Consider the following 288358-nt stretch of genomic DNA (forward strand, 5'->3'; position numbering starts at 1 on the left):
TTTTCCTCTGTTCTGTTATCTAATATATTAAATTATCTTATCTCCAATGTTAATCCACCTTTCTTAGTAGCTCAGTATATTACCAAAACAATCATTTTTCACAGCTCTGAACTCAAGTCCAGCAAAAGCAAGAAGTTTCACGGATCATGAGAGAAAGGTTTTCCTTGTAGGACTCTAAGAATTCATCAGTCTGGATAGGTTTTGTATACAGACATAAGCACCTCATTTTTTTCTGTGCTAAGCCTTCAAAAGGTAGAAATTAGCCCCTCTGCCTTCCACCTTTTAAAATGAAGATAATTACCCTCAGCTCCACAGTAGCTGGAAATTTTAAAGTTACATATAAAACACATAGATTATGTGTTGCATCTAAAGACAAATTGAAATGTTTTGCGCTTTTCTTTTCTTCCAGTACTGTTAACACTCTCACTGCTTTGTAGAGCAATAGTAGCTTTTACTAAACAATAGCATAAATCATAAATCAAGGGGTCCTTTTGGCAATATTAAAAGAACCATTTTTGTGATGTGACCAGTTTCTTATATTCATCAGCACACCTCAGTGGGGAGGAGCAGATTGTGAACAGGGCTAACAAATGGCAGCCTGCCACTCACAGAGACCACAAACCTCACTGATTTGCCCCAAAAAAAGCAACTGCCTGAAGTTTCTTATCTCTTCTAAAGTTTCACACTAAATCGAAGACCTCGACAAGAGCTTCCTGTCCCCTTGTAAAAGCCCTTCACCTAAAAACTGCTGGGAACTTGTGACCTTCAAAGGTGAGATCTGAATATCAGCTCTCCCCTTGTGCCACTTTGCAATACAAAGGAACCTCTGAGCTTTAATTGTCAGACAAAAGACTCTCTTTTAGCCTACACAGTCCCTTTAATTAGGGTCTGCATGTGTATACATCAGTGACCTTTAATGGCAGGCCATTAGCACCTTTAAACATTACACCCTGATTGGTTTAGAGTCTGTGTGCAGAGAATGTTTTCGGTATTAAAAGTCTCTTTAATCTAAGGGAAAGGATAACAAGATCCATTGCTTGGAAACAAAAGCCTGCAGAATTTTGTACCTGCCTGTTCTACATTGAAGATACCTTGTCACTGAAAAACCTTCCCCAGGTGTGGTCTCACTTGGAATTTAAAGCCCCTTAGTGTTGACAAAATGAAACCAGTAAAGAGTGGTAAACAGCAGGAAAGGAGTGTAAAGCGTAGAGGAGCTTTATACATCTGGCCACAGAGCTGTTTATGACTGGGTTAACACGCTCAGCTGAACCGCTGGAGCTGGCTCTCCCCTGGGGCTCCACTGCACTCCTTGGGGCTGGATTCTGTCTCCAGCCCTTAGCCCAGTGTTACCACCAGCAGCCTTTGTGGTGCTACAGACTGAACTAAGCAAAGGAGATCATTTGGAGGTGGAGGTGGGGAAGGACACGAAAAACCCTCAGTTGGACCAAACTAGATTAATTCATTGATCTGCCTCGTGGCAGGACCTCAGCAACCACCGAGCCCACAGAAGCAGGAAGAGTGCTTTGTGGTTCAGCGTAAGGAAGCGCTGCTGCGGGGTAGTGCCACAGTGCTGCTGCCAAGCATTTAACTTTGTCTTTTATATGTTGTTTTGCAAGGTGAAGTAGACAAAGCATTGAAATTATCAGCTTAGTTATATGAAAAAAAACCAAACAAACCTGCAGAACAAAAACTAGTAGAAACCTAAAACCTTAACCTCAGATCTCTGCCCAGGTCTCCTGATTGAGGATTTTCCTCATCTGCAGCTTTCCTATAAGAAACCCCTTCCTCTCTAGGAAGTATTATGCTCCATGGTCCTGGTCCTAACACTATAATGTCTCAGAGACTATAATTTTCTACTTCATATTCTGGTGCAGAAGCACATTTTCCACCTCCACAGACATTCCAGTGCTGGGGACTCTGCGATCCCGTCTATACCTTTACCTCCCTGAAAACTGTGAATCTCTAATCTGTCCCTTCAGGTCACCTATAAAGATTTTGAAACTCACTCCTTTGCTAGGAGGAAAGCATTTTAAGGCCTAGCAGGCCTTAAAATGTGGGATTTGCTAGACCTACTGCACTCCAGGGAGATGCCAGAAGTCCTTGGGCAAGGACTTCCAAAGAGCATGCTGGTACAGATTGCAAAAACATAATCTCAGATCATATTTTGCTGCAGATTCTGCACCTAACTAGGGTAAAACTGGGAAAAACAGTGTGTGTGGATCCTCAAGAGATAGACTTTGCAAGCCATAGTCATTTTTGCATCCTGATCCTGTACAACCAGTAGATGCTCCTTTTTGCCAACACACTAACAGCTGGAAGCACTTAGATTATTGTTGTCGGATGTGAGAAAATGTTTCTTTACCTTCCTTTGGCTTATTTTCTTTTCCACTGGTCTTCTCCTCACATAGAAGCTGTTGGCCAAATCTGCATACAAAACTCTTCCCCTCTCCCAGACTTGTTATCTAGCTTAGGCAGGCACCCAAGTCCCTTCAGACTTCAAAGTTTTCAGCATTCATGCCAAGAACCATCCATGTTTCATGCACTCCTTCTCCTCTCAACCTCCCCCTGACTTCTCCAGGCTGTAAAACTCCAAAACTGAGTTTTCAATTATCCAGAGTCCAACTGTTTATCATAGCAATACCCACCAGGGTTCCTGGAGGAGTCACGGTGATGAGACTGAGCATTCCATAAGCACTGGAAAGGCAAACATAGGCCCTCTCTTTGAGAGAATGCCCATGTGATGTTGACCCTTCCCCTGCCAAAGCCCAAAATAACTTGTTTAGAAGAGTAAAAACACAGTTAGTCATCACTCCCTGCAGATAAGCACTTGTAATCTGACAGTGCTGGGTCATGTTTGCTGGGGAGATAAGTTGGAGGCTGAGGCACAGGAAGTGCTTTGACCAAACAATGTTTGTGGGGATGCCTGGCCTGTCCCCAGTTCCTGAATTAGCAACATTCCTTTTTCAGCTCTATAAGAGGTCTGGTGGCACCAGCCCTCTTTTTTTTTTTTTTTTTTTTTTTTTTTTTTTTTTTTTTTTTTTTTTTTTTTCCAAAGCAGGGAATATCTTTGCAAAGAGGTCCTTTTGCCACACCGACCTGAAGCATGGCATTTATAAGAGGAATTGTCTGTGGTCCTGTGCAACCAATCTCCTGCATGATTCTAGTGCAGTCAGCCTGCCTACACCACCCCCATTAAAGATCCATGACCACTTGGAGGCTTCTCTTTTTCTCTCGTGAGAGAGCATCGTTCACAAAGCAGTGTGCATTCCACACTGTGAAATGTCAGGGGCCTCATGGTGCATCTCCAGAGCACCAGCTGTTATGGCAGGAAAGAACTCCCAGACATCAAGCCTCCAAATAAGAAATATTTGTGAGTATGAAGAAAAGGAGATGGTTGGGAGATCAACAACTTTTTGCTCCTTTCAGTCAGTATCTACAGAAATCATCTGATGAAGGGATGGTTTCCATGCAGTGGCCTGTTCATCTGTGGCAGACCAACCAAATGTACTTGGGTTACTGGCAAAAAAAGGAGTTCACCTACAGCAGCCACAAATTTCACACGGGGAAAGGTCAATAATTAAAAATTAATTGAGTAACAAGGGAGTTAGAATAGCAAAAGACATGCACAATCATTAACAACGTGTGCCAAGATCTTTATAATTTATTGCCTGTTTTTTTGACAGGCAAAGCTACTTTTCTTTCAAATTATGACTGCTCACATTTTGTAATTGAAAGCATTGTGGCTTTCAAAAAGTTTATGCCAGCCAGTCTGTGGGGCTTCAGCCTCAACTCCATACATGAAGGAGCTCTTCTTAACTGTGATGTTCATCAGCAGCATCAGAGACTGTAAGGGGAATTTCTCTGCTAAATGCAAGTGTGACTGTTACCAGGTTATCCCTGGTATCTGGCTAGCGTATCTAGTTTTATGGAAGCCTGGGGTGAGCAGTATGGATGCAGATGTCTGCTCTGTGGATAACTAAGATTAAGTAGATGACTCTGAATGTGTTCATTTGCAGTGCAATCTCTTCCAGCAAATCCACCTTTATTTTCTGTATCCTGAGCAGACCAGAGAGAATATCAATGCAAGCCATCTTCATTAGGTGTCTGTTTATGTTCACATCTTTGGGCAGATTGCTATCATCCTTCCAGAAAAGGATGCAAATGGTAAATTGAATGTTTCTGAAATCTCCAGCTTGGCCTCTTAATCTTGGAGATTTCTGGTTAGACATCTTCAAATACTCCATAAACACTTAAGAAAATATCCCATATTGCAGTGAAACAGATAAAGCATAATTCACAGGAATTGTTCCTTCAGCTTGAACAGATTTTTGTTCACATCGAATGCTTTCAAATGGAATTGCAGTTGGACAGCTGTCCATTTCCATGACATTTTCTATTCTGGGACATAACAGGAAAGGATCTTAGATATTTGATTTAGTGGATAAGTACTGCTTTGACTAATTTGGCTATTTGAACTCAACAGATGCAAATGTGGACAATTTGGAAAGCACCTGCTGTCTCCAGAGATATTTGTGAAAATGAGGTGCTGTCTCTCTTGAGGCTTATCTTGGCAAACAAAACCCAGTAAATCTAAACCCAGCATTGCAAAACATCTCTTTCTATTTTACATGCCTATTTTTTTGGTGGTGATGGTTGGTTTGGTTTTGGTTTTTTTTTAATCTATAAGAGCAAATATATCCTAATTAAGTTAAATCAATTGAAAGGGGCAGAGAGAGAGAAGAGAAGAATATTTCAAACAAGCTATTTTTGGTTTTGCTTTCACAAAACTCTTTTTCTTTCTTTGTTTATATGGCTGGGCTCAGATTCAGCTAAAACAGCTGATTCCAATAAAGAAGTACTGGCAGCTTTCAGACCTGCTTTCTCCCTTGAATCTAAGAGAAAAATAGAAAAGAGTGTGCAAACTTTTCCAAGTGGACCTGGAGGGGTTCACTTTCTGGAATTTGAATGTCTGGCAAAAGAGCTCATGCTAATTATAACATCTCTATGTTCTCAGCTTCCCAAACCCTTTCCCGGTCTTTTCCCAGAGCAGGAAAAAAGAATGTGCAAGACTTCTGTTGCCAGTGAATGGCAAAATCAGGAGCCCCATTTCTTCCCTTTCTCCAGCTGAACCCACACCTGCCTTGGCCAGGTCCCTCCATAACAGATGTCAATTGCATGTGTCATTCTTGTAGCTTGGAATTGCTAAAATGTGAGACCACAGCAAATTGAAAGCCTGTATCTTGATAAGACAATTTGTCAGTTTTCATTTATAGCAAGCTGTGTGGCGATGCCACTGCTAGTTAAAGGGTCAGTATGACTTCCATTTCATGTTACCTGCTCTTTGTGAGGGCTCTAGGCCTTCTCTCTTGTGGGATATAGAATTCCTTTTGCAGCAAGTCACAGATCTGCCTTGGAAAGCTAGGCCCATAACAGAGTGCTGGAGAATACATGCTAGGATGATTCAGTTACCTGCTCCTTATTAAGGACTCTGTCTTCCCAATGCCTTCCCAATCACTACAGTGAAGAGCAGCTGGAAATCCACTGTACATTTTCAGACTAAACCCTTCCTTTCCATAGGCACACAGATTATGAGCAAATAGCTAAATGTTTTTGGCTCCTTAACTATGCTCCATTACAATATATTAATAAAGACATGATTTTTCAATCTGGCCAAACCAGCACATGGGTTCATTGTGAAAGGAGCATGAGGAATCCTGCTATAGATGTGTTTTGGAAAAGCTGGGTAGAACAGCAATACAATATGACCCGGGGAACAGATCAACATTCCTCCAGGGACTCTGCTTTGGTCTGGGACTGATATGTCTTGAGGAAGAATTTCTCAGCTGGCCCTGCTTCCTGTTCCAAATGTGTCTGTAGCACATCCTCCAGTGCAATCCCTTGGATGTCACAATGCACCTGTATGCCAAGAGAATCTCCAACTGCCCAGCCAGGGGTGATTTTTACAGTCCTTTCTGTACAGCAGAATAGAGGATGCCATAATTTGACCCATAATGCTTATCCTGTAAAAGAGTCTATTGTCCAAGCAGGAATTGTAAAGTGTTTAAAATAATAATTTTTTAACTAATATTTTAATATAAATATTATGCCTTTTATCAAGAGCTAGTAGTTTATTTTTCATGTTATATTTCATCTGTGGAAATTGTTTTCTGTCCATTTTTTTCTGAAGTTTCATATTTTTCATGTTTTTGTATGTATAATGGCTTAGTTATACATTTAATGAAAAAGCATGGAAAATTAATATACAGCAAATAATACTTCACCTGGCATCACAGAGGGGAAAGAGAGAAATCCAAAAAGATGGTATTATCTTCTGAGCCCTATAATGTCCATAATGTCCATACATATTTGTATGCATTCTTCACCTTTATCATTGTTCCTACCTTCTGATATTTGTTTGTAATTTTTGTCCTGGTCTTCTAATACATTATTCAAACAATGAGTATCTCCTAATTTCCACTATCTTCTCTGATAACCTTGAGTCTCTTTTTATCTCAAAAACTAAGCAAATGAGCCTGTTTTATTTTTATGTGCTGTTTGCTGAGCCCCAGCTAAGATTTGGGTTTGAAATACTCAGACTTAGTGGAACCATAGGTTTGAATACAAGCAAGTTAATCTTTCCAACACACAAACCTGAAGTGGAACACCATTCCTCAATGAATAAATTGTTCCTCAAAATTACACCCAAAATGCCAGACATTGAATGGATGTCTTAAAATCAGGCTTTCTTAGAGGTTGCCTTACAGAGGATGAGTAAGTTCTGAACACAGAGCCCCTCATGAACCATAAACTTCCACTCACTGGCTCCTGTTTTATGGAGCTCAGAAGATAAAATATGCATCTGCACAGATTTCTGCTGCAGCAGTACAGCACACAGAGAGAAAGTAGTTTCAAGGGACAAATGAAGCCAGTTAGTATCTTGTAAATCCAAACCAATGCAATAAACTCCACCCAAAAATCAATAAGCAATCTATGTAAATCACAGGGCACCCAAAACATAATAATGTCAACATTTCTCCAGTGATTAGCTGGAGTCCTTTTCTCTGTTCTAGCAAAATTATTCCAACAGGTTTAAGAAGCAGATTTTACATAGGTCATTTTAGTGTGGGTTTGCACCTATGCATGAAGATTGTACTTGTCCACATGCAAAAGTAAAAAAGGGTTTTTTCAGCTGCCACTATGACAATCATGGAATAATTGAGAATCGAATGAGTCTATTCACTGCTATACCAAAAGAAAAAATTGCTGAAAAATACCTGCAATCCAACAGAAAGTTATATTCCTCATAATAATCCCATTTTTTACATCTGGTTTGGGCATAGTGACAGGATGCCAAACTGGCTACAATAGAACTGGGTCTAGACCGTTGCTATACTAAGAAATCCTCAAGAAAGACCAAAGACAAAAAAACCCCAAATTTTATTTGGAAAAAAAATAGTAATGCAACTTTTCAAATAAGGAAAATTAAGTACCCAAGAACAAATGAAGAATCGCTGTTTGTACATAATCTTTTTCCACATCCACTACATCCTTGCTTCCAGGAAACTTCTTTACTGTGGAGTAGAAACTCTTCCCTGTACACTTTGGGTCCTAGATGAGTTATTTTCCTCACCTCTGAGGCCTGGCTGGCTTTCTCCAGCACTGGGCTTCCATCTCCCTGTTCCTTTGCCAGGTTCATCCTACACTCTCTTCATCACTTTGTGTCCAAACATGCTGAGAGGCCTGATGAGGAAAACCACCTCCCCTCCCCTCAAGCCCCACATCTCCCTACCAGTCTCTTAAGGGAAAATACATATAGTTGTGAAGATACCAGCAGAGCAAACACCATCCAACACAAGGCTCAATTAAGTTTCAAATAACCATGTGGCAACACCAGCCAGACCTAGGAACAAAAATTTAACTGGGCCATCTGGAGCAGAGAAGAGAAAAGATAAAAGCTGCTGTGTGTCTGTTCAATGAAGGCAGCTAACCAGGACTTCACACCAGCACCTTCAAAAGCTTGTTTTCAAGCTGAGCAAGGGAAACAGAGCAGGATAAACTCTTGCACAACAATTCTCAGAGGAGAGAAAGCAGCTGCTGAGGTTACTCACAAGGATTTTCTCTGGGTAAAGAATAAGAGAAGAGCAGTGCACACCACTCAGGTTTATGGACATTTTAACAGTACCCCATGAATAGCCAAGGGTACATGTGGAACTGCTCTGACTCCATCCGTCAGAAGAAGGAAAGTCATTTGCTAGCCCAACAAAGTCAGCCTTCACATTATGCCCTGACAAGCTTTGATTACATATATATGTATATATTGCATTTGTATATGTGAGAGTATACAGAGATAAAACCTGTAATTTTTGTCTCGCTGTGACCTTACCAATAAGCTTTATATCCATACAAGCTTCACCAGCCATATCACTGCTGTTTTAAGTGAAGTTAGTGATCTGGGCCCTTGAAGTAACTACTTCATTTACACAGGACCTAGTGCCTTCTGCTAGGATTTAATAGCTGCGAAACTCATGGTTTCAGCCTCCAAGTCATGACCCAAATGTCACCAATCTCTTCCCTACTACACAGAGCATGACAAGAAAAAAAATTAGACAGAAATATTGTAGCATTTCTGCTGGGGAAATATTGTACTAAGTCCACAGCGGTAAAGTCCATCTGAGAGCTGTCTGATTTTTCTCTCAAGTACCTCATGTCAGTCATGGAGTAGAGCCAGGTAAGATTTTTCTACTAGATATGTGCAACCTAAAACAACTGGGGGATTTGATCAATCCTTTGGTAAAGAAATTTCTTCTTTGGTTCCAATGTTGTGAAGGGTATTAGAATTTTACCATATTTTTGCTGGAGTAAGGTGACCTTTGCTTGACAATCCTCCTGCTTTCTGGGCCTCTGGAACTGCTCTGGATGGTTGCAATCAATGTGATCTCCAAGGGAAATGCCACAGTGGGGGTTATCTTGGAGCCAACTCTGGGTCAAAATCCATCAATAAAGTGCCAATAGAAGGAGAAATTATCTTCCTCAGGGTCCAAGCAAGACTTTCATCTGCTAGAAGAAGCCAATGTTAACAATAGAGCAATGACCACATTTCTGATTATCAGCCCAATCAGTGTCCAAACCTGATCTCAGGTCAAACAGCTCAATAATTTACTTTGAGGCTCCAAACAACCACTAACTCACCCGCTGCCAGAAAGCCCTGCACTGTGCACTGGAACAGAACACTCCCCAACCCACACCCCCTTTCTCCTATGCCTCCCCCTCTGCAGAGACTGAAAGAATCCCCAGCCACCTGTCAAGCTGTGCTTTTCCTCCTGCACTCTTGGCATCTTGCTTTTTATTCCCTACCTGTCACACGCAGGCAGCAGAGCTGGCCACCCAACACCTTCTGCTGTGAGTCATCCCCCAGAAAAATACTGTAGAAAATCCTCAATCCTGCCAATCATTTTAAAGAGCCCTTCAATAGTTTTCACAGTGGGTGGTATTTTTTTTTAAGAGCCATGATTTTTTTTGTCAGTTGCTAATCTGGAAAGAAGGTCAAAACCTCTGTGAATATATACACTGTTGAAAGTTCTATTGCTGGTGTATGTTTAAGTTATCATAAAGACCTGTGAGAGGGGAAAGTGTCTCAATTTCTAATTGCAAAAGCAAAAATCTTCAGAAGGGGAGCAGCAGAGAAGATCAAGGAATTTGGCAGTGTATATACTCTGGAAATAAATGATTTTCATTTCTTTCAAGGGTGAATAAAAATGAAATATTAAAGGAGAGAAAAAAAAAAAACCTTTTACAATAACTTTTGAGGCTATACCTCATCCTATTGTTTCAGTAATCAAATACTTTACCAAGCAAAAAGAGATTTTAATTTGCTATTTTAAAAATTCCCCAGCTGGAAATAGTCTAATCGCTAAAGGAAAGAGTGCCAGATGCATAGGACAAGAACAGTAAAAGCTCTAACCCAGCAGTCTTCCTCTTATCTTCACTGATAAGAGGAAATGAATGAGTCAGCAGATCAGAGAGGGAGAAATGGAGTGTGTCGCTCCAGCAGTTCTAAAACATGTGAACCCAAGAAAATGTCTGAGTTATCAAGCAAACTTTTAATGTTAATAAAGAATTTCTTTGGAAGTCAATGGAAGGATTTCAAGTTTGACAGCATAATAAGCCAGAGTTTCTTTGTACCCATCGTTATTTTGGACTTTGGTTCAGTAATACCTAATTCTCACAAAGTATTTTTCATCATTTAATCAGAGACTGCTTTAGGAAGGAGTTCAGTATTCTTCTGTTGCTAAACTGAAGCAAAAAATAGTCTAAAAAAGAAGTGAATCTTTATTGATAAGACATTACAAAGCTACAGAGCCATCAGTGTCATGTGATCTAAACTAAAAGAAACACACAAACGAGTTTCCATATTTGCCTTTGATTGATTAGATTGTGCTATTCTTGCAATGATAAGCATGTTAACTAAGATTGTAACATTTCTTAAATGGCAGGAAACTGTCAAAGACTCTAAGAAGTCTTTGACTAAATTAATTTAGTATTGAAGGAATGTTAAAAAGAAAAACATTGGGGGAGAGAAATAACCAAAACCAGTTTAAAATAAAATTCTAAAAGCTTCAGAATTTTTTAGATAAATATTCCATGTGCTAAAGGTCAATCCATTTCTTTTAGCCATCAGTCTGATTGAAAAGCTGCAAATCCCACAAATTCTAAGAAGATTTCAAAAACTAGTTGCTGTCACACAATCTGGAATATTCTCAAAATACAAGTCTGTTTAAAAGTACTTTGGTGTTTTCACTTGTGATCATAGATGTATGTGTTATTTTTTTAAAATTCTTCCATTTTGGATTAAAGATATCAACTAAACCACTTCCAACCTACTAGGACAGCTGAATTTTTAGCTTCCCTTGTATTTATTTAACTTTGCATGGATAGAAGCTACTTAACATATTTCTGATGACCTGTATATCATGGGAACCTAGAATGAACTCAAATAAGGAGCTTTACCATTTTCTCTGCAGTCAATAACTTCAGAGATTCTTGTTAGTTGACCAACTGCAATAGTCTAATTATCTTACAATTTTAATTCCACAGTTTATATGGAAGGGAAAAAATACAGAAAATAAAAAATGGTAATCCAAATTGAAAAGGTGAATTCATGAGGCAGAATTTTTAGCTTGTTTTGGTAACCTGTGAGAAGGTGAAATTAGACCCCACTAGTTTTCATTTTGCTGTGGACTGGCTAGAGAAGTATGCCACTCATGATTAGAGCATGTGAACGGCTGTTTTTGAGGAGCTCTGACATTCTGTGAACATAAGAGGAGACATCTCAGACACTCTTGTTGCAAAACCAGGCCTCAGAAATGTAGGGTGAAACTCTCCTGCCCTGCAAAGGTCTACCAGGCAAAAGCCACCAGCTTTTCCAGGACAGATTTCTTCAAATGCTGGTAGGAGAATCTGGTACCTACAAAAATAAAAGCTTTCTTGTCTCAGCTTGTTTCTACATTTTTCCTGAGATCTGGCAGTGATCATGGTATTATGTATGGTGATTGCATTGACACTGTGCTCTCTGAGCACGGGCTCCTGTCTAGTTTCACTGGAATCACACTGAGCAGATACATTTCCTTTACCTAATGAAAATATATAGCCCCCCACCTCCATGGTGCCCACCAGGCAGCAAAGGTGGCTGTCACTGGGAGAGGACACTCTGTCCCCACTCCCCCTGCTCCTTCCTGAGCTGCATTTGCTTGACTTTCACAGGCAAAGTCAAACCTGGAAAGCGTGGACTCATTAACAGATTACTCTCAAATTCTTAGGCTGAAAGTCTAATAAACATGTCTGGAGAACCATTTTAAAACAGCAGCTCCTGGACATGCCATTGCCAGTAGCTAATTCTCATTCAAATGAAGCAACATGAATGAGAATCTGGGCTGCTTTATTGGGAGTAGAATCACTCAGGCGTGGCATTCAGCTTTGGTCCAAAATGAGCTTTCCCTCACCGAATGGTTTCCTTTAGCAGGGTAAACAGTGACCACCTGCTATTCTCTGAGCTGCAACCAAAGCACAAGGAGCACTTTTTTATTTTAACTAGCTTGCAGCCTGAGTTGCATATCCCCATGGATATTAATCAGCAAATTTAGAGCTGTAGTGCTATCAAAAAATGTAACGTTTTAAATTTATTTTCATAAAGTACAGGGTCAAAGTGAATGTTAATCTTTAACGGGATGAAAATATGTCATTTCCTTGTGGGAATTAAAAAGTAGACATAATCTATAACTGACTTATAAAGTAGACAATAAGGCAGTCAGCTTTATCCAGGAATAAAATATTTGGCATTTTAGAGGAGTATTTTCTATGAATTATTCAAAACAGAGATAGAACTATGCCTCGGCTGTGAAATTATTTCCTGGCATTCGTCAAAGCTCTTTTCCACTAATTAACTAAATATCTTCAATCAGTGATTTCTGTGTTTATTTATTAAATAGGCCACAATACATTGCAAGCCACATTGCCAAGCTGTCTTTTATTTTAAAGAAATAATATTTAGAAACCAAATCCCCAATTAGAATGCAAGCCTTTGAATTTTAGGGTGCCATTCAGATATTAGTAGAAATTACTTATCTCAGTGTTTATACCTTAGTCTCCTGCTACCTGTTCTGAGAGTCCCACTTTGGAATTCAGTATATGGTCTCTTAGATGATTTCTCTATTTAAAAACATGAAAATTGTTTACAAAATATGATCCATAAGTACCTTAAACAACTGTTTGATTGGTCACAGCTTTTCCATAGTTTAGTCTTCTAAAGTGAAAAAGGCAGGGAAGTTTAAGAGTATCTCTATTTCCTATAAAGAAAGAGAGCATAAGTTCTGACACGCACTGGGAAAAATCGTTTTAACTTTAATTGTGTTATGCAAATATAAAACTGGAGTGGTTGCACTAGTTATTTTTCCTGTTTTTAATTATGGTTTAGGTGTAATGATTGTTTCAGGGTTTGCTAGTGAGCTGAAATGTTTATGAATTGTTACTCATTAATATAATACTTCAAAAATTAAAAATACTCCACAAAAATACACACTTCTGCACAGAAATCATTATGTCCTTTTTGGCAAATAATAGCCACTTTCTGTGTAAAGACAAAGCTACTGTTCAACAAGGCACAATGCCACTACTCAGTAGAGTAATAAACTGGGGATCTAGCTCTCCCTCTTACAACAAACCTGCTTTCACACCCTTTTTGTTCTGCCTGTTTGCTGCCATCTAAATAAGGTTCAGGTTCAGATGCTCACAGGCACCAATGCCTGGGACTTCTGGTTGGACTTAGGCTGGAGAATGTGATTTTTTTTTGTCAGGGTAGTAATATTAACCACATTTTCCAGACTCGCTTTGTTTTGTATACATGGATGAGGAAGTAAATGTAGTGTTGGGGAGCTGTGGCGTGCCTGGGGAGGGGCTGGGGCTTCAGGGTCCCCAGGTGTGGGCAGGGACAAGCAGCAGGGGACAGGACAGGCTCGGTGGGGATGGGGATGGCCGAGGCTGGGTGGACATCAGCCCTGGGAGCTCCGAGGGGCAGGAGGCCGGGCAGGGCACAGCAGTGGCAGGGCTGGAGCCAGCACGCCGTGCGTGGGGCAGGACAGGCTGAGTAGGGCCAGGGCAGATGTGAAGGCCTGTGGGTGCCCTCAGGGCCCTGATAGTATAAAAGCTTGCTTACTACAGAGAAAGAGAAAAAAACCTGATTTTAAAGTGTGGTTGTGTTGTTATTTGTCTTTAGAGCAAATATTTCTAGGTGGAACACCAGCAGACAGAAGGCAGGGGAGTGAAGGTCCAAACTACCAAAGGGCCAGTTGAGACAATGAGGAGCATTTCCAAACATCCCATTTCAGAGGTGGGAGACACTCTCAGGTGCTGGCTGGCTTTGGTCAGAATTTGGAAAAAAAACTTTGGAAAATAGATAACCTTAGTGCACATTAGAAAGCATGCATCTCCCAAGACAAGAAATTAGAGGCCAGGCAGAATTTTTTTGAAACCAAACCTCTCAGTTCAGTGAGTACATTTCTATCATTTTGAGGTATTATTAACTAATGATTGGCATCTTTTCTGCTATGCTCTTTTTCTTTAAATAAGCTGCTTTGAATTTTGTGACCTGAAGTGTTCCTGATACTTTTAAACCCTTATTTAAAAATATGCAATTTGGCCAACTTAAAGAGAAAGACTTTTTCCCACAAATTTTATTTGCTCAATCTTCTTTTTACCTTTTTTACTGTCATTTAATATTTGGTTGATGCATTCAGACAACTCCCCACAATTATTATATCTCATAAAAATATGTTTACAACCTTTCACAGTGTACCTGGAGCAAAACTTTCCTTTTTGTGCACACTTCCCTGCTTTCACTGACATTGACTTTTATTTGGTAAGTTATTCTGTAGTTTTTCATAGCTGTGAGATCCTTTTGTAACTTTTCAGAGTCAGCTTCAACACAGACTATGCCAAAAATGTCTGTGTGCTGAAGAGACTTAAGAGCGACTGACAACAGATTCATCCTCATTTTCAGTTCCAGACTATGTTGAACTTAGATATGTCCCAGTACTGATCTTAAGAAGATTTTGCAAATTTTTGGGTACATAAACCTTCTCCATTTCTCCATTGTATAAACATGTCATTTGTTTCTAACCTTCTTTGATCACCCATTAATCCATAAGAAATATTCCTGTGTTAACCCAGGAGTGCTTAGTTTCTTTAAAAGAGATAATGTCAAATGCCTTTTGAAAATCCACATACATTGTATCCTTTGGATCAGCCATATCCACATGTTCCTTTATTCTTTTTTCAAATGTAAGAAAACTATGACTTTCACCAAAAGCCTATTCCAAAATATGTCATATTCCTCACTGTATTACTATATTTATTCATTATCAGGTAATTTAATTTCAATGGTTTTGTGGAAATCAGATTTTATATTTCCCAGAATAATGAGGGGAGCTTTACTTTAAAGCTTGATGACATATTTCTCATGTTCTTTTCTCTGACAATAAAACAGATATAAACAATAATCTTGTGTTAATTAGCAGCTCAACAATTTTATATTTACCTTTTTTAAGTCTAGGAGCAGTGCTACTAAGTTTTAGTGATTAACTTTTTTTAAAACTCTTTCATTGACAGATCAGTCTGAAACATTTCCTCCGGCTCATTCCCTTTATAGAATGATTGTGATATAGGAATGATTCAGTCAGCCTGTCTGCAATCACTACACGTTAGAAAAATATTCTTTCTTAACAATATCTTGGAACTAGGCTGGCTTTCTTTTTCTGACAGGTTTGAATAAGAAGCAGCTTCTCTTCACTAAAGATCAGTTTCTCCAAAATTTTGGCATGTTTTTTTGTGATTTTGGTTTTAACTTGGTTAAAGGATTATGGTCCTTTTTAGACTTCTTTCCTGGACATCTTTTTCACATTTTTATTTTTAGACTTATCCCAGAATTTGCCCATATACTTGCACTTTTTTGTTTTTTCTGCACTCTAGTTTTTTCCTTTCTTTTTAAATTAATTTTTAAAACATTTCCTTTAGTTTCCTTTTTTAAAAAAATTCCACTTTACCTAAAAATTTAAGATATGGGGGAGAACTCTTTCTCTTTTACATATGAAATATGAATATAGAAAATTTCTTCAAGAGAAAAGATTCTTTTATGTGAGCAGAGATCACACCATCAACAGGTTTATTCTCTATGTCTTCAGGTATGAATGGAGTACCCTTAAATAATGTTTAATACACTTATGAAAATGAATTAACAGTAGGTGGCCTTAAAATCTCACTAACAAAACTCAAATCTCTGAGATGAAATTTAAGAGTCAAGCCATTTCTAATATCACCTGATTGATAGCTTTAAGAGGGGAACCTTACTTATTCCTAGTTCTCCCATTCACCCAAGACTACTAAAATAATCAGGTTTATATAGCTTTCTGTATAATTTACAGTCTGCTCACATGTGATAAAACTGAAGAATTATTATGACTAATAGATAAAATGGTTTCTTAGATTAATAGATTCCCTGTATCTCTGACAATATTTAGCAGCCAGTCTGTAATATACTGCTCTTTAATTACCACCTACAAAGGAGAATTTTTTTCAATTTCATATTATTAAGGTTAATATTCATATAACTTTTAGGGATAAAAACTTCAAAAGGTTGAGCAATCTTGTTTTTCAGGAAGTATATGATTGCCTGAGTGTATCCCAGTATTTTTCTGGTTCTTCTACTAACTACTCTCTTCTGTCACACATATCTTTTAAGGAAGACTGTCTTTGAGCACCAGTCTTTGTGTTTTTTTGACTTTGTCATTGACCTTGCAACCAGCTGTGTCTACTGCTGGAATTGTAAATTCAATAAACATTTTGGCTGACTGATGCAGGGTCTTTCAGACCTTTCCTACTCTCTTTAAAGGTTCTTCTTTTACCTTAGCCTCATATGTCTTCACACAAACCTCACAGAACTTCTCATTTTTGTCCCACTGTACTGTTGGTGAGACAGTAAGAGATGCAGCAAAGTCTGAATTACAATATTAAACCTGTATAATTTTTCCCTAGATCACAGTGCATATAACATTGGACATCAGCTGACAGCCAAGAGTTGATTGTCTTAATGGCTAAAGCTCTTCAACAGAAGGGTCAAATGTCAAGGGAAAAGTCTGGGTGGGAGTGTAAGTCAGTTGTGAAAGGTGGAGTCAGAAAATTACTCTTATCAGGGCAGTTAGAGCACAAGGTTAAAATTTCTACTTTAACTTACACTTGTGGTTTTTCCAAACTAATCTGTCTCTCCCTAATTAATGCTAAGAAATAATAATGAGCAACATTATGGAGTGCCACCACTTAGGATAATGCTAGTATCCCATACTACCCATCTATAAAAATTCCCTTTGAGCCAGAGGTCCTTAGCCTTTTGTGCAGCAAAATACAACATTTACCACTCTGACAGCCTAAGGGTTGTGTTGAATTTGCATATACATCTAAATCTATTCACATACATAAGTTGTCTTACAAATGCTCTGTAAAACCCAATAGTTGTTATTAAGACTTAACTGAAAATTGTAGATAAAAGCTGTATTTAATGACAAAAGAAAAAAGACAATACAAAGAGAAAGTGATGTGTTATAAAACTTATGCAATGTTTTTTCACAGAATATTTTATTTACAATTTAATTATGTCCATTCTGAGAATGGTTTCATAAGGGACTTACATAAATCCATTTCAGACCAAATAATTTATGGCTTAAAATGGACTAAAATGTACTTGGCATGTTACTAGAAGCTGATGGATTTTCAACACTATTCACCAATTCTAAACAAAGTTCTTCTTTAAGTGAACATTCTTTCCAGGAAAATACAACAAACAAACAAACAAATGAAACCAAAGACATGAAAATAGATACAGCTTGTCTTTTTAATTTTCTTTTTCCCTCTTTCCTTTTTTTTTCTCTTTTATTTTCTTCCTTCTGTTTCATTCTCACTCCTTGATTTGAAAGAGCTTTTACACTGTTGTTGCAATTTCAGCATGAGAACATGTTGACATTCCTGGGTAACCACAAGAATAGTGAGAAGAGAAAAGAGCATCTCAGAAAAGCCAAGCTCATTACAACAGCCTGTAGTGAGAGCTGGCAGGAACAGGCCCTAAGAGCTGCATGTGAACAGCTCTTCTGATCACTGATTTTTTCCTCCTGCAGGGGAAAGCCACTTTCCAGAAAGATTCCCACAACCCAGATTTGAACCAGAACACAAGCTGCAAACAACAGGTCCAAAGGCACGTGCACTGATGGCTTATGAGCTTTGTGAGGGAAATGTAATACAGTGCCCCCACACCTCACCACTTCATACATTTGGTGATACCTTAACACAGGTGGACCTACTGGCCTCCTAAGGGAATCATGGAATTGCTTTGAAGACAGTTGATTATGCCTGATGGTCAATGACTGGTGCTTGCTACAGAATATATTTTCCTGCCAGATAAGCTTTTTTCCAAAAGATTTCCGGTGGATCACTCAGAATGTTCCTGAAAAATAGGGGTGTGACCTGCTTTCCCAGTGGACCAGTTTCTCTTACCCCTTTCCTCAGATTTTCTGTTGGGAAAAGACAGTCAAAAAATGCAGTGTGTCTTCAAGTTTCATTTTTTTAATACCCCTTTGTTTTGCATCCAATTTTAAGATTTAGATGTATGTTTATTTTCATGTAGGTAAATATATCCATAGAGTGTCAGCATAATATATTTGTACAGTCCTGCAAAGATGCTCATAAAAACTGTATTGTTTTCTCTGTCTCAGCCTATGAATTTAGTCATGGTATTTATTGTCTTTAGCTGATAAATGGCCTCTTCCATAAATATTGCTTTCATATACAACAAGAATCCAAGTCTTACCCATAACATTGGCATTGTCACAGAGAGGAGAGATATTTCACTTTTAGCAAGCAAAAAAATTAGTGATTTTGTTGGTGTGACTAATTAAATTTTTACTACGTTTATGCTGTACTGAGGTATCATGATTTGGAGATAATTTCTGGAGCCCGTCAGTTTTATTTAATATTCTTCAAACACAGTCAAGAGCATCCAGAGTTTGAAACTGGCATTTATTTTGTTTTGTGTAGGTAAAAATCTAGGCTAGGTAAATTCTCCTCATATCAGTGTAAATCTGGAGTAATTCTACTGAAGGTAAAATGAGTCAGATTTGTGCAAAGACAGTAAAAATAAATTCAGACCTCATAATTTCTTCATTGCTATACCCAATGCCATGCTATGAACTTGGAAAAGATGGCTCTCTGTTTTTCTTAGTGGACACTGACAGCATCTTCAACAAACATGCACCCCCATAAACATTTTCATACTTCAGGTAAGAGGATGTCTATATTAGTATTGGAACCTGAAATTGGCAAAGTATGCTGAGTTTTTGTTCTAAAATATTTCACCATTGTAAAAGCCACAAAGGGTTTGCAAAAAAAAAAAAATAAAATTCCTACAGAATTTTGTTAGTGGTTTAAGCCTTTTAAACCTATATTTTGGCAGATACAGGAACTTTTTTCCAGATAGAAATTTCACTCAAGTAGAATTTGAGGACTGTGCACATGATTATATTACAAACAAGATTTCCCATGATCATATTAGATCATATTAAATCATATTATATCATATAATGTGCACATTACCATATTAGAAACAAGATTTGCCCAACAATCAAATCAGAGCAACAACAGAGCAACAGCATGTATGGGGATCAAGAGGACAGCAAATGCTCAGAAAGAATTCAGACAGCACTGCACCTCTCACAAATATGCTGAATGGTTGTGGGAGCACATGAGTGTAAACCAGATAGATCAGATGCTGCCAGGACCTGCTGGGCTTGTGAACTTCAGCCTGTCTGAGAAAACATGGAAAAGAATATGCCAGCTAGTCCTTACCTGCATTCCCCTCATTGATGAAGCAAAGCAATGGCCTCTCATTGGGAACTGATCCTGTTATCCTCTCTAGTGCAAAGCACAGGCAGTTCCCACCAGAATCTTTTGCATCAAAACTGTCAGAGACTGGAGCATGTGATGTGGGAGACTTGGTTCAGTGTCTTTCTCAGACGGAGATTATCCAGACTCCTATTTTGCACCTCCCAGACGGGTGTCCTAACCATAGAAATAGAAATGAGGAACCTCTGAGCTCCTTAATGCATCTCCCAGCTATGCTGGGCTGCATTAAAGCAAGCCCACATCTGTCTCCATGAACAGCAACTACTGCCGTGAGACTGTGCAGCACGGTTTGACAAGATGCCCAGATTTTAAGATTTGGATTTACAAATGCCTTCTCAGGTTTTCTATGCTTCCAAGGGACCTAGGGGACTGATTTCCACAGGTCCTTGGATATCACTAAGCATCCAGTTCCCTGCTCCAGCTGATGTGACTGCTTATGTGCATGTGTCAGTCTTGTATGTCTGCACAACTTACCCTCTTCTGTAGAGTGAGATGGGGTCTGGTATTGAATATGCATCAGGGACACATGGATCTGAGCCCATGGCAACCTTCACAGGAGTCCTGTGGAGCAGACAGAGAGGCTGTCAGGCTGACACAGCCGAGTGCCTTGCATATTATTATCTGTTTCTTCCAGTCTCCAGCTGACTCTTACTGACTTTGCCACTGGGGTTTAAATTTGTGACCACCTTACACTTCAAATCTTATTTATGCAGTGAGTTTAGTAAAATGGTATTAAAATAGCACCACTGCACCTCACATTTTCACCATTCCTTCATGTCTGTAGTAGTTTAACCTGGGTCAGTAGTATTTTTTAATGACTTGCAGCAAATGTGTAAAGTGCTTAAACAATAGGCTCCATCAGTTCCAGAAAAGCTGTTTTATTCTACTAAGTCAATTATCAGTAGTTTCAAAAGTCCCTAAATAAGTAGTTGTCTGACAGATCATAATAGCTCCTTCTGTTACTCTATGCCAACTCATATACTGCTGCAGAATAATTTGCCTTATTCTTTTGTTTAGGATTTGAAAAACAATCATGTTGAAAGGAAGCAGAAGAAATATTATAATAATGGTACAACAAAACAAAAGCAATTTGGAGAAAAATAAACTTCCTGCTCTAAATATTGCTGTGTTTTTTTAGCAATGCATTTTGCCATATAAGCAATGGATTTACCAAACCTCTCGGTTCTCTGGCAATAACATTAACATGCCAGGGTTGCATTGGCTGAAATCATCTGCCCCTTATTGCCATCAGATTGGTATTCATCACCAGCCCCTTTCACAGCTGATGCTGAGCCTTGGGGAAACCACCTGGTTGTCTGTGCTGTAAAGGAAAAACCTCACTTCTTGAATATCTTTTATGCCAAAAGCATCCAGGCTGGAAGTAACACTACCAAAAAAGAAAAAAAAAAAAAAAAGGTTGTGGCTTTATTAATGGGCTCCCATCAGGTGTGCTGTATCCTTTCACGTTCCATAATTGCTTTGGCAATCGAGCTTTGCTGAGTGTTCACAGAGGTCAGTCTTCAAATGCAATGTGCAAATGGCCGTGGTGCTTGGTTGCCCAGGATTAGCTTGTAGGCTCTCCACTCAAAGGGAGAAAGCAATACTGCAAGACCACTTGTGATCTGCTGTGGCTCTCCAAACCAGTCAGCAGACACATGAAGAAAACCCTTGGTGACCACTTGCCAGACACCTTGGATAACGCCTGCAAAGCTATGGGATCCCCACGGATGCCCTGGGATATGGACAGGCAGACAGCCTCTGAGATAGCAGCAACTGGAGCTGGCAGCAGCTTTAGGATCAAAGCCAGGGGAAGGTAATGCTGAGCAGTGCTGAGGCTGCAGCAATGTGCTCTTTGTAGCCCATAGCAGCAATAACCTGAATATAGCCTCTGAAGCATTTTCATGCAGTGTCCCAGATACAGGAACAGGAATTTCACCAACAATGAATTGAGGTGTTCATTACATCCTTAGCCAAGGCCAAATTTTAGGTTGGGAAGAAGCCACTGATTCCTACTTATAGCAAGAAGACATAGAAGAGTGGGATGTTTTGCCTTCCATTGTGCACATGGGACAAATGTGTAACAGGAACACAGTCATTTAATGAACAGAGGCACATACTCTGGTTTGGCTCCTCATCCCAATCATCCATCCTTTTCAGCCAGCATTATTCTACTCCTGCATGTCTGCTATTGGAGCCACTGCACCTACAGTCAGTATTGTATGGAGACTCACTCTGTGAAAAACCAATGTCCAGGAAGGAGACAATGGATCCTCAGCTTTATTTCAATACTGGGAGAGAGTGTACTGGGGCATTCCCCAGTGGGGTTTCTCTCTTGAGGTTTCAGAGGACACAGCCTCCTTCAATGCTGAACTCTGGGTCTCATGTTACCCTCTTTCTTTCCCCACTGGCTGAGGTACTAGAAAGGTACAGCCTTCCTGAACTGCCTACCACATATTCCTCCCTTGACCATATCATTTTGCCCCAAAGCTCAGAAGTTCAGGCTGTCTGGGTTCTGTGGTTCCACCAGAAGTTCCAATTGTCTGGGCTCTGCAAAAGGCTTTGCATAGACCCATTTGTCTATTACCTTGAAGTTCAGGAGTTCAAGCTGTAGTCAAACTGTCTTGAGCTCTGTAAGAAATGTGTGGGGGTTGAGGTGGGCAGAGAATTAAGACTAATTTCAAAGACATTAACACCCATTTCTCCTAAAGACCTTCACCCGTCAAGTTTTTTGTTAAGATGTCAGCACTCATCTTTCCTATCAGTATCTGCAGGCATCGTGAAAATGCTGAGTTAGGACAATATCCAGTGAAAATGGTGATTTCAGACAATATCCATTTGGATGTGGATCACCACACTTCCAAATACTGTTTTTATGGACTTCCAGTTTTAGTCTACAAGCACCTGCTAACCCCATAAATTTAGAAGATGTGTAGAAACTACTATAAAGGAAATTATAAAATAAACTGACATGGGCATGTGGAGACCCCTTTCTGAGCAGAAATCCATTTACAGTGGAATAATAAAAGAAAATAAATTCAGTTACCACAAATCTTCAAAGAATAGCTTAAGCTGGCTTTATCTGTGCTTGTTGCTGAGCAGAAAAAAGCAGACAAAAATTTGACCTGGGGGTTTTGTTTAGCTTATGCTTCATATGCAGTTCACTATTTGCCTTCATTGCTCACATTATCAGATGTCTTTCCCTCTCCACGCATGACATGTATTCCTACTGTCCAAGGTTTGGTTAATATTCATACATAAATCCAAACATTTGTAGCAACTCTTGGGTCAATTTGTGGAGAAGTTCTTGAAAATCCACAAGTTGTTCTAATGGGTTTGCATTCTTTGTCCCTCTTTCTGCATGTATTGTGATAGGGGGAAATGGAAGGAAATAATGTCTTCTTCATTAGAATTCAAAGACAAAGTTTCTTTGATGCTTTGCTCATTATTTTTATAAATAGTCATAAAATAGTGCATTCTTTATCCATACTTTAACAGATCACTATGTTTGCTTCCCCGTACTTTTTTTTTTCCCCCTGCAAACTGCAGATAAGGAGTTACTCATATGTGGCATAAAGCTCTTTTTTAAAAAAAATTAGTCATGGTGACTAATAGTTGGTATCTTTCAAACTTCTGGCTATTCAGTTACTACATGATTGAGATGCAGAATCAAAATTCATAAGAAATATCAAAAGCCTTTTGTCAGACTCAGAAAACCAAAGGAGTATGGAGTTATATTATCTCAGAGACAGTGAGATGAGAAACTGTGGCATACTCAAATGAGAAATTTTAAAAGGTTTAGCCAACAGTACTCAATGAACATTGCTTTACTGAGACAAAATTATCTGAAATATTTCAGAACATTTCTTAAGGTTACCTATCAGGGCAAAAAAAGAAGAGGATATTATATATTATTAGTGTTGGGCTTTTAAATACATTTGACCACAGGCCATTGAAGCAGAAGATAATGTGGTTTTTTAGCATGAACATGTTTTCCATGCATAATAAGTAGTGATCAAAAATGCATAAAAAGGAGTAGGCCACTGATAGAAGACTATTTGTGGGTTTTCTTACTGTAATGGGAAATGGACTTTAATTACTTCTCAGAATTTGTATCAAAGGAGACTATTTTTATCTACTTGGCTGTTGTAGTCCAACACAACAGCCAAGGAGATAAACACAACTCCCTCCCTCTGTGTGGGAGGCTGTGCTAATGATCTCCACATACATCTCAAAGCATTGCTCTTTGAAAGAACAAATCAAATTTGAAGATATCTGAGACATTTTTAATTTCTTTTCTTGAGTGGACTTTTCAGCCACACACATATGTAGCCCATGAGAACTGTTGCTCACTGGCAACTAAACAGGCTGTCAGGCTAGATGCTCACTTATTTTTCTGACAAGACTGAAAGCATACATTTTTTCTAAGAAAAAATATGCTCCCTGGACTAATACTTGAACCACTAGCAGGACACCTAAAGACTTTCTAAATTTTCTTTGAAAGCTTTACCTTTAAATCATTTGGATGCCTTTCACGGAAAGGTATTGAAATTCTCAGTTATGTCTCATGAACCTACTCTTGTGTCAGAGGAAATAACAAAAAACAAAACAAACAAACACACACAAAAGGCACCAACAAAGTTTAAAGAAACCACAGATTTATATCTTCAGTGCCCCACAAGAAGCCCTCCAATCATGATCCTTAGTGGTGATCCCTGGATTTCCCTGTCTGGAACCTATTTGTACTTCCCACAGCAGCTCCTCCCTGCTCTGTGCACAGCCTTCTCTGTCCACCTCATTTTTAAATTTTGCTCACTTCTTCTCCTATTGATCCCTCACTAACATCACTGTTTCTAAATCTGCTTGCAGGATTTAATCTCTCCATCATTTTCCCCATCATCCCCCCATGTTTCTTTTTTTCAGGGTACTTGTATGACTCTGTTTTCCAGGGCTCTCATCCTCCCAAATCTCCCCTACTGTTTGCATGGCCTTTCCTTCTTAGACCTACAGACATCTTTCAGCTCCTCATTTGGTTCACTATTTTAAAAGCATAAGCCCTCTTCTGCCTGTATCATCATTTGCTTCTCGTACTTGTCTCTCCCTCCTGGTGCTGCTCTGCACACATGGGCTGGGCAGCTGCAGAAAACATGAAATGGCCATTCTCTTCCTTGCCTAGGGGCAGGATTTATTAGATGTTGAACCTCAGAAAGCTCAATTCTCTCAAGATGGTTCAAGATATGGGGCAAATTCTCAAAAATGGCTTTTATGGGCCAGACTACAGGAGAGCAGTTTGGGCAGGCAGTGTGGGAGGAACACAGGAGCAGACTCTCTCCCTCCTGCAGCTGGGTGTGGCAGAGCCGAACGGGGATTGCACTCTCCTGCTTCCCATCTCAGTGGGTTTCAGAGCAGAGGAGGTGCAGGTTTCTCTGCTTTAGTCATTAGCACTGTTTATGAAGTTGTATTGTAGCCCTCCAGAAAGTGTAACACCAAGAGCCCTGGCTTTTTTTCCTAGGTCAGTACAACTTCCTGCATTCCCCTGGCTGTCACTGCTGTAAATACCCCTGACTGACCCAGTCAAAGCATGATACTTCTGTATGCAAACCAATGTTTTAGAGTTCCTTTGGATGAAAGTCTCTCATCTGAAGTCTATTATCTGCATGGCCATGTCATCTGCTTGCAAAGTATACCGGGCACGACAGAGAAAAATATGACCCTAAAATAATGTTCAAATTTAGATTAATACTTCCCCAAGCTCTATTTCCATTAGTGCTAATACAGGAATGCATAGATCGTAAATTGTCCTTTCAGGCTCTGACAATTCTAAATTTAGTGCCAATGTTAATTAAGCAAGAGAAAATTAGGCAATGCAACAGATTTGGGGAGCAGACAGTAGAAGGGGAGAGATAGGTCAGCAGTTTCATAGTTTTGGGACGTAATAATTTAGTGAACAAATATCATGAAGATAAACCTGAATATTTCAGTGCTTTTAATAATTTGTAGCATTTAAGGATGGCAGATTATTTTTTAATTATCTGGATTCCATAAAACTAGAGAATAATCTTGATTTACCCTTCTCCTGGCCTTTTCTGTGTTGACAGAAAGAGTTCATTTGTTACTCTGACATACATGCTAATTACTGTGCCCATATGTACACCCAGCACGTTTTACTGACTACTGTATGAGAGAGATTTTGAGGGGTTAATAAATGTCAAAAATCTTATGTAAACATTTTCTTCCCTTTTCTTTCATACAATATAGGAGTCTGTTTAATAAACCCCAAATCAGTATAAGGTCACAATGTGTTTGGCTTTAAAAGTGAAGTTAGGGTAAGTAATTACAAAGGGTCCACTGTGTTCCTTATTTAGTTGCATATTACACAGAACTGAATGGGATGATTAATAATCATGTTCTACACTGAAAGAATGTAATTTGTAAAGGTTTATGTAAATACAGCAGCAAAATTAGTTGTTCATTTACCATTGCCCTGTTAGCACATATGAGAATTCTAGCATTTTTAGAAATCAACAAAGCCAAGATCCTCACAGGAGTTCTGTGCTTAAATACCTTTGAGAATGTGGGCCCAAGGTACTAAAATAGCTTAGTATTATTGAATGTTTAGTTAAAATTAGACAGAATACTGGCATGTGTAGTAATGTTTGCTGAGAAGTCTGGGTTATACTGAGCTATGTTGGCAGTTGAAGAAGACTGGAGAGAATGAAAAGCTTTTACAAGATCATTGAACTGAAAAAGAGCAAAATAAATAAAATTAATCATCAGTATAGAGTAAATTGCATTTTTTAAATGAACATAACTCAGAATCCAGGACAGGATGTTCTTTTAATTAATTCATTAATGTCAAAATTTTGATTTAAATCATGTTGATTTTTTTTTTAATCAGCACGATCTGCAAGAAGCCTGGAAAAAAATGAGTTTTCTCCAGCATTGTCCATAGCCCATGGTACACTGCCATGAGAGTAGTGAGGTGGTACTTACCTGCAGTAAGCACGAGCAGGCACATACTGACCATCAACACAATCAACAATAACTCTGCTCCATCATGTCACTAATAGTAATTTAGGTCACTAAATTAGAGCACAACAAATACATCTCTCTCACCTTCTCAATGGAAGCTGTTATCACACAGATTCAGTGAGGCTAGAAAGATTTTGGTTCCTAAATATCTCAGTGGACCCAGCAGTTAGTAAGGAGTATGGTAAGGTAACTACTAGCTTCTGAGAGAGGAGTAAACTTGCTTCACCCTTCCTCATGAAGACTGAGTGCTAAGTAGAAAGTATTCTATAATTTTCACTTTGGAATACAGCATGGTTAGTCTTTTATGAAGATAACCAGATCCAGGGTTGTATTACCCTTTTAATTCATTATGATTTTTACTGCTATTCATAGAGTTTCATGTTAAGAGCAAATACCGAGTTTGTATCTATTTATATTTCAGATCATATTAAACTCCCAAATGTGGTTCATAAATAGGGCAGTAAATGGAGTTGCTTTTTTGAATGAAAAGTCCTTGGTAACTTATTGACCAGGTAATAAAAGGAAAGTGCTTGCATTCCGTATTGAAAAGGCTGGATCATGCACTGCCACGGCCAGTGGGAGTTCTGCCACTAACTTCACTGGGAGTGCATAGTGAGGCTGTTTTGCTCCTCATTCAGTTTGGTTAACAAGATTTGTGCTCCAGTTCCTTTTCACCAAAATGCTGGCAGGCTTCTTACAACATTACTGGAAACGAGGCCCTATACAAATTGCTAAGGCCTTTTGTATTTTAATGTCTTTTCTGTAATGATATTCAGTCCTTTGGGGCAGCTGCCTAAGAGAGACATTTGTCAACTTCACTTTGTTTTTAGGACAGATGAGCCAGAGCCAAAACCATAGACCTGAATAACTTGAAAATCCAGAGGAGCTTGGATCCAGATTTGAGCCCCACAATTTGAGGCCCTTGCTGATTAGCGGGCCAAAGTTTCAGCCTCTGATCGTGTGCTGTGCTTTAACAAGCTGTGCTCATGCTTAGAAAGGGGCTCAATATTTGCTGCCAGCATTGTCGGGATGGAAGCACAGGACTCCCTAGCAGTGTCCTGGCCCTGACACTGTCCTACAGCCATTGCCTACAAAAGAGTACAGAAACAGGGCAAACACAGCAATATTCCCCAGCACAGCTCCCCATCTTCAGCAGCACGCTGGGGTGGAGTCTTTGCATTGCCAGGAAATTTGCTTTGTTAGCACCAGCCATTCCCTTCTGGATTACCTATTGCTGTTCCTGGTCCTCCTGCTCCCGAGGCAAACATTTGTAAGGGAGAGCTTGTAAAACCCCACTGCTGCTATGTGCATGTGAGAGAGCTGAGATGGGCAGGTCTGAAACTGAGATCATGGGGAAGAACAAAGAGAGAAAGAGGAATGGCTGCAGAAACTCTGCGCTTGGAAAGATTAAAATCCCGGGCTCTAGGATACCCATGATAGCTTTATAGAGAAGCGTAACAATGGCCAGTTAGAAAATGGTTGGACTTAAATTAGTACAACATTCTTGTTTAGATAAAGTTGTCACTTATAACTGCAGTTCTGCCTTTTTAGGATAAATTACATGCACACAGACCAAAAAGTAGTGAAAGTAAGGGCAAAGTATTTGAAATTATGTCTGTGAAATGCATATGCAAAACTAATTAATTTATAGATGGCATTTGTCCATATCCCCCATGTGATGTACTGAGAATCTCTCTGGTATTGTAGAATTCAAACACTTTGAAAAGAAATTGCCCGAGGGATTGAATGTCTTTCCTTTACATTGTTTTTAAAAGGAAGAATTTCTCACACTGTGTTTATTTGCTGCTAAGATACTGTTACACTAGCACCATCACAGCCTGTTTCTCACTGCAGTATCCCATAAATTAGGTTGTTGCAGGGAGTATCAAGAATGTGCATACACTGCCTGACTGGAGCAATTTTATCTGAATAATGTTTTGTGACCTTTCTTGCAAAAAGGTCCTGGCTAAAAAAGCATAGATTTACCAGGCATCCTGGCTGTACTGAAAGATTGCAATTACCATTCTATTTTATCAGTATTAGTAGAGAGAATTCCTGCCCTGACATCTCCTCTCCAAACACAAATGAAAAGTTGGGAAGCTGTATGACTCAAGTAATGAAGTACATTAAATCCAGGTACCTGTTTCAAATTCAACAATTGTGGAAATGATGGAAGAGCCATCACCATCAAGATGACTTTCCAACAGGCTCAATGAGATGGTTTTGTGGACTCAGTCCAATCCTTAATGGACATAAGTCCACATTACAAAAAGCAACACACAACTGGCAGTAATTGATACTCTTTTGGCACTCAACAGAGAAGTGAAGTATTGAATGAGCATGAAGAATGGACTAACCTTTCACCTCCCCTCCTGCATTCCAGGTCAGGGATGAGACATCTGATAGAGCTACATAGGAAGCTTGGGCTGCTGCTCTCGGTGCCGCCCCGTGCTGTACCCAAACAAAGAACTTCCTTCTTAACAAGCATTGGGCTGACACTTTTCATGAACTTTAAACTTATGTTAAAAATTTGGAGGCTTTGGAAGTTAGTGTATAACCTCAGGATTCTGCCTAAAGAGTACAAGCCACTGCTCCACATAAAGCTGTCCCTCCCTGACTGCCAGCTGCATTAAAATCTATTACATTAATTCCCTGTTATACATATGCATATATAATGTATATGTACATGCATAGCAGAAGTAAATGCATTAGTTATTCATGTATGTTTATACATAATAGGAAAAGTAATGCCTTTAGCTAAGATTGCCTAATGCTCATTTGTAAGAACTTACTTTCAATTACTTATACAGTTTGCCAAAATTTAACTGTTACAGCTTAAATTTTCCATGGTGGGTATCTGAGTCTAACTGAATTTGGTTTGGAAAGTCTTGACTAAAATGGCTCAGATAATTCCAAGAATACAGATAATAAAAATACATCCTTTTAGTCATATTAAGAACTCTTGCAGCCATCATATTGAGAGACTCTAGCATATCTAAGTTTTGGAGCTGAAGTTTGAAACTCCATGAGGAAATCACTTTGATGTCAACACTTATCTTCTGTCACTTCTGTGGAAATCTGATCCAGCTGTAATCTCCTAAAAAACTAAATTCTCACACACTCATATTCTGTTAAAATGTAAATTCTCCAAATACTCTATTTGCAGTAAGCATGCTGTCTTTTCATACAGCTGTGACATCTGAGACGCAGTGTATATTTGCTTTCTCTGTGGAGAATATCCACACACACATATATATATAAAAATACGTCCAAGGACTCTCCCTGTCATTTGTACACGTTGTGTACACCAGCAATGATAGCCCTACAGACCCATCTATCCACTGCATTAGAGTTCAGCTCTTCCCAGGGACTGTGTAGATGGTTTTAGTTACAGCCATGAGGACAGCAGCACCTGCAGTAAGGACCAGGAAACACCTGCACCATGGATCAGGATGCTTAAGCCTACTCTGAAGGCTTCATCTCACAGTGAACTCACTAGGTATTTAATGCCTCATGTCTCAAAGGGGCCGTGCCCAAAACCACTGAGGGCTGCCCTGATCAGTCTGTATGACCACAGCAGCCAACTGCTTTGACCTGAGCTTTGCTGAACCCTCTGCAGGGACTGGATATTGCTTGCAGGGTGCTTTACAAACAAGTTTAAGGAAGCCATGGGAAAAAGGGTGAGCAGTTAACATGTAGAAGGGTCATTAAGTTCTGAAGGATTCAGGAGTGACAAAGTGCTTGAATTAACATTGTCATTTTAAGAGTTCCAGAGTGTGCAGGCGAGGTAGAAATCTACACTTCTGTAAGCACTGAAAATGAGGACTAGAGGCTAAAATATCCTAATGAGCTCCCACCCTCTGATCATTATATAAACACACAAGAGGAAGTGTAATGATTTTTGTTAGTGGTAAAGGTTTGAGTAGTGTGTATTAAAAGCAAAGGCTTAGACACATCACAAAGTGAACTAAGTCAGCTTAGAAAACACCAACATCTAATTCCTCTTTTGAGAGCTCTCTAAATCCAGTGCATTAAATAATATGAGGGCAAAATGGAAAAAAAAGTTTAACTTACATAATTAAAGTTCTGTTTAAATGCATACTGAGGGAAAAGATAAGGTTATACAGACCACTTAAAAATTAGTATTTCCTCACTTTTCAATCCTAGTCTCTGTTAAAAGGGTTGGATAAGATGACCTATAGAAGTCCCTTGCAACCACAACCATTCTGTAATTCTAACAATCTCTTAGTATAATTGGTATGATAGACATACATGTTTAATTTCTAGATTCCCCCTCTCTCCCCAAAAAGAAACTATATACCAAACATAATGTTTTCTTCCCTTTCTGTAACATATTTTGAATTTTGTTTGTTTTGCAAGCTAACCTTCATGCTGCAAGCACTTTTCCACTTTGCCAGCCAAATGAATATGATGAAAGGACACCTGTAGGCATACGCAGAAGCCAAGAACATTTTGTACATCCATTATTTATTTTGTTTCCTTCTTTAGGTCTTTTATAAAAGAAAAAAAACAGGTAGAAAGAGGGGAAAAGTTAATCTGCTATATGGCTGCAGTAAGAAAAAGCACAGAAAACACTACTTTTGTTACCTTGGCAAATAAAATAAAAATGTTCTCCAATGCGCAGTCTGTGCAAAATAAGTCCCACGGGAATTATGCAAACCATTCTCATTATGGTAGTTATGATTTAGATTGCATTACAAAAGTGAAAACAATCATTCAGAGAGGCTTGGGTGCAGTGATTTGGAGTGAAGCAGCCACTGTGCCAAAAAGAGAAAGAGAGGAAAGAGATGGGGGCAATGAAAGAAATATATCCTGCCAAAATGAACTCATGCAAAGGTGAAGCCAAAATGCCAAGAGGTGCAGATTAAATGCTCTTTCAAATGTCCCAAATGTGTGTGTCAGCAAACTGCCCAAATAAGGTTTTGAACTGAAAGCTCAGGCTTCTGCTGGAAACTCCCAGAAACACAGTGATTAGATATTGTTTGGAAAAAGGGATTCTGGCTTGATTGTCTAGAATGAGCATTGAAAATCACACATCTCACCAGAGCACATGTTAATGGAATAGAAATGGGGGGGTTTTTTTGAAACTGAAAAACTGTCCTTTAGTAAATTCGCAGCACAGGAATTAAAGTACCACAGAAATTGCTTCCTTTTAATTCCAGTTCTATTTTTGTTAGGGTTTATTTTTAAGTTTAAGGCCTGTAATGGCCATTTAAAAAATTGAATCATTCAGATAATTCTTTATTTGCCCCTGACTTTAATGAAAAATTCACAGGCAAAAAACTTCTTATCTTAAACATAGCTACAGCCCTCCAATATCTCATTTTTCTCACACAATAATCCCAGTGTTCAAAGTAGGTATTGTATTTATCATCTTTGTATGGAGCAGAATTTCACTTCACTTTTCTTTATGGTCTTATCACATCGTTTACAAACACTTTATCTCTGTTACTGAAAATAAATGAAATCCTGGGCTTTCGATGAAATGCCATGATGAAATGAATGGTCCAAAAATCCATATTGAGATGACTGACTCCTGTTTGTAGAAGACATGATAAATGTTTCACGCATATAAACTGAAGGATGATGGATTTAATGATCATAGTTTAACAGGGAAATGTTATTTTGGAATAATTAAGTTCTATCATTTGCAAGTCTAAATAGTCCATTGTTAGATGGTGCTTTTGTCTGTCAACAAGTCATTCCACTTTGTGAGGGTTATTTATTACTAAAACAATTGATGCAATGGAAATACACTACCAGTATATGTTGTTAACAACACATTTTGTGAGACCTTGATTTGGATCCATATTTCAGGGGTCGTTAATTGATGTATGTTTCTGTCTTACAGAAGAAATATATGGTAAGAATCTTTGAAGGATTGGAGGTGTCTTTCTCATGTGAAGTGTTACATGTGAACTGTATTTATTATCCTTCCTATAAAGATTTTCAGAGTCAAAAATACCTCAGTTTCAAAGCACACATGTGAAAGGAGTTTACACTGGGGTGTACTGCCCAGTTTCCAGTTGTCACTCCAAGAGGGGGTAAGTATCTGCAGATTTTGGTTTGTGTCTGCTGGCCCTTACAACTGTCCTGGACACCCAGATAGTGTCTCAAATGGACGTCTTTGTTTACACAGGTTAATCTCTCCATGAGGAATATCTCAGTGGGAAGTACACTGTGCCTATGCTATTTTTTATTTTTAATATTGGCATCAAAACAACTGCAATCAAGACAGTTACAATATTCTGATTTCCCCTGTTGTGCATACACAATTTTTTATTGACTGTGTATAGAGAACTGAATTTGAGTGCGTTTTTTTTCTTGGCATTCAATAGCAAAGAAAATAATAAGAAATATAAGTGCTGGAAAGTAATATAAAAAAGGTAATTATTTTGACCAAAAAAAAAAGTGGTTATACATTTGGTTCTGTGAGAATAGTGTGTGATATTTAATATCTGAATTATCATCAAAGCATGGGAAGGTATAAAAAAAATATTAATTTGTATTTCAATCACAAACACTATTTTCTGGGTTGCATTATATTTATAAATATTAGAACACTCCATATATCTTCTTGTCTTCTGATACATATATTTTTTTACCACTCAATCCCAATCCAGGTTTAAAAGTATTTTGTGTCTTTTCTTCACTTCATAGTTAAGGACTAGAAGATATAAAGGTGAGGATCAGTGATAATATTTAACCAAAGGCCTCAATCTCCTGATTTCCCACTCTGCTCTGGTGAGCAGTGACTCTGTGAAATATCTTATCACACCAGTTTCTATACTTTGCCAGATACAGAAGCCTTTTAGCACAGCTCTGAGAGGCAACAGTCTCCTTTTTACTGTCCAGTTCATTGCCCTGCCATGAGTCTCTGCTCTCTGAACTCGTACAGCCACACACACGGCTAGCAAGGCTAGTCAAGCAGAAATCCAAGCACACACAAGTGTGGAAGCTGTGAAATGGATAGATCTGATCATCAATGATTTTGCCCTGGGCTGTGGGCAGAAGTACTGAAAGTGTTCCCAGATTCCTAGAGCTGGCATCCACAGTTCAGACCTTGACAAAACTGGCTGATATGTTGTGGCATATATATTTAAGTCTCACAGCTCTTTAGAGATTTCTTTTGCAGGTTTTCCCATGAGAGAGTCTTCTATGCCTCTGCTTTCAGGTCCTTTTCCTTACCCTGGGTGTAGACAGGAAGGAATGTCTTCAGCAGTCCCTTGAGAAGAGGAAAAGGGGCAGCAAGGGAAAAGCATGTCTGTTCCAAGAAAACTTTGAATAGGAGAGTATCGACAGGATTGGGGGATTTTTTTTCCTCTTTTAAGAGAAAATATTTTTTGAGCTTTTTTACTGAAGGGCTTTTTCCTAGTTCTAAAGGATACTAAACTCTGATATTAATCATAAGTCTTGATTTAATGAGTGGGTGGAATTGTCAGGCATAGGATACTTTTTTTTTCTTTAAAAACATTTTGTCACTTTTTTTTTTTTTAATAGTTCCACAAACATATGTAAGGTTAGCAACTATTTAGATGCATTGTCCTAATGAGACAAATACTCTGGAACTTCAACACAGCTTTTAGCATACAATTTTGCTACAATATAATTCTCCATTTATCTTTTTTGCCATAATATCCATTTCTTGTTAAAATCAATTCTTTATTTATGGGCATAATCTATTCAATTCTATGCTCCATAGCCTAATTACCTAACAAAGATAAACTTTGTTCTTTTTCGAGCAGACTTCCCTGAGGGCCTGGATTTCAAGTCCATAAAGCCAGGACAGTTCTACAGAAATCAGACATGCTTTGGGGGGACAGTACCCTGAACTTGGAGTCACTGTCTTGAAACTGAAGCCAGTAAGGGAAATACTTCAGCTGGCCCCAAACACAGCTCCTTAATATCTGTAGGGTAGAACAAAGGACCAATGGGGCCACATCTCACCCTGTTCATGCTGAGGATGCACAGAGGCCTGAGCAGAAGCTCAGTGCTGCCAGGGCATTGCTCCATTCCACAGTTGTCCCAGAAGAGGGACCTTTGTGCTCATCTTCCAGTTAATGGCAGATATTGCCACTTGTAAGGGAAAAATCATTTGTAGTCTTTCCAGCAAAAAGTAGTGAAGTATCATTATTTCACTGATTGCTTACACTCAGATACAATTACAATTTAGTTAAAGCAGAAGAGGCCCAGAATAGTCCTGATGACCCCAGTCTGAACAGACATAAGACCATAAACATCCAGGCAAACAAATAACCTTTGAGTTCCATTAGTCACAGAAATTAAGATGCTGAAATGCTCAAGCACTTGCAGAATCAGACATTTTGTTCATAGTCATCTCTAAATATGGCATAAAGAGCGGGTCTGAAGGAGTGATTTCAATATTAAGTCCATTTTTCATTCCTAAAACAGTGGAAGTCAATGGCAAACCCATTAAAATTATTTTCATGACACACAGTGAATATTTTGAATATATCAAGTCAAGGTTTCTGTTAAGTATGTTCATAGCATGTCAAGCTTAGCAATTTATTGGCGAATCTTTACCTAATTTGATATAATTGATGTTAAAGCCTTTTTTCCAAATACACTGTTTGTGCATTCCTTTTAAATGTGGATAAGAAGAAATGGATTTGTAGAAGAGATTTTTAATTGATTCCAAAGGGAATAGCTACCATGGAATCTGCTGATAAGTTCTGTGGGGGTCTAGGCTCCAATCATTCAGCATCTATATTTTTAATGACAAGATGCTGCAGTGTTTAAAGAATGAATTTGAATTATGAACACAGATAATTAATGTCTGCTCTCTCCTAACATCTTATCAATAACCACCAAGCCTCCAGTTAAGGCAAGGACCTCTGTGTTGGCTTAGAGACTCAAATTGCATAAAAACCCAATGGCAGTAAAGCTGCATTCAAGGTCTTTGAAAGCTTCAGTCAGACACTGCATGTTAAATCTTTGATTTTCAGTTACAGAGGAGAGATTTTTTTGCCACCACTGGTTATTTTGGCTTTTTTTCCTCCTCAGTTTTCACATAGGTCGATATCCATTCAAAACTAAATAGTGTTAATCCTTTGGCTACCTTCTTTAGTCATCCTCTCTGTATGAAGAATCTCACTGACTGCAGGAGAACAAGTTGTACTACTGAAGGGTGCTCAGAATTAATAATGACCAGGCTTGTCGTTTGTAGTGTGATGTAAGTCTACCTTTGGGTAATAAGAAGCAAAACTCTTGGGATGCTGTTGGTATTGATTCACTGTGTAACAACTGGACAAGATATTTAACAACATAACTTTAAAACCAAAACCACAGTGTTGTTATGCATCGCATAGCTGCAGCTTGATTTAGTGAATGCTTCGTATTACATTCTGTAGAGTCATCTCTCCAAACTGTAAGCATTTTGCTAGGATATGAATTTGTAAGCAGGAATGTAGCCTATAGGATATACTAAGTAATCTGTCACTTCAACAATGACAGGGACTTAGAAAAAATATTTCTACTAGTTTTGGCTAATACACTCCAAAAACCACCTGTGGACTTGGTGTGGATGCCTTGAGGAGAGGAAGAAAAACAATCAGTGGAACAAAAAATATGAGCTATCAGGAAAGATTGACAGAAGAGAATGTACAGCCTAAAGCAGAGAAGTCTGTGGTGCCACACAATAACAACCTCCAGGTGAAAGAGAAAAGGAGACTGAACATGTGCATAAACAACATTCTAGCAACACACAAATAAGGAAGTGCAGATTTCTTGAGGATAATATTTTATTGAGTGTTTAAAGGATAAGACACCTGCCAATAATCATTGTGGTCTTTGGGCAGGGACAGACTAAATGAAAACTTCACACTGCTTTGTAATGTTACAATTCTTCAGCTCTGTGATTGGAAGATATTATATAAATGTGAGTGGCTTTTGCATTACTACATTTTCACTGCCACTTACCAGTTAGATAAAATTACTGGGAATACAGGCATCACCTATACATGGAATTTGTTTAAAAAGTCACCAGGATCCTGCCTATCACTACAAAGATTTACTGTGGTTAAAGAGTATCCAAAAAAATACTGCTTAGAAAGTAGGGCAAAATAGTGTGCTACTTCCAGCTTGGCAAGGACAGATGGAGATGTACTCTACCCATGCAGGCATGAGCAGAGTAGAAGTGACCTGGAGCAGAAGGCCTGTTCAGACTGTGAGGTCCTGGTGAAAAAATAATCCACTTCTTATTTAACTCCTTATCTCCAAAATGTTTCCAAGTCCTCAAGTATTAGTCAGGTAAAGATCAGACAGAGTATGCCTTTAAAGGTTGAACAGATGGACACATCTCTTTGTTTGACAGGAAAATGTATGTGTTGCTTGACCTGGCAAACCCTTCATGGTGCAGTGGAAGCATTGCACAAAATATCTCAGACAGTATCTGAAAAGGATCCCCCAGAAAGAAATCAGTAATTGGGATATGATGGTACAAAGCCAACAACAAAATTAGTTTGATAGTTCAGTCTTAGTAAAGAGGCATTGTTCAGTTTGATGACTCTGAAATTAGCTGTGCTAACCTGTGCTACATGACTCTCTTGTTGTGTTACTCATGAGAGATGTTCCTTTATTTTTTTCTTTTCAGTGGATCAAGTTCTATGAGGATACACTCATGACAAGAAAAAAAAATCAAAAAACTACAGAGCTAGTATTTTCAGAAAGGTATTCTACTCATCAGGGATTTGTTCCTTCCCTCTGTCTCTGATGATAATTTTAACAGGTAAATAGGTACCCTTCTTGCACAGATAATATTGCAAAGTTAGTTCTTACTGACTCAGGCCTAGCAATATGCCTCCAGTCTTAGCTTTCAGAATCATATAATGGAATTAGTTTCAATCTAATCCTATTTTTTCATTAAAAAGAGAGATTTCTGTCCTATGTTTAACACTTGCAGTGATATCTGCTGATAGCATCAATGTCAGTAACATAATTGTTTGGCATCAGGCGTTGGCACAAACAAGAAAGATATCCCTGTATCCATCAAAAATACTTTATCCTCTATCACAAAGAGATCCTTGGGTTAGTAGTGGCCAATCTGGTATAACACAGCTCTGATTTCTGCTGGAAATATTAGCTCTAGTCCTAAAAGCTGCATAATTACATTAGTGTTGTTCCATGCCTGAGGGAACCAGCTCTGCTTCTCTGCTGTGTGACCAGCCGGAGCTCAGCGCCGCTCCAAATGCTGCACCCAAAGTGGCTCAGCAATAACAGCAGAGCTTTTACTCTGCTAAAAATGGTGCCACATTTTGTTCCACAAAAGAAGTAGACTGAGTTTCTGAAAGTCCAGATTCTCCAGATTTCCAAATCTACCTGTAAATTCAGTAGAAACTTTATTATTGTTGAAAATCAGATGCAGTGTCTGTATCATGAGGGCATCTGGAATGCTAGTCACACAAGTCTTGCTTACTCACAGCACTGTCTCCGGATATTTTTATAAAATCTACATTCTCAGCAATAAAATATGTGTTGCTATGGGGCATCTGTTTATGTTTTTATGTGAACTGATAATTACCCTGGAGTTCCTTCTGTCTACAAAAATGGTAGAGTTTTACAGTGAGCCTATAAACAATTATCAGTCAAATGTAAGGATAGTCCTGAATTTATACGAGAAAAAACAAATACATGGAATAAATCAGAGCAAGCATCTATCCAGGTAATTGCAGGTATGAATCATATGTTTTACATATGTGACAAAATACAGTTTTGTGCCTTTATAACCTTGTAAGCTCAGCTCTCCTTTGAGCTCAGGACACAGTGCATTCACCTGCCAACTCCTAGACCTCACAGCGAAGTATCCTAGGCAGGGTAGATCTCATTCTGTGTTTCTCTAAGCAACAAGTGCCAGGCAAGTGATAGAAACACTTCCATACGTAGATAGGAAGATTTTATGTTTTTATATGTTTTATATGTCTATATGTATAGACAATTCTATTATGATATTCACAAGCCTCAAACACTGCAAAAATACAATATTTACTATGAATAAGTCAGGAAAAGGAAAGTAAAAGAAAGTAAACTATGGTTGCACCCAACTCACCAAGTGCAAACATTAATCCTGTGAGAGAAAATCTGCAAGAACAGAGAGTCCCTTATGGGCCAACTTCTCAATATATGTTTGGTGTTTTGGCCCCAAAGACACCCCAGCACTACCATAACCACTGGTACAGATGCTGTTGGTTAACTGCTCCTCACATTCTTTTGGTAAGTCCAGTCATGCTCTTTAGTATGAAATTTTTCTGACTCCATTATCTCACCCCTCAAATGCAGTTACAAAAAAGTTCTCTGAAAATGCTACCAAGAGTCTCACAGTTACATGGGGAATTTTTGATCCTGGATTTTTTCTCCTGTCACAGGACTCTGAGCGAGGATAAAGTCTTTTTTTTAGAGCTGACTTCCACAAGAAGTGCATTAAGACCTTCACTTTAAAAAAAAATCATGATTTACAGCCTACTTATTCTGATTAGAGGTTTCAGTTTGTGTCCAGTTCATTTTTCCTTTAAAAAAGATAGGGTTCATATTTTCTTACAGCTTCCCAACTTTGTTCTGTTCTGTGTCCGATGTAATTGATGACAGATTAATGCCCATCTGTCACAGTTCCACACTGTTCATTTTTAGTGTAAATATTCTGTGCTTACTCTTCTGGGTGTTACAACCTGAAAAGAACCAAATCCAAATCTGTAATAATAACATTACCAGAATTAGATATCAATGACAAGTCAAGGAAGCATTGCATATGCACATACATATGTGCTTTGTAACACCATGGTCAGACAGAGAAAACTACCAGTGGCTCTAGGATAAGGGTGTATGCAACAGAAAGAACCACAAAACTGAGGAGCGAGAACCTTGGAACTACAGGATGAAAAGGGGACCAGAGATCCAGCAGACAGACACAGGGATGCTGATTAAAACAGATGTGTAGATGCCCTTAAGGATAGCACAGGTAGAGTATCCTTAAGATTTATCAACACAACAGCAACAAAAGCAATTTTTTTGTGCTTATGCTGTACTTCAGAATCAGGTGTGAGATTATGGCTCAGACCCTGTCCTCAACTCCTGTCTTAATGCTGTGGTAGTGGCATGACAGTGTTTAGTACTAGGGTATTACTGCTTTACTACAATAAACATGACTGTGTTGTTGGTGCCTGATTATGCATGACTGATCTGATGAACTCCTCTTGGGGCCTCACTTAACTCTGCTTGCAGCAATTGATGGAGGATGGAGACAATCTAGGAAACCAAGCAATGCTGAAAATATGACATGAGGACAGAAACATCCTCTATCTTGCTTGCATGATGTATTTGCCATTCAGTCCCACAGCCCAAGTAAAACATTTGTCTTTTTACCTTCACCATTGGGTACTAACACTTTTAGGTATCCAAACATGCTGTGAAATCAGGAATCAGTACCAGATTCTGTAACAGACCCATAACAGCAAAAATTGAAAATTATTACAAGCTTTGTGTTGTCATATGTAGGAAACAGGAAAATGAATTCTCAGCTAGAATCATGGATCTGACAATGGGGGTCCCAACACATGAACAGAGGATGTTTTCCACAGGTCATTAGAAAATGCACTATGAGTTCTTGATGTCTAAGTGTTAATATGAAATGAGAAATTTGGTTACAATGTGTTCAAAAGATGAGACATTTGGATATCACAGTGTACAGGAGAAGGAACCAGAGCTGGAAGAAACTGAAAACAAAACCACAGACAGCATGGCAAAAAAAAAAAAAAGGATAAAAGAGCCCCAACAACATAGGACAAAGAAGGCAAATATTAAACAAAAGAAGATTAAAAAATAATGAGAATCAAAGACCAGAAGGTGAACTATGGGAACTGAAACAGGAGGTAGAAAAAATTAATGCAGACAATGTAGCAGAAAAGGACTCTGAGGAGCAGTAATGCTGAGGTTTCTAGAAAAAGGAACATACCACAATAAAAATGAAAAACCAATCCTTGTAAGTGGAAGCAAGAACTAAACCAAAATCAAGTGACGCCCAGGCTACTTTCAAGTTGTGCTGGAAGATAAAAAGCAGAATCAGAGGAGAAATGTGATCACATGCTGTGTTACCAGGAAATATGAAAGTCTGAAAACATTTTTTAAAATACCAACTTAAAAGCATAAGCATAAAAAATAGATATTGCAACAGCTGTACGAGTGAGGAATAACAACTTGAACAGAGATATCTACTATGACCCAAATTGCATAAAACTTAGTGTGAATCCACGAGAATATCATACACTCTCTTCATTAAAAAGAGTATGCAAATTAGTAACATTAAAACATTAAAGAAAAGAAATAGCAAAACTAGTTATCACCAAATTAATTTCCAAATCAAGGACAAATTAACAAGTCACTATTGCAGCAGAACTGGATAGTGATCATGCTAGAACAACCAAAAAGGGACATAGAGTCCTTAAATAGGAAATCTGTACAAGTTGGGTAGTAGCACTGGAGGAATATCCAGGGCTAAACAGTGAAGATCAATCTTTAATTGATCAACCAGCCCAAACAAATTTTAGCTGGGATTTACTTACTCAAAATTGCAAAGTAACCCAAAAGGCAAAAGTGTATTAAGGAAGGGAACTTGACAGGTTTGACAGTTCATTTAAGGTGCTCATAAATTGTTGGTACATTTTTTCATCCTGCAGAATAAAGATCAAATTAAAATCACCAATGGATACACACAAGAAAATAAATTATTGGGTACCAGAACCACGGTTTAGTTACTGAGAACATTGGTGAATATTTATAAAGAGAGTTTCACACTAGCCATACATGAAGCACTGAAGCAGGCTGAAGAGACAACTAAGCTCAGTAAATCCAGTCACCATGAAATTGGAGAATTTTGTAGATGTTACATGAAGAGCTGAAGAAATTTTACTAGAACAATGTGAGGGTTAAAATCCTACCAAATTAATAAGTGGGGGAGTGGTGCAAAATTATTCAAGTGGTAGCATTCTCTAATCAATGTCTAAAGGAGTTGAAAAGATTTCACAGGTGAATAGAATCATGGATAAGACTGTAATGGATGCAGCTGTGTATCCAGCAAGCAGGGTGAAAGCATTAGCCTGGTCCTAAAAGATACTGCAGACAAAAGCATGCTATGGCAGAAAGAAACAGCAAAGGAATAAAGAGAGTAATTAAATGTTTTATTGTTATTCTCAGTGAAATCCATGGAGAGAAGCCTACATATTTGAAGCCACCATGGAAAACAGAAAGGTTTTTTCAAATTTAAATACTTGCATTTTGCACAAATCAACTTAAATATTCCTTTGAACACAATTTTTTGAGTTATCAGCTGGAACATATTTTGGGTTAAATCCATGCAGACAGTGGACTGAAAAATAGATGAGTGTGATGGAAAGATACCTAAGTACTTTATTGAGAATTGTGTGGGTAGCGAGCGGGACATTAAATAGTACAGATTTCACATGCTTACCTAATGTATTTGGATTCATCTTTGATGGGCAATGACATTATGAAAGCATCGATATGGGAAAATGGAAGTTTACACATTCTAGGACATTACAAAGTGGGTCCATGTTCTTTCCATGTTCTTTATCTACTTTTCATTAGTTTCAAGCGTTATATGCACTGCATAAGAATCTATCTGGATTGTTACCTGGCCTATGTGATGATCTGGTATGCAAACCTTATTACAAAAGAAAATTTTCAAAAATTTAAAAAGAGTAACAATGAAAAAAAGTTGGCTTCAGGAAGATCTATTTCAGAAGGCTGCATACCATTACATAAGGCTTTACAATATTATATTTTATTAATATTTTTTGTGATCAAAGACAGTTTCTATAGTGTTGTATTGGGAATATTTTGAAATAAATATATGTAGGTTAAAGGCCTTGCATTTGTCTTAAGAAATACTAAACAATGGTAGAGGCCATAAATTCTTTAACTGTGGAGATATACTGATAATGAAAATACTAGGAATGTGTATGTGCAAGCATGTACTAATGTAGTAGAAAGATTCTTTCATTTTCAAGGAACTAATCAAGTGGCTTTAGAAATGTCCAACAATTGTTCTCTTGCTTCAGGAGAATAACAGCAAATATCCATCAGCATGAAGAATCACTCAATGCAAAAGTTATCTTTTTCAGTCTGGAAAAAACACTCACTTTATGTACTTTGTCATGTGGTATCTTGGCAGTTAGATCACACTTTGTAATTGAAAACCAAACTTTATCCAAAGATGTTTGGCACTCCGTGCTCTCAGTCAGATGGCTTCAAGTGCATAATAAAACTTTCACACTTGCCATTGTTGTAATTGAAAATAACACACTGGCTTTAAGCTCATTTAAAACTATTCCAACAGAGCCAATTGATGGAAGAAATCATGAAAAAAACCTAATACCTACATATATAATGAGCTATTCAGTAATAGAATTCCAGCAAAATTAAGGGAAGCTTCAATAAATCCAGGAAAATGCTAAAATTTGGGCATGACAATTTGAATCAACAGCAATGTTTTTATAGGATTATATATTTTGCAGTTCCACAGTATCTAAACTACTGCATGTCTTATTTCATCCACTCACTGCATTGTCAGTAATATAGGTTTGGAATCTTCAAGGTATCATTATAATATTAAAATGTTTATAAAAAAATTTGCATATTACAGCAATGTTATTTGCAAACAATTAGCAAAAGGTCAGTATCTGGTGAGGCAAGACCAAAACATTCACAATGCTGTCCAAGCAGCAGGTACACAGCAATAACCAGCCCATGCAGCTTTGAGAGTGCATGGTTTAGGCAACTGAATCAAAAAAATCAGCATTACCTGAATATACCTCTGTAGTGAAAGGTGTTTGAAACATGAACAGGACCAACATAGGAGAAAGCAATCCTAACAGTGCAGCAGGGATCCCCAGAAAGCCAGATACCAGAGACGCTTGGATGCAGGAAGAGGAGGGGACCAGAGACCAGGCAGACATTACTGCTCCCCACTGATACAGATGTGTATCAGTGCAATGAAGCTGTACCTATAACAGGTACCACACATGGGCTCATTTTAGGGTGTGTGTATTACAAGACTGCCATGAGAGCAACTGGTTGCCCTCACCCTGTATTTCAGAGCCACATATGCCCCCTACATGGTAAATACTGCTTGAATCAAAACTTTAAAGGGATCTGTGTTTGGGTGTTTGGGTTAACATTTTGTTAATTGAGTTGGGCTGGTTTGGCTGGAGGCTTTTGAGGAGTAACTTAAATTTAGATGCATGGGAGATGAGTGGCTGGAAAAATAGATTAAAACTCTGGTGTTTTGTCCTTCTTCTTTGAAGTCTTCATATTTTGTGTCAGTGTAGGTCAAGAATTTCAGTCCTAAGTAAGAATGTTAACCTCAGAAGACTGGTCGCCTCAAGACAAGGACAGATTTGACAGGTTCAGAGGGCGATACAAATGAAAACACAGTGATGGTGAGGCCATCAGCTTTGGTGCTATTCATTTAAGAGTAATTTGTCATCAGTGTTAGTAATTCTATGTTGATGCTTGAGCATTTAATGTGATTGCAGAGATGTTTTAAAACAACTTCCAATACAAAATGAAGTTGAAGCTTGTGGAGCTCTTCAGCAGAGAAAAATCCTTACTGAGCTGTATAGCAGTATGTTATAAATGAACATAGAGTGTCTGAGCTGGGACCAAATGTCCATTGCTAGCCAACTTTATTTTGTAGTGGAATTGATCTTCCTTCTTTCAAAGCTCAGCATTCATAAATTGTTCTGGAAAACCTCAAAGTTATTTGAAAAGGTCTGTAGCAATATAAATTTCTCTATGCAAAATGGCTGTTTAACAAGATTGTCTCCTTGAACTTTTCACATGATTGTGACAGCCACTTTCATTAACTAATGGAAGTTTTATAGCGGATTTTCCCCACTACTCCCACATCACTGTTTACTATTATTTTATGGAGAATACTTTACCAACTGGGTCTTTGAAACAAAGGAAAAGGCATTTGGTGACATTCCCAGACTGCTTTGTGGCTTGTTAGCGGGGCTGCCCAAGAGACAGCTTTCAGGAGAACCCCAGCTCGCATGGGCTGCAAAGTTGTGCTGCAACTAATTGGCCCATGGGGGTTAATTCAACAGTCATTATGGTCACTGCTGAAAAACTCCTTTTGTGTTAACCCTGCTTAGAATAAAATTAGGAAGAACTGAAGCTTTGTGAGGAATTGTTCCTCTCAGTCATGGTGCAGACAGCAGAAGGATGGTGTATGTGTGTAGTCAGATTTTACAATAATAGTGATCATTTAAGAGAAAAAGGAAGAGAGAAGTTTAAGGAGTAAGTGGTTTGGAAGGCATCTGAGGCTTCATGAACCCAATATCCATCATACTGTACCTGGATGAGTGTTGGAACTGATCAGGAACTGACTCTTTCTCAGCTCACCAGCAGAGAAAGTGTTCACTTGGGATTTTAGGAAATGTCCCTTGCATTCCATCTGGAGAATCCCTGGGTAATTTTATGTGAAATGGCTGCATTCCCTCAGGGCAACAAGTAAAGTTGTTTTCAGTTGCCTGGTGAGAAAGAAGAGACTAGAAAAGAAGAAAAAATATTTGGAGAAAGAAGACAGCTAGTCTGCAGCTAAGTGTAGCCTAGCATTTAGGGAAGAAGAAAAGTGTGAGTAACAGAAGTGAAGGAATGATTTATTTGTCTTTTATTTTTCCAAGTTATGTGTCTTTGTGAAGTCTCTGTTGCAAAAGACAAACCTCAAGTTTGCCTGATTTGCCATTTTTCATTTTGTGAAGGAAAGGCAGTAACATTTCTCCTAGCAACTAAAGATTTTTTTCCTCCAATAAGTTACAAATGTGGGAAAAAATAAATAATAAATGTTCTGACTTTGAACTTCAGTGGAAAATCTTGTTTTTACAGTCAAACTTCATCTTTCAGAGCAGTAAAACAAGAAAGATGTTTACAAATGTCTTTTTGTTTTTTACCAAAAAAGTAGTTTTCATTTTCAGTGAAGTTTCAAAACTTCACAGAACCTTGAATATTTTTTATCAGTCCAAAAGAATATTTTGTACATTATTAAATGTGACAAAATGAACACTTCTTAACTTTGGAAGATGGGTCATCCTTCTGAACCAGGGTCATCCAAGGCCAATGCACTATCCTCAGCTCTAACAGTGTAAAAACTATGATTAATCATTTCTATACACAGGATAAAGGCATGAGACTGCATTTTCCTTCCAGGTACACTCATTACATTGCACAAAAATTGGTGGGGAAAAAATTAGCCTCGAGACAAGCAGAATGTCACATCTCTAATTGAGATGGCTTGTGCTTACTTCAAGTTTAAATTTGATATAGTGGTTGTACATTGTTGACTAAGAATCATTTTGATTCTGGCTGTGTGGTTTCATAGCAGCAACATTCACTTTAATGCATACTGGCATCACTGTAATTAAATAAAATTCATAAAATACAGTTAACTTTAAAAAAACTTTTAATTTACTTTTGTTTCTATATAAATGCTAAAATTGAAAAATTTAAGCCCTCAGTCACAGCAGGCACCAAGGAACTAAATATGCAGTCCTACCTCCAGACCCCTTAAATTGGCTACTGTTGAGGCACATCATTTACATCAAAAGGACAGAATTCCAGCAGAGTATGTCCTCATTCATTACTGTGGCAAGTGAGGAGATGCACGATCAGATTACCATTACACTATGTAGATGCAAAGGATCAGAATAGGACCTCAAAGACATATACTCTGGGCTTCTCAAGTAAAAGATTTCCTAAATGTTATGCAAAATATTATGTGTCATTTAATCTTCTAAGAGACTTAAAGAAAATGTCTTCTACTTTATAAGGGAAAAAGTCTTTTCTTCATCACGTTGAACAGAACTTTTATCCTTAAACTGTCAAGATGATAAAGGTATCAGCATACATTTAAATTCCTTACCTTGAAAGATGGTAAATGATGTATGCAAAAGAAAACCAGATTGCACAAGAAATTTCTTTACACAGGGATTGTACCATGGAATACAGTCAATGTAAAAGACGTAGGTGTGGGTTTCTTAAGCTAATGTTAATGCATGTAGAGGTCAAGTTCCATAGAAATCCAGCCAACTAGAGGCTTTTTTTTAATAAGGAAAAGGCACATTTTTTTCAGATAGAAGACTTTTTTTGCTTTGCTTTTGCTTATATTGACAGACTGTGAAGGTCAAGAAGAGATTGATTCACAGAGGCCAGTAGAAGTTAGAAGTAATTTAATTAGAGTTGTCCAAATCTGAAATATCTTCTAATCCGATTATATACTTATTTCTTGAGGGACAGTGTGTGGGCATCTATATTTGCTATAAAAGATCATTTTTTGTAATCTAAAGGATTCAGTTATCAAGTCTTTTTCAAGAAGCAGAATGAGTCAAGAAAATAAAAAGTTGTAGAATTTTTTCCATAGTTAAAAAATAGAGTATGCTTATATTAGTTTATATTTCAAATTAACTGTATGTATGTGTACATGTCTTTTGTACATTATATCTATACAACATTAAATAGTCTTTTGGAGTCCAAGTGAGTGGAGGCACAGTTGCTTAGATGTGTCGTGAGGATCTGTTTTCATGGTGTGCTGCCTGCCTTATGTAGCTGGTGTGATTCATGTTAACAAAGGGCACGGTCTGGGACATTTAGAGATGTAATTTTGTCTGACTCTCTTAATATAAAATAGACAAAATGCTTTCTGTGAAGAGGAAGGGTGTCATCCATCAAACATTTTTAATCCCTGCTTTGCCATGGTCATCCTTTGAGGGTTTTAAGGGTACAAAATGTACAGTAAGTGTGCATACAAAACCTGAGGTGACTCTTAACAACTGTGAAGGCAAATGAGTCATCATGTGAAGGTGAATATGCTGGAAATGAGAGCAGACAGGCTGAGAAGCAAACTGGAGTATTGACTAAGGGCAGTGCAGTCGGTATTACAGAACCCTGAGCTGTAGAGAAAGGCCTTCTTCCACTGCCCCAAAATAGCAGTGCTACAGAGAGGTTTCTAAGAATGCATCCCACCCTCAGATAAGTAGGAACTGTAGTAAAGGAAAAGAAATTTGCCTGAAAACTGTTCACTAAAAATCCTGAGGTAAAGTAGGTTTGGGTGTATAGAAAGTATAGGAGAGTGAGTCCCTTCCTCTCCCTGTGCCTATTTGTAGAACCAAAACAGAAACAAAGGGGATTTTTTTAAAGAGTGAATTACGTTTTTTAAATTTCCCCTCCCTTTCTGTTCTTAAGTCCAGGGCCAGAAATAGCAGTGCCAAAATTCTGTGAGAAAGACCACTCTTGTCCTTCTGGGAAATACCATCGTTATCTCTATGAAGTCTGTTGCTATAAGATTTGGAGATGTTTTGCTGACTGCAGAGGTCTGGATGTTCTTCAGATAAGGAGTTGAAAGTTTGTCTCATTACCAGATGCAAATCTCCACTCTAAGGTCCATCCATTAACAGGTTAGACTGTTGAAGTACATTGAAGTATAACTATCGTACAAATCTGGTCAGCTGTCCTTGACATGAGAGTTTGCAGCACTGCTTTCAAGAGATTTATAAATATGAATGGACTGGTGATGCCAGCCAACATGATTAAGATGCTCCCTAAATCAACACTACCAGTTGCTCACAAATGGCACAGAAATAATTTTATTTTGATAAATAAAATGTCAGAGATAAAAAGGCCTGTGAACTGAGTGCTGTGCCTCCTAAGCTTTCACTTTTTTACCTTAGATGAGCAACTGATACAAACAGCAATTAAGGGCTTACTTTAAGCAAGGACTTAAGTTCCATATGCTCAAGTGCTTTGCCAAGCAGGAGTGAGGTTATTCATATAATTAAATATTTTTCCTGCTATTAGACAAAGAATGCAAAGTTTATATCCATGCAAGTTTATCCACATATAACAGTTTTGCAAATCAAGGAATGTGTTGTATTTTTTGGAGCTATCTGCACCCTGGGAAATGGAGAATATATTCTCTTTTTCACTGGTTATTTCACTGCACAACTGAATTTCTTGAGGGGTATTGGGCAGACCATGCATTCCTAATGATAAATATGCCAGCATGATAACAACTAGTTTTACCTTGAACATTTCCCTGAATAGTGAATTTTTTCTAAGCTGATAATAATATGGCTCAGTCTCCCAGAGGGGAATAAAACACTTTCCTAAGAGCCATGTTAGTCCATGTTGAATGAGTGCTCTAAAAGTAAGAAGTCACATGTATGGTTTCTTAGACAAAAAAAACAAAAAAAGAAAAAAGACTGGCCTAAAAGAGTTTACACAGCTGTGAGTGATAAAATATAGCAGCCATGGCAACCCACTCTCCAGTATTCTGATAATGCATCAGAAATGAGGCTATTAGAATTATTAATTCACATTAGCGGCTATTAAAATTACTACCTGCAGATTCACAGCCTGAAAATCCTTTTCTATTTCTAAGAGAAGGTTCAATTGCAGAGGGAACCTTTTTGCTAAATAGGTGCACTGTATTGTATGCTAGACATTATGGGAAGTCCAACAGATAATAAAGCTCACATTGAGCTTTATGAAGCTGCTTTGTAATGCAAGCTTAGCAGATGTAATACTTCATTCTTTTAATGATGGCAAAGAACCAATACACCCCTAATAGCAGTAACAATAACTGGACTCTTACTGGTTTCCTGGAAGCTAATACTAGAAATCCAACTTACTGCAGGGTATTTCATTAAATAGCAAGTGACATACAAAACGTTCTACACTGGTCGGTAATAAACAAAGCCAACAGAAACCAGCAGAAAAACTGAGCCAGGCCCACAGAAAGGTTTTGTAGAGATGCTGTGGTGAGACTCAGGGAGTCCTGCAGAGATTTGGCTACATCCTCTCCATCCCCCATTAACTTAACTCAAAATGCAATTGCATGCTGTTTTAAGTAAAAGAAGAAACACTATTACACCAAGGCCACAGCAGGAAATAATCAGGGGGAACAGCAACATGGCAGAGAAAGAACATTTTATTTATGGAAATGAGCAGAAAAGTAACACACCAGCTAGAAGCCAAATAGGTACCAGCAAAAATGAAAAACAAGCTAAGAACACGAACTTGGATCACAACCAGTTTTTAGGAATTCACATCACAGTCTATCTCCTTTAAGATCCCATGTACCAAAAATGGTTATGACATCCAATGTTCTTTTTAAAAACTATCATCCTCAGAAAGAGAAGAGGAAAACAAAAGTGACTGTAAAATGAAATTTAGCACATCCCCACAGGCTAGATACAGCAAATGATGTAGGTGTACACAATGGGGCTTGAGTAGCCTTAACACTAAATCCTATTCTAAATTCTTTTTCCCTGGTCACTACCTAACTCAAAAGCAGCCAGAATTTCTTAGGGATTTATTATTTTACAAAGCTCCCTATGTGCCTACAGACATCTGTTTCTACATATTCAAATTTTACTTCCTGTCAATAATATCTGTAGAAGTAGATATTTGGCCACCTAAGCTTCCTTTGGAGCACGGAATGAGGGTCTCAGCAAAGGAAGACACTCTTATTTTCAGAAATGGTGGCAAATAATATTCTAACAAATAAAAAGGTGGTAATACTTAAGGTTATTAATTAGATGACCTAGGGTTTATTTCTTGCTGGGGATGTCCAAACTGACAAACACTGGATGTGCATATCACAGTCTCCCCAAAACTCTTGGGGCTGAGAAAAGTTTAGTGCCACCACAGAACAACTAAAGGTGCAATTATAATACTAAGAAGGGAGAAGTAGAAACTGGGCTTAGACCTGTTTGGAATGTAAAGTCAAAGAAAGTAGGCATGCTAGAAAATTTTATTTATGGTCCTTATAAGAGATGACCAAGTAACAAAAATATTTGTCAATGACCTTAACTGTAAAATTTCCAAGAGCTACAATTCTGTGGTATCAGCACCCTGCCCTTTTCCCATTTCTCCTCAGGCATTCAGACAAACATTGCTGGATATGGCATTACTCACACAGATAACAGCATCCCTGCACAACCAAAGGGCTTCATGCATGAAGAAAAGTATTTGTTATTTCTCTTCCCCTACTTGCTGTTCATCAGCTCAAGTTCATGTCAGCAGGATGACTCACATGCTTCTGTTCAGCACGTGCTTAATGCTCAGCTGAGTGGAGCAGAGCCTGCTGTGGCTGCAGAGCCCAGTTTCCAGCAGGGATGGGAGAGCAGAGCAGCTCGTGCCCCACAGACCAGCACACTGGTGCCACCACACTGGCAATTACTGAGCACTGCTTCGTGCCGTGGGGAGTGCTCACCCAGGAGCCCGCAGATACAGCCACCCTTCCTAAGGTCACAGAAGTGTCAGGGAAGTATTTTTGCCTCAGAACTTGCTGACTTGTGAAAAATGAAAGTTTCAGCAGAAGTGGATTTGTTTCCACGTCAAGTTTTGTTTTGTTTTCCAAATTAATGCTGGGAAAAAAAACAATTAAAATATTAATATTTTCTAAAAGGTGAAATAACCTTTCTCTATACAGTTTCTGTACAATGGACTAATGAGCAGTTATTTTTCCCTGGATCAAAAAGATTTTTAGGAAACATTTGAAGTAAGAAACAAATAAAACATTGGAGGGAATAGCTGGAGAGATCAGGTGAATCAGAGCAGGCATGCAAAAACAATACAGAGTGGAGTAGGCAAAAATCACAAAGTGTTTTTTCAACTTTTTCACCTTTTTTCAGCTTTTCACCTCACAAGGTGGAGACCCTAAAAAGTTGGCTGAAGGCAGCAGAGGAAGTAGTGGATGTGATAAAACACTTCCTTTTCTCCTTCTCATACACCATGAGTACATTTGCAGAGATTTTCAGTACGACATGATAAGCCCCTAAAAATACACCGGAGTACCTATCCCAGAAAGCAGCCCAGTACTGGAAGGAGAGGAAAAGTTGAAGTATCCAAGTACATTATCATTCCTTACAAAAGTGTCCACGGTTTAAAGAAAGAATCAGGCTTATAAATAAATTTAGTTAGACACTTGCTGAAGGATACAAGATGAAATTCTCCAGTGGGCCAAGGGAGATGGACTCCAGGAATGCACAGGTCACTCCAGGCATGACTCCTGGGAGGTGCTCCCCATGCCCCACACGTCACTGCTTCAGAGTGGCTCTGCAGAGGGAGCAGACACTAGCACAGCAAAATGGGCTTTCCCCATTAAACTATTTCTGCTAATAATGTCATCTGACAAAAGCAGTTTAAAATCATTTGCTTCTTTTTACTTTAACATTTTCTGTGTGTTTTCCTTCAGATCATCTTTTACGTCACAACAAAGGAGTAGCTTCCATACATTGCCTGTTGACTAAATGACTGCTGCTACTTGTAGTCAATTTGATTTTAAATTAATCTCACATTAAAATCTAAATAAGGGATGATTTCAGCTTTTACTTGGAAGATGGAGGGAAGAGCAATGTGGGACTGTACCAGCTGCAGCTTTAGAGCTTTATTTGGAAGGCTACAAGGACACACTTTATTTCCTTAAGGATCTCAAAAGGCCTGAACTAATTAGTACTTATTAGAAAACAAATTAGAAATGCATTTTATTTCTCCATATGGTGAAAGACAGAGCTACAGTAAAGGGGTGGGATATCATAAAAGCTGAGATGTTGATTTGCAATGCATAATTTATTTGACTAATTTTGCCTTTTCTTTTATGTCTGTGCATTGTCTATGAAGAGGTAATGACTTCCTTCAATGTAACCATTGTTTTGAGTTATTCATCAAATAATTTTTACTATGTAATTCATCTGTGAACAATTCATTGCATATATTTGATCATTACAATTCAAAATTATAGTGGCAAAAATAATTGATATGCAGGTTACCCTATTTTTTTTTATAACATGGATACCACTATGACCTTTTTTATGTGAACGTGCTTGATTTTACTTTTTTCATTTTTGTCATCATAAATTCTTCAAAATTAACTTAAAACTGCTTGAACTAGAATTGCTGTGGAAGAGAAAACAGGCACTACCAGAATTAAGTAGAATTCACAGAAGTTCAGACCTTATTCTCACTGTTTTGTGAATGTTTTCCCCAAGATATTCTTCATGGATGTAGAAGGTAAACATAACCAGTGAGTAAACACAGATATAGAAATCTGATCTTTAAATGTTAATGAATACTCAAAGTAGAACTGATCTCAATAGCTGCTGTCAGAGACACCTTATGGCAACCCTGTCATAACCTCATAACCAATTCATTTGTTACATTCATTTACAAATTCTGTTTGTAAAAGGCAGGGATTTCCAGTATTTGGGGCTGGAAGGAAGAATTTGCAGAATGCCACCATAGAGATGGCTCCGATCCTGTGCAGTTGGAGGTCAGATCACCTCAAATCCACAGCTCTTACCTCTCTTTCCTGAGGAGGACATCAACATTAAGCCATGGCTTTCAGCCCAAATCCTCACCTCTAGCTCTGGGACTAATTCAAATATGGAAGAATGGTGTTTTCCCCATGCTCACATTCCAGGTCTTTAATTTCTGAGTAGACTGCTATTCAACAGGCTCTTATAGGAACTGTTTCTTGTAACCTGCCACCCCCGTTTGTTGTGAACATCATGTGGTGTGGATGTCAGTATTGCCAGTGTACTAGGTGTGCTTTCAACCCACCTACAAAACAGGGTTCTTTAGGGAAGAATGGGCGCAAATGCTAGATTTGTTCATTGCTCAACAATTTCTCATATTTTTCGGCTCTAGGCAATTTCAAAAGAGAAAATTATGCACAGATAGAAGTAATTATATCTATATGCATGCTGACCATGTAATTGCAAGAACAATTATTCCAAATATTCCTTTTAATTCCCCCTACACCTGCCTCACTCTAAACTGTCATCTTTAGATCCCAGTGTATGGAGGGCAGCCTAGTCCCATCAGTAAGGCATCTACATCCTTTGGAAACAGCCACATACCCTTCACACTACTGAATGTTCCAAGAAAAGGCATTTTATATACCTACTACTAAAATAAAATAAAAAAGCATCTATGTAAGCATTCAAATTTGGAGGAATTGATTTCACCCCTGTACTAAATGTTTTTTCACTATTTGTAGAATACAGCCAGACATTATTTTACTCCAGTGAGAGGAAAAGGATAGGATGTTTGTTATCTTCCTTAAATTTTTTTTTTGCTAGAAAATGCTTCTAATTTGTATGATGCATTTCTCCATCAATGTTATAGAACTACATGCTTAATTTATACAAATGTAACTATGCATGGATCATATATAGGTTTTCAAATTATGAAAAACTTGTTTTTCTCTGTTTATTTCCTTTCTTGACAGGACTGAGCTCACCTTTCAACCACCTCCTTTAACAGCACTTTGCTAATCTCTATGTAGTTTATAAATGCTTTTTTCTCTTCAAAAATATTTTCTTGGGTATGTTCCACACTCTGAACTATATTTCAAAGTGCCACTTTAATCCTTTTTATCTTTCTGATAACTTAGGGGGTTGGTCATTACTTGGTTATTCTGGTCACATTTCACTGTTCTTCACTGAAATCTCAATAGAAAAAGAATGCTTTAGGCAAAATGAACTCTGAACTTTTGTGTCATCAAAATCTTAATGTAAGTATATTGAATATAGCCTGCACAGCAAAGCCTAAAATCATAAGAAACATATCACATCATAAAAATTGCACCAACGCAAAAGTGGATGATTTTGTGAAAAACAAATTTCATTTCTTGGTGCTATTTCTTACAACTCCAGGTATTTACTGAGTTGAAAAATAATTTTTTTTTAAAGTTTTGAAAATATTTATATAAAATACAAGAATGGCAATGCAAGGAAGATAACACCCAGAACTTTCTGCTACCTCCTATACAAAACATAATGATTTTTACTCTCCCTAAACTATTAAATTATTTTGTTTTCTACAATTACAAAACTAGGATGTTTTCTTCATTTGAATACTTACAGGACATGATGAGACCATAAAAGCTAATGTGAATGCTCTTTTTTAAATACCATTACAGCTCTAAGGAAGTAGTGCTTATCATAAAATTATGTTTAAATTAAAAAGACATATTAGCATGAGTTAAAGTATCCTTTTCTCTTTCATTCTTTTAATACTTTATCTCTCAGGGATCAGAAGGAAACTAATTGTTTTCTAAAATAGCCATTTCTGTCATAGGTGTTTGGGTATACACTTTTCATGTATGTCCCCACATCACTATTACATTAAATTATCACTTTTGAAAAGGATTTTGTCTTCTTCTCTTCATGTTCTGCATTAGTTATCAAACCTCCTGCTTCCTCCTTGGTACAGACCAATTTTTCACAGTTTAATACTCAAATTATTATCTTAAAATTCCTAAAATGCAGTTCCACTGTGGCTTAGCCACTGCTGCCACTTTTAAAATCGCTTCTTATTAATGTTAATCATGTTAGAATGCTGGGTTTTCTTAACTAGTATAAGAGCTTAAGTTTTTAATCTGAGTCTTTTTTTCCCCCTCACAAATTTCCAGAAAATTGCTAGGATTAAAATACCACAAAGATTTCCTTTCAACCCATGTGAGCCTGTAAGCCAGGTTGCTGAGAAGCGAACCTTTTATCTCATTCAAAGGACATATGTGCAGACTGATGGAAAGCATGATCTGCAGTACATGTGTGTTCACTACAGCAGGACATCTGCACACCTTGCATGCTGTGGTTAACAAAAAAGTAAGAACTGAGGAAATCTGGTTACAAGCAGCTATTTCTTCCTTTTCACCTTCATGCTGTATGTATCTATCACTCATTTTTTGTACACATTTTGAGTGTCATTCTAGGTTAAATACATAAGGCTTTTAAGCTGTGCAGACACTGAAGGATAGTGAAAGCTGGGTTTCCATTCAGAAGAATAAAGGTGACCCTACAGAGGAAGCCAAGACAATCTACTTCACTGTAATTGATTACCTGGGGGAAAGGAGATGGACAAATGAACCCTTCACCCTCAGTGCTCTCCAAGACAGGCAGTGTATCCACCTGTGGTCACACTGGGACTGCAATAGATAAATGCGACTTCTTCTCTGGCAATATGTCAGCCAGTTTAAGCAGCAGCTTGGAAGTTTGAGGAACGACTTAATTTTGTAACTTGGATTTTGGAACTGAGTTGAGCACAAATGCATTAGACCAGATATTTCTGATTCCTCATAAGACCTAAAGACAGCAAGACTATATAACCATTAGTTGTCTTAAATGATGCATGTCTCAGTCTTTGCAATTCTGTTGTTATTATATTGCTCCACAATCTCCTCTCTGTGGGTCTTCAAGAAGGAAGATGAGTATAAATAAACCAGTTTGGAGCCTTAATGTGTCCTTCAACTTTTTTTCATGTCCATTTGTGTTAGGAGAGGCTGTTCTAGTCTCACTGGTTGGTGGTTTCCCCCCTGCAGTGGACAAAATCTTAGATGTCTGTTGTAAATTCTTAGACCAGTCAGTGGTGTTTGATACCCATGGCCCTTGGTTGTGATAAACAGCACAGCTTTTATGCTATCACTCACTTGAGTGATTTTGTTCTTTCCTCTCCAAACGTCAACTCCAGTTCCCACTGAACTCAACTGCAAAACTGCTTTAGGCTTCAACTAAAACAGGTTTGGGCCCCAGGAGATGAAAGAAAGTGATTTTGATCAATTGCTCATCTGCCCAAAGAACACTTTCACACAGGTTCTGCCAGGCTATACTTTAGTGCACCTCCTCTATGTGATGCTGAGAGAGATAATAACATAGTTTGGGCTGTTGTGCTTTCAAGATGCAGGTGACACGCTGCTCTGTGCCTCATTTTCATCAAACCCAGATGGTGCAGCATCTTTGCTTTGCCTGCGCCTGGCAGAGATTGATACTTAGATAAGGGCAAGCCGACAGAAGCTTCATTTGGACAAGATGGAGGAGGGGCTATCGTGTAAGGGAAAATAGGTGTAATCTTACTTCTTTTCCACTTCCCATTTGAGAGGATTTTGACCTGGAGTGCATTTGGATTCCTATTGGTATTTGAAATTGCAGGTGGCTTTGAGGGCCCAAGACAGATTTTCATATCTGCTTCAGTTAGACATCTATCACATTTCTTCTTGGCTTTGGACAGTGCCACCTCCAATCCATGCCTTTTTAAATTCCAGACTTAATTATTGTGATGTGCTCTATATGGGGCTACAGATGAGGACCAACTGGAAACAATAGTGCGTGCTGAAACCAGCTGCTTGCCTGGCTGGCAACGGGAACCGCTGAGCACATACTAGATAGCTTCTCTGGCAAAAGTTCTGTTTTCCTCCCCATCAAAGGAATGGCTCTCTCCCTATTGAAACTGGCTCCTACACTGAATTAGTGTTAAATGACCTGGGTCCTATCTTCTTGAAAAAACATCTCCTGCCAAGTGAAGTCTCAAAGCAATTTCTGACAGTATAATGTTAGAGCTCTAGATTTAAACAAATAGGAGGCAGTAGCAAGGCTTTTAAAACAAACAGCTCTCAGCTTCAAAATTGGCTTCCCCAACTACTCCAACAGAGCCCAAATGTGTTAAACTTGGCACAGTAAATGACCCTTCACTTTTCCCTAGCTTTGGATTATCACCACACTTATCACAATGGACTAGTTTGAGAATCCTGTAGTAATTGCCTCTGTATTCATGAGCTTTTTAACAACAGCATTAATACTGCACTGGAGTTATGGACTCCTCATGAAATTATACTAAACTGACACCAAGAGCTTGAACTTTGGATTCTTATTTTAGAGATTCCATCCGTGACCCATTGCCCCTCAAAATGTGTGGTTCAGATAAGCACTCTCAGGATTCAATATTTTTCTGACCTGCCTCTTGGGTCAGCAAAGTGATTTGGAAAGCTCAAGAGAGTAGCCTTATTTATTACATTTCAACACTTATTTTTTCTAATTCTTGCTAAAACCAGGACCTACAGAAAGAAATTCTTAGGACATCAAAAATCTCCTCTCAAATTCCAGAAGGCCTTTTTGTTTAGTCTTAAGATAGGAAAAGCCTGTCATTTCTTATTGCAGCCAAATCATCAATTACAGCAGACAGCTTAAGCAGAATACCCCTTTCAGAAGTTTTACTACAATCTATCTAATGCAGAATACTGAAACATTTTCTATTAGACAAATATTGTTATCTGTATCCATGTAGATAATGCTATTCTCCATCAGCAGTGAAACTGCCAAAATGGTGTAAAATACTCAGGACTGAGCTATGATTTCATGAGAGTAACAGTGGCAGAATCTGTTTTTTATGATAATAGACCCAAGAATCTAATTCCTTCCTCCATTACTCCAGCTGACCAGTTCAGACATTGTTATCTGAATACAACGTCTCTGTCTCAAATACTCTGAGTAAATGGGATTTAGATGTAATTTATAATTCTTGGAAGGGAAAATATTTCATTACTTCCGATATGGACTACATATGCCAGTAATAATTTAAATTCCTAAAGATATGCAGGTGCTTGGATAGAAAAAGTAGACATTTTGATTCCTTAGTCCCTGCTTTGCTTAATTGGATTTTACTGAGCTTTTAAAATCGGCTGAGACTTTTGATCAACTGTACATTCGCCATCACTTCCAAGAGCTTTCACAACACTACAGACCTGAATATCTATCTGACAGACATATTTTTGAATCTACTAACAGTTCCTTACTAAGATATTTTCATCAAAAATGTAAAACCTTATAAAAAATTCAAATGTTTTGGTTCAGTTGAGGCCCTCAGTTGGAATAATGTCATCTCATGTCTACATGGCATGGTGTTGTTTTTATTTGGGGGCTTTTAATGCTACAGTGATAGTGATTTCAAAGGTTCTAGCTCCTTTTTAAGAGATAACTGCACTATTCTTGATTTTGATCTGTCACCACCTTGCCACAATATGATATTCCAGGTTTCTTGTTTTGAGTAAATGCATTTTTTTTATCATTGCGGCTTGATAAAACAGAAGCCCATTTTGAACAATAAAGCATAAGTAATGTATTTCTATTTTTATATGTTTTCTTGGACATGATTGCAATTTATGAGAAAAACCACTATAATTATGAATGCAAATGATTTCACAGTTACTGCAACAGATTTTGTTTATATATGTTAAACTATGCTGAGAAAGAGCCGGCTTTGATCTGGGAAACTCATTAATGTCTTTGCAAAACAGCAATCAGAACATGGTATACAGCAGCGATAGGGACTGTGGTTCACCAGGATGTGAGTCAAACAACGCCAGCTTTGAAATTCAGACACCCTCTTGTGTCAGTACACAGAGGTGGATCATAGGCAACATAGTAAGACTTTTTAAATTAAATTGTTTTAAGATTGTGTTTCTAGTCTGATAGAAATAATACTGTCATTTATTAAATCAATAGAATTTTGTTTCTTACCAAGGCAAGGCAAAAGTTCCAGGGAGGACTGACAGTGCATATCCATTTCCCGTGAAATCAAAGAGGCTGAGGGTGCAAGCTTGAGCATTCAGCCCTTGATGTCTGCTCTCATTCTCTTTCATAGTGGTTTGGACTATTCCCCTTACATCTCTTCAACAGGAAGCTTGGGTTCATCCTGAGGTTAGCTTCCACCAAGGAGCAGCATGGATGAGGCCATACTGTGTTTAGCTGTCTCCATCTGTCACCATCCTCCAACATTAACCCAGAAGACCTCGTACTCTCACATGCAACCCAAAATATTCACACAACACTCCAGGGCATGTGTATACTCTCCACATCACACTTATTAAAATCCCACTCTTGAGGCTGTAAGGCGGTTTCCTCATTAGCAGCCTGGCCTGTGGACCCAGGCCTGACGACAAGTGCTGTTAACACCATGTCAACAGATGTCTGAGGAACACTGTGGAGCCAGCCTGAGCCTCACAGAGGCAGCAGCCCTCCTTTCAGCGTGCAAAAGGAAAGCCCAGGAGGGGAGAGCCAGCCAGATGCCCCGAAGGAATCATCAGGGTATTGCACCATTCACAGGCCATACCAATAGCACCACAAGTTCAAAAACAGTAGTTACCCCAAGAGTATCCCAACAGAGATATCTAAAAGTCATTCCTTACCCTTACAGAGTTTCCTGATATCTATTCACACTTTGGTGCTTAACTCATTCACAGCTGGCCCAGGTGAGCTTACAAGGATGCAGGTGGGCCTTACACAAAGCATAGGGAATATCTGTGAGTTGTGCAGCAAACAGGCACGGATGGGCACTGTGCTGGACAGGCTTGAGACCTGGAAGAGAAAGCCAGAAGATATGGCATGAGAAGGGTCATTTACCACTGCCTTTGGTGTTTTCTCAGTTCTCACCACCACACAGATGGCCTTCTACAGGGTGGTGGAAACATATGCAGACCCCTCTTGTGGAAAATGTGAGATCCACTCCTGGATGTGGTGGGGAGCAGATCAGCACAGCAACATGGGGTGATGCCCCTCTATCCCTCTCAAAGACACCTTCTCCTTCCAGCATTTGAAGTCACAGACACTGTACCCACTCCCCCTTGCCAAAGAGCAAGATCTCACACTGTGGAATACTGAAATGCTTCAGTAGACATGTCAGCCAGAGCAACTGAAAGCCTTGTGCACCCTGGTTTTTATAACGAAATCTGAGCTATCACCTAGTACATGAATAATAGGCATTTCAGAAGGGGAGGGATGATGAATCCTTTGCATGTCCTCATGCTCAAAACTCTCCTAGAAACCCTGCCTGGAGGTGTCAGCAGAGGGACTGCTCTCCGCAGCGGGCAGCTGAGCAACAAGTGGTGGTATGCAGGGTCACCCTGCACTTTGATTGCTTCCTCTCCATACCAAAAATGTGTTCATCAAAAGTAGCCCCTCATTTTGGTTAACTCTCACATTAATAGTTTTCTGTTTGCTGGACAGCATCAGTTTTTGCAAAGATGTAGTAATTGTGCAGCTATTAAAGCTGTGTCTATATTTGTTGACCAAATGGATTAGAGATTGTGCCCTGGCCTGATGTCAAATAACTCACCTGCTTTCTGCAGGACAGCTTCATCCAGACTTCCTTTGGGGAATGCTTCCTGACCCATGCTGACTCCCCTAGGCACTGCCTGCATGCACTAGCTCACAGTGAGTAAAACCACACTGAAATCCTGATGACAATTATCAGTAGTGCTCAGGTCCATCCCACATCCTCATCAGTATATCAGTATATACAAAATTAACCTAATCTCTTTTAATACATATGAATTAGAGTTTGATGAAGACAATTTTCGATGGGGCATAGGCAAGCAGCAGAGTCTCAGAAACTTTGACTTTGTTCAGTGTTTCTTAGGTATATCTTCTGATTGGTTGCCAAGGAATTGTTTCTTTTCAATGTTTGCAGTACCTTACTCTTCAATGAGAGCCAACTATTGCTGGCAGCATTCTCATCCTGAGGCAGTGGGTCAATAGGTTAATGTCTTGGCTAAAGACCCTGAGTGTGTCTTGGCAGAGCAGCAGCATGGGCCAGAATGCAGCCACAGACCATAATAGTGATCTTCACTGCCCAACACTCCCCTGTCACCTAGGGAGATATTACACTCAAATATCCCCAGCCTCTCTAAATACCTGTTGCTGCTTTTCTGCTGGGTTTTAGCAACTACATGCAGTCTTGTCACTGTGTCTAGGCATACTAAACTTTTAAGCTTCTTTTTTTTTTTCTTTTTAAAGCAGTCAATGCAGAAAATCTCATTTCATTTGCAAAAGTGTGGGCCTTTGGCAAAATGAGCTCCGGCATGCCTATGGTCTTCTTTAGCCATAAAAAAGATTACATTTAAAGCAGAAATTGTTTATTACCACTGTCTCATTACTAACCTAATTTTTTTTTCAAGGTACCACATTTACATAATTAAGAACAATTTATACACTTTGGTTCTAAATTTTAATTCACCTTAAATTCTCCAAAACAGTGTGTCTATAATTTACTTCAATGGAGACTTGGAGAGATTCTGAATATACAAATGAATGCAAAATGTGTTATTTATTCACTGATTGCAACCGGACCATATATGTGTGCCACAAAATTATCTTGTAAGACAAAAATCAAGGCAGCAAATAAAAAAGAAGCCCCTTCAATAAATTAAAAGTTCTGGTCATTCTCAAAAATGTTATTTCAATTAGATTCAGGGAGTGATACTGCACATGTCAAAAAATCAATTTCATTAATTTTCTCATGTTTCATCCAGATACTGTATCACAAAGGTCTGGAAGCTCTTTTCTAATTATGGGTAATTGGGTGAAAGAACATTTGAATTTATATTAACATGTGAGCTTTCTGCATGAAAGATGCAGAGCTCTCCAGCAACGTGCTCGGTGTTGTACTAAGGAGCTGAAAAAACATCAGCTCCTATCGTGTTGTAGGGCAGCTCAGGTTACTCACTCTTTTATAAGATTGCTCAGTATCTTGCAGGATTAATTTGAAGTGGGGTTCTTGGCCATTGGTCACAGCATGTTATTTTCTGCCTAGCTGAAATCATCTTCATTCCAGTCAATAAAACCCAAGCACCTTTTGGATTCACTACATGCAATTGCCAAGCTGTTAAAGTGGGCTTTGACCTTTTTCTATTCTATATGTAGTACCTGGTTTTTGTCTGTTTATTACTCATTAAGATCTTTGTGATTGAAGAATTTGCCCCAAAGGAGGAGAAAATAATTGAAGGTTTTATGATATGCTATGGCATGATGAACAAGCTATGAAGGAAATCTCTAAAACAGCATAACATATAAATGTCAGAGAGTTTGTATCCAAACACAAATCTCACTAGAATAAATAAAGGACTGTTACTGATCAGAGTCTGAAATAATGTTAAAGAACAAAGGTGTGTGTAAGACTTTAACTACAGGGATGAAAAAAGAGACTATGTCATGATTATAAATTCTACAATGATGACAAAGAAACTTCAACATGGTAAAGCCAACAGAGCAGTTGAGAACAAAAAAAGCAATGTCTCTGGATAGATTTAAAATAACATTGAATTTAATTTTTTTTTCACAGCAAACAAGATGTTCTCTGGCAAATGATATGAATCCTTTGTCAAGGCTGTCCAGATGGCCTTTGTGAATAAAATACTGCACACAGCAGTGACATACTTGTTGGACAGATAACTTGCAGATTTGGAAACAGCCTGTTGGAGAGCTTCTTCATTAAACTAATAATGTTTCTGGTGATTTGGTTACAAGAAGCCAAAGGCCTGGTGACAATTTCACAGAAAAGAAAGTTTTAGCTGCTATGACAACCTGAACAACTGTGTTTCTCCTCATGACAACCTGTCTGAATTATATAAAGTCATGAACCCACAATGGAAAATAGATTGCAGAAAGGTCTGTAAGAAATGTTAAACTATACCTGGGAGATGACAAAAAAAAACTTAATATAATGATTCTGTTACCCTTTTCATGAAATAAGATTGAGAAGATTGTAAGGATGTTGAAAGCTGCTTTGGTTATTGCTTTGATGCTTCTTTTACAAACCTTTTTTTCCCCAGCAAAATAGGTACAGCTCAAAACAGGAGTTCTTCAGTTGCCTTTATTGGCAACAAAGTGGTCTCAACACAGTTAAAAATAAAGCAGAAAAGACAGGATGAAGAAAAAAGATGAACAAGACAAATTTTTAAGAAAAGCGAGGCTTGAATAAAAGACAAACACAACAAATTTCCAATAAATGTGAGGCTTTTAAAAATATAATTCTTTATTCCTAAAAGACTGTCTTTTAATTTCTTTTTCTAATTCTATACCAGAGAGTTTGCCAATCAAATTTTCTAACACTCCCATTGGGTTTCTCTGATATCTCTCTACTGCCCCCTGTAAATTCAGCTTTAAAAAATTTTCCACATGTATTCCAAAATACCAAAAATGTCTTTCTTTTTTGACTGTGCCTTCCTGAAAAAGTAACAAAACAAACTTCCATGTTGTGATGGGGGTTTTTTTCAAAGAAATTTTATGAAACATGATATTTAATATTCCTACAAACATAGCAACAAGGAGAAAATATTGAAAGAAACCAATATTCTGGAAATGAACCCAGTAGATCAGACCAGTATGTTTCTTGCTTTATACTTTCAAGCACTGAAGTGAAACAAAATTTACCCATGCAGAGCCTTAGAGCTCCTTCCAGATCTCAGTCCAAATTCTTGCACTGCAAGAACAAGAGCAGCAGACATATAATTTGTTTGAATAGTACTCCTACCATTATATGCAACCACCTGAATACAGATCTGTGTGCTAGTGGTTGTTTCCATCTCCTCCAATGAAGCTAACTGACTGGAGGTAATCCACTGCCTAAGAGTTAATCCCTCTGAATACGATTCCCTGAATTTCTAGTTAATCCACTATAGCCTACAAATGGGTTCTCCATTGCAGGTTTAACATCAAAGTCTGCCAATGTAAATGTTCCCTAGTTAATAAATAACCCAAACAAGCATTTAGCTGAAAAGCCATTTAACATCAGCTGTAATAAGTGACAAATAAAATTATGATAGAGAACATCTCTTGAAGAAGATGAGAGAGGGCAGAGGAAGGGAATCTGATCTGTAATGAACGCAGTCCTACTGCTTGTTTACCCTGATTGCTGCACTGGAGCTAAAGGGGGTGCATGACAACCATGCAGTGTGGCTGTGACAGCTTCCATTCCCCTAATAACATTGCACCCTTCCTAGTATTACTCTATCAGATGTAGCACGTATAAAGTAGTGCACATCATTCTCAATAATATGATATAATCACAAGGACCTTTATGGATGAATAGATTATTTGAGCAGGACACTAATTTTCCAGACAAAAATGGAGCAAGACAAGAAATACAAAGGTACATCTAGCACTGTTTTTTACCTACTTCTTAATGATTATAGACCTTCAGTCTGGCAAAACCTTACTTTGAAAGAGCTGCTATTTTTGTTTTTTTGCAGCAGTTATCTTTTAGTGTAAACACAGACACTGATATACCCATTATGCAAGCAAATGGAAACAACTGAAGCTGATAAAAACAAGTTTATAATCTAAGGGTCCATTATCACCATACAGGGCCTGCTTTTCTCCTTTGAAGTCAGTGGGATTTTGTCATTGCCACCAATGGAAATATAGTCAGATATTTAGTCCATATGGTGTATTTGCTATGTATTACTTCCTTAATCACAGAAACAGCTACTTCAGAACCTTTGAGTTGATCAGGCATTATTATTAAAAACCCTACTTTAAATCATATGTTGTATGTGCTGTCTACTTCCTATTTTAGATAAAAGCAGATTACTCTGAAAATATGCAAATATTACTGAAGAAAGGAAAAAAAAAGAAAAGAAATTTAAAAAAGAGGAATGGGACAGTTTGGAGGAACATGGTGACCATGTCTAGATTTTGGCAGCTGTAGCAATGCAAGCAATAGAGGAATTAGGCTGTGGAGAGACCTGATGAGCTTGTTGTCAAATTGAAAATGGGAGTATAATGATATGTGAGATAATTTGCCTTTGACACAAATGAAAACATTGGACTTCTGATGATCAGATAATCAGCTAATAAAGCCTGGGGCTGTGCTAATTTTTTTGAGTGGAATGTGTTTAGACAGGATGATGGACATTGATAAGGCATTTATGTCATGGCACAGTTGTGATTCCAAAGAGTTTGGTAAGATATTTGTAAAATGAATCTGAGCCTAACAATGTAGTGAGTGTGGAGATGATATAAAAGCAAATGAATCTGATCTCTAACCAACAGAGACTAGGATATGAGTGTATATTGCAACACATGGCCATATGTAAATTTAAATAATGTATAAATCAGATGGCACAGTTTATGAAAATCAATGTATTTGCAGTGGTTCTTTGGAGAAGGCTAAGATGTGCAGTGAAAGAAGAAGGATCATTTAGATGTGTGTGGCTGTGCGTGGAAAAGAGGTGTAACGTGAGAGGACAGGGTGAAAAAGCATTGGGTGTGAGAGACTGAGTAGGAGGATAAAAGATGTAGGAGATAAAAGGGCTGAGAGAGGAGAGATATAGACAAGGTAAAATGTATGTCTGATCTTAAAGATAAGGGTAAATAGCTTTGGTTCAGTACAGTAAGCAACAGGAAGCCAAGTAGTGATTCATATGGCCAAAACAACAGAAGAGGAGATGACACAGAAGCCTAGTTTTGGAGAGATTATTGGGGAAGATAAGTGAAAAAAAAAAAGGAAAACATTAGAGAAAAGGATATAAATGAGCATCAGACTGTATATGAAGATATTAGTAGACACAGTCATAAAGCAAATATACTTATATTCTGCACTACATACTCATAGGAAGTCTCCATTTTCAGGCTTTTAATATTATGGATGAGTTTAATTTGTTGTGTTTCTTTTTCAAAATAATTCCAAATAAAGGTGTCTTCAGCCATTGATTAATCATTTGCCAAACTTAGTTTTTAATTAAAAGTGCTGTGTGAGTACATAAAGGGATAAACATCAAAGTTGCTCCATTTTGCTATTGTTAAAATAGGAAAAATGTTTTTTTCCTTTGGAATTTTAAGTTTTATATTACATTATTTAGCCCAAGGCAAATATTTTTTTATGGCTGAATTATAAACTTCTTGAGAAACAGGTTTATAACAGAAGTGCAGACAATCTTCAAAAAAGCATTATAAACACCAAGTCAAATTATGAAGCAAAGATGGGCCTGAACCCAAACCCCAAAGCTAGCCACTCCATTAACTTTTACATACATTGGATTCAGATTCAGTCTTTGTAACACTAACTCATCCTTGCCATAAAATCCCATTACTGATGTGAAAATGGAGAGCTGAACAAATGTGTAAGCAGTTGCAGGATCAGGACCTAAAATTCCATGACTAAAATGTGAGAAGTGGATTATAAAAAGACACTTCTGAATGTTTCATTTGATGCCAGTTTATATTCAAGATTATTAAAGATTAAACATTTTCAGGTAAATACATGTAAACCAAGGGTAGAATGTCTTCACTCATCATTCCAGGGCAATTCATATACAGGAGAAAACTGTGTTTATATAGAGAGAAAAAGGTGGGTGGAAAAATTCGACTGGTGTCATTCATGTTATGATAGGGAAGGACAGTAATGTACCAGACTCTGGTACATTGGCCAGGCCTTGAGACATCAACAGGGAAAAAATAAAATAAAGTCCCATTGTGGGATCCAAAATGCCCACACAGTGCTGAGGAAGGGCAGAAATCCTCTTCTATGGGCCATGGTAGCCCCAACAGAGGCCATTTCTGTCCAGCTGTCTCTGCAGCCTGTTGCACATCTCTGTCTCTGCAAGAAGAGGAAGCACTGATATTTGAGACCCAGGCATGTTGAAATAAACCTTGGTATATGGATTAGTGACTACTGGCTAGGCTCAGGTGATAAAAGCAACTTTCACCATTATCTTACAATTTATCACATTGTACCATCTTCCTTAACGTACATGTTCTGTCTGCATTTAAGTGTTTTCTTCCAGAGAAAGGAATTTCTTTAAAATACATTAGCTACTAAAAACTATGTCTCCATCTGTAAAAAGCAACTTATCAACCAGATAGGGAAAAAATCAATGAAACACAGTGGTTGGTTGGTTGGTTGGTTGGTTGGTTGGTTGGTTGGTTGGTTGGTTGGTTGGGAGCATCTTTACAGTGTACAGCTGGCAATGATTATTTCCTTTCTGCAGATTCCTAGAAATCACCAGACAGAAAATGCTAATCCAAAAGCAGGAGGGCCATCACTGTCACGTAGTAAGTGTATTTTTTGATGTACATGCTTTCTGGGTATTGTCACTTAGAGAATTAATCTTGGTTGCTGGAACTGGTTTTAAAACAAACATGTATCTATATATTTCTGCAAACCCTTAGTAAGCAACCATCAGCAGGTAATTTCTGTTTTCAAAAATAGATTGACTTTATTTTAAAAGCTATATTGTTGCTCAAACAATCAAACTATGATCAGGTCAGGACCCATTTATCTCAAAGACTGTCCAGCAGAATGAGTTTTAATAATCAGAAAGCACTGTTAACTCTCCTCTTCCCCCATGTTCTGGGAATGTCTCTAAAAGAAAAAAAAATAAAGGGGGCTTAATGTGCTACCCATAAAATATACATCCCAATCAATCAGGAAAATGCATAAGTATTGCAAATGATGATCCAGAGACTGCCTAAAGACGGGGAAATGAGACTGAACCCAATAACTCAATCTGACTAGTTCCAGCCTGCCTGTTTCTAGCCTGCCTGCAGACACAGGCATGGACAGAAGCAGGGTCATGGGCAGGGGCAGAAGCAGAAGCCAACAAAAGAAAGAATTAAGTGTACAGAGAGTATAACAGGATCAAACTGCATTTTAGTGTACAATATTAGGGAATTGTAATCATGGAACAGAAGGGGAATGTCTGGAAAAAACTCAGAAAGTAGTGGTGAGAGAGTGTGCAGCATGAAACCAGCAGACAGATTTCCTAGAGACTTAATCTCCAGACTTCAGCTGACCTTAAACTCAGGGCTTCAAAAGGGCAGCAAGGGAGAGTGAGAGTAGAAATCTCAGACTCAGGGCTAGAGACAAAGGGATGGATTTGAGTATGGTTTCTGTACACAGATGTAACATGTTTGTAGTTAATCTGTGCGGCTGCAGACTGACAACTATGTTTGAAAACTATTTCTAACAGGGCTATATCTTCAAAGTGGACAGGGGTTTACTGCCATTGGAGTATGACCCTGTCCCCAGCAAAACCCAGCTCTTTTCCCACTGCATCCTTCAGAAAAACTCCTTATGGAGTAGGTCTTCTATCAGGCCTTTTTCCTGAGGAAGCATTAACAGAGTTTGCCTTGACTGTGCACCAGTGACAAATTGTTTTCAAATTGCCCTGGGACATGACAGTGGCTGACATCACCACTGGCTGCAGGTAATTTTCCTAGCACAGACACATCTTTGGGAACCTTTAAGACTGTGTTTCAGCTTTCAGCCTTGGAGCTCTTCCTGTAACCCCTATCCCAGCAACTGGATTGCCCTCACATAGAGGCTGTGCAAAGTACTCCACATAAAAGAAGCAGTTGTGTTCAACAAGGTGATGGCTCCCCAGGTGCAGGGACAGCCTGTAAGGCAGGGTAATAGGGCAAGGAAGAGATAGGGCCCATAGGCTGTGAGCACCAGGCCGTGCAGCCAAAGCAGCAGGATTCAGAGCCTGATATGTCCCCGCTTTGTTCCACTCCTCTGGTGCCAGAGTGGAGGGAGAATGCTCAGGAGGAGAGACACACTCCCCAGTGGGGATTTCACACTGCACAGCCTCCTTCGGGAGCAGAGCCGGCCCTGGGGGACCCCAGCAGCTCCTCAGCCTCTCAAGAGGCTTCATGAGAGACAGACAGACTGAGGGGGGCAAAGCTGCAACGGGAGCTGAGAGAGACGGGAACGACAGCAAGAGTGGGTGAGAAGGGAGGTGGGAAAAGAGTCGGAAGGGAGGGGATACAGGGAGGTGCAGATATGCAGTGGCCAGATGAGCCTGACACCTGGGGCTAGGTACTCTGACGGGGAATCCTGGCAGCTCACCCCACATCAACACAGCCTGCTTCCCCTAGGACAAGAAGGAATGGCGGTGTCCCAATGGGGAAAGGACAGGGACTTCGAGGGACACGCACTCTCGCACGAAACAAAAAAAGAGTGTTGGAAGGGGTAGAAGGTGGCGGAGGAGGGAAAGGTGGCAGAGGGGATGGCCCGGGAAGGGACGGGGCAGGGATCCCGCGGGGTACCCGAGGCGGGCGAGCCGCGAGGCGGGCAGGGATGCGTGCGTGTCTGTGTGTGGGGCCGGGGCGACGGGGGCGGCCGGGCAGGGCACGGCAGGACACGGCAGGGCAGGGCGGGCAGGACACGGCAGGGCAGGGCTGGCGGGGCCGCGCAGGAGCCCGCGGGGCGGCGGGCGCAGGTGGTGCCGCCGCCCGCATCGGCTCTACCTGCCGGGGCGGGGGCCTCTCGCCCCCCTGCGCTCCCCGCGTTCCCCTTCGCCAGTCCCCGCCTCGGCTGAGTGCCAGAGCTAGGGCTTGCCGTGTTTGTTTGTTCGTTCTTCCGCGCTGCCGATGTCTTGGGGGGCTGAGGAGGAGAAGGAGGAGGAGGAGAAGGAGGAGGGCGGGGAGGGGGAGGGGACTGGGGCTTGGGAGACGGCGGTTCCTCGGCCTCTCTTATTGCCGCTGAGTTGCGCTCCTCTTCCTCAGGCTGCGAGCAGGAGCCGCCCGGGCGCTTCCCACTTCCCCGCCGGCCGGCAGTGCCTGCTGCGGCAGCGCTCGCCCGCTCGCCTCCCGCCGGGGCAGGTGAGTGCGGGGCACCCCGGGCACCCCGGGCACCCCGGGCACCCCGGCACCGCCGCTCCACGGTCCGGCCCCGCGGGAGCCGCGGCCGCCGGAGAGCGGGCAGGCAGGGGGGACGCAGTTTGCCAAACTCCAGCCCCGGCTGGTCCCCGCTCACGGCCGCTTTCCCTTCCTTATCTCCCCTCTGCAGAGCACCCTCGCCCAGCAGAGCGCTCCCGAGGTGTCGGCAGCCGCCAGTATTTTTTTTGTCTGTCTTGTTTGTGTGTTTGTTGGGTTTTGTTTTTGTTATTTTTTTCCCCTCGTTTTTATTTGGCTCTCTAGTCTCGCTGGGAATGGCAGGGGCAGCGGCTCCTGGAGAAGGAACAAGTGTGGGGAAAGGGAGAGGGAGCCGGAGCTAAATGACAGGATGCGGGCGGCTTGAGGCACAGAGAGAAGCCAGCCTCCTTCTGTCCCCGAGACTGCCCCTGCGGACCGTGCTTTCTGCTCCTCACTCCGGCTGGAGGATTTAAGGAAGAGTTGTGCGTGGAAGGCATTTTTATTTTTTTTTCCTCCTTTCCCTGCTGTCGGAAGGGAAAATGGATTGGGGACTTCTCCTACACTGTGCAGCCCTCACCTTCACCCTCGCCAGGGCTCTGCGGAGCGGTGAGTGTCACGGGGGACGCCGGGTGTCAGCTCGGGCAGCTGCGGGGCCGGGCTGCGGGGCTGCGGGGGCGGGCGGCGGTGCCCGGCGGGCCGTGGGACCGGCACCGGCACAAACCCACCGGGGGGAACTTTCTGCCCGAGGAGGGATGCGCCGCAGTCCCCGACATTGCTCTCCGACTTTATTTTCTGCTTTTTTGGGTTATTGTATAAAGCAGGCTGCTCATTCTCACTAGATTAGGACAGCCAATTATCTTAATAGCGTCCCGTCCCATAGGCAATTAAACGTCTCTCCTTCGATATCTGGAAGATAATGAACGCTTTAAAGGGAAGGCTCTCTTCCCCGCCCGCCCTTTCTGTTTTCCAAAGCGTAAAATTTTAGATCGTGCCTACTGCTAGCTGTGTGTGTACCTGCGAATAGTCTTCACACGGAGCACTCTCTAGAGTACCCCTTTCCCAAGTCTGCAGTTTACGTGCAACTTACACTGTGCCAAGAGGGGAGCTGAGCTTCTCTGAAGGCTCGAGACTCCCTTCCAAGAGGAGAAATCCCATAACGAATGAGTGGTGTGTCTAGTTTACTGTCAGGCAACCCTTGAAAACACAACTAATTAAAAGCAGCGTGCTCCTCCTTCCCCGAACAATGCCAGGGCACTGTGAATATTTTACTGCATGATGCATTTTTAAAGATGGTCTAATTGTGGGACTGCTTGACGTTTAGCTCTTGCACATGAAACAGCTCATGTGAGTCTTCCTTTCCGGAGAAATCCTGAGCAATTATTATTAACTAATTATCAAATATTTACTTTTGCCTGACTGGGTTTTCAATCAAAGTAATTAAAAGAAGTGAGCATCCTCCACTTACACTGGTATATTGTTTTAATAAGGGACCACAAGTGGAGTGTCAAGCAAGAGTATTAAAATCACGTGTTTTATGATGGAAGTTAATCTCTTTCCCAATATGTTTTGAGGAGGCTGCTTAGTTTAATCAGGAGCTTCCTCCTCCAGTGCTGTGGCACAGGAGCAAAGGTGCTAGAGGGGTGCATCAAGGCTGGTGGGGGATGCTCTGAGAGGTGCACTTTGCTCATCCCCCCAGCCCAGCTCGGGGTGTGGGCAGCTGCCTCCCACATAGACCCATACTGCCACCCTGTCCCTCTGAGGGACAGAAGGGAGCCACCCCCATGCTCTTGTTGATCATTTCTCCCTGTGAAAAGAGGAAGAGGAGAGCAAGTTGCTGGGCAGAAGCCTCCACCACGAGTGGCTAATGTGGTGGTCCTGCTGGAGTCACCAAGGCCATTAACCTCCTCTACCACCTACCAGACCTACTAATGCCACCTTCACCTACACGCAGTATTAGTGTCCACTAAATTAATTCATTAACCTTATTTGGAACTAATGGTCCAAAGTCATTAGAAACTGCTCTTCTTAATCAAGTGTGAGAGAGATTGCACAGAGCCAAGGAGTCTAGCAGACTGCATTATCTTATTACACTGTCACTTTCCCAGAAGTCGCAGATTAAGGAGCGCTGGTGGTACTGAGTCCACCTCAGCGTCCTCTGAAGTGACTCTGTCAAGTGACTAGAAGCAGCACTGCTTTATTTCAGGCGTTTAACAGATGCCAGACCCTGCCATGATGTTTGCAGGGCTGGAGTGGGCTTAATGAGACAAGATCACTTTCCGAGTATGCTTACACAGGGAGGAAAAGGCAAGATTCCCTGAGAGCCCCAGACAGCGGATTAGCAAGATCGCCAGTGACAGCTTTTGAGCTTTAAGCACCAATGCCTTTTGTTCTGGTCAGAGGAAAACAGCCTGTTTGCAAAGGCACAGCAGAAATATAATAAGATAGCTTTTCCTAGAGACGTGCTTGGCAGTATCTTGGTTTTGACCATACATCTAAGTACCTATCAACCCCTTCCCTCCTAATTTATAGCAAATAATTTCTATAAAGAGTGTTGCTTTATGCATTTTTGATGTGTGCTTCCTCATTCATTTCCATTTGACCTGGTTTTTCCTACAATAAAATTCTGTATATTTATAAATTCATGCTGAGAGCAAGGATTGCCATTTTGCTTTCACAGGGAATGTATTAGATAGAGCACTGCAGTCTGTATATACCATTATTGAGATGTAGTGATATATAGTCTTGCTTTAGTGGAAGATTCTTCCTACCCATAGTTTACTGTCATGTTTTATTGCTCAAAATTAAACAACCAACACTTGGAGAAAGTTTTTCCTACCTGAAGGTCCACAGAAAGAAATCCATAGTAGTAAAAAAGTGATAACACAAAATTGCACTGGACAGTGAAGTGAGTGACTGTGTGTAGGTTGGATGTTTTTGTCTCTTTTTTTTTTCTATGAACCTTAAAATGCAACCCTGACAATGCTGACCAAAGGAGCAAGATGCAGCATACCACATTTCACCGTCACACTTTGTGATTCTAGAAACTTTTGCAACTATTTTGCTATTAGAAATAAATCTTTGTTGTTGTTCAGGGGAGGAAGGAATGAGGGGAAGAGGAAGGGAGGTTGTTCTGCTCCATTACTTTGATGCAGTCTCCAAGCATGAACAAACGTCCTTGAAAGAGTAAATAGCGGATGATTTCTGCTTCACTAGAGCTACTTTGTTCTCTTCTATCCTGGGTTTGAAGAGCACAGATAGTTTCAACCTTCCTAGATTTATAGACTGATAAAACAAAGGGAGGGTGTCCTGCTTGGATCCACCAATACAATCCCAATGGTCGGTGACACAGACCAGACTTATCCCATAGCTGGGCAGGGAGTCAAATAGCATCTCTTAACATCCCCTCCCAGCTTTTCTTGAAACTTCACACTTAAGAAGAGTACAGTTTTTGGAGTTAGTTGTGTCCCATATACGCTTCTCAGCCAACATTAACGCTGTTATGAAGGGGCAAGGCCTTTACGCTGTAAGGGGTACTGTTGGAGTGGAGGGCTTTTTAAAAGGATACTGTTTAGAAATGGGGATGCCTTTTGCTATCTGCTGTCTCTCCAGCTACCAGATTTAAGGAATGGGGGATGGAGAGGGAGTCCTCTTCTCTCCGGTAGAAAGTAGCTCAGATGCCTTTAAAAGCAGAAGGATGCTAAGTTAGCCTGGAGAAGGCTGCGGTCCCGCAGCACTCCCATGGCAGTCTGCCGGGTCCGCTGCTGCCGGGGGCACTGAGACCAGCCCGTGTGTTCGCTTCCCCCGCAGACAAGTGTGGCGACACGATCAAAATTTTAAGCCCCGGGTACCTGACGTCTCCCGGCTACCCGCAGTCCTACCACCCCAGCCAGAAGTGCGAGTGGCTGATCCAGGCGCCGGAGCCGTACCAGCGCATCATGATCAACTTCAACCCGCACTTCGACCTGGAGGACCGCGACTGCAAGTGAGTGAGCCAGGGGCGAGGGGCGAGGAGAGAGGAGCGGGCGAGCGGCGAGGGGCGAGGAGAGAGGGGCGAGGAGAGAGGAGCGGGCGAGCGGCGAGGGGCGAGGGGCGAGGAGCGAGGGGCGAGCGGCGAGGAGCGAGGGGCGAGGGGCGAGGAGCGAGGGGCGAGCGGCGAGGAGCGAGGGGCGGGCGAGGGGCGAGGAGAGAGGAGCGGGCGAGGGGCGAGGAGCGAGGGGCGAGCGGCGAGGAGCGAGGGGCGAGCGGCGCCCGCGCAGCGCTGCGGAGCGCCACAGCGACACCTGCCGGCCGCGGCGGGCGTGCTGCGGGCCGGGGCCGAGCGGGAGGGAGCTCTGTGTGCGTGAGTGTTTCTGTGTCTGTGTCTGGGTGTGTGTGTGTGTGAGAGTGCTTCTGTGTCTGTGTGTGTGCGTGTTAAAAAGGTCTTCACCGCCTTCTGAGGTTTGCAAGCCGCGGCTGAGCTGCGCCCGCCCGGCGCGCTGCGGGCGGTGGTGATGCGCGGAGTGGGGGCGCGGCGGTGGCGAGGCACCGCTTGCTGGCCCGCTGGCTTTTGTACGTCTCTTGTTTGAGTTTGAGTTTCAAAAAGGAGCTCCTTTTCCTTTTGTACCCCCACGACTACAAACAGCCCATGGAAGAAACAGGCCATTTATAAATGGGCAAATCTTCTTAACGCAGAGTTAGTCTGGCAATTACCCTCACCCTTCAAGGGGCGGCGGACTGCAGAACTGATAGTCGTATTTCCTTCTTTCCCCCTTTGCTGCTGATTTACAGCCAGTAGCTTTTCTTTCCCCTCCTCCTGCTCTCCTGTAGTGCCCTGAGAGGAGAAAGGAGGGAGCTGAGCTCCCTTTGTCCCCTGTCCTCGCATTCCCTTTGACCACCCATTCCAAAAGTGAGAAGGAGAATCGGAACCTCCCAGAAGCTGTTCTCCACTTTTCCCCAAATCTGTAAATCTCACAGCTTGCACAAGGCAACATATGGTCAGATTGTTCCCCTCTTCAACATGCCCTCTGAATTCAGCCAGCTTGTTGCATGAAGAAAATATTTTAGTGATTCATTATTTAAATATTTCTGGAGTATCATAGTTATTTAAATATTTCTTGTGTTTCATAATTTTTATGCCCTACTGATAACTGCAAGAGAGTTGCTGTTGATTAATGCTACCAGTCAAAATTTTCTCTGCATGTCAGAAAGATTAAACTCAATAGCCAGGGGTGTTTGGTATTTCACGGTAGTATACAGGATTTGGTCCCATAAAATGATGCTCAGTTTATCAGGAGTGCTTGTGATAGGCCATGAGATGAGAGTGTTAGACTTAGGGAAAGAGAGCAATTGTACTCAAGCACTTAATTTTTACTATGCATGTCTTTGTCCTATTATTTAATAAATAAATTACTTAGATCATAATTATTGTTTTCTTAAAAAGAAGTTTTTAATGATGCATTGTGGTACTTAGGTTTTTTATTATATTTTATAACCACTTATAGATAAGCATTGCAGTGCCATAGTTGAGTGATAATGCAGGAAAACCGTGTGCTCATAAAACTAAACTTTGAGAAGATGAGTTTTTACTGTGGTGTTGGAGCTGCAGCTCATATTCACACCATATGTTCACACGCTGACTTCCCATTCTTTAATTTTTAATGTCTTGTACTCAGGCAATGGTTCACTTCTCTGTGTCTTCTTGATACAGGTTTTGCTCTCATTCTGTGGAATGCTGCTAATGCTTTAAAATATTTGTCAATCTTTGCCTCTTAGAGAGAAAGTAGAAAATTAAATCAAGCATATTTCAGTGTCAAATCTTTTTTCTCCCTTGCTAGAATGCATGTTTTTCCAACTCTGTAAAACCAACATGGTCTTTGGCAGCAGTAAAATGGTGTACAGCATACAATTATTTGAAGAACAAGTAATCTTTGTGGCACAGTGTTGTGCTAAACAGTGCTAGGCTGAGCTGAACTGGGTCCAGGGAAAGGACTGACTCCGTCCCTCTGTTTCTTCCTTCTCAGTGTTCATTGTCCACTCTCCCTGCTGTATTATTTCTGCCCCTGAAATGGAGCCCAAAGCAGTAATGAGATGGTAGTGGGTGGAAGGAAGTCTCTCAACAGGGTTGTTTGCATTGTGTTTGCAGTGTATGATGGTGATGACTTTACCATTATTTTCTCTGTGCTGAAACACTAATTTTCTAGGCTATGCTAAATTACTCAGCTGCTACTTCATTTATATTGAAAATTGCTCTTTTTAACTTGAGAGGGATTGTATTTGTGGGGGAAAAAAACCAAAAACAACAACCAAAAAAACCCCTTAGGACCAGAACAATTATTTTAGCAACAGGAATTTGTCAACAATCTCCGTGGTTTGAAATTTCAGCATCTACTTACAAAATTCACATTCCTTGTGCTGAATATTGAATACAACAGCAATTAATGCAATAAATGTATCACAAGATTTTTTTCTTTTCCAGCTAAGTACATTTTCTCTAATATGCTTAGCTTATTAGAAACCCGGTTTGCAATCTTGAAACGTGTGATTTAGGTTACAGTCTAGTTTATTGAAAGGTTTAGCACTGGAAATTAATAACCACTTAAATATGAAATGCAGATAGAAAATGAGAGATAAGGGAATTCATGTCTGGGAACAAAAAATGTCCCATACAATTAGAGTAGACTAGAGAAGATTAGCTTGCTGGCCTAGCTCCCAAAATCCTCTTTATAATGCTGTTCATTGCAACTTGGACCTTAGTTAGCATTGAAAACAGCTTTAATAACAGGGACCCCCTGAGCCCAGGAAGGGAAACATTTTGACTTTGGAAAGGTTACCTTCTTGTTCCGCAGTGCCAACAAGAAAATCAAGAGGCTTTACCTAACTTTAAAAAATATTGCTCTATATAGAGAGCTGTATGTATTGAAATGTAAAACTGGTGAAAGGTTGATTCTCTGGGGAGAATCAAAAGCAGCAGATTTAAGCACTAGCTGTTACTGAAGCTGTTCCCAGTTAGTCTCTTTGTATGTTAGGGTTTGGAATTAATTTAAGAATATGCCCTTGATTTACCTACTTATTATGCTATGCTTTAATGAATAAGTATTTCTCAAATGACTGCTAATAAAATTCATATATGTATGTTTTTCTGACAATCAGAACCATTTGAGTTGTTTTAAATTTCAAGTAAACATGGTGAAAATTCCTTTTTCTCTGGAGGTATTCCAAAGGACTCAACTTTCACAGTTTTGAAGAATAAAGATACGCAAATAATTAAAAATATGTTCATACAAGCTAGGTTCATCTAATAAAGAATCTTCTAGACAGAACTACTGTACCAGCATTATGGAAATACTGGGTTTCGAGAGGAAGTACAAAAATATGTTGACCACAGATTGTTATCAAGGACATATATAATGAAAAATTCACAGTGTCTTTTTAACATTTAACTCTAATGAGTGTTATGCCTCCTCTTCAGGAAGCCAAGAAACAGAAATTATGGTTGTACTTTAGGAGAAAAGTAGTTTTTGTTTGCCATTTTGCCTTTTCTCAAGCAAGTCCCAATAATAAGCATGCATTCTTGGAGTCAGGAACATGGTTTAAATGAATAGAAGAGACAAAACATATGGCCACATATTAGTTAAAATGCTCCAGTGTTTGTTGCATGTGGTAAATGCTTTTCAGCACTTAGTGCAAGCTGTACAAGTCTCGTGTTGCTGAAGTATCCTACTGTGTAAATGTAGCCATCTTGAATCTAGTAAAACTTTATACCTAGATAATAAACAAGAATGTCACTGATACAGTACTTTGAATTTATGGAACTTTTCCGGTTTCCCAGCAATGCACACTATCAGCATGATAATTTATAATGGTTTGTGACAAATGTTGCTGAGCAAAGAGGTGTGTGGTTACATTCAGATCAGATGTCATTATCTAGGGAGCAATAAAAATTTCACAGACACTAGGTTAAAAACATTAAGAAAATGAATGTGAAGCTTCAGAAGAAAAGGGCTTAAGAAAGGTGGAGGGTTGGGTAGAAAAAGACCAACAGTGGTTTTCTTACTGACAAATTATTAACTTTGTTGCCAGACTTGACTGTATTGTTTTACAAGGTTTTCATAGATATACCACACAGCATTATTATTTTAATGGCCATCATTTATAGATGTAGTAAATAAATATCATTCTTGCTTAACACTTGTGGATTATATACAACAGTCAAATATCTCAGAATAGAAAAATTGCCCAAGTTATAGGGGAGATGTCATAGATAATTACTCTTCATATTGCATTTACTAGGGATTAGTTACATGAATGAGAGCAGAGCTGTATAGAAATTGCGGTCAGTTATAGAATACCGAGAAAAAAATATCTATGTTTGTTTATATAGAAGAAAATGCCTCCTCCAGCTCCTTGGGTAAGGAAGAAAGCATAGGTATTCAGGCCTACAGAGTGAAAGTATAGCTCCACATAACTCCCACAGACCTTAATGATGTTAGAAATTCATTCATCCATTTTACTTCTAAATAATGTCGATGGATTTATGCTACGAATCTGTAGGTATAACAAACTCAGGCTGGTAAAATAAACAGGAGCAAGCGAAGTCATGGCTCAGTCTTCCTTTTAGTTTCTGCATAGTTTAAGCTTTCAATTGCTTTTGTCTAAATCCTGGTTCCTATTCTTCCGTGCAGGAAGGTCTGCTTTGTGCAGGCCTCGTGCCGTGCGTTTGTTCCTTTTGTGCAGGGGCGGTTCCAAAGGCAGTCCCTTTGGGCTGAGCTGATGGCAGTAAGAGTGCCCATGTCCTTGCTGCCCAGCTGCAGAACCACCCATGAGCGATCCTGCTGGGCTGCCACTGGGCCTGTCAGAAGCTTCTGCCATCAGCTGCCCACATCAGCTGCTTCTTTACTGCCCCAGGGGCACCTGGAGCTGGACAGCCCTGAGCTGCTCCCACAAACTGCCCCAAGGTTTCTGGGCTCAGTGCAGCGCCGCTGCCCATGGAAGCAGTGGGAACTTCCCACAGAGCTTTATTCCATCATTCGTGGTGACTGTGGGGAAGGGTTCAGCACAGGATGGTTAATGACTGTATCAGTTGTTTGGATAGCAAATGTCAGTCAGAGTTTCCTAATTCCCTCTGCCTGACCACCATGGGGCTCGGCAGGCAGAGTGCCTGCAGCTGACAAGGCAGGAGGGGCAGCACAGGAACAGAGATGTTCAGGTCTGTGGAAGGTAGGGGTTGTGTTTGCCCACTACTGAGCAGAGAGGTCTGAAGGAGCCAAGGCCTCTGAGCTTTCCAACAGAAATATGGCTTGGCCCCATCAGGTAGCATCAGCACTGGCCTTTTAGTGGATTTCAGCAGGACGAGGTATCCAGGAGACATGGGAATGCCCTCCCCTCACTGCTGAGGGCAGCTGGAAGGATGCTTGTACTCCCCCGCTTGCTCTGGACTGGATTCACTAATCCACCCACCGTGGGCTGCAGTGCCCGAGCAGAGGTGGGCAGTGACCTGGACATCTCTCTGTCAAAGCCAGAGTGGGATGTGGGCACTGACACACTGGGAAGGCCGTACCTGGGCTGAAGAGGCAGCATCTTGTCTTTTTTTGTCTCCCTCAAAAATCTATCCCTCAAGAGCTGTTTGGTGGTACCAAGAGATAATTTGAAATACTAAAGGGATGAAGGGGACCATCCTTCATTCTGTTCCTAAAATAAGAAACAAGTGGTTTTGGCTTAGTTTGAGATGAGTTGTTGCAGTAGATTGGGGGCCATGTGGTATCTCATGTTTCTGGGGGTACTTTGAGGGCATTTCTCTGCTATATATATTAAGCACATGAAAAGCTTTCTCAGGGAGCACTCAGCTAGACCCAGACAGCCCTTCTGGAGACTTCTGCTGTTTTGTACCCTCCATATGGCTGCATGAAAGGTTCCTGTCAAGGAAAGGGATCAGTTCAGACCCTGTGCAGGGTCAGGAAAGAAGAAAACACTTGTACCCCAAAAACTTTTCTCTAACTTGAAGATTTTGCATTATGAAAGTATATATATAATGTCTCTTTGCCAAAAGATTCCACATGTATTTGCACACACAGATGCAAGTATTTAAAGATAAAGATGCTGTTATTTTATTGTAGGGACTAAATGAGAGTTAAAAGAAGTTGGAAAGTATATTATTTTCTGATTATACAGGGTAATGAAACAATTCCTTTTTTTTTTATCCAAGCATTTAACTCTAGTGAAAGTCTCTATTGACAAACTGTTCAACAATTTGTTCTTTTAGAGTAATTGTTTTAGTTTAAGTTTTCTCAGGAAAAGGTATTAGGAAATCCATGACCAAAGTGCCTGGTCATAGCTAGAGAGTCTGTGCAGGACTGTGTTCAGGGCTGAGGGGTGGGATGCAGAGCCCATTATTGCACTCTGTGTATGGGTGCATCCCCTGTAACAGCAAAGTCTTGACTTAGGTCTCAGTACAGCAGCACATTAAAACTGTAAAACCAGTCATATATGGATGTTTCTATTAATCTGAACACTTAACTGTGAGGACAATTCTGTCTAGATGTGCTACAGCCAGATGCCCTTCAGACGGGAAAAATTTGAGGGTCAAATGTGGATTCCCTTAAGCCTAATCCTTCATCCTTTCTGTGAACAGAGATAAACAAATTCAGAACAAAGGTCTAAGTCCTTTCTAAATTGAAACCCAGAGTTGTTGGAATTAGCTCTGTGAAACTCTCAATATGTTTTCAGTCAACCCCACTCTGCCCTTCTCTCCACCCTCCTCTCCTGTGCTAATCCAATTGGAACAAAAACCTATCTGTTTCTGTTAGTTTCTTAGTTTCTTAATTATAGTTCATTGAAAGCTATAACATTGGATCATAATTTAATAATTATGATATAGAGATCTTTTTACAGCTAATGCAAAACCAAATTAAATTATTTTCTTTTGCACTATTTCCAAAGAATGAAATTATGTCTGAAAACTGGATATATATGTACTTACATGTATATGTCTAGGTTTATACATCACACCAAACTGCTTGGATATAGTGCATATAGGCATATTTTATGTGCACCTTTTTAGGGCTGTGCATATATGACTGTATTTATGCATATGTTATAGATTTCTTAGTTTATGTAGAAGTTCCTAAAGCAAATCTACCAATTAAAGCCTAATACCCATCTTAAGGCTGATAATTAGGTATAAAGAGAAAAAGAGACAGGATTAGTTGTTCAGATCATGTTCCAAATGCCTCTTAATTGGGTGTTTGCAATCAATCCTGATTGCAAGAGGCAGTGGTTTGGCAGAATAAAGAATGAAAAAGGCTTAGCCCTACTATTCTCCTGTTAGTTGACTTGGCCGTAGTATTTTAGGACAGGATCCAGTGTTAAACAAGGTAATTTTGTCAGCTTTAGCAATCCTTATAAAACATTTAGAAAATATTTTCTAATGATATTTTTTTCAAGCTAATAACTCTCTCAAGCTAGAGAGTTATTTTTACCCATAATCTTAAAAATTGTTTTCAAGTGAACCACAGGAAAGACTTTGTTCTCCTGGCCTCTATCCACCACTGACTTCGGAAATCATGTCTGAGTTCACTGTGGGTTTTTCATTGCATTGACCTTGGTACTTTTCTCACCAAGCCACAGTTTTCCATCATAAAACCACACAGCTTGGTATAATGATTATTTCTTTATCCCGAGTAACCAAACAATTTTTTAAACAGAGTGACAGATTTCCCTCTTGCACTGTGGGAAGCAAGCACCTGGCCATTTCCAAATAGACTTTTAATTAACTTCCTGAAGGAGATTTGAGAGAAGTTTAATAAGTCACCTGCCAACTTTTTGGGAGCATAGGTCATTTGCTTTTCTGTAGGAATTCACAAAAATGTGAGAATAACCCCCTTCCCAAGTCCTAAACTTCCATGGAGGAAATTGATTTTCATGGGCAGTATCAAAGGTTTTTAAAAGTGTAACTTCAGAAATCGAATTTCTGATTGTTTCTCATGCATAAGGTACTGTGAAACTCTGTGATTCACAGAGCTGTGTGAACTTTATAATAATTTATTTAAACATGATCAGATTGTGCATATTTAGACTCATCTTGAAGGTTAATATCATTACAAGGGTTTTATGTAATGCTATAAAATGAAGAATTCAGATGGCTCAAAAGGACCATTGAGAAAATATCTCCATATGTAGAAGAGACACCCATTTAATGTGATGATTTTTTCCAGAAGAAACTATGCACATCCCAGAAGCACAATAACCAGCTGCTGTTCTGGAGAAACTGGGCAGTTGTCTGCTGCCTTCCACACTGACGTGGAGTTGCAGTGGCCACGCGCCCCATGCCTCTCCTAAATACAGATGGGCTGAGCCTCCCTCTGAGTGACAGCCTGGTTTAATCCCTCCCCTATACTCCCAGCACTGGGGCCCTGTTGCACATTTGTGCTCTGGGCTGCTCTGTGCCCCCACATGAAGACAGAGCCCCTCAGAGCTGTGCTGTGGTAGTGGGATTGGGGCACCCCACTGAAGGTGGGGCAGGACTGAACTCACATCTCAGCCATGCCATTCTTTGGAAAAAATATGGTCCTTTTCCTTTTGGTTTTTTCTTACAACACTCTGAATTAAATTGAAAGTTGGTAACCTAGAGAAAACTAGAGCTCTGTTCACACCAGAGTGATTATTCTGCCTTGAGCTTTAAGAAATGCTCCCTCAAAGCCAAAGTTTTGCTCATTCACATAAACAGTCACACTGAAGTCAATTAAAACCACAGGCTCACTTGAACAGGGCTAATGAGTAGGACATACATTTCTGGCACTACACAAATTAATAATGGCTTTTTATAACAGTGGTTTTCAGATGTTTGCAGAGTAATTTACAGAACAGTAGAAGATTCAGCCTCAAACTTCATAGATCACCATAAATAGGTTATTTGTTATTCTCCAGCTCTTAAGTCTTACTAGGGGAACAAGTTCCTAAGTGCATGAGTAACAATCAAAGTTTGCCTTCTTATGCCAATCTGTCATTAAGCCAGACAACTTCTACTGACTTTCTTCTGATGTATTCATCTGTAACAAGGAAAGCAGATCAGCAATTTAGAAAAGGTTTAGTTTGATCACCATGTAGAAATGCAGGCTACACTGCCTATTTCCATAGTGATCACGCCACTTTGCCAGATGCAAAATGAGAGGCTTATATCCCTCATGCTAAAAGCCCTTCTTAGAGGAAATCCTAGGCTGTCGCTTCATTTGAGTAGCTTTAGCTAAGTCTAGAAAAATATGCAAAGGTACCTCTTAAATGAAAACTCTTCCTTTTTTCATGTTTCAAAGTCATCTCTATAATCTCTTTTGGAGACAGAGGCATAAGATATATTAACATGGAAGGCATATGTTCTGATTGCTGAGTGTTTTTTGACATTCCCAGAAAACCCCTGGGACTTTGTGTCACAGTTCTGTAAACTTTATCTATTTGTATATTCATATCTGGGCCTAAATCCAAAACTCCTTTACATGCATTACAGCAGACAGTTTAGGTTCATCTCCTTGTGTTCCAGATGGCAAGCAGTTAAATCAGGTACATATTTTAACCACTTCACATAGTCTAATGCTCTAATGCATTTCAAAAGTTTTCCAATGCATTCTTATAGGCTATAAAATGTACATATATAAAATAGATACAGGACTACCTTGAGCTGTAGAGCAAGTGAAGACAGCTCCACTGATGCCAGTAGAGCTGCACCTGCTAATAGCTCAAACACAAAATACCATAAGTATATTGTATTATGTTCCTTACTGGTTTCCATTTTCATTTATTCTCCACATCTACTCTAGATGATGGCCTTCCAACAGTATAATAGTCATCTTTATCTCATTTCTCTGACATAATTTTCAAGCTCCTTATTACTGTTGAGCAGGGTAGCTAATAGTGCCCAAATTGCTTCTCATTCTTTTCATTATAGTTAGTCATTATTCAAGAAACCATCCTTTCCCGCACAAATAGCTCTCCCCTAAACTAAACTTAAAACTTACCTCCAAGCACCAGTCTCACATTTGCCAATTAGACTACTTCTACTGGCTATTACATTTATACTTTGCACATTTTTACACTTTTTTTACTAACTGTACCTGTCTACTCCTTGGAATTTTAATCTTTGTCTTCTAAGCCTAGTCTTCATGCTCTCATTTTTGGACCAATTTAATTATTTCAATTAAGGTTTTGTTTATGTATAGTTAAAATAATTCAGCATGCATTGGGGAATACATATATTCTAGTATAAAGGTATCTAAAGCTAGTATTTTTCCAGAATAAACCTTGCTAATGTCAGCAGTTTGCAGCAAACACTGTCCTGCTTTATCTAGAAAGGTTTCTAAACTGGTGAAGCTACAGTGCCTGTAAAAACAATGTACAAACCTACTTTTGTGTGACATAACTAGTCACCAAGGCTAGCAGAGGATTTGGGATCCTGTATGAGCCACATTTGTCAGCAAAAGTTAATTGGATTGCCTTACTGAAAAAATTGCAATGTAGATGTAGATGTGCATATTGAGGGCCTTCCTGACACATCCATTTTCTCCCAGCTTTTAGTCTTCAAACAAAAGCTTAGCCAAAGTGTCTAAGCTAAGCAGTTCCTCTGCCTGCTGTAACTTATGCTTTCCAGGAAGGTTTTTTTTGCACTTGTGTTACTAGGCAGCTACATAAATTACTGTGGTATGACCTTCAAGCACCTGACTTACTCCATGGAAATTATCCATATGCACACTCTCACCTTGTGATCTTCTATATGACATGCAAGTTTCTCAGTTGTTCCTCCCCCATACCTGAAATTACAAAGTAAAAACATGCTCATAAGTGTAACCACAGCTCATCTGATGCTCTGAAATCAAACTCTGAGTACTCTGAAAATAAGGATCTGATCATCAGGTAACTTTTGCATGTCCCCATATGCTCAGCATAGAAAAGAAAAAAAATCCTTCCTTTCAACATCCCAGGTTTAGCTCTTTCTCATCTGAGAAATACCAGATAATTTTGATTTAAATATGTAAAGAAAGAAAGCTGTTTTTCATGGACTGTATTCCTAATTTGTTTAAAGATCATTCCACTGAACTTAGTGGAACCCCAGTGATTTATATCAGCTGAGTGAGGAGCTGACTCTACACTTCTACAGTTCCCTAGAAATTCTCAGAAGAAAGGTCAGTATTGTAGCTGAACAAATGTTAACTCAGAGTGAAGGCAGTTAAAGTTTTGCCATTCATCAGGATTGCACTTTAATACTTAGACCAAATGGGCAGGAGCTTCTTAAAAGTAGATGAAATAAAGACAAAAGTAATTCTGTATGTGTACAAAACTCTCTTTTCACTGACATCTTTAAAGAAATGCACAGGATTGGAGGCTGTGGTACTGTGACTCTTTATAGTGATAACTCTGTCCTACTGCTTGATCTTGGGACAGTCAATCATCATCTTTGTGCCTCTGTTTCCTTAGAGAACATAATATTTCTCTGGTTTTCAAATATCTGAGGATATGCTTATTAGTGTTTGCAAAACCCTTAGAGACTGCTGGTGGAGATGTAAAGCAGTATAATAGTAATTTTCCATTGTTTTGTGGTGTTCAGATTCTAGCTGTTAATTTTTTTAACAATATACTGCTATGTAAAAATGCATGTGCCAATCTTCTAATGCTCAGAGAGAAGTGTTATCCAAACAAAAATAAAGAATAGGGCTCATGCTCACAGGAGACACATTATCTGTGATGAGGAGAATCTGTAACAGACATGGCACTAAGTCAAAACTGTGCAGCAAACAGCATCCAAATGCAAGCAATTTCAGATGTGTGTATATTGCCAGTACAAAACCAGGCCATTCTGCAAATGCAGGGTCCCCCAAGGAGCAGTGAACCTCACAGCAGCAGCACTAATGGCTGCCTTCTCATGTGCAGCAGGGGAAAGCAGCACTTTAGAGCCGCCTTGGGCAGCTGTTAAGTTATTCATTCTTAACTTACTTCTATAAAGCTGTTATTGGGTGGAAGCAGATGACACAGAAGATTTTGGACTTGTTCTGTCTGCTGTGGGGGGAGCATTCCCCATTCTTGTACACAGGGTGAAATTCTGACTTCTTCCAAGTCAATGGAAAAATTTCTCCCCAGTCTTGCTTGGACTGACAAAAAAATTATTTTAGACCCCAGAAAACCCTTTTCTGAAGAACACTTTAGTGGTGCCAGTGTCTCTTGTAGGATTTTTTTTTCAGTTTGGACATTATTTTCCTTTCAATGCACACTATTCAAAGGCATTTGTACTGCTAGAAAAATAATTAAATAAAATCAAAAAAACAACCAACCACAAACAAAGCCAAAAACACCCCACAACTATTTTCTGTTGTTAGAGTACATGCAATGCATAAGGTACTGTGCTGGTCATCTGCCTTGTTTCTTAACCTCCTTTCAGAACATTTTAGGCTGGTTTATGATTTACTTGTTCCAATTGATGCCTTGTCCTTCCCTATCTCCTCTCTGCAGCTGATGTGAAAACTCAGACTCTCCTCAGTAAAACACAGCAGTTCCCTTTGTCAGTTTTGTCCACTCCAAATTTTGGACATCATAAGTCTGACCTCAAAAAATTGCAAAACTTTATAAAAATCCTTGCATCTCAAAAATTACTACTAGTTCCCGTTTCATTTTTTATCAAGTATATTTTGGGTGCTTTCCTCTGCCATAAATGAGAAGTTTGGCAATATCACAATATCAATAGCTGATGCTTTAAAATATGCAACCAAACTTCATGCTACTCATGCTAAAAATAATAAGAGCTGATAATGTTAGATTCTTCCTAAAGTCACAGCTTCCTGATGCTTTTGCTGTTCTGAGTCATAGCCCTGAAACTCCCACTGAAGGGAAGATTTATAGAAGAAAAATAGAACCAAAAGGAAATTGAAGTGTTAATTTATATTGATTTAACTGCATCACTATGTTTCTTCATCTTGTGATCTATGTTTGATCACTGTATGATCAAAATTTGCAGAAATCAAAATTCATCCCAGAAATAAAAAAATTCCTCTGAGTTTACCATCCTTTTCTCTGAGAACAAATGAAGTAGCATTAGGAGTAGAATCATTATGGTGGCTACATATTTGCTTGGCTTCAAAGCCAGATTACACCAATGAGAAAAAATTTGATTGAAAGCCATTAAATACCAGGACATGACTTTTGGCTCAGGAAGAACCTGATCTGCGAATTGCTGGCATGGTTGGTAGAAAGTCACCCTGGCTGCTTCAGGATCCTTTCCCTGTGCACAGCTGTCCTCTGCCAGTCCTGCTTTCGATAAATGAGGTGCACTGACACAGAAGAAACTTGCCTATGTCGTGTTTTTTTATGTGTTGTGTGGGCTTATGTTTGCAGGGGATTATTCTCATTCAAATATTACACAAAAATATGGTGCAAAGCATCTAACACTGACATTAAGGGGCCCATCCTGCACTTAACTATACAATTTTTTTGCCAGCATGTTTCTAGTGAAGTAAATGAAGTTGTGGCTGACCACTTTGTATTTCCTTAATGGTTTGGATCCTTCCCTGCTGCAGTTACAATAACTGCAGTGGGTCTAATCTGATGTGCACAAGCTGAGAAGTGGATGCATAGCTCTAAACTCAGGGGCTGTTCTGAAGACAAAACTAATTTTTTGAAATGTTTTTATAAACTCAAGGAAATCTTAATGTTTTTATTCTGTTATTGCTTTGCAATAATAATCCCAAACTGGCCTGGGAGCCATTACTCAGTGAGCACTGGCCCCTTGGAAGGTTTCAACTTGTCAAGTTTAGCCATTTTTTGAATGCACAGAGGAAGTCATTAAGGCACATCAGGCTGCTGATTGCTATTAAACTCTGCAGAGACTTCTGTGCAAAAATCAATGCCATAACAGGGGTACAAGAATCTAAGAGGTGGGAAAAGCATTTCTTTACCCTCTGGTAACTCAAAAAATGGATTAATAGACTTTGTGATACTTCAAAAAAAATATCACCCATAAGCTAGGGGCCAAATGTAAACCTCTGTGACAAAATAATACAGCTCAGAAAGCTCCACATGTGAAAATGGGTTTATAATGAAACTGTCACTGCTGTAACCTCAATTGTATGTTTCTGTGCTGGGGAAATCTCACACATCTGCACATCTACGCACGCACATGCTTATTTATTGCATCCCAAGGAATACCTTTTTTTGCTGTATTGCCACTAAGGAACCCGGAGGGAAAATGCTTTTTTAGTAAGGTGTGATCTTAGATAGCTTTTGGCAGGAAAATAAGACAAGAATTTTCCAGATGAGTTCCATCTCAGCATCAGAGAAAGTGTTATTTAGATGACTGTCTGATTTTGACTGGGGTGGGGGGAACTGCACTGAAAAATGCAACACAGTTGCAGCAATTGCTAACAGTTGAAGACTTTTGTAGAAAATATCTTTATCATGGGAAAAACTAGTTTAAATCACATTAGGAAGTTTTATTGTAAACATATACTGTATAAACCTCGCAAAGTCCATTGTCTGACTCTGGAATGTCTTAAATTCCAGCTGTTCAGTTCTCTTCCCCCACAAAGCAAAAGGGAAGCCTTCAATTCAATTTTTGTCATGAATTTCGTTTGAATTGTGATGATAAAATGATGAAACATTTATTCAATTTGATTTTTTATTACTATTCTTATATGAAAATAAAATTTTACTGAGTTGTATTAGATTTTTTTCACCCTATCCTAGAAATATTTGGGTTGGAAGGGTCTAGGAGGTGACCTCATTCAACTTACTAATCAAAGAAATTGCATTTTATTTGATTCAAAAGATAAAATTAAGCAATCCGTGTCAACCAAATGTTTGTTTCCATAAAAACAAAGATCTAATTATGGTGTTTCAGAGCCTTTATTTCACTGACTATCCCAGCCTTTCTGCTTAAGTCAATACCACTTTGTCACTTGCTCTGCCTATTAGTTTTAAAATTTTAGATGGAATGTTTTTATTGAAAAGAAGGTTCCCTTCTGGTTTTCTTTTTAAAATACATGGAAGTGTCATGTAAGGTTGGCCTTCCCTAGGAGTGGGGCTGAGGGGTAGGGCCACAAGCACGTCCCTACACAGCAGTTGCAGATCCCTGCTGGGTCATGGTCAGTCCCCTCAGCTAAGCCCAGAAAAGACTTTTTAAGAGAAAGAACATGAAGATGAGACCCCTCAGTATTAAAGCTCAGGGCAGACAGGACTTAGGACCAAAAATTGCCAGCTTTGGTCCAGGTGGAGGCAAGTTTTTCCCAAAGCTCTTCAGGGCTGCAGCTGCCTGACAATGTCCACCCTGTACTGAGGAATCACCACTGTACCTCACCCATGGCCAGAGCATGTGATCATGGCTGCAGCCAGCATGGCAAACCCTCCCAAAGTATCAGGAACCAAGACTGAGATCTGGAGAAAAAGATCAAAATTAGGCTTTCTCCTAAGGACTGTATCAAGCACAGTCAATGGAAAAGCTTATAGCAAATGAGTTGTTAAAGCCTGTTGTAGTGTGTATGGTCTGGACCAGCTGCAGTGAGGGGGCAGATTGTGGACCATTGCCCCAGCATGGTGCTGGGGAAGGAGGCTCCTATATTCTCATTATAGCAGGGGAAAATCCACTTTTCTTGCATGGATAATTTAGAAGTTATGAATCAGCCTGTTGTTTTTATTTCAGCAGAGTACAGACAAGAGTTGTGCAAAATGAGGCTGCTGCCTGTCTGTCAGGCAGCTGTAGTTTTTTACCCTGCAGCTTCTTTTAATGTGCATTCTTGGCAAATTCTGAAGAGAAGCAGTCACAACTGTGCACTGAGACGTTAGAGCAGACCTCATTCCCTCGCCATTGAGCCAGGGACTTCACTCGTGCGTCGTCCTGTGTCTGACGCAGGCATTAAGCACCCTGACCCAGTAACCAGAAAACTGAATTGGCGTCTAAGTTAAAAGGCACTCTAAAAATATGCTCTTGAATCATCTGGTTTTGAAAAGAGATTAATATTTTCTTGCAGTGTATCTGCTTTTCCCAGGTGTTAAATAGACCGTTTGCAGTCTGCTGTCCTTAGGATTTTTTAAAGTAGGTGTTAAAGGCTATTCCAGACTAGCTCTACAGGGTTTTAAGGCATGAGAGACAGTTACCTGCAGAAAAGTGCCCATCTCTCTCAAATAATTAGCAATTATCTGTCAAAAAAGCTTCTGAGCTGACTACAGTGAGAAAAATACTTTTTATCTTTGGCTTTTTTGACTCTCTCCTTCCCTCTCCTCTTCGCCTCCCTCCCACCTTTCCCCTAGCATTTTTTTGAGCAGCCTTTTCCAAAAGAAACACTGATGAAAGTATCTTTCAGTGCCTGAGCAGTTCCCTTGGACACCTCCTCCCTGTCCACCCCTGAGATTGCAGGAGACGTCTGCCTTTGTACACACCATGTCAGCGTCCTGCAGAGACATTTTATGTTCGTTGTTTCTCCAAAATAAATAAGAACAGCACAGACGATGCAAACTGGCTGTAGATGTCCCATTGCTAATAACACAGCTATGCTGGTAATTGCTAATAATGATGCAGTGTTTCAGCATGGGAACACTCTCCTAGCTGCAATGTGCATTGGGCTTGAATAGAGCGACACAGATGGTAACATTATTGCATATTTCTTTGTAGAAGAAGTTGAAATTTTGCTGTGGGAAATAAAAAAAACAACATTCCTACATTTTGTTCCAATTATTTCTTTAATATTAGCAGCACTGGCATGCTTGATCTGTGAACTGTGTCAGTGCCACCTAAGGAAACACCAGGAAGAGTCTGCGAAGTGAGGAGAAGCAATTGTTTCCACTTAGCAAAGGAAGCACTTAGATGCTATTTGACAGAATTGCATTTGCCTTCTTTGGCAAGAATGACCCATTTTGATCACACGCAACAGCCAAGCAACATCCAATTTGCAATAAATCAGACTTTAAACATTTCTGTAGCTCCTAGGCTGATTCTGGAGTCTTGTCTCATGTACCAGAGCTCCCACATCTGTACCTCAGTTGTCCGGGAGTGCTTCACTGCATTTTGCAGGCCACAAACAGCAGGAACACATGGTTCGTGGGCCAACTCCTGGGTTTCAGCTTCCTTTGATGCCTGCAAACTACGTGCTCCTCTGGGAATGCCTGACATCCTCCCTGCTTGCATGCACAACCACTTCAGCACCCTAGTGAGTCCCATGGAAGCACACAGTGCTACTTTGGCCCGACTGCAGCACGTTTCCTTTGGAAGGTGTTTGGAGAGCTGTGGCAGCATGTCAAAGATAAGAGAGGCAGGAATTGGTTGTATTTGCCAAGCGCCTGCCTTTGTTGGCTCTGTCCACAGGAGCAGCTACCCTCACTTTTGAACTCTCCGGTCTTGCTGCACGTTCATCCACAAAAATTGCTAGCTCACCCAGAGCCAGAGTGTCAGGACCAGAGCTGTCCTTCCTGCAAGATTAGGTCATATCATTAGATCAAAGTCCTATTATGCCATTTTACACCACGTGGATGCAGCACCAGCCAAGTTTCAAGTCCCAAGCACAGGTGTCTAGTAACTGTATGCTGCACACATGAAAATTAGAGCCATAAGCCAAACTTAGAAGCTAAATTTCCTGTCTTCCCCAATGTTACTCCTTTCTCATCCACACTTTTAACTGCATTTCCAACTTAGATTTCAGAAGAGTGCTGCTAATGTCTGAAACTATCCTACCTGTTGTTCCTTTGCAAATTTTTCTCTCCATCTGGCAATTCAAAACTGCACTTAATGAGGCCCTTTTAAACAGCTGAAAAACAGTGATCTGCCAAAGAGGCTTTTTCCTGGCAAAAGGAGTGCTGCCCAGTATTAATTTCGTTGTAGAGGGAACGTGTAGCAGACAACAGTGTTGGCACTGTTGGGTAGGTATTTTGCTGCAGAGTTGTTGTGTAGATGGAAGAGCAAGGCATAAGCAGGAAGGATAAGCGTCATTTAAAAATAATCATGAAGAAAATTATTATAAAGCATCAAAACCCACATAATTTTACCTAATTCATCTTCCAAAAAAATGTGTGTGTCCTCTAATCTGGGTATGTGTGTTTTTTCTGTGGCTTATGGAACAAAAATAAATCCCACCTTAAGACTGATCACCAGGATAAATCATTCTTTCCAGGTGCCTTTATCTCTCTCCCCAGACTACCAAGGGATAACTAGCTCAGAGTATCTCCCTGGGTTTTAGACAACTATCATAAGGTGAAATAAATTCCACCCAAAATCCTCAGAAATGGCTGCCCTAAGTGGACAGGAAAGCTGGCAGACTCAGATAGCTGCTGGAACTCATTTCTGTCATGGCAGGCACCGAGCTGATTGCCAAGGTTGGTACAGCATTGCCCATGTCAATGAGGTTAAAAAATGTTTCTACTGCTTTGAAATGTGTTGTTCTGTCACAGGCTTAATGCACAACAAGTGGCACAATTTGTTTACAAGTGAAAATTAAAACAGAAAATGAGCACAAGACCTTTATGTTCTGCTTTTATGAAAGTAAATTTTCTTCAAGAACTGAACCAGTTGTGTTGCACTCTATCACACGTTGAAGATAGTGTCAGATTGGGTTGGCTTAGGCAGCCCCAGTGGCTTGGCTCAAAGCCTGTGGGAGTCTGGTGGGACAGGCTGACAGACCTGTGCTCACTGGGCTGTGGTGTTCAGCCACTCCTGCAGAGCACAGGCACTGCAGGAGCACAGATGTCAGCAGTCAGAGATCTCCTGCAGCAAAGATACTTGGTGTAGGACACAGTGATATGAGCAACATCCCTGACGTGGAAGGCAATGGAAAGAAAAATACTGGAGTGTAAGTGCACACAACACAGGCTACGTAATTCAACAAATGTCATTAATTCACTTAGCCTTCCTCATTCTTCTCTCAGCACACGCTCAGTCCTGTTTGACATATGCTTGAATCCTGCTTAATATAACGTAGCCAACTCACAATTAAGCACATGCTTAGTAATGTGCCTGAATTAAGGCCCAAAACATTCCTGCTTTAACACATGGACAAGACTGTTTCCATTAAGATGGAGCACTGCACGCTAGGATTTGTGATCAGAACAGACCACAGCACATGGATGGTGAAGCACTATGAAATGCTTCTGTTCAGAAGTCTGTTCATGTGCATCCATTTGGGTCTGAGCTCAAAACTCTTTTTTAATCAGGGTCAAAGCAATGACTGTCTTAGACCAATTTATGAAGCCCAAATTCTGAAGATCCTGTTGCTTTCAAAACTCCCACAGGCTTGAAACGTGCAAACTGGATGCAGTTCATGGATTCCTGGCAGATGGTCAGGCCAGTGTCCTTATGTTTGTGATGTTTTGCTAAACTGTAGTAAGAGGTTCTGTTTAAAATTCAGGAAAAACACAGGACACTTACAGTATCACTTACAGTCTGATTTGTTGTCTCTACCTTATGTAACTAAAATAGGGTGGACTGGATCACCAATAGGTTAAGCAGTAATGATGCCAGAAATTTCTTTTGCTGAGGCTTTAGTCTGGCTAGGGACACAATGTTAATCTGGGGTTGTTTCTCTTTTTCCTTAAATAATATTTTTATTGAGCAAGAAGCGGATGTCAGAATGGCCTTTTGATCAGCTAAAAACAACAGTGTCTCTAAGGGAATCTTTCCTGTTTACTGTATGCTGCTGCATTTGAAAAATGCTAGCCTACAGTAGAGCAAGACTCCTTAACATACAAGAAGCAGGGCAAAACAGGATGAGGCCAAAATGGGAACTGTATATCACAGGAACTTGGAAAGACAGGAAGTTACAAAAGAAGTAGAAATTCTTGATTAAAAGTATAATTGTACCAGCTTGTGCAAGAGGATAATGACTTTCAAATGTCAGCCTTTGTGCCTGTTCATAATGATAAAGCTATTAAACCATATGTACTGTTCTTAATTTCATTTCTCGTGGCAAGTTATTTAGGATCTATAACTATTCTGTCCACTAAAATCCAGAGTATTTCTTCAGTTGTGTATTCAAATAGTAGATTAAAAGGAGTGCTACCTAAAGCAGAGGCAACCAGGACTGCTGCACAGTAGTTTATACTGCATTGGTGATTCTGTTATAAGACCCTATTTTCAAGGGTTTAAATATCAGCCATAAAAATTCACTCCTGGGATTAAAGTCAGGCAATGAGTGAATATTTAAAACCAAATAATTAAAATTAAAAGACATAATTTTTACACTTTAGAAGTTTCATGTATTAAAAAAAAAAAGAATAAGCTTTTCAAACATTTTTCATAGATCTGTGACTGAAAAGTAAATCTACTTTAAAAATTACCTCAAGATAAGAAGGTAAGAAATTAGCCTTCAAAGCAGTCAGTGGTTTTGTTATTTCACTAAATCAGTCCTAGCAGAGATAGTCGCAAAAAGTTACACTATTGAGCAGGGTCCAGCTCTGTTTTGCAAATGGAAAAACCTCAATTGTATCAGTGAGAATTAGATCAATGCTAACTTCCTCCTCAGGAAGTTGAAGTCTGGAAGAAAAACTAAGAGCTGTTTTACTGCTATGCTTGTTAAAATTGTCACCTATAATATCAGCAAAGTTACCTCCAAAGGGAGGAAGACAAACACTGTGCTGGTGTCACCACGGGTGCCTCAGCCTTACCAACATTTCAGTCAAAGTGTCAGTCAGTGCTCCTGATCCCAGGCTTGGGATAGTGCTGCTTCCAGACCAAAGCTGCTAATAACAGGTTCACGTGAAAACAGGAAAGCTATAAAATAAATTACCATTATAAGATGGGTCAATGTTTTTGGTGAGGAGATATTATTGGAAATTCTGCAGCAGCTTCTGCAAATCTTACCCAGCAGGTGATATTTATGGACTGTTTACAAGATTTTCACATATGGTGTTTTAAAGAGGTTTGTAACTTTTATGCTCATCCATCCAGTTCATTTCTTTTGCAAAAATCCCGCTCCAAAGGTCAACTATGTTCTGTCTGTCTCAGCAACTCCAGGCCTAGGGAAAAAATGCTGAATGTAATCTCAGCATGAAGTAGTTATACAAATGTGCTTTTAAACATGGTAGAGTTGGTTTTGTGTCTTGTTCTCATATATCTTAGACTTTGTGTCTCTTGGCTTTATACATCATTTAGCTGAGAACACTGTTTAGCACCTCTTTCACATTCAAATGATGTATTTGTGCTCTTTTGTGTGGAAATGTCTGTATATTTTCAACACTTCTCAGTTCATGTGAAAGCAGACAGGAATAAACCAAGGAGACAAAGATTATGTCAAAGTGGCTGAATAATACTGAAATGATCATGATGTATCTATTCTTCTTTTCAAAATCTTCAGAATAAACCTTTCTCTTCTTTCTAGTTCCAGCTTTCAGGCAGTGGAAGGAAATTTATTTCCAACCTCTTCCAGCCTGACACTCTGCTCTTGGTGTTGGGTTCCCTGCTCTGACTCTTCTCCTCTGCTCCAGGTGATTCATGCCTGGAGGCCAAACCCTATTACTGCCTTTTCCTCCTTACCTGACAGGACAAGCAGAACAAAATACCTTCTCCCTTTTTTTTTACTGTATCTTATCCATATAACTGAATAGATCCCATGCTTAGTAATAAATTGCAGGTGAATTTATGCAAACGCAGCTGCTCTCTTCTGATTGATTCATTTTGCAGGTAAAAAGCATGCTTGCACACAGGGAAGTCACAGATCAGCTTTTTTATGTATATCCTAAAAGTCACTGTAGCTGGGAGGCATTAAGTACCTCAAAGTTATAGTTCCTGCATGTCTTGGTTTAACCTGGCAGGTAGCTAAACACCATGCAGTTGCTCGATTGATCCTCCCCCCACCCAGTGGGATGGGGGAGAGAATGTGGGACAAAAAAGAATAGAATTTGTGAGTTGAGCTAAAGACAGTTTAATAGGAAAGAAATGGAAGGGAAAATGGTAATAATAATAACAGTAACAGTAATAGTAATGTACAAAACAAGTGATGCACATTGCAGTTGCTCACCATCCACTGACCAATGCCCAGCCAAGGGCATGCAGCCACTGGCCAACTTTCAATGTCGTTTATAAACTGAAACCACTGTATGGTCTGGAGCATCCTTTTGGTCAGCTGGGGTCAGCCGTCCCAGCTGTGTCTCTTCCCAGTTCTTGCACCCCCAGCCTACTCCCTTGTCAGGTGATGTGAGAAGCTGAAAGTAAGTAAACACTGTGTGAACACTGTTTAGTGTAAACACTGATCAGGAACAACTGAAAGATACATCACTGTTATCAATATAATTTTTAGCTTAAATTCAAAATACAGCACTGTACTACCCACTAGGAAGAACATTAACTCTATTATGGTCAAAGCTGGAACACTGTAGAAGACCAGCTATAAAAATTCAACCAATACTTGAATAGTCGAATATCTCATTCACAAAACTTGAATAGTTGAATATCTCATTCACAAAAGCAATATGATTACAGAGAAACTATTATTTGTATAATGTTTGATTTGTGATATATGTGTATAATCAATTGCAAATTATGTGCTTTTCAAACATCTGCTGCAGTTTATTGTGAGTCTATTTAGAGGATATCTTATATCCAGTACGAAATGATGTGTAAGAAATCCATTACCTCTTTTCTGTCAGGAGAGCCCTGTAATTCAAACAGAGGCTGTCTATCTTCTTTTTTATATCAGCCTTCTGGATTGGAGGATCTGAGGCTTCCTGCTGAACTATCATGAAAATACATTCATGATGTTTTCATGTGTGCCATAATTAACCTGTTTTTTGACCAAGAGGCAAAGAAGGTGTACAGTATGTGATAACTGGCACAGCTTTAAAACAGGCACTGGTTTAAAGTCATGAAAGAATGTTCTTAGAAAAATAAAATCTGTGTCTTCAAGTCAAAATCACAAAATTCTTATTTTCATCAGCTACCTGGTAATATCACAAGCACTATTTATTTTAGGAATACAACCCAGGGGTACAGATTCCCTTTGCTCTTAGGAGTCTGGCATACCTGCTTCAGAAACCAGATATCTGGCTGCTCATAGGATACACCAGGAGGTTTGCACTTTCTGGTCTTATGTGAGTTTTGTGAAACCACCACAGTTTATGAATTCCACATTCTTCACTCAAGGAATTCCACAATTCAGCTGCAAGGTATAAAAGCAGCTATTAAATATACTAGGAGGACTTGCCTTGAGCTAAACCTCAGCTGGTTAAATTGCCTCCACTTAAACTAATGAAGCTGTGTCAGTTTTCAGCTTTGGTGGAGCTGGAGTGGTGGGACAGGACAGGGTGCACATCCTGCAAGCAGAACTAGAAAAGCTCTGAGAGAAAGACTTGAACATAATTTCCAAGTGCAGATTTCATATTGCTCTTTAGGACCTGAGATTCTCCACTCAGTATTATCTTTTCCCCTTTGTGCTACCATGCGCTCTGCTACCAAAATCTGAAGAGTTTGGCTGGATGCCAGAGAGGAGAGTGTGGTTGCAGAGTGCAGATTTTTTGGGTTCTCTGTTGGGTAAGGTGTCTGTCATGGTCCTCTTCCCAGGACAGTGGTTGCATGTCTCTGTTGGGGGTCCTGGTCTCAGACACAGGGCAGAGTGCTGGGCGTGTTTTTCCTTTTTATTTTCTTCTCAGCCTGGAAAAATTTCTGTTCTCTCTGTGGGAATTTAACTTATGTAGAGACTGTGGGACTGGGGCTGCAGCTTACTGTGTTATACCTAATTAACCCTGGGAATTCATTTCCACAACACAGAACTAGGCCAAGTATATAGGTAGCTTTACAAAAGAAAATTAGGGATTTTCAATGAAGACATGGAATATCCACAATTACATTTCATATGATACAAAATAATTAAGGGATATAAGCCATAATGGTTCATGGCACAATCCAAGTTCTAACAGATGGGGATATGATAAAATTTACCCATGGGAAAGTGATTTTGTAATTGTAGAGGTGGGTGTATTCCATTTACTTCTGTATTTATTTTAGATGAATGTTTATATTTGTATAAACATTAAGGAACAGCGTCATTCTATAACCTCTGGGTATTTTTACCATTTCTTTAAAATACAGTAGTAATTGTTGCCTACTTCTTACAGAATAAAAGGAAAAAAATTAAAACTCTTGGTTTTCCCACCCACACATTTCTCTTCATATATCCCAGCCCTCAGATTACCCCTCCCTCTGCAAAAGCCTGGGAAAAGATTCACAAGCACATGTGAAAAATGATAGTTTCACATGGCTGTAGTAGGTTCACATCCTTATTATGTAAATGAGTGGTTTTGGTTTGGGCGTCTCTTTTGTGGTTTTTGTGCAGATGGTTAAATGCTTAAAGACAGTGGGCCAAATTGTTCCTACTGGAATTTCACTGGCTTTGGCTAAACTACGCCAGGAATTGAAATGGGCCATGGAACCAAAATCTATTTTTGCATATAATGAAATAGTCAAATGGGTAATGGGATTGCTGCACAGTAGCAGAAAGGAAGAAGCAGCCATGAGGAGATTTCCCTTTGTCTTTGGTAACTAATGAAGTACCTGGAGAACAACAGATCTGAGAAGCTTCACTTTGCTCCTGTGATCTGCACTTCCTCCAGCCAGGTAAGCACAGAGCTGTGTGTGCTGGAGACTGATTAATTAGCCCAAGCCAGTTGTAAAATCGTTAGGAAACAAGTGGTGTCTGTTTTCTTCTGCACAGGATGCCGAGAGATGTATTTAAAGTGTGAGAGTCAAAGGTCAGTTTGACATCATGTACTCTAAGAAGGAGCCCTTGCTTAGATCCCTGTTTCATGTTAGAAATGCTGTCTGCAAGCCGTGAAGTTATTCTACTTGATAAGAGAAGGAGTAGGATTAATCTGAAGCAAGGAAAATTTAGGTTAAATATTATGAAAAATGTTGTAACTGTGAGATCACTTAAACAAAGTAGCAGGCTGTCAGGGGAGACAGTCAAGGCTGGAAGTGACACTTTTCTATCAGTGCTGGTTGGAAGAATAATTAATAAGCATTTCCCTGTGAAGGGGGAGTGGCACCCGGCTCCCCCAGAGGCTTCTGCCGAACCAAAGGAGCCGACGGATCTCACAGATATGCTTGGAGCTAATGCTTATGTACAGATAAAATGGAGCTTTCTGAAAGGACTTTTACAACCTCTTCTCAGCTTGTGTTACAAATTCTAAATGTAAATTGAATGCAAATGCTTTGAGCTGTTTGCCACAAAGCAATTTACAATCTAATATGCTAAATCTGAGCCACTGGAAATATAAGGGTCCGTAGTAATGCTTCATGTAATTCTTTAGAAACTAATTGGGTTACAACAGGAAAGTCTGCTCCCAATCTCTATGATTTCTCATGCCTATTTCATTTTTTTCCACAAAATTCTTGTTATAATTCAATATCGCTACATTTTTAAGTAATGTCTTCCTCTGTTGAAGTTAATTATCATGTTGACATCACATTTAGTGGAAAATAAGTAAGTTAGATGCGTGGCTCCAGTTCTAAACATTCAGCTAAGTTTCTTATCCTCAAATTGTTCAGGCTTATCTACTCTCACTGAACCAGCGATAATAAGGTATCTTTCTTTCTGTCTTTGTTCTGGAAAGATAAAATTTGTCATTTCCAAGCATTATATCCAAGTACAGCAAATTGCAAAACAAACCCCTCTACATGATTTTGGAGATCCAGTGAGTATTATGTTGATTTTCAAAATCAGATTAATCTCGGTCCCTAATTTGTGCCAACAAAATTGTCAAATCTTAACAAAGGGGCTAAGAATTATTGCCTTGATAATAACAGAAAATCTGAACTTGGCAGTTTTATAGATTGGCCTGTGTCTAAAAATCTTCAGTAAACGTTGTTCTCCACCATCTCCAGTGGAGCAGTGTTTCATAAAAGCAAACATTCATTTTGTCCACTAACAGGGGTTTTGGCAAAATGAAGGGCGGCATAGGCAACATGGCATTTAATCCATAGCTTTCTGTCTGCTGCACCCTACAGAGCCACAACCCAGGCAACCAGAAGAAAGAGATCAAAAGCCTTTAAAAATGTCAGGCAACAGGATCTCATTTAAATTATTAGGTGAGATGCCCTCTTGGGTTTGACAATAGCAAAACATACCACATAGCCTGTTTTCTTCTCTCCCTTTATGCTGATTTTGACAGGCTAGTGCAATTGCATGTAGAAATTGTATTTCTGCTCTCCAGCATTAATTTGGACACCATTTGAAAATGTGTTTTTGTACAACAGTGTAATATACAAAGGTATTTGAGTCATGCAGAAACTTGTAACCGGTTTTTAACCTGTATTGATTGAAATAAAACTTATTTGACAAAAAATAACCCAGAAACCTGCCTTAGGTGAAGCTGATAAGCACTTGGGGAACACAGAAGGGCTTATCTGTAATTCTGTTAAGTGGTTCAACTTTAAGAATTGTGCATTTGTAATTCACATACATATGCTAAAAGACTTTTTTGAGTTTTCAATAATTGAAATTGTTAAAACCCTATAAGAAGATATTTTTTTCTTGTTATTTGGATTGGCTTTATTGCAGAAAGATAGATACAGTTCCAACCTGATGTCATACTGCGGAACATTAAAACCTTTTTCCCAAGCTCTGTGTGTAACCTCTATGCTGCTAAATCCTTGTGCATGAATAGTCTCACTGACGTCAGCAAAAGCAGGGCTGCACAGTCTAATTCTTAAAATAAGTCATGTTCATATGAATTCTTGCTGCTGTCGTTTTTATCTCAGATTTTGTATGGTAGAGCATATGGCCTGAATATGAGACTGGCTGAGTATTAAAATTCTCTAGCTTAGTGAGTAATTCATGTTTCTAAGTCGTACGAGTAGCGGATAGTACCGATTTAAAGAGCTCAAATCAGTCAAGATTTATGTGCTTAACATGAAAGAAATACAAATAGACGGTCATCAATATACACATGATTAACAATCACACTTAAAAGCAGTTTTAACCATGCCTCTTAATCATGGATTTGCATGTGTGTGTGTCTGTCTGTATGAAGGATGGGCTGAAAGAAGGGGAAAAAAAGATCTCAGCACTGTTCTGTGTTCCTTACTTGTGTTAATGCCTTTGGGATTCTTTACAGTGTAACACAGATATTGCAGATTTAGGAGGACAAAACAGGCTATTTTTAGGATTCAATTCATATGAAACCATGTTCACTTACCTTATAACAACTCCCTGATTTTCTTCTCATAATTGCGTTGGCTAAATGCAGATGGGCAGGAGACTGCAAAATTGAACAAAGCAGAACTTGCGTCCCTAAGGATTAAAAGCATCAGGAGACAAAATGCATGTTGAGGAGGAGCAAGCTCCTGGGTGTAAAGAGTGCTGGTCATACTGGGTGAAAGTCACATCGCATTCAGAATGCCTCACCATAGCAAAGTGTTTGCTAATGTGCTCTCATCCTCTCATGTTGCCCCAGGTATCTAAGACAATTCCTGCATGGCAAATGAAGGGAGAGTCATTTATAACATGACAGACTCATGCTAAGGCTGGCAGGGAATATCGTTAACCTCACGAGTCTTGATGTGACTGAAGAGGCTCAAGATCTGTATGGGAGACAAGTCTGAAAATTAACAGCCTCATTAATCAAATCACAATGTTTTGACAACTTCATGGTGTGTGTGCAATCTACCCGGTATACAATTTAGCTAAGGTTTTTATGCAACGAGAGGGTTTTTTGCAGTAACTTCATGTGAAAAGACTCTACCTCACAGCAAAATTACTGGATTGTATGTGGATTATCAGAGTAAATAAGCATAATAAAATGATATTCAAATAGAAAATCCTGCCAGGATTATGAAGGAGGTAGCACACCTCCTTTTTTCCTACTCAGTTTTACTGACAGCAGTATAATCATCATCATCACTTATTTAGATAGTCTGGGGGAAAGCTGGCCAACTTCTCACACCTGAGCTCAGGTACTGGAAATACTCCTCTTCAAAGCAGAAATCCTTTGAATCCACTTGCCCAATGTGTTTAGTCAAGAGTGAAACAAGAGTGGATAACCTGCTGGGGCACCCTACCATGACGTGCCAGAGCACGTCCCTCAGATAAGCAGTTCTCCAAAGCAACAGGTCACTCAGGGTGACTCAAAGAAACTCTGCATCCCTCAGATGTCAAACACTTTCTGCTGAAGTACAGACTGTGCCCCAAATCCTTTGTTTTTCAGGCACCTTGTAAGTACCTGCCCTAAGGAGCTTAGGGATACTCTTTTGCTTCTTCTGCACCTAGGGATTAATGCAGGGGGCTTATTAATACTTCTGAGTATTAATTGTCTAAATCCCTGCACATCTAGGCAAGGCTACATCAATGATTATTTCTGGGTTATAAAGAAATGTTGTTTCTTGTTATAATGGGCTTCATAGAAGGTTTGATGTAGTGGCAAGAGTTACAAAACACTGTATTTCACTATGAATGTTTTGGAATGGAGAGTTCAAAAAATACATAGTATTTTAGGTCTCTGTTTTTATTATTGTCCATCTTCAAGGGTAAAAATTTGAAATCACAGCTAAAAAGGGTTAGAAGCAGGAATAAAGAGCTGTCCACTAAATATATCTATTTACAAGAGATGTATTGAATCACAAAATTAATGACAGTCACTAGTACTGTGGTCATCTCAGCTCATCCTGTGCCTTCAAACTCTTTCAGGGAAATATCAATATCTGATTTTCCAATCCAGAAAGCTGTGGCACAAGGAAGTTAGCTCACACTTGGCTTCACTGAATAGCCATGGCAGATGAAAAGAGCTTGCTTTCAGTCTTCCAGTCCAGTGTCTGCCCACTTTCTCCCACCAGCTCCTATGTCCCTAAATGACCTAACTAAGCCCCATGAGGGTCATCTAGGCTCAATTTGCATCTTAAAATACCAACTCTGTCTCTAACCTCACAGGTTTATGGCCCTGCTAACTACTGTGTGAACAGAACAGAGCTGTAACAAACCAGAAAGCATACAGCTGACTGGACAGGCAGCCCTGGGCAGCCCAATTCCTTTCCAATGCTCCTGCCTTCCCAGACAGGGGCTCTGATGAAAGCAGAATGACTCTTAGCTTCCACCCTGCTGCAGGTTGGGCATTTGCATCTGCACTGCAGTCAAAGCCGTGACTGCAGCATCCACAGCAGTGCCAGATTCTTGCCCAGTTAGGGGCAAAGCTGTGGTGGCACAGGATTTATTGTTCCTGGTGGGAACATTCAGCACTGAGCAGAGTCTGTGACATTATAAGTACCTCAGCCAGTTAAATAAAAACAGTTCAGACATGTGTTGTAATCACATCTCCAAATGCAAGGATTGCAGTTTTTTGTAGAGTTTATCACTGTTCTGAGCAGCACCATTAACAAGCAATACTCTGATTTTCCCAGAGCACAGGGCTGTGTAGAAACCTCAGGTTCTTTCCAGCTGACATATCCCTTTGTTGCTGGCATGAGACATGTTTCCATGATCCTTATCCCTGTGGGGAAAAAAGAGGTAATCCTTCATCAGTTTGTCTATTATCCGTCTGCTAGTTCTGATTTTTGTTAATTCCCATGTGGAATTTTTACAGGGGGAAGGGGCTAAGGTTGGAAATTTTTCTCAAAGTTGGCTGGAGTGCTTCCTATAGTTGCCATGCAGCAATCTTGTGAGGACAGAGGACACTTTGTGGTGTCTCTTTGAGGAGTAATGTGCAGTAATTGAGGAAAAGCTGAAAACGGGATGTTATATGCCAAATATGTGAAAATTCAATTCAGTGGAGCTGTTTCAGGAATCTGTTCATCACAACGTGTTGGTGCTGTGAGTCAGGCAGGACTGTGCCTCTCCAATGGTCTGTAAGTCTCCTAACATCCCTTTGTTCAGAGAGAAAGAGGGACTGGCTTTACAGTGCCCGTGAGACCAAATCCAGGTTAAAGCTAATGAGGAATGCATACAATTAATTTGTTGACGGGGTTTTCTGCATGTTTCAGGGAAGAGTGGGGGTTATTACCATTTTCCCCATAATAAAAAACAGGATCCTGTGTCTTGGAAATGTTTACAGTGTAACAAAATGAGGTTATGTTACACTATAAAATTTTAAAGGAGGACTAGCAGGGACACCTAGGCTCAGCAGCATGAAACCCATGAGCTGTTCAGAGAGAAAGGGTTTGTATTAAGAAAATTATGAAAATAATGTTTCAGTCTGAGATTTTTTAAAAAGTGGTTTTAACACAAAGGTTGAGACTTTTTGAGCTGCAGATCCTCCCATGCCAGGTACCAACATGTTTATTCAGAGTAGGGGCTGAACAGTATGCATTTACCACCTGGCTCAAAGCTGGGTGGCTGTTGGTTGTTTGGGTCCTGAGAGAGCAAACCCACAGGTTCCTGTTTCATTGCTACACTGCAAGGTGACAATGTCTGGCAGGACACTCCAGAGGGGCACCCTGGGTTCTGCTCCACCTCAGACACAGCGCAGGGAGTGTTTGCAGCAGAAGGATGGAGGCTGTGCTGCCAAAAGGAGTCCCCCAGTCCCTCTGTGCAAGGCAGACATCTCTGTCAGCCTGCTCAGAATGCTCAAAGTGAGGAAAGGGATGGTGTATTATCTCATTTCCTTCCCAGACTTCCTACTACTGTTTTGGGCAATTTATACCTTTAAGAATGCATAAGGCAAACAAACCTTGTTCTCCCCAGTGTGTGAAAGCCTGTCTTTTGCATTATTAAACCATAAAGGAAAGCCTGGCGTTATCTCGCCAGATTCTCTGCACGTACGAGAGGATCCGGCCCAAACACATTTCACGGCTTGTCTGTCTGAGTTAGTGTGCTGCTTGCCAGGAGTGAAGGAGAGGAAAGAATCAATGCTTAATACCACCGAGTCTTACACAGGTTGCTCTTGGATGTGCTTATCACCACTGAGTAGACAAACAAAAGTAAAAGCATTTATAGATACCTACTGAAAGGGTAAACTAAACAAAAGCCATCAAATCAGGATTTTATCCATTTAATTGCAAATGTTCTCATCAGCTGTATAATAGTTTATTGTCTTTCAAGGCTTATTTATTGTAATAATTAAAGAAGACTTAGAGCACCACCCCCTTATGGATTACAAAAGGAAAGAAGATGCAATGCCATTTTTGTTTGCAACTCATTGCATTATTTGCAGATCCCCTTGGTCTGTCAGGTAATTTATTATTATAGCCCCATGTCACACTGTCCATTTCTCTAAGTAGAAAGCAAGGGCAGAAACCTGACCCATGAAATGCAGAAAACATAACATCATAATCCATACTTTCTTGGACCCAGTAACAGCTCTTTCCTGAAGAGTGTCTTTTTCTTGATTACAGCTGTCGAAGCAGCCTGTACAAGGATGGGAGAGTGGTTCTAGGAGAACATTACTTCTGACCTCAAAAGCAGCAATTTCTTTGTGAGTGTGCTACTCCTGACTTAGGTTTTACACTGCCCTGATTTCAAAGGCAGGGGTCATCTCACATCCATGCCACTCCAAAATAGTTCTAGCATCCACTGAGTATGAGCCCAAATGCTCAGCAGATTTAAGAGCGCGTATAACTCAAGAAGTTGCACTGATGAGGGAGGAAAAGGAAGTGGAAAGAAGACAAACTCAGTCCCATTTAATGAATACTTTCTTGACATTTGTGCAGCTCCTGCTGGGGATTTAGGCTGGCATGCATGGATTCAGTATGGTCCCAATTACTGAAGCCCATGAGCTGTGTATGTGTTTTTGTTGTGTGTATGTCCATTACCCTGCTTGCTTTCCAAAGTATTAAGTACCAGAAGAAAACAATGCAAAACAAATTTCTTAGCAAACACTTATGAATTCTAGGTTTTCCACTTTGTTTTCCATTTTAAATTAGTCTAAGACAATGCACCTCAGATGCAATGCCACTAAACCCTGTAAATCTCTACCAGAGATGATGCTGATCTTCTGTGCACAAATTTCCTTCCTGTAAGTCATTATCACATGCCTCTCTTTCTAAGAAAGACATTTTTATGAAAGGTGGATCACTGGGGTGGGTTTTTGGTTTTTTTTGCATGGCTGGTTTTCCCCACATTCCAGCTATAACAATGCAGTTTCACTGGGCACTGGGTCATATGGCTGACCTCAGCTAACAAGCTGTTCCTGTTTTTAGGCTACTGGGAATGTTTATTGGCCACTGTGTTCCTCTTTTCTAAAGACATCGTTATTTCTTAAGACCCATATAAATTATAATGTCACAAAACACATAAAAACTGTGATATTCTCTGTGATATAGGATAAAAAAATGAACTAAATTCAGGTTTAGCAGTTTTAAACATCTATGGTATATTTTATCATAAGATAAATACATTTATTTAAGTTATATATACTTTTCAGTTCTAGGATACACACAATAAAATGGCAATAAAGTTGCTCAATGGGACAAACTTTTATATACTGATGTTTCGAATTGGTACAGTTTAACTGTGAGCTCTATTACAAAAAGAAAGTACTGTATCTCTGAAACACTTTAAATAGTGATTTGTTTGCAATAAACATTAAGTAATCATGTACTTTATAAGAAAATTATAATTCTGAGCGTAATATTGAATTTCCTAATGCAGATTTCAAGAGAAGAATCTCAGGGAGAGGCTGCACTCATATTGGATTGACACACTGATGTGTGCAAAATCAGACTACACCTGTGAGGACATGCATAAGTCATGCATTATCAACAGGGGTTTTATTTATAATGTCTCTACTGAAATTAGACAACAAATTAATAGAAAAGCATTGGTAGCAATTACTATCGTTTAAATCTACACAGACGCTCTGCTTCCCTGTTCTCATCTGCTTTAGTGGTTTTGAAATTAACATCTCCCAGGCTGTTTCTCAGGCCATTCTCTGGCTGAGAATGAACTTTAGGAAAAAAAAATCTGAAATCATTCAGGTCTTTTATTTTATAAAGAATATAAAAATATACACACAGAAGCACACACGCATACGTGCATACACATCCCAATTACAAAACAGAGCACAAGCCATGGGACTTTTTCAGGCAGCTCTTCAACCACACTTAGTCAGATCAGAAGTCTGGAATTTGAGAGCACCATGCTTGAGTAAATGTTCCTTGCACTGCTCTTAGGAAATATCATTCAGATTTCACAAAGCCAGGGCTCCTTTAAAGTTGCCAACCCTAAGTATTACTCATGTTCTTAAGGGTTGTTTGTAAAGTGGCAATGTACACAACCAAATGATTTTGTGCTGAGATAACGGCTCGCCAGCAAACATGCAGACATTGTAAGTGGGTTGATCTCTGAACTACAAATGTTTCTTATTCAGCTTTGTGTGCCTCCTGTGCGAGAGAGCACTCCTGGATGCTATGGCCAGGCACTTTGCCTTCCCAAGTTTGTATTATAAGAAAGAAGTAAGGAGATGGTTTTCATCTAGATGTTACAATAGTCTGCCAAAGATCTTCTCAGCATTATGAGAATATTTACCTGATAATGCCATGCCTCTCACACACTTAAGGACTCTGTTTTCAATACAGAGAAGACTTGAAAGTTTGGATCTCCTTTATGTAGTTCAAACTCTTTTTTCCCTGGTGATAGCTCAAAAGAGTCTGACCCTCCTTTCCCTAGTAAAAATCCATGGGAAAAACTCTAATACATGCACATGATGAAACACTGACAAGCCAAAAAGTTTCAAAAGCAAAGCTGGACATTTTCCAATAATTCCACTTGTTTGTACATATGCCTAATTGTGTGGCTATATACAGGTTTGAGATACAGTCTCAGCAAAAATCCATCCAAACATTTACATATGTCACACTTTCAGGCAAGGAAGATCCACAGTAGTCTTTTATATCACTACACACTAAGTTTGTGAAGACACTAATCCCACAGTGGATTTTCCACTTGGCCCAAGGTCTGCCCACAGGGCATGTGATGCAGAAATCACAACAAAGGGAACAACACTGAGAAATACTGAACTCCAAGTGCCTAAAACTGCATCTTTAATATTCCCTTATATAGTTCCTAACTGGAAATAAATGAAAGTGCCCATCATTTTACTGTATTTACAGAGCTTCAGGACATGGTTGCTATGGAAGAGAATTGCTATAGCTTCTGATCTAAAGCTGATATGTATGTCTGTAATTTCCTTTCTCCTTTAGCCTTTTTTAGTTTCATTAATTACAAGTATTGGTCAGAGAGGTTGTAGACAACCCACAAGGGACAAATATCTGAGTTTCCAAAGTGTGGAACTTATTTTATGTTCTGAACTTTCACAGTCTCTGCGAAAAACTAACATCTACCTTATACTTTTAAAAGTTGAGTTCCTAAGGTTGTGATTAATATACTACATAAATCCCCAAAGAATCATTACAAATTAATCAGTGGTTCAAACTCCCAAATGGAGTTCTATAAGGTTGCCATAACTTTAAAGCATTTCTTTTCTCCTTTCATGGAAAGAAAAAGGAATCACAACTGATTCTGGTCTCCATTTGATACAGCTCTTTCTCTGTTCTTTCGGCATTCGAGGAGGCAAACCCAAGGCTTCTCTAACTTACCAATTAGGCAGGCTTTTTAGTGAATTCAGCAGTACATGCACAGAGCACTAATCCAACCACAAATCATTAAACTTGTTAGGCACATGAAAACAATGTTTGATGGATATAGAGGTGTACAGTGAGTGTGAGTGTGTATATATGCATGAGTCTCTGTATGCAAGTTATTTAGTCTAGTTCTCCTACAGAAATGTATTTGTGATTCTGTGTGAGACTTTGCAGCCCCTTCTTCCAGTCATTCTATAGCTTAGGAAAACTTCCAAGTTTCAAGCCTCTGTTAAGAAGCTTTATTTGAAACCCACAGAAGCCACTAGGAATCTTTCCATTATTTCGGGAGAAGCTAGACTGGGCTCTTATGTTTGAAACACAGTATATGGCTATCTCTGCTTTGTTCCTTGCTGTTTGCAAAATTTCTGTAAGACTGCTGGCACTCAGTCTCTCTTTCCTGTCTCCACATATGTAAAATGAGAATGACAACTTTACCTCAGAGGAATGTCGCAAAGCTTCGCTTATAAACAGATTGGCATACTTGGATGAAGTTGCTGTACTAACAAGAAGTTTTCTGATTGATGGGCATCTCTTGGGAGGTCATAGAAACAAAAACAAAACCATATAGTCGAGTTTCTGGAGATTTTTTTTTTTTCTTTAAAGAGCCTGTTCTTATGCATGATGGCTGTTTGTGTCATCTTTCTTCTCTCTCTTATCACCTACGATATCTTTGCAAATCTAACCGTGTCAAATTAGTGGCTAAATACTAAACTAAGCCTAGGCATAACCCTCACACCTGAAACATCCACATGAAAATCTTGAGGTACAGTGAGTAATAAGAAAGTTAGGTTTTTAAAAATGTAACTATTTTTCCAGTCTCTAAAACCCTTAGCTGTCTCAACATAGATAAAGTAACTATTAAACAACCAGTAAAAAATTAGACTGCATTTCATTTTGTGAAGAACACTGGAAAGTTGGCAAGAGGTAAGATTTTGCAGTGAAATAGGGAAGTGAACAAGTTGTAAATGACTCTAATATCTTCCAGATGGCATATTTTACTTGGGAACTGAGTTTAGAGTAATTAGAGGCATGTGAAATTCCTATAAATACTAAACTTCACCAGTTTGACACTAGAAAGCTCCTTCCTCTCTGAAGTCTTTAAACTGCTAAGTGTTTCTTTTTCCCCCACTTAAAGTGGAAGTCAAGCATTTGTAAATTTGTCTTATGTGACAGACAGAATACTTTTCCATGAAAAGATAGCATTTCTTTATGCCAGAAAGTTATGAACTGAAGTTTCTCACTGAAAAGGTTTAAAATTGAATGTTTCTTCCCAGAAGAGGTTTTCATTTTTATATACTAGGATCATTATATTATAATTTATTACAGTATGTGGCGAGCAGTGAAATCAGTGGAATTTACTGTAACTTCAAGATCAAGTCTTTGCATTGGTGAAATGCTTTTTGCAAATAGATGTGCTGAAGACCTTAACAGATTAATTTTGCATTTACTTCCCTTAGGACATTGTAATGCTAAAACGTCAAAACCCAGTCCATAACCTCTGGTTCTTCTTCATGTTCTGCATTACAATGTTATACACATTCCAAAAGTGAATCCTGGTGTTCTCATTTCTGTTGAAGAAATTTCCAGGCTTTATTTGGTATTAATAGAATAGAACCAAGTAAATACAAGGTAAAATATTCTGTCACCACTTGCACCCTCTTTAGCCATATATCAGTGCAAACCGACTTAGATCCATTGGTATAAAGGGCCTAATCTCATTTGCAGCAGATAAAGATCTGGCTATTGTTCTCAGTGGAGCTGTACAGATAAAAGTGCAGATACAATCTTGCTTATTTGGTTCAGATCTTCAGTTCTGCCAGTCCCAGGTACGCAAAGAAACATGAGCCAAAATACAAGGAGCATGTGATAAGATGCAGGATACTCAGATTTTAAAATAGTAATGATTGTTTTTGTTACTTCTGGGTTTTGAAATGTTATTGGTTAAGATATAAGGCATTTCAGATTTCTTTGTTCAGCAAAGAATTAAAAGCTTAATCTTAAATGAAAGTGCAAATCCCAATGCATTTAATTATTCTAGAAACCAGTGTAATAACAAGACTGCTGCTAACATTAGCTGGAATTTAACTGTTGCAGTGGGTAACTGTAGATCTCCGTTGATGTCTTTGTTACATCTTTTCTCTTTTTCTCTACAGCATTGTCTTGCACTAAAATAGACCCTCAGTAGTTCATTCTTAATGGAGACCCACCGTCAGTTAATGGCATTAGTAAATTACTGAACAGTGGCCAAATCCCAATGGCCTTATTCCCAGAAATCTCTTAGGTTGACAGGACCTTTGTATGAATAACTCCAGTGAATTTTGGCCCTGGGTGAGCACCATAAAAACACCAGCTCACAAAAGACCAACGGAAACAAAGGCCCCCCAAACTGACAGTAAATTACAAATCATTAATTGATTGCAAATTGTGCATTTAAATATCCAGCACTTTAGAGAACTCTGGGATTTAGATTATATGTTGTCTCCCTCAGGGGGCTGCATCTGCACCATGAATCCAGTATAGACAAATCTAGTTTAAAAGCTCCTGCCGTGGGCACTGACTCCCACCTTCCCTTCTCACGGAGTTTGCACTTCCTGGCTCATCCTAATTCAACTGTGTGCATGTCCATCCTTGGAGAAATGAGCTGTTGGGCATTTTAATAGACTTGAAGAAAAAAGGAAGAAAGGGGAGATGGAAGAAAGGGAAAATGGAGGGAGGGAGGGAGGGAGGGAGGGAGGGAGGGAGGAAGGAAGGAAGGAAGGAAGGAAGGAAGGAAGGAAGGAAGGAAGGAAGGAAGGAAGGAAGGAAGGAAGGAAGGAAGGAAGGAAGGAAGGAAGGAAGGAAGGAAGGAAGGAAGGAAGGAAGGAAGGAAGGAAGGAAGGAAGGAAGGAAGGAAGGAAGGAAGGAAGGAAGGAAGGAAGGAAGGAAGGAAGGAAGGAAGGAAGGAAGGAAGGAAGGAAGGAAGGAAGGAAGGAAGGCAAGTCGTTTGTCAAAGACATGCCCACGCCAACAGGTGACTTCTAAAGATGGAGAAGGGCCTCTCCATTGAGAAGACTGCAGTGTGTGACAGGAGCAAGCAGCCTGGTAGGAACACACCATGCAGGATCCCATGGCACTCAGCACACTCGGAAGGGGCTTCAAAAGGGAAAACACCCTGCAATTCCCATGTGACCCAGTGATCAGGGAGCACTTGTGCCCTGCTTAGACTTGTTGAGGGTGCAGTAGTCACCCAGAATCCTTGGAGGGCTGCATGCTACTTTCACCTCCATGGAGGTGTCTTGTGAGACCCATGTGTGAGGAATTATATCCCCTTGGTGTAGACACCTGCACTGACAGTCCCAGTGTCAGTGGGGAAGGCTGGTGTGTCTTCACACGATGGGTCAGTCCCCCAGTGCCCATGAGATGGGTTTCCTTACAGGAGGCCCTGGAATCTGCTCAGTCTGTACAGAGGAGGCTCAGATGAAGAGAAATGCAACAGATGCTGAGGCTACAGGCAGAAAATCAGCCCTTTCAGGGCTATGCCTAATTTTTTATTTTTTATAGCATGTACTTCTTTTTCTTGTTGCTAATAAACTGGGATTAAGGTTGGTGTCCCTCGAGTGCCTGCAGCTTTTAAGCTTTTAGCTCTGGGATACAGATTGCCTTGTGCCACAAGCACTGCAGTAAATCCCACACCTCTAACCCTCAATAACTAATGGGGCACAAAGCCACAGTGCAGAACAACTTGAAGCTCTTTATTTAGATTTCTTCTTGCGATGCCTTCTGTTCAACTAAAGTGGAGACTTGTGAGGAATAAAAAAAAAAATCTTTATAAAATAAAGGCAAAATAAGAAAGAACTAAGAACTAACTAACATACTAAGAAGAAAATTTTCACTAAGAACTAACTAACATACTAAGAAGAAAATTTTCACAACCAAAGATAGTCTGACCAGGGCAGATAATTCATGTCAGGGAGAAATTTAGCATCTTGGTTGGATGTGGAAAAAGAGTGATAAAATAAAGAAACACTTGGGAAATTTTTCCATCCTAACAGGTGAATAGCCAAAGTATTCACATCAACCATATAGATCACAGTTGGCTGCAGAAAAATATGATATATTTGGATGTAAATTATAGTTTTATATATTCCATTGACTGTTTCATAAGATTAAATGGCAAATATTTAGATTTCAGCTGAGTTCTGCCTGGTTTTGAAAAGGAATTTTTTAAGGAAAAAGGCAGGAGATCTCACTGCCCTGGTAATAGGCAAATGTGTAGCAGCAGAGTGTAGCTTGGCAGAACGGATGGCTTCAGGAGCAGCCAGGGTTTTCCAGCACTTGCACCTCACTTTGTGCAGTCCAGCACACAATGGTGCATTTCAGGGGTCTCCAGCATGTTCAGAACTGAATCCCTATATAAACACTGTTACTGCTTACTAGAAACTGGTACTAAACAATTCACCAGAATTCAGTTCTGCAGCTCTTCATGTTTTTCACTGTCCAGGACTCATTTTATAGGTATTGTTTGGCCTTTTCCTTAAAACTGTAACTTACTTTCCAAAAATGAACAAGTTCTTTGCAATTCCTTAAAGACTTTGTAGAGGAATTCTAGATTCCCTTATCTTTGCACTCAGAATCTCTCCCACACATGGCTTTACTAAACCATAACATTAGGGCTGACTAGTGTGGCCTGTCCAGGCAGTAGTTGGGAGGAGCAGGAAGTGTGTGTGAGCTCTTGCACAGCTGCTCATCAGTCTCCCACCCAAAAGCCTTGCACAATACAGAGGGTGCAAACTGAAGTGGGATATCTGGAAAGACCAAGGCAAGCAAAAAGAAAATGCTTTTTGCATCGTGGCAAAGTGGCTCCATGAACATATTAACTGACTGTCCTCTCTTCTGGGCTGGCATTTCCTATTTTCACATCTGAACTCATGCTCTAGTCTTTCACCCGAAACTACACTCAATGGCTAGCACCATGTTTATATTTACATCTCGCTGCCATAAGCCCTAAAGGACTATAAAATTACAAGAAATATTTGCCACACCATTGACAGCAGTAACTGAGTGAAGAATTGCCAAATGGGAAATCCAAATTTGCAAACTCAGTATTCTGGGCTGGGTGCCAAGTCTGTCTGGGTGCTGTGGAGGTGACACATTCAGTCTTCTCACAGGGATGCCAACGTGCCAACTGTGTCCCTGGCACGGCGTCTTCTGACAAACTTATGGAAAAGAACTGCTACCAAGTCCAGAGGGACATGCAAGCTGCTTTCTGAGCTTCCTTGGCAGCAACTCCATTTCCAAGTTGTGACTGTACTTTCTCCTATTTACAAGACCAGTTGTTTGTGATATGCTGTGGTCTCTGGTAGGATTTTGAAAAGTGCAAAAATGACAGCAGGATGTTGGTTTCCAAGTATAAACTAGTAAAATCCAGAGTAATTTTATTTCTCTAAGAAAAAAATAATATAGATACTCATTTACTGCAGGCCAGATATCATATGTTACCACCAGTGTGGGAGAATCCAAATCCATGTGTTAGCTGCCAAATGTAAAACATGATCATTAGAATATGAGGGTTGTGGGGTGGATCTCTAAAGTTTCCTCTTTCCAAACTCTTCTTACCCATTGTCTCACAGCTAAACTTCTTCTCTGCCTGTCAGTAATTTTTCAAAATGAAAGAAAAAAAAATTGAAAAATCCTCCAATCTTCCATGGGGCTGCATGACCTCTAACTTGCAAAAATCCATTAGAAGAAAGCCTTTTAGTAACCAAATTGTGTCATTTACAACTGCACAGCAGCCAGGAAGAGCACCATAAATTACGATTCTGTCACTACAGCAGACAATGGAAAGTGTGGGCAGGCTATTGCTATAAAGGAGGAAAACTAGGAGAGTGATAGAATTTAATTTAAATGGGGGGTTTTGGCTAATTTACTTCATATAATAGCACAATTGGTATTTACAGGTTAGTTATTTTTTGGCTGTATATGGAAGATTTAGCAAGATTATATAACATTGTTTATTTTAAAGGTGTTCCAGAATAAAAACACCAAATCCAAGCCTTTTGAATTTTTAATCTCCTTTATATATGAAGGAAAAAAGAATGTAAAATTTGCTTAGCATATTTAGTTAATTTTTTTCATAGCATTTGAAAATTTGTCTACTGTTGAAGCATGAGCAAAGAATGATGTCTGGGAAAGTGGTGAAATAATGTCACTGTGGGGTAAATGGAGCAAAGACTGTCACTGAGCTGCTGTGGGTTTATGTGGTTGCTCTTTCTTTTAAACAAGCATTTGATTATTTGGAGAAAGGTTGTCTTGTTAAAAATTCTCAGCATACTTTTTTTTTCCCTAAAATATAAAAACTAGTAGCATGTATCTCTGAGTAATTTATATAAGTTTTGCAGGGAACCTAGAGCTGGAACTTTAAAGGATATTTCTGAAAAGGGAAAATAAAAAACAAAACCCCACCAATTCTGAAGTCTCTTTACAACTCTTCTCCTGACTTTTAAATCCTGTTATATACATACCATAAAGATATTATAGAAAGAACAGAAGTCTTATTTTAAAAACTACAGACTACTTAAGTATCTGTAAAATTATCTCAGAAATGCATATTTCCACTTTGTATTTCCACCAGTCTGCACTGGGACAGGGAAGCTAGTGAGCTGAGCAATTGCTACTAGAAAAACCAAATACATAAGAAAAAATGCAGTTAACACAATATTTCACATATGTTAATGCTTACAGTTCCATCAGTGTCAGCTTTATTTTCTATTTGATATACACCAAAGCTGGCACACAATTTTAACTGATGAGGTAATGTCATTTTTAATTTAAGGAGCCTTAAGCTGTCCACTTTAACTAGTGATATCATCTTTGCAGCTGTCTCACAGGACTTCATGTAAACATAAGTAATGTGCCCTGGATGGTTTGGAGCAGAGTTGTTAAAAATGACATTGGTCATCATGAAGACATTTTTTTCCTTTGATCTCTTTAAAAATGCCAGACACACTTTATTGTCCTGTCATTTTTAGCTCTTCCTTGTATATTAATATGCTTGGAACATTTCAGTAAGCATAACAGTAGAATATAAAGGTCTAAACAAATTAATGGCAACATTTTAATGTCAGTCGTAGTAAGATAATGAAAAGTAAATGAGATTGTCTGGCTAACAGCAACTTGTTAAATGAAAGGGCAGCATGGCTGAGACACAGACCACGACAGACCCACACAGTGGCAGGGAAAAGCCTTTTGCTGCTGTCTGAAAGAGTCACAGGACACAACCCGAGCTCCAAATGCCACCACCTTCTAGGAGAAGATAAAACTGGTTCTACAGATTTGGTCTGATCATCTTTCCTGTCTGGGGTCAAGTGAAATCATCTGCTAATAAAACTTAAGAACAGACCTGTCTCTGCACCTGCCCTCCGTTCGATCTCAGTTGTATTCCCTGGGCTGGTTTAGCACCACCAGCCTGCTGGGCTTGCTCTCCTCAGCCCTTGAACACCAAATCTGTCAGACCAGACACCACACGCTGGCATCTCTGGTGACAGAGCTGAGGAGCCCTAAAGTGTTGCTCACAGGCAAACTTTTGCTGCCAATCATTATTTGGTTATGACATGCTTTTCCTTATACAGTCTTAGGTTTGATGCAAATAATCACAGAGGTTTTTAGCCCAGTCTGTCTAGTAATCACATGCTGTACAAATATGAATGTGGGAACACCACTTCTTGATTCAAATACCTAAGCAAAGGTGATTTGTATTGAAACTTTTTTTTTTCTGAGAAAAACCAACTGCTGACTGACTTGAGGATTTTGTGATATGCTCTAAACTAATTGTCCAGATAACAAGGAAAAGAACAGATTTTTCTACCACTGATCTGCAGCATCATGGAGTTTTGAACAAAATATAATGTTTAGGGATTTATTTATTATTCTGTGGACATATGTTTGGAGGACAGCATATGGAAATCAAAGTATTGTTCATAAAGAGCTACAGCCAAGAAGACATTTTTGAATTCATAACAGAACTTCACAGTTTGAAAAGAATGCTATGCATTATGTATTGATAACAACACTACACAGACAAAGGAGCACAATTTAATAATACAGAATTGAGCTCGTGAGATTTCCTTTTTTTTTTTTTTTTGTTAATTGGTTACTTTAGCTGACATTGTCTGCAAGCATAATGGACACCATTCTTCCTAATAGTTCCATGTTGCCAGATGATGTCTACAGACATAATGTAGTCCATTTTAATTATTTCATTTTGCTTACATCTTTCAGCATAATGCATTTTCCAAGCAAGCTAGCATTTTTCTTGATTATCTATGTTGTGTTATGGTTTCTAAATTAATTAGGTCTCCTTCTTTCCTGGAAGTTAAAAGTTTCTTCCTTCCATTTATCTACCAGGTATGATTATGTTGAAGTGATTGATGGAGATAATGCTGAAGGACGCTTATGGGGAAAGTACTGTGGAAAAATTGCTCCCCCTCCTTTAGTGTCTTCAGGACCATATCTTTTTATTAAATTTGTTTCTGACTATGAGACACATGGAGCAGGATTTTCCATCCGTTATGAAGTTTTCAAAAGAGGTAAGAAACCATTCATTTTTACATTGTTCATTGTGATTTTTACTTGCATCAGAAAGTTCACATTAATTCTTTGGAATGGAGAAAATGCATGACAATGCTTGAAAGAGAAAATCTTATTACCCTAGTCATTCCAAGGTGGGGTGTGTGTTCAGTGGGTGTAAATCATCATGAATCCAGTGGGTCAGCTGCGTCTGAGGGTTGACCCCTTTGCATGAAATATGGTAGTTTTTGTCAGCTGTTTGTTCCAACCATCTTAAAACCATTAGCTTTATTGCTTTCCTTTTTTTTAATAATAATTACTGTATGATTTACAATGTTACTGCCTCAACAGCACTGCAACCTTCTGAGTCCCTGGGTTATTTTGGTTAGTGTTTTGCTCTGTGCTCCCAAGAGATGGCTGCGGGCTCGGAAAAGACCTGAGTACACGTGGGCAGCAGATGATGTTGCTGCTGCTTTCACAAATCATGTTTGGGAGGTAAAGGAGAGAAGCAGCTGACACTGTTCACAGGCATGACCTGCTGGATGCTTGTGCCAGGAGTTCGTGCCAGTGGGCACAATTAGCTTTATGGGGCACAGAGAAATAGAGAGTGCAGGATTAAGCACACAGAGGGACACTCCCTCTTTTACAACACTCTTCCCAAGTCAATAGCTAGAAGGGCTGTAAGGTCACTCTTTTTGGCATACATCTTTCCTATAGCTGGATGGAGAGTAATAATTCATGTATTCCATTTCTGGAGAATACAGGACCAAAACTCATCATATATGAAAAGACAATAACATTCATTTTATAGGGGAAAAAATTGGCTTCAACATCAATGTTTAGCGTCATATTCACAAAAGCAGCTCAAAACTTCAAATTTCCACCACTCCCAGTCAGTGCCCCATTTTCAGAACCAGTCCAAGTCCCTTTAATGCACCTAAGCCAGAGCCAGACTTTCAGCTGTGTTCAGCACACACTCTTGGTGGCAGCTGCACTGTTAATGAGGAGAAGCACAGTAGTGAAGTCTCTTTTCTATTGCTATTGCTGCTCTGCACAGTGCTAATTGGGGCCACAGACCTCTTGTTCACCATCTTCCCTGTCTGTAAATCCACTCTTGACTCCCAGAAATTCCTTTGTTGACCTTCAGGGTCACATTTTTTGAAAGAATTCAGCATCCAAATGACACCAAGCTTTCTGAAAAAATATCTTTATTTATTTTGATATCCTTTGGAGCCTAAACTCTTGAAAATGTGTTCTGACGTTTCTCAGTGCTTATATATGCAGTACCATCTTTCATAAAGAACAAGGCTGAAACACATGAAGAAGTGAAAGAATGATCTGTGAAACAATCTATTTTAGCAACTGAACTCTTTCAAAAAAAAGGTTTTATTTATTTCCTGACAGTGTAGTGACAACTCAGAACTCTGACAGAAACATTGTGTTTATTTCCTTGTGTGGTCATTTACATGCCTCAAAGATACACATTTACCATGTTAAGATGGCATTATGAATGCGATTTTACACACATGGACGTCAGGAAATGCAAAATTATGGCTCCCAGAGCAACTTTAACTCCAGTTCATTCCACATAAACTGTATATTAAGTCAGGACAGTTATCACCATGCAGTGTTAGAAAATGCCATGTGTACACAAAGGATAAAAATTATCATTGCTGTGGGAACACAGCCCTATTTAAAGTCTGAAAAAATGCATATATGCTGTACCAGTTTTGCATTTTAATATCTGTGACAAATAAACCAGTTCACCCTTTTGCACAGGTGAAACTCAGCTGCTCACACCAGACAAGTATGTCCGGTTTAGCATATTCACAACTTAGCTCTTCATTTTCCAGGTATGGGAAGAATGCTCCCAAGCCCAAGGTCCTGTGGTGCTGAGCTGAAGACTGAGCTCCACTCCAGCACACAGTCTATTTTTGCCCATTACTCTTTACTTCTCATTCAGCTGCATAGCCAGAGAGATACTGAAGAAGTTGTAAAACTAAAACAGGATAAAACATGAAACACATTTTGCCCAACATTTAGCCCACATGAAATGTTCATCGTTTTGGCTTGGGCAAACATTCTATTTTAGGGTGCACGAGTGACGTATTCACTAGGAAAGGATCTACACAGTTCACATTCAACATTCCTGACTTTAGTCAACTACATTTATAGTGTAAACTGAAAGAAAAGAAAGTGTCAACCAAGAAGGCAAATGATTTTCTGGCTCAGTGACACCCACAGATAGCAGATTAAATTATCCCCAATGTCATTTCTTTTTCTTTGCTCTCTCTGGAGTTCCTTCAGTTCATATCTCTTTCTTTGTTTCATACACATGTAGATATGTAGTTTCTCCACCTCAGAAGTATCTACTTTTTGTATCTCCACTGGAACCTTTTCTGCCAGTTTTCCATGCACATTGTCCCATGGAGCTCCTCGTAGCCTCAGAATTGATATAATTCCTGCAGCTGCTTCACAGTGTCAATAAAGGGTCAGAATCTTTGGAGGGCATTTTAGTGAGACAGCTCCCCTGAAAACAGTTTCTGTTTCTTGCACCAGATTGATTCAAACATGTTTAAAATAAAGCAAGCTGGCATCGAGATACTATGTGTGAGTGTAAGAGCCCGACGATTGCGCACACTCAGAGCCAGGATCTGGCTGTATTTAATAAAGCAATAATGATCCTGGCTTACATTTTATATTGCATCTTTTATTGGATTCCAAGAGGAGTACAGAGCACTTTATACTATGAATGGCATAGCAAAGCTATTTTATCCTGGAACAGCAGCTACTGGTGGGAGTGAAGAGCAACAAGCAGAATACAACCCTCCCCTACATGACAAGGAGACAAGGGAATGACAGGGAGAGAAGAGGAATATTCAACTAATGTGTAAGGGGGTGATTTAATTATAGGCAAAATGTAATTTCCCAAATTGGAATGGGTCAGGTTACATGAGCATCGATATCCACATCTTCCAAAACATGCCATGAAGTGTTCTGAATATTGATGTGATAGTTCAAGAATTTCCTCTCAGTGTCTGTTGAAGGGCAAAAATACCTGAACTGAGTAAATTCATTCAGACCTCTCTCTTGCGTGCTGAATTTAGCTGGGAGGTGGCCAGATCTGTGGGGGGTAATATGTTTGGCACATTCACAATGAACACATTTTCTATGGTGAAATAAGAGTATTCATATATGCAACAAGCCAGACTGTTTTCCTTCAATGATCTGTGTTAGGCACTGGAAATCCTCTAAGGCTCCTAACTACAGTCTCTAAGGATGCTGGGCATCCTCATCCAGACTGGGGCCTCACACACTTCATCCTCCTGCACAGACCTGCAGCCAAGCTGTGCTCTCCGTGTCCTTCCTCTCCTCCATGTCTGAGGACCTTCATTTGAGACATCCTATCCAAACTCCCCAAGCCAGCTGATATCCACCAATGCCCCAAGTCCTGTAAATCACTCTATTAAATTTGGAGTGTCAAAAGGCAGACCTTGTGGGAAGATGTGTGGGCAGTGCCAGCAGCTGACTTCTGAGCACACCTGCAGGTGTGGGATCCACAGAGAGGATTCCTGAGGGTCCTGAATAAAGAAGAAATGAGATCCATCAACAAGAAAGGGATTCCAGTTTGTCCCCTGTGTTCACAAAGGCAAATCTAGTGACCTGGCCTTTTATACCCTCACATCTTTACTGCCAGTTTCCTGCTCCACCAAGAGCACTGTTTGGAGCATCCCATTATGCCATGGTGGGAACATCAGGAAAAGCTGTTGTGTCAACACTGACATTAGGTGACTTCTAGCAACAGCGCCTGTAATCACACAGTTTATCATGCCCACACTAACAGCAACATTTTACTGGTGCACCTGTGTCAACACCACTCAGAATGAGTCACTCACCCTCAGTACATGTACGAATTACCTTTCACATTTAGTTTGTCAAGGAGGCATAGGTCACATCTGGCAGAGTTACTGAGTCAGTGCTCCAGGAATCTGAAACCACTACTCCCTCTACTGAATTCACTCACCCGCTTTTGTAAAAAGTTCTATTTCACCAATAAAAGCCTGTCAGCTGTAAGATTTAAAGATTTGAGCTTGAAGGGGCTATAATTATTTCTCTAGGGCTCTGTCGAGATTTCTGCAGCTTACACTTTCATTGTTCCCACATGACTTCGTATTTGTCATAATTTTTTCTAGAGCTGGTACAAGTTTTCATATTGTTCCATACAAATTGAAAATTGAAGATCAGACAGTATATGTGGATTGGGCTTTAAATGACTGACTATCAATAATAGGAACAAGCTGGCTGAATGATTAATGCGGCGATTAAAATGAGGTGTTTCATTGAAAAGCCACCTTTGCTGCTGGAGAGACAATACAACCTAATTTGTTTTCCAGCTAACTGCTTTGCTTAGTAGCACGGTGTTAACCCACTTGATTTTTCTCCTTCTCCTACAGGACCTGAATGTTCCAGAAACTTTACTTCATCAAGTGGAGTGATAAAGTCCCCTGGATTCCCTGAAAAATATCCCAATAGCCTTGAATGCACTTACATTATCTTTGCACCAAAGATGTCAGAGATTATACTGGAATTTGAAAGCTTTGAGCTAGAACCTGATTCAAATACTCCAGGGGGAGCATTCTGTCGCTATGACCGATTGGAAATCTGGGATGGATTCCCTGATGGTAAGAGAAAAATGGACTGTAATATGCATAACCATTACTATGTCGTGGCCTGCAGAAGGCATAGTCCCATTTTTTAAACTGTCATGCTAGAGAGATCCTTGCTTGATTTATGTGAAGTGAGTTGAATTAAAAAGAAATGGAGAAAATGCTCTGTAAATTCATTCAGTAAAACATATCATAGTGTGAATGATTTTTTTTATGAAATATGTTCAGTTTTAACAGTTGGCTTAGCAGAAACCTCTGTGTTCAGTGGAAACATGTGATGAACCTTCTACACCAAAATAAATTAAATGTGAAGTCTTATAATGAGTCCTCAAATTTTCACAGCTAACCCAAGAGTATAGTCCAGACATTTCCAACAAATTGCAGAAACTGGACTTTAGGTACTGACCCTCTGACTTGCAAAGGAATTGTGTTACAGACCAGCTACCACAGCAGAGAATTTCTCTGCCAGAGAAAATGTGGTGTCCATGCAGTTGAAATCCTAGTGACTAAACAATTACCCAGGTCAGTAAACAGTCACTGAGTTATTCATTCAGGTGACTTCAGTGACTGGGCACTGCAGGATTCCTCCATTATAGTGATCTCTCTTCCAACAGTTTAAGCAAATCCAAAGGTTTTATCTTAATTTGTTAATTTATAATCTCTGATTAGATGGCCTCTTGTGTCAGGGTGGGTGTGTTGGGTACCCTTCTGGAACATCTCTGCCATCTGAGTAATTTTCCATTTAGTTGTTGACCACACTTGACCTTGTGCACATTCACTAAGTGCATAGCTAGATATTAGCTCACCCCATAGAGCCAGAGAGCCCTCATTTCACCTTCTGCCAACCCCACATCCCTGTTTTACATTGAGTCTGACAAACAAAATAGCTACATGATTTCTCTATGTTTTTCATGTACAATCTTGGGTCTGCAAGATTCAAATCTCCCCCAGGCAGGGCAGCCCTCTATCAGTTCTCCAAGGGCACAGAGCCAAAGGCTGCAGCTCCAGCCTAAAAGGGATTGCTCAAGCTGAATGCCCAACCTTTAGGGTGCCCAAATGCCTTTATGAGCTGTGTGGAAACAGCTGATTATTAGTGATGCCTTTTTCACTGTTTCTATGTTTGGCATAAGCTGATAAAGAGAAGCATCTTGAAGCTGTCCTTTTTCTTCTTAAATTTGTAGCAAAATTCAGTGACTGAAGATTTATGTTGTTTGTATTGGGCACTAATTACAACTATTTCAGTTTTCCACTGGTGTGATAATTCATATTAATAGATTTTTTTTGTTTGTTTTATGAGCAGCAGTGGCAGTTTCTACAAACTGCTAATCCTACATTAATATTTGATTTAAATGAAAATATATAACTTAAGGAATATATTTTAATAATGCATTAAAACTTGACTGTTTTCCTAAATAAATCCCTGAGATAAATTTTCTTAAATCTTCCATTGGTGCTGCAGGAAATATATGTCTTTTAACATATATTTGCACCTTTTTGTTCATATTTTATGCTTAATGGTTTTATCATGCCTCTTTTCAACCCATTTCAATAAAGAGTGAAGAAAGACCCATAACAGTAGCTAAAAGACTATTTAGTATTTAATGCCTCAATTAGAAAAACAATATTTTAATAGTATAATAATGATGTCTGGAACATTTAATAATAGGTTTATTTGTATATAGGCCAAATCTGTCCTGTAGAGCTTGCATTTAAACTGATATTTGAAAAGATGATCCAGTAAATCAATTTATGTGTAATATAACCAAAAATAAATGCATTATTGTCAGTGTAGAGGGTTTCAAAGCAGTAATTTCCTGGTTCAAGAAAGTGGCTGAGCCACACTGAAGACCAATTATCAACAGGCATTATCAGCCTTCTGCAAATTGTCTCACAAACTCTCTGCACTCAAAATCATCCTGACATCCACTAAGGGTACTTGCATGTTTACTTGTAAATATTCAACAGAATTTGTAGGCTGGAAAAAATGTTTTCTTTGATATAAACTGTTGGAGGTTGCAGCAGTTGTAGGAAAAATGTTTGCTGCATCATTTCACTGTAGGATGATCCTCAGCCAGCAGTCAGTGTCTCTTGTTTAAGTTAACACTACAAAGAAAGAGGGAATGTGATTGCTTTTCTATAAATGCATCACAGAATGAATCCCTGGGAGGGACAACTATTTCAACTGAAGAGCAAAGCTGGCAGAGGAAACCACTGGTACAACCTGGCCATGAACTGAAGATAGAGAATGTCAGGATACTGGAGAATATATATAGAGAGAGTATCTGGGGGAAAAAATCTAATTTACATCCACATGGAAATAGTAAAATTCGACACAGTGGTAAATTAGACAGTATGGTTCCCTTTGATGGAGGGAGACTCAGCCAGGGTGAGTCTTTGAGCCATTTCTCCATTTCCCTTTAGTCTGTGCAAAAGTATTCTGCATTATTAACTGATATTAACTAACATGGTTGTGTGCACTTCTAATTTCCTAGTGTACCCCTTGCACAGTTTTAGCACACATCAATTTGCACTTTCCCAAGAAATTCCTAAGCATGATTTGGAGGATAGTGAAATCCAGGGAATATTCTCAACAGGCAATTGGACATGGTCAGCCAGTTCCAGAGGGAAGAACCTCACAGAGGCAAGTTGTGTCACTCTCTTACTCTGGTCCCAGGAGCATTCCCTGGTGACTGGCTGCAGGTCCAAAGGGCGTCCCTTGGCCCACTCTGTTTAGTGATATATCCATAGAAAAGGAAGTTATTTTTATTTGTTGTAATGCATTGCTGCTCACATGCCCAGTTGTGTTAAAGCTGCTATTGCATTGATATAAATGTGACAGAAAGGTTTTTTTAATATGTGGAGAAAAATGTTTATCCCTTAGTTCACATTGCCTGCTCCACAGCATCACAGCTGTGGTTTCCTGGGATGGTGGCAGTATTGTAATAGGAGAGAGAGAACAGTTTTTTGGAAAATAGTTGTGGTCTCAACTAGAGCAGAATTCAGTGGACAGCCCCCTGAACATGCATCTCTGGAAAATAGGCATGAGCATTTGAGCCAGGCACAGCTAGTCCCTAGCAAGGAACAGCTTCCCACTCTGGCCTGTCTCAACATCCACTTTAGGACACAGTTAAAGGACCTCTGGAGTGTCTTGTCTCTTTGACTGTAGTGAAAGCTATGAATCCCTAAGTCAGATATAAACTTCAGATGCCTAAGTTAGAGCAGATGAAACCCAACATAAGTGGAAAATATTTTCACTATAGAATTTAATAAGCTACAGCCCCTAGAGAACAGCAGGAAATAAATTTGCTGTTTTATACAGTTGTGATTATTTTTTCCTCCCTTTCCCCCCCAAAAAAAAAAAGCAAAAAATAAAGAGATGTTCTTTTAAACAAATTTTCACAATGATGTTTAAAAGGATATGTCAAAGTCAGTAAGCTTCCATTTACATTTTACTTCTACATAATTTCCATTTCACTGATAGAAAACAATTTTCTGTTAGAGAATTTGACAGCAAGTGTAACAGTCATTCAAAAAGACGTTAATCCTGAAATGCTCTGTCACAATCATGGAGTCCTCAGCCTACCTGGCTGTCCTTTCAGTGGATTGAAGCTGGCAAATGCTGAGTATTTGCTACTTGATTCTACAAAATACGTGCTTATCTTTGAAGCATGTGAACAGTTAGATTGACTTCAAAAGGAATTCACCAAGGACACTTACAGGACTGAAGTTAAACAGTGGTGTAAGTGTTTTGCTGTTTCAAGAGGGGAATGGTAGGCATTCAGAAAAGTCTCAAAATTTTGTTTTGTGAAAAAAACCCTGTTGAGGAATATCTGAGAACTATAGGTGCTTGTTGCAAATATTGTATAGAAAAGGGACCATGGTTTGAAAGAGATAACAGGTGGATTTGGAGCAGGAGAGTGAGTAGATCTCAGAAGAGAAAGATATGATTTTGCATGAATAAACTAGATACCAAAAATATCTTTGCCCAAGGCACAGATATATCTCAGCCAGCATCTGCTGAGAACACTCCATTGATGACTTTGAAGAAAAATAGCCCACTCAAGACGAGGACTAGCTTTAGTGATGAATTGCATATATTCATCATGCAGCTCTCTTTGAAGCTCTATAGGCTGTCTACTAGAGCTCAAACGTAATTTAAAGAAGTTTACATATGGTTTGAGAACCACAGCCTAAGCATTGCTGCTTCAGTCAATACCACAAGAGCTTCCACTGAATTACAGAGCAAAGCAGAATGCTTTACTGCAGTCATTAACATCAGTGCAAATGAAGGTTGCTATTAATCTGAGTGTGTTTCTCCTGTTGTGGTTGCTTTCTACACTCTTGTGAGAAGCCATTAAGATCTAAGAGCATACACAAGCTCAGTGTAGTTGACTACTGGAATGTGAAGATGGAATTAATTTTTTGGTTGTTTCTTCTTCAGCATCCTAAATTGGGTGCAAATATGTTTTCAATAAAAATGATAATGATGTGAAAATATTGTCCACAACATACGTGCAAACTTATAAAAAACAGCTTTAAAGTTAAATATATGGCTAGTTAACATAAGATTTGTACTAATATTTTAGAAGTCTGATATACATTTTTTCCTTGCTTTTGGGGTGTTTTTTTGGGGGGTGGTTCTTAACCTAATAAAGTTAATATTTCAGCTAGTGTATTTCAGTATTATTCAGAATCTTCTCATATCAATATTATTTGTGCAGAAGGGGAAACAATAGTAAAGAAGAGAGAAATCAGTAAAAATAAGGTTTCTTTTTAGTCTTGAACCAGCAGCCACTTACTATATATTCTGCACTCTGATCTGTAAACCTTCCAAAATACTTATTAAGACTAATCAAGGGTTTATTCAAGCTGTAGAATTAGATTTTGCATTTTGGGAAACACATGCAAAATAGACTTCTTAGTTTTCTCTCCGTCTTTTAACCAGAAAGTTACTCAGTTTTCCACTGTATAATACTGTGTCAGTGAGAAGAGGAGCCAAGGTGTCAGAAATTGCTACAGCAGCCAGATGAGGTAGCTGGCTCACTGAAATGCCTTTGTTCTGCAGGTAGTGTAGAAGCATCCTTGAGTGAGGACATAATCCAAGTGACTCACATTTGGAGTAGCCCTTCCTTGGGGATGCTGGCATTGCAACATGATGGCCCAAAGTTAGAGGTTGGCCTAGTGACTTTTCAGCACCTTCTGCCCCAAAATTCCCATTTAGAACTCTACACAGTCTAATATGAAATCCCATGTCCCCATGTCCCAAATCCCAATTTCCTAAGGAATTGTCAGGAAGATGGTAAAAAATAACTAGTGGCATAGTCTACCTAAACAGACAGCAGTCTCACCCCATGAACGACTCCTCAGATGGGTTTCCTGCACAGCATTTATTTGATGTGGTGACACACTAAATATTTGATAATTTATTGTCATTCAAAAGTTTTCAAGACTTGAACGGAAAAAAGAGTAGAAGGGAGGAACTTTGTGTTAGCTATTTATGGAAGAAGGAGCATTTCTATTTCATCCAGTTGTGCTCAGATCAATATCATATTAGCTCAGCAGGCTAAGGTTTACACGTTGCACAAAAAAATTCAATACCTCTTTGTGTCATATTCTGCACATTTTTGGCACTTGGATCCGCATAGCTGGCAAAGGGAATAGTACTGTGATGGCAGGGCCAATCTGTTGAAGACTCAAATGCATAATCACTAAATATGTCTTAAAAATTATAAACCAGTGAGTCATGGGGAATCTTAAAGCCTGTCTGCTTTAAACAAAGTTCTCTTCTGTTTGTCCTTTCAAAGAGGCTTCCCTACAGGAAATGGGAGGAGGGAGGCTCAGAGTGCCATAACATGGTAGCCTTATCCTCCTTATATTCTTGCAGTTCAGAGCACCATCAGCAGCTATAATCTTGAAAGCCATTCTGAGAAAGAGCAAGATCAGAGTTGTTTGCAGATAGAAAATGCAAAACAAAGCAAAAACAAACACAAAACCAAAAACCTGCAGCACCTGGAATGTGGGGCATTATTTTGTGTTTTTAAAAAGCTGCTAATGGTAACAATCTAAACAAATTTCTCTCTCTGAAAAATAAAACCATGAAGCTTTAGTGATGTTTATGATGAGGAAGAACTCAATTCATATCCTCTATAGGATGTTTCATTCTATCAATGCTGCATTGAACAACCTTAGTGGAAAAAGTCTGAATTGGCAGGTATTTCAAATGCCATGGGATTGTCAAGGCAACTGAAGAGTAACTGTGGCCAGAATATGGATAGAAAAGCACATGCTGGCAGCAAGAACTATAACATCTGAGCTCCCTCTTTCTGGCAACTCTAGGGCCTTACAGAAATGTGTAGCTTACATAAGGAAGTATTAAGTTATTCCAAGCTGGAACTGTTTTTCTTGTTGAAAATGCCAACAAAGGACTAGAAAATTATGTTAGCTGTAGATTTTCTTTGAACTGTGAATAATTAGGATATCTAAACATTTTATATTTTAAACTGAAAGTGTAATGGACTTCCTAGAGAAATGACAAGGTGTTAATTTAAGCCTGGAAAGCCAGTGGTGTAAGCATTAGAATGACACCTCATGATTATTTTCATGATTGACTCCATGGGTGGGTTTTAGCATTATCTTCTCTTTTTGTTTGTAAGCACAGATGTACCACCATTCCACAGCCTAAGGACCTATCTGTAGGGAATGCTCAAGTGCTAGAAGGCCACATATGTTGGTTGTGAATTGAGTAGCTTAATTAAGGAAAAAGATTATCTCACTGCACAGGAAATGTTGAAAAATACCAAAATCTGGTTTATACGGTATTAACATGAAGAGAGATCATGTAACTCTGTATGTGTGTGTATTCTGTGACATGGAGATATACTTAAGAAATTCTTGCTCTTTTGAAAGGATTAAGATTTCACTCTCAAATTATTTTACAATATTCTTTAATATTGACCATACAGGCAAAAGAGCTATGGGGGTCTGAAAGATAAATAAAGGGGGATGAAGGGGGAATATAGCCACTGGTCATAGCCTCAATATGTGTCAAAAATGTTTTTCAAAGATCAATGTTTGAGATGAAATTAACAGATCATCTGCAATATAGAGCATAAAACCTGGAAGGCACTCTTTGAGCCCCCCACAGCATCTTGTGTACTAGGTTGGCAAATCAGGCCATTCAGTGGCTCTTGTCATAAATTGGTGCTTCAATCACACTTTGGAAAATACTTGTGGTGCTTTGTATGAGTAATTTTGTGCATCACTGCCCTCTCTGCACAGTTTGAAGGACACTTTTCTAAATCCTGGTTCTGTACCTTTTCAGAGGTTCATGGAGCATTTTAGAAGCACGATTGCTAGGGTAGGATAAACAATTTATTGTTCATGGCTAAATCATTGATGGCATTGTTATTTCGAGCTGTTACAGAGGTTGACTGTTTCCTGCTGAGGGACTGTCTTTGGGAGGATATTGTGGTGGCACCTATTGTTACAGCAGCACTGGCAGTTTACTATTGTATCCTGTTTCTTTGCAGTTGGCCCACACATCGGGCGTTATTGTGGGCAAAACAACCCAGGACGTGTCCGGTCTTCAACAGGGATTCTTTCAATGGTATTTTACACCGACAGTGCAATAGCAAAGGAGGGCTTCTCAGCAAACTACAGTGTGTCACAGAGCAGTGTCTCAGAAGGTCAGTATTTATCTATCCCGCAGAGCTCCTTGGAAAATACTCTCTGTTATGTCTTCTTGCACACCAGGTGTTGTCTGAAGCTTTAAAGAAACCTTAAATAATAAGAGGGTAGAGAAGGATTGGTTCTGTTTTCCTTTTTTCCTTTTTTTTTTTTTTTAAAGAACAGCTGCCCTTTGAAAAGAAGTGCAAGAAGCAGAATTCTCCTTACAGTTTCATTCCACTGTATTGCCAGGAAGTTGGGATAATTATTGGGAAAAACTGTGCTGACCAAGGAAACGCAGGAATGCAGAGCAATTGAACACTTGCATTAAAACAATGAAACATGAACAATGAATGCACTATCCAAAGCCTTCTTTTATTACATGGAATAAGCTTTGATGATTGATTTCTTGAATAAAAAGAACCCATTTAATATATGTGCTCTTGTTAAACCATTTCATAGGCTAGCTCAGCTTTGTTCTCTGACTCGTATTTTTTTCTCAGTTGACTCCTTTTCATGCTTACCCTTTGGACAGAGAATGAAATGAAGTGAAGGAAACAGGAAAATAACACACTGTGTTACACCATGTCCTTGCAGATTTCATTGCTTTCCTCAATGATAAAACACACACTTTATATCAAACTCCCTCTCTTTTCTGTGTCTTTACTGAATTTTGAGCAGATTCATACAGATTTTATGTACTTGTTTAATCAAAAAAGAGACAAAAGAAAAATAAGTAAACTGAAAATTTAGCTGTAACTCCCCATCTCTCCTCCACTCCATGCCTTTCTAACGCTTTCTTACACACATGTAGGCAGGAAGAGGGAATGGGGGACTCACAGCCTCTGTGGATGGGAAGCATTGTACCTTCAGCTAGTTTGGTTTCTCCTTGTGTAAGGGCTGCTCCCATCCCTTCATAACTAGCACAAACAACTTGTGTCCCCCCATGTCCCCCTCCTCCCCAGGCTGCAGATGCACCATCACACTGGAGTCAGAATTAATAATATCTGCAATGCTAAGATGCATTAATTAATTAATTAAGCTCTTAAACACAAGACAGCAGAACAGAGGTTGATGTGTATGAAAACCCTTTTGGATGACAAAAGGAAGCATTTTATATGCTGCAGACTTAGACAGAGAAGCGAATTCGCTCGTTTAATTTCAGCCACCCTTACTCTTTATGCTGTCTGATCACCTCTAGAGGAGAGCCCAATCTACTTATCTCAGACATGTGAGGTGTCCCCAGGAGTTACTTGTTCCTCTCAGTAGACTAGAGGGAAAGCCAATGTGTCTAGATCAAAGTAGACACTTTTTAGGTATTTTGGTATTACTCCCACCTCTCATGTTTTTTACTCACACTCTCTGTAGTGGCTTATGGCTTTCCTTTAGGTTTCAAGCAAAAGTTCCTTTCCTTTGAGTCTTACCCTACTGTAGTTCAGGTTTAGTACTTCACCATGTACCTAATACACTGAAGCAGCACAGAACTGGGGGAGAGCTTCCTATTCCACAGGAAATGCTCTTGGTATGATTGAGTTATGGGAAGCCCCAACTACAGTTCCTATAAAATACCCTGGTAACACTGTAAATTTTTAAATCCCTGATAAAAGATTTAAGCCTTTTTTTTTCACAATACTTTAATTTTCATTGAAAACCCAAAACTTTCTATATTTAAAGCTCATTTTTCCAACTCATGGTAGTTGAAACTTTCAGCTCAGCACCCACGCTTATTAGAGAAACATCAGCTCCAGAGAAGGTGCAATTAAAGGAGCAACATATATCCATCCCCAACATATATCCAACTCTATCTCACAGAGTTATTTAGCTTAAATTCTAATAATGGAATTAATTCTATTTTATAATGGGAAATCCTTGAAGAGAAGCACAGGCCCAGCACAGGGTTTTTTCTCTTGCCCTTGTACTGGGGTGCCCTTGTACTGACATGAAGGCCCAGGAGCACCTGGGTGTGAGGATTTGCCTGAAGCTCGTGGCTTCTCCTGCCTTAATAGTGGTTGGAGCTTTATTTTAAAGACTGAGAGAATTGAGTCACTCTGCCCCATCAACCTTTGAACTCACTGTAGTGATTAGGAAGTCAATTGATTCTAAATTAGCTAGGTAATTTTTGTGTAAACAAAAAGAGATTGAATGGAGATGATCAACTCATTTACAATAGACCACATTACAGAAGAGCTGGTAATTTCCTTAAGTCAATAATTTTGTGGCCTGAATTCAAATTTTGTTCACCTATTTCATTCCAGTGTCCAGAATCCAAAGAGAATAATTAAAATTTTAATAATATTTTTAACCGTTTTACATTTTTTATACTGAAGTAAATAGTTTTAAAATCAAATTATTTCATAAAGTCACCTAATTTGTCTTTTCTGGGCTTTTGCATAATTTTGAGGTGAACATGCATTGTTTTATATTATGAATCCTCAGGAGTGTCTGTGCTAGCCTAGGATAGACAATTGTCCTGTACTGAAATGGCCACAATACTGGGCTAAAATATTTGTATGGCATTATTATTGCAGGAATTGCCATGGCAACTCAAATGGCAGTATTAAGAATGACACCATAAGCCCAACACTGCCTCACTTAAAGTTGCTAAAGTATTCAAAGTCACATAAAAATAAATTCTTTAGATATTCATATTCAAAGCAGGTAAATGTTCTTATTATTCAAAGTCTAAATAAAAAAGCTGACCATAATAATGATGGTAATTTATTTTTCTTCAGATTTCCAGTGCATGGAACCACTGGGCATGGAGTCAGGAGAAATTCACTCTGATCAAATCACTGTCTCCTCCCAGTACAGCGCGATCTGGTCTTCAGAAAGGTCCCGGCTAAATTACCCTGAGAATGGATGGACCCCAGGGGAAGATTCTGTCAGAGAATGGATACAGGTAAAAAGATAACATTTTAAAGATGTTATTAATAATACTCCGTGGAGTTTATTGGATGTGAAGAATGCAAAAGAAAGAAAAAAAATAACACAGTGAATTACTTCACATAATTTAAGAATCGTTGCAAGTGAATTGCTCATATTCCCCATTAGACAGACAAAAAAAGACTTACTCCCAAAGGCATAGAAAAAGAAAAGGTCAGGAAGATTAATTCTTCTACTTCCCACATCCATTGTTTTTGCAGTCTTCTGGGCACAAATAACAGAGATTTTGGTTTAGTGGAAAAGTCAATATTAGTTTAACATGCACTTAAAGTGGAATGTCCCAGTAAACTGAGCATGTGCTACATCTCTAGCTGATTACAGTTAAGCATTAATACAATGTGGTGTTTTCATGCACTCAGATTTCACCTCAGAAGACCTATGTCCCTTCTAGAATGTTTTAGTCACAGAATGAGCTCAATGGTCTCTGTCTGGTGGCTATTCTTCCACGTCCTTAAACACAACATTCATTACCAAGATGGGCTGCCTTGGCTTTGCTCTGTTAGAACGGGAGAAATCCTGCCAACATTTGTTACCATGAAGAGGCTCCTTGAGTTCAGTCAGTCTCTTTGGACTTGCTGTTTGTTGTCAGGTCCATAGCTGAATGGTACCTAACTACTGAACAGGTTCAGATTATTCATATCAATTACTGTGTACAAAAAAAACTATACTAGCAGGCAAGTATTAATATCATGATATGAAAAAACTGATTATCCTAAATTTTAAATTGACTTACACTACTTACCTGAAACTTAGGATATATTTCTGTTGGCAAAAGCTAAGAGAAATGCTTAAGCATATTCTATCTAAATTACTAATATTGAAAACTTGTTCGTAGATTTGAAACATTCCTCCTACTTCTGTTATTTTCTATAGGAAATTACTAACTGACATATGAAAACAATGCCTTATTAGCCTTTCATACAAGTGTTCACACTGATGTTTCCTGTGAGGTTTGATGTCTGCAAGAAAGCTTAAAAACATGTTGAGTAGTAGTTAGTAAAGGGAAGAAAGAGGGGGAAATCTTTCATTTCTGATCCCTGGCACACAACGGGACTCTCAGGTGTCCTGCTTGGGGGCCCCTATGCATCCTGAGCTCTTGGCAGTCGAGTACAATGGACCTAATCAGACTTCAGAGAGGCAAAAAAAAAAAAAAATTGTTCATACTTTTTCATTATTTAGGAATAAACACTAAAATCTCCTCAACCTTATCTAAGTGCAAGGCTTGTTATTAATCATTGCCACTTGCAATCCATGGAATGCACATGGAAAAAGGGTGGAATGCATCAGAATCAAATTCCATGTGTTTCATCTGGTCACAGGGCCGCCACTTTTCCTTTGTTTCCTTCTTTTCTGCTGTCACTTGCACATTTATGATAAGATAATCAAAACAAGAGAGTTAGTCAAATATCATTCATGTGTTCTGTGTGCTTATTAACTTTATTAAGTTATGATAACTACATACATATATATACCTATATATATATATCTTAATCCTTTCACTTAGAACTAGATCTTTCTGTGAAAGAGTTTCAAAGGACTTCTTTTGACCATAAACTTCTTTAATAACAGACACAACAGAATTCAAACTACTCCAGATTTTATGCTTAAAACAGCTCAGGGTACCTCAGGCCTCCTGCACATGAATTTCTCAGCCTCCTTTTCCTCCTGCCATAAACCGGGGTGCTCAGGGGCAGAAAAAACCCCATAATTTCTAGCAGCTTTTTGCTGCCTTCAGCTACCACATCCGCCCAGAAGCTGGTGGTTATTTGCATGCTCTGCTGCTCATGCCACAGCTCTCATCTTCTTCACCAGCTCCTGGTCTGGAAAAAGCAGCAGGAACCATTTCCCTGAGCAGTCCCTTGGACATCTTATTTGCTGCCTGGGACCCATGTGGAGGGACCAGCACCCCAAGGCAGATTTAATCACAGAGCAAGGCTGTAGCTGTGTCCTGTTGGCAGGAAGGAGCCTACAAGTTCTTGCTTGAAAGTTTACTGTGTTGAGTAGAGATGCTTTACACATACTGCAGAACACAACCTGTGCTGCAGAAGGAGCTGAGACAGTTCAGAGATTCAGTATACCATCCCCTTTCAAAGTTACACCTTAACTCATCTTTGCCTCTGCTAATTCTTATTTGCCTCTGATAATTCTTATTTGCCTCTGATTATGCTTATTGTGGTTTAGTCCTACACTGATGTTGATAATTCAAATTTCCAACTGTGTTCTAAATGCTTTCCTGTTAATTGACAATCTTGTGATGAGTGCTAAGGGCTTCAGACCCCCAGAAACCTCAATAAGAGGGTCCTTGTGCATATGAACCTCCATCTTCTACAGTCTTGATGCCACTGGCAGCAAGTGCATGTTGTGAATTTGTGTCTGGATAAAATATTGAAGTCCCATGTTTCCTCTGTACAAATATCCCTGGGAACAGATGTTCATCTCCATAAGAGCTTACAGACAAACAACCAAGGACATGTAACTGATAAAGTACTCTGAAATTACCCATAGGAAAAAAATTGTAATATTTTATAAAAAGGAGGAAGGCACTTGTATGTGAAGGACTGAGGTCACTTTGTTCTGCTTTGTTGTGCATGCTATTGTAAACTAGTCATTTATGTGAAGTATTTGCTTTTGTGCAGTGCAGCATAAATAGATTTTTGCTGCACAGTGCAGAACTCTAGAAGATATTCAACAGCAAAAAAAAACAAAGCTGAAGGATACAGCAATGCTGAACTTAGAACTTTCAAAGTGAAAATTTCTGCCTATATGCCCTTGTCTGAGAGACAGAAGTTTTGTGTGTATCAGTTAACCATTAATTTTTTCGTAATTGCAGGTTTCCATACCTACACAAACACTGCAGCTGGTTAAATAGTGATATCTGTCTTTGAGCTGCTAATGTGCATATGCAACTAGGTCATCTATATGAGCTGTGTACAGTCATACATGGGCAGAACAGCTTGAAAATTCAGCTCCAAATATTAATTTCCTCAGTGTGTTGGGGTTTTTTTGTATAGGGGAAATATTATAGTTCTACTTTCTCTTCCTTTTACCTCTCTTCAAGGTTAATGTTTTTGTTAAGACAAAAGAAACAGAAAACCTGAGTATCAGCCAAAGGAGATTGGTATCTATAGAGGACGTCTAGAGGGCATGAGATATTATTATCTCCTTTGAGCTCTTGAAGTCTTTTGGACTATTTTGATGAAAATAATTAGGAAAATCGTGTTGGCTCGTTATTAGTAATGGATTTGCATGAGTTCCATCTGTGGACCCGAATCCTATTCATTTGTGGAAAAACTAGATTGCTCCTTTGTGGCTGACAGGTATGAACTCCTGAGTTCATCTGAGTTCCACCTGCTTACAGGGCTCTGTTAAGTGAGAGGTGACTTTCCCCTCCTTTCCTTAGTTGTTTGAAAGTCAATTTCAAATCTTAGATTCAAAATAACCATAGTACAGTCACACTGCAAGTCTGCACAGCACTTTATCCATTTTATTTTTACCCTCAAACACACTTTGAAAATTGCTCAACTAACATGAGCTTTGGAGTGATTCCTTAATCAGAAACAGAGTCGCTGTAGATTGAATTTCTTCTTTAAAAACACATTAATAAGTCTGTGAATTTTCCAATATGAATGGAATAAAGATATGCATGAGGGAACAAGGGCTGCCAAAAATATATTTGAAGGTAGTTTATTGTTATATGGGATGTTATTAGCATCTCAACCTTAAGCCCAGCCTACTTGTTTATTGCACTTATGTTTCACACACTTGACTGCCCTTCAGTTTGAAACAGAATAATTTAAGATAAAAAATAAAGCCAGACCTTTAATTTAATCAAGAGCAGGGAACTGCCATTGCAATGTAAGTCATTGTCCCTCATTAACGTATCCTTTCACAGGAAAAATAGTATAGTGTTTCCATTTCTGTAATCTGAACAACAAACATGTTAATAGGTATCAATTACCAGCCAGTTTCAGTACTTAGAACCAGTAAGAAGGTCCATGCAAGGGTTTCACATCTGGTTTTAGTGAAATTGTTCCTGTCTGTGGTATTTAAAATTTAAAGAACTCCTGTTATTGTGCAATTGGGAATCCTAGGGGAGTACAATGTTAATGAAATCCATAATGCACAAGGATTTTATGATTGCATTTTCAAGGCATTCCTTCAAAAGGGACAACTGATGCCTGCCATGGCAGCAGTAATTGTGTTTTTACAGAGTAGATTTAATGTTCACATTTAAGAAAGCAGTTACATTTGCACTTATCTGAAAAAATAACATGCAAAACCTTTATACTTAGGGGTCTTTTTGCATCTTATTTCTCATTCCTTTGAGAAGGAGCCACGGGCCATTGTGCATGGCAAGCCCTTCTGGCTCAGGGATGCCCTGATGGGTTGTGGCCAGCAGCCCCAGGGCAGGAGCAGGGGGAGCTCCAGAGGAGCCCCCACAGGGACACTTGAAACCCACGTGTGTGGCTTTGGGAGGAGACTGATTGCCTATTACCAGGGTCACTGGAAATCTCTGCTGCCATCAATCCTCATCATGGGGTGGGTTTTCAAACCCACAAGGAGCAACACCTTCTGGGTACTTTTACTGCAGGATCTGTATGTTTTCTATCAAAATGTTTCTTCTAATGCATATAACACAAATGTTTGTGCTCCCACCAAGCTGGATGACAGTTTCTGGGTGGCACAATTTTTCTCTCATCCTGTGAGTGAGACCTCCAGCTTGCCCAGAGACCAAAATGTGTTTGTTAATAATGTGAGATGTTCAGTTCACATTATGTCTGGGGTAGGATAAAACCATAAATCCAGCTTTAAGAATCCTGGTATCAGATCAAAACTTTGCAGCCACAAACCAAAAAGCACTGGTATGGTATAAACACACTCTGCCAGTTCAAATTTGTTCAAAAACATTAACAGGGGGTTAACATAAGTAGACAGTATGCTCTGGATTGAGAATTATCCATCATTCTGCAGCTCTCATAGGGCCTTACACTAAGATAAACTATTTATTGTGTGTTCTGGCTAATATGACATAAATCCAGCCAAACCAGCCCAAATTTATACTGCTGGGTTTTTCAGCAGGCCACAGACCTGACACCACTTGTGAACCTCCAGACTCCCTCCAGGGCTGGCACAGGGAGCACCAGGCTCCCTCTGGCCTCTGCCTGCCAGTCCCTCTCACTGCCTCCCATCCCTTTGGAACCTATAACCCCTGCAGCAATTTGAGACCTCTAGACCACTCAGTCCTAGGAGTGTCAGCTGATCTGGTGCAAAATTCTCCCTCTGCATCTTTCAGCATCCAGGGATCTGGAGAAAGGCCAGAGAGGTAACAATATGTCTCCTCAAAGAACAACCTGGGAGATCTCCCTTTCCTTCACTGATTGAAATATCAGTTGTTTATTTAACACTAACTCTGCTGTGCAAGGAAAATATACTCCCATTGATTTAAAGCATTTCCCTGTATACACTACTTCACCTGAATTGAGAGGGAACTCTGAGATGGAATTTGCCTTCCACATTTGTCTTCATTCCTTTAGTTTTTAACCTACGTTTTTCATTATTTGCTCCTTTGTAAGCGTAACCCAGGAGCATACATCAACTGACGTGAACTGGTATATAGATTAATACTGATTTATTTCCATATCACTTCTGAAAATAATTGCAGTTCATTATTTGGTGTCTTGACCTTTCATCTGTGTCATAGCTGACTTCCTTATCAGGTATTCACTTAAAAATATAGTCAGTATTTATATTTGCTGCTGCACAGCACATTCATTTCATTAACAGGTATATTCTTACAGTAGGCAGATATTTAGGCTGACTTTGCCCAGAAAGCTTTTCTTAATACTTCACATAAAAAGTCACGGATGTTCTAGTCAACAGTGCCTGTTATTTTTATTATTATTTCCATTTCTTTTGGAGTTTGGTACAGAAGTGAAGCATATTACTGTATAGAATAGCATGAAAACTGGGAAATCTCAGCCTCCCAGTTTTCCTGGCCTTTGAAGGACAGCCTAAGAGATGGAGTTCAAGGCTTTGTGGTGGGGCTTGCCCATCATTAGGGAGCACACTGACATTAAAGCACAAAAACTGTCAGTCCTTTGTCTTCTCTACCACTTTAGATTACAAGTCATGAATTTAGTTCATGCCATTTTACAGTTCATAACTGCACTCCAGAAATCACAAAAAGCAGAGTTAGCTTTGTGTAGAAAAGTGTTACAGTTATCTTAGCGGTCTTAACATGCTTTGCACATGGGCAAAGAATGACAAAAGAATATTCCTTTCTGGAAATCACAGCCAGCACAGACTGTGACACAGCACAGAACCGGGGTTAATTGACCCAGCAGGATACATTCATACCTTTATTTACTGTGACATGGGAATAAATGGTAGAGTTTCACAAAGGCAAGTACTGAAATTAAACTAGAGGGAGAGGGAGAAATAAAAGGGCCCTACAAAGTATGAAGGTTTTTTGATTATTCAAAGTGCTTTAAGAGCTATTTTAGTACCAGAAAGTTCCCAGCCATAGATTTATCACTCTGGGGAGGCTGAAGAGATGCTCAGAGAACTGTGCAAAACCATTGGCAGCCTTATTGCTCTGGAAGTGCAGGTGCAAAATGCAGTTTAGAAGAAAATCCTCTCTACCTCCCTCTGAAATGTTTCAACATCAGACCTAATACAGAGGGGAGTCCTGTGTGGCTTCAAGCAATCCTGAGTGCAACATATGGAGGAGCAGCAGAAGCAGAGCCCCTCCGAGCCTCCACTGCCAGCCTAATCATTATAATAGTTTCAGTTTTTCAGGGGATCCACTGTGCAGAGATCTGAGTAGTTTGTATGTAGCTCTGTAATTACCTATGCATCTACTCCCCAGTCCAGCCCCACATCCCCTCAATGGCTGTGAGACAGATGGCCCTTTAGAGCTGAGATAGCAAATTAAAAATGTGTCCACCAAAAACACTGATTCAGCAACTACTAAAATAATTTTGTAGATTTATTTCACTTTCACTAGTTGGTTCCAGGAGGCAAAGAAATTAAAATCTTTAAATCTGAACTAAAACTAATTTTAAACTAACCACCATTGGCTTGTTTCGTTTCATTTTTGGTTTTTTTTACATCATGTCTTGTTCTTCTTTATTTCACAGAAATTAAATCTGCTTTGTACAAAGTGGTTCTTCTCTCTCTCTTTTGGTTTTGTTTTTATTTTTCCCATTCACCAGGTTCAGATGTTTGACTTGACTCAAAAGATTTGTTATAGTTTTCTGGGTTTTAAGCTGCCATCACACCAAGAAATCAGTTTGTGCCATTCTGCTGGGTAGGGGAGCTCTCTCCCAGATGGTTTGCAGACCCTGTGGGGGCTGAGGCAGCTTTGCCCACCCAGTAACAAAAACACATCTTAAGCAACACCACAGCCAGGACCTTGTGCAGATGTGAAGGAAGGTATCTCAGAGGGAGATTTTTCTGAGTCTGGCAGAAATAAATTAATCTATGAGACTAGGCAGGTGTCAGACGAGGGTGAGGTAAAGCTCAAGGCTAGGAGTTAAGTGGCTGAGGGCAGTGGCTAGAAACAGAGCCTCGGCGAGGAACGCACAGCTGAGGTGTGTTCTAATAAGCAGAGTTATTACTGAGCTAAAGGTCTCTGTTCTCGTGGGGCTGACCCTGGGCTGGAGATGAGAGGTGTGCTGCTGAGTGCTTTGCAGAGACGATTATGCATTTTTATTCACTCTTTCCACACCTGCACAGTAGTATGAAGCTGTAGAGTTGATGAGTCCTATGGGCCCTTCCCCATCCCAGCATCCAGGCTCCAGATTTTCTGTTGCTGAGCTATTATTTGCCTCTCCTGTCCTTGTGTCATCCTGCTTTTCTGTCCCAGTTCAATTCTGTTCTGCCCATTAGGTGACATTTTCACAGCAGTAGCAAAATGGGTAGAGTGGAAGGATAAATGAGATTTCTTCCAAGTGGTAAATACCTGCCCTTCAGAAAGCAATTTGTCTTCTTTCCCCCGCAGAAAAAAAAGAAAAAAAATGTATCTTTCAAAAAGGAAACACTTAATTTCATTTTATCTTTGCCTTTAATGTTTTCATTTAAGGTTTCAAAAAAAGTCTTTTAAAAGGCATCAGAATAACCTCCAAAGCTGTCTGGTAAACAAAAGCTGCTAGCAGAGAAAATACAGTTTACCAAACATTAAGCTGAGATTCAGTTCCTCTGTTTTCAGGCACAAGTGGCTTCTCACCAGGGAAGTACTGTTTACATATAACTTCACCAACCAGCTGTACCTGTGTAGTCTGGTCTTTCTCTTCATTGCAGCATTCTGTGTTGAACACTTCAGGCTAAACTTGTTTCTGGTGTTGATCATCTTGAAGATGATGAAAGGATCAATCTGTCCCATCACATGTTAGACCAGGATACATTTTAACTGGTTGTATTTAGGTTAGAGATTATTGTACTAAAGTTTCTTTCAGCCATAACAGACACAGGAGCAGGTTCTTCTCCAATGCAAATACTATTAACTTCAGGCAATAGACTGAAAGGTTAACATAGACCAGAATATTTTTTAATGTTCTTACCAGGCCTTAAAAATTAGCTGTCCATAGGAGGGTTTCCCCCTTTCATGATATGCTTAACTAAGAAAATACATCCTGTGTTTATTTTTAAAAGTCACAGCACTTAAAAATCAATGGCTTTTCTCTTTATATAACTGCAGATAGAGCAACTTTCAGATAGGTAGAGTGGGGATACAAAAACCAGGCATCATTATCTGTCCAAAGAAACCCTGTAAATAAAGTCTTCCTGCCTAATTTTTGAGCACGCTCTGCTGAGGGAAGAACAGGGCTGGGGGCAGCCAGTCTCCCAGGTTTGCTTTAGCACTTGGGGGAAGTCGTCTTGGTAGTCAGTGACCTGTGCATCCCTTCTGCTATCCCACTTCCTCCTCTGGCACAGGACAAGAGCACCACTCTCAGCAGTGGGTTTTCCAAGTCACAGTCTCAGAAGTATTTAATCTACATGTGTTCATTTCCTCAGAGCTGTGAGGAACATGCCAGAAAAAGTGAAATAATCTTTGCATGTGCAGTCTGTCTCTCATTTTTCACCATACATTTACAGCATCCTCACCACACTGTCTAACTGTAGCTACCTGACATTTTTCTAGAAGGTAGCAGAAACTCATATTGTAAAAAAGCAGTGACTTGCTTGGTGACCCAGCAGTAAATTAAAATCATCATATACAATGTGTATGAAATAGAAAATCGAATTTTGATGCAACAAAACTGACAGTTCCATTTAACAGAGAATAAATGAATGCAGACTCCTGTGGATGAATGACTGATTTAAAGAGACTGTGCCGATTTTCCAAGATGAGAAAGCTGATCAAAAGAAAATACATGTATTTCCATGTGACACAGGTTGTACACCTATTCCAGTGAAATTAGGCTTAAAAAGTATTATATCACAGACACTGACACTTTTTCCTCATTTTGCAGTGATTTTTTATAGAAAACCCAAATCCTGAACTCTCAAACACATCTGAGTGTAGTAAATTCCAGTTATTTTAGTGGAACTGATGGTGAACACAGTGATTGCACAGTCAGATCTATCTATGCCATCAAGGTGTGCTGTCTGAGACAGAAGAGGTTTAATTTTGCATGGCATATCATCCCTTGCTTAGCAGCTTCCTACCATTAGCATAGGTATGCTGTGAAACAGGAAGGAGAAGTTCTTACTGTGTGTTTACACATGTAGTATTGTACTTATGCTCAAAATACCACAATTATAAATCAAGCCCTTCTGCCTGTACCCCCTGATTTTGACAGGACAGCAGCTGGCAGAAAAAAAACCAAAAGAACTTATAAAGCAAAATTCAATTTTTTCCGCCCAAAGTCTGGTTATTCCCATGTGAAGAAGGCTGAATGAGAAACTTTGGATTACTTGTTTCCCATTTGTGCATTAGTTGTTCAGTATACTTAGGGGAAAGAAAGTCCTACAATTATGTCCCTCTCTCAGAAAAGAGTGGTTCTGCAAGTATTGCTATAGAGTTTCCCTTTTCTATAGTTTCTAACACAAACCAGGGAAGGTCACATTCAAACCGCACTAAATAGTTGTCTTCATTCCAGATCAGAGGATTAAGCTCAGGTTTAAAATTAAATGTAAATTACAAATAAGTATTCAGAAAACGTTAATTAAAAGTATTACGTTCCTGACTCATTTATTGCTCAGCAAGGGTTCCTAAGTATCTTAGCTGGAGAAAGGGGCCATTCACATTCCTCCTTTTTTTTTTTGACCAAGTCATTGTACATGTCTTAGGTTATCCATTTGCAAGTTAATGTAGTGCTGAAGCAAAGGTTTTCATTTTAAAGAAGTAATATTTCACAGCAAGATATGTTCCTGCAAGATGTAAAACAATCTTTTTCTAAAGCACTGGGAGTTAATCAGCCTTTCTCTCCATTGCTACAGAGAGGATTTGAATGGCATAAGATGCTGATTGCTTAGATCCCAGAGTCTATAGAAAACCCAATACGATTACATTTTCCTCCCTTTGTTATCAGAGTTTATTGTATCTTGGTGCTCAGGTTTTAAATAGTGTTCAAGTAAGAAAAATAAATTAGGAAAAAGGTATTTTCTGAGTCTTCTGAATGGCGTTGCATCAAAGCCGCTCATGAATGCGTGAGACGGAGCTCGCAGATGGGTGGCGGGGATGGCTCCGTGTCCCTCCCTGTGCCCCGAGCGCGTTTCAGCCGCGTCTCTCCGGGACTGCCCGCGCTGCGAGCCGGCCCTGCCAGCGCTCCTCTGGCACACTGTGCCCATCCCCTCTGGCACAATGTGCCCATCCCCTCTGGCACACTGTGCCCATCCCCGCCAGCACACTGTGCCCATCCCTGCCAGTGCTCCGGCCCCGCCGGCACACTGTGCCATCCCAGCTGGCACACTGTGCCCATCCCCTCTGGCACACTGTGCCCATCCCCGCCGGCACACTGTGCCCATCCCTGCCAGTGCTCCGGCCCCGCCGGCACACTGTGCCATCCCAGCTGGCACACTGTGCCCATCCCCTCTGGCACACCGTGCCTATCCCCTCTGGCACACTGTGTCCATCTCCTCTGGCACACTGTGCCCATCCCCACTGGCACACTGTGCCATCCCAGCTGGCACACTGTGCCCATCCCCTCTGGCACACTGTGCCCATCCCCTCTGGCACACTGTGCCCATCCCCGCCGGCACATTGTTCCCATCCCCTCTGGCACACTGTGCCCATCCCCTCTGGCACACTGTGCCATCCCAGCTGGCACACTGTGCCCATCCCCTCTGGCACACTGTGCCTATCCCCTCTGGCACACTGTGTCCATCTCCTCTGGCACACTGTGCCCATCCCCACCGGCACACTGTGCCCATCCCAACTGGCACATTGTACCCATCCCCACCGGCACACTGTGCCCATCCCCTCTGGCACATTGTACCCATCCCCACCGGCACACTGTGCCCATCCCCTCTGGCACACTGTGCCCATCCCCTCTGGCACACTGTGCCCATCCCCACCGGCACACTGTGCCCATCCCCGCTGGCACACTGTGCCCATCCCCTCTGGCACACTGTGCCCATCCCCTCTGGCACACTGTGCCCATCCCCACTGGCACACTGTGCCATCCCAGCTGGCACACTGTGCCCATCCCCTCTGGCACACTGTGCCCATCCCCTCTGGCACACTGTGCCCATCCCCGCTGGCACACTCTGCCCATCCCCTCTGGCACACTCTGCCCATCCCCTCTGGCACACTGTGCCCATCCCAGCTGGCACACTGTGCTCCAGTGCCGCCGGCAGAGCCGCTCCCGGCCCTCGCAACTCTTCTCTTTCCCATTTGATCTTTATGGTTTCCATACTGGAGCGATTTGGTTTGCTGAATTCTGGAAATGTCTCCAGTTAAAATGCAGTGTATTAACCTGCTGTACTGAGTCTCTTTTGTTTCTCTTTACCAGAGTGCTGCTTGCCAATTTTTATGACTACAGCAGATTTTGCTATTCAAACAGAACCAGATGGAACACCAGTTCAAAGAACATGTCAGAATTAAATATTTCTTTTTTAATTAGTTGCTTCTGATTTATGCAAAAAAAAAATTAACATAAGAGTGGGAGAATGTGCCATGAATCCAGATGCAACACAGCCCACACAAGCATTATCTTTTCTCTGTCAGAGACACAGAAGCTTTTCTTTTATTCTTTTCTTTTCTTTTTTTTCCTTTATGTTTCTGGATTTCATTTTTCTTAGGGTTTTTGCACCTTTTCCTGCTTAAGCCAGCCTCATCATGATGACTGAGTTCTCTTATGTTTACTTTTTCACCACTATCCTAAATTTTCTCCCATAGAAACTGGCTGATCTGCTTCTGAGAAAAGTTGCTGTACTCAATTCTGTGACCACAGCATCAGTAGCTCAACTTGATAGCATCTTTTGACTCTATTCTTTGTTTGCAGGGGGGGGAAATCTTTACACTTATGTTTCTTTCTTCTGCAGAAAGGGATTTGAGCAGAAGGTGAAGATTGTGAGAAATATATATTTCAGCTGCTAAAGAAAGGTTCATTTTCCTTTTGCTGCCAAGAATTCCTATGAGTTTGGCTGAATGCTTTCTAATCTCTTCTTGCATGCTTCCCCATTTTGCCAAGTCACATAAGCATCAGTTCAGTAAAGCAAGCTGACTGAGGACAGTTGTTAGGCACAACTGTTGTTTGCCAAGTCACTGCTTTCCCTTTTGGGGCTTTCAGGATGTTGCTGTCAAGGTCAGTGAGAAAGACTTCAGTCTCTTCAGGAGAGATTTTAATAAGAACAATATTTTCTCCCCACCTTCTTTTGGAGCTGCCGCAAGTATTACTGAGAGTTTTACACAAAGATTTGAGGTAGTTTACAGGATTAACTATTTTCACTTAAATCCAGGATGAATATTTACAACCTGTCATTAATCAAGGAGTTGTGCTCCTGTAATGACTACTCATGTCAAGAATGAAGACTTTTGGAAGTAATTTTCCAACCAAATTAATTAGACTATTTTCAGAATTTCTACTGGAGCCTGTCCCATTTCTACTTAGCATTACAATCTAAGAAATTAAGGAATTAAGTCATAGTTGTATATACCTCATGAGAAAGCATGATTGGCCAAATCAACAGCAGCGTTAAGAAAGTAGATCAACTCTTGTTTAATTAAATATTTGACAGAACAGTGGAGCGTCACAACAGTTAATCTGACTCAGAGCACTGTATGCTATCTAGGGAAATGACACGGTTCTCTAAAAATATTTGCTTTGGTATGTTGTGTCAAGTGATGGATTGTACAGCTTTTCAAGCCACAAGAGATGCCCACAACAAAAAGCTTCCTGTTGTTAATCAAACTCCAGCACTCAGTACTTTATTTTCTCATGCTGTTGAACAGACCTACAGTAGGAGTGTAAAAAGCTGGCAGAACTGCTCCCTTGCTACAGCTCCCTCAATTACTGTATTTTATTTAACAAGGCAGATTTTCATTCTGAAGATAAGGTCTTCCATACTACAACCTAGTTCTGTATGATGACAGGAAGAAGCAAGATTAATTTCAAGCCGTGTATGTTGTGTGTCATTCTTTATCCAGCAGTTTGCTCAGATTTGCTACGTGATGCATTGTGCAGAGCTAAATGTTATTCTTTTCCTTCTCTTTAACTAGTCTCAAGTAAAATGCATATGCCAGCCCTTGCATATGTTTGTCTTAAAAATGTGTCATCCACCTGCATTTTTTGGAGACAGTGATACAGCAAATAGAATATTTCTCCTGGATGCGAGAAGATACTGTAGAATAAATAGAGAGGAAGTAATTCATATGTAGAAACAGCTAGTGCCTTGCGATATGTTTCTGTAGGAAATAAATTGATTTTAGAAATAGGAACAAGTGAGTCTTTTTTGAAAAAAGCTATGAACATTTCTCTCCTGGAAAAAAAAATACACACTCGAGGTGCTCCTCATTTTTTGTAAGGTAGGGGCCCATTCCTATAGGCAAGTCTGCTCCCAGACTTGCACTTTCAAATAAAGATGTTCACATTGCAGCACAGGCAACTATCAAAGGCTGTGGTTTTGGATAAGACCCTTAGGCATCATTTTCCAAGAGAGATATGCTTCTTAAGCTGAATGAAAGTGAAAATTTGAAAAAAAAGAAAAGAACTTGAAACATGCTGCTGTTAGTCAAAGCTGAAAGTCTGGTCATGGAAATGAAATGTAAAGATTTCAGGTTTGTAGACAGCTGCCTATCTCAGATCACAGCCATAAGGCTTGCAATAACTTACAAAATCGCTTGCATTTTCTGAAATAAATACCAGATGTTTGTTTATCATATGTGCAGAACGTTAAATGTCAAATAATTGCAGAGAAATGCATTTGATGTTCATCTTCAAAAGTACTGTATTTCAACACCACATCTCTTCACAGTCACTCTAACATGAAACACAAGTTCTTGTAACAAAAAGGACAAGAGGGCCAAAACAAAAAGCTAGTTATTAAAGACTTATATTACAATCATATCTGGAGTAGCCTGCATCTGAGAAAAATGGGTTACCTCTGGTCACGTTAATGCTTGGAGACTTCTTTGGACATACTGTGTTGACTGGAACTTTTACAGGGAGGTGGAGTCTCTAGATATAAGCCTTCAAGATGCAAAAGACTTCCTGTCTGGTGACACAGCTGTTCCAAAGCTATTACCCTCTGGGAAAAATAGAGAAGACCTGTGCCTTATCACAGCTACACTTTGGTACCTTCAGGTTCCAGTTGTTACTAGCAATTGATGTGGCTGAACTTCAGTTCTGAACAGTTCCAGCGACTTTTAGAAGCTGTGTTTTTTGGACAACTTTTTGCATTTTATAAAAAGCAAACTTTCAAAACCCACTGGAACAACAACAAAATGCATCACAAAGTGATTAATGAGGGGAAGCTTAACAGCCCATTAAAATGTGTCATGCAGTTTCCGAGGTAGTTTTCTACATAATTCATTTCTATCACCTTTCTTAGACAAGATTGCTACATTTAGAGCTTAATTTGCAAACATACTTAGGCACCACAGAGGGGTGCACAGTTGCAATTCTGTTTGCATGCACCTGGAGAGGGGCAGCTCCCCTCCAGGGACCACTGCAAAGAACTGTCAAAGGGAAGTAAATGCCTTAAGCTCTACCTCTCTCCTGGACTTTTTCACTGACACAGAGTTAGTACTAAAAATTCCAAGAGACCCTTCTGCTTCTCTGTTGTTTAATCTCACCTTTCTTGTTTGCACTGCTTCTTTCTCACAAAACACCAATGGAGAAATGTTATTCTTCTTTCCTTTATCAGCTTGAGAGCAAACAGCCCCTGGCACGCAGCAGGTCTGGTGTCTGCTTTTGCAAGGGCTTTAAAGCTGTGCTGAGCACTCGAGCTGCCAGACTCCAGGCACTCCAGGAGAGGACTACTGTTGACATAGTTCCAGTTTTCAAGAGCACCTAAAGATTTGCTGACCTGGAGAGAAAGCACATCCATGTGAAGAAATGTGCTCCCTAACGAAGAGAACCCCCCTTCCTCCAGTAATGTCTTCTCAGTTACTGGAGCCAGGAGTGCTAATGAGGTTGCCTTTCCTTCCTTACTTATAGGCAATAAATCAGAAGTCCTCTCTGAGTCTCCCTCTCTCCCAGTGAGAGAGTTCTGCCAGGTTCTAGGCATGAAAGTACATGTCTATATCCATTGTGTGGTTGGGACTTTATCCTGGGCAGTAAGACAGATGCTGTAGGATATTCAGTGCCCTGGAGTTAAGAAGGTGCACTGAATCCCTGAATTCAGGACCGAGCAAAATTTGGGAGCCTGAAGTTTTCTGACAGGACAAGCCTGAGGCCTGAATGGTCAGTGACTGGTAGCAATTGATAAGACAGACATCAAATAATCAAATCTTCCTAAGCCACCAATGTTAAATTTTAACTTGGCTTCAAATACCTAGAACTCTTCTAAAAGGCCATTGCTTGACTTTATTCACAATGAAGTACTTACTGTATATTAAAAAGCCTCTACTAGAATAATTTCAAATCAGTTGGAATGGTACAGGCTTGGGACCCTAATCATTTCAAAACTGAAGAGCTGTTTCAAATTGTAAGAGAGGCAGATCATTTAAATAACTTAGCTCTGTGCTCCCTCAGACTTCCAGATTTTCAAGTGCACTTCAGCCTGGAAGTGAATGTGGTATTGGACATAACTCAGTGCAGCACACTTTACAATCAGCAGAGTACAGCTTGGAGAGCATTTGAAGTTAAGCTGAGATTGCTCAGAGCAATGATGCCCAGATTCCCCCATTAACTTTCAGATTGCAACAATCTAACATCTGAGACTCTCCAGTTACTTTAAATCACTTGATTGTTTTTGTGAGGTGGCGCTGGAATTTTATATTTTTTTAATACTGAATTTTTTTTATCATACAAAAACAAAATGATGCAGTATTTCACCCTTAAAGACAAGGGCTAAAATGTTACATATAGACTTTATGAGCCTTACAAACTGGGGCAGGGGCTTTGCCCTGAAAGCCAGTTCTATCTGTCACACACAAGGCTGCTATTCTTGTGTTGGAGGACTCCAAAATGCCTTGCATATGACATGGGCACTGAGAGAGCAGACACTCTGTCCTCAATAGCACTTCCTTCAGCCTTTTGGCAGAGAATGCACAGCATGTTGATTTAACTGCTCCACTGCCTTTGGATATATGACATACATCCAGGAAAAAGGATGCCTGTGGGATACAGGACGCATATATTCTGCATCCTATGTACTTTGGAAATAATGAAAGACTGGGGCATTCATGGGGCCATTCACTTGAGAAGGGTTAATTCAACCTATTATCCTACTAAACTCTGGGCAACTCAAGTTAGGGGAATAAATTACACTGATTAATATTTTGTGAATAGGGTCATTTTATACTGAAATGAAATTACCTGCTTTAGGAAACAAATGTTCTCACTGCAGAGAAAGAGGGTGAAGAATTTGATTTTAATTGGTTTGTTGTTATGGCTAAAAAAGGCTGTAAGGAAATGGCAGAGGTTTCAAAACTGTGCTCACCAACCTGACTGAGAAATTTTTTTGCCCAGTTTCAGCTATTTGGCAGCTATTTGGACTTGTGCACTGGGATAAGGGGTTCTTTGCCAGCAGAACTGAGTGGCCAGCTACTTGAGTAGCTGTATTCCTGCTCCCCACGTCATTCTCCCAAATATGTTGATACTTCTTTGATGCCACATGATGAACTAGATAAGGAAAACACCTGGATGGAAAATAAATGATGGGGGAGAGCAAGGTTAACGTAAATCACTTGTCCATTTGTAATGGACAATGTAGTTCCATGAGAAAAGGAGGAGACTGAAGCATGAATAAGAGAGATGACCTCTAATGCACATTCATGTGCATTTCTCCAGCAAGTTCAAAATGGCATTGTTTTCTAATGATAGAAGTTCATGGCATTTGACAGTTGGAACAGAATTACTACACTTGTGCTAATGCTTCTTTCTGTTTTCCTCAAATACATCATGCAGTACTAGCAACTAATTTGTTTTTTCCCTGACAAAATCACACAGTGATTTTTAATTATCTTGTGACCAACAAATATGCATTGGGATTCTTCTATTTGCAAGTGATGATCTTCTGGGTTTTAGCAGAATTCTTGTTATCATTCCATAAGTGCAACTTTGACATTATCCTAGCGAATTCCACCCCATTTCTACTGCCACAGTCCTCAGGGTCACTCAGCTCTCACTGCATGAGTCTCCTCTGTGTTGACAACACCTCACAGCTGAGTGTTCTCAGGGAATTTCATTAGCATCTATGCAAGTGCTTAATGAAAGTATTAAGTAAGGTTGTTCAGCAGACTGGCCCTTGAGGAATTTCTCTAGCAGCTCCTCTGCAGTCTGGTGGTTCCCACTTGCACTGATGGTGTCTGGTTCTCCCTCACAGAGGAAAGAGAATTCTCTGGTGTGTGAATAACATTCCTGGCTAATTAGGCAATTTTTTCCGAATTCTGTGATGACACTGTTTAAGAAAGAGGAGATAATGTCTATGTTATTGTCAACAATATTTGGCAGTTTGCTTTATATAAAATCCTTATTATTTTTGTAAGACAGGGTGAGGTACAGAGGGTGCCACTGCTACAATGTTGTTATGCTCTGAACTGGCTGTCCTCACACTCCAAATTCTTCTTTACCACAGGTAGACCTGGGCCTTCTCCGCTTTGTTTCTGGAATTGGGACCCAAGGAGCCATCTCAAAAGAAACAAAGAAGGAATATTATCTGAAAACATACCGTGTAGATGTCAGCTCCAATGGAGAGGACTGGATTACCCTGAAGGAGGGAAACAAGCCTGTTGTAAGTATTTTTTTCTATCTCTCTTCAGCTGAGAAATAGTCTGTTGAACTGTTTAGTTGTTATTATCTGTTTAAAAAAGAGGAATAAAGTTTAGTCAGGTTGATAAGCACTATTTTCCAAATCCAAAAGCCAGCTTGTGTCTCAGTAGTAATGGGACACAGAGATTGTTTACGCAAAACCTAGAGCAGCTGAAAATGGTGTAAGGTGATGCCCCATGTATTGAACTCACCATAATTTGAGTCATTTTGTGTCTTTTTCCTGGACTGTTCTGCTGTTTCGCTGTTTGTCAGAGATTTTCTACGTGACCTTGAGAAAAACATTATGCAGAACTTTTCAAAAAATGTGTCTGTCTGTTATGTGCAGTGAAGCTCTGGATATGCAATGTGTCAGCGCCTCAGCTCCCTGTGCATGGCCATGCAGGACTGCTAGCAGATGATTAGTGGTTTGTTAGACTTCCAAGTATCTCAGTGACGGGGGTCATGCAGACAGATGATTAGGCACATCTTTCCATCCTTATAGATTTTTATCACCTTTCCATTTATCAGCAGATTTGCTCTCTGTGACCTCCCAATGAAACAGCTTTAGACGCTCATAAGAAAAATTGTCATTATCCGCTACCATGAGCATAAAGCTCATTACTGAGAAGTCAGTTCTGCTCCAGCTCGCACATGAATAGCCCCAGTGAGGCTGTGCCTCCCTTCCCACCTTGCTCAGGATGTGCCTGAGAGCAGCATCCCCGGAGGCTGCCAGGGGCTGATGCAATTGGAACAGTTTTGTGGTACCTCCCTTCAAAACAGCTTTTTTGTGACCCCTCTGTAAAGACACAGAAGAGCTGCACAATATCAAACTCTATCAGAGTAACCCTATCTAGCTCTAAATATTTGGTTACTGGTTTGTCTCTGACTCATCTGTAAGTGTTATGCCAAGTCCACTACATTTATCTAATCAATGTGGCAGCAGTGTTTAACAAATACATCTTGCTTTTTTGAAGCTCTTTGGAAAACAGTAAAAAATGAATACTGAAAGCTTCTCTCTGATAGGTATTATCCTGGTTTTACTGGAAGTTCTGAAAGTCAGATGACACAATGTGGGCACTGTACAGTGATGTATATAAAGATACAACAATTGACTTGCCCAAAGTCACAAGAGAGGCCAGCACAGTGGCTGGTATGAGACACGGGGTTTCCTGACTCTGGATTCTGCCATCTGAACAAATGCTTCTTTCAAAATCAGACCATGCCTGATTTTCATTACCAGCTTCAATTTGTAAACTCTCCAAAAGTGTATTTTACATGAGTTTCTCTTGCACATGCTGTCTTTAATTAGTGAGAACATTTCCTAAACCTGTGTCACTTGTACAAAGGGTTCATTTAAAAAATCAGTTTTCTAAAATGACAGTATTTTGCTGTTGATCAAGACAAGAAAAACGTATGCACCAGTCTCCCTCACAGATATTTTAATTCAAATTAAAATTTGCAGCTGCAGGTCTCAAGGCAACCATACCCCAGTGTTGTACTAACTACATATAAGAATCTTTTGTACTTTTGAGAAAAGACTCATTTTCTGTGTCAGATACAAACTTTGAGAAAACTATAGCAGGTTCTCACAGAAAAAAAAAAAAAAAGTTGAGGGAGAGAAATACAGTTCCATTAAAAAATCTCTTACTAGATATGAAACTGTGGTGTTAAATTACTTGAGCTGTAACTGAGCCTTATGAGTTAACAGCTGTGTGCTGTTGGCCTCCGCTCCAAATTAATGCAGCTACTGTAAGGAACAAACAGGAAAGTAGGATAGTGTGTGTAAGAAATGGGAGAATCTCCCATAAAAGGAGAGGGGTCTGCATCCATGGAAAACAACAGGAAATTAGTCCCCTCTGCGTGAGGAAGAAGCAGGAAGCTGAATCACCTTCTTTGGACTGGAACATTGCAAGGTTTTGGCTGGGCTAGGAAGGAGTGTGTCTGCAGGATCCTCAACATGAAAGTACAGCTCAGTACTTCTGGTGGAAGTCTCATTGTTCATCTAATTTGACTGCCAGCCTCAGGGGATGCAGGGAAAATCTTGGAGCCTGCTATACAGATTTTAAATAGACTTCAATCTCAATATGCAAGGAGAAAGAAATTCTGAGACCTTGCTGAAAAGGATTTGAAAACAGGGTGTTAACAAAGCAAGGTTTGCACTATACACTATAAAAAATCTTAAGCCCAAGGTCAGCAAAATAATATATATTTCTATCATAACCATATAGGATTTTTATGTAGTCTAATTGAAATCCAAATCTTCAATTTGAGCCTGAGATTGTTTAGCTTTCTGCATCATTCCATGAGTGTACAAGAAATAAAACTGCTCTAATGGGGCATTGGGGGATTCTTCCAGGACACAAAAGTCGTCGGGTGATGAAGACCAGTGTTTGTCATTCCTGCATATAGATCTGGGCATTAGGAACAACTTTTTTAGTATCATTGAACACCTTACATCTTCATTTTTCCTCCCCAAGGAAAGCAAACCTGTCTGCAAAAGTTGTGTTAGGAGATTAATGAAATAGTTTCCCATGCAAGTCTTTTGTCTCAGGCCCCACAACCAACCCTGGTTAGACCTCATATCATAACTGTCTGTAAAACACAGAACTGTAAACACCAGTTAAGAGAAAGCCTAACAAATATATATTTTTTTCTTTCCACACAAAGGTGTTTCAAGGGAATAGCAACCCCACTGATGTTGTTTACAGAGCTTTTGCCAAACCAGTTTTAACACGGTTTGTGAGAATTAGACCTGTGTCTTGGGAGAATGGAGTTTCACTGAGATTTGAAGTGTATGGCTGCAAGATAACAGGTAGGTCTTGGGAAAGATTATAAAATATGGGGAATTTATTGTGCCTATACTGTGTGATTTATTTTTAGGAGGAAAATTCATGAACATGATTTCCACCACAATCTGAATGTAGAAATGCTTAAAAAAAAGGTAACAAAACACCACAGCCCAAACATCCAGCATTATCTGAATGTTTTCCTGACACTATATTTTAGTTTTAATTACTTTTATTGCAGTCCCTTTACAGCTTCATGCAAAGTTCCTGACACACACAGATACTTTGCAAATTCTCATCTCATTTTTTTCCTTTCTAACCCTCCAGTCTCTCTCTCTTATGTCTGCTGTTCATAGGTAGTTCTGAGCAGGTTTCTCAAGGAACAAACACACATTACTAGTTTTAAAAGGATTGCAAGGTACAAACACTTAGATCTGAAGTCTGTGCAAATAATGGTGGTTGTAGTCAAGTTCCCCATCATGATCAGTATTGCAATGTAATTCCTTTATATCACAGAGTTTCCTGTCAAAAATTTTTTAGAAATATCTTTTTTACAGTTTTAAGTTTTCTATAATTTCTACACAGTGGAAGTGCCTTTATCTGTAAAGTAGAAATACAACTTACAGTTGAAAGAAAATGATAATGATTTATTAGACTTTAGAAAGCTAATTTTTCCAACACATTTCTTAGCACTTAATACAGTTAAATGGCATTAATTTTTAATATTTAGGGGTTTTTTTCCTTTTGAAATGTTTATTTAGTCTTGAAAATGTTTCTTAGAACTGGTTTCCATACAGAAGGAAGATAAGATTACTGATTACTTTGTTAGAGAATTCCAAGTCATTGTATTAAATCTTTTCAGATCAGATGTAGGTAATCACATCTACTCTTTCATTCTATATTAGAATTCTTAATTTTTTGTTAGCAGGTACTTCTAATTTATTTTTATCTGGAATCATAAAAGAAGCAAATATTTAGTTCCCATGTCACCTGAAAAAGTCTGAGAGAAAAAATATGCATTAGGAAAATCTCAAGTGCAACAGTAAATTATATTTTCATGTATAAAGATTTCCATTTCCGATGTCACCAAAATTAGGTAATCTGCAACCAGATTTTGGCTGGTTTTGGAAGTTTTCTCTGAGGAAATATTTACAAATTCAGATGGCTCTGCCCTATTTGCTTTAGCAAGAAGAATAGAAAACAAGAATAGAATAGGATTTTCTGATCCTTTTGGTTCCCACCAAGCCAAAAATACTTGTGGTATTTTGGTACTTCCTGCTAAAACTAGGATGTGCAATTTGAACAAACGAAAATTATTTACAAAACCAGTAGATTACTTTGAATATAAGAAATAAATAAGTAATCAATTATGATAGTTGAATTGACTGACATGTCCTGTTTCTGTTTTGGCCCTTGTTCAAAATAACTATTTAATTTATTTGGATTTTTTTTTTTCTCTGTAGATTATCCTTGTTCTGGGATGCTGGGTATGGTGTCTGGCCTTATTCCTGACTCTCAGATTACTGCATCTACTCAAGTGGATCGAAACTGGATCCCAGAAAATGCTCGCCTCATAACGAGCCGCTCAGGCTGGGCACTGCCACCAACCACTCACCCCTACACAAATGAATGGCTTCAAATAGACCTTGGGGAGGAAAAGATAGTGAGGGGCATCATTGTCCAAGGAGGCAAGCACCGAGAAAACAAAGTGTTCATGAAAAAATTCAAAATTGGCTACAGCAACAATGGATCAGATTGGAAAATGATCATGGATTCCAGCAAGAAAAAGATAAAGGTAAGGGCGAAAACTGCACTTAAGAAAAGTTGAGTCAAAAAAAGTTTGCATTAATTTCTACACATCTCTATCTCACCTTAGGAAGGGCACACAGTTGGGGTGAAGCCAAGCACGGGGACTCCAAGGGCAGCAGCCCTGAAGGAATTCTGTGGGAGCTGTCCCATGCCTGAGGGCAAGAGCTGGCCTTGGGACATTTACCTCTCTGGCAGCAAGTTTTGCTGATTCAACAGTTAGTTCAGGCTTGACTCCTGGCAGAATTGGTGCCTCTATGGCTCACAATTTACTGCAAAGTCCCAAGCAATGGGTTTTTAAAGTCTGCTCTAAAAAGCTGAACTCTAAACTGAGAGTGAACAAACTTATTTGAGACAAATTCATTTGAATTACTTTTATTTTGCTTCTTTCTGTCAGACCTATAGAATGAGAATGGTGTTAGCTCAGTGGGGTACCTGTTGTGTTGTGTTGTGTTTCTCAACTGCCTGTAGATTGCTTTGAGACTTTCACAGTTCTCTGTAATGATCTGATCCAAGTGCCTCCAAAAGAAAGTGATGAAGTTTTGGTCATGTTATCCCATCCCAAGTGAAAAATACTGTTGTACTTGCACAAGGGGAGCACCTTGGAGAATGCTTGGGAATACATTTTCAGAGGAGGGCCAAATGAATTGCTGGGTTACATTCCAAGGAAAAGAAAATAATTGTGGCCCAGAAGAGTTTCTGGGATTGTATCTGTTTTGATTTGGTTTTGGATGTGTGTATTTCAGGACCTAAATTACACTGGGTGTTTAGCTTATTTACACTAAATCTCATTGAAATCTTCCATCCCATTTTGCTATCTCTGCTCACAAAGTGCCTTTTTGCCTCAAAAGACACAACTCTTTCTTAGTCCTCCTGCCCAGTTCCTTGAGGAAATGAGTAGGCATGCAGCCCTGCTCACAAGTTGGTGCTGTAGTACTGGGATGTCCAGGGAATCATACACCAAAACATGCCCTCAAAAGACAAATTGTTGTGGTGCTTGGCAGATGGGAATCCTCGGAGTTGCTCCATATCTCATCTGTGTTAGTTTGAAAATTAGATGTAAAAGCTGTTTTGCTGTATAGACTCATCCATTGGAGGAACCTGTGTTTCCTTAAAGGAAAAGCTGAGTGGGCCTATGGATGCAGCTTTTCCAAGCACATTTGGTAAATATTGGACTTCATTCTCTCCTGTTTTAATCTCACTGAATATGTCTGCATTTTCTCACTTTTCATCATTTGTTTGGGGGATTAAAACTAAATGGATTCAGCCTTTGCAGTCATCTCCTTTCTCTTGTTACCATGAGTTTTGACTTCATCATAAAGTGTGAAGGGAGTGTAAATCAACAATGGGATCTTACCATTTTCTTTCTAAAATAGATGTTGTTTTGACATGTACTTCTACACTGTGGCTCAACGAGGGAAAAAAATAATGCCATATGCTTTCGAAGCAGCGCGCCGTCTGCTGCATGGCTTTCTGTTTTCTAATACAGGCACTTGCCATCATTGTCAGAAGTTAGCAGTTTGACAAGAAAACTAGTGTGCTAACTAATGCACTGAGCCCATCCTCAGTTTTCATCACCACCAGAAATTAACTTTCAAGATTAATGGAACAGAGAGGGCTGGAATTCAAATCTCTTGTGGCATAATTATAATCCTTCCTAAAAATTCAATATATTTAATAAACTTTATTCCAAAGCAAAAGTCTTCTTTAAAGAGAATAGGATAAATCCCATGATTTTGGAGCCTGAGGAATTTAAAATGTTAATAGTGGAATGTAGTGTTTTCAACTGTAAGTAGAGCTGGATGGGACAGGATGCTATAATGAGTCACAGCAGGAACGTGGATTAGAAACAGCCCTGTTATATGAAATGAAACACATCGTTTCACTTGGTTAAAGTCGTGACTTTCAATAAACAAACAACTGCATTTCAGAGAAGAAAGAGCAGTGATAGGCTAAACATAAACAACAGAATGTGTCCAAAGGGTGAAACATCACCTTGTTTCTTAACATGATCTTGTCATTCATGCCTGCAGCTGCTTTCACAAAGACTACCATAACTCCCTCCTCTTTGGCTGACCCAATTGCAGCTATTTTTGAGTGTGCAAAATGTTTCCCTCTTTGAGTGCTTTAGCTCAAGCACTCAAAGGAGTGAAAATCACAAGTCATCAAATAACCATGCAGAACTCCATTTCAAGATCCAATTTGTATTTCTTGTCCATGGGCTTGCTTGCTCAAGCTTACTCTATAAAGTCATCTTTCTCTTTTATGCTTCTTTCCTCCTTCCGCTTTTTATGGGGCTGGGATGAGTTGTTTTGTGGGAGTTTTTTGCTGTTGTTTTTACAGTTCCTCTCATAATTTCTGGTACAAGAAACTTCAGAACATCCTGCCATTTGGAACATACTTTTAAAATTTTTCTGCAATGTTTATTTTGATTTTAAAATAAGTTAGGCAGATTTTTTTTCTGCTCACCATCTTAGCTCCTCTTTTGTTTAACTATTATTTGTTATACCTTATCTTTGTAGTGGAGTAAAGCAATTTGTGACACAGCTTGTATAAAGGACACTCACAAAATGAAGTTTTTCTGAACACTCCTCTCTCCTCTCCCACAAAGAGTATCAGTATGTGTTTTAAATGAACAGTCAAAATTGAATCACAGGCAGCTCTGCTCTACAAAGGACAGTGATTCAATGTAATTCTAGATGCCTATTGAATCCTAATGTCTATGTGTCAGTACTCCATAGTGATGTCTTTTATAAATCAGTTTTCATTATTATATGTTGCTATTAAGACTACTATTAAAAAGGGGAGCAAGGATTCCTCAGATACATGTGTCTGTCTACTTTTTACACATAAAATGGCATTCATTCTTTTTCATATAGTAGGTAGCTTTTCTGATCATTTGCACTATATTGTTATTCAAATATAATAATATGTAATTCCATGTCAATTAGATCTGACAGGCCCTCTACACATGAATTTGTGACAACTGTCTTCCAAGCACTGGCAGCACAGGTCAACCAGTGCCCCTTGAAGCCACCTTGAAGGTGCAATTTCCCTAGGAAGTAGGAGAAGCAGCATTGATGTTAAAATTTTTTTTTTGGTTTAGTTCTTCACAGTCTCCCATAACTATTGGCTTTTGCAACTGGCACTTTGTAAGCAGTGACTGGAAGGATTGTGATCATAATGCAGAGGTGTACAGTAAAAACAAAGAAGGCTTTTAGAACTGCACTGAAAATACAAAAAGAAGCAATCAGGATTACCTGTGCTGGTTTTCTGCCCTAGGAATTCAACCAGCTTTTCCCATGGCCTCTGTTTTCTCTGCTACAGATGAATAGAAGGAGTTCATTGCAGGTTGGGTTTTGTTCTCATCCAAAATGAAGGCATCTGATGGTTTCTTCCTGAAGAATGATTTTGGTTTCACAGCAATATCTTAGAAGTATCTTATGGTAGCACTTCTAATCTTAAATTTGAACTGCAGTTCAAAGATGTTTTTTAGAGTTTTGCCATTTCACTAATTCATGGAAAACGTGAAAATACTGTTACATGCATTTTCATATTTTGTACTTTAAAGACTTTTGTATATTATATTCTGAAGGCATTTTTTGCTATAAAATAGGCATTTTTTGCTTTTGCCTATCTTGGGCTATAAAGCTTTCATGGCAAGGACCATTTCTTTGTTCAATTGATTCCTTCTAAGGTTTGATGATCTACATGGAGGCACTTGAGGTGTTGCTATAAGTACAAATTATAATGTGTTCTATATGCAAAAGATTAGTGAAAAGGATAAACTGAAGGTATCAAACAAATGCTATTGAGAGTTGTATAATGCCTGAAGAGCCCAAAGTGCAATTCAGAGATGAGATTCTTTTGTCTGAAATATACATTTGCTGACCTGCCTTGCCTGTTGGATTATATTGCAGTTTTGTCAGGAAGCTGCTTTTTTCTCTTTCTTCTAAATCTTCTTCAAATGCCGGCTCACTGGAAGAACTCTTGCAGCTACTGCTCCTGAAGTTTAATTTATGCCTTTTGAAATAGCTACAACTTGTGAAGCTCTGTCACTGGGGGAAATCAGATTGAAATTTTCTCTTGAATAGTTGGATTATTATTGTAACCACTTAAAAGGTGACAGGATCTTCACCTCAGCCATTTTTTTTCCCTGAGAAGTGTTGGAAATGTCACCCAGTTAAACCTCAGATCAGAGCGTCATTTAAAAACATGTCTCATTAAACACTCAGCTCTTGTTATGACCCTGATGGATTAGTTGCTACTGAGTTTATGAAAAATGAAATGCATTACTTTTCCGAGAAGCTTTAACAATGTATTTTCCATTCTCATTTAGGATGGGAATGCCTGACACTTACTAAGCCGTTAGAATATGGCCTACGGCTCACCTAATTCAAAGGCAGGAGAATGAAGGAAAAAAGAGGAGGGTGGAAAATAGACTTTTCTTTCTTTTTTAACAAGTAGCATTTGTCATGCTTTGCAGACTTTTGAAGGCAACACCAACTACGACACGCCTGAGCTGCGGACTTTTGAACCTGTATCGACACGATTCATACGTGTCTACCCTGAGAGAGCCACACACGGGGGACTGGGGCTGCGAATGGAGCTGCTGGGCTGTGAACTTGAAGGTAATTGCTCTGCTAGAAATGAATGCACTTTATTATTTTCATAAATACATTCTCTGCTTGGTCTGCTGCTGAAGACTGCTGCGTCTGCACAGGCAGCACATCGGACTCTCACTTCCATGACTGCCATTAGTGCTGTTTCTTGGCCTATTCAGCTCCTCTCTGCAACATTTGAATGTGCCCAAGGCACAATTATTATTCTTTTTCCCGTTCCTTTGTTGAATCACAGTGATATTCTCCACATGGTTTTCCATTCCCTTAAACAGCCTTATGATTATACTTTTGAGAATCATAGAGCTATTAGGAGAGAATAAAGACAGGAACTTAAATTTTATGTTACCATGATACAACCCTGGAGGAGATGTTTTCTGAGAATGCAGAAGGAGCTTTGCACTAAATATAGTAATTACCTCCCTCTATCCTCCAAAGGACCTGAAAGTCACACCACAAACTATGGTAGGCAAAGATCACTTGACTGGACAGTGTCTGTGGTGTTACTTCTAGGGGGTAAAGAGGCCCTCTTTGTTCTTTACTAAGCCTTAATTTTGCAAGAGTATGTAGGAGATGAAAGACCAGGAAAAGCAAAGTTTAGACATTTGTCCTTGGACTGTGACATGAAGTCCGCTTTGATTTTTGTTATATAAACATAATTATTTAACTTCATAGATAACTACAGATAACACTGTGAATTTAACAATTTTATCTGGTGGATGATGACACAGTGGTGAGGTTTATAATCCACACAGCTTAAAAATACAGAATAACAAACCATATTATTTGGGGTTTCATATGACACCTCTTATAGAAGCAGCTGAACAGGCTCCCAAGATGAATGGAAACAACTGCTCTACCTCCATTTCTTTCTCACCATTTCTCCCCCAAGAGGGAAGTGTGGGAGGCATTTGCTGTGAGAACTGATGAGTTCTGTGTTGTTTTTTTTTAGTTTAGAGATTGAATTAGTATGATTTTACTTGGCCCGGAAAGTGGGGAGGCTGGAAATACTTCTTAGTTCCCGCAGGAAGTCCTCATTTCCTGTGGGAATACTTAGTTCCTGCAAACTATTGTGCTGCTTGATCAGAAAAAAAGAAAACCCAGCACCTGCCTTATGTAAACTCACAACCTCTGGGCAAAGCCCTTCAGCCACAGGGCTCCTGTAGCCACCCAGCCTTCCAGGAGTGAGTCTGTGGACCACCTCACAAGAATATATTGCTCAGTGAGATGGAGGACCCTTTGCTTTTAGGCAAACTGAAATAGCAAGTACATTCTTGTTTTTCCATGGGACACATCTTTTCACATTCTTTCTTCTTGCTATGGTACACTTTTGATGTATGCTCATCTGTAGGTCACCCATGGACAGGTGAGGTCAGTTCCCATTTGCCTGTGGGAGAAGCACAATAATGCTTAATGTTGTATAATTGCATCTTAAGGAGGGAGTTGAATGGAGTCACCTGAGATTTACTGAGCAAGAAAAGAGTTGAGATGAGAAAAGAAGCATGGAGGTTGGCACAGAGAGGAGCAGAAATCAGTTCTCCAGCAGTAATGAGCAAGGGCAAGTTTTGTGTGCTTGAAGCATCCCAGGGGGACATATATGAAATGATGGCAGAGATGTAGGCAAGCTTGAGGCTATACAGGGACACAAAGATCAAGATAATAAACTTAACTGGATGTAGAAAGCTAGAGGGATCCCCCAGAGGGGTTTTTATAGCAATGTGGGTAACAAATGTTCTGCATAATTCATAATAGGTACAGAACTGTAACTAGGGATAGATTGAACCTGTGAAGCATAGGTCAGGGTCCTAAAGAGGCATGTTTTATCCCATAATATTGCTACTTCAAAAACTACCACCTCTCCCGACATTTTCAAGGCAAAAATTCAGTGTATGTGATCTTCTGTGGCCAACGGATGCTGAGGGCAGTAGAAAGGAAAAGAAGAATCTGCAGAAGACATACATTATTGCATAGCCTATAATGAGTAAAAAAGATTGCTAATGAAAATAACAGTAAGTGAGAAGAGACAAAAGCCTGGATCACATTCCAGGACTGCTTATCTTAAGCCAGGGAACTATACGTGCGACATGAAACACAAACGTAAACGTAGCACCAAGTCTCTGTGTTCTGGTTTTCCAGATGTGGTGTGCCTTGCAGATTCTGGGCTATGTGTTTTCTGGCATCTGAGCTTTTAATTGTAATAGCAAGATTCAGACTTTTACTGGTTAGGCAGCAGCTACCGGAAAGTCATCAGCAGTGAAAAGCAGGCAGGTGGCCGGGAGGGATGACTGACATCACTGATAACTTATTTATTTATAACTTCAACAAAAAACAAAAGAAACACCTTCCATGTGTCCTCATTGAGCACAAAGTGATTCCACATCACACTGCCTTCCTGCTGCTGCTACCAGAACCGTGCTTAGACATTTCCTCTCTTATGTGTGCTCTGCGGAGAGGTTTCTTCAGTAACTCATTGGGTGCTAGAGAATTGCCACCTTCAGTTTGCACTCCCCTGCTCCTCTGCACAGGCCCACTCCCTGGGACTTCAGAGTGCAATAAAATTATTGCACACACTACCCCACACATAACCCTCCAGGACCCTCATTCTGCCTTGCCAGGCTTTCACTATTCCTTGGCAGGAACAAGCACCCAGTGAATAGACAGTCTGAGGCTTTGCTGCCCAGCTCTGCTCAGCCCTTGAGCTCAGATATGCTTCAGTGCAGGAGGCAGAGCAGATACTCCTCATTCCAAAGTACCAAGCAACCTGCAAAGTAGAGTTGCTTCAGACACAACACATGGTGCTCATCAGGAGGTTACTCCCAGCTGCAGGCTGGTTCTCCAGCTCGTGTTTTAACCGAACAACTGGGTTTTGTTTCAGCTCCCACCGCTGTCCCTACCGTTTCCGAAGGCAAGCCTGTGGATGAGTGTGATGATGACCAGGCAAACTGTCACAGTGGCACAGGTGATGACTACCAACTGACAGGTGCAGAAACCATCCTCATTCCATTGCAGCTTCGTTGTAGCTCATATCCATCACCAGCTTAATGTTTGCACTGATTTAACCACTCAGTATTAATGGGCATTAGTATGCAGTTTGTATTGTTAGTGCTGTCAAAACATGGGCATCTGCCTTTTACATATGACAATACTTTTGATTGTTTTCTCAGCTATGTAATTTTTGAGGAAAATAATAGTGACTAGATGGAAGAGAGGGCAATTTTTTGAGCAGTAATTGTGTCTAATCAAATCTTCTAATCAAACTTTCTCTTACTAAGAAGAAAAGCTGGACAATACTCTTGACATTTATTTTCTGAGATTGAAGAACTTGAAATATTGCTTGGTTTACATATACGCTTCCTACCTAAAACTTAGTACAGAACTCAAATCTCATCCCCAAACCTTTCCCAGTCAGAAACAAAACAGATTTGTTTCATCAAAGTGCACTGCCACATACTCACACTGCCAGAAATATTTCCATGAGCTTCCCTGCCTACACAGCATTACAGCCACAGAGGGGCTGGTGTTCTCCAAGCCGCCATCACCAGCAGAAAAGTAGGAGGGGGAGATGTAACATAGGCAGCACGTGAAATAGAGGAAGCTTGCTACGTTTCATATCCACACACTTCTGCATGGAATCATTAGTTCTTCTAAGACAGCTGACACTGCACCTCTATGTTTTTGATCTCTTGTTGGAGGTCACTTGTTCCACAAATCTCTGTGTCTGTTTGATTAGATCTATACATCTGCAGTAATTGAGGTTGTTTTTAGATGCAGTGACACAAGTTATTTCATCACTGCTCCCTGATGTGCTCATCTAATAAATGTTTATTGCTTCTTATATCCATGACATAAAATAGCATTAAAATCTGGCAATAGCTATCCGAGAGGTCATTGGGTGAGCTTAGGTAAGAGATTGGCTTTTTGGAATGAGCCAAGTAGAACATCAGGCAACAGATACAAATGAAAGTGAAATTTCAATATCAAACCCTTTCTGAGCTTTGCCAATATCTCCTGTAATTGCAAGTTGCAAATCATAAATTGAAAAAATAATTCTTGAGTGGAAAAGACAGTGCATGGTCACTGTCACTGCTTTTCAAATCAGTGTCTCAGATTAACCTTATTCTTTTTGAAAACAACCATGAAGGGAGTCGGATAAAATAGTCTGTATTGTGTTAAGGTAGCTCAGAAAGATTTCAATGTTACTAAACAATGTCATTTATTTATTTATTATTCAGAAAAGAAGGAGGCAGGTCATGAAGCACTAGAACTTCCTTTGTCTTGCAAAGCCCAATAGGTAGAGACATACTGCACATAGAGGAGGCTCTGTCAGGGAAAGCAGACAGATCTATGCAAGCACCTTCCATGCACATAGTCTCTGCACTTCAAGGAGCTCAGGACTCCATCCCACATGTCCCTTAGGGAACGTTTATTGAGCAGAAGAAAAACCTTCCACAGTTTCTGCTGGTTGTGCTTAGGGGGCAATTTATAATCTCTAAGACAAGGGAACAGCCGCCAACCTTCCTGTGCACTATCTCTTCCAGGGAACTGAATGTTTTTCAGCATTAATATTGAAAATTACTGCATTGCCCTCCTATAAAAGTGCAGACACTTAAGTACAATTTATTACTACACCTAGAATCCCTAAGCAGTGCATGCCCAGTTGTTCTGGACACTGGAGGAATGATGCACTCTACATATGGTTTTACTTATAAATGCACAGAACTGGTTTTACCAATAAATTATTGTAAACATTCTTTTCTCCCTCCAAACTGCATAGAAGGCAAGTGTGTAAGTCCTGTGGCCCATTAAAGCTAGCAGGGCAGTGCAGAGGGGGTTTCATGAGTGCCCTGCCCTCTCCCACCCGTTCCCGGTGCAGGCGCGGTGCACGGGCGCCACCGCAGAGTCGCTTCCCTGACAGCACTTGCACATATGTGAGCAGCACAGTGAAGCCTCCCTTGCAATTAACTGTAATTGTGCTGTAGGCCAAATTCCTTCCTGCTCTATTTGGACCCCATACAGAGCTACTCTATTTGCGTGGTTTATAGCATTTCCCATCAGATCATTCTCACAAACATAAAGCTGATACAGCTTGGGCATTCATTCTCATTGGAAGTCATCATAGTCATCCTTTCTATAATGCTTTAAGCACTTGCTTGCTGGAGAAAAGAAAAACAGAAGTCATTGACTGGTAATCAGCACCCCACCGTGCATTTATAATTGTACTAATTTCCTTTTTGTTTCCTTATGAATATGAGGCTTGCTTTAAAAAGTCAAGTATTTTAAAAATATCAATTAGTAGGACTAGGAGAGGGCCATGACCCCACTCACCTCTTGTTTTTCCGCATGAAGAAAAGGACAAAGGGGAAGTCCTTAATTCTTCCTTCACTTTGAGACAGAAGTGAAACCTACCTTAGACTTGATCCTAAAGTCTGGCAATTTCCATGCATCTCTCCTGTGAACTGGTCTCAGAACACAGCTATGAAACCACTTACAGGGAGCCCCAGTTTTACTTCACATCCCTGGTATGAGAAACAGCAGATCATGGGTAAATGAACAAAATAGTGACTCTTAAGAGGTGTCATGAAGACCAGCTGCTCACTTCCCATGTGATTTGGAGCAAACCAGTGTCTATAAATCAAGGACGGTCACAGGCACATGTTGAGGATGATTTAATTGGTGTTTGCAAGGACTCCAAATATACACAGCTTTATTTAATGAAGAGTTCTTGTGGGGCTTTTTTGATAAAGGAAACCAGACTTTTAATGTCATATTTTCATGCTTAAGCTTGCATACTCAGTTACCTACATGTCTAATAAAGACAGTAATATTTCAGGTTTATATATAGGTTATTCCTAATGACTGCTGTGTCCTTTGTTGTGTCACATGTATCATGATACGCATAATTTCTTTTCCAGGTGGGACTACAGTGCTGAATACAGAAAAGCCAACAGTAATTGACAATACATTACAACCAGGTAAAAAAAAAAAATCTTATTAAAACCACAATAAATTCCATACCCAAATTTCATGCCAGAGACAAAATAATGAATTGCAGCACTTCCTGACTTACCATTCCTTGAAGTCTCTGAAGTAAAGAAGCATCTGGTCTCTTAGCTCTGTACAGTAAATATTTTATTCCTTTCATCCACATGTAGATACAGCAGAGAACAAGATTTCCTTCTGCATCAGCAAATGCCAAGTGCTGACAAAATTAAACTAACTTAATCACACAGTGCACTGTTTAAATGTGGCATGTCAGTGACACAAAGTGTGTTTGCAAACTCCAGGAAAACAAAAACAGCCACACAGGCCCACTCACTATTTATATCCATGGTTTTACAAAACTGAGACAAGTAAAGTTTGCCAGTTTTTTTCCACCAGGGAGCTGGCAGTTCTACAATATTGTTTTCTAGCAAGTTTTCTTGAAATGGGGTTACATAAACTGCTACCATGTACTTGAAAAGGGAAAACCAAGTTGTCACTGGCAGCAGGTCCTTGTTACTTAATACAATAGCTAGAAGCTTTTAAATTCCTTAGTTTGCTGCTTCCTCAGCTTTCAACCATTTTTTTAATATCCTGTACAATTTACTGGGAGTGGGGGAGAGGATGGATTTGGGCAGAAAACCCAAACTCCAAAAACTGTAAGCACTGGTTAAAAATCCTTTTCATCAATAATTGTGGAGCAGTAAAGAGGTCAGTTTTCAGTTACTCCCATTTCCTCCATTAAAGCACAGTCAGGCACAGTCTTGCAAGTGATTTATTAACAGGGTGGGTAAATGTTTATCATTGTTTCCTCAACCATGTGACACAATCCACTCTTGCTTCAAGTGAAAGAAAGGGACTAATAATGTAAAAAAATTCCTAAAGGACACTTACGATGTTGATCTGATTAAGAGATAGAGCTGACTTAGCTCAGACGTTGTTCCCACTCTCAGCCTCTGCATTCACATATTGCAGAGGCCAATGCTTTTACTCTCCTCAAAATTTGTCTCCAGGGTCATCCAACTGGCTAAGTCAGCACACACTATTTTTACCTCTGCCCTGCTTTATGAGCAGAGGCAAATCGTGGAGCACCAGTGCAATGAGAAACACAACAGTGAGCCAGTCCCCCCTGTTGGGACACCTCTCCACCCTCCTCTTCACAGTCAGTGCTGCTGAAGGGCTGGAAGGCTGCTGCTGATCTCACAGTTCTGCAAAGGGGTTGGGGATGCAGAGGAAGAAAAGATTCTGTGCAGTGTACTTAGAGCAAAGCATTTTCATTTTTATGTCTGAAGTTATCTGTTAGGTTTCTATTTTGATGACATTAAGGATTTTTTTAGAGTTTTTTAAATTGTCTTCTTGCATTTAAACAAATTTCAGATTTAGACAGTGCCTCTGTGCAGTGCAGTTTCACTCCCTCCTGAGCAGTGCCAGCTGCTCTGCAGTTTGTGCTCAATCCCCTTGGCTTGGGCAGGACTCTCCAGTAACAGATTCACTCTTACTACCAGAGATTAAGATATCCTCATTTTCTCTCCTTACTTCCCTCCTGCACCACCTTTGCTTACTCTGCGATGTGCCAAGTTTTTTCTCTATTAAAAGAGTTTCTGAGGCTCTGTTCAGAGCATGCCAGTGTTACTTCCCTGCATTGTGCTCGTAGGAACCATTTCCTTCCGGGGAATACGGGACGAGTTCACATCCCAAACTCCAGGCTCCCACATGGCAGCACATTACAAAGATCTTAGATAGAGATCAGCCAGACGCTAATAAATAAGAATAAGGTTTCCAGAATTTCCAGTTTAAGAAATAAAGGTTTCCAGCTGCCTCATAATCCCTCACTGAAAACCAGCCAAAAACTCCCAAAAACGGTCAGACAGAAATTTTCCTCAGCATGGGGAAACCCCTCCTGGCCTGGAGGTGTTATGAACATTTCCCTCTGCTGAAGGGGCATGGCTGGACCCGAGGGCCACAGTGAAGCACAGGGAGCAGGGCCCATGGAGCCAGGAGTGAGTCTGTCCTGTCAGCCACAAATAACGTGGTTTAAACTGCTCCTGAAGCTCCACGGCTGCTTGGGGCCCCTGGCCCTCTGCTGCCTGAGGAGAAGTGCACTCTTTCAGCTCTTCTCAAGCTGAACAAGGTAGGAATTTAACACATCAAGGACAGAGCCTTCAGCTTTGGCCTGAATTCCCTTTCAGGCTGGTTTACCTTTAGATGCTAATGCACCGTGAGGTAAATGATGGAATATCTTGAATATGGAATGGATGGAAGCTCCAAGCCAAGGAGCTATTCCAGATCAGTTGCAGTTTGCAGGCTCCAGCAGGTGACCCTGCATCAGCTCCGTGGTGCCAGTGGTGGCCACAGCAGCTTGTGCCACAGTGCCTGGGGACAGAGCTTGACCAGCCCAACCAGCAGCAGCACAGGTACTCTGCAGTCAGAGCCAGCACCACGTACTGCTGTCCTCCTGCCTGCATTCCAGGCTGCAAATATCCCTAATCTTGTTATCCCAGACTAACGTGCTTGTGTGTGTCAAAGCCTGAGATTATCCTATTCCAACCAGCTTTCATACACTATGGAAACAGTTAAGAGCAAATAGCTGGAAAGCCTCAGTGTATAAACAAGCTATTCCATCAAGGAGTCGTTTACATTTCATTTCAAGGGGACTCAATTGAAAGAAAATAAAAAGAATAATTATTTCAAACCACTAAAAGTGTTTAAAGGTTTGGATTTTTTTTTTCTTTAAGAGAGGATCTAGTTTCCTCCTCAAACTTAAAAAGATGCCTTTTGCAAATCCATTTGTCAAGGTAAATACCTCAGTTCTCAGCCCTAAGTCTTTCTAACATCTAGTCATTTTTGAACACATATTTTTCAATTCTAAAGGACTATTTGAAATGCTTGTCTCTTAGCTATTTACATACAGAGCAAGCTGTTAATTTACATTACGTGCTCTCAGTGTGTAATCTGAGTCCTTTGTAAGGAAGACTGTTCTGAGAAGTACCTTGTTTTTCACACATGTAATAGCTATGTCAGAAAAATATAACTAAAAATATTGAAGTTAAAATCTCTGCTAAAAATAATTTAAAGGTAGAATAGGTCTGATTCTCATTTATGCTGGAACAACTTTGTATCAGTAAAAGGATGTTAAGGCAGTTAAATTATCATTTACTATCATTTAAGGTAATTCTGTGCTGCCAGCATAAATGGTATAAAAATGCAAATACAAATCAAACCAAATATACTACTTTGAAGTGGTCCAAATTATGTTTGTAATTTCCTATTTTAATGTTGATTTACCCTTCGGCACGAGCATCTTAGAGAGCACTTTCATATCATTTTTAATGCCATCATGCTTCTTCTTGCCTCTTGTTGAAGGAGTTATAAAAATATGTCAAAGTCTGTGGGCCACGAAAGATTAATGGACTCACAAGAAACTCACTCAACTAGATTTTCAAATTACTTTCTTGTTCATGTGCAGTAATGGTCCCAGCTGTGAGCAAGATGTGGTCAAAAAGTACAGCTGTTGGTTATTCTTTGAGAGGATAAATCTGTTTTAATTCAGTATCACGTACCCTACATTTTGAAAAAGGCATATGGGATTTCGTCACACCTCCCTCTCAGATTCTCATCTGAGCTGCTGCTATTTGATTACATAATAGCTGGTTTTCTTTGTCCTCTCAATACACACAAACCCAGAGATCAATCACCTATTGGCAGGAGAATTATCCTAGCATGGGAATGGGCCAGCAATGCAGAGGGAGCCCAACAATTGCTACTCGTCCCTAGTTTCCTTCCTTCCACCAGAGCTGCCAAGCTATAGTTCAAGGACAAAGAAGAGGACAGATTGCCTGGAGCTTGCTGTGAGCTACTGTATCAGCCCCCTGAGACCTTTAATAGGAGGGCTGAACTAGCCTGTCCTTTCTGGGGCAGATCCATTGTCCATACTGAACCCTAATGAACCTATCCTGATGCTACAAGTGTCCATTATTAATTGGCTAGCAGGCCTATTTTTCCTTTTTTATGAGTCCCTGGGAGAAGCACTGGAAGAGACATAAGAATAGGCAATAAGAGATGGCATGTTTAAGAAGCTCGTAAAATAAGAGCACTCTGAAATGCCTTGCCTTTGACCTTCAATCCCATTGCTGTGATTGTCTAAGGAGCATAGTAACACAATAACTTCTGAGAAAACAATGAGAACCTAGCAAGAAACAGCTAACTGCGTGCAGGTATTGGTCAAATTCTCCTCAGTTTCAGTGGATTCTAGTTCTGCATGGAAAACAAGTTCATTTTCATGCTACACCATGCTCTCTCTGAGTCTGAAGCCAAGGAACACAGGCATGGCCAAAGCATATCAGACTTAGGCTCTTTGCCAATTTCCTGGACTATATATTTCAAATGAAAGTGTAAGAAACTATTTATTAGATGGAGCTGTGAAATTTAGCTCTGTTTTGAATCTCTCCTTCTGATCCCAGTGTTCAGAACAGTCATCAGAGCATGAAGTAAAAGGCTTTTGTCACTTCCTGCACTTTAGAATTAGCTGTTAAATTCTGGATGTTTTTCTTGTCCATGTCAGTGTCCAGTTCTCTTTGAATTGTGCTCAATCTTAGCAGCATTCAAGGGAGCAAGTACCACTCACATCATATGAGAATGTTTTTTCCTTTGATCCACATTGAGCTTAACTGAGTATCTCACATTACTTAGTCTGTGAAATGGAGAAACCAGAATATTGTTCTGTTCTGAGTCTCTGGGTTCATCATTCATTTACACACTTCTCCTATGTATTCTGCAATTTATTTTTATTCAGAGTTGAACAATACCAGTCCTGTCTTTGTGCTATGTGCTCATTTCTGCTGTGTGGCATCTTCAGATGGATGTGATCTATCTACCACTGTTCTCCTTTCTTGTGGTTTGAATACCACACGGGCTATCAGTACTTTGCATAATATAATCCTTTGGGATTAATAAGATTAATTTTGTTCTACATTTTCTAAAACCTTTTCTAAAGTTCTGTCTCATGGCTCTGATGTCAAAGCCATGCAATATAACTCTCCCTAGGCCTCCTTGACAATGAAAGGCTATTTGTCACAATCTTAAAACTCTTTAATTCATTGCAATGTCACTCTGTTTCTTTTAAAACCCCCCTTGATTTTCAGATGTCCCCTTTTGGGCAAGATGTCTTTGATCATGGCCCCATTGTCTAGAAAAAATATCTAATACACTGACGAAAAAGACATAATTGCAGGATTGCCTTTCTGCACTCATGTATGCATAGACTGAGTTCTGCTTCTTCAACATTTTGAGCCCAAAGAGAGATTATTCACCACAATCTGCTTTTTTCCTAGAAAAGGCTAGAGTGCTCCAGGAAACATCTTTCCTCCACATTGAATTCCTGTGCCAGACATTATCTGCTGAATTCATTTGTTCCCAACTAGGATGCTGCATTCGTGACAATGAGGAGTGGACCCCTCTGGAGGCCAGCAGGAGAGAGGGCGGAGGCAGACGGGATGGGGAGGATGAAAGAAAGGAGTGAAGAATGAGGGCTCAGTGCCGAGAGACACCACAGCTCAGCCGAGGCACTGACAGGCAGAGCAGAGGGGCAGGAGCTGCCATAGGCTCAGATGTCTCTGCTGACAGAATGAAATTTTCTAGGGGCCAGAGGGGAGAGGGCACAGTGGCCACAATGCAGGAATCCAGTGAGTTGAGAAAAAACTGGGTCTGGGAGCAAGGGCCTGCCAAACAAGGACACAGCAGGCAAGGAGAGAATGATAGATGAACCCTTTTTATATCCATTCTGTCTCAACCTACTCACCTGAGGTTTTGTGTTGTTAAAATTATTATTCTAGTTTGCCTTCCATTAAAATCTGGGTTGTGAGTTCAAAAGCCTTACCAGTCTTCTCTGGCAGCTCAGTACATGCAGGAGTTCTTTGCCTCTTCAGACTGGAAGAGCTCTACCTCAAAGGTCTGGCCAACTGCAGGTCTCAACACACTTCCCATATTTCTCATTATTTTCCCACAATAAACAAGCACATTCTAAGAGTTGCATTATCTTTCCTGGCTTTTTTTATTAATAATGGGCAAGAAATAGAATTCTTCCCCTTGAGCTGATATTGATGGAAGCATAGAGTCCTTTGTTCTTAGTTCATACTTGCACAAAGCATCTCATTAAAGTAAACCTAAGTTATTCCTTTAATAAGGTGTGAGTCATGCCTGAGAAAATACTCCAAGATTTGGTCACATTGCTGTTGGGAGGGTATTGCTCTACTGGGAGTTGTTACTGCCCAAGGTGAGATAAAAGTTCATACCAATGGGGTAGGAACCAAGTGCTCAAAAGATTTCAAACTGCTTCTGAAAATAAGAAATGCAAAGGATTTATATGCTATCTGTGTATAATCTTTCCATTGAAATTCCTAGTTCTATTGAGGAAAATAAGCTACAATGTATTAAACCTTTGGGCAGAATTGAAAAGAAGCTGAAAACAAGATATGATCTCATCCTGACCATAATACCAGACTTCCCTTATTTTACGCAGAGCTTGTTTTGAAGCTTATTTTGAGTTCATTTGGCAATCAGCCACATTTGTCCCTTTTCCCTCTCAATTTGTCCATTTCAATGCTGCCATCTTGTGGGCCTACTTAACTGTCTGGAAGATGCTGAAAAAAGTTCCTATTGAAGCCAAGAACTGTAGACTTCACCAGAAATCCTTTTCTGCCAAGGACATTCCATAAATGTTCCTGATTGTTCTTATTTTTTTGCAAATCTCATTGAGAGTTGCAAATTGTGGCACCATTACGGTGCAGAGATATTGATAACCAGAAAATACATCTGATAAGTAAGCCAGAGCTTGCTTTATGAGTCTTCTGTGCTGCAACGCGGTTATCAGATAATGTGGGCAAATCAGAAGACTTAATCTAACCACAGGAAAAAAAATCCCAACATGTGGGTCATAAAGAGACAAGAAGTAACCACATCTTTTACAAAAAATAGTGATTTTTCATCTGTTTCCCAGGAGGGCTGTTCCTGCTATGGCTTCTCAGAGTCTCGGGAAGGAATGGTTCTGCTGATGGTCAAATGTATGCATTTGTTTTGAAGTAAAAAATCTGAATTATGCAATTAATAATCACATTTCATCCCTCCTTTTCCATCTTTCCTTGCAGAGCAGCCACTATACAACTGTGGCTTTGGCTGGGGATCCCAAAAAACTTTGTGCCACTGGGAGCATGACAACCAGGTGGATTTAAGGTGGGCAATCCTGACCAGCAAAACCGGGCCAATTCAAGACCACTCAGGTAATCATGAGTTCATGATATTCTATTTAACTCAGGATGAGATTGTTCTGTTTAATACCAATGTCTTCCAAAAAGAGAGTGAATTATATCTAAAATACATAAAGTCACAAAGATGGTTCTCTAGTAAACCTAATCCATTACTGACTGTAATTGTCCTTTCTGTTGGGGAATAAAGATTGCTTCTTGTCAGGAGCTGAAGATATTTCCTTCCCCTGACTTGCCTTTGGGTAATCATCACCTGGGGTAGAAAAAAACCTGAATGACCAAATATTTTGCAAATATCCCTGACCAACTAATACAGTCAGTCAGTTAATGACCTCACATTATTCCTGTTTGTAGTTACAGGGACTACCCACCACAGGAAAGTGTTGTATGCAAGTGAAACTTCCCAGATGGGTGTGTTACCACACCCCTCTCCTTTCCAGCAGGAGTTGGAGGTTATGGCCATCCTCTGCTCACAAACAGTTTTTCAAGAAATATCACACTGGGGAATTGATTGGTTTGTTTTGCAGTAACTAACTCATAGCTCAGCATAATTAGGCAATAAATTTGCTGCAGGCTAGTGGAGAAGGGAGGGCACTGTGTGACCTGCACAGCCTCTTACTTTAGCATTCTTGCTTGCATACGTGCAGATTAATCAAATGGGTTGAGATTAATCCCCCTTCCCACTTCTGCTACCCTTTGCTTAATGAGAATGACAAGGAAATTAGACAAAATTGGACTTTTTAAATTCTGAGACACTTTCAATTGAATCTTAAGACAAGTACAGTAGTTTCAGGGGAAAAAAAAAAAAACTTGTAATACTTTGACTATAAATGGCATTGTACAAATAAATGGCATCAAATTAACTAAATGCAGTTAGCTGAAGTGAAGGCTGTAATGGTGGAAAAATTGATGTAGAGTAAAGTGAAATGGCTCAGTAGGATCTGACATTGAAAGGAGGTTAAAAGCTATGTTAGCCAGAGACTGACAAAATCTAAAAGGCATGCATAAGTAAAGCTCTAATTAAGACAATGAAGACAGAGTTCCTGACCTGGCACTGCAATAATATTCTGAAAATGAGAGCTATCTGCACTTTGCCATCAAGGATTATAGAGAGAGAACCTGTCTTCAATCAGGACATGAAGAAATTATATTCTTCAAATGAGATTTTGTTGTTTCCACTGGGCCCTGCTAGTACAGAAAACTTATTTGTTCCATGAGCTATAGCTTTAGTAAATCTTAAAGGCAGCCCCTTTTTCTTCTACTGCGCTTCCAATATTTTCCAAAATTCTCCTTGAATTCTAAGGGCACCTTCACTTGCCAGGTTTGTGGCCTGCCTGCCAGCAGGCACAGAGCGAGTGGGGTGGGTGTGAACGCAGACCATGAGCAGTCTGAATGGCACTGATGTCCCAAACAAACCCTCAGCTGCAAAACAAGGCCACCCTATGTATTGGGAAAACCACAGTGAGCAGCTCCCAGGCGTATTTTTTTCTCAGACACATGTGTAAAGCTGAAAAAATACACAGAAGAGATTTTCAACAGCAATTGCTTGTAGACGGCAGGATACACTGCATGTCACTTCAAATTATATACCTTGTGATGAAATCTGGCCAGTGTTTGGTCTTCCAACTCAGACAGCCATACTAATGCTGTGATTATTTTCCTTTTTTCCTCCCAATGGATTTCCCCATTCTTTGAAGAGATTTGCACGTTGTGCTTCTCTGCACAGAAGTGAAATTGGAAAGAATGTATAGACAAAAACATTCCTGCTTAAGAAGCTGGACAAGATGTTACTGCAGAAACACAGGGGAAAAAAAGACTAATTTTTTTTTTGCAATATAACATCATCTTCTCCTATAAAATTCTTCAACATGCATATTGGGCAGGATACCTCTACTGCTCATGGAAAGATCCAAACAAAAGAAAATAACTTTGTCTCATGTTAGAAGAAATATGTTCCTTTACTGTTTTTTAGGTCTAGCCACTGGGTTTAACCCACTCCTTTTCATTCCTGGTTCCCATCTCACTACTCTGTTTTTCTTATGCTTACCAGAGCAGCAATGCTCATCTTCCTGTCTTCATTGGTGTGAGACTATACCATTGCAATCCAATTATACACTATTTCACATGAAATTCAAGGATGTTATGTATAGCAAAGACTAATGCTGACAAAATACCACCCTTCTAAAATACCTTCTTTTGCCTCTTTTTACTTTTCTTTCTTTTGAGTGTTGGTATAAACAGTGATATGTATACTTATTTGGGCAATACTCAAGAAATAGTGTTTTTATTCTTACTTTTTCCTTCCTACTCGCAATAGCATGATGTCAATAAATGCACTCTATCCTTTTGTGTGAGTGCATTGCACATGCAATCTATTCTTACACACACCAGGATGAACTTCGTGTTTTTCCACCATGACTCTCTGCAAAGACACTGTTCAAAAGCTGACTGGAATGGATGTGTGGCTGATGTAATTCAGAAGCACTTCTCTATAGTCAGTACCTTACTTAGCAATTTTCTGTTACCAAACTAATCACACTCCCACATGCTTCTCTCTCAGCGTGATTGAGAAAGTAAGTTTCCAAGTTAAGGGTATTAGGTGTTCAGATTTCAACAAGTATAAATCCATTATGCCCTTGAGAAAGCTATAATCAGCTATATATGATAAGCTATAATCTTACTCTTTCAGAAAAAAGGGCTCACAAATATATAGAGCCTGACATATTGTTACAAAAATCAAGGGCATAATTCTGACACCATCTGTGACAATGCTCAGCCTCTGTTTGGGAACATGCTTTAAATCTCAGTGCCTGATCTCTGGCCATGGCTGTTCAAAGCCATTTCACCTTCTCAGTGTTCTTCCCATTCTAATCTTGCCCCTTGAGCACAGATTATTTCAAACAGAATTTTTTTTTAATAGCTCTGCACAATTAACATAGAGTAGGCCCCAGGGACTTCTCTCTAGACTGCTGAACCAGGGATGGCTGTTTTCAGGAGGTGCACACTAACTAATGGAGCACATAATGCTGTCTCACCAAACACGTTTGTGCCTCCTTCCCTTAACATAACAAATGCCTTGTGTGTTTCATGTGGTGAGCACGTTGTAGGGGCACAAAATTTCCCAGTGAACAGCAGAGCAGATGGCCAAAAGAAAGTGCAGAATAACAGAATTGCCTGGGTTGGACAGGAACTTTAAAGGTCACTAGTCCAACCTCCCTGCAGTGACCAGGGACATCTTCAAGCCTGACCCTGAATGTTTCTGGAGGTGGTGTGTCTGCTTCCTCTCTGGACAACTTGTGTCAGTGATTCACCACCCACCAAATTTCTTCCTTATGTCGAGTCTGAATCTGCTCTCTTTTAGTTTAAAACAATTACCCTTTAGGCTGTCACTATGGGCCCTGTTAAAAAGTTTGTCCTCATCTTTGTTGTAAGTCCCCTTTAGTGGCTGAAAGGATCTCCCCAGAGCCTCCTCTTCTCCAAGCTGAATAACACCAACTCTCAGCCTGTCCTCATAGGAGAGGTACTCTAGCCCTCTGATAAGCTTTGTGGCTCTTTTCTCAAAGCATATCAGCTTTCCTAGAACTCCCAAAACAACACACTCTGACTCTCTTGTTTGTGATGCTTGACCCATCAGCACAGAAAGAAAGCAAAAGATATGGGGCGGTCAGGGATTCTTGTGTTAACAAAGAACATTAAAGCTGGTGGCTATTCTTAACACAGTCCTTCTGTCACAGTAGGAGATGGCAATTTCATTTACTCACAAGCTGATGAAAGCCAGAAAGGCAAAGTGGCCCGGCTGCTGAGCCCCGTGATTTACTCGCAGAACTCCGCGCACTGCATGACGTTCTGGTACCACATGTCCGGCGCGCACGTCGGCACCCTCAGGATCAAACTGCGCTACCAAAAGCCGGATGAATATGACCAGGTGCTGTGGACCCTGAGCGGGCACCAGGCAAACTACTGGAAGGAAGGACGTGTTCTTCTTCACAAGTCTGTGAAACACTACCAGGTGAGCTTGGCTGCTCCTCGCTGAGCTACCGCAGCCAAGGCCAGCAACACCTTGCTGCTGGTGTGTCATACACCGCAGTAAAAAGTGTCACCCAAGGATTCATGCAGGCAGTATTACACCTACAGATGAGCTACGTTTGCTGTGACTAATAATATTGAAATATCTCATGGTATCTCAGATTACTGTGATACAAGCACTTTCTTATTAGAGGCCAAATAAATACTTTATATATCATTTATCATCAGTCACAAAACTGCCTCTTTGCCACCGTTTTGCTGATGTAAAATCTCTCATAAAGTTGTGTCAGTACATAATTTATATTTACCTGTATAAGTTCATAAAAGCAATGCAGATTTTCAGACCACAATTGAAGCACAAGTGTGTCATCAAGTGAAGATGTGTGTTAACGACTAATTAAGAAATCCTGACTGCTACAGTTGTATGCTAACGTGAAAACAATGTGAACACTCTGTTGTTTTTCCAGGTGGTTATTGAGGGAGAAATTGGAAAAGGAACTGGAGGAATTGCTGTGGATGATATTAAAATTGACAATCACATAGCACAGGAGGATTGCCGAAGTAAGTGTGACTAGCAAGAGCATAGAGAGTTCTCATCCAAAATATTGTTTATTTTGTTTTGATAACTGGTTCTATCTGTGGGAAAAGGATAATTATTAGCTATGTTTCTACTGTAAATATCCTGATTCAGCCCATAGCTTTATTCATAGTAAGTGCCATTGGTGTCATCTTGGTATGGCAGCAGTTTGGATCAGAATTGGCATCCTACTGACATGGATGACAGCATATTCACAATTTCATGTCTCTCCCTGTATTTCATATTGCTTCGCCCTTTAAATTTCTCTGCTTTTTCTGTTGCAGGACCTTGTTTTATCTAATGCAAAAAATCCATTTTTATTTCTTTGCCCTTTTTAGATAACTTACTATGAAGCCTTCTTAAATTTTTTAAGGGCCATTTCAAACCGTTACAGGATAAGCAGGGTGAAAAGGCCGCTGCTCTGTCCTCTGCTGTCCTGGGTTTGCTGTGGCTCATTTGCTGTAGTCGTCAGCTCCCAGACATGTGGGACACAAAGCAGTGTTAGGACATGGCCTTTCCCATCTCTGAGCCAGGCTATTCCTGAGATGCTCTTTGAGCCCTTTTATTCCTGGCCAGTCTCAAGTTATTCCAGTCACTGCTGATCACATGCACATTGCATACTGCACGTAATTTGGCAGCAGCAGCCCCAAATAAACACAAGCAACAGAACACTCTCCTTCATAGCTGAGATAAAGCAATTACTTTTAGCATTAAGAAGATAAATCTATTCTGTGTGAGTTAACAATACAACTAAGAACAATAATAGAGGGTGTTCCTGACCTATTGTAGCCAACTACCTTCTGAGGGTAACATGACAGTCTTCAGCTACGTGGTAATTTCACTGCAGGATGAGGAAACAATCTCTTTTTACCACGTGGACCAACCCCTGGGGTTTATCAAATGCCACCAGAGTGGCAGTTGTCAGGAAAGGGAGGCAGGACACGCTGCTTAGTCCTCCTGCAGTGCCAAGAGAGGTACTGAGACCACAGTGTCTGCATTTAATTGACTCCAGCATGAGAAAGGGAAACAACTTCTTTCCTACCTCCGTGTTTTGGTTTTTCAAACCAAATGCTGAGCAAAGATTTCTGCCTGAGGGAGCTAAACCCAAAAGCTCAGTCTGAAATCCAAACACAAGTGGTCTCGCTGCAGCCAGTGAAACTATTCTTGTGATTAACTATGCCTATGCTGATGAAGTGTTATGGAATTGGGCTCCAAAATTGTAAATACAGTGAACAAGATGCTAATTCATCACACTGATTTCTCTCTCCCAGTCATGGAAAACCCCTGCTGATATCTATAACTGTGCCAAGACTGGGCGGAGGGGAGTTTTTTAATCTTTCTTTTTTTCTCCATTAATTTTCAGAGCCCATTATACTGAACAGCTCTGTCAAGCCGCCATAATAATGCTCTGACACAGGAAAATCTGCTGTACCATTATTGCCAGCATGATAGTCAATCAGTGTTTGTAACCCTAATAATCAATGTCAATTCTTTTGCTTCATTAGAATCAACTGATGTGGAGAATGAAATAGATGAAGAAGAAGATCCAGAAAGTAATCAAACAGGTAAAATTTGTGTTATTTCTAAAAAGGGAATGAATTTTAATGTGTATTTTAATGTGAATTTTTGCATTCTATTTATTTATTTATAGATTTGTTCTCTAACTGCATATTGTATTAAGGTGTTATGATTTTTATGGATGAGATGATAAGAAGACTTACATTTATTTGAAGGTTGTAATAGTTTTATTCTTCCATGTCATATGGACTTATGTCCTTTTTATTATTTTGTCCTATCTCAAACATTTCAAATTTCATATACCTAATTTGTTACATTATATTCCTATATATGCAAGCACATTATAGCCCCTCAATATTTTGTTATGTAGAAGGCTTGTCCACTGCTGAAGAAAGCACTAGCATTATATCTTATAATTTATGACTCGCATTATGCCTCAGTAATTAGGCTCAAAACTCTTTAGGTTAAATGTTCCACAGACCTGGCTGAAAATGCCATTTTATGACCAGTCTAGCAAAGCATTATCATTTCCAATGATGATAACGGTAAATGGATCATTAAGTGGATCATAATTGTCATATTGTTCCAATAATAAAATATATTTGCATTTTTCAGGCAATAAGCTTAATTTTTTCTGTTACAGTCAACAGGATTGCTATAATTGATTTCAGTGAAAGAGAATGAGTTTGTCCAAAAAGACTTTTTGGCTTTTCCAGCAACAATTACAGGGTTTGCTGCTTTTGGATCATTTTCATAAACTAAAAAAGTTAAGGGAAAACATTATGATACCCAGTGAATATTTTACACAAGAGGGCAGAGTGCTCTTTTGTCTCAGTTCTGCCACTACTTGCACTTCAAGATCCAATACTAAAGTCATTGAAGTAGAAATTAAATGGCTGGATATTCCAAACCAATGTCTAATGCTCTAACCTTTCACACTAAGCTGAGTAGGATTTGATTAACATTTTTGAGCTATATACTGCAACATGGCAAAACATAATTAAAAGACCTCCTTATTCACTCCCAAGACTCCCACTTAATCCAAGGCAGAACCACAGCTCTACTAACAGGCAGGAGATTTAAAGATTGGAGAACAATCTAGAAAAAATCCACAGCTATTTGGGCCACGTTACAGTTTTCAGCTATTTATGACCACCTTGCAGAAGCTAGGTTTTAAAATTGTGTAAAAAACTTATGTTAAAAAAAATCAATCATCTTCTCAAAATTTCCAATTCATTAAACAAAGTTCTCACTAGGATCAGTTCTGAAAATTTTGCAATTCTTTATTCAATTTCAGGGTTTACACCTCCATACCGTAGCACAGGTGAAGACTATGATGACAACATCTCCAGGAAGCCAGGCAATGTCCTGAAGACCCTAGATCCAATCCTCATTACCATCATAGCCATGAGTGCACTCGGGGTGCTTTTAGGAGCCATCTGTGGAGTTGTGCTGTACTGTGCCTGTTGGCACAATGGGATGTCGGAGAGGAACTTGTCTGCACTGGAGAATTATAACTTTGAACTGGTCGATGGTGTAAAACTGAAAAAAGATAAACTAAACACACAGAATTCATACTCAGAAGCATGAAGGCGTAAAGCAACTGGAGACGTCAGAGAATCGGGATGGAAGGACATAGCTCGGTCGTGCTGGGGAACTGTTGATCTTTTACTGTACAGGCTGAAAAGTGCATTGATGACACTGAGCCAAGCTTTTCTCAGGAGCTTCAATGAGTGTGTAACCGATGAACATGGACAACAATCTGTGTTAACAACCTGAATCATGTACAGTCTGCTTTTTCTGTTGGTTTTATTTGGAATAATCGAATGCTGGTGTTGAGACCAAGTATGATTGACTTATAGTTCATTTTGTCTTTCTTTCTCTCCCTCTCTTTTGTTTTCCGTTAATGGATAATTTCGTTTTTACTGTGCAAAATCCAAGATGCTGTCACAAAATGTATTCAGTGGGGTCCTTTGGATGGACATGCTGTCTGTAGCTCAGTGCCCAGAAAATATTGGAGTAACAGCAATTTAGTGGACTTCTGCACCTGTATTTGTGTATAATTGCTCGTGTTGTGCATAGGCAAAGAAGGGTTAGGATGTTTTTGAAAGTACTGCTGCATCAGTACCGATATAGCGTGTCAGCTCTGTTTACGAAGCAATACTGTCAAATTTTATTGATGTTTTTCAGTGTTGTACTGAATTTTGTGCTTGTGAACTCCATAAAAGAGTAGGTGCCATCATCAGACACAACTGGTAACCAAGTGTACTGCCTAAAAACTAAACAAAAAAAGTCCTTGGCACTGGCTAGTGTATGTCCTCTCAAGTGCCTTTTTGTTTGTACTGCTTCTCATTGTGTTAACATTAACTACAGCTTCTCTGCAGTTACGCCCTTGTCTTTAATCATATTCTGATGGCTCACTGACTAAAAGAAAAGTATATTTTAGTGTAAGAAAACAGCCTCAGCCAAGGCAAGGGCTAATCAGATTTGACAACCTGGCTTGATTGTTCTGCTTTCTGTATTCCAACTTCATGTCTCTTGACCCTTTTGTATAAAGCTGCAATATCCCCTTTTATTGTTCTTTCATATAGAATGTATTTTCAAATGTAAAATCTCTCTCCCTTTCTCTTCTCTTTCTCTCTCTTTGTCTCTCTGAGTAGGTTTCATAAGCATTTGCCATTGCCAAGGAAAGAAAACTTCAGCTTTAACTTGCTGGTAATGGCAAAGGATTTTATTAGAGTTTGTGTTAAAAAATAAGGGAAAATTCTTAACTTTATCCTCCAAAGTCGAACTTTGGGTTTCTTCTTAACAGCATAAAGTGACAGTATCTTTTTTCCTGATGTCATGAAACATGTCTTTTATCCTGAACATCTTGCCTGTTAATTACACTGGGGAAAATGCTTCCCTTACAGAAAAAATTGCCTTTAAAACAAGAAACTTTCCTCCTCTTGCCCCTACCTGAACTCCTAGTTCTGTTCTCTCAGTAACCATGTATTTTCATGCTAATCAATGCTAATTGGGCTTAGGAGTATGTACTGAGGGCAGAATGAAATCCCACAATGTATGTAGGGTATGTTCTTACCATCATGTTTAATCCAATTGGCATTTCATACCAGGAGGTTTCTGTTTGACCACAAGTGCAGGCAGTGACCAATGCAGTGAACTGAGTACTCTAAGCCATTGGGAAAACGTGCTTGACAATGGTGGGGAATTTTTTTTTAATATTTTAGGGCAAATACTATTGGTCAAATAATATTCTACAGCCTATGCAGCTGGTGCAACAGGGTAAAAAGAAACAAGAGCATGTTTCCCACAGGGGTCTGTACAAGGCAGTGAGAGAGCAGAGGGGTCACTCCCCTCCTGCAGGTGCAAGGGGAGCCCCTGGGTTTCTGCAGTGACCTGCACACAGCACAGCCATAACTGGAGGGCAGCATCAGCCTCCCCTGGGTATCCACCAACCAGCAGAGAAAACCAGTGCAAACATGGGGAAGGGAACATCCCACCAAGTGCTGAACTCATATTTTTCCTCATTGAAGTTCCTGAGTAGAGTCAGGGAAGTGATTGGGACTTTCTGAGTTAGTCTTTTTCCAAAATTGCTTTTGTAGAAGAGCAATAAAATATCCTGTCCAGGATTAGGATTAAAGAAGGGCTAATTCAGCCTTGGATTACTTGGAGCAAAAGAATCTACCCCTATCTATACACCAAATGCTTTGAAGTGTATAATTTCACCAGTATGAACTATTAAATAGGAAAATATACAGAAAATCCACTAGTAACCCAGAAATTGAAGAAAAATGAGGGAGACTGTAGGTAAAAATGAAGTTTGAAGTTGAAAATATTTTAAAGGAAGACCCAATAGAAAAAAACATGGAAAGTTGCTACTTCAGAGTCCTAAAGGCAATGACTATCGTAAAAACCCAAACACCCACCTTCAGGTCATCAAACCTTAGATTGATGGAAGAGCTACCTCCCCAGCCTCTCAACCTTGGGTCCTCCAGAGGGTGAGACAGTGCACCTAAGGCCTGAAAGTTTTGCCTAAAAGTTAGTCTATGAGATGTCCCAAGCAGCAGACTCACTTTGTCACAGGTAGAATTTTCATTGATTTCTAACACTGTAATTTGACCATAATGGCATTGCAGCAGCTAGTTAATTAACCCAAAGAAGAAAAGGATTTTTCAAAACTATTTTCAGCAGACCACCACTGTGTGAGTCAGGAATTAAGGGTCTATTCTCCTTAGCTGAAAACCTTCTAGTCCACGAACTAGACGAAGAGTTACATGCTTATATTGCCTTGAAGAGAAAATCCTGTTGGGGAGCCCAAGCCCAAAACCTTTTGAAATATTCCCACTGATTTCAATAGATTCCAGACCAGCTCTGTGTCTTGATCTATTTGAACAGAAAAGCTGGTATTTGGTGGGTTTTTTCCTTCTTTTAACATACAGAGAATAGTGAACCTAAAAAAAATGTATCTCCTTTGTGGTCTTCAGATGTTACTATGATAATGAGGATCTAGCACTGAAGATTTGATTTCTCTGAAGGTAATAGAATTAAAGTTGCCCTTCAATAAAGGAAAAATGATACTGCAACTTTACATTGAAAAGTATCTTGCACTGATAAATATATTTAAAAAAATTATATGTTTATAAAGTTATTAATTTGTAAAGGCAGTGTTACAAAATGTTCAGTTTATATTGTTTTAGATTGTTTCATAATTTTTAAAGTGTAAAATAACATATTTTTTTCTTTATTGAAAAACTATAAAAATCTTCTGTAGTAAAATGATTTCATTTTACTGGTATATTATTGCTTCATGTTTTGTACCATCATAAAACTTTGTGCAAATTTTTTTTACAGAAATTTTTATTTTCTATGACAATATGACACTTGTAAATTGTTGTTTCAAAATGAACAGCGAAGCCTTAACTTTAAATGACATTTGTATTCTCAGACACTGAGTAGCATAAAAAAACCACATAGAACTGAACTGTAACTTAAATTTCCAAACTATGACTACTACATTCCAAAGAAACAGTTGAATTAAACATTTTCATAAAATATCCCATAGCTGATGTATTTTATTATACTAGAATGGATTGGTATTATTAAATGGATGGTTTTATTTAGCATCGTGCCACAAGCACAGTGTTTCAATCACAATTGTATTTGTTAGTAGGCAGCTCCAACAGACACCTTGGTGGGTTTGTTCATTGTTTAGGATAGAGGCATTCACCTTAGCCTGACCCATTCTCTTTCCTTGCTGTGTTTTGGCCAAACAGCTGTGATTGAAGTGGACAAATTTGCCACCACTGCCCCTTGCCATGGCCCGCCCAATGTAACACCCTGTGCAGGTGTTACACCCCGCTTGGGCAGGGGTGAGATTTACTGCCAAGTACTGCCCATTTTTGATGTGTTACTGCACTAAGCCTCTGCTCCTGTGGCAAGGTTTGCACAAATAAGCTCCCTGCAAATTTCCAGGGGAGTCATCCAGACTTACTCAACCGTGGCCAAATTTCTCAAGGCAGAGCACAAGATGATGATTGGAGCAAATGCAGCCAGGATGGCCTACGGGGCCTGGTTTGGCACCAGCTGGGTGGAACACATGGTCATGTGCAGAGAGACCTTGACAAAGTTTACATCCGGATCAGAAGCTTTAGATTTAACGTTTCCTGTTTTATGCAATGCTTACCTATTTTGTTTCCTTTTAATACTCAGCACTCTGCACGTTAAGGTTTGACAAATCTTTTCTTTACATTGCACACATGAACAAAGCACAGACTGTCAATGTGTCATTAGGTGCAGTATAAACATTTTACTTCAGCTACTTTACTACTCATGGGAAAAATACCGTACTTATTACCATGTACTTGATCATTGTTAACATTTGAAAAGAATGTATTGAATCTTGTCTCCTCAAGGGAGCAGCGTTGTGTGTACCTGTTTAAAACACGAGATGGAACTCCAGCAAGCATGTGAGCAAAATCCCTGCTCAGAGTAGGGATTGCTCCCGAAAGGTGCTTGTGAAAGTTGCTGTCCATAAACCACCGTACCCAAATTCATTAGAGGTGTACTTCATGGCAATCTGTGTGTTTCTGTGATAACCAGCCCAAACTAGTGGCAATGAAATTGATCCATGAAAAGGGGAAATCTATAAAGTGAATCTGTTGAGGATGAAGCTCAAGAAAGACAGACAAGTATTTAAAGTTAAGAAATTTATCTTTCTTTCATTCAGGGATTTGCCTAGAATCTTACAAGTGCTTGGCACTAAACCTTCAGTTTTCCATACTAAACGGGCTGCACAAAGCAAGAACAAAAATGGTTCAATGTGATCTGAATTACTTTTCAGAATATAACTTGTAAACTTGAAGAAAAAGAGCAGATGGAAATAACAGAGGGGTCAGCTACAGACAAACAGTGCCAGAAATGCAGAGCTATGAGGGTCATGGTCTGTAAGAGGGGTCTTTGGCAGGTAGTAAAGGTAAACCCCTCCAATCAAATGTACCACTCCACATCCAGCAGCCACATAGCCAGTCCCATTTCCTTTCCTTTTGGCAGGACATAAAATTGTTCAGCAAAGGACAGGTGCAGAGGAGAGGGTGGGGGCAGCACTGCTGGTGTTGCATGAGGCCCGTGAGCAGCACGGAAATTGCAGCAGTGCCACCTGCCCTCTGGAGGAAGCTCCCAGTCCTGGTGGAGATGAAGCCCCTCCAGCCTCAGAACCTACCTTTATGAGGCATTTGAAGACCTGACAGGTGCAAGATAATACAGCCATAATTTTGACCCTCATAAGTATTTTCATATATACAATTAGTCCATTCATAAGCCAATTCTTCTAAGCTGCTTTGCCAAAGTCAAATGTCAAAGTTAGTTTGGACTTTCAGATTGTAGCATCTGGACATTTCATACCAAAAGTAATTCCCTTCCCATTCCTTAATTGTTCTGTCCTTTGCAATGTATTATGCCTAACAGCATATTGGTTCAAGCAACATTAATTTATTAGAGCTTTAATTTCCTATTTTAGATCATTTTATGCCTCAAGTCACCCATAACCACAATTTCATCTACAAATGTCTGTTAAATTATAACAGAGTATGTCTAGGTTTTTTTCTTCTTCTTTTTTTTCTTTTTTTTTTGCCATGGGATATGTTGTATAGCTGTTTTATTTGCTGATTAGTCCCCCAGTAGTCCCTAATTGCTTTTCCACAGTAGGTCAGTTCTCTATATACATTTCCATTCTCATAGCTACACACAATCAAGTTCTAATCTTATCACCTCAGGACTGATGGTGTCTCAACGTTTATAACTGAAAATCTCATTAAAAAAATCTTCTGGCATTTTTCACAGATGGATGGAGTCTTATCATGTGTCCAAACCTAATTCCATCTTCAATAATCATATTCTCCTATTTAAATTTACATTGTTTTTGCTCATCTCTCAGACACTTGATTCATGTCCCTGTCACCGTACTGCATCGCTGTGCACCGTGCGCTGTATTTTATTACAGATGGTTGTGTTCCATAATGGGTGAGGTGGGTCTGAATTGAAAAGGGAATTGCAGTCTTACTGAAGCACTGTTGGTACCAGAGAGAGAGGTCAGGTGTTTCTCTCAAGGGTAGAAGGTAAGAACAAGGTTTGCCAGGGTTTGGCAGGTGCTGCCATGGCAAAGACTGAGGGATCCAGTGTTGAGAGTCTGGAGGATAAAGGGTTTGCCTGAGGAAACAAGTGCTTCTGGTGACAGGAGCTGCTGAGAGAATTACCAGGAAACTCCCTTCATTTTGATTACTTCATTTTCCCTGACAGAATAAAAAAACCAACCTCACAATTCTAAGAAAAAATATCTGCAATATAAAAATATCTCTGGCATCTGCCAGGCACTTTTTGAATCCACAGGCACAGAAGAAGGGAGTGGGGGTACCAACCCATCTGTTAGCTGAACTTAAATGGCAGATTCCTTAACTCAGAGAGGCAACAGGTGTGGGTGTGCCTTTGAAAATCCAGGCAGCATCTCAGGGCTGTAACACTGGCATTCTTCATGCATCATTTCCATCTTGAAATCTCTTCACCTTTATTCCCTTTCCTCTGCAACATGTTCGCTTATTCCACTTGTTTCAAACTAATTTGCCTGGGCTGAGCTACTGGCTTGTGTGGTCTTCTACTATCAATGTATTTTTCTGTAGTCCAATTTATGCTTCCTTCACTGCTCAGGTACTTTTATAACATTTCTCTATGCATTACTAAGGAATGAATAGCAGGAAATAAGCCACCTAATGCTACACATACTGTGTGTCAGAAGGAAGAAGAGCCCACTTTGTCCAACACCTCCTCTTCCACATCCCTGCCAGGGATGTGTACTCCATGTCAGAGACTCAGACACTACATCTTTAATAAACAATCTACCTTTCAGGGAGCCTCAATGCTTTCAACATCATGCCTGATATCTTTGCATTAATTAAATATTGATATCAATATTCTTACTAAATATTTACTTACTAGCTTTAGAACTGTGAGCATACCAGAGTGGGTCAGTGGGTCACTCTCGTTTTGCCTTTTGAGACTACTAAGTAGACCATAATGTTTCATCTTTCTCTACTTTTAACTTGCTAATCTATGTTTCTCATAACTCTATCATCAAGAAAAACAAAACAAACAACGCCAAAGAAAGACAGTTCTATCCAACTTTATCCAACATGACTGAAAACAATCCACTAAATATGTGAAGAAATATAAATTTATTTTTACTTTAAAATGTGTTTTTGTGGAATGAAGAGGAAAGTCACCAGAGTGGTTGAAGGTAGTATTTGAGATGTTTGTGAAGCAGTAAGGAGACTGCCACTGAAACCTTCTGAAAATTAACCTGTAACATCTGGAAAGGGTTAACAAGTCTGTCAAGTGATGAGAACACAGGGCTATCAAAGTAGGCAAGTATTGGTTTAACCCCAAGCATGACTGACAAAATGGAATAAAAGCAGGAAAATACTTAGTATCAAGAGTAAATCAGAAAGGGCCTTCTTATTCTCCATTCTATTAGTTTCTCTTTTAATCAGTCTTCAGAGGATGGGAGGCAAAATAAGGAACTGACTGGACTACAACTCAGTCCCACCTACAGTTCCATATCCTAGAGTCACCACATGTTGCATACAGATAAAACCTTACAAAGGGGAGGTTGTAAAATCACAGCTCAGGTCTGCTACTTTGGCTGAGCAGAAAAGGACTGTGGGAAAGGGACTCAGCAGAATTAGAGGCAGAAAAACAAGTTATGTAACCATTGCATGTTCATATCGTGGTGTGTAATGGTTGGTTGAATTATGTTTGTTATGATTAAAAATTGTGTAGCTGATGACCAGCTAATTGCTTTTAAAGGGCAGGTTTTTGGAATAAAGGGCTCTCCTTTGCACCTTCCTGGGGACCCTGTGTTGCTTCAGACCACCTCCTCACAACCATGCACCTCTGAGACTGAGGCAAGGAGAAGGTGGTACCATGACTCTTCCTGTGCAAGATCACAGACCCTCAGCACCTTAGCATGTTCTCCAAACAGTTATATGCAGGAAGTGACCCCACTTAGCACTCATAACCTGCATTTCAAGTGCATTTTTCATGTCCTACACCACATTATCTTCTTTTCACATTTCTTTGGCTTTTCTTCTTCTTAAGATGAGGGCTGCCAATTAAGCCACATTTCCCCAGGCTCTGTCTTGTATGGTGCAGAGCACCCAGCTCCCATTTACCAGCCTGGGAAGCCCAGTGTGGGACCAGATCTCCCATTCTCCCAGCTGATGCTGCTCTGGTGACCCAGCCTCTCCTGGCTTGATGGTTGTTTTACATCACTATCCTGTTTGTAAGAGGAGGTCACTGAAAGTTCACCTGAGATCCGGACTCTTATTTCACTGCCATAGTCTCTAGGTGACTAAGGATCATCTTTGCTACTTTTAACAAGTCTTTTCACAATCTATACCCTTTTCTTCATGCGTACTGAGGTCTCAAAGTGGTCAACTTAAAGCCATATATCTTGATAAAGTGGCTGAATTACTGCTGCTGAATGGGAGGCCATTATCTACAATTAGTTTATGGCTCTTAATAGCCATTATTGCAAAAGATGGATTTCTCCATAGGGTAAGTGTCTTACCAAAGATCCTGTTAGTAGTCCTGCTTATGAAAACCTAAATCATAGCTGCTTTCTGGAAAAGATCAGGTTGCTCTCCAAGTGAAATAAACCATTACCAGCTTATTACTATGGGTAATAAATAGGTTATATGCATTATAATAATCATTATAACCTAATATGAGAACTATTTGGCTCTCTGTGCTGTATACTGATGCAAATGCATGCAGCACTAGACAGACAGACTGAAAAAATGCTGTGAGGATGTCACCATATGGTTTAAGAGAAAAATACCAAACATCTCACAACTAGAAGATGTAGTAACTTGTCTCAGAGTAGCAGCTTTTCTTTCTGTGTTTACAGAAGTATGGTGGCTAAAAGAGTTAGAATGTGTGCCTGCCAATTCATTGGGGAAAACTATGGATTTATGAATCTCCTTGAGGAAGTGCCTCCTGATGAAGGACACGAAGGAGCAAAGAGTAGAGGCAGAGTAGATGGGGTCATGAACTTCATTTTACTTCTCATCATGAGTAATAGTGCTAAACTGATAGTCAGTCAGATCTCTCATTTTCTTTAATTTAACGCTATACTTCTTGCTCCTTGCATTACTGACCCCACATTACAACTGAGCCATGCGTTTTATTACAATCCTAAGCACTGCTTTAAATGCACGAGAAGATTTCACTGCTTTTTATACTGAACAGTTATGTGTGGTAAGTTTTGTTCTTTTCACATGAAGAACCAATTCAGAGCTAACAACTTGTATAATTTTAATCAAGTCTCATTTCACACAGGCTGTGAACTTTAATATAGATTACTGTTTCTTTTAGGTCTCAAGTACAGTGTGCAGTTCAACACAAGCCTGACCTTTGTGGTTTCATATGGGCACATACTTGCTAAAGTCACTTCATTAGACATCAATGGCAATAGAGCTTTCAGCCTTGTTGCCAAGTTTCTTCAGAGCTGCTGCTGATTAACAATATATACATTTTAACCAATGTCACATTGTTCATGCATTAAATATAGAAAGCACACATATGTACATATCTGCTGAGATAGAGCCATGGTTCTACATCAGAAAGTGAAGGAGTACTAGAAGCACTAAAATGGAGTGTTTGCCTAAAAGTAAAGGTGTGTAAAGTTATTTGATATCTGAAGGTTTTAATCAGGCTTGTGGATTCCTTCTGATGGTGTAATGCATTTAGAAATGCAAAGAGCTTCTCTACAAGCAGAAGTATTTTCAGGCTGTTCTTCCTGCTCTTTTAGTTCACTTCATAACTCAGATTTGAGAAAGTCTTTAATGTTTGGCAAATACTTTGCTTTACTATTTTATGCATATAATATTCTTTGAGATAAATGAATTTGTATTTCATTTGTATTTATATTGTGATAGTCCCTACAGGATCACAGTTGATGGTCATGTAAAGCTAAGAAATATTAAAATATACAGAAAATGTGCTTTCCAGCCTCACAGAGAGGAGCTGTAATGGCTGCTGTGACCACATCTGGTCTGAATACAGTGTCTTCATCAAGCACCTTTATTTCCTGCTCTGTCTCTTGCATTTTCCAGAGCAGTTACTGGATTTTAGGATCAATATATCAAAAGCATGAGATGCTAAGAAAAAATGTGGTCAATTAGTCTTCCAAGTAGCACCCAGCTTCTCTGTCATTGGCTATGTTGGACATCATGTCCAAAGTGTGAGTTACATTCACTGCTTCAAACACCTACCTGATGGGGTGAATTTTCCTTTTACAGCCCCAGTTTCTCTTGTCTGTACAGTAGCTTGAATTAATAATTAGAATTTAAGGGCCTATATTTTAGATGGATAAAATTAAATGGAAAAAAACCCTCCTAATAATTTCTAATTACATGCAAACTAGTTGTGGCTTTGTTTGGTTTTACCAAGGACAAGGATCTTAACTGTTTTGACTGATTTTTACCATAGCTCGTTTTGACATCTGGAAGAATTGTTCACTTGCTAGTCAGTGAGCAGAAGCAAAATTCCACCACTTAGTCCATGGTAGGAGTCTCAAAACCCACTGGCTCGGGTTTGGGGTAGTGGATGCAAATATGTAATTTGAAGGTAGTAGAACACTGGATCCTTCATCACTGTGTCAGCCACTGCTACCTCCAGATTTATGATATACCTTGAAGAAGAAGCTTTATCCTACCCTCATACTTAGGTAGCCTTGGGTCTAGTCATGTCGTTATTCAAAGTCTAGAACTAAGAATTCTACCTGGTTTTTTTATAGGCCTGCTAAATTTGCTTCCTAAATTGGTTTTGCTCTGGCTCTATAAGGTAATTATAGTGTTTCCTACAGTGCTGCAGTTCAGACCCATAGTCACCTACCTCACAATCATCTATTCATTTTCTCACTTCTTTTTGGGTTTTGGTTTTGTTCTGATCTATGTGTGAAACTTCACATAAAGCTGAGGGTTTTCTTCTTAGAGATTTGCTCTACCTAGTTTTATTCCCTTGTGACTCTGTGAATAAAAAGCATCTATTTCAGAGGTGCAGGTCTTAATTCTCTCTAGGAAGTCTCAAAGTTCTGAACCTTACAGCTTTATTTTATAACTTCACACACATTCTTAACCATTACTTTAGATAGTTTGTAAAGTATTTTTCTGAGCAACAAGGATATTTATGTCCATGACAGGCAGCATGAGGATGACCCAAAATCATAGTCTGCTTTTAATACATAAGAAGGCTTAGTGAGTATATTAATGAAACTGACAGAACCCTGAAATGAGCTGGAAGAAACTATCATCAGAAGCGTTAGTAAGAATTATTACTGTTATTATTATTGGCATCACTGTGCTTACAGCAAACCTCCAGTTCTTTTCTGATTGTTTTTTACAAGGAAAAATCATATTTCTTATCTGAATATACATTTTAACAAAAGGACCATGACACGTCTTCTTTCTTTTTGCATTTATGTGGGCAAACAGGACAGGTCCCAGTAGATGCCATTTGAATCACCATATTGAAGAAGCTTGTTGTGATGTTTTGGTGCTTGGTACACTAAAGAAACAGAGGAATTCATCTTATTTTCCTGTTACTTTGCAATATATTTGCAAATCTCTATGGTTCATATTATAGTCACTTCCAAGCACAATTTCTGTTTCTCCATTCTCACTGTTCAGAATGAAGATAAAGTTTTTCTGAGTGTCTCTTCAATCATTCTAAAAAACACACTTTTTTTCTTTTATAATTATTGTCTCAGCTTGGTGCATGTTCTAAAACAAATATGAGTGTGTACAGGAGACATCTGTGATCTCTTAGGTGCATATGTTATCAAATGTCTGAAGATATTGTGCAAACAAAATGTGCAGACTATAGAGAAATGGAAAATGGCTAGTCATTCCAAGCCCTTTAAATTGGAGTAATCAGACATCCCCAAATCTGCTGAGCTTTGTTGAAGCTGGAGAAAGTACAGAGCAATCAAAATGTCACTGCTCTTCCTGCTAATGGTGCTGCCAGACCCAGTTTGACAGGTCTTACTCAAGTAAAGCAGCACAGAAAAGTCAGATGGAGCTTTTTTGGAGAAATGTTCAGGGCTACTGCTCACTCTTGCCAGCTGAAAAACAATGTCAGTGTCTTAGAGGACTACTAGCAGAGAAGTAGTAATTGCCATAGTAAAAAAGACTGTAGAAGAAATTGAAAATGCAAAGTTAATGTTAACTGATTGAAGAAGCAGAGAAAACTGGTCATTAGCAATTCACACAGGGTTTCAAATATGAAATAATCATTATAACTGTTTGCACAGATCACAGTTTCAGCCGTTTATCATAACAGCTTAGCTATATCTCCTAGCACTGAACCTATTTTTACATTCAGTGCAGTATATTTGTTGACTTTACTGTATGAAAACTAGGGTCTGTAAGTTTGTAATGTACATTAAGAACGTAATAAGCCCCCAGACAGCAAGTTTCAAACAACTCCTGATGCTAACAAATATACAAAGCCACTTTTTACATCATTCTCTATGGTTAGTAGCTCCTCATTCCTCAAGCAGTTGAAATAACTTCTGCTCCCTAGGCATGCTGTTTGGTGCATGACTGCAGCAGATATGGGCTCACTTCAGGCACGTAGCTCACAGAACTCATTAAACATCCAATTTAGCTGCTCTGAATTACAGTTTGTGAGAGCGTATTTCTCTCAATAGAAAAGGAACTTTAGAAGACAAGTCTCATCTTCTCCTCTCCCCCAAATCAGTTCCAGTGCTCAACTCCTGCTCTAAATTATTATTCAGTGCAAGCCAAAGTCTCGAGAACTTGCTGGCCTGTTTGCTATTGGCAAGCATATCACAATCATTCAGCAGTTTTTCAGGTTTTTTTAAACCCTTCTGCTCTTTATTTCACTGGAAGGGATAAAAACAGAGGAGGCTGATTAACATGGGCATAGGATCTATCCAAGATTTTTGACCCAAGAATGTGGTAGCCATCATGTGCATCACCAAGAATACTTTAAAATAGATCTGTAAGGTTTGGCATCATCTCAATATTCCAAACACAACAAAACTATATGACTGTAAAATCTGTTTGATGGCCATTGGTAGTGACAGGATTTGTCTTTTTAAATTCCATCTCATCTCTAGAGTAATTGAACTCTATTTGCACCATAGTTCAGATCTTAGAAGCTTGAATTCTACCTTCCAATAAATCATTATCCTTTGACTGCAAAGACTTCACTCTTTTCCAAACACTGAAGAGCAATGCAAGTCCAGCTCTGAGAATTAATATTCCAAAGACCATGGGTATTTTTAGACCTTTAAAACAAACTACCCCTATGGAGTGAATAAAAACATACCTTGTCAGCCAATCAAGATGAAATGATCCCCTGAAGCAGGGATTTGGCACTGTGAGAATATTTTTAAAGCTTGCTTTGAAACCTGCTTGAACACTAGCTCAAGTATATTGGAAAAGTTACTGAGGAATAGTTAAAATACTATATATTTTATATGTGACCCTAGATTCTACATAGATAGAATAATTAAATATAAGTGAAGAGAAATAGTTCATTAAGCAATGAGTGTAACTGCAGTTTCCTAACATATGTCTTCATCTCTGTACAGACAATGGTTTCTATTGTTTTCTTTAGCTTTTGAAATAGAACCAGCTGTCACCAACACTGTTGCCTTTTCACAAAACAGAGCATTTGGCTGTGGCAAATTGTTCCATTTTTCTAACTATTCAACATACAGGTTCATCTGTCTCTTTTCTGAAGATTTTGCACTGAATGGCTAACAAGAAGATACACAGCTTAGTCATATTACCACCTTAATTAAAGAGGGTGTACTAGAAAAGTGGATTTAATCCCAGTGTTTTAATTGAGTTCTAGCTTGGCACAAGTCCACCTGTCTGGATTCAATTGGATATATTTCATTCCTTCTTGCTCCAGACATTATTGTTTCCTGCTACCATTGAATGGCTGCAGTGATTCTCCCCTCACATCTGAGCACATATAAAGGTAATTTTAGAATACAGAAAGTCTCCTGCATAAAAGGGATGTAACATAAAGCTACTATTTAAAACTAAAGCATTTCACTGCTTACATGTTCAGTTGTCTGAGGAAGGCAGTTGTGTTCACACTCTGACCCCATACTGAGTGTGGTGGTGCAGCCACAACACGGAGCTCAGCACAGACATCTCAAATTAGTTCAGAAAGGCATCATCTGTCCTGTTAGCAAAACCCAAGTTATCACTTCAAAATCATACTGGACAAGTTTATGCATGGTGCAGTGACTTCATAATGTCACAAACAAAGGGGACAGAGATTTCCCACCCAGAGTCACAGAATGGGTGAAGCCAAAATCCAGAATTTATTGACAGTGGGCAGTATTTTGCATCTACATTTTGCTCATCTTTGAAAATCCTACCTAGTTTAATACAAAGGCTTTCAGAGGTGTAGATTTCTACTCCTTCTTCTGCTATTAAAAATCTTCTGCTATTAAAATTCCTATGTTAGTTGTCCATAGGTGGTAGATTTCCTACAAGTGGAGAGGAACCCAGTACAAGCCAAGGTCACAGCTCAGTTGATCTTAGGGCAGAGAGGGCTCTGAATCCTGTAGGTAAGTATGGTCACCAGGACATCAAACAGTCACCAAAAGGAAAACAAAATAACATGAAATGGGGATCTCATTTTTTTTTTTATTTCCACTTCAAACACATTTTAAAACTTAATATTGCAACCTTTCAACTCAGGATATTCTATGATCCTGTTCCAGGATTCTATTTGCTGTCTCTAGCCAAAGAGCTGCTCAGGCATATCATGAGGAAGAGGAAAGGACAAGGGTGGAAAGAAGAAAAGAAAAGGACATGGAAACCAGAAACTTTAAAGGAGTGAGTTAACATCCTCCTGCAAAACACCAAAGAAAGAGATCAAGGGCTGAGTCACAGCAGTGGGATTCATCTTCATCTCTAGTCATTCAAAGTGAGGTCTAAACCAGCCATGTAATTTCCTTCTGTGAATAGAGATGGGCATCTCCACATGGCATTCAGCTCACAATTCTCAGGTGTCTGTTTGGGTAAGAAATGTCCTCTCGTGTTCCAGCAGCCATGTAGCTACATCCACCTCTGAATCAAGGCTTCTTGGTTCATTGAGATTTGAAATCTCAATATATGCATTGCTCACCACGCCCACAGCCTTGATCCTCTCTCACATCTAACTTGCATAACTCATCCTTTTAGTCCCTCCTTCAGACACAGGAAGCAACTCTTGGAAGATACTTGAACTTTTAGAGTCGATGAGATTCGTTATATTTCAGAGTTACCGAAAAAAACCTGGTCTCAGCACAGACACCAGTACACCTGCTCTGTACCAGTATGATGGCTCTGTTTCCCCTGAAGTGACGTATGTGAAATACTGAGACTACACCCCCTCCCCACATGAAAGCAGATACTGAGAATTGCACATGTTTACCAGCCTGAAAGCCCTGCCACATAATACAACCATGATCTGTCAAGCACTTGCCAGTTTCACTCTCTGCAAAGAGCATTTTGCCACTCTCGGTTTGCCCGTCCATGCTGCTGCTGAAAAGAAGACTTTTTTGCCAAATAAGATTAATAATAGAGAAGGATATATTAAAGAGGAGGAAGAGTGCTACATTTCTTACTGAAAATAACTGCACAATTAAATATCACAATGTGCATTGTTAGGCCTGTTGAACTACTTGACTGCAACATATTATGAAACTAAATTCATTCACTTACCTGGCAGGAGGCAAATGTCTAACTCAAACTAACATGTCCCCAGATTCATCTTTATAGAGAATTATAAGATAACCAGAGGCATGGAGTTTTTTTCTGTTGTTTTAATTTAGGATAGACCCACTAGACTTCATACTGAGCAAATTCTGGAGATTAAAAAGTGCTTTCTAAACTCATCTAAACCTCAAGTGCCCAATATCCTCATGATTTTGAGAATCACCCCAGCCTCAGCACTCAAACAGCTGGTCCAGGGAGCAACTCTCTCTCTTCTCTCCTCTGCACAGATCTGCTTATTCCCAAAGGTGAAACCATGATTCATATCTGCAGTTTTGCCTTACTTCTCTCTTTCATGACTTCTGCTTTTAAGATGATGCCAATGTCACTGGCAGGGAATTTTCCTCCATGAGGCTGTTCTCTCTTCTCTGTCTAATGTTGTAGATATCTTGCTATTTTGTGAGTTACTGTATTGTTGTGATCAATCTTCAGCTTCTTCAAAGGCTGGAATATGGGCTGGCTGCCCTTGATATAGAAGTGTTTTCATTCTCTAAGCTCCCCTACATCAGTTCAGCCATTACTTGGGCTGGTTTTTATTTTACACTGATGGAAGGAGGTATTGCAGAGGAGGAAATGATGGCCCTATTCAAATGAGAACCTAAACCTCACTGTTCTTTTACCAGCAGAGACAAGTTACAGGCACCAAACACAAGTCCTATCAACTTTCATCAGTCACCTTCCCCTTGGAATAACTGTGCAGTTTTTCCTCTCCCCCACCTACCAATCCCACCAGTCTGCAGGAGACCCAGTTTTGGTCTCACACCTTCTGTGGCAGTACTAAGGCTGCAAGAGGATCTGGGAAAAAGAGAAACTGCAGGCAGCCAAATTCCTTGCCTGTGCCTAACAGGGGGATCACGTCAGCTGGGCATGAAGCTGAAAGCGTTTCCTAAAGTGTAAATATCTCCTCACTTTCAGAGGTGACCTCCCACAGCGGCACCATCATTTTACAGTCCCAGCACTTGGTGACCACAAGGCAGGGTTCCACTCACAGTTTGGATTGCCATTACTCCCAGCATGCCCTCACTTCCTTACAGCACACGTACCAGACCTGGGGAGAACAGCAGCTCAGACGAGAGGACGGGGGATGTGTGTGGCAGGTGAGATCACTTTGCTCATGGAGGCCTGCTGGAGGCAGGAGGGATGATTCACACCTGCTTGTCTCTGCAGCTCAGGAAGCTCCATGATGTGTGAGGAGCCAGCAGATTGCAGAAGTCGCCTGTGCCATGTGGCACTTGGAAGGAGCAGCTTGTGGCACTGCAGGTGCTGGAGCTGCTGCTGCTGGCACTGCCTGCCTCTGTCAGGGCTGCAGCTGGACCAAGCAGGGACACACAGCAGGGAGGGTGGGCTAGCAGCAGCAAGGTGTGATGGCCCAGGCTGTTTGGAGATGTGGGAGCTGGGGGATGCAGTGAAGGATTCAAGTTGTTGAGGGGGGGTTGAGGGGGATTGTGTCAGTGTCTGGGGGGACATCTGCATTGGGGCAGTGGGACCCACAGGATGGCTGAGAGAGTCACTGGGGAGGCAAGGGCTCCCAGCCAGATGAACATGTTGGATTATTGCTTGCAGGACCTGGCAATCTGGGCACCCCTGTCATAAGCATTTAGAGGCACTTTGGGTTCTGTCTTTCCCAAATGAGTACTTGTAAGTCGCCTTGATGTTAATGAGAATTACATGCACACATCAGGGAAAGAATAGTCCCTCTACAATGGGCATGTGACAGCTAAAGAGCATCAGTCAGGAGGGAAACAAAAGAGGTCATAATTTATGTAAAAGGTTCATTTTTAATGTAAATTCTGCCCCCAAATGTTCTGCTTACCAGCCTGAATATGTGGTATTTGGCAGCGGAAAATGAAAGGGGTGAAAAACTCACTGCTGGCAGGTAACTGCATAATGTGATAGATTGATTTAAAATCCTTGTCATCTTTCTTTTTCACCTGCATACATAACGACCCTCTGTTAGTCATTAGGGCTCCTTGTACCTTCAGCACTCTAAAAAAATATTGGCTTTGAAATGATACTTCATTGTTAAGGAATTTTTGTCAGCTAGCTCCATTTATCGATGTATCAAAGCCATTTTACAAGAGATAGGCTCCACTTTGGCACGGATAGCGCATACATTACACGCCTTGCAAGGACTCATCTCATTCCAGCACTGAGTGGAAGTGCCAATTGCCAGCACAGTACATAATGAGCCATGTCACCCGTGCTGGGGACAGCAAGGAGACGTGCATGAATCAGCCCCCAGTGCTTCCTGTGGCCAGCGATGAGAGGAGCGGGGACACGAGGGTCACAGCAGACACATGCTTGGGGTGCTCCTCTGCCCAGACGACTCTGCTGTCAGGGCTCCCAGGTGAGGGGGAACATATGCCACCAAGCTGCAGCTTTGTGTTGTTCTATTTACACCTCCTCCCCCGACAGCAAGAGCCAAGCCAGGAAACACTCATTTCTGCAGCCATATGTGTGTCTGCAACAAGGATTTTTTCAGCGTATCGGTGATAACTGAGGGTGTCACCCTGCTTTGTGAGCAAAATTTTGTAGCATGTTGTTTGGCTAAACAACAGAAAAGCTACTTCCAGCAACTACCTCCAAATCTGTTCAGGCTGTCTTGGGAATTAAATCATTTTTCTTTGTCCTTTTGTTTAGATTTTTACCTTGTGTTGCCAAGCAACTGCACATGGAAGGTTAATGGCAAAGCTCTCCTTTTGGACCAGGCAGGTAGGAGATCTCTGAACTGAGTCGATCTGGTATGGAAAAGACAATGATTAACAGAGGAGAAAAAGCTCAGGTTGTCTGGACCTTCTTGTATTTTCCATGCATCCTGGAAACAGAGGATGCTGCAGCAGAGATAGCCAAAGACAGGGCTTTCCTGTGCATGGGTTATTACTGTGCAAGTAAGTTCAAGGAAACTGAACCCAAGTGCAGGCTATGTCAGAAAGAAAATATCATTGCACCAGTGATTTCCACTATGAATTATCCTACCAACAAGCTTCCTCCCTCAAAAGGAGAATCTCAAGTCACTACCACTCAAGCACTCACAGTCTGACCCTCTGCAGCCCAAGAAGGGATCTCTGTCTCCATTAAATCACAGTGAAGCTATAAACGATGTCACAGCTTCCTACCAGCAACACCTATTTCACCTTCCAATGAAAAACCCAAAGCCCACAGATTCTCTGTAAACTGGGACGTGTATTTTTTTTAGGCTGAATGTTCATAGCTTGAACAGTAAAAGAGGGGCCTGACATTCTGTCTCATACTGCCTGCCACACTCAATTTGCACAATTCGCTGAGCACAGTCACAGGAACTGAAGAGTCCTGACCATTAAGCACTTCCATACCCAGCCATCAGACTCCTGAGCCTGGTCTTTTCCATTCACTGCCTTGCTTTTTCTTTTAGGAATATTATTAATGATCCTAATCCTGTTTTCTAGTTACACCACATAACATCCATGTGTCTCAAAGCCAGAATTTCAAAGGACTCACATTATTCCTAATTGCATCCTTCATTTTGTAAACTCCTGGGTTTAGAAGGTATTAATTAGATTGGCCTAGTTAGTACTATTTTCAATTCATGATTTTTTCTATGCCTCATATATTTGGCATTACTCCCAGGAGCTCTACTGCTGGCCTCAGGACACTGCACAGGGACACTTCCAGCTCTCTTTGCAGAGAAGAAACCCAATGAAAGTCAAAGCTTTTGCACCTACAGGCTTAGAAGAGCACCGATAAAAGTGTTAGTTCAAACAAGCCTCTTGAGTTTTTAAACCAATCAAGCTGTACAATGACATTAGAGGTTCTGATTTTAATACCAGTACTAATAAGCTGAACTAGTGTGAGCTCAACTATTTAAACTCTGGTCCAGACATAGCCAAAATAAAGGAATTCATCTCCAAAAGCTCTATGTGCTATTTGTGCCTCACTTAATCTCCAAAGGCCAATAAATACATCAGCAGGATCATGAAAGAGCTATGCATGCAAGCCAGAGACTCAGTAAAAAGATGGTTTAGTTTCTGCTGGTTTTCTATGGGAACCAGAGGGAACATGAAAAAAGACATAAGAAAGGCAGAGAGCTGCTGAGGGCTCATGGGATGGCTTCAGTTGAGCCAAATGGAGCACGACCTCTCTCCCTCTGTCTCTCTCACTGAACAAACCTATTTAGAAGTGAACATTATTCTGTGTTCATTATTCACACTGGAAAAAAAGTTACAATTGCAGATGAAAAACTATAGCATGATAAAAAGAAACTGCAATCAAGCCTAATTTTTGTCACACAGTATCATAGGTGCAGTCATGAGAGCTGTGCTGAGGCTTGGTTAAAAATACTCCTATGGTATTTTGCAAAGCTTGCATGCTGAACTGACCTGGCAGTTTCTGTGTTTCTATCAAGTCTAGCATCCTGTCTCAGAGAGACATTTATACCAGCAGCTTCAAACAAGAAATGAAACCTCTCACAACAAATGATTGATTACTGAAGGCAAACTGGCTCAGCTTTGTAACAAATTCCCCATGTGCAATAACAGCATTGTAGTTACAACTCATGTATGTTAAAAATCAAGAAGTCTTTGCTTTATCACTAACAGCACCATGGACCTTTAGCAGCTGTAGAACTGCTGTCAGCTCTCTCTAACTACTTTCTGAACACACTAAATGTTAGCTTATTTAACCTAGCAAGGTAAATTCAGCTGTGAGCTTTAAGAAAGAATAAATACTCCTGTATGGTTAAAATTGAGGAGATACAAATTTAAAATCTCAGCCAAAACTATAGAAATCCATCAATGTGCCAACATCATAATGTAATTGTACACATCCCAACTCACAGAACTAATATGGTTTAATTTTTCCTTCAAATTTTGCCTGAAATTAACAAACATTTTATTCTAGTTTGATAATGTTTCATTTCTTTTAATTCAAAGTATTTGTGTTCATATATATGACTGATAACCTCTTCGTTCTCTTCTAAACAGGAAATTACACTGTAGAGTTTTCTTCTAAAATCTCTGATAAAGTTCACACCTGATAAAGTTAGGTGTGAACTTTAGTTATGGCACTCACTCTAAACCAGAACTTTTCTGTTTTTCATGCTCTGCCAGCAAGCAAGTGTGCAAGAAGCCTGGAAGGTGCACAGCCAGGACTAACCCAAGCTGGCCACAGAGGTGTTTCATGCCACAGAACATGGTGCTCAGTATATAAACTCGAGGGGTTGTCCAGGAACCACAGATTGCTGCTCAGGGACGGGCTGGGTATTTGTGGCGAGGAATTGAACTGTGCATTACGTGTTGTTTCTAAGTTTTATTCTTCTTTCTCCCTCTTTTCCATTACAGTTATTGTTGTTGTTGTTTTCATTTGTATTATCAGTAGCATTATGTTTTACTTTGTTTCAATTATTAAACTGTTCTTGTCTCAACCCACAAGTTTTAATTTTTTTTCCAATTCTCCCTACCCAGGGGCAGAGGTGTGTGAGTGAGTGGTGCTGTGCGGTGCTTAGTTGTTGGCAGGGGTTAAACCACAAGACAATATTTGTTTTTAACTTGTATTTCTGTGTGACACTATGTGTTCACACCTGAAAAATCACTTTATCAGGAAAGACAATTATAAATTCCTCTTTGCAAGCATTTTGTGTCTCCAGAATTCCCTAAACACCATTAAAGGCTTTCTGGTTCTTTGCAACCCATGTTAATTAATATTAATTATACATTAATAAGAATACTCTGTGGTAGACAGCAATTCTAGACAGACCATAGACAGATCAAATTGTACCTTTAATTGTGTTTTAAAACATGCTAAGGTATGAATTCTATATAAGGCTTTTGAAGCTGAGAGGGCTAGGAAGATGTTGTGGTGGTCTCTGTCCTCCCTAGGAGAGATGAGAGAACTCACTGACAGGAAACCAGCACACAAATACATATTCAGAGCTCAAGGAAAGTGTTTTATGAGTTCCATGTTAATTACCCTCCCTCCTCACACACACTGCTTCCCAATGGGCAAACACACCAGTGTGGCTGAGCTCATTTCAGGCACACACAGGTTGTTTGCCAAGAAGCACCAAAGTCTGGAGACGTCAGACACAGCCTAAGAGAGGCATCTGCACCTGGGACTGCTGCCACCAGAGTGAGAGAAGGCCACCTCCAGAGAGACTTGAGGAATTAACCAGGAAGAAGCCCTTGTACAGGCTGGCAGGCAGAACTGGCAGCCTGTGATGCTGAAGTCTGAGCTGCAGAACCTTCTGGTGCCCAGGAGATAAGGACAGGTGCTGAGCCTGCCAGAAAAACCAGGATGCAGGATTTGTAGGGAGCAATCACGTGCACACACCAATAACTGAATTACACTATCTTGGCCAAGCAATTGCCAGACACTGCCTGAAACTCACATTCTCCTCTGATGAACAAGACACATTCTTCAGATGGTATTCAGAGACAAGGTTCAGGATGTGGGGAGTTATTGGGAACACAGGATGAGCTATGGAAGGGTGCCTGTAGATACTGGGGCACCTTTGTGGCTCTGCAGAGGATTTTCTGCCCCTTCAAGAAATGCCATGCAAACAGCTGAGCACTCGGACCATGCTGACATTTTTCCCACTGGCTTCTCATGCTAATAAATTTTAATTTAGCAGAGTACAGTGATCTTGCTATTTGAACATTCCAGTTTTCTTCACGTCTTTTTTTTTTTTTTCAAGAAAGATATTAGGTTAATGCAAAATGCTGTAGTCAGGAGATCAAGAGCTGTCTTTTCTGTCCCCAGCTCTGGCACTGCCTCCCTCCATGCCAACAGCATTGCCTCAGGGCTCTCACCCTCCCAGCGCCCACAAAAGATTGTAGTGTTGACACAATTGGAGGAACTTGCTGGTTACATTTGACCAGCCCCATATAAATAGCAGGAATTTTAAGAGCAAGAAACTCTCTATAAACCATATGGCATTAACATTAATATATTAATAAATTCCTCCCCAATTGCAACAGATGCTCAAGTCAGTAGTTTCACCATACAATGCAATGCACTGTTTTGTCCTTTTCTGTGAGCAAGAATAAGCCAGATGCTTTTCCACACCATACTGGCAGAAATATGGTGCTATACAGCCAGAAAAAGCAAACTTTACCTTAGCTACAGATGAACATCTACAGAACAGCTTTTTTAATCTATCTTCCTTAAAACTGATTAATTTTGAAGGAGGATTTTCCTACTGATGTCTATCCAGATGATCAAATACTGTTGGAGCTGAGATGGGTTCATCATCAAGGAATATGAAATTCCCCTGATGTTACAAATATATTTTTTCTTTCTATAATACCATTATACAAAGGAAAAAAAATAGTGATTTTCATTTTCCCACATTAACTACGTTTTTTCTTATTTATCTTCTCTATTCACTCTTATTTACCTTTCTTCTCATTTCCTCAGAGAGAAAAGAGTGCTAACCTGCTTTCCTACTTCACTCATTAAATATAATTTTAATTATTTTTACTCCACCCATACCCATTAGTTCTCTAAAGTTCTCTTCCAGCTGCATAAATTAGCACCTCACTATTCTAAATCATACTCTGTTGCAAGTATCACCACCTAATTTTTGCATTTGGTTCTTTGCTCTTTGATCCTTTAATTGGCATCTACTGCTGAATTCCTGTGGGGCTACAGACCTCTCAGTAATTCACATTACCAACTCTTACCTGACCATACATCACAAATTGTTCAAGCCGCCTGAAGACTGCATGGCCACCAACCAAGTGTTATCCCACCATCCCAGGATCCCACCCCACTGCTGGCACTGGCATTGCCACTGGTGCAGCCACACAGTCAACCAGACCACAGCTGCTCTTTGAGCCATTTTTGGGAGCTAAATTTTCTGCCAGATCATGCCCAAGGGAGCCAGCAAGGAGAGGAGCAGAGAGGGAGAAAGGCTGGACTGCCTTTTTTGCCCACAGGGCACACAGGAGGATTCACAGCAAGTATGAAACTGCCATCTGGTAAGTGCAAAAACCACACAGTGACAGGAGGAAATGTGCATTTAGATTCTTTCCAGCTACCACTTTTCTGTTTTAATCACAATCACAGTTTCATGTGGGCAGTGCATTGCCCTTGTGGGGAGGGGGTTGCTGTGTGCTTCACTGAACTGTTGAACTTCTCCAGGCCCTCAGATCAGCCAAGAGCAGAACACACAAGAAAGGGGCAGGTTTTGCAATCCTCAGCCATCAGCTTCAGCAGGAGTTTGTCTGGAGGGGAGGAGGGAAAACCGTTAACGAATAAGCCTAAAAATAAATGCAAGGGTTTCCTGGCATTGTTTTCTGATCCTCTGTATTCCCCCTATGAAGGAAAAAGAACAGTGGGATTCAAACTGCATTTCAGTTTGTTGTTAAAATTCAGATCTCAAGAAAATATATGACAGGACTCGGATACAAAAGCAGGTCTTGGATGATGACCTTCACTTCTGCTGTCCCTGGGGTTTGTGAAAGACAAAGAAAATCACCTATCATTACCAATACCCCTTCAAATTATTAGGTACAAGATTAGGTATCAAATACCATACACTTAGAGGATCTTCTTTCCTCCAAAAGCTAGAACACTTTTACAGAAGAAACCAGTACATTACTTTTATAGGTGATATCTTAAACTTTTCCATGTCAGAGAATATAATGAAAGCTCTATTTATTTTTTTTTCAGTACATTTAGGGAACCTGTCAGAAATTCTCCCACATCTGCAGCAGGCAAATATACAACTTTTCTAGCTATGTATCTATCTATGTCACAGGAGAGGCTTAAAAAAGAAGCAGCCATATTGATCTTTCAGAAATCTATACAAAAACTATTTAGCTTCATCTATCTTGGATACCATAATTACAGAGCACAGCTCTGTCTGGCTGTTAGGTTTCTCAAAACAAGCTGAAAAGTAGTGGTTTGAGTATTTATTTTCTCTTTTGGAATACCTCATTGCAATTGCCCTAAAGATAAAAAATCAACAAGTTTTCCTAATGGTTTTCAAAAGCAAAAAAGGCCATTTTTAGTGGGAGGGTACAAGGTGAATATAACAGGCAAACTCCACTGGAGTCTGGATGTGTCTGGGTCTGTTGTGCTGATGTAGCAGTGCATGAGTTTTCTCACTGTTGCCCTTCTCGTGCCCTCGCCCAGCTGCTGTGGGGGAGTGAGCCAGGGTCTCTGTGAGGCTGAGCTACCTGCCAAGGTTAAACTAAACTTATTTCACATTTTTTTCTGTCCTAGTCATTCTTGACTTCATGTTACAGAACTTAAGAACACCCAGCTTATTTTTGGTTGATCTATAAGACCTTCAGTACACAGAAATAAAGTAAAACTCACACAGTTAGGTGAAAGAAATTTGCTTGACTAAAGGTTTCTAGAGTGGGGAACAAGAGCCAGTTTGACTGGTATGATTTGCTGCAGGGATGGCTCCTCTCCTGGTTTGATGCTTGCCAGATGCTTGTCCTGGTCCTCTGCTCCTGCAACACCAACAGCTGCTTCAGCTGTTTCCCCCAGTGCCCTCAGGCATTTTGCTGCCTCTTGCACATCTGCTGCCATCCTGAGTCCTTTTGACCTGAGTCAGCCAGTCTCCATCACCACCCTGACTTCTGCTAGACAAGAATTACAGATGCCCAGAGCCACCTGCTACTCTTCCATCTCTTATTTCCTACCCATCAAGTCACACTGTTCTTGTTTGTTAGGGGCCAGAGTGCTTTGAACACAAGACAAAGATGTTATCAGCATTATTTCTGTGTACATATCCTGTTTCAGTCTTTTTTTCTTCTAGGTCCTGCCCTCCTTGTGACTTCTCCATGACCTTACCACTTGCTCTGTGAGAGTGCCTCTGGTTATTGTGCTTCTAAGCTCAGATGCTTTCCTGTTATTGCTTTACCTTGATCTGCTGCGTGTGTTCCCAGCAGACAAACAAGTGGAAAAAGGCTGAAGCTGTAGTCCAAATGCATTCATTTGGAAGTATAGCATATCTATCTGAGGGACAGGGGGATGAAAAAGATCTCTAAACCAAGGAAGTGGATTATATAATAGAAAATATATCCACAGCTTGCCATTTTTCTTCTGCTGCAGTTTAACATGACAGTTCAGCTTACAGAGATGATCTGGATGCTGTCCTTCACCACTCTGACCAGCAAGCGCTAGCTCAGGAAAGTGGATAAATATTACATAAATTATTATCAGAGATAGCTTTGTAAAATATACACCTACAGACCCAGGGCTACCTGGGTTTGTTTGAATTTTAGCTCTCCATCTGAGAGATGCCTGTCAAAGCCTGTGTTCTGCTGAGGACACGCTGTTCCTGGCTGCCTGGTGAAGGTGGAGCATCATCAGTGGAGGCAGAACCCAGCCAGGAGCCAGCCAGGCCAGGAGGCAGCTGCCATCATCTGCACTGATGCAGACAGCAGCCAACAGCTCAAATCCCTTCTCCAGCTCCTCTTCATCTCCTGATAATATAATTACTTGATCAAGACCCAAATTCATCAAAGACAAACTCGATCTCTGAATCATGACGTGATCTTGGGACAATGAAATTTTTACAGTCAGGATGAAATGCACAACAGGAGCTTTTACAGGAGCTGGGAACAGAACATTTTTGGATGCTGAGAATTGACACTCTTCTTCCTGAAAAAAGACAAGACTCAAGTCTGATTCATAGACTAAAAATAAATATTATACACGAATATAAAATTGGTGAACTTTTTCTATAAAGCTATGACTATAATTTAAAATAGGAATGGACCACCAGGATAATTTGTTTTGATCTCCTACAAAGTATTAACTGTATGAATTCCCTGAATTTTTGATTTAAAAAAAAACAGTTTGAGAATATTTATTACAAGCCTGTTACTAATTATCCTCCATACTAATAAACTGTACTTTTATCAGTGAAAATTAAAATAAAATGTTGTCATTCTACAATGAATGTAGTGTGTGGTAATACATTAGTTCATTTTCTTATAAAATATTGAATTTACAGGTCAAAATTCATATCAAATTGCAAATATGTAAATACAGATTTCCACTGTTCTGAGAGTTTTTAGAAATAATCAAATGCACATAATGTTGGCATCATTGAAAACCTGTATAGAAACCTAGTTTGTATCCAAAGTAAATTAATCTCCTTCCAAAATGCATTCTAAATAAGAATTGATTTGGTAACATTTCAAAATTGTATTATCAAGAAAGCCAGGTCTAAACGTACCATTTTAACTTGATTTGCCATTTCTCATTATCATTTTACTATTTATTTTGTCTCATTTTTCAATTGAATGACTTAAGTATTGCCCTTGAGATGCTCCTATTTATAGCATATCTTAGAATTTATTAGGTTCACAAAAATTCAGTCAATGATGTTGACCTTTACAAGAAAGAATCACTCAGACTCCTTAATTCCATTTCACTGCATTGCAGTGGTAGCTATCTTTCTCCATTTAATCTAAATTTTACCTATTTATTTCACTATCCTAAGGTTCCCTCAAGCAGGAGGACATTTTCAAGCTTCAATTTTCCATAGCCTCTTTATTAAATGCAAATTTCCTCTTTTTGTACTTTTCCTTTTCACTGAAAACGTAGGACAACAGATGAAAAATCCCTAAGATCTAAGAAAAAAATGTTGGTTAGTGAGATATTGTAAGGTATATTCTGCAAAGACAGAGAAGCCTTTCCACAAAAACAAGGACAAGTCCAGACCAGGGTTAAAAATCAAAACGAAGGTGACCATCCAGGGGACCTTACAGTAATGTGGATTTTCTGCTTCCAAATTAATAGTAAGACCACTAACTAAGACTAAGAATAGTCTTAATAAGGAAAAAAAAAAGCCAAAACAACTCATGTAAAACTGAATTAACTCAGTAGATTACCAAGAGGTTAAATAAAATGTCTGCACGGGGAAGAACATATATCACTGAAAAGCTTCAGCATACCAAGTAGATAATGGGACTGGATTCACGGAAAATAAGGTGATGGCAGGTTAATTAACCACATTTCATGTAGCCCTAGAAAGATCACAAAAGGGGAAGAGTCTCAGAAATGGTAATAAAAAAGCTATATTTCAACTTTCAAAGTCAGAATTGGCACGGATTTTGTTTGCAGTAGCTGTCACTAACTGCTGACTGCTCCATGCTGGGTTCAGGAGTATGTGCCCAGTGAGAAATGCCCCAGCACAGAGGTTCTTCTAGAAACTCAGGAGGAGCTAGAAGGATGGCAAGCCCAGACAGAATCATGATATTTACTCAACCAGAGCCAAAAGCAAAAGCACCAGCTCCACTGCAATGGCACACAGAGAAGGCAGGTATTTATCAAGACCATGAAGTGATTTTGTCACACCTAAGGGTCAGCAAAGTTCATACTTCCAATCTTTCTTCTCACTTTCTTATGATTATGAAAAAAAAGTGGCAAAGTAGCTTCCTCTTTGCAAATATAAGACCTTTTCTACCTCACAAGCCATCTCTGCCACCCAAAGTCACCTGGATCCTGGCTGCTGGGAGAGCAGCAGAGCAGACGAGGACCCCAGCCCCTCTGGGGCATCACAAGGCAAATGGAGTGATGCCCAGATCCAGCCTCTGGAAAACTCTCCTCTTCTTAACTTTGGAAAGCCAAACTTACCAGTTTACAGCATGCACTTGCAGAAAAATGGATGCTCCCGAACAGACTCTGCAGGGACTTGAAACCACACAGTGTGTGGTGCTGAAGGAGAAATCCCACAGCTCCAGTGACCACAACTACAGCATCCAGTGTCTGCCTGGTAATAGCAGCTCAGTTCTATCCCTACAAAATGGGGATGAAAGATAAGGACCATTTAATTTTGTAAGACACAGATTAAAACAGAGATCTGCCATAATAAAATTGTGACAGAAAAATACAAGGCAGGTTTTTTCCAGTAAGGCCAGCACCTTCTCAGCTGTTCTGGTGAGACATGTCTGTCCCTGTCTATCACCTTTGCCATGCTTGAAACACCTCCTTCTTTTCTGTCAGGATTTTCCAGTGACAGTGTTCTCTGTGACAAGTCACATGGCAATGTGAAAAACTAGATTATCCTTTCCATTCCTCCTTGATGTTTCCATGAATCACATATTCATTGGATCCCTCTGCTACTTTTCCCAGGAGGAGTATTTCAGTGTGGGGAGGGTGAAAATAAAAGGAGGGTGAGATTTGTCAGCACATAGACAAAAAACTCTGGAGTGTGCTATTTATGGGGCACATCTACCTTCTCACTGACCTTACTTTCTCTGCACATTTATATATCCATTAGAATTTATTAACTATGAATACATTAGGCTCCAGGTGCATAACATTGTGTCTAGAAAATGTATTTTAATAAAATATCCCAACAGCATGTCCAGATAATACCTGCAATGTCCCCATATGTCTCACTACACAGATCACACAACTTAGTATGACCTGGTAAAATATGAGCTGCAATGGTATCATCAGCTACACTCATTACCATTTAAGATAGGACAAAAAGGCAAGCTCCTATTAAGTGGTTTTGGGATCCTAACTGTTCTCTTTGATACTTAAGAGCATAATATTTTAATTAAGGGGGTTGTTTTCCCATTATGGAAATAATTTTGAAGCAATTTTCCTCCTGGTTGCTTAAGCAGGTTCATTACAATGCAATGCAATTTACCCAGCTGGACAGGTCTGCAGGTGGCCAGAAACCCATTAGAGAGGTATCTACCTACTACAGGGGAAACTAATATTCAGGAGACAGGAAATCTCACAGGGACTTCGATTTTGCCAAGCATTAACACAGCTGACTGGGTAGCAGGTGGCTGGAAGCATAAATTTCCCTGTAACTTATTTATTAGGTGTCCCTTGCCTCCCTTCTTCTAGAATTATGATATGCTCTTGGCATTGATAAACCCCAGCAAGGGCACACTGTAAAGACACAAGTAGAAAAGTCTTGATAAATATTTTTTATCTATTTGACCTGAGCTATTTGAACCAAACTGGAGTCTTTTTCTTTTCTTCTTTGTGGAGAAAATAAAATATTCCTATGATGCAAACCTCCCCATTTAGAAATAATTTATAACAGCCTGTCTTCCTGAATAGAATAAGAGTCAAAGTGGAATTAGATTCTTCTGTCACAGCTCCAAACCTCCTTTCAGCCAGCTCTCTGCCTGGAAAGCTTTCCATCAGCTTTTTTTTCCCCTACACTATAATCTGGTTTTCCTCTCTGTTTTTTCTCCACTCCATATTTCCATGATGTTTTCTCTACCACTAAAGTTTTAGTCCCTCTGCTCATTCCTGTGGAAATTATTTGAGCCACAAAGTTTGGTTTTCACCTGCCATATGCCTGTGTACTGTTTATATGTTTCAGTTACCTGGTGCCCCCAAGGAGCTCATCTGAAGTTCATGCTTCGTGGAAGGTTCATCATCACACTCACCAGCTCTAAAGAAGTTTACTTCTGTGTAAACCAGAACACAGAAAAGAAGAATATTTTCCATTCATTCTGGCAGGAAAAGCATGGACAATTCTCTCATGAGTGCTTTGGGAGTAGTTGTTCAAATTCCCTAGAATATTCTGAAAATTTCAGCATTAATCCATGAAAGCCAAGGTCTGTGTGACCGCACTGCACGGCTTACAGAGCAGCTGGTGAAGCAGCACTCACCACACCTTCAGGTTCACAGCACACTCACCTGCTCTGCTACAGCATACCAGACACTTGCATTTAGATTATTTTTTTTTCATGGTTCATTCAAGACAATCTCATCTTCCCCTTCCAGCTCCATGACCACATGTGCCACTTGTGGATGGCTGTGGATTTGTGCAGATGTAACGGAGCTGCCTCAGTCCTCCCTGTTCCATGTGTCACACACATCCCATGTCACAGTCTGACACACCACTGACTCTTGTACTGCACAAAGAGGCCCTGGAGGGGCACAGGAGTATATGGAGAGCTATGGTATCCATCTTTCAAGACCAGAAGTTTTTGGAAAAAGCATTGCCTTATGCATACTGAAGAAATAATTCTCCCTGCTAACACCCACACAGGTTTTCCTGGAACTCACTGTCTCCAAGCAGGCAACAGATCCAGAAAGTTGATATAGTTACTGTAAGTGGTTTGGAGAATGAAGTAGGTCTTACATCTACTTCTAAGAAATTTCATTAATAAGTAAACATATCCATAAATATTCTGAAAAAAACAGGGACAAGAAAGACATACATTTCATCCACTTAGCAGCAGGAAAGCAAGAAAGGATTTCTTTTCATAGGCTTTTCCTGTAAATTATATGGGAGAACTGCATAAATCTTCTTTGAGCCAGTTTAGCCATACACTATGTTTTCCTGTTAAAATATTCACATACAATTAAGTATCCACTAAGCAGACAGACAGGAGCAGAGACCATGGAGATGCAGGAGGAGGGTGTCAGAGAAACAGACTACTTCTCACAATACAAATTACAAAAATCTCTGAAGTGGTCAATGTAAATTGAATCTCTTCAAAACTGGCTTTAACATATTGTCATTTCCTTTTTCCTTTCTCCCAAATCACTCCAACTTTTCTCTGTTACAGCTGGCACACAGGAAGCAAATCATTACAGTACCACACACTGTTACTAGACAAATCCTGCTGGCTTCATTCACATCTTAATGACAGTCTAAGGCCTTTAAAATAAGGCTTTAAATAATAAACTCAACCACAAATATACCACCATTGCAATAAATTCATATAAGACATGCAGACACTACGGCAGTAAGAGGTTAGATGGCTAGGAAGATACACTCTTAAAGCCACTTAAAACACAATTACAAAGGAAAAGCTTTCAGCTGTGTTTTTCCTTTATAGAAAGCAATGCACTGTCCCTTCAACACCTTCTGTTCCTGCCTTCCTTCCAAGTGAAAAAAGTCCACTTTGCAATCTCTTGACCCTAAAGAAAGCAATTGCATCAACCTTAGGAATTCCTGGGTTTGGCCCCAAAACATGTTCTTTGTTGGTGTCCTGGACTTTCATGGTAAAACCACTAGTCTGGGGGTGTATAAGTTTCTTAGGAATTACCCTTCAACCCACATACCTGCCTATGAGCAGTCCTGATCAGCTCCAAAGTAAGCAAATGTCATCACATCCTCCACAGCAAGTGGGCACCTTCCCTGAAAAACACAAATGCAGTTAACTCCAAATCATCAAGACACCCATCCCAAATGGAGCCAAGCCTCAGGCACATCAGATACATCCAAAGAAGTAGTGTTTGATGTTGGCTGGCCCCAGAGCACTTTGTTCCACATACAGGAGTCTTACATCAACCTACATAAGAAAGTAAGCTCCCTACTAAAACAAAGGAAAAAGCATTTGATTCACGTTCTCTACATGGGTCTGCAGAGGTGCTCAGTCCCTGCAGTCACTGCAGAATCCTGTGCACCTGATTTCAGCAGTGTGAATTCCCCCTGCCAAGACTAAACACTCGCAAGGTTTTTTCACTGCCTAAGTAATGATGGTAGGTGATCAGAGTCTGGCTTAATACCACGTAAAAGTCCTTGGAGGTGAATCATTCCTGAAAATGTATTCAGTTTAATTTAATTCCTGGTAAGAAAAGTGTCTGCTCATGATGACCCTTTGTGAAGTGGTTGTAAGCTATACATTTTACTTGTTTCTTCTCTAATGTTTGGTCTTAATTTTTCTGCATCTTTCCATGCTTTCTCCTCCCCCCTTCCTGCTATGTATTTAGGCACAGAATATTGTATTGTATTGAATTTAGGCACAGAAGTATTGTTTACTATCTCATTAAGCTCATCTGAGAACAATCACAAGCTCCATTAGACCACACTGGCAATATATGGCTTTAATTATTTTTTCATAGAAAATTCTCACACTGGAGTAGAGTAATAGAGTGGTTGTGACATCTTGCTACAAACTCTTATGTGGGAGTGTATGTGGTGGGAACAGGGCCTGAGGAGGGCTAATGGAGAGGCAGGAGAAGGCAGAACTGTTCTTTGGGGGTTCTCTAAGGAGAAGGATCTTGGAAATATATCCATATGCTGCACATTCTAAAAGTACTTCCATTTTCAATGTCATACGGTCAGGATTATAGATTCATCGTGCACTAAAATCTAAATCAGGTCACTAGTCACTCATTGAGATGATAGTCATACTTTATTAAAACTTTTAAGCAATTTTGATCTGATAGATTTTCATAATACTTGATCTCTAAGCCATATGCCACTATTCCTGTATTTGCTGTTCAACCTACCTTATGGCACAGTAAAAAGTCCTACCATCTGGCAGAACAATCAAAATCTTGCAAATTAGAACATAATTCTAAGCTTTCTTAGTATGTTTTTTTGGCAAAGCCTTTGTCCCAGAGTATGAATTCTCCTTACGAGCTAGAAAATATTTCCTAAGATATTTACAGCCAGAAAAACTTTGGTACAAAGTGTCTCTTTTTACCAACTCATGCTGCTTCTAAAAGCAGGGGAAAATAGGCCTCAACATCCTTAATGCACTTGGCTTTCACTTCATCAAGGCTTTTCTGTTGAAACATTCAATACTGTCGATAGGAGAATTCTTGCGCTGGCAAGACAGTTTTCCTTTTTCAAGGGATCATAAAATAGCATTATGCATTTATTCAAATCCTACATAGTAGAGGTTATTCCACTGCCAAGGCTGTCAAGGTCTAAATCTTGGCCTCCCTTTTCCATCTCCAGGATATTTGCCATTACTTCATCTCCAAAGAACTATTTCTTTTTCTCCAATCTCCCCTAAACACACCTAAAGAAAAGCCTTGAATCCTCCAATAAGTCAGCTTAAGAGCGTACGAGCAGCCTGTGAACGCTCCCCAGAGAAGCCAGCAGAGTCTGTGTGAAGACTCCAGCTGGGATGAGGACTGCCATGACTGGTTTTCCTGCTGCCTATATAGGGGTAGGGCAGCTTTGCAGGGGTCTGAGAAAAGCTGTGTGGAAAGCTCTTTAGTCCTTCAGCTTCCTCGCAGTTTCGTGATATTTTTCAAGGCACCTGGCTGGGGCCTGTGAATTGGCAGGCACTACTGACCTTCTGGCAACTTAATGAGACCCATTGTTTCAGTTCCAGACTCCACTTCTTTAAAACAAATAGCTGGTGTACAGTGAGTGTATAAATATGCACAGAACTCCAGAAAATTCCAGCCTCTCAATTCCATTGTTCTGCTGTGATCTCTGCTTCTCAGGGGCCTTTAGCCCTTGTCAGTAAAATCCTGATGGTGAGGAACAGATAACTTAATTACCTTGAAATTGAAGTTTCAGCCTCAGTGTTCCCTAGCAATGCGTGCATCGAAAGCATTATGTTTTAAAAGCCATCTGAAAGCATGGGAAGGTTGCCAACTATTCAAGTATTGTCATAGTTCTGATTTTCTCCAGCTCCCCTGATAGCACTCAGAAATGGGACCAGCCTTCCAAAGAGGAAAGACAGCTGGAATAAAGACAACTCCATTTACGTATGCTGAAATCTTTCAAAGCAAAGAATTGCACTTGGCTTCAGTGTTGCCATGTGGGTGCCCTCACTTCCCACTGGGGAAGAAGTGCCTCCCTCCACTCTCTGCTGCCTGGAGGAGGCAGGTTCCCATTGAATCAGCTCATCAGGAGCACTACAAGCACAGCTTTTTTAACAGGAAGCTTTGTCAAGGTATCTCTGACAGGCCCACAAGATTGCCACAGTGACTATATTTGGTTTAGTGTGTATTTCTGCCTCGTGGTCCTCACAGTGAAAGCTTGAGTTCAAGGTAAAGGGAAGCCCAGGAAGCCATGGTAGACCCGGGGAGACTCACCCTGATTCATCTTTTCACTATCACTTCCTAGATTACCTGTCTGTCCAGGCCTGTTACCTCTCTCCAGACAAACTCTGAAGATGGACAAAGGGCTGGCTGTCATCCTGGCTGAGGTGCTCTACTCACTGCTTGGCTGTTTAGGCCTTTGCTGCTCTTGCAGACTTTGGCGCAGGACCTGTCATTTCATGGTGGAGCTGCTCAGACAGGCACTGGTCCAAGATGAAGGCTGCTAAGCTCTACCATGATAAAAATAAATAAATGAGACTCTGGGCAGACTTTGTCCCCCTTCACATTAGAGAGCCCAGAAGATCTTCACCGTATGATTTCATCTATGTATGTTTGTTCAAGGGAGAGCCTTGTCACACAAATGTGACTGGTGACTATAACTCATTCTCAGAGATCTGTGTTCTTCTCCTTGGAAATGTTCTACATTTTAATATGTTGCATTGTCTTCTCTGGAAGCACCTTCAGAGCTAGAAAGAATAAAACAGGAAGTGAAGGAACACTGAAATCAAACAATGTGGAAGGTCAGAGGAGAGTGTAAATAACCTCATAAACATTTACCTCTCCCAACCCTCCCCAGGATGGAGCAGCTCCCCTCTTCAAAGCAAAAACAAAGCTCCTCTGCACAACTCTTTTGCCATTCTCCCTTCCTTCCACTGCTGCTAACAATCCTATAGATGCTGCCTTAAAGAATCTGCTGATTTGAGCTAAAGCCCTGTGTTTGTACTGAAACACAGAAGTAGCTCATTAAACTCCTCTTAGATAAATTGTTTAGACTTAGTAATTCTCTCCTTTCCTCCCCTTACGTATCCAGCCTATTGTTTATAGCTAACATTCCAGGCTGTGTGTGATGAAAATGCTGATGTGTTTCCTGAGTTACAGACTCAAGCTTTATCTCATCTGTCATTTAGGAAGCTGGCTGCATTATCATTTTATACTGGTGTGTGCAATGTTTATTTTTCCCTCATTATTAACATTGTATAGGAGGAAGTGCCCAGCCCCATCAGCTGGTAACTGTATTGTGCATACCATACAGAAACACACACAAAATAAAAGGGAATACGTAATGTAAAGGTTTGGAGAAATTTGTGAACACACATAGTTTACAAATTCTCTGTGATATTGGGGACAGCCTCTGGGTGACAGTGTCCATGTGTATTTATACCCTTCACACACTATCTTGGTGCAGAGCTTGCTGGTATCCTCTGCTGTCTTTAATTTCCATTTTTCAATCAAAATTCACAGGATCTGATTTTAAAAAAACTCCTGACCTTTGTACAGACCTAAAAATGATCATCTATGCATCCATCTGGAGTCCTCCGAGGAATACCTCCTTCCCAGATTTTCCTCTGTTTGAATTCCAGGGGAGATATCACTAAGCAGTGACTCACCCAGGAACAGGAAAGCAGCAAAGGCAACCCGGGTTGCATGTGAATCTCTGACTAGATATTCTGGTCAATAACAAACTAATTGAAAAAGTCAAAGACAAGCCCATGATTTAGAGAAGCTATGTTTAAGAGAAAAAGAATCCTGAATTTCCGATAAGATTTTGACTTAAATCCAAAGAATGCACAAGTGGTTAGTAAAAAGAGGCACATGCTTATTCATTTGTCTACAAGAGATATCTCTTGGGCTAGCTCATGTGCATGGATTTTTTAATCAATTTTTGCAAAGCCTGTTTAACTTTTGGCTTTAACTACTGAAAGCAGTAAGTATTGGGAGAAAAAAGAAGTATTTATTCTAGTACTAAAAAAGAGAAAGAGCAGAGGTTGTAGGGGCCAAAAGCAACTGAATTAAAAGATAACATCACTGTGAAGGTGTAAAATTGCCTATTTTGGGCTTTGTACTGTGTATGAGGACAGCTTCTAAATCTGCAACATTCTCACATGTGGTCGTCACCACAATTATTTTGAGTTACTGTTTTTATCAAACGGGCTCATTACATGCACACAGTGGATTGCCCTGGATTTCTGAAGGATCCCAAAAATAAGATTATCATGCTCTCCTAATGTCAGTTCAACTCTTCTTAGAGAGTCTATCAAGTGCTCTTCTTGAACCAATTTTCTTTTCATAATAATAAGCATTCTAATAATAACCATTCTACTAAAAAGCACATTCTTTCTAAATTTCACCTACAACCATGGAATGCCCAGGGAATTAGTTACCAGTTCAATCTTTCTTTCAACATGGTTTATCTACAGTTGCTTATGCTGACCTTTTTTGTAAAGAATTATCTCTCCAAAATAACTTACATGTGCCTAAACTGAACAAAGAGTCCGGACAAAAATATGTCCTGTCAAAATCCAGCTTGAACTTAGACTTGTCGCTCAGGTCTGCTTCCTTCTCTTTCCGCACCCAGTAGTATTTTTTTCTCTAATTCAAATGGTTTCAATTCCATTTAATATTCTCTTTCTTAACACCTTACTTCCTCATTAATTCCCAGAACAATGTGTGATTTCAAATGTTTGCCCTGTGGTCATCCACAAAACTCACATTGTCAGTGCCAGAGCTGCATAACAATCTCCATGGATTAGTTGTCAGAGGCTTGGGCCGGGTGGATTCAATTTTCTGAATTTTCACAAACTTCTCATAATAACCTTGGCAAGATTCAAACCACCTTGGAGTTGCTGACTTTCCAGCAAGTTTTTCAGCTCTCCAGACATATTTTTTTTACACCACTTAAAATTAGTCGCTTACTAGAACACCCATCTCAAGGTATTTGGTGCAGTTATTTTGGGATCAGTGAAAACAGACATACTGGAAGAGCTACAGACTAAACCAAAATAGTTTAGAGATGAAGTGTGTAAACTGCTCTTTTTGTTCTGAGCATGGTATCTCCTGCAGGGGCCCTGGAGGCAAAGCCTGTGCAGTACCAAAACAGGATCTGAGTCTATATTAGACTTACACTATATCCAGCAGGGGACATTTATATTAGACTTACACTATATCCAGCTGGGGACATTTATATCAGACTTACACTATGTCCAGCTGCAGCACAGGGACATTCAGTCCATTTGCTTTAAGCCAAATTTCTTCCCATTCAGGGACTGTCCCAGCATTGCTGTGCTGCATTCTGCTGCATTGTGGTTCTGATGTGATCTAGCGGTTGTAATACTCTCGTGCAAGTTGCAGGTGATGTTTAAACTGTGCTATCTATCTATAATCTGAAGGAGCTATTTCAGCGCTCTCCCCTCCCCTGGCTCTCCCTCCTCCATCCCTTTTCCAGCCCTGGAGCCGGCAGCACCAGGGTCCGCCTGCCGCCGGCCAGCGCCGCGCAGGGAAGGCAGGACTGCGAAGGTCTGCCAGGGCAGGATGCGGGACATCCTCCCCCTGCAACACAGGCGAACCTGCCCAGCAATTCTCTGCATGTAGAGAACGCTAGATGGCACACAACAACCGCTGTATTGCTGCGTTTTTTGATTCGGAAGCCAAAAATTTGTTTCAAAGCATCAGCCTGGAATGTGGCTAAAAGGACCGAGCAAAATATGAGCCTAAGTACACTATTAAACGCCACTGGGCAGATAACCTTTCCAATAAAATTTCACCCCTCTTACTCTGTCAGAGTTATTTTGCAATTTATAGCTCTGCCTAACTTGGCAGCCTCGGAAAGTACACAGATACTTTATTTAGTTGCTTGTTGACAGGCAAGGGGATGCTCATTTTGGTGCAATGTGAAATAACAGAGTGGCATGCAAAGTAAAGCCCACTTGGCCCAGCAACGTCCACAGTTCAAAATATAACTGCTGGGACAAAACTCCAGTGATATAATTACCTATCACAGAGATTCTGCTAAACGACTTGTGCTTCACTTTGCAAGTAAAAGCAAGTACTCGTTTTCACTCTTTACATAGCTATAAGGTTGTTTGGTTTTTTTCCCTGTCCCAAGAGACCCAGAAACCCAGAAAAGAAATTTGCTACTACAACTTAATACACTTTATTGGATCTCTGCTTACTGTGGGTCTGTTTTAATTCTGGTGTCGGGGGGTGGAAAACCAAAGGAAAGCATTTACAGAAGAAACCTTCACACTTAATTTCCAAAATATTAAAGCAGTCAGTTCCTGATGTTACTTCTCAGATTCAACAAGCATAAAGTGATGAAGGGTCTGGAGCACATCTTATGAGGAGTGGCTGAAGGAGCTGGGGATGTTTAGCCGGGAGAAAACAAAGCTCATAGGGAATCTTATCAATCTCTGCAACTGCCCTAAAAGAGGGTGTAGCCAGGTTGGGGTTGATTCTTCTTCCAAGTAACAAGTGACAGGACAAGAGGAAATGGCCTCAATTTGAATTTGAGGTTCAAACTGCATATTAGGAAAAATACCTTGAAAAGACTTGTCAAGCATTGGAACAGGCTGCTGAGGCAAGTGGTTGAGCCACCATCCCTGGAGGTATTTACAAAATGCATAGATGTGGCACCTGGGGACATGGTTTTGTGCCAGACTTCGCAGTGCTGGGTCAATGGCTGGACTTATTGATCTTAGAGTTTTTTCCCAACCTAAATGATTCTATTACTCTATGACTCTAACTTCTATGAATGTGTGACATTACAATTTAACTGAAAAAAATGTGAACTTTCAATTTCCTGCCTACTGCTAGTAATTGGCATGGCTTCTTTAGAAAAGAGAACCATGTCCATGATTACACGGTTGAGGTTCCATCCTAAACTCACCGAAGCGGGAAGCTGTAAACACCAGTTTACTGGCAGAAGGGTGCAAATCCTTCCTTGCCTGTATTACCTAGCTGACACAGGGCTGGGGAGGGACTCTGAAGGTGGCTAGGAAGAGACCTAGGGGCCCCCTAAGTGGGGACTTTTCTGAGAAAGCAACTTCAAGCTGTAGAATGAAGACCAGTGTAAAGCACCCACCAGGTTGAGAGATGACTCGTCCAGGGTGAAAGGACATTCAGTGCTAACCAGAGCCTCTGCCAGATATGAGTGTTGGGGTTTTTTTTCTACTTTCATTTCCGTTCATGTATTTTTGCATGTTCTGCATTTCATGGGTTTTTTTCCAACTATATAAATAAGTAGTTTTATTTGTTTTTAACTTGCTCCTGTTCATGTCAAGAATAACTTCTGAGTAACTAGCTGAACTTTATAGTATCCCAGTCCTCCATGATGGCCATCCTAAAAAAACAGAACCCTGGATACCTCTTCCCTGCTTCTCTTTGCCACTCATAACAAGGTATATTTCCACATAGTTTCAGGGACCAGTTTGAGGTGACAAAAATAGATGCCTTGGGAGAAGAATTTATGCCTAGAAAATTCTTCAGCATTAAGTCAAAAAGAGGGGAGGAAGAACAGATAAATTCATGGGCTTTGTAAGAGTCATGTAACTTATTTTTCAGTTTCAAGTTAAATTCCTCTCCTACCAAACATTCCAGCCAGTTTAAGCTAAGTGATCTCTATTTCAAGGATGCCATGGTAAGCAAACTGATGAAAAAACTGTGAACTGTGTAAATCCACATTCTGGCTTACATGACATACTCTTCCAAAAATACTGTTGCAAAGTTGTGAGTGTGTGCTGACAGTTTTCTGTAAGAGCTGCATATAATTAATAGAAGTATATAAACAATTCTCCCATCTAAAAAAAAAAAACCTCATATTTTTTTATGCTACTTGGAACTATAGTTGCTTATTTTGTATTTGTTTCTTGAAATGCTTTTTTAACATCATCACATCATTAATCACATTAAATTCATGAAGAGCGATTGCAACAGCATGGGAATGCTTGAAGACACCTGTCTCATACACAGGGACAGACAGTGAGAAGCAACTTCAGGCACAAGAATCCTCTGCCTGGAACCAGATGAATGCTGATGCAGCTCCACCACTTTCAGAGCCACACTAATACCTGCACTTGATGTTGACCTGTTCCAGTTGTGTTGGACCGATGGGAAGTGACTCAGATGTTACTTTACAAAGACATTGAGGTTTCTCAGCCAAATTCCTACCAGCATGTGTGAAAATGCCCTTGGGGTTTACCTGCATCTGTAACACATACACACCTAAATATTTCCCATTGACATTCTATGGTAAATCTTGAAAATTGATAGTAGAAACTTAGTATCATATATTTTAATAAAACTACAGAGAAATTGAATGTTAATATTTTAACTAACATTTTTTCTCTAAACATATGGTACTATTCTAGTCTACATTTTGTTCTATATACTGTGCAAGAAAAAGTAAAAAAATGCGAGTTGGTCACAGTCCAGAGGAAAAAAGAGCAGATTAGAAACAGAAGCAGTGTGATCTAGGCTGTACACCGGCAACAGACTTCAGGCTGTAAATTGCAAACAGTAAAAGAACATGCAAGAGCTGCTTGTGGTGGATTCCTCATCAGTTGAGGCTTTCAAGCAAAAAGTGAAAAGCCCTCTGAAAGATATGCTTTATTCAAACAGGCATTTATGCAAGGCTTGTGTTATGTAGGAGATCATCTAGTTTGATCTCGAGGATCCCTTATGGCTTTACAGTCTATGAATAAAGAACCTCTTTCACTATAAGAGACTCAGTATTTCAGCTACTTTGGACCCAACGTGGTGTAAGCAGGACTGCCACAAAGCAGGAATTGTGTCAGATACTTCCAATGCTGTGAAGGCCCCTGCAGAACACAATGGGGGACAAGTGTGTGAAAGAAGTCCTTTCAGTGCCCCATCAGGTCAGTTGTTTGAGCACAAAGCTGGGCTGAGTAGAGAATTACAGTATCTTACTTCTCTTCTCACATTGTGAATCTCTTTCACTGACATATCCACGACCCAGTAAATTTGATATTATGGCAGCACAAACATGAAGTCTTCGGTGATTGGTGAGAGGTATACAGGTCTTCTGTGTTGCCATTTTATGTGGTCGTTGCTGCTTGGAGGGAAAAAGAGCAATTCAGAAGAGAGTTAAAGGTGGTTTATGAGAGAATTTTTCACACTCAAAAGATGATCAGAAAAGTGACTTGTTATTTTAAAGGGTAAAATAGAAATACTGACAGCTTGTCCACTCTGAATAATTAGAGACAATTAGCTCCACTAATAGAAGCTATCAGTAATAGGGTCTAGACAATGGAAGAACTGGGTTATAAAAAGGGGTTACATCTGACAAACAAAGATACTTTGTTTCCTACTTATAAAAAAGAAAACAATTTCATGGATATAATCAGCAACAACTTGATTTTAGGAAGCACTTGAAACAGTAACTATGATATCTTAAATGGTATTTGGCTTGAAGAAACCCCAGAAGCTTGACTGTAGCTTTTGCAGTAATTTTGGCTGATGTGCAGAAATGCATAAACAAGCTCTTCCCCAGCTACTTCAGATATTACAAAGGAACATAACCATGACACCACAGAGCTCATCTCCAGCTAACCACAGAGCCTTCCCAGCCCTCCTAGACACCCACTGCAAACCCTTCCTTGTTTCCTTCGGCCATTGCTATAGAGCCACCAGTTACTAAGCTAATTTCTACTGGAAGCCAGTTCAGATCATTTTTCATTTAACACCAGTTACAGCAGTAAGCAAAAGACAGGTATACTCATAGCAGCTGGTGATGAAAACCAAAATAATTCTGAGTAAAATAATTATGACCTAAAAAAAAGAACAGTATATGCCCAACAGGAAAATTGTTATAAGTCTTATTTAAAATATTTGCTAAAGATTTAGAAGAGGGATAAACACTACATTTTGAAAGGAAAATTATACTGATTTAGAATGGGTTGCATATCTACAGCTCATATAAAACACCAGCTATTTCTGGAATGTAAAAAATATTTCAAGCAGAAATATTTACTCTCACAATCCACTCTCAGAACTCAAGTTGTTGTCTTGTTTACTGGAGTAAACTTCAGTTCAAAGGTTACTAATTGATGTCCCTCAAAAATAAGCATCTTATACACATCCTTTTTGGTTTGGGCTAGCTTCATGGGGGTTTGTGTTTCTCTTGCTCATTAACTAGGAATAAAGGCCAAAGTCCTCAGTTCAGCAAGGCAGAAGCTAGGAAGAAGCAGAAGAGGAATGGCCCCAGTTCAGGCTGGATTTTAAGCATGTACATTCTTTCCCTCCTCACCACATTTTTTTCCCCTCTTGCTGAGAGTGCTACACTATTTAATGAGTAAGAGCTTCCTTTTTGTTTCTGCACCCTCATTTCCTGCTGCTTCTACCCTGTAAGCCTCCTCCAGGATTTTCAAAATTTTTCCAGTCAAGCTGGGAGAATGCACTGAACTGAACAGATGATGGAGGAACTGATGTGCAAGAAAAATAGAAAAGGAAGTAAGAGAGAAAAAGATGTGAAGATATGGAAACAGGGAAGAAAATATGTCCTTCTGTATGCAGAGGCCCTAAGGTGGGTTTAATGAGTAACTAAGGAGTACAACTCTAAGTGCAGGTCTTGAGAAGGCTTCATTTGATGCAATTTCATGTCTTAAAAATAGATAATTTTATGGTGTGGCTGCATTTCCAACGCTACGTGCATTTCTGATCCCTCAGTGAAAAAAATTGAATGCTTAATGTACTAAAAGTCATGTAACACTGACTCAGAAAGCAGATTGCTACTGGTCTCATACCTTCATCTCAACAGTGCAGACTTCATATAATTTCAAATACATTCCCTAAGTAAGTTATAGGGTTGATATTTTCCAGTTACAATTTTTAAAAATAGAAAGCCAATGTTTTTTGTACATGAGAAAATAAATGTCCAAAACTAAAATAAAGTGCCCCCAAGCAGTTTTCTGTACAGAAGTCCCATAACAAGACAACAAACATAGGTTTGGGGCTTGTTTTGCATTGTCCTGTAATCATCTGGTTTGCAAAAGCTTCTCATTTTCCTAGAAAGGGACTTGGAGGCCAAACCACAAACACATTCAAGAGCCAACCATTTTCAGACAAGTTACTTGAAAAAAATAAGGGGAAGGGCAGTTTTTTCTCTACTCACAGATCAGATTAGTCAGGCAGACAAGTCCATTCTGGCATCATGTAAGGATGTCTGAACACGCACCAGCAACTTGTGTACCTGATCCTGGGCAGGGAAGCACTCTCTGAAACTGCTGTTCCCTTTTAACAGCAAAGAGGCACCTCTGCCACTTTTTAGAAGAGGACAAAGACATTGAATAGGAAAGATGGAGTAGATGAGTGATTGCCATCAGGAATTAAGTCTCCCAGAGTTCCAGATCAAACACCTGAACAGCCAGCATGGTGCTACCTGCACACTTAGTGCGTACAAGCTGAAGCTGAATCTCTTGGCACAGATCTTCCTCTGCAGCCAGATATGCAGCTCTGCAGAGCCCTCCAGGCACAGAAATTCCACAATCCCATGTCTCCAAGGTTCATCTCTCCAGACCCAATTGCAGATCAGAGCTTTAGTCTCCAGTTCTCTCAGGGCATGGGTGAGCCTTTCTCTTCAGTCTTATTTTCTATCTGTAGAAACATGCCATCATACAAATGACACCAATAACAAATCTGTTTCTTCCTAGAGAACTTCAATCATGACTCTTGGGTCACCTTTTCCATCCTTCTATCTGCAGAATTCCAGAGGACTTTATAAATGACGAGACAAAAGAGTTTTATTTCTGGAGTCTCGTCCACAAAGCAGTAAACCTTGGAGGTTTTTTCCTTGTACTTGTCCAAAAATACATTTTTGCTCTGGTTTTAGTTATTTTTGAGTCTAGTACAAAGTCTTGGATACTCCTAACAAATTCCTCTCCTTCCTTGATGTCAGCATCCTTTGAATACTTGTAGAGGTTAATCCTCCTCCCTCCATTTGCCAGCAAAATTCTGTATGTTTATGTTGTTTAATTTTCTTACATAGATTGAGGAAAAAAAAAAAAACTTAGCAGAGAGACAGAAATTTCTTCAGAAAATTACTTGCTTATAAAAATGTGCAGATGACAGAAATCTGTTAAATGCCCTCACAGACACAAAGGCTCCAACATCAGCTGAGGTCATGGTAAGCAGCAGAAAATGTATTTAGAAGCAAGTCTACAGGAAGAGGGAATACTTTATTGCTCAATAGCAGAAGAGGCTTCAGTAAGGCTTGTACACTAAAAAAGTAAGAATGGTCATAGCACAGCCACTTGATCTGTTTTGTGTGTCCAGCAATGACCAATAGCCTTGGGAAGAACCAGAGCAAGCAGGCACTGTCACTTTCCTCAAAGTCCTGCTCCAGAGCCATCTGGCCCAGGGTCACAGTTCCTGTTCCTAGTCCTGCCAGGGAAAGGATGCTAGCAAGTTCCAGCAAGCTGATACCTGCATCACGACGTTTATGAAGGGTCAGAAAAGTGAAACTCTGCTTACAAGCTCCATTAAAATTATTATTTAAGCTAAAACTAGTCCAAGGTCACACTAAAAGGTTGTATCCCTTATCTCCATGCTTGGTGCCATAGCCAAAGATAAGACAGAGATCAATCCTGCAACCAAGTTTTGTCCAAAAAAAAACCTGCATTGTTGAATGTGAAATGGTCTGTCTGGAATATCTCTTACTTGGCAGCAGTTTCTGAGGAAGCCCAGCAGATGTGGGCTGGACAACACCAGAGGCAGCAGAACTTTACAGCCCTGAGAACAGGTACAGCTCTGAGCTGGAGACAGGCAGGTCCAGCAACTTCTGGCTCACAAAAATGTTAAGCTGGGGGGGAAAAAAAGCTTCTTGCTTGCTTTCTTGCTTTCTTTTTCATATAGATGCATTGCAAATGGAAAGTCTTCTTTTAAATAAGTTGCAGTAAACTCTGTTGATGCTCAGCCCTGAGGTATGTTTCTCCATTACTGGACTCAATTTAATGCAGCAATGAAGAAAAATACTAGAGTTTCAGATCTGTTGGTACTATTTCAATTTTCTTCCATAGTTTTATTAGAAAACTATGGAGAAACATCTTTCCTTTCTTCTTGCTCAAGAAAACAAGAGACAGGAGGACAGTCCATGCCAGCCATGCCTTTTCCCTATTCTCCAGTGGAGGATTAGTGTTTTTGTATACTGAACTCAAGTACTTTTCATTCTCTTCAAAAGGTTGCTGCCTTTTTTTTTTAATAATTATTTGTGTGTGACAAAGTCTGACCTGTTTTAAAAATATTTTGGCAATATTTAGTGGGAAAAGAAATCATAATGTAACCACTCTTTTAACAGTCTTAAAATGAGACAGTCCCACATGAAGCAATGCTGCCCTGCCTTGAAGAATCATTACCCAGAGGAAAAGCACACCACACCTATTGCACAGTTTATATCTTCAGAAGACTCTGCCAGGACCTTCAGGGTGTTATTTTCTCTCACTGTCTGTAGAACTGAGGAACACAAAAAATAAAAAACCAGTGCTATGAAAATAGAAACTCAAAAGAAATTATAACACAGAAAAATTATATAAGGTAGTAGAAAAAAAAAATCTGGTTTGTCATATGAAATAGAATTGTTCTAAAGTACTCACATTTCTCTTTTTTCCCTTTATATAGGTATTATATCAAACATATACTCTGACTAAGATACCTATCCTCACAGGGAACTCTAAATTTAGGAGCTCAGAATAAAACTAGCCCATCATTTGCAAAAAGAACTGCACAGGATATCTTGCAAACATCAAAACCATGCTTGATTTTGACTAATTTCCCTTTTCAGTATTGCAATTTAAAGGAGCCTATGAGGCCAATGGACTCTAGATTAACAGGTTTACCAAACTATTACAATCAAATTGGTAATTATTAATGGTCATCCCTTCTGGATTAAGTTCATGGACTTGTAAAAGATATAATGAAAATTGTCCACACAGTAGAAATGTGAAGGGAAAATCTTGGAAGTCTGTCAGGGAGGAAACCACAAGATTTACACTTTAATAGATCCACTGGTTACAATGGAGATGTGGATGAGGACAACAGCTGGAATCAGAGCTGACAATCCCACAGTTTCCATGGAGTTTCCACCACATCCTATTATTTATTCAGAAGCTATTTTCCAGGTAAACAGCCAGCCAGCTCGTGAAAGTGTTTTCAATAAAATAATTTTCAAAGGATGGTGGAACAATAGAATAAGGAGGCCACAGAGAACAGGTGGTCAGGCTTTGCTTTCGGGTTACCTGATTTGCATGTTTGAATAATCATTTCAAGTGCATGGTAGTATATTAGAAAGTTGTATATATGCAGTATCTCAGTTTTACACAGCCAAATTATATTTTTACACTACTGGCTCATTTTTTAGCCCAGTTAACATGGACACATGAAAGTTTTTTCATCTCATCACTAGCAACTGGTGTATTTACGTGTGTCCTATAGTGTTTGGACCCCATTAGTGGATCTCTAGCAAATGCATAAAGAGATGAGACATGAATATTTTTGGTTGCCTGAGGAATATTTTTAACAGAAGAATGTATTTTGAACCGGAATTAGCCAGCAGCACCAGTAGCCAAAAGTACTGCAGCAGCTGAGCATCTGGGAAAACACTCAAGGACAGGCACAACGTTTAGAGCAGCAGCAAGGCTGACAGCAGCAGCCTGGGGTGAGGGTTTGTGGGCAGGCTGACCTGGGGTGGGGACTTGGGGCACCAGCAGAAAAAGGGTTGTGAAACAAAAAGCTTTGGCAGTTACCATGGGACATTTCCTCACTGAGATATCTCAAGCCAGGGGCCTAATATGAAGCAAATGGCACAAGCCCAGGGCTGCTGAGCCATGCCAGGAGCACAGCACTGTCCTTCATGGTGTCAGGAACTGGGTGCAGCAACCATAAGTACTGCAGTCTGCATGCTGCTGCCCAAACAGCCCACAGGAGAAAGGAAGAACAGTTTAGTTGCATAATGAATTTTGATATCAAATTGAAATGTTGCCATAGCCCATCTAAAAAGCAGGCAAACCATAAAGATACAAGCACTAAGCAGAAGAGGCTTTCCTAGTTTCTCATGAACTCACGTGCTCCCTAAGGTTCATGTTTTCCCTAGAAAAGTCATGAGCAGTGGTGGCATCTCAGGGTCATAGAGCAGCATAAGTTAGAACAATTATCTATCCAACATAAAGAGTGACAAATCTTATTTCTAGAACAAATAGGTACACCAGTGGGGGTATGAAACATGGGAACTTAAATGCTTATAAGAAACTTGTTACTCTTCTCAGAGAATATTGTAATAACACTGCTAAATAAATCAAAATCAGAACTTTTTTTTCCCCTGAATTTAGCCCATACAATTTAGCCTATAAAGTTTTAAGAAATCAGTGAATAGCTACTTCATCTAGATGAGTTATTTAAATGTTCTCAATCAGTATTAAAACCAGACAGTGTAGAGAGTTACCACTCTGATACAGTTAAAAAAAAAGATTTTTAGTGCAAAAGAGAAGAATCTTTATAAATCACATACATACATATATGTATATACATCTATGTGTATGCATATATATGTACAGACATAAACAGATCAAGATTCAAATTCCACTTACACAATAATTAATCCACCTCCTTTCCCTCACTTCAAGAAATGTAATCACATAAATTTTTTTACTTTTATTTACCAGTACTGGAAAGAAAAGAAGATAACAGCTGGTGACATCTAAAATTTAAGGAGCCAGCCACCAGAATTCACATTCCCTCCTCAGCCAGGAAAGCACTGTATCATTGAGGGGATGCTCTGTCACTGGGTATAAGCATAAGGATATGAAACCCTAAATACCAAAAGAGAGTGCCATGTGAGAAAACTGTCAATGAACTCCTATATGAGATTAACTGCATATCATGGATGAGATCTCCTCTATCATACAGCAAGACATTTAATACAACCACCCTGGGATTTTCTTTTAGACATAAATTGTCTCATAACTGAGTATTTCCTTTACTAGGTTATTCAATGACTTCCGTTAGAAGAAAAAATTATAAAAATTACCTAGTGAAAAAAATCATATCTTTTAAATTTTAAATTTAATTTCCTGTATTCCAGGAAAAAAGCTTATTTCCAGAAACACCACAGTGCTCTTAAGACCGTAAGTCCAGTAAGATAAAGAGAGTAAGGTGATACAAGTAGTTCAGTACATGGATTTATCAGTGCTGTGTCATTTGAATAAGAGCAAAGGACAAACCTTCTCCTGCAGGTGAAGTGTCGCAAACAAGTCTGCACCTTTTCCCACAAGTGACTCAAGTTCCTGTTTGCACTTAGAAGTCAAGGCTGAGAGTATGACTAAAGCAAAAATGTCCAGACAACAAGAATGACAGCCTTCATTTTCACTTCAGTCCCATCCTTTCCCAAACGAAAATAAAAATGCCTTCAAACAAAAATTACACCACTTGTATTCAGTTTACCCCCAGTAAAAGGATGAGGTGCAGCAGATAAAATTGTTACATAAATTCCCAAGGCTTGCCTGGAATAAAATTAAATTTTAAATAAGGAAGAACAAACAAGTCACTGGAAAGCCTTAAGCATGTTGTATAAATAACCTGCAATGCTATCCAGAATCAGCTGAGCTGTAAGCTTCATCTGCCCCAACCATGAGTCAGCTTGAGTCAGTTCACTGTACTTTTATGGTACTTTCAAAGGCAGAAAATGCATCTCCCAGCAGCATGAAAGAACTCCCTGAAATGTGAAACAAGTATTTGGTGGGAAGGTGTTCTCTACTATAAGATGGTAGTGAAATTAGTGGAATAAATAAAATACCAGTATACTTAATATTTCTGTCTTCTTATTTTTAGCCCAAACAGAGGACTGAAATCAAAGCATGCAATGAAAAGCAAATCATGTGCTCTTACAGCCAAGCAATTTTAAACTCTTTGTGAACTGCTCCTTCTGCACAGCAAGTCTCCAACTGTGCAAAGCAGCACTATGGCAATATGGATTCAGTAAACAGGGAATGCTCCCAGCTGTTTGCATCCCTCCCACTCCCAGTATGCATAACATCCTGGCTGGCAGAAGTTATATTTGTGTTTAAACACGATAAGACTGATTTACATTAGGGGAATGTTTCTGATCAATCATTTGTGCTGAATAGCCAGTGACTAAGTGGAAATGTTTCACAGAGCAGAACTGAGTAAGAAGTTTATAAAACTTCAGGACGTGGTTACAGTCTCTAATCTACTTAGCAGAGAGCTCACAACTTCCTGTGGCCGCCTGCACAGGGCACACACACATTTCTCCCAGTGCTCAGATCCATTATCCACAACTGTGGAACATAAAAGGGAGGGAGGGCTCCCCACACTTCACTTTGCCCATGGAAAGTTAAATGCCAAGTTCAAACTGGTTATTACAGTCAAGGGAGAGAGATGCAGGACTTTTCAGGCACTAATCTTCAGGCAGCATGAATCACTGTGTCCACTGGCTGGTGTCAGCCCGGAATCTAAGGAGCTGCTCTGGCTGGGATGGATCTCAGGGAAGGTTTGGTGCTGCTGCTTCCAGGATGGATCACGGGCTGGGCTCCTCTGGCAAGCTGTCAGTAGTGATGGGGACAGTGGGGCTGTGGAAAGCAGCAGAGGTGAGGAGCTGCCCTTACTTTAGCAAGCTGAGAATCCACTGGACTGAGAACAGCAGATGTGCTCTTGAGGACGCCTTGCAGAATAGTTTCATAGTCCACAAATAGATATTTACACCAGTATAACATTTCTGCTTTGATATTTGAAAAATAATAAAAGAAAGTAAATTAGCTTAAAATTAGGTATTAGACTTTTATGATATTTTCATGAAGAAAAAACTAAAACAAGGGGGTTTTGGGCAAAAATGCCACCTTTTTTTTTTTTAAGATTTGTGCTGTCAAAAGAGAGTCTACCAAAATGGATATGTTTCAAAGCTAATTTAATATATACCATTAATCACAGCTTTTAAACTTAATCTGTCAGATCTTTTTAGACAATGAAATTACCCAGCACAGACCAATTTTAATTCAGGATTTACATGCTATCTCACAGCTATGTCACCTAAGATAATTATTTAAATTGAGCACCATCTTCTTTTCATTATACAGCTTTTCACAAATCTCAGTTCTAGAAAATTTATAATATGACTTCAGCAATGTCCCTGTAAACCTACAAAACTAGTATGTAATTATTACTGCCTTCAGTCAAGGCCAGATTTCTCTTTATAACCCCATTTTACTATTATACAGATTTGCAATATTAATGCATGAGGCAGAAGGCATCTGAGAAAATAATTTTCCTGAAGTTGTGTGTTTGCCTTCGGAAAGTGAAAACAGACCTGCCATTTTCAATAGTGTAAAACAAAGATAACAAAAATGAGTTAAAATAATTCCTGAAGCCTCTCATCCTCAGGGCAAAAGTCTTGAAGCCATTAGAAGCATCCCTGGCCTTTCTTATGACAGCTTTGTAAATCAGGCTACTTTATGAGACTGGACATGTATACTTGATAGAAACTAGAATTTGATATTTTTCAAAATTTTGTTTATAGCATGTAGACTCCAGTCTGGAAAGTAGCTTGGTGGAGTTTTCTTGGAAGCTGCAGGTTCATTTTCAGAAGACATTGTGTGCCTCAACAGCTCTTGGAATTCCTCTTTTCTGAATGGGACTCAGGGACAGATCAGTGCAGCAGGAATGTAAGCACGAGGGTGTGTGTACCACTGGCAAAAGGAACAGCCCAGAGCCCACACTGCAGACCAAAGAAAAAGGACTGTTCAAAGCAGGTGAGGAAATCTGAAAGATCACAGATGAAAATGGGGAGAATATAAAGGAAGGACAGGGTAAGATGGAGGGTGGGTCATATACAGCACAAGATTTTTTGTGATACAGATACCAGACAAGCAAAGAGAATTAAGATTTATGTTTACTAGTCTGAAGACAGTCTAATTTTAGCTAAACCTCAGCTACAGCAGAAAGCCAATGCCACATACTCAAATATGTGGTTACAGAAAATACCACAGATCCTGGGTAAGCTGTGAGGCAAAAGGCTGAAAGCCAAATGCTTTCCTACATCTGAGCAATGGGACATCCAGGATGGCCTACATGTGCATTAGAATCACAGTAACTTTAAAATACATTTATAACCCGTACTAGAGTGATCAATTCACCTCCTTGCAATGTTCAACCTTGTTCTTTTTGAGTTTTTCTCAAAATTGTTTGTGAATCTCTCTGTTGTATGTAAGTTCATCAACAGTTATCTTTTCACTTTCATTCCTTGTTGGTTCATCACACCCAGCTAAAATCATAACTTTGTGTTTTTAAATTCTGTGGCCAGAATATCCTACTGCCAAGGATACTAACAAACTACAATTCTCACTACCTGATGATGAATTTCATTTAAGAGCCTGAACCTGTAGACTGAGAAACTCAGTTCTTTGCTTGATGAGTCCTGTGAGTTACAGAGCTTACTGCTGCAAAATAACTGCAACTGCTGTTAGAATCATAAAGAAGGCAAGAAAAGCTGGCTAAACAGACAACACAAAGTCAGAATTTCTTTCTGTTAGACTCTGCTTAGATGACAAGGTAGTGGGATAAATCAATATTCAAGCAAAACTGCTATTAACGTCCAGACATAACCTCTTAAGAAAAAGAATATTGATGACAGTTGTTCTAGAAAGATGACATCATATGGGGATCATTGAGAGTGCACAAGCAAGAGATTCTGGCTGTAAAGCTCTGGCATCTTCATCCAAACATCATTACTGCCAAAGCATTTTAGAGATGAGCCTTAAAAAAATAACTTTTTTTAAAAGTCAATGAAATTATTTGAAGAAACACAATCATGAAAATAACTTCAGGAGTGTAATAATGGGGAGGATAAATTGGGGGTTTCAGAACAATCTCAATATAGGACTCTACTACTTGACAGAAATAGTATTAGAAAAAATATTCTGTTCTGCCTTTTTTGCCATTGTTTTCTACTGGAACAGCCAATCACCTCATACAATAGTCATTCCATTTCCCCAAATCTCTTTTCCCAGTGGTACCATTACTATTTATTTCCTTCAGACTATTTTTGCCTTTTTTTCTTGCCTACTAGTCTTGCTTGAAATATTCTGTTTTCCACATAGCTCCTCTTTCCCCTATATATCAATGACCATTAAATCTGTCCTTACTCCCGCTCTCATGACAGACTCTCAGTGCTAGTAGACTGCTACCATCTCCTATTTTTTCTACAGCTGATACCAAAATCCTCCTTTCTCCTTTCTATCCTTCCTCTCCTCTGCACAAGTCTAAATTTCAGTAATTTTATGCATTAATAACTACTGCATTGAGCTTAAAATGTTGCAGGATGTCCCTCTGGGCAAAACCAAAGCAGAAGAATTCTTCAGGGAAAGCTCTTGCTATCGTCCTTGTTCATTTCTTTGGGAGCAGTGGAATTCATTTTTCCCCTGAATGAGCATGAGCTGCTTGTCTAAACAGTGGGAATCCCCTGAGAAGGAGGGAACAGAATATGCAGGCACGTGATCTCAGAGTCTCACAAAATAAAAGCAGCACATGGTAAGAATTAACTAACTGCTGAATCTCAGAAATTTACTGTGCATTCAAAATTATCATCCTTTGGGGGTATTTTTAATCTCCCGAAGGCATTTTTTCTTGGGTAATTAAACACTAAAATATCTTCAAGCCTGAATTTTTTAATCTAGTTCTCTAGAAAACAATATTCATTTCAAGCAACATAAGGAGTTGCAGAAGTTCTCTGCCCTGTCTTATCATGAGAATGAGTGCTTGAACATAAATCTCAAAGGCTTTAGTCACTTCACTTAACTCCGACTCACTTCTTTACTTTGGAGCACAGGGGGCAACCTGCAGTTCATGCCTAACCATGAAAAAGGATTCCTGCCTTGCTTATTGAGGATCAAAATATCTTATAGAATTTGTGCATAAAACAAACTCTCTTCACAATGACATAGGAGTCGCACAGAAATGCTTTGGAAGATATAAATGTGACAAACAAGAAGGAATGTGTATGCTAATGGCAGCAGGGGTTGTAACAGCAACAGCTCAGCCCACCCAAACATATGCACAGAGGGGAGAGCAGCTCTTCAGCTGAAGGAAGTGCAGAAAACCAGCCAGAGAAGCATCAGAAGGCACAGTGCAGCTCTAACACAGCTGCCCCCAGCCCCTCTACTCCAACAGCCTGCTCTGTGCCAGCAAGGGCACAGTCCCACAGAGGGGCCATGTGCTCTGGTGCCCTCTCTTTCTTCTTGCCTGACAGCCACAAGTTGCTTTTTAAATGCTGGCGAGCCTGAAGGAAGGGCTTGGTGGACTCTGACCTTTTCAGGCTCATGTTAAACACAGGACTGTGGATTGAACAAAGCAGAGATCTAAGCATTGATCATAAACCAGGTGTAAATATATCAGCTTTATTGCACCTTAGTGCTGCACATTGCTCCCGTGAACAGCAGGCAGGCAATCTTGCAGAGCACACCTTTGCCCGCAGGATACAAACTGTGGCAATCTCCTGGCTGAACATTTGTGACTCACTTCACTCCTTGTGCGGGGCAGGAGAACATGGCTCCAGTGTAAACAGAGCATTCCATATCAGGGGCACCCTGTACATGGCCACAGGCTGCCTCCAGAGAAGTGCTGCTCATTCCTCACGAGCAGACAAATAGAGGCTGTTATCAAAAGCAATGACCACAACCATTGAGCACCATCACTTCCTGTACTAAGTGAGCCTTCTAATAATACTTTTCTGTGAATCTTCTCTCCAAGCCCTAACATCTCCTCCATCCTCCACGCTGGAAGCCAGAGCCCCGTGCTGACCAGCTGCCAGTGAGGTCTCAGCGCTCACGGTGCCCCTTGGCGACTGCACAGTGCTGCTGGAATAAAACAGCGGCTGCAGCTGCTGCTCCCTGCTTCAGGGTCAGGCCAGGAACACGGGGTGCTCCTGCAGCCAGCTCAGCCCAGGTGGCTGCAGTCTGATGTGCTCCCAGGAGACCTGCTTTCTTTTCCTGGCTTCATTCCTATGCTTGGGAAAATGACTTTGACTTCCTATTTTCTGTCCATTTATCTATCTTTTGTGATCAGACCGTGATTTTTTTACGTCAGGTTTATAATTTGGTTTTCTTTAGTTTGGAAAGAAAAAAATACCTTAAGTAGGGTAGGAGCATTTTGAAGAGGCAGGGAAGGAAAAGAAGAGGGGTGGAAAGGGAAAGTACTCTGCTGTCAGTAAAAAAGTTTGTTGGGAAAGTGGAGCAGCACAGATAAATTATCACGCCCTGGGGCAGAGGTGACAGAGGTACTTAGTACAGTATGGAGAAGTGAAGGTGGAAGTTCTAGTGGCTGGTGAGATTATGATGTTGCCTAATGGGTGTCTTGATGGGAAGTATTTGCATTTGGGTATTAATGTGCAAACCATGCACATTAAAACACATCCTGTGTTTGTTATCACTGAGGCCCCAGTTGAAAAATATCTCCCTCTAAACCCTTTGCAAGCTGCAGGAGTGGAGAAGAGGCTGGAGAACAGAGTGACAGCTCTCTGGATGTGTGGGCTTTGGTAAGTCAGAGTTCAGCAGCTTGGCAGCAACGTGGGGCAAACGGGAAACTGCAGCCAAGGAAATACGCTGGTAACTGGTCAGGAGATGCTGCAGCTTCTCCTACCAACCAGCTCCTCCTTCTCTGGAGTGAGGGCTCCCGAGGCACCCAAGTGACCCCTCACTCCAGAGGCTCCAGCCAGGCACTGGGAGGGATTGCAGCAGAGCTGCCTGGCACAGGGATACTCATCCCCAGCCCTCGAGTGCAGCTGGGCACCCCTGATTTACACAGCTGGCTTCTTTACAAAGGCAACACTGGGCACACCAAAACCTGGTTTGGGGTTTGTGTTTGCGTAGAAGTTGTAATAAAATCTGTATCTGCAAGATAAGTTAGCAGTGCATGAAACACTTCCCAGCTTCCCACTCAATCCATGAAAACCCATCTTTTCTTGAGCCCTCCTGTGCAAAACTGCTCACTCACTCTCCCAGATGTCATGTACACTGCAGTATAGAGATGCTACATTAAACATTTTGACATCACCTACAATTGTGTCTACTGGCTCAGACACCTCCAGTATTTTTTTTTTATTTCTGACATCTTTAGTGTTTCACAAGTGTTGGAAAATAACTCATGATTTTCATACCCATCTGTGCTCTCCAAAGGAGTCCAGAAAGCAGCCAAATAATTCAGTGGGGTTTTTTTCAGCCATTTGTGAGACTTTTTCCTGTTGATTTCCTATTGCTCAGCACAGCCAGCCACTGGCTACTTGACACAGTAAGATCTGAGCAGAGCATTGGGTAGCACTTGAACCAGTCTGTTGAACAGTTTTATTTACTCCTCAGAGCCCCAGTGATCTCAGTAGCACATCTTTGCCACCACTTCTTTGCAGTACACTGTAGTGGACAGCTGCTCACTATTTGCATATTCTGGCAAAATCACAGAATATGGATTATCAAATCCATCTTTTAAGTGAATGGCCATACAAGGATTAAAATCCACAACTTTGTCATAATTAACACCAGATGTGCTTTTTTTCCCCTGCAATAAAGAAGCAGAGAAGAATACCTCGGATAAAACTAATTTTTATCTGCCAATACTTAACTTTCCCACATTTTTTGCAGACGACTATCCTTCTGGCATTTGCTTTTACTTTGCATGGCATTAATTTTTACTGTTTTTAAAACTTTGGCTTTCTGGTGGCTTTCTTCTTTCCTGTCAGTATTAATATTATATATTGATTTACCCATTGAAACATATAGTCCTTGCTGTGCTTATCTCTGGATGTCAGAGTTATTTAGCTACCATTTAATTTGGCCAGTGCTTGCTTTTGATGGAGCTGCTTGGAGCAGCAGTCTGTCATTTCAATCTCATTTTCCAACACCACTGAAACAGTTTTGCAATTACAGCTGTACCAGCATTAAAAGCTTCTGCTAAAACAGCTGTTATGAGACTGCACCCTAAACCACTGCACTGCCCAAGTGGAACACGGGGTTGAATCACAGGCCACACTTGAGTAAACTAGAAACATCATTCCTTTCTTATTCCAAAATGCAGCTAGAAAGCAAGCAGGGGGAAAGTGATTAAAATTATAAACAAGTTGCAGCACTGCTGGTTAAGTTAACCATATAAAAACAAGAACTGACACAAGCTCCAGCAGCCACACATAAAGGCACAGTGCTTAGAGCGCTGAACTGTGAGCAGATAGCTTGTTTCCCAACACCTTACCTTCACAAATGGCACGCTTTTTCATTTTTTAAAATCGGTAATTTCCCAAGTACCTATTTTAAGGGGCACTTCAAAATACCAAGAGCATGCCCCGAACACCAGCAGGCTCCGGCCGAGGGATTTGGGAAAAGCGACTTTTTAGCCCGGAGTTTGTGTTAGCACCGACAAGCCCACTCCTCACTCAGCGACTTCCACTGCCCTTGGCAACAGCTGCCAGCAAGAGGGACAGGGAACCCCCCTCTGCCCGGATTCCCCGCAGTGTCCGTGCCTGGAGAACCGCGCGTGGAACCAGGAGCAGGAGAAGAACTCTGACACGGGCTGGGGTCGAAGAACCTTTCCACACCGCCGGCAGCGAGGGGCTGCGGGACAGGGGCAGCCCCTGCCCCGTTCCCCCACCGGCCCAGCCCGGGGGCGGCCGGCCCGCCGGCAAACCCCGCCAAATAAGGCGCTGGCGGGCGGCACGGACGGGAGCGGGCACCGAGCCCCGCCTCAGGCGCGGCTCTCCCGTCCCTGCCCGCCGCGCCGCAGACGCCTCCCCGGCCCGCTTGACGGCAGCGGGGAGGAATGTGTTTCCGGGGCGGGTAAAGCGGAGCGCGGACCTCCCCTCCCCTCCCCCGCGGGCCGGGCTCCCGCAGCAGCTCCGAGCAGGCGGCGGCGGGCAGCCAGCGAGCAGCGAGCCCGGGCGTCCCGCCGCGCCCAGCCCAGCCCTGCCCAGCCCAGGACACCGCCGCCGCCGCAGCGAGCCGGGCGGGCCGGAGCGCGCCCGCTGCCCGGAGCCATGGCCGAGGTAACGGGAGGACGGGCGGGGGTCGCAGCCGGCCGGGAGCGAGATGAGCGGTGCTTACGGCTGCGCCGGGGCTCAGCGCCGCGGGCGGGCGGCGCGGGACTGCGAGCGCCGCTTCCCGCGCCCGGAGCCGCCGCCGCCCCGTGTGCGGGTCCCCCGGCGCCGGTCCGGGCGGAGGAGGGGGCGCCGCCTCCCGCCGTGCCCGCCCGGCGCTGTGGGCGGGAAGGTGTCGGGCCCAGCCTGCGGCTTCCTGTGGCGGCGGGACGGCGGCCTCGGGCCTCCCGTGCTGCCGGGGCCGGCCGGGCCTTTGTCCGCTCGGGGCCGGCCCTAGCCCTGCCAGCGGGGTAGCGGCTGCCCCGGGCAGCGCCCCGAGCCCTCCTCTCCGAGAGGCACGGAACCCGTGCCGGTGCCCTGCCCTGTGCCGGCCGCCGCCTCCCGCCGGTGCTGCCCGGGACGGCGGCAGCACTCGGCCGGGAAAGTTTCGGGCGGCTTCCCGGGAGGGCGGGCGAGGGCGGGCGTCCGGAGGGGGAAGCTGCCTTCCGCGGGAAGCGGGCGCTGGAGTTACAGGAATGGGAACGAAATGAGTGAGGCAGTGCAGGCGCTTGAGTACCCCGGGTTTTGACCTGCACAAATCCGCAGAAAGCGAGCGCTGAGAGCAGTCTATACTAGGTTAATAAGCCAAAGCAGTTGACAAAAAAAAAAAAAACTATCGCTACTCTGCATGTTCACAGAGCGATTGCTCTGGGCAGTTTGAATGACGGGATGGTCGCACTGCAGCGTTTGGCTGCTCGATCGTCCAAACTGGCTCTGAGCCTCTATAGCTTGCTGTAAACTTATGTCGGGATGCAGTGGGAATGTGCGGCCTCTATGCCATGTCCCACATGGGGATTTTACAGAAGTAGTGCAGTGCTTTGTCTCCTGTTACTGCCTTCAGTTGCTGATGGTTGGAAGGAAACATGAAGTGATGGGAAATTCATTCTGACTCACTGTTCAGGCCCATGTCAGATGTCTTTATGTTATAGAATAAGTATCTGACTGCCTATTAAACTCACTAGGTAGTCTTTGTGACTGTTTATGAAAAGAAACTGATCAGCGTTCGTGTTTGGTTCTTCATTTGTCCTTGATGGAATACAACAGTCCATTCATGCCAGCACATGTGCACATAGCTGTTGGGTGAAAAATGTTGATTTTTCTGGTAGATTTGCCATCGCTGCTACAATCCTATTCATGCCAAGATACACAAACCTTTAGGAGTAACGATTGTCTCCATTTAGATTTGTGGAACCACTCATGGCTAATGCTACTTGTGTGCTAAGGTGTTGAAATTAAGCAGGACATTATGTATGTGGAAAGAGATTTAAATAACTTGTACTCCTGGCACGCAGATCATTTGGTAGGTGATGGTGGCAGCGCTTGAAAAATTAGTTTTGAGAAATGAGGCAGCTTGGTAGCAGTGAGGGGATTTTGTTGTTCTTGGTTTATTGTTTGGACCTTTTAATAGTAGTATTATACTACCAGAAGGATGTAAATGAGACTAAATTAAAGAAGACTAAGAGCAAAGACATTCATTGTCCACATCCATCCCAGCGATGAAACCGATGATTCATTCTTCTGTCACAAAAAATATTACTTGCCTCTGGGTAATGATTAAGTAGCATTTTGCAAGCTTGCCTAAGGCTCTATTTATAAGGGTTGCAAAAACAGTGAGCCATTGGCAATAGATTGGCAAGACAAGACAAGTTTAAGATGTGAACACCTTCAACTTTTGTCCTTTTCAAAGATGTTTCAGCTGAAAGGTGAAAAGCTGACAGGCATGCATAGTCTTACCTTAATCAAAGTTGGAGCTGCTATGTGCTGTATCTGTTTGCCAGCCACATGATAAATGAACCATATTTATTTCAAAATGAAATGTCAGCAGTTAAAACTCTGTTGTTCTCTGTGGGTGCAGCCAGGGAGCTCATTCTGCTCTCTGTTCAGGTGTCTGATCTGTGCCATGTCCCCAGTAATGCCCACCCTTGTGAAGGACTGATTTGGAGGCATCCTTGTTTCTCTAAGAATGTGCATGAATTTCTGATGGGAGTGCAGAATTTTAGTGTTTTGTCTTGAGTATTTTAAATGACTGAAGTGGTTAGCCTTACACCACTTCCTTTGGGAAGCGATTCCCAAAGCTGAAAAAAAACTGTCTGAGAACTTTTCCTGCTGTTCTTTCTTCCTGATTCATGATTTAATTCCTCTCTCTAAACCATCCTCTCTCTATACCTCTCATTGGGTAGCTCGGCTGCAGTTCAGATTTGAAAAAACCTTGTTTGCTGTAGCAGCAGCTCAGGAAGTAGATAACTTGGGGAGAGCCATGCACACATGGGGTGGGCACGTGCTGTGGTCTCCCTTGCCCTGAATATAATTCCCTTGCTGCTGCTGGTATGAGTGCCCCAGTTGTTTGTAAATAGTTGTCATGCCTGCCTTTCCACCCAGTCTCGATTTAGTTGGGTGATGTGATGCACACGTAACTTGTGGTTCTGACAGCTTCTCATCAGTCTGCTGCAGGCTTTGTGCTTGGCTGTGGCTCTTGGTACTGAAACAAGGTGCTGCAGCTGTGATTGCTCAGCAGGCTGTTAAATACCTTCTCTTGATGGAACTCTTTTAGTTAGCAAAGGCTTTAGCTCTGCAGCAGGCTCCCTTTCCTTCTGGTGGACAGCCACGCAGAGTCCCTGCTGTTCCTCTCCTGCACATGGTCTGAGGGCCTGGCTTTCTTCAGTGAGGACCTGCTCGTGATGCCTCCTGCAGCCTTTGCTTGTGTCCCCAGTCACTGCTGCACAGGAGCTGGATGTGTGACAGTGCTACTTTCTCTGGTAGTTTTCCTCGTGTGGTGTGGGGCGTGGGTTTTGTGGGGGAAGGCTGGATGGAGCTTGCTGGCCATTGGTATACGTGACCTTCCTCTTCATTCCTTTCCAAAAGTGGCTTGTACCCCTTCCACGTAAGACAGGCTGTTGTAATCAGTGAGACATTGCTCAAATGAATTAAATCAGTATTAATCACTAGCTTTAAGATTGCTCATGCCACCTCATGTGGCACTTGGAAAAGGCATTGGTTAGATAGATCCAGAAAAGACAGAATGCATACTTAAAATAGCAGAGCCTATTCTGCCTCCTTTGCTTTTCTAGAATGTCAAGTGATTTGTTTTTTCCAACTTTTTTTTTTTTTTAGGGTAGCCAATCCTCTTGGCATCCTTTTAATTCCTAGGACCTGTCATCAGCCCTCTGAGTGGGAATCCTTGTTGGGAGTGCCTCTTTTTCTTCTTTTTTTTTCCTTTGACTTTTAAGCTGCGTCTATTGGTAGAGCTCATAAAGCAATTACATAAATTTAATCAATCTTAAAAATGTAATTAAGGCAATATGTAGTTAGATTTATTTTGGAAGTGTCATTAAAAAGTACTTGCCAGTGTGTGTACTATTCCCCTATGACTAGATTTTTAAGTCAGCTGCTATATTCTGTGCCTGGTAGAAAATTTCTGGTCTCCCAGCAGCAGAAAACTCAGAGTTCAGTCTGTGTTGTCCTGCCTCTCATCTCCCATCTGTCTTTATATTGCTGATTCCTCAAATTGTTTCACTTGCTCCACTCACTTGCTTTGAAGTCACCTTCTCATAGCAGCGTTCTCACTGCCACTTCTACTCCAGGTTTTTCAGGCTTTGCTCTGGTGTAGGTGTGCAGGGACATTTTTTAGAGCAACACACGTCAGACCTGTACATGACAATAAATTTTTGTTGAAGGGGAGAGTTAGCTGTTTTTTTTTTTCTCTGAAGAGGATGTTTGTTTGCTTTTCAAAAGGGAGGGAGTATCACAGATTTGAGAACAAATGAATAGATGAAATTCTGTGGCTCTGTCTCCTGGACAGATACTGGCAATATCTGTGTGTGATTTGATGCTCCTTTTGTGTCAGAAAATTAAAACCTGTTGGATAGTTCTAATGCTGCTGAATATTGTCATTTATGGTGGCAGATATGTTCTCCTTTTTACTGTGTAGTTCCTCCTTGCTCTGCTCTGTGGTGTATTGTGTTGACAGCTTTCTAAAAAGGTTGATGTGGTAACCAGAGGGGACCACAATATTGACCAGTATCTGTCAGTTGTTGTGGTTATGGCATTTCTGGGGTTGCCTACAAAGCCATTTTTGTGTTTACCCACAAATGGGAAGACATATTCTATTTCTTTTTTTTTTTTTTTTTTTTCCTAATTTGTCCTGCAGAGGTGTGGTCCAGTAACCCAAACTTCTAAAACTGTAAGTCAGAATAAATTTATGAGAAGACTTTTTCTCTGAACTTTTTTCTCTCCCACCATGTGGATTATTAGTGTAAGAACCAGCAGAAGGTATATATGGCTTCATTGTAAGAAATTGTTGTGTGCTTTAGCTGTGTGAGTTTCTAGCCCAATGTAAGACACATCTAAGCTTGCTGAACAGCTTCTGTTTGGAATGTTATGCAGAGAATGAAAATTCTGACTTCTATGGATGAAAAATGAGACACACCTTGTTATACATCACTAAATAATATGATTGCCTTTTTCAGTACTAAAGGTGCTCTCTTTAGAAGAATGTTGTTATTAAACATCCTGTATTTTTGTAATAACCACCTTCTATTACATTTTTATTCATAAACTAATCAGAGTGGTTATTGGACTTCCTAGGCTATTGTATTTTCTCATTAATGGATTGGATATATTCAGAAAGATGATAAAGACACTTTAACAAAATTTGCATATAACCAAGCACATGGTGGGGCCTGATGAGGCTATAGTATTAATGTTTTGTTTTGCAAAAGCTGATAGAATTCCTACTTGTAATCATCTTTGGGGTGTCACTGAGCAGAGGCTGGTAAATATTTTTAGTGGGGTTTTTTGTGCTATATCTTTTTAATTTCTCTTTACAGTTAGCTGCAGAATGGCTTATGAAACATGCTTTCTGTCTTAAAAGCAGTTTCATGTGTTTCATTTTCTTCTTTTTCAACAGCAGCAACAAAATGCCACTAGTATTCTTGTGGTTTTATTAGTGGGGAAGGTTTTGAGTAACAAAGCTGAGGCTGGAATCTTAGCTTTGTTGTTGCTCATAAGAGCTAAAAAGATCCTGGTCTTTTCTCACCATCCTTTCCATTCCTTTCTCACAGAAAAAATGTTTTGAAAATCTTTGTTAAATTAATGTAGTTCTCACATTTTGTCAGCAAATCATTAGACTATAGATGTCACTTTCTCAAAAATTCTAATCTGTAAGACCATGTTTAAGTGCAGATTCCTCTTTATAATGGTCATAAACTGTAACATATACAATAACTAATGCCAGTATTTCCTCCCCCAAATGTTTTGCTTTGTGTTTGTAGTTCTCCTATTTCTCATTTGGGTTTTCTATGAGATCACTTACATATACTTAACTTAGTCATAGTTTTGACCCACTTAGTTTTAACTTCTGCTCTTGGTACATTCTAGTGTAAAAGCAGGAAGTATGGCTGTTGTCTGTATGAATTCTTGTTGTTTTAAACTACTAATTTCTCTGTAGTATTTATACTACAAAAAAGTACCTGTATTTAATTTTCTGTTATAGCTATTAACAATTTTTTTAAACTTTGTAGATGTACAAGTAAAAGCATTTTTGATGTGGAAGCTGAACAGAAAAAGAGAAATCTTTCTTCTTTTCTCATCCTTTGTGGTAAAATGAAAAACAGTAATTATATATTGGGCTGAACTGAAACACTGAACTTACTCTCATTCTAAGATGACTGATCTGTGGTTATTTAAGAGAAGAAAAATAATTGTATAAGATTAATTTAGAAGAAGTCAGTATTTCACTTAGGAAATGGTGATGAGTCAAAGGTGGTGTCTTGGATATCAGTGCATACTTGGTCTCTGGAAAACAAGTCTGAGACTGGGATGTGTACTTTGGCATAATCTTGCCCTTGAAGTAAATATTGAAATAAAGATGTGTCCATTTGGAAAGGGGAATAAGCTGTCATTCTAGTGTTTCTTAATTTTCTTTGGTGGAATTGTAGTTTAATGTGTCTTAACACATGCTTACCTTGGGCAGTGGCACCAAGAGTCACATCATCTCCTTCTGCAGGAAGCTGCATCTGATCTGTCCTCATCTGCTCTGCGTCCTTGTAGGCTGGTAAGAACTGCTGGGAGTGATCTTCCTCAAAGCAGAGGATGCCCTTCCAGTGAGCACTGGGGTAACCAGAGTGTCCAGGAGCATCCTGGGGACCATAGGAGGTCATTTGGAGGACCTGGGATTCTAATAGCTTGGCCAGCATCGTCCACAAATTCAGCTTGTTAAGTATTAAATTGGCAACATCCAGCTCTGCCTATACCCTGAGCTGTCTGGTGTTCCAAATCTTGGGTAAAGAGGTTTTGTATAAGGATGAGTACAACTAAAAGGAAGGCCTGTTTCTGAAGTGAAGATAAATATGAAAGAATGTGATCTTTTTGATGTTAAATCAAAGCACTCTCCCAGGTGTCAAAAGATGACACACTTTAGTAGTTGGTTATCAATAAATTTGGAATAAATTTTGTATCAGAATGACTTCTGATATTGCTAACACATCTTTGAGAATGGAGTGGCTGAAGGCTTTATGCTTGTCCAGTCAGCAAGTAAAATGCTCCCTCTTCTGTTAATGAAAAGGAGAAATGAGGAAATCTTTGCTATCATCATCCACAAGGTTGGCTAGGGAAGGCATGGTTGATGTGCTGCCAGTGAATTCTGGCTGGGCTTTTTTCTTATTACACTGATGTTTTATTTTCTTGTGTATTAGGAAATTAGTTTTAGTGGGCTTAGGATAAAGTCAATAATTACTTTCTCAGAGCTTCATTCTGTGCTTTTGCGAGGTTGTATTTAGTGTGTGTTACTGTGCTGACTTTGTGATGCCAGGTGGAGATTGTCCCACAGCTGAAAGGCACTGCAAAAGATAATAAAAGGCACGCTATAGCCCATCGGCATAAAACACAAGGCTTGAGACTTTTTGAATTCTTAATTTGCTGATTTTGTGGCAGAATAGATTAAAAATCTGTCTTTCAGTTACATATGAATATCACTTATGTGCGTTTCCAAGACATCTGAAAGTGTAACATTTCAGAAGGTAACACTTGTTCTTTGCTTTTACTGTGTAGTTCAAAAATGGGGATGATTTTTTGTGTTTTTGTTACTTGTATGCAAATACAAATCAGTGTGAGAAATTAATGTACGAGAACGTGAGTGTAATTTTTCCTGGGTGTGGACTTCAGCATAAAAAAGGAAACAGCAAATTTCCTTTTTTGGAAGAACATGCTGTACATACCAGCTATAGGTTGTTAAAAACGCATAATCAATAAACAGCAGCAAATATTTTTTCTATGTATGTATTATCTCTCTCCACTACACATCTTGTTTACATAACTTTTCAAAAGCTAGATTGAAATGTTACACAGCCATGTTAGAGATGTCTCCTTTCAGTGAAAAACTCGGCTTCAGCTTTAGGGAGTAACTATACTGTGTAAGATTGTTGCCAGCATTTTTGCCATTGCCAGCTGCCTGGTTTGGGTAGTAATAAAAGAGTTTGCTCAAATACTGCCCCTTTTTGGTGCATAATTCACAATGCAGTTTCACTTTCTAAATGAAGAATATCTGCATTTAATATGATTAACATTTGCTTTTAGCTGGAAGCAGGTTTAATGCTGTGTCGCTACAGAGTTTTAAAAAAATCTCACTCATTAGTGATCACTCAAAACTCTGCAGCAGACAATTGATTTTCAAATTTATCTGAATTTCATATTTTGTAAAATGTTCCAGTGGCTTTTGAGCCATGAATTCAACTAAAATTGTGTTTAATTTTCATAGAAATGTGGTTCTGCAGCAATTTATACCAGTGCTAGGTCTCAACTTTCCCTCCTGCCTGTAGTGTTCAGTTTTCCCATCCTGCTTGCATCAGCTGTGGAAGTTATAGGGCTCTACACTGAGTTATTGAAAGAACTATTCTGGCTGAAAAATAGCTTGGCCAAAAATTAATTTTCAGCTAGGTCAGTTGTTGCAGCGGGAGATCACATGCATTGCCAGGGCAGGAAGGGGAAAACGTGCAACTCATAGAGAGAGCGTGTGCCACTGTGGCAGTCCAGAGATAAGTTGGCATAAACTGCTGTGGAACCTCACAGCATCTGCTCGTGCCTGCTTCAGTGCTCTTCTGACTTGAGTAATCCTTCTTAACTTGCTAGATCAGGTGAGAAATCACTCAGCAAGGTGTTATTGCTCAGCTTGTTCCACTGGCTCAGCTAAGAGGCAAAAGTATCATCCGTAGTTGGCACCAGAGAGATAAAGGGTGCAAAGCAGGGAATTTTAGGGTCTGGAGAAGTTGAGCTGTCTCCTGGGTTCCCTAGTAGCAAACTGGTAGATGTACTTGGCTACTATGAGAAACCTCATCTTTTATTATCTTTTGCAGTGCTCTTAAAGCAGCTTGTGGACTCCAGGCTTAAAATCCTGCTCTGGAAAGCAGCAGAAGTGTATGAATAGGCAGATTGTTCAGGCCAGCATTGCTTTTTATGAAGTACTTTGTGATGAGTCTGGGTGGTTTTGTTTTTGATTTTTTTATTAAAAAGTCTTTTAAGGTTGAAGTTATTTTTTTCCTGAGATTGATGAGCTTTTTGCAAGTGCTCAAATTTGCGTCAAAATCTGTATAAAGTTCACTGTTTGTGCTTCTGCCTAGCCAGTTATCACTGCTGTTGAATTAATAATCATTAGTTATGTACAGAAAAATATATAACACATGCATGAAAAATTAAATATATATAGAATTAAATTCAAAATCTCACAGATATAGATTTATTAGGCTGTATGTAGTTCTGTGGTATGACCAGGTTTTTATCGTTTCTACATGATCATTTTTATGGACACTTACCTGGCAGTAAAAGAATGTTGAGGATGAAAGTTGTTTCATTCTAAATTGTGTTTGAATAGTGAATCTTTTAAAAAACTTGATGTTAAATATTTGAATATTGTCTTTAAATATTATTTTATGTGCTTGCTATTCAAATTCTGAACAAAAATATGAACAAAGAACAACAAACCTAAAATCCTTCAGTATTTTATTCTTTGTGTCTGTTAATTTTTTTGGCCTGCTAATTTATTCTGATAACCTGTAAAAATAAAATCAGAATAGTTCCCCAAACTGGCTGTGTTGCAGAGCATTTATAAACAGTTCATCCAAGATCAGCTTAGGATGGTTGGCCTGTGACAGCCTGAATTTGGGCTGGGTTAGCAGCGGAGAGCCCAGTGTAGTTTTGAAGCGCAGTCAGTCTGACAGCCACCTGCCCCTTCTTAGAAGCTGTTTCCTCAGCCCTTCTCTGTCCATGAGAATGTCTGGTTTTCACTGAGGCTTACAGAAAGTGGCATTTGACACAGAAGGGAAAGGGATGGCCCAAGGTCCAAGTGGAGCTGGCTTGGGATAGATGTGGGGAGGTCCCTGAGAGGTAGCGCAGAGTCAGAGGTTGCTGTTGTGGAGATGCTGCAGCACTGCTGATTCTTTCAGCTGCATTTGCTTTCATCTGGGTTTTGGCTGCTGAAACTGTACCCGAGTGTTAATGATAGCTCCTGGTGGGTGAACTCTGCCATGTAACGACAGACGAGTTTCCGCTGAGTTTTCTCTTTGTGGTGTGCCAGCTGCTGGCTTCCTGCAGTACCTACAGCAGTAGCCAGCAACACATTTGAAATTGTTTTTTCTTAAAGAAATAGATGAGTGAGACACTGCATTTACTGAAATTCTCTAGCTTTTTACTAAGAACATACTTGCCTCTGTTCTGCTTTTCCTTGAACAGAAAAGCTTGGATTAAAGTAAGTTTAGCCAGATGTTGTGACACTCATGGAGGCAGTGCAGCCTCAGAAGCATCAGTTACAGTCAGCTGTGTAAGAGCTATATTTATATGCTTAACTAAACTTCTCGTTTCCCCGTGTGGATAAATGTGAGGTTTAAGTTGCACAAAATTAAATAGTGTCTTTATGGGAGTAGTAAGTGGTGAAGAGTATGCAGGAATTTAATACTACCACATGGAACAGACCCCCATGTTTTCTACTAGAATGGCTTAAATCATTATGTGGCATTCTTGATTGTAATCTGTCTCTGATGGAAATGCTAAACGTAGCCAAGAAGTCTTGTAGGCTGGAAAAAACTATGTAAACAAGTTAAGTATCCCGTTCACACTTTCTCCCACCAAAAAAATGGTGTTATATTTAGACTGGAGAAGAAATAAGGTTATGACAAAAACAACTCATGGTTTTAAAAGCATTTGAAAAGTATTGAAACAACAGATTTTTTAAATTCTGTTGTAATCACAGTTGTGTGAAGAGATGCAACTGTGATAGAAAAATCCTGAAATATTTGTTACAAAAAAATGCCTGCTGATAACAGCAAGATTGAGTACAGTGATATTTCTTACAAACTTCTGGAGACAGCGTGCTCCGAGTCAGTTGTGATGAACTATTGGAAGCTTATGTTTGAAAGAGTATGGAAAAGGGATATTCCTGACAGTGACAGTTTTAATGGGAAAAAAAAATACATATATTTGTTATTGGCACATGTCTGCATTGTATATTTATCCTTAAAGAGGAAACTTTCTAGTTGTGCATGTATAGAGGTGCGGTAGGTGTAGCAAACACTTTAAACCACAGTAACAATGGGCTTGGTGCGTTTAGTGGTTTAGGCTTGGAGAGCTGCTGCCTTTGCAGGGTGCTTGCACACCAGCATAAGCAGCACAGGACATTGTTATGTCCTTTCCTAAAATTCAAGAGCTTCATTGTATCATTGTATGAATCCTCGGGTTCTGTGGGGGGGATGCAACGACATGGGCTTTCATAGGCACAACAGTTTGGGAAGTGGAGAGCAAGGTGTAGTTGCAGACTGGATTGTCAGAGATGTAAATGTTATAGCCTAAACTAGATATAAGCTATAGGTAGTCAACACGTAAAGCACACTGCTGATGTTTTAATGAGGTGTAGCTGCAAGTCTGAGTGCTCTGATGGAGAGCATGCAGAGTTGTATTTCTCTCCTAATTTAGTGTTGAACTTTGAGCACAATACACCTGCTTGTTAATCTGGTTTTCCAAAATACACCTGTCAGATTTCATGCTGTAAATTGCAGTTCATGCATAACTGCCTGGTAAAAATATTTAAATAAAAAGGAACATTTTCATGAGAAAGAATACCTGACTTGACTCTTGAACAGTTTCATAAATGTGATCATCATGCACAGGTTGCTTGTTCTTTGAGCTGTGTAGTACCTGTCTTTCAAGCTCTGAGATGCTTTCCAAAGTAACTCCTAAACTGTGGGATCTTGGCTTTAAATTCTGATTCAACAGGTCAAGAAAGTCTTATACAAATTATCCTTTCATGTGCATTACAAACCAAGCCAGGGACAAGGATGGTTAATATAGCAAAGCGGTGTTCTTAAATTCGTAATGATTTGTGGTGTGGTAGTACTGTGAAGATCTAGTCATGAGTTACAAGCTGTCTGTGCATGGCAGTGTGTCCACACACTGTTTGAAAAAAGGTCCTTCCTTCAGAGGTGGTGCTGACTAACCAATGCTCTCCAAAAAGCCTGAGAACAAAGGAAAGAGATCAAGGTTGCTCTTGGGGTTTGCTGACTAGAAAGATGAAGGGTCTTTGTCAGTAGCTGCATCTTCAAGTTGCCTCTGTGCATCTTTTTTCCCCGTTCTTTTAACTTCTGTCACCATCGTCAGCATGAAATTCTAACATGTGTGGGATCTGAAATAGAGATATTTAATGAAAAGGTAAATCATGGTGTGATTCTTGGGACTGTCCTGTGCAGGGCCAGGAGTTGGACTTCAGTGATCCTTGTGTGTCCTTTCCATTTCAGAATATTCTATGAATAAACTGAGTGGGCTTTAGTAGTAGTAGTCTTCTTTACAATTTGCTATGGCACTCATGTTTCTTGTGAGTATTACTTAGATGTGCAGCCAATTAGAGGAGTTTGTCATTAAGAGAAATTGTCAATATATTTTGCTAGTGAAAACACAGAAATACGATGAAACACATACAGAAATACAGTGAAATCTGGCATGGTATGTAATTTGCCCTGCCTTTATAGGTTTGCTATAGGCTGCCTTTGATTCCTTGTGTTGAGCTCCTTGTATTCACTTTTAACCTAAGTCCCTAGAGAAGTCCATATAGTTTGGATTGGTCAGGTGGGCAGGTAGAGAGGGATTTCAGCCCAGCATGCACAGGTCAGGGTCATCATCCACGACACACGAGGTTTGCAGTTGAGGCTCTCTTATGTGTCTGTGTGAACATACATCTGTTTCCTTTCAGTTTCCTTCAGGGTAGAGCATTTGGTGAGAAAGAAATAAAGTTCGTGCTCCAGACTATGAACCCAAGTCTCTGGTTTTTCTCATGGACAATATGCTGTAAATCTGTAAATATTACAGGGAACAGTAACTGGAACACCACTCATACCGTTTTATCTAGCTCCTGCTATATGAGCCCTTCTAGACAATCTAGAAACAAAAGTATCAGTTTTTCTGTCTGTGCTTTTGTTCTGTGTAGCAGAACAAAGGTTTAATTAAAGCTCATAGTAGTATATCCTGTAGGATGATAGAGCATTCCCAGAAATGGGAATACAAACCCTTTGGGGCTGAGGAGGGACTGGAGGCCATTTACCTTACTTCCTGTGTATGCCACAGTACTGTGAAATATCTGGGATCCATTACCACCTTCTGTCATGTCCCAACTGGATCTCTACTGCATTTTATCTTTCTCATTGTACAGTGATGTCAGATACCAGAAAACTTTATTATCTGCAGTTGTTCTGAAACCGCTACCTGTATTTTTTTCTGATTATAGATGAAATTTCTGTCTTCAAACTTTCCCTCAAGAAAAATCTTCCCCACCACAATTCCCTGTAGCCAGACACCTAACTTGGGCAGATTTGTTTCTATTCCATAATTCAAATCAAAACCAAGAGATACTTTGCATAAAAATACCCAGTTGCTTTTCATTCCATTATTTAGAACTGTCAGAAAGTTGAGAGCTCGTGTGAAACCCACGAAACAAACATGAGCAAATTCTGTGTAAAAGCAATAGCATGGTCAAACCTTGTGAGTGCTTGTGAAGTTAGTAGTTCAGTCTTGAAGCAGCTGTGTCCTATATAAACTAACACCCCATACTCTGGGGACACAAGATGATACCATGAACAGCCTTCCAGCTCTGTTCTCATGAGCTGTGGTCTCAGCCTGCTCATACTTGTACATGAACATTTCCATTTATTCTGCTGAAGAGGCCATGTGTTGTAGGTGCCCATGCTGAGATTTCAGCAAGAGACACAAGGGTATTTTAGAACCAACACCTACAGATTTTTCCCACTGCATTCAGTCCTTTTTAGTGAATTTTAAGCTATTTGATTTCATGGGAAATTTTTTAGAGCTGCATGAATAAACTGTGGGTAGTAATGTAGTGTAACTCAGTCTTAGCAGTTGCGTTACTCTTCGTGTTTGTCTGCCTTACTGGGCACAGGAGCGCGGAGTTTCGATGTCAAACTTGTGCAATTGTGATATCTTTTCTCATTGTTTGGGCTTGCAGAAATGTGTATTCTCATCTCTTTTTGGACTTGCAGCAGGGGAATCTTCTGCTGTAACAGTGGCATACACTAATTGTGGCAGGTGACCTTACAGAACCATACTGGAATGGAGGAGCTGGTCTCCCTAACCTGAGCAGAAAATCAGTTTTCTGTAGATTTTAACTCTCTTGTAATTGAAAGTTAAGTCTTAACTAGTTTATTCTATATTATTTAAATATTTAATGCCCTGCTAAAACAGTGTTTATGGAAGTGATTCTCATGAGTATTTAGAGATTTGATTTATTCCATTAACTTAGAAATAGCCAACAGAAATTAAGTTCAGTGTAAAATACTATTGATTCTTTTATGCTGTAACATCACAGTAGCTGAAGTGGGTATGCCTTAAAGTTTTCTCAGGAAACATTTTGAGTAAGCAGTCTTGATGTGCTGAACTTTCTGTGTAAAAGTTATTTCAGTGCTAAAGAATTTTTTATTTTGCACTTCAGTCTGTGATAACATCCCATTCTTTCCATATTACTTCAAGCAGTTCAAAACCTGCTGCGTTCATGTCTGTAAAGTTACCAGGGGCAGAAGGAGCATTGTGGTCTTGAGCCATGGTGTTAGGCTGGTTAGATAGGCTGTTGAAGGAAGGTTTACTTCTAGCATTCCCATTTGGATTGGTGTGTTGCAAAGCCCTGCTCTGGGAACTGCACTTTTGTTGTCCATCTTGACTTTTGCCATCAAATTCACTTTCCCTACATGGGGATGCTCTGCTGCTTCATCCCTCATGATGCAGGGTCAGGAGCTGGGCCTCTGTGAAGGGCAACCATCACAAGGCTGGTCTGCATCCAGGGAGCAAATACTTTTGCTGGCTGAGTTTAGGATTGGGTTCTTTGATTAAAATTGCTGGCAATTCAAGCACCAGTGTTTATCCCAAATCTCTGCTTGTGTAATGAAGAATGCATCAGGTAGTTTCTTAATGGTGGTCCTGGAATTTACTGTGTGGTGTATTCTGACTATACTTCAGTATCACAGTAACACTGATTAAGTAAATAAGATAGCAGTGAAGGTCATAAATGAAGAATTACCAATTTAAGATTTGTGGGAAAATCTATACCACAGGCTTGAAAGCTTTCATCAAAAGTAACTTCTTAGTGTAAAACTTTTTTTTTTTTTACTGGTGCCTTAGTAATCTGCCTCTCTCAGAACAGCAAGATACCATTTTAGTGCTTTCTTTTATAGTGCATTGCTTCTTTACAGTGAATAGTTGTACAAGCAGATATGTTTAGAGTTTTTTCATGTGCAGGCAACTTGGGGATTGTAGTTAATGACACCTCTTGTGGGAGTTCTGCTGTCAAGAGTATTTGCAGGTCATTGCTAGAGGTTTGTAGTCTCTGTGTAATTGCTGTCCCGTGTCACTAAGGTTGTTTGGTTCTTCAGTCCCTTCTTTTCCCCTCACTTTTTTTTCAGAAATATCAATGGGATTCACTCTACCAGTCAGTAAGATCCACACTGAAAAGCATGGCCCTCAGCTAATGCTCGGAAACCTTCTGGAGCGAGGGAAGAAGGAATTGTTTTAATAGGGTAGCCGTCGAGTTCTGAAACAGGCATCTCCAGGGACTATTTAATTCTGCTTATTTTAGAAACGTGTCTCTTCCTGCTCCCTTTTGAACCAGAGCCTTCATGCCTGGGGGTGGGGGCTTGGCTGTGTGACCAGTGTAGTCCAGCACACAACCACAGCCTCTGGCTGAGCAGCAGGAGCTTTGGCTTCCCCACCCCCTCCAAGTTCTCTTTTTCTCCATCCTCATCTCATCACATCTCCCACACCAGGATAAGTGATTTTGTACCCGGGTGGAAGGAACAAGATGTTTTCTTTGTTGGATTAGTTTTAGACCGATCTTTTCTTGTTCCAGCCCTTTTGGTGGCCACAGTAATACTGGCATTGATCAAAAGGAAAGCAGCAGAGTAATCAGCCAGGAGGGTGACTGACAAGAGGGAATAATCAGCAAGGAGAATGGGGCAGCTCTCTTCAGTGACTTTCCATCCTAGCACTATGTGAAAGTGGCTGTAAAGGTAACATCAGCTCCAGGAGGAATCAATTCCATGCAGCATTTCTGAACCAAGATCTAAACCCATGAAAATAGAGCTCATGCTAAGAGGTGTCAGACTGAGGAAAGCACGAATGCAAGTCCAAAAGTGTGAGTTGTGTATTCATTTCTAGGTTTATAAGTGCAATTAGAGTGGTGTGTGAGGGATGAGTCAGTTGGCTGTCTGGATACTGCTCTAAAAAGGTGCTGTCTGCACAACAGCTCAGCTCTTACTGCACACTGAAATGTTTCCCCCGTGGTCTGGTTGCATGTTTCAGTGGAAAGCTTTGCAGTGAGGCACAGTTCAGAATGCACTAGGGCAGATGCCATGGAGTGTTTTCCTGTGCTTGCCATCAGCTTGGTGGATTCTGCATTACTGGGTGAGAGGAGCAGCTCAGCTGAGGGGAATAATACTGCAGGAACCAGCACATTGTTGATACTGCCTTAATAACTGTATAAACTGTGGCCTGTGGCAGTGCTGAGCTGGAGAGTGATGAGAGGAGAGCAGCATAGCCATAAGTATTTAATTTCAAAGGAATAAATGTATAACTCTTCCTTGATCCTATTTACCCAGTTAAGTTTCTTCAGGGATGCTATTGCCATTCTAATGAATAAACTTAAAAAGGCTTCAATACTGTGGAGTGGTTAATTTCTAAATAGCTTGATGTTTAGCAGAATGTGAAGGTTCTAAATACTTAATTTACAAATTCAAAATTCTGTGGAGAAATTGTCCTTCCTTCTTTCTATTGTCACTTAATGAGTCTCTCATTTCAAATTAAAATCTCCAGAAATTTCCATCAAAGCTGATTTTATAAATAAAAAATTTTCTTCAAGCGTTACAGTTTGTCGAGACAGTAAAAAAAAAAACAAAACAGCTTGAAAGCATTGAATCTAAACATTTAAGGTTATGTCCGTGTTTGTTTTCCTAAAATATTTAACAAAAATAGAATATGGTTCACATATATGCAGAAATAATTTTAAAATCAGTTTTTCAACAGCACACCATTTGCAGCCCTTTAAAAAGGATCCAAGTGGTGATACAGTATTAAAGAGATTTCAGTCTCTTGCCTTTGAGTTGCTTTTTTTTCAGGGAGGTAAAAAACCACTTTTTCCAGGATTCTGAAATCTATCAAGGTTTTAGAAAGTGGAGAACAAGTACAATAGAAAATAGTTAAATGTTAATTGTAACAATTGGGGTTTTTTTCAGTTGCAGTCGTCTCTGGTTGAATACTGACACGACATTTGGTTGTAGCTCCACTAAGGGTTTCCAAAGGCTTCCTTTGGCCAGCCCGTGTACTCGGGAGTCATTTGTTTGGGTTTATTCCCTCAGTGGAAGAATGTGCAGGAGGGCAGTTCCTGGGGGATCTGCTGCTGAGTGGGGGCTCGCAGGGCAGCGCATTCCCGGCTGCAGGAGGGTGGGAGCACAGGGATGTGCATGGGTCAGCAGTCACAGCCCAGTCCAGCGCAGCCGATCCGTGCTCGCGTTTCCCCAGCTCCCAGCAGCTGGAAAAGCTGTTAAGCTGTGGAGGCAGAGGAAGCCACGCCGCCCGGAGAGGCCTTGGCAGCCTTATATGGGAAAGGACATTTTCCTGGTTAGCTTCACCGAGCCGCATTCATCACGCGGATGCGTTTCCACTGGAACGTTTCTCTTCCAAACGGTCTTAATCATAGCTTCAGCACTGTGTCACATCTTTGCTGACTTATATATAGTCTGTGTGGACTTGCTGTGGAGTCCTGGTCTGCCCTAAAAAGGTGAACTGTTTATAATTTTCTCGTCCAGGCTGACAGAAAAGATGGTGCTCACCTGGTGCCAGCAGCTTGGCTTTTTTCTTACTGAAAAGCTCACCCCATTCTGGGCTGTACTAAAAGCAAAACTGCTTCTCGAGTAACAAAATATTTAACTTGAGGGAAGCAAGGTTTGCTGTACACAACATATACCTACCATTAAATTAGGAAAGAAGAACCGAAAAGTTGAGCAACCTGGTAAGGACTTGCTGTCCAGACTGCTGCTCTGGTAGGTGAGCCCATAACCTTGTCTTTCCAAGCCTTGGTTCAGTCCCTTCATCTGTCTTCCACCTGCTCACATTCCTTGAGTCACTGTTCCCCTCTGAGCAAGGTTTGTGGTCGCACAGGTTGAATTTAGGTGATTGCTTATAAAGAGACTTAATAAAAGTGTTCTGGAAGGGAGTTTTTGTGAATGAAGGACTGGTCACTTGCAGTAGTGTGCAGAGAGAAATTCGAGTTGCATCTGCAGAAAGTAGTGTTTAAAAGTTGAGTAGGGTATAATTCACATAATTCACAGTTCAATTTTTTCCTCTTTTTTTTGACCGGTAATTTGTTTTGTGCTTATGCATAGCATCTGTCGAAGTAGTTCAATAGCATATTCTCTTAATTCTACTGTGCCTAAACTCCACTGCCTGTCCTCTCACCATAGCATCCAGTGAAAAGTGAGCCAAAATGATTTATCAGAAAAATATGAGCCATGTAATACTGTTGTTGGATACAATTTGCTAGCAAAGGGTTGGCTTCTGTTTGAAACTTCCTCCATCAGATTTTGGAGCGGCCATCCCTTCTCTGGTAGGTCTGGCTGGATGCACAAAGTAACAACTGTGTTTCAGTGTGCAAAAACCACAGCTCAACTGTTGGACTAATTTGAGCATTGCTTACTTTGTTGCTGATTTATATGAAAAACAGTACATCTTCTAGAAAAATGACATCTTCAGTTTAGGTGATTCTGCCAAATTCACTTTTCCTTGGCTATACTGCAAGATGGTTTTTAGAACAAAAAGTTATTAAGAGTACTTTTGTTTCCAGGATGACTGGAGAGGCTTTAATTAGCAACATTTTAGGGTGTTGAAGAAAACTGGCCGCTATCTAAGTTCTCAGAACTCTTATAGTGAAGAGAAATAGAATTTAAAATAGTACCAAAATTTAAAAGGCAACTGACCCTGGCTGGCTACCTGCTATTAAGGTAGGAAACAATTTAGAAAAATTTAGTCTTGCATTAATACTTATAGCACTGAACTTTTTTTTTTTTCTTTGATATGGGTGGTATCCATTAATTTTCTGTTGTCTAAAGAAGAAAAAACAGGGTTGCAGTTTATGTCAGGGATGCTTTATGGTGCATATTTTGAGATGAAATTTCTAGTTTGTTGTATAAAGTGAAATGCCCTTTGAAGATTATGAAGAAAATGTTTTGTAAAGGGCCTTGGTGTTTATCTTGAAACAGAGATGTGAGCAGAGAAGAACTGTTTCCGTCCTGTATTGCTGTGGTAGCTTTATTTAGAAGTCTCTCTCTGATAACATTCAGAGCATATGTATTTTTTATAAGGTGTTAAAAAATTGGTCTGGGTTCTTCCTCCCAAGTCAACAGCATTTCCGAATTTCTCATAGCTTGCTGGTTTACCTAGCAGAAGAGCATTGCAAAATAATTTAAAAATCTACCCTGTTTGATGTCTTCTAAATACAGAGTAGCCCTCAAACATGGTTTGTATTAGGGCAAAACTGCCCAGCTAAGAAATTATGTTTGCATTTGTTCTGTGTTCCTTGTCTCCTCTGAAACACTGTTATACGTCCACAGCTTCGTGAAATTATCTTTTTTGCACTTACTCATTGGAGTAAATCATCCAGTTTGCTTTCTGTTTTGTCTTCCAGACTAATTTCAAATGGCTCACGTGTGCTGGCGTCCTCTGTTGCTTGCTATGGAATGGATTTGCCCAGCAAGGTAAGGCACTTGATTGCACTGCAGTAATTAATTGCTGCCTTAAAGCTGTATCTGTTTAGCAGTCATTTATGTGGGTAGGCACATCCTCACTAGACAAATGCTAATGGCAGTGGGTCAGTCCTATCTCATGTTAATAACCTGTAGTTGGAACTTAGTTTACAAAACCACAGTGAACCAAAGTGAAATGCTGTTGTTGTAAAACACCTTTTTATAACTGAAGTGACGGATTTGCGTTCCTCTAGGTGGAAGCGACTGCATAAAAGCAAATGCAAAGTCATGTGGGGAGTGTATACAAGCAGGACCAAACTGTGGCTGGTGTAAAAAAACAGTAAGTGTTGCAAAAATCTTTTCATGGTTTGGTTTTTCCCTTGGTTTCAAACTTTAGTAAATACCTGTATAGAAATGTCTGTTTTCATTAATAGTAATTTCCTGTAGTTCTTCAATTCGATACTTATTTGTACTTTAAAAATCAAATACTGTGATTTTTCTGATTTGAGTATAAACGTTTTTCACAATGTGTTTACTTCTCCTTTTCTAAATCCTAAGTGCACACAGACCCTGTAAGCTGTCTCATAGTTATTTAAAATTGCTCCAATGTGGAATCTGTCTGAGTATGCTTAATTATAGTCTTCCAGTGTCATTAGAGTTAAAACAGATGTAGATGGAGTAGGGAAAGAGATTGAAGGGGATTTTTCTTCTAAAAGAAAGGTTTTCAGATTTAGTTTTCTTTTGGTAGACCTGAAGAGTAGGAGATAGGTTTGTGTGGGTGGGTAGTTTGTTTCATTATGAAACAAAAAGGGTAAGTTAAGAAATATTAAGTTCAGGAAACTGCAAAATATAAGATATAACCACTGTATGCTGGCATATCTTCTTCGGGTTAGAAACAGCAGAAAATATTTTCTATAGCTCTTGTTAGGTTTGTTATTGAAAATGAGAAATTTTCCTTTTTCTTGCTAGGAGATGATAATTTATTTTTGTTTCTATGTATTGCCTACTTACTATTGCCCAAACTGGCTTATAAACTTGCAATATTTAATTAAATTGCCTGATTTTATAATTTCACCTTGAGCCATCAGATTTCCTGTAGGTCTGTGTCACCAAAAACTGACAAGCTTTAGTATACATTTATTTATATGCATATTTTAGGGGAGGGGGCAAAATCAGCCTTGCCATGTTTGTCAGTTACAAGCCTTATTTATTTATATTTGAGGTTAGAGCTTTTCTAAGCTTTGATATAATGATAATTTGTTGTTGAGAATGAAGTTAAGGATTGGTTTTGTTTATGGGTGTTATTTTCAGATTGAATTTCCCCAAAATAAGAGTCTTTGCCCCGCTCTGTTGGCATATAGCTGTTACTTTGTTGTGGAGTACCAAGGTACACTTATATGTCCTAATTAAAAAAGGAAAGAATGTTAAAAGCAGGCCGTCTGAGTAGGTTCACATTATTAGTAACTATGTAAAAACGATTTTTCTACTCGCAGTCACTTTTAGAATAGCCAGTTTTAACAGATGTCCCACTTCTGATGGAGATGGCATTGTGTTTTGTTTTTTTCACTCTTGCATCTTATACACAGATAAGTATAAGTAGATGCAAACTCCAGGAGTAAATAGTAGTCATTGAATATATGTGGTATCATTTAATATATTTCAAGACCGTGTGTTTTATGACTGACCTTTGGGAAAAAAAAAAATAGATGTGATCATTGTAGAAATAGCAGTTGTGGGTAGAATATAACAACTTGCACACAGCTGTAAATGTGATTCTGTTTTGCTGTGTTTTCTAGGACTTTTTGCAAGAAGGAGAGCCAACGTCTGCCCGGTGTGATGACTTGGCAGCACTGAAGAGTAAAGGCTGCCCTATGGAGGATATAGAGAATCCCAGAGGCAGCAAACAGGTGCTCGAAAATAGAGAAGTAACAAATCGTAAGAAAGGTGCTGCAGAGAAGCTGAAACCAGAAGCCATTACCCAGATCCAGCCACAGAAATTATCACTGCATCTAAGAGTCGGTAAGGGCAGTTTCGTTCCAGTTTTGGGATGATTCTCTGCCACCACCACGTCTGCATTTTTTGATTTGCGTGTGTAACCATTTTGTTACAGAAATTACTATTTTTCAGATAATGTGAATGGTAGCAGAGCCATTCAGTTCAGCTCTAGGTGTTTATATACTCCAAATACTGTTTGATTTTTGAGAGAGATTAGATATTATCATTTGTTCTATTTTCCCAGTAGAACCTGGGGGAAAATATATGCAACATGGATTGTTAGATATATCAAAAAGGTAAAATTGTTTTGTTTTCAGTATTTTGTAGTTGATTTTCTACAGCATGCCTGTAGGATGGAAGTAGAGGAGTCAGCAAAATCTTCAAGTTACTAGAGCATTTCCTTTTGCTTGAAGCACTGCTGTTTCCTGAAGTCTGCATGTCTGAACAAAGTGGTTTTGTAGTTATGCAGCACAATTTTTGGATTGCTACATAAAATACCTTCCAGATCTAAAGATGTGGGCACAGAACCACAGAAATGAAAACACAAAGTAGTTGTGTACCATTTCTAGCCCCTGAAGAGAACTTTATCTAGTTCAAATGGGGGGGGCGGGGAGGAACAGGGTGAGTGGTTCACTTGAGCACCATGGAGATTGTCCTCAGGGAGAGTTCCTAGGTACTGTAGGCACATTGAACGGCTGCCTTGTATTTTCCTGGAAGAAGAGCTTGTACTTGGGTTCAGCTGCTTTGGTGGTAGTTGCAGTAATAATTGGAAGGTGATGTGAAGCAGGCTCAGCATGATGCAGAGAGAAAAGTAATGAAAATTATTTTGCAATTTTGGTATGGCTCCTATTTATTTCGAATGTGAACCTTTTTGCTTCAAACCAAATTATTGTTCCTCTGTTGACACAGAATTTTCTTCATCAGAACATAGCAGGGACCTGGGCAACCAGAATCTAATAACCCAAAAGATGTTTGTAAGCACTTCTGTTGGTATTAGTTCTCTGAGGGACTGAAAACTAATCTGCAGAGAGAGATACTTGCTTTCTTCTCTTTTCTTGCTGTTATATTTGAAATAATATAAGGCTTTTTGAAATAATAGCTAAGGATTTTTGTGCTGGGTTTTTTGTGGTATAGCTTTTTTTCTCCTTTTGTTGTTTGGGGTTTTTTTGGTGAAAACCATGTTTCATAGCTGTGTGATCCATATGCAGTTCAACTTGCCCATTTAAGTTTTTTCTCACTTTACTTATTTTGCTGATGTTTAGCAAATGATTCCTAATTTTTTGGCAGACTTAAGTAGCAGCAATACTATAATTTAAGTTCAATGACCGAGGGGAGTGGGAAATCCTATCGATTTAATTCCTTATGTCATATAAAATAGGCAGAAGATTACAGTTCCAGTTTCTGGGAAAGGGGGTGTGTGGTATGGGTGTGTAATCCTTCTGCACTGTCTTTCAGCATCAGAGTGAGACTGCATTCTTCTGTAGCTAAAATGCAGGGTCTGGTTTACAATCACAACAAACACTAACTTGTTCTCTCACTGCCAGTTCTGTGTTCTGAGCTTGGTAGATGCAAAGTAACTTGCAATATTCCATCCAGAACTATTTTTTTTTTAATAAACCTGTTAATGTGGTCTTTTAACTTTTGAGAATTACTGAAGTCATCTTGGATGAAAATAAATGTTGAAAATTTGTGCCATTGGGTCTTAGGAACATTCTTAAAATGATTGCAAGTATGAAGATTTGAAATTGCAGCAACTACAAGAAGCTTGGGTTTTGGCATGCTAATATTTCTGTGGGGAGATAAAGTACCTCAGAAATAGAAAGTTGAACATTTGAAAGAAACACATGCTGACTTTTTTTTTTAATCATAATTTGATGTTAAGCATTTCAGTCAACAGAAGAAAAAATTACTCACCTGTAATCAAAACCTTCAAAAGGATTTAGAAGCCTTTCCTTAGAAAGACATTTTTCTTGCCAGTGCAGTTATGGAATTTTTAATGGTTTCTGTCTGTTGTTTAATCTCTGAAACAGGGGAACCCCAGACATTTTCATTAAAATTCAAGAGAGCTGAAGACTACCCCATTGACCTTTATTATCTTATGGACCTCTCCTATTCTATGAAAGATGATTTAGAGAATGTGAAAAGTCTTGGAACAGCTCTGATGTTAGAGATGGAAAAAATCACTTCAGACTTTCGGATTGGTAAGAAAGATTTGCCTATTCTGAAAACACAATAATTTTCTCCCAAGTTTCCTTCCTGATGTTTTTCACATGGTTGTATATGAAGTGTATTTTTTTTTTCAGTTTAGCAGTATTATGGCAGATGTTCTAATACAAAGGCAGCATAAAAGTATTTGGCATTGATGGAGAAGATGGGACATAAACCAGTATAAGAGCTGTTTCTGATGTCAGTTCAGCTATAATGCATTTGAATTCTGTTGTGTGATAATAGAAATGAGACTTCCATTCAGCTTACAGGGATTTTATTGTTCTTGTCTTAGGCTTCGGTTCTTTTGTGGAGAAAACTGTGATGCCTTACATAAGTACAACACCAGCCAAACTCAGAAATCCTTGTACAGGGGACCAGAACTGTACAAGTCCATTTAGCTATAAAAATGTACTCAGCCTTACCAGTGAAGGAAACAAATTCAATGAACTTGTAGGCAAACAGCACATTTCTGGGAACTTAGATTCTCCTGAAGGTGGATTTGATGCAATAATGCAGGTTGCAGTTTGTGGGGTAAGTGTGTATTTTATTTTTTTTTAACTGTTCTGTTAGTTGAAATTGTTTGAATGTAGCCTTAGTGTTTTATGACGGCTGGCATTTGAATATGTCACCACCTGTGAGCAAAACAGGGTAGATGAGGAAGAATTCAGCGAGTGAATGAAACTGGAAAACGTGAAGGTGCCAAACAGAGGTTGTGATCAGAGCACATAGAGACAAAGCTTTTAAAGTTTGCTGTAGAGGAAGAGTGGGGTTGTGCTTAAAAGTTTATGAGATCCTGAGTGAGCAATTATTCTGATTATTTGAAAGGTCTGTAAGCTTCTTGTGTTTGTAGTTGCAGAAATTTAGTGTATTGTGACTTCTACTAGTTTCTCAGAAAGTAGATGGAAAACTGGTTTTTTACGTATTTTTGAAGGCCTAAGTATTTTTTGTTTCTGTCATTTTTTCAGACATTTCTATGCACCTGTACAAAATGGACTCCCAAAAAAGCAATACCCAAGTTTATTGCTTTGTTTCCATACTATTTTTGCTGTTGATCAATGAATTCAAGACTCTGAAATAAATGATCTGGAGTCTTGATTTAAAATGCAGTGTTTATTATAAGTCTTTTTGGGTTTTTTTGGTGGTAACTTAGTATATGATACTTTTACATGGTCTTCTTTTGTTAAATTAGCTAGGGCTTCAACTCCATGGATAAATTTTAAAAAATAGGAATGGGCAGTTTACATAATTAAACAGTTGTGCAGTTGTGAGCCAGGATGCTCATTTGCCAGTCCTCTGGCAAGCACTGTGCACTAGGTTGGCAAAGCCTGATGATTCTTGAGAGTCCAATGCTGGGCAGTTCAGTACTGCAGCACTGCTGCACACCAGCATCCTGGAGCTGCCTGTCATGGCACAGGAGAGGAACTGGCACTGAAGAGCCTGGTTTCTAAACCTGTCACTCTTCAGATACTCCAATGAGAACTGAACAGGGTCTATCTCAAAAAGGATCTTTTTTGCCTTTGATGAAAAATCTGCAGCAGATGTTTTGGAGCAGGCATTTAATGAAACACAAGTGTTTCCAAAGTTTACATGAATTAATGTTTTCCAGGGTAACACTTCTGCAATGTGACTTCTCCTAAGTCTCTACCTTTCCATGCACTTCTCTCTCAAGTGTTGGTTCCCCAATGCTTTAAAATAAATTGGTACAAAATACCAAAAATATGTTTGGTTTTTCCTAAGGAACAAATTGGCTGGAGGAATGTTACAAGACTATTAGTGTTTTCCACGGATGCTGGATTCCACTTTGCAGGAGATGGTAAACTTGGTGGAATTGTTCTGCCAAATGATGGGAAATGTCATCTGGAAAATAATGTGTACACAATGAGCCACTATTACGTAAGTCTTTATATCATCTTCTAGGGAAATGAATATTTTATGATGCTTAGGCTCAAAAGAACTCATTGGGTCATCTGGTGTCGTTTCAGACCACTATGTCTTAGAAAATGAATCTGTTTGCATCAAGTGACTTTTGTTAAACTAAAGCAAATGTGCAAGAATTAATCTAGTCTTAATTGGAAAATTTCAGGAAATGGCAACTGTCATGCTATGATTATGTGTTGCTGGATTTTACCTTTTTGATGACTAGTAGTCCTGTATGCCCCACTGAATCACAGAATATTCTGGGTTGGAAGGGGTGCACAAGGGTCACAGAGTCCAACTCCTAAGCTGGACTTGTATGTCCATTAGAAAACTGTGGTGGTTGTTTCATTATTTTATCATTTCACCAGTCTTCATTTTCAGAATAGTTTACTAGTGAAAAATACTGTAAAATATCTGCTTGAATCGTTTTTTAAGACTGAAATCTTATGATGCAAAGTTTATGGTAAGAGTATGGTTAACATTGCCTTCGTGGTTTACTGGGAGGGAGTTCTGACAAAAAATGCAAAGAGAAACATTTACCAGAGGGGGTAACCACAATAAGCTTCACCAAGTTTGTGCGTTCATATATTCCTAACTTTGAGTGAAAATAGTACAATAAAAACCTAAAATTAATTCCATTTTATTTCATCATTTCTTTGTGAAACAGTGCAAAAAATAATGGTTTTGAGGGACTGAAGATAATTTTCTGAGGTCATTGAGAGTAAGGATTTAAGCTTTTGTATGGCATGGAATGTGATAATGTCCATGTGAAGAAACACCTATCTTCATGAGGCATATATGAACTCTTACCAATGTCTGTTTTCAGAGGTTGTTTTGCTTTAGAACCGTGACATGAGCTGGAGTTCTGTGTATGTTTCTAAAGACGATTTGTGTTTATGATGTCAGAGTCTTTTTGATTATTTTCTAGCAACATGTCTTAAATTGGAATTTAATTTTATGCTTTATTTTTTTAGGATTATCCCTCTATTGCTCACCTGGTACAGAAACTTAGTGAGAACAATATTCAGACAATCTTTGCTGTTACTGAAGAGTTTCAGGCAGTCTATAAGGTAAAGAAATTACTCTGAAGTCATTAAAATTTACTTACTTGAAATTAAAGTAATTGTGGAAGTAAGTGATCATGGAATTAATATTTTGCTGCCCACATACTTTATTATTAAGCTTTTTTTATTTCTTCAAATCAAAACTGGCTCTGTAATTTCCAGTGAGAAAGTGCCCCTTCTCCTTGCTACTCTTTATAGCTATGAGTGAGTGGAGAGCACATTTGCAGTTCTAATTTTTGTGAACGTTTTTACATCAAAATAGCTGAGGGGGGTGTGGACACTGAATCAGGGGACACTCTTATGAAAGAACATATTTTGTCTCTTTTGTTCTATTTATATATCCCATGTTTAAAATTAACTAAGCTGCTGGATGTGATTATGCAATAGGAAATGACTGTGTAAAGGACATGCATATTTTTCCTTCTTTTAACCTGTTTTTTTGGTTTTGGGGTTCTTTTTAAAACTGTATTCAAATTTTTGTTGGAAAATTATGCCTGCCTATTTTTAATGTATTCTAAGTATGGTTGAAGAGAGATTGTTGTCAGCTTGTACAAGAGAAGAGCTTAGTATTCTCTTACAAATGCAGAGTTTGTGCCAGTAAGGCTGTGTATAACCTCAAAAATTGTGTTCATCACTGGCAACATAGCTTTATTTTCTGAAGTACTTGACTAGTTAACACATTATATCACCATTTGTACTGCAAATTGTACTCTGTTTTCTAGTAAGATTGTACTTTTCCCTCTTTTTTGTCAATATTGAAAGGAACTGAAAAATTTGATACCAAAATCAGCAGTGGGAACATTGTCTTCAAATTCCAGCAATGTGATTCAGCTGATCATTGATGCATACAATGTAAGTTCAGATTTTATGTATTAATTTTTCTCGCTCCTAAGCTTTTCAAGCAGAGGCTCTAAGGTGGATTACTTAGTGTTCTACACTATAAATACACTCCATTGCTGTAAAACCAGACTAAACATTAAGCCTCTATGGCAGTAAGAGGTTAGATGAGTAAAAAGATACACTCTTAAAGTCATTTAAAATGGCATTACAAGGAAAACTTACAATCCACATTTTCCCTTTCAAAAAACAAAATTCACAACCAGAACCCACACTGTTTCTTCACTTGTACCTTCTTTCCAAGTGTTAGCAAAAAAGGCTATTTTCTTGGGTTTGGCCCCACAATATTTTCTTCATTGCTGCATTGTGTGTAAATGAGCCTCACTTCTCCTTTGGAGTACATGGGGTAAACAAGTGCCTCCAACATCTGTGGAAACCTGTCCTGACCTTGTAACAAGTTCAGACATGGGAAGGAGTCACCACAGAGTGACTTTGGGCAGCCCTGGGCTGGTGTTTCTCAGCACATTGGAACTTAAATAATCCCAGTGTGCCTCTGGGGTGGGTGCTTAGACTGGCATAGTTGTATAATGTCTGTTCTTCAACAGAACACTTCTGCAACTCAGTTTGAGGTTAGCTGATAACTGTTGTTTCAGTCCCTTTCTTCAGAGGTTATCCTGGAAAATACTAAGCTACCAAAAGGAGTGACAATCAGTTACAAGTCTTTCTGCAAGAATGGAGTGAATGACACACAAGAAGATGGAAGGAAGTGTTCTAACATTTCAATTGGAGATGAGGTAACTCAGACTATATGTGCTGCTGCTCAAATACAAAATGCACTTAAAATGTCCAACACACCCTTTCTTTTTAATAGTACAGACAAAACTCCTTGTAGTAACATGACACTCTTTTTTTTTTTTTTTTGCAGGTTAGATTTGAGATTAATATAACAGCTAATGAATGTCCAAAGAAAGAACAAAATGAAACAATTAAAATTAAACCACTGGGATTCACGGAAGAAGTTGAAATTAATCTCCAGTTCATCTGTGAGTGTCAGTGTCAGAGTGAAGGAGAACCTAATAGTCCAGCCTGCCATGCAGGCAATGGAACATTTGAATGTGGTGCATGCAGGTAAATAAATAGAAGTTTTCTTTATTTTTGTAAAGAGAAATATGAGCAAGATCTTTGTTTCCTTAATGAGGGTTTACTAATTTTTTTTTGTTAAAGAACAAGAATTGCTGTTACAGGCCTGTTTCTTTTCGGATACTCTGAAATACTGCCATATCTCTGCAAATAATCCATATGCTTAAATGTTGATCATTAGATCAGCATTATTGTATGAGTCAGAATTCAAATTTGGCCTTGAGTCAGTACTTTAAAGGATATAGATCGGTTTTTGGTGTTCCTTTTTAAATCAAGAGAACAGATTTTCCCATCTATGTGTAGAAAAACTTCTCCTTGGTGTCACTGTCACTGGTGTCCACTTGGTTTCACATGGGTGAGAACAGGCCTGTGGGTAAGCACAGCCTTTTGTTTTTGTACATGCAGCACTTTCCCAATGATCTGTTGTCTCTGGTGGACACCGTGTAACAGTCTGTCGATCACAGATGGGAACAAGAGCAACCTCCATTTGCTCATCTGTACCCTGCGCTCAATAATGAGACATGCTGATCCCTGAAGATCTCAGTTTGGCAGCTCTGAAGATCATCTACTCTCCTTCTTAATTGCTGTTCATAGGAAACCTTTGCACTGAAATACAACAGCAGCTACAGGGAACAGTTGTTGTCACTTGAGAAATAATTATTGTTCTGTCACATGAGAGGGATTAATAATGATTATGTGACAGTTTAGTTAGAGGGAGTGACACACAGTCTCTCACCTGGAATATCAGATAAGATAATCAGTATAAAAGCAACTTCGTCCAGTTTGTTCCAGTGCCTTCAAGAACTGGTACATAGGTGTCTGCTGGAAACCTCATTTGAAGTTTAGGTTGGAGCATCCCTTGAGAGAGTAGTCACTTTTACTGCTGTTCTTTGTGCTATTCTTGTGGCCTTTTTTTTTTTTGGTGACTTTCAATTAAGGTTACATTTTCAGTCATGCTTTTACCTTGCAGATGTAATGAAGGACGTATCGGAAGACTATGTGAATGTAGCACAGATGAAGTAAATAGTGAGGATATGGATGCTTACTGCAGGAGGGAGAACAGCACAGAAATCTGCAGTAACAATGGAGAATGCATTTGTGGACAATGTGTGTGCAAGAAAAGGGAGAACACCAATGAGGTGTATTCTGGCAAATACTGTGAATGTGACAACTTCAACTGTGATCGATCAAATGGTTTAATCTGTGGAGGTGAGAGATGCTTCAGCTTTCTGCAGGAAAAGCTGGTCAGCAGTTTACAAGTCTGTCTTCTTACCCAGCAGAGTAGGGATCCTTTAGGTGAAAGCTCAAAACCACTTAATAACAGAGATGAGGACACTCACAGATTTAGTGATTGCAAACACTTGTCAGTTAATAAAACGGCCCTCTGGAAATGTAGTCTGGTAATGCACATTTCACCTTCCTTCAATCACAGCTCCAAGGAGGGTGTAAAGTGAACTTGACTTCTGCTGTTTATTACAGAATTACCCTCAGGTATTTCAGTAAAGAAGGCTGAGACAACTGTCCTGGGATTGTAATGTTGTACTGGCTCAGTGTAAGCACTGTGTCAATAGAGAGAATGCCCTCAGCTTATTTGTAATAGTGAGTGCTTAACCTTGGTGCTTGACAGGATACCAGTGAACTGCTTGACACTGTTCTGAAAGGTAAGTGAAGACCAGAATGTGCAAGATCTAGAAAAACACCTTAAGCACTTCAAGCAAGACTTTGATGATAGTTAATTCCTGAAATCAAAAGCAATTTTAAAAACCATTCAGCAGCCAGTGTCTAAATTATTTTGCTGCTTTGCATGTGGAAGTATCTGGTGGGAATATAACTACTACCTCCATGTTGTCTGTGCTGCAAAAATAAAACAGAGAAGCCACTAAGCTCTAACTGAGTGATGAGAATACCTCATTTGTCTGATTTGCTCAGAATCCACTATTGCTCTGCAAAGGATGGGAGCAATGGTGGTGATGTTCCAGAATACACAGTGACAGGGAAGTGTTGACTGAAACACTTCATTCACTGGAGAAGAGGAGTATAGCCAAAGACCTTTCCTTGTCATCCAGATCAGTATAAAGGCATCTTGTTTCTTGTGCAGAGAGTATAAAGGAGCGTGAAGTTGGGCTGGGTGTGTGAGGTCAGAAGTACAGCAGCACATTGGTGTCCTGTGGAGCAAAAGCTGTTTCATTTTTCTGGTTTAAATACTCAGTGCATTCCTCATCTTTTTAAGTCTTGCTTTATACATTTGTATAGTGATAGATGTGAAGACAGGAGCAGTGAATTTGTCTGTAGTGGTCTATATTGATCTATATTTTCATATAGCAGTCAATGCATACAAGATTGTGAACTGAAGCAGTGCTGTCATGCTTCTCCACCCAGGGGATATGGTCATCACATTATACTATTCTTGATCTGATATTCCTGAGTCTTGTTATTTCGTTTATGAAAAGAAATCCAAATGTATAGGAGAATGGGAAAAGGGGACAAATGCCTCCAAGTAGTCTTTCAAGGAGCTAAAATTTATTTTGTACTTCTTAATGCATTCTTCATTATCTCACCATGGTTTCTTTTTCTTTTATCTACCCTGAGGTGGTGAACATTTATTTCTCACTGTCACAGATGTTTTTATATTAGACTTTATTTCATTGCAATGCCTTTTTGCTGCACAGGAAATGGGATCTGCAAGTGCAGAGTGTGCGAGTGCTTCCCCAACTTCACTGGCAGCGCCTGCGATTGTTCCTTGGATACTACACCCTGTATGGCATCCAATGGGCAGATCTGCAATGGAAGAGGAACCTGTGAATGTGGCACCTGTAACTGTACAGATCCCAAATTCCAAGGCCCCACCTGTGAAATGTGTCAGACTTGCCTCGGTGTCTGTGCAGAGCACAAGTACGTACCCAGAAAACCAAGTCCCAGCTTCTGTGCATTTTCAGTTTGTGATATGTGAGGATTTAAAAAAAAAAAAAAAAGCTTTTGATAGGTAAAACTTCAGCTGAGGTTTTTGCTTTAAAAAATACTACTGAAATTACTAACTTGACAGTCAATAACTAAACCTAGACCTGTGGATTTCCTTCCCTTTGGAAATCCAGGTTTTTAGAAACCTAGCGTTTTCTGCATGAAAAGTTTGAAATATGTTTAGGATTAGTGGCTAAGTGGATTCATGTGCAACTCACTTCATGCTGAGAAAAAAAAATTGGTCTTTTTAGTATAAAAACCCTGTTCAATCTGCCTTTTTCAATGAATTATTCAGTGATACCCCATTGTAAAGCTCATCACTGAATTTGTTCTTTTTAACCTGTTGTGTTCCACTGTAAGTACTCTTTTCTTACAGTGCCTTCTCTGAGAGTATTCATTTCCCAGGTAGAGATGTTGAAAAAGTTTGGGGTTTTTTCTATCCTTGAAACCTCTGGGTCATTCAGGGAAAGAGGAGGTTTTGAAAAGGACTTTTGTTAATCTCAAGGTATATAAATGTTCTGACTGGTACAACTCCATGTCTTTATTTTTTTCCTAACCTTTATGGTTGGTTTTCTTGGGCTTTTCCCCCTGTGTTTTCTCCATAACATTTCTTGAGGTTAAATGCTAGAAACCTTCCATGCACACATTGAAAAGCACTGCTTGTGTTTTGTTCTTGCCCAGGGACTGTGTTCAGTGCAGAGCTTTCGACAAGGGGGAGAAGAAGGAGACGTGTTCCCAGGAGTGCATGCACTTCAACATGACGCGCGTGGAGAGCCGGGACAAGCTGCCGCAGCCCGGCCAGCCCGACCCCCTGTCCCACTGCAAAGAGAAGGACGTTGATGACTGCTGGTTCTACTTCACTTACTCTGTCAACTCAAACGGTGAAGCCAATGTCCACGTGGTGGAGACCCCAGGTAGGAGCGTGGTGTTGCCTGTTCCTCCTTTGTTGTTAATTGGTGCAGTTGTTGGGTGCCTCTGGTCCATTTTGGTGAGTTAAATGCACACAGAAACAGGTGCCTGTTACCCAAGTGACAGTTGTGTTGTCTGAGTGGCTTTAGAAAAACATATGTCTCCCTAGATCTAGATTTTTCAAACCCTTGGGCTGATAGAAACAGATTCTATTTTTCAAAAACAAAAGGTAAATCAGATATGTATTTGTTGAAGCATTTCCTGTTTGCACTTGATGTACTCTGACTTACTTTATCTCTCCTGTAACAAGGAGAGATATTTAGATAAATTTTATTTTTTAGATAAATTTTGATAATTTTTTTTACTAGGCTTCTGCTCCGGGTTATAAACAATGGTGTCTGTGGGGTTTCGTTCCTTTTTTTCTTAATAATTTGGGATCAGTCTACTAAAATTGTGTATTATGCTGCAAACTGCTTGAACTTTTTTATGCTGAAAACCTTTTGTTTTTACTTGACTGTGGTACCTTCGATAATAGATCCCAAAATAATTTTGTTTAGTTAATCCCTCGTAGATCAATCTTCTGTTAGAAAAAAAAAAAAGTGAGAACAATTCTCTACCTCCACCAGTAATTTACCATTTATTTACCAAGAGTATTGTTAGTTTGAATCACTGGATATTGCATCTAACAGTGCAGAATTTATGGTTCTGTACATTAGCAGTTTGTGGTCTCCTGATACTTAAAAGCCTGATGGAAAATACACGTATTGTAGATTTAGTGCTGTATTATATACTTGAGAATTTTCAGAATTGATCATTTTGATGATCATGACTTAACACAATCCCGTGGCTAGTGGCTGTCAGAAATAAATACTGCTTTCATTCAGAATGCTTTAAATTCTGTACAAAAGTAGTCCACAGTATAGAGAAGGAACTTGAGGTCTGTCTCCTAGACAAGCTATACATGCCCTATGCTTTTGGGGCCTGACCTTTTCATGTACAAACTTCTGCCTTAGCTCAAAGGTGAATCAAGGACATCATGCACAAGGAGGCACCTTAATTTGTGCCATCCAAGAGCTGAAGGAACAAGCTCTGGCCGGTAGAGCTGTGTTCTGTGGAGCAGACCCTTGTTCCTTACTGGCTCCCAAGGAATTCCTGTCGTGTCCCTTCCCACTTTCCTCACTCCTGCAGAGGCAGCTATGAAGGCAGGGAGTCTGCAGTGTGGGGGAAGCTGTGTTCTGTCCACAGTTGTTCTATTGCACAGGACTTGCATTAATTTGCTTCTGACTCCTTCAGTCTGTGCACTGAGCTCTGCAAAAGCCTTTCTTCAGTTTGTGATTATTGGGAATTTATGTTAATAGTGGTTTTGGATTTTAGTTTGGAGGATTATTATTTCTGTGTCAGCCACTTTAAATCACCTTGCATCTCATAACAGTCTATGGCTTCTTTGTGAGGGGAAGAGGAGGGGCACATACTGACTGATCTCTGTGGTGACCAGTGACAGGACCCAAGGGAATGGCCTGAAGTTGTGTCAGGGAAGGTTTTGGTGGGATGTTAGGAAAGGTTCTTCACCCAGGGCATGGTTGGGCACTGGAACAGGCTCCCCAGGGAAGTGATCACAGCACCAGCCTGACAGAGTTCAAGAAGTGTTTGGACAGTGTTCTCAGGCACAGGGTGTGACTCTTGGGACTTCCCTGTGCAGGGGCAGGAGTTGGACTCTGTGCAGGGGCAGGAGTTGGACTCAATGATCCTTGTGGATCCCTTCCAACTCAGGATATTCTGTTTCTGTGTGTGGGGCCTGTTCTGCTCGTCAGCATTTGTGCTCCAGCTGCCACAGCTTTGACTTGGAGCTCTTGCATGTTTAAATACAATTGCCAGTTATTTTACTCTCAATACTGTAAATAATTAGCTGAAGGGGTTAGCAGTGTATAGACTTTGTCTTCAGAACAGGTTGTTCTGTTGCTAAGATCAAACACAAATTAGAAGGATAAAAATAAGCTGGAATGTTACAGTATGTACATATTCCAAAAATTCTGTTATTTGAAAGAAAAGTAGTATTGGCATATCTGATACTCAAAATACTGGCTTCAGTACAAAATCAAACATTAACAGCTTCTGATACGCATTACCTTTACCATTTTGGAAAATCATGTTTCCCTTGCTTTGTTCCCCAGAGTGTCCCAGCGGTCCTGACATCATTCCCATTGTAGCTGGTGTGGTTGCTGGAATTGTTCTTATTGGACTTGCATTATTATTGATTTGGAAACTACTAATGATCATTCATGACAGAAGAGAATTTGCTAAATTTGAAAAGGAGAAGATGAATGCCAAGTGGGATACGGTGAGTCAAGAAGCTTTTCTATGTATAGAAGCTGCAGTAGCAGAGGAAAAATAGAAGATTTTTGTTCATGTGCTTCAAAGTGTTTCAGATTATTACCAGTCCTCTTGGAGAGGTGTTTCTTGAGGCAGAAAAGAGAGTAGTAACTCAGGTTTAAATAACATTTCAGAGAGGAAATGTGATGGTGACAGAACAGTTCAGCTTTGCAGTTCTACCACGCTTTACAGCCTATGATTAAAACGTTTATTACAAAGATGAGTCACTTCTGTAGAAAGCAAAGAAGAAAATTTTGCACTGATTGAGGAAATCTTGTAAATACTCACACAGGGTTAGTTGGGAGATTTCCATAAAGTCACAAAGTCATGGCTGGTGCTGGTTTGTTGAAATCTCCCCAGCTCTTTGTCAACAGAGAAGTGGGCAAGAAAAACAAGCCTGTGGTGTGTAGGCTTCCACAGAATATGGAATCGCTGCCTCTGGGCAGTGTCAGGAGTTCAAGATCAAGAGCCCTTTCACTACAGTTCTGTAGAAGTCAACGCCCCCATGTGCTTGATGAGAAAATATCTTTTTAAAGAATTGTCCTAGGAAGCCTTTTGGTTTCATTTAAGTAAATTGATTAACCTCATACTGGGGAAAAAAAATTACTAACACTTTATATACAGCATGATTCCTTTTCAGTGATAGTTGAGAATGTTGCTTTTTTTTCCTGTTGAATTATTCGACATTGACCATTTCTTTTACTTCAGCAAGAAAATCCAATATACAAGAGCCCTATTAACAATTTCAAGAATCCAAACTATGGACGTAAAGCTGGTCTCTAAGTCTCAGTTTGTATCTCCTTTCATTTTCTTTCCTTTTTTTCCCCTTTGCATGTTACTTCAAACTCACTGTGTGTCACAGTCCGTTAATCACAGTTTGAGTCTTGCTCAGTGTACTACTTCTGCTTTGATTGTGGGGTTTTCAAGAATGCAGCTTGAAAATTTTTAACTGCGTTTGACAGTGAGATTTCTTACTTACTAATACTGCCAGTACTGGCTTAAACTATTCTACAAGTGATTTTTTAGGTTTTTTTCTAGATGTGTGGATACATAATAGAGCAGGTCCTAGGACTGAAGAATATTTTTGGATTGTAGAGAGACACACAGGGGATGTTTTGTCTTCTACTTCTTCAAATCAGCAGTCAGTTTGCTTAAAATCAATATTTTTGCTAAGCTAGATTAGATACTCCTAAAATATCACAGCCTATAAATATCACTGTTTTTATTGGAATAGCTCTGTGAACATGCAGAGTAGCATTACTTTTTTTTTGTCAACTGCATTGGCTTATTGACCTAGTACAGACCTAGTCTGTAATTAAGGTATGAAATGCATAGACTACTAATTTTATAATTAAATATGTACCTTATTTTTTTCATCCTTATTTCTATTGAAACTGGCAATATCACAGTCCTTGTAACCTAGCCAGCTTTAGGGTGTGCATAGATATAGAGCATTAATAGGACAGGAGGAAATATCCTTGTCCCCTCTAGATGCATTTTTCACTCAGTTTCTTACTCCCTCCTAAACTCAGCCTGAGCACCTCATTTGACTGGAGCTGCTGAGTTCAGTTCCCTTCACACCCAACACACCACAGTAACAGCAGGATCCAGGAGAGGAAGTCAGTGAAGCACAAGATGAGTGATACCTTCTGCAGACTCTGAGATTGCCCCTCCATGAGTGCTGGAGGTATTCTCCTTCCCTGGGACCCCCAGCTGCTGGGGAAGGAGGGAAAGGGAGGCTGAGATGGGGAATGGATGTCAGAGGAGCACTAAGAGAAAGTATTGCAGAGATGAGACTAGAGGGAGGGGTGTGAAGAAGTTGTGAAGGCAGCACATCCATTAAACATCCATGGAGTTTTTTTCAGAAGCCAGAGGAAGGAAACAATTTTATACTGCTGTCTCCCTTTTTCAGTGTTGCATTCGAAAGATTTTGTAAAGGAAAAATAAGGGGAGAAAGCAGAAACTGAGAGTATTTAAGCTCTTACTGTGACAACAGTTCCAAATACTTTGTGTAGCAGTCCAAGCCCTTCCCGATGAAATACACTTTCCTTTTCCCTTCACAGTCATTTCACTTTGCAGTGTATCCAGAATGGATTGTAAACAACATTCCTTTTGCCTGCTGCATCAACCACATTCACCTCCTTTTCATTTTTCTTCCCAGAGCCAATTATTCTGGGGAGGAAATTGAGTTTTGGGTCCTTTCTAACACTTCACGTACTCCATCTGGTTAAGTCTCTGTTACCTGTTCTTCTGCCATTCACTTAATTGTGTACTTTCTGTTGCATGCAGGACAAGCCCCTAACAAACCATACGGTGTGTAACTTCCATTCTGTGCTCTTGTTCTCTACCCTGTGGCTCTTCAGGATGTAATGTTTGGTCCTCAAAATGTATTTCCTGCTAAAAGCTTTCCTCTGGTGTAAATGAAGAGATTGACTTCTGCCTTTTTGGTTCACTCAGATGTGAAGGTTAAAAGTGTAAAAGGGTGTGGTTTGGGTTTTTTAAATATGACTTCATAATTTTTGGTATTCATAGAAATATTAGAAGTCTGGGGAGAGAGGGAGGTGGGTTTATTCTTATGGACCACTGGAAAGGAGGAGGTCAGAATTGTCAAAGTAGGTGAGCCATGGGATGTAGAACAAGGTCCTGCTTTTCCCTATAGATAAGATTTTCTGGTGATATTACATTATTGCCATAGCCTCTCATTTAGATGAAGAGTTGCCTTGTAATGTGAAGGCAGGAAAGTCATCTGAAATCCCATTGTATGAAAATTACACTGTAGTGGATTCCCTTCAGGAGCGTGCATACACAAATTAACTTTGTGCAGTTTGTGTGACCCTTCCCCTCTCCCACAGCCATTGTCCACACTCGGGCTGGGGCTGGTGGGGGAACTGCAGCACCATGGAGTTTGCCATGGCCCAGGTACTCAGGTATTTCCCTGCTGCTGGTCCATGGTGGTGCAGATGATGCCGCAGCATCCCAGTGCTCAGTGCTCAAGGCAGCTGGGTCAAGCAGAGTTCTCTTTGCCCAGGTTCTGCCCCAGTCAGCCATAAAAGCTTTGGTGCAATCATGCTTGTTGCAAGTCTAAGGATAAATTTCTTCTGGACTGAAAAGCTGCATCACAAATTTAAAACACAAAGCTGCTATCTGTAGTGAGTGCCATTACCACTCCTGCATGGGGATAGCTGGTGCATTGCTAAGCATCTTCAAACAGACTCCAAATTCAGTCATCTTGAATTTCACAAGTGATAAACGCATTTATATTAGACACTAATACTAAAATCAAAGAAATTTAAGTCTGTTGTAGTTTGGTTAGCCTTATTATCAGCTACTGGTTAAAATGAAAAAAACCACAAGCAGTTCAAAGTGTTCAAAATTGCAGGGACTTGTTCTTCTCCCCGAGTTGGATGTTATGCTGTAATTTCCCTTGCTGCTGAATGGTGGAGGTGCTCTGGCTGTGGGAGTGGAGATGCCGTGGTTTTCAGTCCCTTTCCTGTAAATTGCTGTGTTCAGTGAGCGCTGCTTTGTGACCCAGGGAGGGAGGGACAGACGGACGGACGGACAGACAGGCGTGGGGGCGCCCTCTGGCGGCCGCTGCGGGAAGCGGCGCCGGAGCGCAGCGGGGCTGCCGCAGGCACAGCCTGCTCTCGAGCAGCGTGTGCATGAGTTCGGCTCTGTTCCTTACGGTGCCTTAGGTCTTAAACCCACCATGGAGGTAATTTCAGTGACTGCTGAAACGCTGAGCCCCTGCAGCAAAAGCAATAAGGAGGTTAATTGAACACAGAGCTATTCTGTGTAAAAGTTTCATCTTCATGCGACACTGGACTGAACTGGTGTCCTCTGTCTAGCTGAAAGGGAATATTGTTGCAAGAACATAGCTCTTTAGTCTCGGTTGAGGGTACTTTTAAAAAGTACCTCCATCTTTATTTTGCTCAGTATTTCACTGAGTCTTATATGTAGTTACTGTTTGTTAATTTTAATTTTGGTTTAAGTGTGCGTGGAGTTTTCAGTTGTAGGGGCATGTGGCAAATGTGTTTTCCCTAAATCTTCATGCTTAAACCAGTGTATTCTCTGCAGTGCCATGAAGAAGAGTGGGCATTTAAAATCATACTATTTGTCTAGGACAGCAAGTTTGAATCCCATGTTTTAGTGGCCAATTAAAGAACTGAATGCTGAAAATGTACCCTCTGCCAGCTGTGAGGGGCCCTGAGCAAGGGGAGCATCATGTTGGATTAGTGGACATTTATTTTCATGAAGAGCTGTCTGCAGGAGACCCTGCCAAGCCAGGCCCAAGGCAGGGTGGTGGGGCTGGAGCAGGCAGGGCTTTACCAGGAGAGAGCAGGGAAGGAACCTGCAGCTCCATCAGGTGCCTATGTTGCAGTTATAGGCAGTAGAGCCTCAGGAGCCATTTAGCTGAACAAATGTCAGGTTGGGTTAAGCTGAAGAGTTGGGAATATTGAGTAAATGTCCATTATTTGTAATGGGAACTGGGACACTGACCTGACGTGGGGAGACAGCTAGTCAAGTGCTTTATCCAGTGACCTGAATCCCACTGTGTGCTTCTGAGAAGTGCAAGGGAAGGCAGGACAGAGTTTCAATATCCTTATAGGGCTTATGCTAAATCAAGAGCATGAAAACTTCAATTCTGACTTCTCTTCAAAAAGCAGTATAGTAAAAAATTTGCAATCTTGTTATACAAATTGTATGTTAACCCTGATTTCAGGTTCAAATTAGTTGTATGATTAGCATCTGGCAAATTTCCAAGTTTTAGTCCTTACCTTTAGACCATTCCTAGGCTATGTGGTAGAAGTTATCTCTCTTATGACTGAAAGATGTGAATGTGCACCCCCTGTGTGTGCTGGGGGGGGTCTGTTCTGTAAAATGCTGGAGGCTAACAGCACAAGTGTTCCATAATGCCTTGCCATGGAGGAACTGTACAGTAACTTCTGCTCTGCCTATGATACAGCCTCTTATGCTTACAGACTTCCTTTGCATCATAAACTTTACCAGTTTATATTTATATTTTTAAGAATTCTCCATTAAAGCTTGTCAAGGAAATAAGCAATGTACATTGCCAAGAACTTTGAGAGATAAAGAGATACTTCAGTACCAGATTAAGTCCCTCATCCATGGATGTTCTTCCCATTTTGTTTGCATATTACTCTTGCAAACCTTTTGCTAAAAGTATTGGGGAAAGTCATTGCATTGATTAATTAGTCTGTCTGAGAACTAGCCACATCACATGATTTTCCATTATTTAAAATTTAAAAAAACCCAAGCAAATGTTACTCCTCATCTCCTCCCAGACCAGGAGGTGATGCACTTCTGCTCAAGAGAGCATTTGCCTGGGAGCTGATAGAAGGGGGGAGGGACTTTTGCTGTCACACTGAATTTGTGAAGCACAGCCAGCACTGAACACCCAGCTCCTCCTTCACCTCTGTCCAGGTGACATTGACTCAGGTCTTGAGAAGACTGAACAGAGAGCTTTGACTTCCATTGTCTGGCAATCAGGTTGTGGCTGGACAAGTCTCGTGGATCTAGGCAAGACTGGATGTGCCTCCTTGCTCTCTGCATGTTAGAGAAGGTGGCTGTGAGGAGAAAAACTCCTTTGCTGTGAAAGGAACCACAGGAGCAGCTGCAGGGGCTCCCTCAGCACCCCACTGTTGTTGGGGTAGACCTTTACTCATCCTCTGCTGGGCCTTGCAAACAGGAGGCAGCAAACTTCCCAGGAGCCACGATGAGAAACTTTCACACCACATGAGGTTCTTGCTTGCCTTTGGCACATTCTGTGGTATTCCAAGCTGTTTTTCCAGGTTTATGACCCTGAAAAATAGACACCTGGTGTTTGTGCATCCTTTAATTGAGTGTAGGAAAAATTGGTTTAACCTGAAATATTGCAAATGGAGTTAATTGAGTTAATGTGGTTGTATAACCCATCTCAGATTGGGGTGGGGGGTGCTCTGAAGGGTCAGAGATTCTTCCAGTGCTGCTGAAGGCCAGATACAGCCCTGGCCAGGGCAGCACTCGAGCTGACATTGCACTGAGCTCAGTTTTCTCAGGAGTCAGTTGTGTGTGCACAGAAGGGCTTCATGCTGGCAGACAGCATCATTTAGGCTGAGCTGCAGGCTGTGCCAAGAGCTCAGAGCTGCAGCTCCAGCAGTTCCAGCAGTGGTCCTTTCTCCTGTGAGAATTTATGTGTTAATTTTGTGTTCAAGCCATTCATCTGAGGTGTGCAAGGATGTCATAAATGGAGCAAGAGGTACTGAGATAGAAGGAAACCTGGGGGGAAAGGAAGCTTAAAATAAGCTTAATTTAGGGGGGGGGGTTAAATCTCAGCAAGAGAGATGTAAGAAATTGTTCTGTAGGCTTGTCTCATAACAGTAGAAATAATTGTTTTATTACAGTATCTGCACCAGTACAAAAATGTCTTTGTTTTATCTGTACATTTTACCCTTCTGGTGGTTGGGGAAACCTGCAGGAATAAAATGACAAGTACAGAATGCTCACTGTAAATATTGACTGTGTATTAGCAAAATACTAGAAGTCTTTCCACATTGTTTCTAGAATTCAATTACAATGTAAGATAAGCTATTTAAATGTTTATTATAGCAGAATGTGGTCTGTGGTCAGTCCTGGTGTCAAACAATGTTTACAGTTCTGTTCTTCTCTATAAAATGCCCTGGGCTGCAGAGCCCTGGGTGATGGTTCAGCTGCCTCCAAGGAATTCTGTGGTGCAAATGGAACAGGATCCTGCTAACCCTTTGCTTTATTTATTAGCTGTGCATGCCTTTGTTCAAGTTGCTAGAAGGAAAACTAGTTTGACTTAAGCTCTTTGTGTGTACAAACAAAGCATTAATGGGTAATTTCTTACGCTAATTTTTATGCTTCTTGCAAACAAGTATCTTTTTTCATATCTTTAAATGTTAATATATTTTTTTTTTTCTTTTCCTAGGGTGAAAATCCTATTTACAAGAGTGCAGTGACGACTGTGGTCAATCCTAAATATGAGGGAAAATGAACACTGCTTGTATAACTTCACAACACTGTATGCAGTATAGCAACTTTTGTAGTCACAATAAGATAGATTTAGGGCAAGCTGCAGTGATTTTACTAATTGATTACATATAGATTTGTTTTCCTATGTGAAAATAGACTGTATGTAATCTTTTTTTTTTTAATTTTTTTTTTTTTTTTTTTTTTTTTTTTTGCAAATAAGAGTAATTGGTGCCGGAGGTTGGACAAAAAAAAACTTGAGACTGTGTAGCCTAGTCAGCCCAGGACACATGGTGCCTTTTTGACCTTTCCCATTCCCGTGCTGTGAATCCAGGTCTTGTGCAGGGCGTGATGCTGCATGGCATGACTGGGAGGGAAGGGGTTAAAGCAATCAGCATGAGGGCTCTGCCTAGCCATTTAGTATTAAACTTTTTAGCTTTACAGGGAAATCAGGGCTTGAGTTTGCAGATGTAATTAAACTCATGTAGCATGGAGCTGGTGGTTGACTTGCTAGATGTGTGATTAAGTATTTGGTAAGTTGAGTAAGCTGGAGGGGAGCAGTGTAAAAGACTGAAAAGCGTGTGCATACTTATCTTTGATTTTCAAGTTGCATATTGCCAGGTTATGGTTAAAATGAAAAGTTTTGAGAAGAATGTTAAGAAGGAAAAAATAGCTTTAAAACATGTGCCATTACTGAAGAAGTTGCTGACTGGTAACTTACTTAGTTTTCCTTTGTAAATTCAAGCCCTGGGTGACAGTATCATGAAGTACCTTACCAAGACATCCTCAGATCACCTAAGGGCCTTACGTGATGCTGTGTCTTTATTCTGTAATGTTTCTTTGCTTTCAAGCCTGGTGCTTTGTCACCTTCTAATCTTTTTAATGTATTTGGTTGCCATTCTTTTTGTAATATTTTTGTATCAACACAAGCTTTTTTTCTCCTTTTTTTTTTTTTTTGAGCAGTCTTAGCTGTAAATTTGCGTTTACCCCATAGCTGAGATTGCATAGTTTGTCATGTGATGAGTCACACATCATTCTTGACACGTGCCATGTATATTTGCCTCTGACCATTCAAAGTGCATCATAGTCATATTCTTGTTTTAAGTGCCTTTTTATTTTAACAGATGTTCACTTTTTACCGTGCTATTACTGAAGTTATTTATTAAATAAAAGTACCTTAAAATACTTGATCTTGTCTCTCTATCTTGTAGAGGTTATTATTCAAAATCCTGAGAATTGTGTCTCTGTCAGGTAGTAATTGTAATAATACCAAATGTGCCCTGAGAGGAGTTAATGTCACACAGGAAGCTGACCTTTAGGAGCACTGACCCCTATGCAGTGTTACCAGTGTTCCCAAATTAGGCCAGTATTTAATTACATGTTCATTAACTTGGTTGTAGCTACTTATTATATTACATGTTCTGCACTTTGCTTAACAAGTCTGGTTTCAAAATGCTTCTGTAGATTTTGTGGCTGCTTTTCCATAAAGACACTGAAGGCTTTGAATTTGAGTGGCCCATTAAGAGAGCTTTTCTAAACCCTTGTCTGAACTGGGTTTCCTGTAGAGGCTTCCAGGCAGATGGAAGCTGCTTAATATCTCCAAGTGAACAGTTGCTTAAATGAGAGAGAACAGCTGCCATGCTCCAGGATCAGATTCAAGATAAGTGCCACAGATTGTGGGATTTGCCTTAACCAGGATTGGATGATGCAGCTAAGAGAGAAGATGTAGTTCAAGGAGGATAAAATCTAGATGCTGGGAAGCAGGAGCAGTTGTGAATCCTCCTTGGTTTGTAAACAGTGTCCTCAGGTGCTTACCTGAATTGTGCCAGCTGACAGAGCAGTGCACTCTTACAGTCAGTAGCAGTGCATCGACCCAGAAGACTGATCCCACACAAGCCACATGTAAGATCCCAGCAGTTTCTCTGTTTTAAAATAATTACAGTTTATATACCCATAGTCTCACTCTCCTTACTCCATCCATCTCAACTCCTGTCTAGTAACTAAAGAGCCAAGCTAGAATTGTTTTATGGCAGTTGTAATAATCTGAGTTTCTTATCCTGGATAGAAACTAACAACAAAAATACAAGTCAGCTAAAGAAAATAATTCTCTGTGATCATCTGGTTTATTAATTAGCTAATTTTGCAATAGTATGTTGAGCTTCCTATCTTAAAACTACCTCTGAATCTGCTTGGAAAGTAGTCTAAGCACAGTTTTGAGCACCTACACATGAGGAATCTGGACTGATAAATTGATGCTCTGGGGCTGCTGATGAGTTTTTTCCTTTTCTGCAAAAGCTACAATATGTTCTTTTCTATAACAAGTAAAAATTCATTCTCAGAGGAACATAGAATGTGAGTAGGATAAAAAGGAGAAGCTTTTACTTAAATAAAATACTGATGAAGTAGAGATGGTGTGTATGTTCTAGCTACACACTTCTACTATTTAGAGGGTGTTTTTCAAGCACTTCTGATTTTCTTTTTGAAAAATCAGTTGCTGCCAAGGCATTTATCTAGCAGAAAGAAAATATTTGCTAGCAGCTATGAATACAACTCTCAGAACACATATTGCTGCAACGTAACTCCAGTGAATGTTCATTAATGATAATAAATAAATTAATCCCATCTCAGTAAAATTTGTAAATTGCAGATTTAAAAAAAACCACTGTAAGACATAATTTCAAAGTACTTGGGAATGTTTTTAATGAGAGTGCTGACGTAGCATGGTATCAGAATAATAATACAATCAGAATAATATCAGAAACTAAAAATATGACAATTGTTAGTCAAACCACCTACTAATGCCTAACTGCAAAATGGGAAAATAAAATTTATTCAAGGAGGTAACTATAAGTATGTTTGAATGGAGCCACCAAATTTTTCTTGGGCACCAGAGAACCTGTTCAAGGAAGATTTTATAAAGATTACACAAAGAGAAAGCTGGATTAAAAGGCCAGTAAAAGCAGCTGATCAAAGATGTCCTTGAAAAGGCTGAAAATATAAAAGAAATTAAAACATTAGAAATATGCTAAAGAGGATTCAGCTGCTCATAAAAGGCACAAGAAATAATAAATACACTAAAAAGAAATCTGACACCAAGATTAAGAATGACAGTTGGAATAAAGAAATGACAGAATATGAAAACTCATTCTTTGGTTATATATTTCTTATGGAGGAGTTTCATGAGACAGCAAACCTAACATTCCCCAGCAGAGGGCAAATACCAGAGAAATTATTCAAAATGGAGTGTCAACAAAATATTCTAGAGAGGAATCAACAGAAGGAATAACAGCAAAGTGCCAAAAAGCCAATGCTAATCATTTGAGAAGGCTTAAGGAGCTCAAGGATGATGCCTGGTCTCATTGCCATATGAATGGGAAATGGCTCACATACATGGTTTCAATTCTTAGGAGGCTTTCTGGGACTTCAAATTTTTTAAAAAAGAGTTACCCAGATGTTTCTGCCACTGGTAGGAATTATAAGTGGACACAGGGATAAGTGTGACATGTGGGACAATCCAAGGGCAGAGGGATGTCCTATCTCACAAAGGTGAACTTTGAGGGAATCGGCAACATGCAAAGAGATCATTTCATACAACTGGACTTGCAAAGCCTTTAGCAATGCTTTGCATCAAGGACCATTGCAGAAACCTCCAGGGGATGTGAAGAAAGTTAAAAAGAGTAAACAGCTACTAGGGCAGAAGGTTAAAAAGCACATCATAGGAGCTCAGTTACCAGTTCTCTGACCTGAAGGGTGCCATGGGTGAGTCTTCCACCTGCTGGCAGCACTCTCTGTGCAGTCCAGGACACCACTGGCCACCTTTGCCTTGGGGGCACTGAGTCACTGCCAGGTCCTTGAGTTGTCACCAGGACCAGCAAGGTCCTTCTGCAGGGCTGCTCTCCACACACTGGGCCCCAGGGTGTGCTGCTGCTTGGGGTTATTCCTCCCCAGGGCCGGTCTTGGCCCTTCCCTTTATTGAATGTCAAAAGGTTTTTTCCATTCCCAGTTTCTTTCCACTCCCAGTCTGCCAGGTCCCCCTGCAGTGAACCAGCCCCTCCTCCCAGTTTTGTTGGTCTCTGGATGTGCTGAGGGTGTGTCCCATCCTTCAGTCCAGGGGATGCTGAACTGGGAGGGGTCCAGTGTCAAGCCCTTGGATCCACCACTGGTGGCTGGCCTCCAGATTTGTGCCACCAATCACAGCTCTCCCAGCCCTGGCATTCCAGGCAGTTTTCAACCACCTCACTGCCCTCTTGTCTGCCATAAACTCCACCACCCTGTCTGCAATGGTGTTATGGCAAACAGTGTCAAAACCTTTACTGAGGGGGAGATAACATCCACTGCTGTCCCCTGGGAAAACCAAATCCATACGTTTAAACCAAACTAAAGGGTACAAATCAGTCATTGCCTGGATGTGTTCAGGGACAGTGCCTGAACTACCTGGTGCCTACTCGGGAAATAAGATACAGACCAGCTTAATGCTCATTAACAGTCAATAAAACATGCAGCAGAAGTAGGGATTACTAGAAAAAGAGTAAAAAGCAAGAGAAAACGGTAAATTTTTTTTTAAGGAAAAAAGGACTGGTGTGACTAAATCTTGAGTATCACTTCAGTTTCAGCCTTCACAGCAAAGATAAAGTAAAATGAGAAAAGACAGAGGAGGATGACATAACAAAAGTTGCACACCAGTTTCTGTAAGGGAATTACTAAATACAAAGGGATTTTCAGCCTGGAAAAGACAGCAAGGATACCATAGTGACTTACTGTGAGAGGCAGTGGAGAAGGCAAATAGGGGAAGACCAAAGAGTTATCAAACAAAGACAGCCCCAAGAAATAAATGTAAGGTACATCTTCCCATAACCCATAATTTGTAAAAGATTCTGACACATTGTGGGTAGCACATATTAAAAATGAGCAGATAAATTCACAAAAGAGGAATTCATCATGGGATATTAGCTGCAGAATCTAGTAAATATTGCTTAAGTTGAAATTGGAGATTATGCTGGGAAGAATAATTTTTTTTTTTCTCTACACATTTGCTCATGAACACAGATTGAGAGAGGGCACTGGATTATATGAACCCTTAAAGTGACCCAGGAAGGTGAGAAACCTTTATGTTCTTTGGTATTCACCATCCATGTCCCAACACTGGCCAGCTGAAAGAGCCCAAACTTCTTACAGACCTTTCCAGTTTGATTCCAGTCTTGTAAGCAAATGCTTCCAGTTACCTCCTGCATTTTCCTTTCTATCACAAGAGAAATACTTTGCAGCAATAATTAGAAGTAAATTACATTTACTATTTTAAAATATGAATCAAAAGAAATAATAGTCTTATTTCAGTAAGGCTGTCTGCCCTGCTCCTTTGTGTCATGCTAATGGGCTCATCAAAACATCCCTCCCAGAACAGAAAACAACAAATTCTTTTAATTTCCAGGCTCTCCACTGATGTACAGCTAGAGCACTTTCCCATAAATCTCTCAAACAGCAGTAGTATGTAGAGTGTAATAAGAGATCTGGGAGCTGTTGCAGAAGAGACTCCTGGCAGTAAGAGACACTTCACTTGAGTGTGATACATCACAAAAAACTACCTAGGCTGCTAACAGCACCTGATTAAGGAGACACCCCCAGCTCACTGCTTCACATTCAATTTTTCACATGATGCATGAATTCTCCTACCAGAACAGAAAGTGCAGCCATTTTGAGGTACAGTTTACAGATTCTGGAGTTACCAAAGCCACCTCTAACTTGGAAGCATCCAAGTACACGTCACATTTCTGTAAGAACTGGTGTTTCAGTGAAAGGATCCAAGTGCCAATTCATTTAATTCCCAAACTGAAATACGGTCATTCTCTGCTTCTGTTTGAAATGTTGTCTACAGTGAGCAAACAGAAAATACTAAAAGTGAAAATTTATGTCCTTTATTTCCTTTCACTGGCACCTTCATCCATACAGGATCCAGAGACCTGAGCGCTCCCTGGGTGTGGGCAAGTATGATACAGCCCAGTGGCTGGAGAACACCAGAGTAAGAGTTTAGATGGACTCCATTCCTTGTTGAAGCTGGATCACTGTGCAGTCAGAAACCTGGAAATCTTTTGGACAGTTGAAAACCAGGAAGGCATGTTACTCTATAAACAGGTAATTATTTGCTGGTCTGCTCTCTTTGACTTGGGCACCTCAGTTTTCTGTGGAACATTCTGCCTTAAGTGCCAAAGCAGGTAAGGTCTGACCTTGGCACTAAATTCAGGGTCCTGCATAACACTGGCCATCAGGTTTTCCTCAGCTGATTCCTTTTGAGATAGAAAATTAAAATGAAAACACCCTATTTTAATTTTACATTGGTAAGGAACACACCACACAAAGCTGACAAATACTCAGCTGGAATTACTTGGCAGAACAGTTAATTCCATATTTATCTCATTTTGTAGTAAAAATATCTTTCTGTAAAACTCTACTAACTTGCAGATCTCAGCTCTGCCAGCATTATAATTGCTATTAATAAACAGGGTACCTTCAACACTGCTAAAAAAAAATAAAGGTTGGGTTGCATCTTATCTTCTATAAAACAAGAGTGAGTGACATCTGCTATATTTTCTTCCCTTAGAATAATTTAGCAGGGCAATATTATAGAAAACTATCTGATATAAAACTGATAGTGTCCCCTATATTAATTTAAAACACTAGCACAACCGTTGGTTTTAAAACACTTGCACAACAGTGGCTCCATTGCAGTTTCCTGGAAACTCTCCACAGCTCCAAGAATGACAATAAATTATCTGTCCCAGCAGCTCCCTGACCAGCCCATTTGTTCAGCACCTTTCCCAGACAACCCTCAGCTCACAGATAAGCACTCTGCTCATGCACATGCAGACTGGGGCACTACCTGTGCCCTTGTAGTACAACATTTTGTAGTGTAACAAGGTTAATATTTCTTTCTTGTTATCTGAAGCATCCCATCAGTTTCATTAGAGTTTAATAAAATCAGAAAGTCGGGCAAAAATAGTATGAAATTTTTTTGTGAACCAAGCTTTTCCTGCTCTTGGAAAATAAAGGATTTGTTATTTATTTCAGTAGTTCCCAAATAGATGTTATCAGAATTTATAGTCTATCAACAGTTTATAGCAAAGTGGTTTCTTATAACTACAATATTTTATCATCAAATTTTCATATTAAGTTCATATACTAAAATGTCACTAGCCACATAACAACTGCAGGGAGTAATTAAGAGTTATATTTAGATATAAAGCATGTCCTAGCCAACACCTAAATCATAGCAGGTTTTCAGAGGCTTGCAGAAGGAAGGCAGCTGCAGCTGAGCAGAGAAGATGAATATAGCCCATAAGGGTTCTGCATCTTCAGTAGAACTGCAGGGACACAAAACAGCAACAACTGCAGTGAAGAGAACACAAAGGAAAAGTCTACATAAAGTAGCTCTGCCATTTCAAAACTCATTGAGAACTTTCAGGTAAATTTGATTAAAGTTAAAAATACTTCAGTACCTATTTGGAACTTTTATTTTTATTAAGTTCCAAATTAGAATGAAAGAGACTGAGGCATCTATCAAAAAAGGAATTTAGAATCCCCTGACTTGTCTTCCCATCTTGTCAGGGAAAAAGACTCTTTAAGACTAATTACCTTTTATCGATAATTATCTGCATAGATCAGTTTAGAATATTCACATTTCATCTGACATATTCCAAATCACACACAAGTGTCAATAATATGTATTTTCGGTTAAAATGAAAGTAAAAAAAAAAAAACTTTTAAGTATCCATCCTAGGAGTGTCTACCAAAGCCATAATTTCTACTGGCTGTCCATGCAGATGAATGCCCACAGAGGGTCTCACCCTCTGACCCCTGTTCTGCTGAAGAATTCCTCACTTGCTGCAGGTCTTTCAAATTTTCTTTCAGACTTGCTGCTAAAATTCTTTTCAGCTCATATCCTTTCTTCCCTATAGGAAATGAGAGATATATTACTCAAAGTTTTACAAGCTTTTGCAATGTAAGACTTTAAGCTAGAGTGTTTACTGTTGCATTCTCATAGTAAACACAGTATACTGAAATTAGGCACATAAAATATTCATATTAAATATATTTAAAATGAAAAGAGTCTACAAAAAAGGAAAAAAGCCTATAAACCAGAACATGCTATGACAAGGATATAAAGCAAGTGTGTAACACCCTCTCTCTGTACAGCTTAGAGAATAAAAGCAACTAATTCCTACCTGCTGAAATTTATACCTTTGATAATATTTTCCATGTATAGTGACAATCTACTATTGCAGGCATAGATCAGAAATGTATTTTTATGCATCTTTAATATGCTCCTAGGTTATCAGTCTTCTAATGTTTTTTTTTTTTATTTAAAAATGCTTAAGTAGCTCTCAGACAATCTAAAACAGCATTCCCCCATGTCAGAAGTTCAGTCACTGTCACCTATGTCAAAACAGATATTTCCTTCAACTTCCTTTTCTTCACATCTCAAGGGAAAGAATTCTAAACATTAAAAATTGCTAAAAATATTTTCCATGTTTATAAAAAGCCAGCCCTGCACTCATAGTCCTGAGAGATATGAATGTCTCCATGATTCTACTCCATGGACACACATGAATAAATAATCCAGCATCAGGCTGCAGCTGTGTGCTGCCATTTGTGCTGCCTGCCTGGCTGCCTGCCAGACCCA

General features: G+C 40.0%; 4 protein-coding genes and 6 long non-coding RNA genes across 27 annotated transcripts in view; 4 read left to right on the forward strand and 6 right to left on the reverse strand.

Annotated features, from left to right (window-relative positions):
* Positions 1–10424: 10424 nt before the first annotated feature.
* On the reverse strand, positions 10425–60023 carry LOC135285214 (uncharacterized). 4 transcript variants are annotated; one of them, XR_010350199.1, is made up of 5 exons: positions 59838–60023; positions 59594–59762; positions 19969–20055; positions 12753–12842; positions 10425–11464 (listed from the first exon to the last, which is right to left on the reverse strand). It is a non-coding gene; the product is annotated as an uncharacterized LOC135285214 (long non-coding RNA). The 4 variants fall into 4 exon arrangements; XR_010350203.1 differs by lacking the exons at positions 10425–11464; positions 12753–12842; positions 19969–20055 and adding exons at positions 49616–50996; positions 51254–51426; positions 53873–54073; XR_010350220.1 differs by lacking the exons at positions 10425–11464; positions 12753–12842; positions 19969–20055 and adding exons at positions 49616–50996; positions 51254–51426; positions 53873–54080.
* On the reverse strand, positions 38564–41493 carry LOC135287100 (uncharacterized). The gene is made up of 4 exons (XR_010350973.1): positions 41356–41493; positions 40508–40594; positions 39939–39987; positions 38564–39224 (listed from the first exon to the last, which is right to left on the reverse strand). It is a non-coding gene; the product is annotated as an uncharacterized LOC135287100 (long non-coding RNA).
* LOC135285166 (uncharacterized) lies at positions 59153–63197 on the forward strand. The gene is made up of 4 exons (XR_010350154.1): positions 59153–59492; positions 59602–59656; positions 60533–60617; positions 62524–63197. It is a non-coding gene; the product is annotated as an uncharacterized LOC135285166 (long non-coding RNA).
* Positions 63198–69036: 5839 nt separating this feature from the next.
* Positions 69037–70315, reverse strand: LOC135286721 (WAS/WASL-interacting protein family member 3-like). Its single transcript, XM_064399901.1, has 2 exons — positions 70274–70315; positions 69037–70176 (listed from the first exon to the last, which is right to left on the reverse strand). Exons 1-2 carry the CDS (start codon positions 70313–70315, stop codon positions 69037–69039), a joined length of 1182 nt encoding a protein of 393 aa, XP_064255971.1.
* NRP1 (neuropilin 1) lies at positions 69629–184105 on the forward strand. Its single transcript, XM_064397501.1, is given in 19 exon segments — positions 69629–69785; positions 69973–70424; positions 73626–73800; positions 116680–116861; positions 121296–121523; positions 129038–129193; positions 131906–132072; positions 150306–150461; positions 153146–153290; positions 154728–155059; positions 159557–159701; positions 162565–162669; positions 165602–165661; positions 172811–172942; positions 176665–176936; positions 177421–177514; positions 179036–179095; positions 180346–180603; positions 180606–184105. Coding segments are annotated over 18 exon segments (2775 nt in total). The 5' UTR covers positions 69629–69785; positions 69973–70357; the 3' UTR covers positions 180647–184105.
* Positions 184106–204393: 20288 nt separating this feature from the next.
* LOC135287104 (uncharacterized) lies at positions 204394–211129 on the reverse strand. The gene is made up of 3 exons (XR_010350974.1): positions 210706–211129; positions 208985–209146; positions 204394–204606 (listed from the first exon to the last, which is right to left on the reverse strand). It is a non-coding gene; the product is annotated as an uncharacterized LOC135287104 (long non-coding RNA).
* A 121-nt stretch (positions 211130–211250) lies between these two features.
* On the forward strand, positions 211251–215390 carry LOC135286677 (uncharacterized). The gene is made up of 2 exons (XR_010350795.1): positions 211251–211437; positions 215151–215390. It is a non-coding gene; the product is annotated as an uncharacterized LOC135286677 (long non-coding RNA).
* On the reverse strand, positions 212307–235545 carry LOC135286752 (uncharacterized). The gene is made up of 3 exons (XR_010350825.1): positions 229129–235545; positions 226292–226366; positions 212307–212474 (listed from the first exon to the last, which is right to left on the reverse strand). It is a non-coding gene; the product is annotated as an uncharacterized LOC135286752 (long non-coding RNA).
* A 2232-nt stretch (positions 235546–237777) lies between these two features.
* ITGB1 (integrin subunit beta 1) lies at positions 237778–280874 on the forward strand. Of its 2 annotated transcripts, none has more exons than XM_064398291.1 (16): positions 237778–237938; positions 257239–257308; positions 257551–257636; positions 259093–259315; positions 261322–261492; positions 261792–262030; positions 263237–263392; positions 264391–264486; positions 265243–265332; positions 265971–266111; positions 266243–266445; positions 267428–267666; positions 269127–269349; positions 270097–270329; positions 272496–272662; positions 279644–280874. In XM_064398291.1, the coding sequence occupies exons 1-16, from the start codon at positions 237930–237932 to the stop codon at positions 279707–279709; spliced, it is 2412 nt and encodes an 803-aa protein (XP_064254361.1). In that variant the 5' UTR covers positions 237778–237929; the 3' UTR covers positions 279710–280874. The 2 variants fall into 2 exon arrangements, with proteins under 2 accessions (XP_064254361.1, XP_064254440.1); XM_064398370.1 differs by lacking the exon at positions 237778–237938 and adding an exon at positions 257054–257070.
* Positions 279908–288358, reverse strand: part of LOC135285788 (uncharacterized) — a 13019-nt gene continuing 4568 nt past the window's right edge. For 7 of the 14 annotated variants that reach the window (XM_064398803.1, XM_064398491.1, XM_064398571.1 and 4 more), the window contains 2 exons: positions 287523–287627; positions 279908–287064 (listed from right to left, as the gene is read on the reverse strand). In XM_064398803.1, coding sequence (XP_064254873.1) covers positions 286928–287064; positions 287523–287627 — 242 coding nt within the window. In that variant the 3' untranslated portion in view covers positions 279908–286927. Of the gene's footprint in view, positions 287628–288358 lie in introns of all 14 variants that reach the window. The other 7 variants (XR_010350673.1, XR_010350683.1, XR_010350666.1 and 4 more) reach the window with 4 other exon arrangements.

This window comes from Passer domesticus, chromosome 1 (genome assembly GCF_036417665.1).
Source record: "Passer domesticus isolate bPasDom1 chromosome 1, bPasDom1.hap1, whole genome shotgun sequence".
NCBI lineage: Eukaryota > Metazoa > Chordata > Aves > Passeriformes > Passeridae > Passer > Passer domesticus.

What these genes read in the sequence shown, in the direction of transcription:
- ITGB1 (XM_064398291.1), top strand. An exon ending in GTGGCTGGTGTAAAAAAACA is followed by an intron (nt 257,637 to 259,092) that starts GTAAGTGTTGCA and finishes TGTGTTTTCTAG; the next exon opens with GACTTTTTGCAAGAAGGAGA. An exon ending in GGTGTCTGTGCAGAGCACAA is followed by an intron (nt 269,350 to 270,096) that starts GTACGTACCCAG and finishes GTTCTTGCCCAG; the next exon opens with GGACTGTGTTCAGTGCAGAG.
- LOC135286721 (XM_064399901.1), bottom strand. Translation starts at nt 70,315, where the DNA reads ATGCCTTCCACGCACAACTCTTCCTTAAATCCTCCAGCCGGA. An exon ending in CCTTAAATCCTCCAGCCGGA is followed by an intron (nt 70,177 to 70,273) that starts GTGAGGAGCAGA and finishes CCTGTCATTTAG; the next exon opens with CTCCGGCTCCCTCTCCCTTT.